General features: G+C 46.8%; 2 protein-coding genes across 6 annotated transcripts; one reads left to right on the top strand and one right to left on the bottom strand.

Moving 5' to 3' along the window:
- Nucleotides 1-3,703: 3,703 nt before the first annotated feature.
- Nucleotides 3,704-23,343, top strand: SNX11 (sorting nexin 11). 5 transcript variants are annotated; one of them, XM_038385786.2, is made up of 8 exons: nt 3,721-3,828; nt 12,820-13,172; nt 16,555-16,606; nt 17,178-17,264; nt 18,307-18,407; nt 18,938-19,036; nt 19,392-19,604; nt 22,010-23,343. In XM_038385786.2, exons 2-8 carry the CDS (start codon nt 13,159-13,161, stop codon nt 22,137-22,139), a joined length of 696 nt encoding a protein of 231 aa, XP_038241714.1. In that variant the 5' UTR covers nt 3,721-3,828; nt 12,820-13,158; the 3' UTR covers nt 22,140-23,343. The 5 variants fall into 5 exon arrangements, with proteins under 5 accessions (XP_038241716.1, XP_038241714.1, XP_038241718.1 ...); XM_038385788.2 differs by lacking the exon at nt 12,820-13,172 and having other exon boundaries at nt 3,704-3,828; XM_038385790.2 differs by lacking the exons at nt 3,721-3,828; nt 12,820-13,172 and adding an exon at nt 4,507-4,553.
- Nucleotides 23,344-30,544: 7,201 nt separating this feature from the next.
- Nucleotides 30,545-260,461, bottom strand: SKAP1 (src kinase associated phosphoprotein 1). Its single transcript, XM_038385587.2, has 13 exons — nt 260,287-260,461; nt 250,555-250,660; nt 231,318-231,343; nt 213,741-213,857; nt 83,890-83,970; nt 82,605-82,688; nt 77,907-78,031; nt 77,021-77,084; nt 75,228-75,404; nt 59,049-59,111; nt 48,551-48,663; nt 31,852-31,961; nt 30,545-30,935 (listed from the first exon to the last, which is right to left on the bottom strand). The coding sequence occupies exons 1-12, from the start codon at nt 260,333-260,335 to the stop codon at nt 31,860-31,862; spliced, it is 1,107 nt and encodes a 368-aa protein (XP_038241515.1). The 5' UTR covers nt 260,336-260,461; the 3' UTR covers nt 30,545-30,935; nt 31,852-31,859.
- Nucleotides 260,462-266,738: the final 6,277 nt, after the last annotated feature.

Below are 266,738 nucleotides of genomic sequence, written 5' to 3'. Positions count from 1 at the left end.
ATATCCTGGACACCTATTTAAATATCCAGTCCCTTTTTATATCTTGTTACGTTTTTGGCCTCAGTATCTTTCTGTGGTAAGAAGTTTCACATTTGTATCATGCTTGGTTGAAAAAGAATTTCCTTTCATTGGTTTTGAATTTCCCAGCTTTTAGTTTAATTGAATGCCCCCTTGTTCTTGTATTACGAGACAGGGGAATAGAAGTTCTCAATCAACCTTCTTTAAACTAAAAAGCCCCCAAAAACTCAAACCAGAATGCAAACAAAAAGACCATGACATATATTACTTTTTCTTTTGGTTTTAAAGCTAGTCACATGAGTTTTAGGGGCCTGACTCATGATTTTGGAAAGCTTGAGGTGGGCATAACTACTACAGCACACCACAGGTCAATAAGACTTAAAACTGCACTGTAGCTCACAAAAGCTTATGCTCAAATAAATTTGTTAGTCTCTAAGGTGCCACAAGTCCTCCTTTTCTTTTTGCGAATACAGACCAACACAGCTGGTACTCTGAAACCTGTCCATATAATGATGACACATTGTGCATATGATATCACATTGAATAATATGCTACAATACAGCATGCTACACTGTAATACAACACTATGCGCTACACAATACTACTTCTGTACTACAGAGTACGGTGTAGCATGTTACACAATGGCAATACACCAAGAAACCATACAATGCAATGTAATACAGCACAACCATAACACAACACACTATTCACTATAACACAGTGGAAAACAATACACTGATAGAACACCCTATGACACTCAACAGCCACTGTTACCTGGGCAAAAAATGTCCCAGGAGCTTCAGTGCCAATGTATTCCCCTGCAATTGCATTATTTAACTCTGGAGAGATCTTTGAGATACACTTTATAGCAGAGACACAATATAAGGATGGGTCATGGTGATACCATGCATATCCAAAAAGGCCTGGGACCTGCATGTATGGGACTGATCTGTTTTTCTAGAACTCAGTGAAATGGGTCAGGTTTACCAAAGCTTAGTAGCACTGTCAGGTTGCAGGGATACTGACTCACTAGAGGCTCCTGTTACAGGGTCTGACCCAAACACGCCTGGAGCATCCGGTCTTCAACACTTTGCTTCTCTCAGTGGGTTGTTTTTACTGGTTAAAGCAAATGAAGTGAGCTGTAGCTCACAAAAGCTTATGCTCAAATAAATGTGTTAGTCTCTAAGGTGCCCAAAGTCCTCCTTTTCTTTTTGTGAAACAGGAAAGAAAGTGGTCATGGCACCAACCATGTGTGAGGTGCAGGAGGACTGCTTACCCAAGTCAAGGAAAAGAGAGGGAGCTCTTTTTTGTTCCCTTCATTTTAAGCCCTGTAGTTTTGTTTTGAGCCTTTAGGGTCCATCCAGGTCACATTTTCAAGCTTTTTTCTGAAGTCATGAGGGCTAGGAATTGACTTTTGTTTTAAATGAAAGCTGAGATTCCCACCTAATCACTTGACTCCAGAAAAACATCAAATGGCATGAGAATCATCATGACAAAAGAATGGGAGCTGGCAACACTGCCTGTGTCCAAAAGGCCCCCCATGGACTAAGTGGCAAAGGACTTGGTGAAACAGGAGGGGGTTATAAGGTGGACATAGGGGTGGGGAAGGCTGAAGGGCTGCTGTCCTCTTGTTATATGCAGTGATGTTGTAGCCATGTTGATCCCAGGATTTTAGAGAGACAAGGTGGGGGAGATAATAGCTTCTGTTGATGAAAGAGACAAGCTTTCAAGCTCCCCAGTGCTCTTCTTCAGGTCTGGGAAATGGAAGGTACAAGGTGGAATAGATATTTGGGTTTGAATAGAGACTGGGAGTGGCTGGGTCATTATACATATTGAATCTATTTCCCTAAGTTAAGTATCCTCACACCTTCTTGTCAACTGTCTAAATGGGCCATCTTGATTATCACTACAAAAGTTTTTTTCTCCTGCTGATAATAGCTCATCTTAACTAATTAGCCTCTCACAGTTTGTATGATAGGTTTCAGAGTAGCAGCACTGTTAGTCTGTATTCGCAAAAAGAAAAGGAGTACTTGTGGCACCTTAGAGACTAACAAATTTATTCGAGCATAAGCTTTCGTGAGCTACAGCTCACTTCATCAGATGCACCGATGAAGTGAGCTGTAGCTCACAAAAGCTTATGCTCGAATAAATTTGTTAGTCTCTAAGGTGCCACAAGTACTCCTTTTCTTTTCACAGTTTGTATGACAACTTCCAACTTATCTGTACACATCTATCTAGGAGGGATAGCTTAGTTGTTTGAGCATTGGCCTGCTAAACTAAGGGTTGTGAGTTCAGCCCTTGAGGGGTCAATTTAAGGATCTAGGCCAAAAATTGGGGATTGGCCCTGCTTTGAGCATGGGGTTTGGACTAGATGACTTCCTGAGGTCCCTTCCAACCCTGAGATTCTATATCTTCTTAAAAAGAAAGGCGTACTTGTGGCACCTTAGAGACTAAGAAATTTATTAGAGCATAAGCTTTCATGAGCTACAGCTCACTTGCTGTAGCTCACAAAAGCTTATGCTCTAATAAATTTCTTAGTCTCTAAGGTACCACAAGTACGCCTGTTCTTTTTGCGAATACAGACTAATAGGGCTGTTACTCTGAAACCTAGTAAAATTATGAATTTCAGTGCCCAGGTGTGTCTTTTGAAGGTATTGCTCAGGTTTCCTTTCCTTTCCTTTCCTGACTGTAACCCCCTGTGAAGAGTAGCTGACGCGTTAGTCTGTATTTGCAAAAAGAATAGGAGGACTTGTGGCACCTTGGAGACTAACAAATGTATTTGAGCATAAGCTTTCGTGAGCTACAGCTCACTTCATCGGATGCATTCAGTGGAAGATACAGTGGGGAGATTTATATACATAGAGAACACAAAACAATGGGTGTTACCATACACACTGTAAGGAGAGTGATCACTTAAGCAGGGGAGGGGAGGGGGGGAGAAAACCTTTTGTTGTGAGAATCAAGGTGAGCCATTTCCCTGCTCTCCTGCTGATAATAGCTCATCTTAAGTGATCACTCTCCTTACAGTGTGTATGGTAACACCCATTGTTTTGTGTTCTCTATGTATATAAATCTCCCCACTGTATTTTCCACCAAATGCATCCGATGAAGTGAGCTGTAGCTCACGAAAGCTTATGCTCAAATAAATTTGTTAGTCTCTAAGGTGCCACAAGTCCTCCTTTCCCCTGTGAAGGAAGCACTCTGTGGATGGGAGAGCTTTTCCCGTTGACATCGCTGTTGTCTCCACGTGTGCCAAAGCTTGTCTCTCTTACCAACTGATATTGGTCCAAGGGAAAGATCTTACCTCATCCACCTTGTCCTCTTGTGAGGCTGTTGTACACACAGGGCGCCAGGTGACCTCCACAAATAGGTGCACAGGTCAGATTCTGCCTCTTCCTCAGGGTGAGGACCTTCCAACACACCCAGCCCCCAGTCTCTCCCCTATGTTCTCTTTTTTCCATCTCTCTCCCCCCCCCGTCCTTCCCCCCTTTCTTTCTCTTCCTCCTCTTCACGCTGGCTTAGCCTCTTTTTTATTTGCACCAGCCTCTTTCTTTCTTTCCCTTTTCTCATTCTAGTCTTTCTCACTCTCATCCTAGTTTGTTTCTTCCTTCCTTCCTCCTCGCCAGCCTATCTACAGGGCGAGGGTGGGGTGGGTGGAGTCCTGCCTAGGAGTAAAACTACATCTCCCATCCTGCCCCTGGATTCCACCGGAAGGAGCCCGGGAGCTCGGCTTTAAGGGAACGGGAGCTGAGCCCCTCCGCTCTTAAAGGGGCCGCGCCGGCACTGGCGGCAGCTGTCCTGGGGGAAGAGGTGAGGATTCGGCGCAGGGGGGGTGGTCTGCAAAGGGTGGGGGTGAGTGTTGGGGGAGCCACGCACAAAATGGGGGGGGGAAATTGGGTAGGGGAGGGACCCATGTCGGGTGGGGGGAGAAGAGAGGGGGAAATGGGGAAGGGAGGGACCCATGTCGGGGGGGGGGAGAAGAGAGGGGGAAATGGGGAAGGGAGGGACCCATGTCGGGGGGGGGGAGAAGAGAGGGGGAAATGGGGAAGGGAGGGACCCATGTCGGGGGGGGAGAAGAGAGGGGGAAATGGGGAAGGGAGGGACCCATGTCGGGGGGGGGGAGAAGAGAGGGGGAAGGGAGGGACCCATGTCGGGGGGGGGGGGAGAAGAGAGGGGTGGATTGTTCCCTTCCAAAGGGGCGGGGGCATGTCTCAAATTCTGCAGCTTGCCTGGAATGTAGCCCCACCCTGCCCTGCAGCTGGTCAGCTGAGGGCTGAGACTGCCCACGGGCCTCTCTGGGCATAGGGTAGGCTGCGTATATAACTAGAACCCAAGCCACACAGATAGAAATGAGGCCAGTTAGAGACACTGTGTTACTGTACCAATGCAACTTATTGTCATCACTCCTATTGTGACTAATGGGGAATAACTGCTTGGCTTTGCCTATGAAACCTGCTCCATGGGCCCCTGCTACTTCCCTGCCAATAGCATTGCCAGGAGAGAAGTCTACCAGGGCTGCTAAACAGGATAGCCGGGTGAGTGGAGTCCTGGATGTTGCATTGAAATAATAGGATGTATATAATGCTTTCAGATAGAAACCGCCTTCTCGGTTCTCCTCCAGCTCAACTGCAAATGTATGTAAAAAAGGCCAGTATTATAATAACTTTTGGGTGCTTTTTTTTTAAAGCATAGGTTACGGGGTTTTGTATGGGGCAAGTCCGAGGACAGATTCTAAAAGAGCTCAGTATGTTGGTTGCTGACCTTTTGGAAATATGGCTGAAATCTTGAAGTGATTTCAAATTCCACTGAAGTCAATGGTAAACCTCCAATTTCAATGCAGTTAGGATGAGAGAGAGAGTGTCAGTGTGTCAGTCAGTCACAATTAGCACTCCTGAAAGCCTGGACCTTAGTTTAGGTGCTTAAATGAGAGCTGAGCTCTTCTGAAAACCTAGTTCCAATTGTAAGTGTTGAGCCCTGCAAGTTCTGGCCCTGGATGTCTAGATGGATGTGGGCAGTGGAGGGATCAGTCTGGGGTTCCTTCACTAGAAAGGAGAGTCAAAGGAGAGTAAAGTCTGTCTTTGAAATCTGCACAGTTTAAAAGAGAATCCTGTGCAAAATAGCTTCATCTAAAGGTGACCCGCCCAAGGAGGAATGAAACTGGATTTGTTCCCTTCTTTTCCTGCAAAGCCAACCCAGAAAATTTTCTCTGGCAATCTAGATCTTATCTAGCTCTTAACCTTGAAGTCTCTGTGCTAACTGGAGTCTTGGTACCCCAGTTAATGGGGGAATTGAGACCTGACTAAATGAGGCTGGGCCAGCACCAGGTTAGCTGCACAACTAACCAATATTACTGGTGTGGATTTCTAGACAGATGAGGCCAAGACCTGCACGCAGTGTGAAGGAAGAGAGTGCTGGTGGCGGTAACTTTTTTAATTCAGACCGTTAAAAAACCCCAAGGATTTTGAAACATTTACTCAACAAACACTTGGGAGGAAAGCACATCCTGTCAAATAATAAGGAAGAAGAGGATGAGCGTCCCCAAGGAGACAGTTGAGTCATCTAGGAACTTCTCCAGCAGAGGAGACAAACCAGTGTTCTTTATTTTTAAGGCAAAAATAAGCCACTTTTAAATTTTTCAGGGGGGTGGAGCTGACTTTTTATACTTCACAACAAAACTAAGGCCTAGCCTATATTCAAGGCTGCACTAGTTGAATTTTAAATCAGTTTAAATACTGATTTAGCTAAACCTAACGAAGACACCCCTAATCAGCATTGTCACTCACAATTGTTTAAAAATCATGAGTCAGTCATGAGATCAGGTTAAAAATCATGAGTCTCAAAGAGAATAAATGTTGGTTTTTTTATTTGGCTTCTTTTTTTTGTCTCTGTAAGGGTAATATTTTAAAGCATTTTTTCCACAACCATGAGGGCTGGGAACTTTTACAAAAAATTAAAGCTGAAGCTGTCACATGACTCCAGGAGCTGGGTCTTTAAGAAAAATTCCAAAGATCACAAGATTTGGCACCTCTGTTTCATGCAAATTAAAGATGGCAAGGAATCAAATTAAGCTAAATCTACATAAACCAAGTTAAGATAATCCAATTTGAACTTTGTTTATATAAATTTAAGTGTGTTCTGGTGCAATTTTGAATAGAGACATGGCTCAAATGCAATAAAACTTTCTTTGTAGGTTGCCTTTAAACATATAAAAATGCACTGGCAGTATCTGAGACTGAAATTTTGCAGCATTGGGAACCTTAAAGCAAAACTGACTACAAACAAAAGCGAAACCTATGCATCCGATGAAGTGAGCTGTAGCTCACAAAAGCTTATGCTCAAATAAATTTGTAAGTCTCTAAGGTGCCACAAGTCCTCCTTTTCTTTTTGTGAATACAGACTAACACGGTTGCTACTCTGAAACCTATTTCATTTATTTTCCTTGTCCAAGGTGACAAATGCACCCCCTAACTCCCCCCACCCCCTGAAAAATCCACCAAACAATAAAGAGCAGAGTGACAAATTGGGTATTTTAATTCACTTCTAATTTAAGAGGTACTAGATTTTTTTAAAAAGCATGATTTTAAGCATTTTTAGGTTGAATTTGTCTCTTTAAACACAGTTGCAGCAAAAACTGGTTTCTGCGCCATCTAAGCTAGAGATTTTGTATTGCAGCCATCAGGGGCTTTTTGTGTGGCCACAGCCTTCTGGGTGGTGCTGGGCAGGGGGGCAAAACAGTGGCCCTTCTCCTGGGCCTGCCAGCAGGGGCTGGTCCCTGCCCCCTTCTGAAGCCCCACAAACATTGTAGAAGCAGATGATCAGTGGGAGTTCTCCACTTTCCTGGGGGTGGGGTGGGACTCGGGCTTCATCCCTGGGGTGGTGGATGGCAGGCTCTGGCTGTGTGGCGATGGGCTCGTTCCCCCAGCCACAGGGCTTCATGCTCTGGCCCCGGGCTCATCCCCCACCGTCGCCCTGACTCCTCCTCCCTCCTCTAGCCCCCCATATAGACCCCCAATTGCTACTGCACCCTCCCGCCTCCCTACCCATCTCCCCATCCAGGGCTTAATTTGTCCCCCAGCTTGCCGGGGCTCAGTAAGTCTGCTGTGAAAAGTAATAACAAATCACTTTTCACCATAGCAGCCTTACTAGCTAGCAAGTCTAAAGAAAAAAAAATCAACCAAAAGAGCCAAGCACCTTATTTGTGTTTCTATTCTGTTTATGTCCGGTAAAGAATAGAGACAACTGTAGATAATTTTGTCTGCAAAAAAAAAAAAATCTACATAAATATATTACAATGATTTGGACATGTATATGTGCATATTTATTTGTTTTTTCTAAAGTTAGTTAAATATTTTAGGAAAAATTGCCAGAGTGGCCACCAGCAAGAGTTGGTGGCCACATTCTGAAGCCACCAAAAATTTTCTTGTGAGAACCCCTGGTCTAAGCAACCTGTGGTAGCTGAATCCAAATAGGGATAAATCCATGCTTAAAATCAATGTTTCTGGCTGTTCAAAGTGCTGTTCGACAGCCAATGAAGACTGGGGTTAAGATCCTATCTACACTGTAAATATAACATTGTCTTCTATTGTGCACATAGGGCCTCAGAGGCACTGTCAGATATTTCCTGATCTCTAACGTACAAGGGAGCACCAGACAGAAGCACGTTCCTTAAAGCCGTTAGGCAGGGGGCCTTAAGGAATATCGGAGAAAGGTTAAAACTCATAGTAACCAGGTCTTCAAAGGCAATTCCGAGAGGTCCCGATTGTCTGTGCACAGTGACAGGAAAGGTCTCCCCCTCCCTTCTTGCCTCTTCTAATGTCTTGAAAATTATTCTGGAGTAAGATAGGGTATTGATTTCAAATAGATTAACTGTTCCTGATTAACTCCATGTGTAAATACTCCAGAACAGCGTTTCTCAAATGCGGCCACCAGGGGCTTTTCTTGCATCCACAGCCTTCTGGGTGGTTATTGGGGGGGGGGGGGGAAACAGTGGCCCCTCTCTGGAGACACACAAGCTGGAGGAGCAGGCAGTCAATGAGTTTCCCACCTTCCCAGGGGTGCTGGAGTTGGGCTTCAGCCCTGGGGTGGCAGGCTTCAGCCACGGGACTTTGGGCTCTGTTCCTCGAGCTCGCCACCCCTACCATCACCTCTGACCCCCGCTGCCTCCCCTAGTACCCCACTGCCCCTGGCTCCCATTGCCTCCGTACCCACCTCCCCATCCAGGGCTCAATTTGTCTCTGGGATTGCCAGGGCTGAGTAAGATTGCTGTGAAGAGTGATATTTGTGTGTGTGTTAATCTCACTTTTCACAGCAGACTTAGTAGCTAGCAAGTCTTAAAAAAAAAAAAAAAAAAAAAAAAAAAGCCACCCAAAAAGCAAAAGAAACAATAAGAAAAAAGACAAGAATGTGCAAAGCACCTTATTTGTGTTTCTATTCTGTTTAGGTCCAGTAAAGAATAGAGACAACTGTACATTATTTTTATTATTTAGTCTGCAAAAAACCCCAAATCTTACATAAATTAATTACAATGATTTGGACATGTATATGTGCATATTCATTTGCTTTTCCTAAAGTTAAGTATTTTAGGAAAAATTGTCAGAGCGGCAAAATTTGTTGAGAACCCCTGCAGAATAAGAGTAAGACTGCTTTATTCTGAACCAGAGCTTAATCCGTTGCTGATTCAGATAGTATCAACATATGGAGTAGATCAGAAATCGCCTCCCATGTAGACAAGTCCTAAATATCTGTCTTGATCCTCCCTCACTCTTATTTTTCAGGCTCCTGGCTGATTTGGGCACATGAGCTAGGCTGTGTCCTCTCTGCCATTCAGTTGCTGGAAAATTGAATTCTTCCTTCCAATTCTGTGCCATTCCATTAGGCACATTTTGATTCTCCTCTTCCCCTTCTGTGTGTTTCTAACCTAGCTAAGCCAACAGGAGGTCAGACTAGATGACCATGATGGTCCCTTCTGGCCTTATGAGATTATGAGAACAGGGCTGATGCTTTTAAACTACTTTGTGTGCAATAGTGTTAACCACGCATCTCTGGGGAGGAGAGGGAACATAGGGGATAAGCCAGCTGGTGCTGGTTCTGTTGTCTGTTCTGATCTGCTCCTCCTCACCTTAGTATCTGAGCACCTTCCATTACTGCATTAGGTGCTGTGTCTAACATCTCTCGTGTGTGTGTGTGTGTGTGTGTGTGTGTGTGTGTGTGTGGCCTGTTCTTTCTCTCATCTTCTCCCTCGGGGGAGAACTGTGGATGCAGTACCTTGTTTGTTCCGATGGCCAGCACTCAAAATTGGGACCATATTTCCAGACCTACTCCACACCCAGCCATTCCCATTGTAGTATCTAGGTGCTGAGCATTTCTGGAAATTTGGCCCTCATTTAGGGACCTAAGTGGAACGAGCCTGGTAAATTAGGAATCGGTGGAAGGAGACTTTTCCTGCCTGAGGGAAGCTTTCTGCTTGGGTAGCCTGACACAAAGTGCAAGGTGGGTGCGGGTGAGGGAATATCTTTTATTGGACCAACTTCTGTTGGTGAGAGAGACGAGTCTTCCAGCTTAGTCTATGGCTACATTACGCAGCTTTTAGTGACATGGCTGTGCTGTGCCGTTTGTCGGCAGGGGAGAGCTCTCCTGCCAACAAAAAAGCTTCCATCCTCCATGAGCGGCAGTGGCTTTGTCAGCTGGAGAGCGCTCCTGCTGACATACTGCTGTTCACACTGGCACTTTTCGTTGGCAAAACTTCTGTCGTGCGGGTGCGTGTGGCTTTTTTTTTTTTTAACACCCCTGAACGACAAAAGTTTTGCTGACAAAGTGCCCGCGTAGACATACCCTTACATGGAGCTCTTCAGGTCCGGAAAAGTACTCAGTGTCACAGCTGAATACAAGATGGAGCAGGTTGTTTACAGTAAGTAGTTAGCACATATTTCAAGTTTCAGAGTAGCAGCCGTGTTAGTCTGTATTCGCAAAAAGAAAAGGAGTACTTGTGGCACCTTAGAGACTAACAAATTTATTAGAGCATAAGCTTTTGTGAGCTACAGCTCACTTCATCGGATGCATTTGGTGGAAAAAACCTTTCCACCAAATGCATCCGATGAAGTGAGCTGTAGCTCACGAAAGCTTATGCTCTAATAAATTTGTTAGTCTCTAAGGTGCCACAAGTACTCCTTTTCTTTTCACATATTTCAAGGGAACATTCAAGGTGAAGTGGCCTAATGCCTCTCCAGTCATGGGGTGGGGGAAGAAGCAGGGAGGCAGGGGAGTGGGTTTTAGAGATTTGTTATAGTGAGCATCCAGTGGCTAATCAGTTCATGATTTTTAGTATCTAGCAAAGTTATGAATTTAGGCACCCAGGCTCATCTTTTGAGAGTGTTGTGCAGGTTTCCTTTGAGGATGAGGACTGAGAGGTCAGATGTGTAATGATCGCTTTGTGAAAAGTGTTCATCCACAAATGATAGTGTTTTAGTCTTGTATGACTTTTTTTTTTTTTTTTTTTTTCTGTGCGAGTTCATTTGCGAGCATAGTGATTCTTGGTTCACCCCCTTAGTTATTGTTGGGGCATTTAGTGCACTGGAGGCGGTATACCACGTGTTGTGATAGGCATATGTGGGATCCAGGGATCTTGCAAGATGTGTTGTGAGGGGTGTAGATCATTGTAACAGTGGATATATGTCTACAGGTTTCGCATCTATTGATCTGGTGCTGCTTTGAGTTGGTGTGCCCTAGTATGTGGGGAGCTTGCTTCTGATGATGATTGTGGAGAGGTTGGGGTGTTGTTTTGAAGGCCAGAAGAAGGGTTCAGGAGGGATTTTTTTTGTAGATGTGGTTCCCATTGAATATAGGTTGTAATTTTTTGACAATACCAGTATGGGTTCCACTGTGAAGTGGTAGGTGACAGATCGGGTTGTGTGGTTGGAGTGAGTTTTATTTCTGTATTGAAGAAGGTTCAGAGCATTGGAGTGGGGCATGTTCCAGAATAAAGAACCAGGAGTACTTGTGGCACCTTAGAGACTAACACATTTATTTCAGCATAAGCTTTCGTGGGCTAAAGCCCGCTTCATCAGATGCATGTAGTGGAAAATGCAGTAGGAAGATATATATACAGAGAACATGAAAAAATGGGGGTTGCCATACCAGCTCTAACGAGACCAATTGATTAAGGTGGGCTATTATCCGCAAAAGAAAAACTTTTGTAGTGATAATTAGGATGGCCCATTTCAAACAGTTGACAAAAAGGTATGAGTAACAGTAGGGGGAAAATTACACTAAAATTAGTTAGTGTAATCACTCATCCACTCCCAGTCTTAATTCAAGCCTAATTTAATGGTGTTCAGTTCAGTTCAGATTAATTCCAGTTCTGCTGTTTCTCATTGGAGTCTGTTTTTGAAGTTTTTGTTGTTGAATAATTGCGACTTTTAGGTCTGTAATTGAGTATCCAGGGAGGTTGAAGTGTTCTCCAACTGGTTTTGAATGTTATAATTCTTGACGTCTGATTTGTGTCCATTTATTCTTTTTCATAGAGACTGTCCAGTTTGGCCAATGTACATGGCAGAGGGGCATTGCTGGCACATGATGGCATATATCACTTGGATAGATGTGCAGGTGAACGAGCCTCTGATAGTGTCGCTGATGTGATTGGGTCCTATGATGGTGTCCCCTGAATAGATATGTGGACAGAGTTGGCAACGGGCTTTGTTGCAAGGATAGGTTCCTGGGTTAGTTTTTTTTGTTGTGCGGTGTGTGGTTGCTGGTGAGTATTTGCTTCAGGTTGGGGGGCTATCTGTAAGCGAGGACTGGTCTCTCTCCGAAGGTCTGTGAGAGTGAAGGATTGTCCTTCAGGATAGGTTGTAGATCCTTGATGATGCCCTGGAGAGGTTTTAGTTGGGGGCTGAAGGTGATGGCTAGTGGCGTTCTGTTACTTTCTTTGTTGGGCCTGTCCTGTAGTAGGTGACTTCTGGGTACTCTTCTGGCTCTGTCAGTCTGTTTCTTCACTTCAGCAGGTGGGTATTGTAGTCGTAAGAACGCATGATAGAGATCTTGTAGGTGTTTGTCTCTGAGAGGTTGGAGCAAATGCAGTTGTATCTTGGAGCTTGGCTATAGACAATGGATCTTGTGGTGTGGTCTGGATAAAAGCTGGAGGCATGTAGGTAGACATAGCGGTCAGTAGGTTTCCAGTATAGGGTGGTGTTTATGTGTCCATCGCTTATTAGCATTGTAGTGTCCAGGAAGTGGATCTCTTGTGTGGACTGGTCCAGGCTAAGGTTGATGGTGGGATGGAAATTGTTGAAATCATGGTGGAATTCCTCAAGGGCTTCTTTTCCATGGGTCCAGATGATGAAGATGTCATCAATGTAGTGCAAGTAGAGTAGGGGCATTAGGGGACAAGAGGTGAAGAAGCGTTGTTCTAAATCAGCCATAAAAATGTTGGCATACTGTGGATCCATGCAGGTACCCATAGCAGTGCTGCTGTCTTGAAGGTATACATAGTCCCCAAAAGTGATCCCATTAACGTTCCAGAATGTGATCTACTTCTCTGGTGGAGTGTCCTTGTTTGGTGTCCTCCTCTCACCAACGGAAGTTGGCTCAATAAAAGATATTCCCATACCCACCTTGAAGGTGTTACGGTGTGTATCCTCGATTTTCCCCCCCATGACAGGAGAGGTGTAAATGGGTCACTTCACCTTGAATGGTCTCTTGAAATATGTGCTAACTACCTACAGTATGCTAAATAATCTGTTCCACCTTGTATTTAGCTGTGACACTGAGTACACTTCCTGGACCTCTTGTCTCTCTCACCAACAGAAACTGGTCCAATAGAAGATATTACCTCACCCACCCTGTCTCACTCATATGCTGGGAGCAACATGGCTATAACAACACTGCATACAAAGCCATAAATCCATCCCTCAAAAACGGTCTACAAACAATCGAGCTGGAAGAGGTGAAGCCAGGATGCCCCGGGCAGGCTCAGCCCTCCAGCTGCCCAGATGAGTGGCCCAGATGTGTCTGCAATATATAAAGCAAGCTGAACTGGTTTAAGAACCTTGTCTCTGAAATCTGCAGGGTCCCACTGGCTGGACTGTTGCCACCATTTGTTGTTGTATCTGTTTCTCTTCAAACTATTGAGAGTGAAAGCTAATTATGTTGCAGAACAGGTATTGCAAACAGCTTAAGTCAGAAGCATTTAATGGTGCATCAGATCAACTGATGCCATCCAGTACAACTTGGAATTACTGAAGGGATGCAGTAAAGGAAGTGGTTTGTGTGATGGTACTGTGCTAATATTTCTGCTATGTAACTTAATTGCTAAAGCTTGATGACTAATAATACACAGGCCTCCTTTAGCACCTCTTATTCAGGGCTTTCCAAATACTTTACAAAGGTTAATTAACCCTGTGCTGAGAAGAAGATGGGTGTTGCTATCTGTGTTTACAGCACCATGGAGTCTGGCTTCTGATGGGCTCCTGTGTACGATCACAACACAGATGACTAATATAATTACAAATGGTGGAATGTGAGGCACAAGGGTTCTGCTGCTTGCCCAAGGTGCGTCAGTGCATCAGAAGAGTTGGAAATAGAGACACAGTCTCTTGCTCTAACCACTAGATGACATGCCTCCACTGTATAGCTTATCAAGACAACTTGGGAGGCTGGCTTTTTGGATTCCACCACACAGGTTAAAGTGTGATCCTTCCTCAGAGGTTACATTAGTGTTGGCAAAACATGATACTGAAGCAGATAAGTTGTGATGAGACTGAAAACTGGGGGTAGGGGGGCTGTAAAGCTTCAGAAGATGGAATCTGTTTGCCCCTTTTTTTGCCACAATCTCATCCGTGTGAGATGAAGAACTAGGAGTCACCAAATGACATTAACAGGCAGCAGGTTTAAAACAAACAAGGAATTTTTTTTTTTCACACAACGCAGTGTCAGCCTGTGGAACTCCTTGCCAGAGGATGTTGTGAAGGCCAAGACTATAACAGGGTTCAAAAAAAACCTAGATAAATTAAAGGATAGATCCATCATTGGCTATTAGCCAGGATGGGCGGGGATGGTGTCCCTAACCTCTGTTTGCCAGAACCTGGGAATCAGCGATAGGGGATGGATCACTTGATGATTACCTCTTCTGTTCATTCCCCTTGGGACACCTGGCATTGGCCACTGTCGGAAGGCAGGATACTGGGCTGGATGGACCTTTGGTCTGACCCAGTATGGCCGTTCTTATGTTTGCTAGGCTGGGTTGAGTTTTTATTATGGTGAAGTGCAAAAATCAGTCAAGTTCCCAGCATGTGGAGTGAATGAAAGTTGCAGCTGTTTTAAGAGGATAACTTCCTCTGAGGTCTAGCAAAAGCTGAGACCGTCTTCAGCCATCCTCTTGTGCATGCACACATCCAGGACCTAATGAATCCAAAGGGCAGGCTTACATTTCTCTGCCTGCAGGTCTTGAAACCACCAAAAATGTACGGAGAACTGGGTGGAACTTACCAGTCCTTTCGACTGATCTCTCTTGGTTTTTGAAGAACTGAACTAACGTCCTGTCTGATGACCAATTATTACTTACGCTGCATATTACTGCAACACCTGGGACGCCGTTGTGTTAGGCAAAGTACAAACACGGAGCAAAAAGGCTGTTTTTTGCTAGAAATGTAACCTAGCTGTGAAGTAAGATTGGGTGGCAGAAGTACCAGTTATCTTGGAGGGGAAGTGTCCTACTCACTCCCTGGCACAGGTTGAAAATCTAGTGAGGCTGACTCAACCCTCCACCTTTCCAAGGTAGAGTAACAGAATCCACACAGGCCATTTGAACTAGACCTTAAAAGCCGGGGTCCTCTCTGCCCTGCGTGGCCAAAAATCCTGGGTCACCGTTCCTGAGAAAGGGCCTTTGCTTAAAACAACCTCTGTGATTGTTGTGCTGTACAGCAGCTGGCTACCATTCCCCTTCCCCCCCCGAGCTGGCTGCATTTTGGTAGCGCTATGCACAGAGATCGGAAAGTGTTCTGGGATGAGGTGCTACACAGGTAAAATGTTCTCGTAAGAACATAAGAGTGGCCCTACTGGGTCGGACCAAAGGTCCATCTAATCCAGTGTCCTGTCTTCCGACAGTGGCCAGTGCCAGGTGCCCCAGAGGGAATGAACAGGACAGATAATCAAGTGATCCATCCCCTGTCTCTCATTCTCAGTTTCTGGCAAACAGAGGCTAGGGACACCATTCCTGACCATCCTGGCTAATAGCCATTGATAGACCTATCCTCCATGGATTTATCTAGTTCTTTTTTGAACCCTGTTATGGTCTTGGCCTTCACAACAACCTCTGGCAAGGAGTTCCACAGGTTGACTGTGCTTAACAAGTGTTTTCAAATGGTTGCTATGGGCCAGCTGTAGGTCTCCTGAGCCACAGTGGGTGCTATTGCTTATCCAGACACAAGCTTCCTTACAACATGTGGGAGCATGGCCTCTAGATCCCTGCTGGGCTGGGACACTCAGACCTGAACCTGGCCTTCTCCCTGAGGGGGAGGGCTGAGCATCGCCGCTAGGATAGCCTCTCCGAGGACCTGTCTTCCCGTACCGGTGTGCCGCTGTAGCGCTTTAGTGAAGACGCTCATCCACCGATGGGAGAGCTTCTGCTGGCGTGGTTAATCAGTCACCCTGAGAGGTGGTAGCTATGTTGGTGGGAGAAGCTCTCCCGTCGCTATGGCGCTGTCCACACGGGGGGGGGGGGGTTAGGTTGGTACAACGATGTCGCTCGGGTTGTTTGTTTTTCACACCCCCTGAGTGAGGTGCTGATGCCGACGTAGGTCTGTAGCGTAGAGCTGGCCGGAGTTGTAGCCTTTCCGATGCAATACTTGGGTTATGGTGGGGGATCTCCCTTTGCAGGAGATCAGCACCTTTGTTGGCTGAGCTTGTGAGGCCGGGCGCTCAACCTGATGGCCTCCATCTGTACTACGGTAACTTCTGAATGTGGCATCTGATCAATTCCACATGGTTCTAGGCATCCATGGGTGGAACCATATTGATTTGGGGGAAACCTGGGGCTGTACAGAGCCCTTGTCAACCCTTTAGCAGATGCACAGCTTCAAGCACCTCTGCAAATGGGCTGTAGATCAAAGAACTGGTTGATGGCACCCATTACCGCCTTTCAGTAGAACACCACCCTGTCTCCACTCTGTCTGTCCTCCCAATGGTTTAGCACCTTGGCATTCTGAATAACTAATCTCCCAGACAGAAGAGAACTAACAAAGGTGGGGAAGGGGATGGGCACATGGAGGTGAGGAATAGAGGACCCTGGCATGGGGGGGGAAGCAGAAGAAGGATGCACACAGCTGTGGGGCAGAGCAGGGGAAAAATGGGGTACCCTGGTGTAGGGGGTACAGAATCTCTGGCAGGGGGGAGATTGGGGGACCCTGGTGTGGAGGGTAAGAAGGAATGGGGAGGGGGGGCATCACCTTCAACTGAACATGGGAGCCTGCAATGAGTCCAGGCACCTGTAGCTTAGGGTCATATCTGCTTCGTCTGAGGGTCTGTTTGTTTTCATCTGGACAGATGCTTCTCTCTGGGCTCTGGTTGTAGGATGTTGGAGAATCAAGAGCAAGAAGTAAGGCTCTCCCGAGTTTCTGCCATTTCCTGTTCCATATTTGGGGGGCTGGCAGGTTGGGGGGAATGTATGGAGCCTTTGAATTCAGTCAAAGATCGAACCCTAGTGTGAGCAACTTAATGCTAGCAAAGTGGGAGGTACACATAAGGGGAAGAGGTGGGCAGCCATTAGCTGATACCCAGGGGGATAACTTAAAGTGTTTTACAGGGTCAGGTGGGGGGATTAGTAGGGGTGGTCAGGGCAGGAGCTGTCTGCTTAGCATGGCTGCAGCAGTGTGGACCTTTAAGGGTAGGATGGGATGGGAGGATTATAGTTTGGGGGATCACCGGGTAGAACGAACCTCAGAGTATGGTTGGGACACTTCCCCTTCAAAGTCTGGTGCTCCTGAGATCAGTACCCAGCTTCTCAAAGGCAGCACCGCTTGCCTGTTCCTGCCACTTGCAGACCTTGCCACCAGCTGCTCTCTGCTGCGAGTTACAGCTGGGTGACAGGAAGTCAGGGATAGGCTGTTTCAGGATGGGGCCATTGTGAACATCTCCTTGGAGTTAGGTAACAGTTTCTCTGCCCTCAGGAGCTGACCACGGTGCGTGTTCAGGACCCTCGGCTCCAGAACGAAGGTTCCTGGAATTCCTATGTGGATTATAAAATCTTCCTCCATGTAAGTGCAGAGTGGCTCCGGGGGGGACACAGGAATGGAGCTGAGAAGCACAGGCCTGACTGACCGTGCTGTCGCCTCTCCCCCGTGAAAAGGTGTAAAATGCTACTTTCCGATCTGGCACCACTTTGCAGTGATGTCAGACGGTGCAGGGCGCTGGCCAATCTGAGCCCCAGGGCCGCTGCACTCCAACTAATTCAAATCCCAGGATGGTCCACTCAGCCCCTCAGGCAGGATTCGGCTCTGTGGAACTTGCTTAGCCCTGTATGGTTATTGGTGCTTTAACTAGTTGATCTTTAGATCATCTCTCACTCCCACCCATGAGGAAAGCCATCTCTGCAGGCCCCATCTAGATTAGTAGTTCTCAACCAGGGATCCGGGGCCCCCTGGGGGGTCACGAGCAGGTTTCGGGGGGCCCAGGGCAGAAAGCCAAAGCCCCGCCGCGTGGGGCTGAAGCCTGGGGCCCTGAACCCTGCTACCTGGAGCTGAAACTGAAGCCTGAACAACTTAGCTTTGCAGGGCCCCCTGTAGCACGGTCTCCAGGCAATTGCCCTGCTTGCTACCTCCTAATACCGGCCCTGGCTTTTATATGCAGAAAACCAGTTGTGGCACAGTGGGGCTGTGGAGCTTTTAAAGTGTGTTGCGGGGCCTCACAAAGGAAAAGGTGGAGAACCCCTGATCTAGGGAATTAAATGATCCCTAGCCCCTTGGTGTCAGAACAGGTTCCAGCAGCAAGTTGGGGTCATGATTAGAGCTGTTCCAGGCTCTCAGCTCCATTTTCAGGCCATGAAACCATGCTGTCCCCCCACTCGTTTGCACGTAAAGTCCTGCTGCTCCTCCTGACATCAAGATTGGCTTGGACCCTCCGCTTGCAACTTAATACCACGTTCTGGTTCAGATCAGAACGTTCCCCTGGGAGCACAGGACAGCAGGACCTTATGGAAAGAATGAGCTGGTGTTGAAGGGAGATCTGACCCCACACCCCGGGGCATCCTACAGGGAGCCACCTCTGACCTTTTCCTTCCTCCCGCGTCTCGTTTCACAGACCAACAGCAAGGCCTTTACCGCCAAGACCTCGTGCGTGCGCAGACGGTACCGCGAGTTCGTGTGGCTGAGGAAGCAGCTCCAGAAAAACGCTGGCTTAGTGTGAGTGTGTAATTCCTACTTAGCCTCCCTGAGGCCAGACGCCAACTTCCCCTTAGCACAGAGGCGTTGGGTATCCTGACCCGCTGTAGGATAAGGCATTGTAGGCAGAAGAGAGCGGGGGCAATAGAAACCTGGCCCAAAAGGTTGGCTGCACCCACAGATTCTAAGTCAGGTCAGCTGGGTTCTAGTAACTGTGACCGGGGGCCAGTCATGTGGCGTGAGCGAGTGCCCAGCACCAAAGTAGATGCCTAAACAAAGGCCTTGAGCTCAGCACCCAAAGTGCTCGCCCCCCCGGGCAATCTCTTGCTTGCAGGGGACGGAGGGGTGTCTAAAGCTCCAGCTATGGAAATGGTGGCTGTTCCAGGGCCCAGGATTTCCACAAGCGCCCAAGGTTGGCGGTGGGTGAAAACGTGCTCTTGCTGTTTGCACAAGGCTGGCTCTGAGCCACTTCTCCTCCCAGGTCTGTCCCATGTCACCTCAGTCAGTCTCTGGATACTGAGCCGTTTCCTTCCTCTGCTCTGTTCCCTCAGGCCTGTCCCGGAGCTGCCAGGGAAATCCACCTTCTTTGCAGGCACCACCGATGAGTTCATTGAGAAACGGAGACAGGGGCTCCAGCAGTTCCTGGAGAAGTGAGTGGAAGGGATGCAGCTCTCCCACACAGCTGGCTTGGTGCCTGAAATGGGTTGGGGCAAGGGCTATTTCGCCCCAAAGCCCTGCTTCCCAGGAAGAAAGAAGGCTGCCTAACTGCTCCGTTCCCCCAGGCTTGAGGGTGGTGGTCTGGGGTCAGAGAAGAGTGTTCCCGCTAGGGAGTCTGAGCTGGGAGGGGGTAATGCTGTTTTTTGGGGGGGGCAGGAAAATGCTCACTATCATCTTCAGCAGGATCCTCCCCTGCCCTTGCTGTCTACCAGCCCCTGTGGCTGGTATGCAGGCTTGGGGGACTATACCGCATTCTGCATTGTCCCCTCACTTCCTGTCTCTCTCCAGGGTGGTGCAGAACGTGGTCCTCCTGTCAGACAGCCAGTTGCATCTCTTCCTGCAGAGCCAGCTGTCAGTGCCAGAGATCGAAGCGTGCGTGCAGGGCCAGAGCCCCCTGACAGTCACGGATGCCATCCTCCGCTACGCCATGTCTAACTGCGGCTGGGTGCAGGAAGAAGACACCCGCCCTGCGCTCGGGGCTGGGGCAGAACTCTACTGCAGGTACTGGGAGCAATCTGAGGGGCTTTTTCTGCAGTGAGACTGATAGCTGGAACCAGGCTAAGAACCAAGCCCCTTTCCATGTTTGGAGCTGATCTGTGCTAGCTAGACCAGAGCTGGAGAATAGCTGGAACCTGGCTGTGTCCTCTCCAGACAAGGCAGTGGCTATGGGCCTTACCACAAGTTAGCCACTGCATCAGCTGTTGTGACCAAGTGGGGTCTAATGTGCTTGGTATGATCCTCCCAAAGAACACACCACATCCAAATAGGGACGTGGCTATAATTCACACGATCCCCAGCCCCCATCTGCTCCTGAGCGCCCCAGGACTCGTCATGGCCTGTTTGGAGGATTTCTCCACGCAGTGCTCCATCTGCCCGGAAGGAGCAGTCCTGAGTCCCATCGCTGCTCTGCGCTCACCACGGGCCTCCAGCGCATCCTTTCATCAGTAGCAAAGGTCTGGCGCTCTGGAGCGATGCGGGCCGCATATCCGAAGGGCTCAGCTGCCGTTTGGGCACCAAAACAAGCACACGCTGCTTTCCTGATGCTCCCCCTGTTGAATGTGGGAGCCCCCACCTGACTCATCTAATACCCACTTCCCTTGGCCTTTCCCCTACTGCACAGCTGGGCTTGCACATCCTGGTTTAGGCCCAAGGCAAACCCAGACCATGTCCTGAGCATCTCAGACTGGCACGGGTGAGGAATGATGGTCATTCTCCAGTGGCAAAGCTGCCTTGTGGCTGACGTGGCTCTGCCCTGGGGGAGTCGCCTCCACCTTCCTTGGTGGAGGGGAGGATGTGGTGATCCTCACACCCTCTGGGAGGGGAGAAATCCTGGAAGGGGAAAAGACACCACCAGACAAGCTCCTGCGTGTCCCCACCCGTGGCCCCAGCAGTAGATCTTATAACAGGAGAAGCGTCTTGTGCTCAGGATTTGTACCAATTTCCATCACTCAGTGAGTCTGTTTCTGCAGCCTGCCAGCTGCCCCTCTCCTCTAGGGGGGAGTAATTGGGTCGGGGAGCTGGTAGTTGGTGCAGGATTGGGATCCTGCATGGCCTGTGGTCCTCACCCTCAGCCCCTCTACTGCAGGCACCGAGAGTAGACTCTCTCTAAGCCTCCTATGTGATGTGGGGGGAGCCACCCCCTCAACTCTGAGCAACCATTTAATAGAGAAGCGCTGTAGTGCAGCCTCTTGCAAGACCTCAAGGCACCTGTCCCCAGGTGCGGCGGTGCTGAGAATACTTCATATTCCGCTGCCCTCCGAGCACAAAGGCTCCTGTACACCAGCAGCTGTGCAAAATCCTAGTTCCCTGAGGCGTGAAGATGCGTTTCTCACCCTGGCAAACCGGAAGGGAGGTGAATAGAGCCATGACAAGATCGTCGTGCCTAGGCCCCTAGAACATCTGCCCTAAGCCACTGTGGAGGCTGCATTGCTTGTGTGTTCCCTTGCCAATTAACCAAATACTTTAATTGGTGCTGGGTGCCCCCCACCCCATTTAGGAAGACCCTGGGGTAGGCTCAGCCCAGGCCTAGCTGAGATTCCTTGTGCCCCTGTGCTCCTCCGGGGGGATCCGTTTCTGGTGCAGAATATCATGCACTGCCACAGCCTCACTCTTGGTTTTAAATAGCAGGAAAAGAGGTGTGGGCGGGCTGCAGCCCGAGACTCGTTTTTAAGAGAGCCCCCCACCGGTTTAAGGAAGGGTTTGGAATGGGCGCGGTGAGCTGGGCTGACGGGTCGGTATCCATGCAGCTCGGCAGGCTAGATGCTTCGCTGGCTCAGCTGCCCATGCTCTAAGCCCCTCCCTGGTGACGCCTGTCCTGGCCGCCCCGAGGGATTTGCCCATCTCTTTCCCCTCCCCTTTCCCTCTTCGCAGAGGGCTCTGTGCTGTTTTTGGTGGATGGGGTGCCTGGAAGCAGAGGCGGGGTGCAGGGGCATGCGGAGCTGGAGGAGGGGAGCAGCTGGCTGGCTGAGCAGGTTGCACCTGGGCCAGCTGCGGAAGAGGCCCCCGTGGAAGCATGGAGAAGCAGCTGCAGGCAGATGGGGGCAGGTGGCTGAAAGGAAGCTGCCTGCTGCTTTCTCCCCGCTCCGTGGGAGCATTTGTGCAGAGGTGGATCTGGAGTAGGGCAACTTTCCCAGCCTCCCCCCACCCCGCTGCTCCTCCCAGGATTGCTGGGATTGGGGGCCAGGCTTTAGAGTGCTCGAGTCCTCTTGTTGCTGCCAGCTTAGCCCCAGCATTCACAGGAGCCAGGGTAGTGTGGAACGAGTGAGGTGCTCACGCAACTCCTCTGCCAGTGGCTCACTGCTCCAGGCTGTTACATGGGGCACGTGTGTAGCTCTGGAGAGCTGGGGCGGTGCATCTTGCCTTGAACCCCTTTTCCTTCCTGACTCGCTTGTGCCTTCTCTCCGTAGCTGCGCTGGTCTCGAAAGCCCCTCTGTTCAGAGCTGCCTGAAACCCCCTTCGCGCTGGAGCGACTTTGGCCTGGAAGACAACCACTTGGATAGCCTGGATTCTCCCACAAAGCAGCCGGAGACGGAATAAGCAGCACAAACGATCTTGTACACCCTGTCTGGGAGCAGCGGCTCTTGCTCTCCGGAGAGCCGAGGAGGGCCTCTGAGTGGCTCCCGTTGGTGCAGGATTGGGACCCTGCATGGCACATGGTCCTCACCCTCAGCCCCTCTGCTCCCAGAAGCTTGTGACCATTTCCTGCCGCCTCTGGACGGTCCTCTTATGAGGCAGGTGCTGGGTGAATACACAGCTGAGCTGTACGAAAAGGGAACCAGTGCTTAGTAGAACCTAAGTTTGTTACTCCCCAGGGCTGTGTCATGCTCTTGTGCGGGGACCTGTGCGTATTAGGGATGGGGGCTGTTTGAAAACAAAAGCCAGCTCCCTTGATCTTGGCTTGATCCTCTGTCCCCTTAGAGCTGGGTCATGGAGGCGGATGCTCATCCGTGCAGAGATCCTCCAGGAAAGAGGTTGTCTGGATCCCTGGGCCGAGCTGCTGTCCCTCCTTGTCCAGCAGCAGGTCAGGCCGCTGTCCCAGCAATGCCCAGTGGATTCTCGTTCTTAGAACGAGAATTCAGTCTTCGTAGCATTCCCCTCTGAAAAACCAATGGCTGCGTAGGCACGAGTGGCGCTCCTTTGCACGTCCGAGAGCCACATTTAAACAGCTGCTGTGGGGCGGCCTCCCCTCTGTGCTGAGCCGGAAGCCCCCGCGCTGGGTATGGATACCACCTCCACACCTGGTCCAGCTCGGCCTGCAGGCTGCGTGCAGCTGGAATGAGCCAACGAGCTTTCCCTGGGGGCTCTATATTGCAGGATTGATTCTTCCATTGCAGCAGGGGTGGGGGAATGTGTTGTGGTGGGACAATGAGGCCAAAGGTTGTTTTGTTTGTGCTCCCCTTTTGTGCGGGACATCCCTCAAGCTGGGCTTTCTTGCAGGAGACCAACCCTTTTGGCTAGCACAGGCCTGCCTGAGCCTAACGGCTCAGAGGGCAAAGGGGAAGGGCAAAGGGTGGTGGTCCCTATAGCCAGCCATAAGGGAGCAGAACAGAAGAAAGAATCCCTTAGTAAAGAATGGGCAATCCCACGCTGCAGCTTTCACCAGGCCTCTCTGGTTTCAGCCCATCGGGTCCATTTACTCTGCTGCTCCCTGTATCTTTCCACCAGCCCGTTGTCTGGCATTGTCATGGCTCAGAAGGCAGAGCTGAGGTGCTCTGGTCTGCAATAAATGTGAAGCACATGAGACACTGGGTGCTGGTGATTTACGTCTGGCGGAGCGGGGAAGAGACTAGGAGGGACCCAGGGGAGCAGGGAAGGCTAATCACAAACTGATCATGCTGGGGAAAAAAAAGAATGGAGCTGATGCATCTTAAGCAATAAACGTGGGGCAGGGTAAGATGCCATCAGAGACCATCCCTGCGTCGGTTGCACTGGGCACTAGATCGTGACAGCTGATGAGTGTCCAGTTGCAGCTGTGTGTGGGGAGAGGCGAAAGGGCTTTTTCTCCAGGCTGGGCTCCCCAAATAATACGCCCCTGCTAAGGCATCTTTCACTCAGGGCTCCTACAGGGCCGGACAAAGGGGCCTCGGTATTATCCTCCGTCTCTGCAGGGCGAGAGAACCTGCTTCTCTCTGGCTCTGTGGGACACTTGGTCAGGAGACCCAGCGCTAGCCCCACTGAAAGGGGCTGGAGCAGAGGGGCTTGGTTTCTGGGGCACGTGCATGTGGCTTTGGGGGGGAGGGACAGTGGCGTGTAGGCCCAGTTATGTCCTTGTGCTCCTTCCTTGGGCTGCGGCAGGGGGCTGACCAGCGGCAGGAGCCCTAGAGAACGGCGGAGAGGCTGCCTGCTCGGCTGGCCCCTGGCGGGGGCCAGGCTGTGCTATTCTGTGCCCAGAGCTCAGCAGGGGTGTGTGACCTGCAAGCTGGGCTGGCGGAAGGTGAGGGCCACCCTGCCGCCAGGAACGCAACCCGCCACGCTTAGCAAGGCTGGAGTCAGTTTCCCTCACGGCGCCTGCCGTATTTATCAGACCACGCTAGCAGAGCCTGCTCTGACGGGGGGGTGGTAGATTACACTGTACCACGCTCAGTTTCATGGATTGTCAGAGTTTGGTGGTCGCAGGGCCTGGCTGTGAAAATCAAGTTGGGGGGTGGTCGATTTCCCCAGGTGCTTGTGTTGAGGTTTTTCTTTCCTCGCCCCCACTTCACACGGGCGTGTTCTCCGCCTCACCCGATGAAGGGCCAGGGTTGGGGCGGGGGGAAATGAAGCCGACAGAGGGAAAATCTAAAATGTCAAAAGAAGTTCATTTAAAAAACCTGACAGATGCTTGCTAACGGTAGCTGCTCTGCCGATTGGCTGGGGCTGCCTCCTGAATATTCATGAGAGCACAGCTCCAAATGGTGCAGCTGTGCCCGCAGCTTTGATCTAGAAACTTCCAGCCAGGAGCTGGTGGGGTTGGCGATGCAGCCGCAATGCCAGACCTGCCAGGTGGGGGCTGTCCCTGCTCTGCCCCCTCAGCAGAGGCTTGACCTGCAGGGACAGCGCAACTCAGGGGCAGACACGCGCCAAGAGGCATGTGGGCTGCACCCAGGGGGGAGCTGAGCCCCCATTAACCTGAGCAGCATGGGTACTGAAGCCAGGCTCACAGAATCCCAGCATGCAGCTGGCTCTGGCATGGGGCTGCCCTGCTCGGAGACCTCTGCCAGAGCACAGGCTCCCCGAGGGTTTTCCCTTCTCACGCCTCTCTGCAAGGACCGTGCTTCCCAAGCTTGCTGGATAAACACACTGAACTACAGTCTCCTAAATGCCATACTGGGGCAGTTCCCTTCCTGCTAGCATGTGGTCACTGAAAGGCAGTTCCCCACTGTCCTCTTGCTTCAGGTCACGTTCTGGGACTAGAGGTGCCCTGGGGTCTGCAGCTAAGAGCCCCAGCTTCCCCTTACCTTTGACACCTACCGCCTGGCACAAATCTAGGCAGCTGCTGGCTGAAACTCTATAAAATGACCCTGGGGAAGGGGGAAAGCCACCTGAGCGGGTTAGTCCTGGCTGCTGCTTCAACAGTGCCTACGCCCAGACCTGGTTTCAGAGTAGCAGCCGTGTTAGTCTGTATTCGCAAAATGAAAAGGAGGACTTGTGGCACTTTAGAGACTAACAAATTTATTTGAGCATAAGCTTTCGTCAGCTACAGCTCATGTCATCGGATGCATTCGGTGGAGTGAGCTGTAGCTCACGAAAGCTTATGCTCAAATAAATTTGTTAGTCTCTAAGGTGCCACAAGTACTCCTTTTCTTTTTTACCCCCAGAGTTGGCTGCATCTCAGGGGCCGCAAAATTATTTCTAGAGGTGCTGCAAAAGTGTCATGAAAACACATCAATCCGGATGCAAAAGCTACTGACTTTTCCAAGCAGGGTGGGCCTGACCAAACCAAAACTGACTCAGGCTGAGTGGAAGTGTCAGGCTAACTCGAGAGCCCTGGGGCTTGACAGTGATGAAAGGTGCTGGGGCACTGGGGAGTCAAAGGAGGGGGGATTATAACGCTGAGATGTTTTCCAGAGCAGCAGCTGGGCTCTAGTCCTGCTCCAGAACGCTGCTTGGTATGCTGGGAGACGCTGCTCTGATCACTGGGAGGCGCAGGTTCTGTTCCCTTTCACCAGGGAAGGGCTTGTATAGGTATTGAATGCTGGTCAGCTGCTGCGGGAGGATCATTTAGACCCCAGCTCTCCTAGCCCTCTGCTCCGGTCGGAGTTTCTCTTGGCACGAGCCCTGTTTCTTTAACAGGGAAACTAATTTTGCTGCTGCTGCCAGTAGCATAGAAGCTGGGGTGGGTAAAGGCACGGTCCGTGCCCACCGCAGACCCAGTAAGCGACGGGCAGCTGGGGCAGCTGTGGGTTCATGTGGAACTGGCCAGCTGAGAGGGGCTGCAGGCAGGCGCCGCACTGGGAGTGAACTGCTTCCTTCCTGGAGCCCAAGCCCTAGTCCCAGCTTGCTGCCTGCCTCCTAGCTGCGGCCAGGTATGTGACAGGCACACAGAGCGGCTCAAGGCAACCTCTTTCTTGCCCATGTGGCTGAGGCCTTCTGGAGATGACTCCCCTCGCCCCACAAAGCCTGGCATCAACCCAGCCTCTCTGCCTGGAAGCAATCCAGGCTCATCCTTTCCAGCTCCCCGAAGGAGGCCTGGCTGTCTCTCAAGTCTGTGCAAACAAACTGTAGCGCATGTACCACCCAGCCAGCTCAAATTGAGAGAGGGAGGAGCCCCCAGTCCCTGGCACTGACTGATCAGAATTACAGGCTGGAGCCAGCTACTTCCACTGTGCTAAGCCACCTGCCTGCTCCAGTGCTGGCGTTTAACCTGCCAACTGGGAAGCTGCTGCTGCCCCACGCCAACCCCCTGCTGTACAGAGGAATCACCAGCCCCGGGATTGAGCGCTGAGAACATTGCTGGCTCCCATCCCGCCCACTGCTGGAGATAAGGTGACCAGATGTCCCAACTTTATAGGGGACAGTCCTGTTTTGTGGGTCTTTTTCTTATATAGGGTCCTATTAACCCCCACCCCCCATCCCAGTTTTCACACTTGCTGTCTGGTTACCCTAGCTGGAGATGGAGGGAGCAGGGCCTCCCATCCCCCCGTGTCCAGAGAGCAGATACCCGGAGTGCACAGCGGATAAAGTCCCCCTTGCCTCCAACAAAGGTCTCTTGGTGAGAGGGTAATATAAGAGAAGAGGTCTCTCTCCCTGCTCTCCAGCGAGTGGGAAGCACCCAGGGCCAACCCCTGCCACCTTTACTGTGGGCAGGGCTGAGTTAGGCCTTCTGGTGCCACCAGCTGATTAGCGGCTGTGTCACCACTGGAATCAGACCTGCTGCATGCCGTAGATGCTCTGTGAGGCAGGTGCCCCCTCATAACCCCACTGCAGGGGATGGGAGGAGCGAGCGATAGTCACTCCTGCTCAACCCACAGGCGCAGCTCTGCCCACGTTTCTTTGAAAGCGTGAACCAAAATGTAGGCTTCAGAGTCAACACCCCATTGAGCTGAATGAGGCCGTGCACACCTTCCTCAGAGTGACTGTTCTGGGCTGCCGGCAGACCCAGGCCCATATCTTCTCAGCCTCCAGCGGCAGAGACTAGGGTGGGTGTTTTTCAAAGGAAACCAGCTATCAAGCCAAGCATCAGCTCACCTGGTTGCCAGCAGCAGGCCCGATTCCCCCACTCCCTGCACCCCTCACAGCCTCTGGGGCCCTGCCGCGCTGCAGCCTCCCCATTGGAGTATCATGCAGACTCCTGCCAGCGGGGAGAGAGGCCAGCACTGCAGCAGAATCGCTGCACCCTGCTGCATGCCAGGAGGCTCAAATATGTCTACCAATTACAGGACAGCTGTTCAACCGGCTGAAGGCGTGGGGTGGGGGGGGGGGACCTGTCTCTTTAAGAGCCCTCCCAGTGAGTGATGAGAGCTGGGAGATGCAGGCAGTCAGGCCCTGATTAAACACTCATTGTGCAGAGCACGCTTAGAAAATTACTGTAATTACAGTCGGGTCCCAGCAGAGGGATGAGCTCCAGTGCTGGTAATAACCTGGCCAGGTGCCTCTTTCCCTGGCCCACAGGAACCAGCTCCCGGGCCTCCTTGAGCTGCTAAAAGACCGAAGAAAGCTGCCCAGATTTCTGGCCGAGGCAGGGTTGGAGTGGGCTCTGCCTCCCGGGCATGGCGCTTTGGTGCAATGTGGCTCTCTGCCCAGACAACAAATCCCCGACTCCAAATTCAGGTGCAGCGACAGATTCATCCTCCATCACACCCTCCAGTGAGTGACTAGCTCTTTGCCTCGCAGTGGGCAGGGCTTGTCCCACCAGGTCTTTCCCAGCTCAGCTATGCTCCCGTGATACGGAAGCAGAAAACTGGCCGGAGCTGGGCTGGGGGTATGGACAGGATGGGAGATCACCTGCTGTTTACTGCAAAAAATCTAAATATCGTGGGATGAGGACAGGCCAGCCGGTGCCTTAACGCCAAACCTTCCAATCACTTGGGTGCAGCTCCATCTTCCCAGGAGCAGGAGGGGGTGTGGCAGAGGCGTTCCCGCACCCCAGCTGCCATAAGGACTCACATTAATATTTACATTACTGTAGCATCTACCGGCCCCAGACATGCAGCAGGACGCTAGGTGCTGCACAGACACCGAACAAAAAGTGGGTCCCTGCCCTGACACGCTCGCAATGGCATAAGTTAGGGATGCTGGCAGGGCTGCCTTACGCATTGCTGGGGACCGAAGAAGGGACGGTTGAGCCACCTGCCCTCTGTTCTTGCACTGGGCTCTGAGTCAAGGCCCGGCTTGGAAACAGCCCCTTGCACCCCCCGGATCTCAAACCCCAGCTGGCTGTGGCCCCACATCTACCTTGACTCTGAAGGGCACGTACTTTCCAGGGGATCATAGTGCAGGTGATCAGGAACAGGCGGATGCTAAAGCCCGGCTCAGTGTCCCCCCACTGTCTCCGCCTTTTCCGCAGTGGAGAGAGCACGTTAGCGTCTCCCGAGAGGGTCTTCGCCCTGCGTTCGCTGCTGAGGAGCCCAGAGTGCGTTGCAAACAACCCAGGAGAGAGCAGTCAATGGCAAGGAACCTCTGGGTGGACTAAAAAAAAAAAAAAGACCCACCAACCTCTGCGCAAGGCAGGAATGCTCACCTTAAGGCCAGGACCCCGAGAGGTCCAGCTCCTCAAAGGGGCCTAACTCCCATTGATTCCAACAGAAGATAGGTGCCTAAATACATTTGATTTGGGCTTAAGTTACTTGGCCAAGGACACAGTGTGTCTTGGTAAAGCAAGGAACAGAACCCGGGGCTCTGGGCTCACAGGCTCTTGCCTACAGAGCCCCACTCTGCCAGCCTTTACACCTGCTCCTGCTAACTCGCTCGGAGCATTTCAGCCCCAGTAGCCTCCGACTAAGGCATTTCTCAAGCTGGCTGCCGGTTTTTGGACTCTTGCTAGCTACTGCTGATCACTAGCCCCCATCTCATCCAGCGCTCATTCCCAGTGTTGCCGAGTCCAACAGGACCATGCAGCAGCCGGGGAGTTACTCCAGACTCAGCTCTCCTGGGTTTGAGCCATGATCGCATCCCTCTCCTGTGTGTCTGAGCCGAGGGCTGGCGGGCTGCCCAGTTTGGAGGGCTGATGACGGGAGGCAGGGCACAGATCATGCCTCCAGCTTACAAGGGGGCTAGTGTTTGGCCTTGCACGTTGCAGCAGGAGCGGTGTTTAGCCTTCCACGTTGCAAAAGCTGCCATCTGCACCATGAGCAACACAGGTCCCAGCCAGGAATGGGGAGTGAGGGGACATCTGACAGCTCCGAGTCCCTTCCTCTTGCCCAATTCCCTCCCTCCCCCGTGTGGCCGTGCATCGCTCACAGGTGAGCTGTCTTGGCACCATTGCCAGTGGAGCAGCAAAACTAATTGGAGCTGTCAAGGCTGTTCCCTGCTCCGTGTCCAACAGCAGGTGGGCGGGAAAGGCTTCCAGGTGCTTTGCTATGAGCTAGCAACCTTTCACAAGGCAGCAGGGGGCAGGTTTACCCCCCAGCCCCTTCCAACAGTGGGGAAATCCTTCCCTCCGTGCAGCCAGGGAGGGCAATGAGCTCAGCCTGCTACCTGCCAGCAGCAAGGGCTGGAAGCAGAGGCCTTGAAACGCCAAAGGAGTTAGAGACAAATGAGAACCAGCTGTCCCGATCCAGCTCTCCTCCCCGTGCTTTTGAGGGCACTGGCAATCCACCACCGAGTCGCAGCGTGGCTCCATCTCTACTTGGCCCCAGTCCTCAAAGGTGTGTAGCCACCTCGCGGAGCCTTTCCTGGAGAAACTGAGCCCCTGAATTGGGAAGGCCCTTAAAACACCAGCTTAAGTCCGAGCACCCAGGTAAGCAGTGGGCTGAATACGGACAAGACTGCACTTAAAAGGGCCAGTCCCGCCAGCAACAGTAGCTGGCTCGGGAGAATCAACACACTGGCCATGTGCTATGATGTGGGAGGTAATTTCAGGAAGGCTGATGGCTTTTTTCCCTTTGGCCCGGTGCTGCGGCCAACAGTTAGCTACTACCATCTAGTGGCACATGGGGGACACAGCCTCTCTCTTTCCTCCCCCCTGCCCCACGTTGATGGAAAGGTGCCAACCCATCCGACTTCTGGGCTGGACAGTCCTGGAGGATGAAGTTCTCTGTTGATCCCCAGAGATAGGGGAAGCACAGAGAACCTGTCCTCCCAGCCCCACACAGGAGCTGATGAAGCTCCTATCAGAAGAGGCTGGTCATGGGCAGAATTGGCTTATTGCGCTGGGGTCTACCAGGGCCGGAGAAAGAAGGCCAGTTCCAGTGTCGTGTCCTCTCCTGGCACACGCCCGTCTCTCCTCCCTGATCGCCGAATCCAGCCACAGAGCGAGCCAGGGACTGAGCCTACAGGGAAGCTGAGACGCTGCCAGAAACTGCGAGAACAAAAAGAGAATCTTTTTATTTTGGGTCTTCCCCCCCCCCCCGGCTCACAAAAGAAAACAAAACTGGCCCCCGTGTTGGCCGATTGCTCAGGCGTCTCGTCAGCTGGGGTAAGAGCCACATACAAATGTCATTCAGAATCAAGTGGGAAATGGGGCCGATTAGACAGACTCTGGAGTGGGGGCGGGGGGGGGGCGTTAGCTTGGTAACGGGCTCAGGGGAGAACGGGGGGCTCTGTGAAACATCAGCAGTGACGTGGGTGCTGGGACATGAGTCTCTTCACGTGGAGGTGGAGAAGGTTTCCATAGGTGCCCGAGGGGTAGCAGGGGAGAGGACCCCGAGATGGGGGCTGCTGTCCAGTATGTCGGGGAGAGAGGCACCAGGGAGTCTAGGAGGAAAGAGATACAGGAGTGAATATTGACAAGGAGAAGATGAAAAAGGGCGTGACCATGGCACAAGCAACCTGCGTGATGCACGCACAGCGACTCACAGCATGGGATGAGGTGACACCAGTTGATTCAGCAAGAGATGGTGTGGGTCACTGGTTAGTGCAGATGATTGGGAGTCAGGACTCCTGGGTTCTACTTCCAGCTCTGCAGCTAACTCGGAGTGTGATCTCCCAGCTCTGTGCCTCAGTTTCCCCACCTCTCTACAGGGTTTTGAGATCTTTGTGTGAAAAGTGATCTGTAGCCAATGCTCTGATAAGTACCATTTTGACTACCACCAAGAGACAATGTTTTCTGGGAACAAAATCTTCTGGGTTGCTGTTGGCTCCATCCGACCTGAAGGTAACAACCCTTTTCTGTGCTTCACCCAGGGATCTCAAAGCACTTGACAAAAGTCAGGGGCATTTCCATTGCAAAGCCCCTGGCTCGTGGTCACAGCTGGACTCACTTCAGATACCTGCCCACGGTCACAGAAAAGCTGGGAGTGGAATGCAGAACCCTTGATTCCCCAGTCCTGGGCTCGAACCGGCCACCCTCACTCCTTGAACGTCAACGGCTAATTCCTCCTACCCCATGCTACCAGGTCTTTGAATCTCCAGGATGGTTTTCCTGCCTCATTAGTTCCAGTGTAAGGTGAAGACCAGAAGATGGAGCCAAAGGCAAAATCCTCCCAGATTTCTCCATATCGATCTTCACAAAAGATTAAAAACATACTCCAGAACTGTCCCAGCCCCAGCCTCGGGACAGACATCTCAGACCTCCTGGCAAGACAGTTTTGTTATCAGCGAGGGCCGGGGTGGGGGGAGCGATCTCTGAAGAAGTGTGAAGAGTTAAATCACAAAGCAGCATGCCTCTTACCTGTAGAATCATCTTTCCTCCAGTTCGTAGGCGGCTGTGAGGTATTCCTTTGGGACGATCCCCACCTCGCTGTTCAGTTCGCCGATCCACCAGCCATACATGTTGTACTCCTGAGAAAACAAAGCAAGAAAGGGCCCATCTTGGACATCCTGGACTAGATAACTTAGTCCTGCCTTGAGTGCAGCGGACTGGACCAGAAGATGTCTCGAGGTCCCTTCCAGTCCTACGATTCTAGGATCTTAGACAGAGAGGATGCGGGTTACCATTAAATCACTAGGCAGACGGCCTGAGCTCCATTCCTGACTGCCAGACTCCTTAGGCAAATCACTTACAGCCACATTTACAAAGGTATCACTGACTAAGGCCCGCAACCAGAATTAGACCAAAGTATTAAAAGTCCTCAGGAGCCTAAACTCTCGCGTGCCACAGGCAGAGAACAGGAGGAGGCCAGCATCCGTAGGGCACTGATTAGTGAGATGTGCCCAGATAATCCTGGCAAACGACCCACACCCATACGCTGTAGAGGAAGGGAACCCTCTCCTCTCCCCCCCCCCGCCACAATATCCCTACCAATCTGACTTGGGGGAAAACTCCCTCCCAGCCCCACCTATGGTGATCAGTTTGACCCTGAGCATGCAAGCAAGACCCACCCGCCAAGCACCTGAGAGAGGGAACGCTCGGTGCCAACCCAGAGCCCCAGCCCACCCCTCCGGTGTCTCACATTCAGCTGTGGGCAATCTGTGATGCTTCAGAGGAAGGAGACAGAACCGCCCCTCCCGACCTTCCCCAAAAAATAGATGGGGAGAGAGGAAATCCTTCCTGACCCCAACAGGTGACTGGCTGGAGCCCTGAAGCATGAACTACATCAAGAAGAGACGAATAATACCGTAGAGTGAGGTAGGGCTCTCCAGACAAGCATCTCAGCACTCTGCAAACAGGAGGGGCAGCCCAAGCATAGGCACGGACTCCGTGGGTGCCCCGCTGATCAGCTCCTCCCCCTCTCCCCCAGCACCTCCCGCCTGCTGAGGATCACCTGCAGGAGGCGCTGGGGGAGGGGGGCGGAGCGGGGGCAGGGCGCGCTCGGGGGAGGAGGCAGAATGGGGTGGGAAGAGGCAGGGGTGGAGCCTTGGGGGTTAGGGGTGGAGTGGGGGTGGGGCCTGGGGTGGAGCAGGGGTCAAGCTTCCCCCCACCCGGGCAAATCAGAAAGTCAGCGCCTCTGAGCACAAGTTCTAGGCACCCCCGAAATTCCACTTAAGCCCTCTTTTCAGGGCGTAGGCAGGATTTAAGCAGCGCATAGACGCAGAGGAAGTGCCACACTGGATCACACCCATGGCCCAGCCCGGTATCCTTTCACCGACAGCCGTCAGCCCCAGTTGTTTCAGAGGCAGGTGCAGCAAATTCTGCAGCGGGTTGTTTCCACCTGGGATGAATTTTCACATGGGAGGTTTCCTCCTAAACCCTTTGGCTGGCGGTTGGCTTGGCTGAGGCACAGAGGCTTAGAGCCCAGGTGCGGATCCTCTGCACAGCATGAATTACGTCTCTATTTTACAGATGGGGAAACTGAGGCACAGATGGGCCGTGGTTGGGGGGTAGGAGCACACGATAAGTTAGAGACGGTGAGAGACAGAACCCAGCCCTCCTACGGAAGGACTGCCAGATGATGCTCTCTGTGGAGCCAGAGTCTGGCCTCCCCAACCCCAGGCTAACCAGCTTCCCAGCTGCGAGTGTGAGACAGGAGCAAACGCTTGGCAGGGTGGCTGATTTCCGCAAGCGATGTGCTCACTGCAGAATCTTTGAGCCAAGCAGACCTGCCAGGTTCCAGAGCGATGAAAGACCCTCCCCGGCCGCATTGCAACCCTCTCAAAACAGGAAGGAAAACCCTGCGGCAAAGAAAGCTTTGGATGATCAGCTGCCTTAGTGCGGAAATGAACGGGATCTGCACTTGCAGCAGGAGGAAACTAACCCACCCAGGAGACCTTTGGCTGGAAGGGGTGGGCGGGTGGTCAGAGAGCCGTCCAACGCATGAATGGAGCAATCCAACCCTCCCCGCCCCATCCCTCCTCTGCCCACCGCAGCTACGCCTCAGCCCGGACACCACGAGGTATTTTAAAATAATTTCTGCTTTGATGAATTGCCGGGGAGCTTGCAATTGCTCATAATCAAAGGGAGGAAAATGCAAATGAGAGCCAGTCGAGAACTATCGACACCAAACGTTTATTCCACTGCACAGTGCCAAAAAGAATTAAAACAACATTAAACTCCCAGCAATAATGTTTAAGTCCTCGTTTCCAAGTGCCAAATTGCACCACTCTGGATCATACAGATGTTTGTTAATTATGCTAATTCTTATTAAACTATTAAAACGGGGAGTGCACTGGCACAGCACGCCAAAGCCCGGCACCGAGTGAACCCTGCTTTCGTCTGGAGGTGCTAATTTACTAAGATGCTGACGCCTGGTTTAGGGGATGCTGAGCAGCTGGGTTTTTCTGGGGCAAGGGAGGAGAGCGATGGAGGACTGTTTCCCTGGAATCTACCTCATCAACTTCCAGCAGGGCCTGCATGCTCTGTGCTTGCACAGATTCAGCGGGGGTGGGGGGGGGGGAAGAAAGAATTTAGCTGAGACAATCATCTGGAAATTTGTTGCTTTGAGGAGGTGGGTGAACGGGCACCTGGACCTGTGGACATGGGGTCTGACACGCACACTCCCTGCAGAGCGATACACACCTGCGGTTCAACACCACTGTGCACCTGGCCGGAGGATCTCCAGGCACTTTGCATAGCCTCATGTATCCCCATTGTACAGATGCGGCCACTGAGGCAACAGACAAGGAAGTGACATGGCCACAGTCAGCAATTGAGTCCAGGTTGCTTTACAAGCCAGGGAGTCAACATCCTCCCCCTCCTCACCCCAATCCTCCTCTTACTAGCACCAGTTTAACCCCGCTGATTTACACGTCCCTCCTGATTTATCCCAGGGCAAGAGGAGACTCTGCCACCAACCCTTTGCAGGACGATGCTCGGTGCACACAGGTAACAAAAACCACCTGTTAGGTGTGCCAGGAGACCCCAGTTCCGCTCTCAGCCCTGAGACCTCCTCCCTCAAACTCAGAGATCTGGTCCCAGCAGGTCGGCCCACTACACTAGCCCCAGCACTCTCTGCATTTCCTGCCTGCGACCCGCGGTGACGAGCGCCCCCGAAACAGACGCTCGTTCCAATAACCGGCAGCCAGTGGGTTTGTGCGCGGGGCCGTAAAAGGATTGATGCTACTAATCTCCATCAGCAAGGGGAGACCAGACACCCCCCTTCCCCCTGTAAAAGGAACAGCCAATTCTATAACCGAAAATGCGCCATGGCCACCAGCACGGGATATTTCACAGCTTGAATCAGCCTCCGGTGGTTTCCCTGTTGCCATTTATGGTCGCGCGAACATCACGGCCCTCCTTAGCGATCCACCGGTCACAGGGCCTTGAATCCCTCCATGGGACTGCAAATGCCCTGCCAGTAGGTGTTGGGGGAGGGAAGCAGCAGGCTGCTCCTCATAAGCCTGGAAAAAAGTGATTGGAGCCCCCCTGCTACATGATTGCCGCATTTTAATTTCCAGCCACCCCCGCTGCTTCCTATTTGTGTGATCTCTTGCAAGGCAGCTCAGCCATGACCTGGAATGACCATCCCTGTCCTGGGCACAGATGAGATGGCTGGGCCAGATTCTCAGCAGCCGTAAATCGGCATAGCCTTGTTGACTTCAATGGGGCTACGGCGACCGATGGCAGCTAAGGAGCTGGCCTTGGCCTTTGAAAGTTCAGGCGAAGACCTGTTGGGGTTTCCCAGCCTCCAATGTTAATTTAATTCCCCGTCTCATGCTAATGGGTCCCCAGCCCCACCCTACAGGGCCCCAGAACCGGGGGGGGGCAAGAGGCAAATGAATCCCCCAGATTCATTGAGCTAGGGGCTTCCCCACACATCCGGTCCCACCCCTGGAGGGATTTTCTGCTCCCGGCGTGGAAGGAGAACTTCTTATTTGTATGGCGAGAGGACGGCTCCGTGGTGCTGGGTGCTGCATGGATACGCAGTGAGAAACAATGGCTGGAGAATGGCAGAGCTGTTGTCCCTCTTTGACAGGCAGGGAACGGTACCCTTCGTCTCCTGCCTCTCAGGCTGGTGCTTTTAGCCACAAGCCTGTCGCTTGGATCCTGAAACTGGGGCTGCATCTTTGGGCGGCTCCCCTCCTAGGGTCGTCGGGGGAACGCTAACGTGATATTAATATTGTTGCAAAGACAGCATCTGCTCCTCCAGAGTGAGCGCCCCCCGCCGTCCCCGAAATACACGCGTTTCCTTTCCTTTCCTTCTACCGAAAGCGGAGCCGGCAATATTTACTCCTCACCCCGGCCTCTGGCCCCGGCCGACATCCGCGCGCTTTCTGCCCGGCCTCGTAAACAACCCGTGCCTCCTTCAGGAACACAATCAATCAGCCCCCCTTTGCACAGAAGATCAATGACGCTTTGATGGATGCCCAAGGAAAAGCCAATCAATCAGGGACTTATCGGTTTATGATTGCTCGGCCCCATTATCAGCGTGTGTGTGTCATACATTATTGTTAGTCAAATGGAGGATCCTAATTCATAGGTGAGGCATGCCTTGTGCTATTAGAGGGTCAGCTGACAGGGAGTTTTATACCAGGTCAGCTATATATCTGTTTATCTAGAAAACTGGCTCGGAGCAGAAGCTAGCTCTGAAATTTAAAATTTACCTCCCCCCCTCAGGGAATTCAAAACTTGAAGCCAGCGGGGAAGATAAACAGTGTGTCTGAGCAGTTACTGGGCATTTAGAAAGCGCTCACCTATGTTTCCCCAGCATGGGGGACTTTTATCGGGTATCTTCTCGGAGGAAGAGGGGACTGGTCAAAGGCTCGGCGCTGTGCTAAACCGGGAGGTGGCTTCCCCGTTACTTCGGCGCGCAGCAAACCATCCTTCTCTCCTCCCCCCCTTTCTCGTTTATTATTCAACCTTTCTTCAGATAAAGCACAATAAAAATGAACGATTAAATTTGCCCCCAACCATTATTTATTTGCTCTTGCCAGGAACTTTTTAAATGGATTACCGCAGGCGGGAGGTGGACAGGCCCAAGAACACACGCGGATGGGAAAAGCAAAGTGGTGGCCGGTCGGGGCGTAGGAAATACAGGAGGTAGCAAGGGAGGGTGTCAAATGAAACGCTGCCATCCCCACTTGGGCAAAGCTGCCATTTGGGGTGAATGGGTTTAGCCTAGTTCATGCTGGACAGCACCAGAAGAATTTAGGAAGAGATTGGCCACTGCCCAGGTCTGTGAAGTGCAAGAACATGCTTACTCCCGATGACTCCCCCTCTGGGAGCTTTGCCAGCAGGAGGAGGTCAGGATTTTGCAGGGAACTTAAAAAAATCATCTCAATGGCCTGCGACAATAAACTCAGTTCATCCCTGGCCCGGGCCCTGGACTTGCACCACAGATGAATTTGGCCCAGAGATAGAGATGGGTGCACAAGGCCCAAGGACATTGCCTGACTGTGAATCAGATGGGCCCATGGTCTCTCTGTGTATGCAAGCTGCAGGAGATGTCGTCTGCCAGGTTAAAACTCTGCTCCCAGTTACAGTGGTGTCAATCTAGAGCGACTCCATGGAAGGCAAACGAGCTATTCTGCATTTACACAGGTGCAGACGCACTCCAGATCGGCAAGCGAGTGTTATTTTAGGAGGCCCATGGATAGCACGACATGAGGCACCGTGTAGGAACCCAGCTAGATCAGACAGACAGACAGCTGCAGAAAAGACTTGCAAAGCAACTCTGTAATTGAGGCAGGGGGTGCACACCAAAGAAGAGGGAGGGAGAGGTACCTTCATTTGCAAGACGAAAAAGGAAGGGGGAGAAGTGCTGAATTTGGAGACCACCGTGGCTGCCCCATTTCCAAGATGATGGGATTGTGAGATCATGTGAAACTGCAGTATTAATATTTATTCCATAAAGCACGCAGCTCACAGCTTTGCACCATTCTGCCGCGCTTTGACCGCAGTACCAACCCTCAGGCACAGCAACACAATTTGGAAACAATGTGACGGAAATGTTTAATCTGCTCAGCCCATCTGTGCTGCGTATTTCTCCAGCTCTCCCTGAGAGAGACGCCTTCGAATCTCCACATCGCCTTTAATATTCTCCTAAATCACCTCCCCACTGCACTTGAAGGGCCATTGCTACAATATCACAGGTTCATCTAAAGTGCACTGGGTTGGGGGGGCCCCCCTGAAGAACAGGGGTATGGGTGCAGGGAGAGACAGGGTGTTGCTTGGGCCATTTTTTATTTCAAAATAATTTCCAGGAACAGTCTTTCCATGCCCCTTGGAAAAAAAAAAAGTTATTGTGCTTTTTCTGGAAGGTGATTAGTGAGACTGTTTAGAACTAAACAGGCTGGAATGGAGGAAAATCGTTTCCAAAGAATTGTTTTTATTAATCTCCTGCCCAGCCGCTCACGTTCAGGCACGGCTTTTGTTCAGCTGGCCTTCGGGCCCAATCCTGCTCACAGTGGGTTCCGCCAGGACTGAGCCCTTTTGGCAGAGAACGCCCTCCTAGAGCCAGGAAAAGCACCGGGGACTGGGAGTCAGGGCTCTCGGGTACCATCCCAGGTGCTGAGAGGAAGCAGGGTCTGGTGGTTATAGCTGAAAGTCAAGAAAGTCCACTCCCGGCTATGGCACAGTGTTACGTGCCTCAGTTTCCCCTGTTTTGTAAAACTTGAATGATCCCCATAGCTGGGGGGGGAAGCTGAGGTTTATTTACATAATGCGTGTACAGTGTACGGCCGGAGAGAGACTAAATGTTGGACAGTCAACATTGTTTTATGATTATTATTTCTTTACACCCGTCACTTCCATAGCGGGTGTGGGGCAGCTGGTTGCAGGGGCTGGCTCGGGGCCTGATCCTGAGAGGTGCCTAGCTCCTGTGACGTCCCACCAAAGCCGAGAGGGCGCTCAGTCCCCGCACGCTTAGGGCCCCTCACCGGGGATGGGGGGGCCTGGCCTCCCTCTGAAAATGGGGTGAAACTGGGGGTGCTCAACATCTGCTGGAAGTGCTTGGTACCCCCTGGCTCGTGGAGCTGGGGCCGCGCGTGTGCACACGAGGGCCCGTTCTGCGCTAGGCCCCCCCGCACCTGCCTCTAGCTGGGGGGGAAAAAAAAAAAAATCGGGCTCCCTTTGAGCAACTCTGCGCATGAAAAGAACGGAAGAATTGAACGCTCAGGATCGTTCGCTGACAAAGGAGGGGCGCGGGGTGGACAAGGCGTCCCAATTGTGGCGCCCCCAGCCTGCCGGTGTGTTACATCATCTGCACACATAGGTGTTGCCATGGCAGCTGCTTATAGTTTCATTTCCTGGATCCCCCGAGGGGGGTGTCACAGCCGGATCCACCTGCTCTTTACCCTACCCTCAGTGGGGTCATAGTAAGGTCGCCAGAATAAATGAACGCGGGTACTAATGATCTGTTTGCTGGCTGTTTATGCTCCGTGTGTCAGGGGCACTCACATTTAGAGAGCTCATTATGGCTGCAATTAGACGGCACCATTGCTAGATATTTAACTCCTTTTTCTTTTAAATTAGCATTTTAATAACGTGCTTTGAGCAGGGGAAACAAAATGACCATTTTTCATGGCCAAACTTCTTAGCTGAAGGTGTAACTTTAATGGTAAAGTTGTGAGGGCAGAGAGGCAGGAGCGGCTGGTTCCCCTTCCACCTTTCCCCCACCCCCTTCTATTCTCCCCTCCCCACGAGGGAAAATAAAAATAATAAAGGGAGAGATTTTTATTTGCTTTACGGCACACTCGATTTCCTCAATGTGTTCTGCTGCCAATTAGATTCAGCTTGAAAGTCCCGAACACTGGGGCCTGATGAAAATTAGCAGGCACCGGAGTTAAACTTTGTGCGTGACCTGTGAAGAGGGCTTGAAATGATTCTGTGTGTGCATGTGTGTTTGTGTAAAAGGAGCCATTTATTTCAGATTCCCCTGGCTGAAAAAAGGAAAGGGGAGGGGGAAAAAAAAAAGAATAAAGCACCCATTAGAAAATCAGTGCTATCAAAATATCTTTATACAGTAACCCCCAGGGCCACTTCCTTTCAAAAGGTCACTGCAATTATTTCTGTTTTGTTCATAACTCTTCTGATGATCTTATAAGACTGGGTGGAAAAAAAGAAAAAAGAGGAGGAGATAAGGCACTACTTGTAATTACTGATCCTAGAAGGGACAGAGATGGAGAATTTACAAAGGAAGTTGGGGGCTAGCAAATTGAATGAGACAGAAGTGATGCTACAGTGGGAAGAGAGTCCAGAAGTTTAGCTTTCAGGAACTTGAAAAGGCCCCTGTTTTATTCACATGTGGTTTGAGCAGTTGAAAAGTACAAAGACCAGTAACAAATGGGAACATTTCCCTTAATTCCCAGGGTCATTTTATGATTGCTGTTTATTTCCTTTTAATTTGGGACCTTAAACTAAACATCATTTTGCAGACAAGGAGGTGAACGGGACTCCAGAAAATGTGTTGGTGTGGAAAAGAGAGATGTTTGTCAAGTGTGTATGTGCACACACATACAGTTAGAGAGCAGTGTTTAGGAGATACTGTTCGCAGTCAGGGTTGGAAGAATTAGATTATTATTGGTAAATGTTGGTAAATGTGAATTTCACTGTGTACACACAATCCGATGGAAAAAAAATTGCTCCATAGTTGATCAACAAAATATACAAAAAGTGCCGAATGAGAACATATTAGAATTTGATTCAAAGCTATTTACTTTGTCTATTTGGATGTCTGATCTTGACAATTGGTGAGTTAATGGTTATAAAGCTTTTACTTTTTTAATCTCAACATCTACGGTCGTTAAATAACTGTAGGACCTCCCCCAGAATTTCCTGTAACTGAAAATTGGGGAAAACCCCTCCCGCCCAAAATGGAAACCAATGCTTAAAAAGAAACATTGCTATTATCTGTCAAAATCATTTAAAAATAAAAAGGAAAACTTGAATTCTGCCAAGTCTGTGCACTTTATGCATCTGTGGGAGATGATACAAAAGCACGCATGTGAAAGTGGCTTTAAAAAATTTATTTGTTTCCTACCCTCTTGGAATCCCACATCCAAGTTCTGGCTGAGATTTTCTGTTCTGACACCGGGCTCACAACTCTTTCCGTGACAACAGACGGGAGGGGATTTCAGAGCGACAGGAGTTTGGAGGTCAATAGTTGAAGACCAGGAGTTAGGGATCAAAAACACTGGGAAAACACCCCCCGCGCGCGCACACACACACACACACACACACACACACACACACACAGACAGACAGACAGACAGTTGAAATAAAGATGATCTTGGTGAACTAGTAAGGAATCAGAAGAGGGGAAAAGTGCAAGGGGGAACTAAGGCAAGAAAAGAAAAAGGCAGCTTTTGTGAGAACAATGGTTTAAATGTTTACTCTTCTGTATCAGCTCAGCTGCACCTTCGAAGCTGCTGTTTCATAAATACAATACGGATGGCACAGGCTATAATTTGGTGATAGCTACCCCAGGACATATCTAGATACACTTCTGTTATTTTAATTAAATACTGCATTATGGTTTGTGACAACTTCATCGCTATAGCGTAAATGAATTTGGAATTAAAGTCTTATTTAGGCATCCAGCGTATCCCCCTCATCCCTCCATTTCTCAGTTTTACAAAGCAAAGGGCTATAAAATCAAGATGTTTGTTCATTTACAGATGGAGCAGTGTGGAAAAAAAAAGGGGGAAAACACAGTACAGAAGCTGACTCTGAAATACTCATGGCTTACAAGCATTCTCAGACAGAGGAGAGAATTCTTTTGATCATAAGTGGGCTATGCTGAGTATTAATTGTGTGTGTTTATTCTTATCTTTCAACCTGGGCTCATCTGAATAATTATACTGATGGCCATGGGATTTTTTTGCCTCTTTTGTTTAGTAGTTAATAGCCAGCTTTTAATTTTTAAACTGTTGATTTGTTACTGGCTCTGTGCAGTAGAAGTTTTTGGAAATTTCATTTGTGATCAAGGGGAGCGGAGCTGATTGAGTTTTTTGGGCCATGGATGGAGAGGAGTTATGGCAAAGGCCATATTCCCAGGAATGGGAGTTTCAATGCCATCAATCTATTAACTTCTCTCTAATGAAACTAGACCATACGTGACATTTTGCAATATAACTGCTTTAAATGTTACCACATCAATTGGCTTAAATGTTACCCGCGCCTCATGAACCAGGATATGGTTTTATAATTCTCTCTCTCTCTCTAACAAACAGATTTCCACTGATATTTTACACTACCAGAGGAAACAACAATGTAGTTTTAAATACAGATGCTCAACAGGCTACAATTAAGAAAAGAAATTTACAAATAAGTTTTGTGACCCTGCAAAAGGAGTTTTCCCTCCCTTGCATATTGGACAAATCAGTGTAAGTTTTAGTGTTTATGATTTATTTTTTTGTGTGTGTGTGTGTGTGTGTGTGTGTAATTTGGATTTCACACTAAATTTTTCCATTGTCCAACTTATTGCTGATGAACCAACAAAACAGAACAAACAAACAACTCTCACAGGAGTTTAAAAAAAAAATACAGCCGAGTCATGTAAAAGTTATTGTCAAAGAAAGATGGTTCTGAAAATGACACCCTGCTTGAATATTTTTCCATCTTGGCAACCCCCGATAAAGTGTCCCCCTCCTTTTAAGAAATAAAACTGGGAATTGGTGGACATTTGTTACATTAGAAACAAAAGCTTTTTTGCCACACATTTTAAACAGGGCATCTGAATGAAATGTCACCCCCACCCTCTTTGGCAGATTAGTAAAAGGTTTATTATTAAATCTCTGTCAAATAAAGGCAGAGTTGACTCGGGAGAAGCTGCCGGTTATAATGCTGGCTTCAGAAAATGGAAGGATTGTCACACTTAAAGACACAAATTTCCTCTGTAATATATTCGAATGGAAACCTCTGAATCCAATACTACATGGTCATATCTAATAAATTCACAATATTTCAGCCTCAACAGCCTACAACGGTTAGTTTTAAAGATTTATGTGGTAAAAAATTACTCAGTGATGAATATAGTTTATTCTGTGCAGTATTGGAGTGTGTAAGGAATTAAGCTACTGTCTTTAAACAGTGAATTTATTATTACCTCTGTCAAAGACGAAGTCTTTAACAGCATTTGTTATAAAATTCAGCACAAAATAAATGGTCTGAATATTAAAAGGAAAAAAAAGCTGGAGTTTGAAAATGCACTGGTGGTTCAGAAGATGAACCCAAGAGTGCTGCTAAAGTTTGCACAGTTCTGGGTAAATTCTTTGGTACGCTCCTGGAAAATGGTCATGTTCAGACTTAAAGGGAGGCTGGTGTGTGTGTGTGTGTGTGTGTGTGTGTGTGTGTGTGTAAGATTTTGATCTCACTTGCAGTGGCGTAAATGCACAGCAAAGAACACACTCCGATCTCACTTCCATCACAGGAACCTCAAGATCGGGGATGAATTTCTGCTCCCAGTGACACACACGAACCTCCATGGAAAGGAGGAACATTTTGCTCCTGGGGGCAGCAGGGTGAACTCATCACAAAGAACATGCTTTCATCTAACCTACACCAATGTAGTCCAAAGTAAAGGCCAGATCCTGCTCTGTCTGCTCTACACGGACGCTGGTGTAAATCCAGAGCAACTCACAGCAATCGAGAGCATTGCTCTATTCCAATACCTGCTCTGGGTAGGGTGATTGGGGGGGGGGGGGAATCAGGATGGGGAGGTAATATTGCCTATCTAAGACAAAGCCCTGCTATTGGGACCCTAGCTTAGGTTCCAGAATAGGTGGGGGCGTTGATGGAGGACCCATGCAGCGGGTTTGGCTAGAGTGTCCCGAGTGGAAACATCAGGGTTATTTCTTTTTCTTTCTTTCTGGGTTTATAATAAATGGCCTCTGGGCAGCGGAGGCATCATAGATGTGTCATTGTATTGCCTGCTTGCAGGTCGAGCCAGTCTTTTGTCCTCTTCTGGAATGGGTGTCCCCTCATTTATAAAAATTACCTGGGAGGAATGAGGCTGCCAGGGGTTTGTTCTAGACGATTGGTTCCTGGCGGGGGGGGGGGGGTGGGAGTGGGGGGAGAAGGAATAGCCCTCGCCTGAATTTGACCGGTGTATGACCGTTGCCTTCCAGCTGACCCCAAATCCCGTCCCCATCCCTCCTCACTCGATAGCCTCCCATCGGGGTTATTAATGGGTGCGAAACCCCTTCATCGCCATCACAGCCCTCCGTCATCACAGCACGGTGCACGGCGGCTTGTTAACACAGGACCGGGGGCAGTTTTCCGCTTCCCCCTCCCAGCCCATAATAAATATGTGGGGGTGGGGAGGGGGGGGGAAGAGATTTGCAGATACCATTCCCCTCTGGTTAGGTCAGAGGTGGATAATAGCTATTTGACAAGCAGCAAGCAGGTTCATTGTGCCACTCAGACCCCCCCTGCACCCCCACCCCCACCAAGTACAGTTGTTGGAGAGTGACAAAAAGGGCCACTAGATGTCACCAAACTCCTCCTTTCGCTCCAGGGTCCAAGGAATAAAAACATCCTCCCCCCCAAAATACACTTTCATTTCAAGCAATTGAGAGAATTAACTTCTCCGGTTTTATGGGCTGCGTGTCACATCCAACTAAGTCCACTTAAAATAGGAAGTCTCACAGCGCTCAAATAATTATCATAACGTACAAATCACCCAGCCCGGGGGAAAGAGGGCTGGCGTCCTTTAGCTACCGGGAAAAGGGAAGGGAAGCGGAACCTCGTTTTGCTAGCCCGTCACGCAGCCCAGATGTGCTGCACAATGGCACCGGGATGGCCCAGGGTCCGAGCGACGCTGGAGGTTCGGTAAAGGCCCAGAGAGGTTCCAAGTGGTAATGGGACCAGCCCTGGCAACATTCACAGCATTGGGAGTCCGGTGGAGGCCCCCGCAGCACGCCCGGTGCCAGAAGTGGAACAAATAATCTCTGGCCTGCGGTACCAATAAGACAGCCAGTGTTAGTACCGGTGCTGGCGGCAAAAAGGCCCGGTGCTTGCCGAGCCATGCAGGTGCCATCCTGTTGCAGATCAGGCAATGAACATCAAACACCTGCAGGCTACGCCCATCCTGGGGATTAGCAGGCACCGGTGCATTGCCGCTGGACTCCTTCCACTTCCAAGGGGCAGGCTGGGACTGTGGCACTCATGCCAAGCACACCAGCTGGAGCTCGGCAGAACCAGGATCTGCAGAGAGAAGGCCCGGCTTCCCTGCCCCATGCCAGGGGCCTCTGGCAGGGTCGCTGCACATTTCCTCGCTCAGGGGTGCACATGCTTCTGCTGGATTCAGAGGGAAGGGACCTGACACACTGATCTGTTTAGCGACTCACCTGGTTGTTTTACTTACAGCCATGACAGACTATACAGACAATTAGACATGTGGTTGGAAGCAGAGAAAACAGAATAATAGCAATGCCCCTCACCCCCTTTAGTGCCTTCCAACCAAGGATCTCAAAGCACCTTGCACATGTTAATGAATCAAGCCTCATCACCCGTGCTGGAAGGCAAGTAGGTAGCAACAGCTCCAGTTCACAGATCCAGAAACGAAGGCACAGAAAGGCAAAGTGACTTGCCCAGGGACACCCAGGGAGTCACTTGCCAGAGCAAGGAATATAATCCTGATTCCCTGATTTACAGACTCTTGCCCTAACCCCTAGATGACGCTAAACCTCTGTGCGTGCGCTCTGTGGGGACCCTGTTTCTACATCCCCTCCTGGCTTTTCTGCCCCAGTGCCCTGCGCCCCAGAGCTAAGGTTGGAATCACTCCTTGAGCATGCTGGGTTGTTGAATCCTGATTGTCCGCTAACCCCCAAATCATTGACCTCCCGCTGTCCATGCTGGAAATGTCAGACAGGACCCGAGCAGCAGCCAGCATGTGTTTCAAACACACCAGATGGATTTTTATATTAGCTACTATTTCATGTTCAGACAGAGCGACCACACCGCTAAAACGGCAGCCACGATGCTGCCGAGTTTGCTTCAATGAGATTAATTCTGGGGAATTAATTGGGACAAGATTGAAAAGGAAATTAAAATGCAGCTGAATGAACAGGCTCTTCAAATACCCTTTTTCTCCCTGCCCTCCCCTGCTTCATTCTGACTCAGATTCTGCTGTGGTTGCGAGCGTCCATCGTGCGAAGTAATTTACGAGAGGGAGACTCTCAGGACCCATCGGTTACGTGTGAGGAAGTCAGAGGAAGAGTCACAATCTGGAGCCACTGAAGAGAGTTCAAACCCTGCTGTGGTTCCAAGCTGCATTCCCTGCGCTGGGGTGCAGGAAGTGGGGGTGGGGGTGGCAGAGGGCAGCAGAGGCTGATTCCCAAACAGAGTCCATAGACGAGAGGCCAGGAGGTAGAACGCCAAGCCTAGAGTCAGGGTCCTGACTCTCTCAGGGAGGGTTTTACATGGGAGTAACTCCACCGATTTCAGTGGCGTCGCGCCCCATGCACCCCAGGTCTAGGCGAGGTCAAAACTCCGGCCACCTGGCTTGCGCACCCAGCACGACCGTGAGCAAATCGCTTCCGCTCGCTGGCTCGTCGGCAAAAGGGTGGGGGAAATGAGGTGAGTGAACCTATTCTGGAAAGTGTGTTGAGAGCCCCAGATGGAAAGGGCCAAGAATTGCTGCCAGAAAGAAACAACCAGGCCGCTCGCCCTCAGACCCAGCACAGAGCAGCCCGCGGTGCAATTAAAGCCTTCAGCTAGTCCTGTTAAAACCGAGGCCTCCTAGAAGTGGAAGGCTGAAATGGTCCAGCAGCTGAATGGGGTTCTCAAAAGCAGGGGAAGAGCTAAGAAGGGAACTCCAAAGGTTCCTATAGGATCTTGGTGTTCCACTGGGTCCTTATGCTCACCAGGGCGAGACCCTGGGTGAATTCCTTTGGCTCAGAGTCAGGGCTCCATATGGGCTCCTGAATCATCTCCAGATCAGACCGGACGAGGTTCTGCGCAGCCAGTTCCTGTGGCAATGAGAGGGAGAAACAAGCGGCCAGCGACTCCCGCACGGAGCTGCCCTCATCTATTCTGCTGCATTCTATTCTGCGCCCATCACTGGGGTATCAGATCACTCACATTTCCAACATAGGAAATATCCAGTTGTCAATGCCAGGGCAATTCAGCTCCTTTGCTTGGATAACCATCCTGGACTGAGCAGCGCTCGTACACTTTAGAGAACTTAACATGTAGTGATTAGTCCACCCCCCTCACAGCTGCCCAGCAATAAGCAATGGACATCCCCATTTTACAGAAGGGTAGAGTGAGACTTTAGAGAGCAGGATGGCTTGGCCCAGGGCCCACAGAGAGAATCACTGGCAGACGGGAGATGGAAGCAGGAGTTCCTGTGCTCAGACTGCACCTCCCTATAAAAAGAACACAGAGTGACCCCCTGTGGCCAAATCATTGTGCTAGGCGCTGTACAAACAAAATAACCCTGAAGCTGTTTGGCAGAGAGTGACAAAGCCACGCTCTTCACATGCTCCAATGTCACTGTGAACCAGACAGGGCATAGCACCGCAGCTGGTACCCGCCCTGCGGCCACCTCCTGGCCTCTTCTGAACAGAAAGAACAAGAGAGGTTGCTTGCAACCCCGCTCCCCGGCCCCCCTTAGACAGGAGCCTGGTTGAGGAGCCTGACTCTGTCCCCCTCCCCCCACAGGCACGTTCAGCACAGTGCACAGAGTTAATTTATTTACCTGCATGCTCCTGACAAAGAAAGGACCGGTCACACCTGGCTGAGCAACTCAATTACCCCTGTAATGCTAGAGAAACACCACACACAGACTCCATTATGGAAAAACATCTTGCCTGGGGGCATTTTAAATACCATGCGCTTATGCTTGGGACAGGGGAGGAAGCATTACAGAACAGTAAAGAGCCAACAGGGGAGGGGCGGGGAGTCAGCACTAGGCTCGCCTCCCAGCCGTGGGAGGGAAAGTTGTCCAGTGATTAGAGCACAGGACTGGAAGCCAGGACTCCTGGGTTCCATTCCCAGATGTGCTACTGACTTGCTGAGAAAATGGCCATGCTCTGTGCCTCAGTTTCCCCACCTGTGAAATGGGGATGATGATACTGACCTACTTCAGAGGAGGATTGTGAGGTTTAATTCACTCATGTCTGCCATGTGCAGACGGGAGGCACTACAGAAGGGCAAAGGAGCATTATTATGCATGCCCACCCTCCTGCTTTCTCAGAGTATTGCAAAATACGGCTGGCCGGGAAGCACCATCCGGGTCTGACTCGATCCTGGATTCAGTCCCACAAGCTCTTAGCAAGTCACAGTGCCCGGAGCCACTAGAGAAACCTGGATACATCAATCTCTCTTTGTGCTGCCAGCCAGCAAGGACCTGGGCTCCCTTCCAGATGTCAGGCTAAGTCCTTCCATGACTCATTCTCCAGGCTGTAAGGCACAGGAGAAAACTGGACTGCAATCATTTCACATCGCTGCTCATGCTGTCTTCCTGCTGCCGCTGCCGGGCATTCAGATATTGCAGTGCTGGGGCGGGGGCATGTAAACACCTAGACACCGACGCCACTTCCACATCTGGCCCATTAAGCTCAGAGGCCATGAATCCTCCTAGCTTTGGAGCGGTGCAACTGTCCCCTACCTTGCTCAGGATGTAGATGATATCCCCACGCTGGAAAGACAACTCATCTGGCTGGTTGCTGCTGCAGTCCCACATGCCTTGGTAGTAGTTTGCATAATCTCTTGTGTGAAGGCCTAGAGAGAGAGGTTAAGAACAGTGGACAATTACCAGAGGGTTCCCCCATTTTCCAGAGGATTGGTTTCTAGTGGCCATTAGGAACCCATTCAGCAGTGGGCCCCAATGAGAACAGATGGAAGAGTTCCATTATTTCTTGTAGGAAATTTGAAAATTTTATATATTAAAAAAAGGTGACATTTTCCAGTTACACTAAAAATGGAAAGAAAAAGAAGTGGGTTCAAAACCTTTTTTTTTTTAAAACCAAAAAGGTTTTTGAAAAGACAAGCCCCAAAATAACGAGGAGTCTGGTGGCACCTTAAAGACTAACAGATTTATTTGGGCATAAGCTTTCATGGATAAAAAACCCACTTCTCATGCGGCATCTGAAGAAGTGGGGTTTTTACCCACAAAAGATGATGCCCAAATAAATCTGTTCGTCTTTACGGTGCCACCAGGCTCCTTGTTGTTTTTGTGGACTAACATGGCTACCCCCCGATACTTAAGCCCAAAAATATTTACTAAAAACTGAACGGTTTCCTCCAATGTTCCCCTTTTAATCAAAATCTAAGACGTTATTACCAGTGAAAAACCGGAGAGTTTCTACCTCTCAGAACGTTTCCCAGGTAAGTTTTCATTCTGCTCAAAAAGCCATTTGCCCTCCAAAATCTGTTTCAGTAAAAACAGGGAATGCTAGCCCCCGGTCTAGCCCAGAGTCCCAAGCATGGGAGCTGCGGCTGGTTCAAGCCCAGGGCAGTGGAAGAAGAGTATTATGAACTAATGCCAGATATCTACATAGCCCCGCTGGGAGGAGACTGCTGCGGAAGGAGACAAGCGGCTTGATTCAAGAAACCAAGATGGAGGTTTCACTTCATTGTTCAGAGCTTCCCTTCTAAGGTTGCCAACCCTTCCGGATTGTCCTGGAGTCTCCAGGAATTAAAGATTCACCTTTATTTAAAGATTATGTCATATGATGAAACCTCCAGGAATAAGTCCAACCAAAATCGGCAACCCTACCACCTTCTAATCAACCAACACTGACACCTCCCTCCTAGTTGGTGTTGGTCCTGCTTTGAGCAGGGGGTTGGATTAGATGACCTCCTGAGGTCTCTTCCAACCCTAATCTTCTATGATTCTATGCTCCCCTGTGGTCACCTCCACAGCCAGTGAATACGGAGGAGCAGAGCAGGCTCCTACCAGTCCACCTGAGCTAAAGGACTTTCTCTCACTGCTGTGGGCTCTTATTCTCGCTGGACTAAGCAGCTGAGGGAGATGCTCACGCTCTAAGAGAGTATCTACACTTCCAGCTAGGAGTGTTGTTCAAACAGAGATAGCCGCAGTGGGAGGAGCTAGCAGCCCGGGGACATGCCTAGCGTCTCGGACAGGCACACCGTCAGGGTGGCTTGCCCTTCCTGCTGCCATGGCTACACTATTTTTTGGCATCCCCCCCCCAGCATGAAGGGTAGACTTAACATGCAGCCTGAGGGTCTGCTTACACTGCAGTGGCAGTCCAGGGGGAGTAGAACATGAGTTGGCGAAGTCTGGGTTTGTTAGCCTAGGGCTTGAGCGTCTACACGCACTTGTAACCCCAGGTTAGAAATGGTTGAACGCTGGATCCCAACCTAGGGCTTCAGCGTCCACACTGCATTATACAGGTCCGAGTCCAACCTCCCATATCCCAGACTTCCTAACGTCCTCCCGCTGTGTGGCTGCTCCAGCTCTTTATTTGTGGGGCAGTGTGGCAAAACTTGACTGTCCAGAGGACAAAAAATGTCAGCCTGTGGGATACTTCTGGAGGACTCCCAAAGCGCGAGTCTAGAGGGGCTGCGTCTACACTGCAAAGCAATAGGGCTTGAACCCTTGGTGCCTGGTTCAAGCATGGACCCTCCATCCTCATGCGGTGCTGGGACCCCGGTTAACATGATGCATCTGTAGCCTGAAGGGGGGTTGGGCTTGAGCCTGAGTTCAAACCCCAGGCTTACCCTACAGTTTAGACAAACCCTCAAAGGCCTGGGAAGCCTAAATATTAAGCCTCAAACTGTGGTCTATATAAAAATAGAGAGAGTTCTCATACCCAAGAAGAGGAGATAACATGTAGCAGGTCTGAGGCAGCACCGTTATGCCCACTTTACAACCAGGGAAGTTGAGGCAGAGAGAAGGGGAGGAAGTGACTCGCCCAAGGTCATTCAGCAAATTAGTAGCAGAGACAACAGAACTGCTCAGCTTCATTTCCCTGATGGAGGGTGAGCAGGAGAGCATTCTAAAGGGGTAGATCAAGACATTGGGATACTGAGAGCTCCCGCGTTCTGTGGCCCAATACGTGAAAAAAAACCTCCAGTAAAACGAAGAGCTAAGGGGTCTCATTCAACCACCGAAGGGAAATCACTGGAGCGACAGGGTGGGGAATCAGGCCTGTGAAGCATAAATAGAAAATACTGAGCACATCTTGCAGGAAATGTTCCTAATATGGTCTAAGGGATTGAATGGTAAGGGCACATCTGGAGATCTGTGCCCAGATTTGATCACTTAAATATGAGAAAGGACATTACAGAGATGGGTAATGATGCAGCGGGGAATAAACAGAATGACTCGGGGACTTGGGGAACTTCAGGAGAAAGGCTGAAAGAAAGTAGGTCTGTATCCTTTGGAAAAATATTAAAGGGGGAACTTAGTGGCAGGGCAAAGATTGTGAAGGGAATAGAAAGAGCAGGAGTGGCTGGGTTATTTAAGCTTGTATAAAACACAGGACCCAGCGGTTATGAACCGAAGCAAAGGAAGTATCAGCAGGCAGAATCTCATCACAAAGTGAACAGCGGATGGCAGACGGCAGGGGGCAGCAAAAAAATGGAACGAGTGCAAAAATATTTTTTAAGGGAATTAAAAGGCAGACAATCTGGTGAAGCCCAGAGTAACTCAGTACCAGGGGAAGGGATGCACCCCAGACTTGTTGGGTTTCTCTGGTGGAGCACAAAGCCACTCCATTTTGGCGGAAAAGGAGACACAAAACGTATTCCAGGAGGATGGAACTTCTTGGGGGGGGGGGTGGAAATTGCTCAGGTTATTAACTAAAATATTAGTGATCCTACAGATCATTATAAGTAAATCACTGACAAAGAGGTTTAAATACAGTGATGGCCAAATTCAGCGTACTTCCCTCTTCGGACAAGAACAGGTTTATTATTTTCCCAATATGTTGTGGGGGTGGGAAGGAGATTTGGGACTGAAATATACCACTTTCCACACTATAAGAAGTCAGAGGGTCTATATATGGGATTGCAGCACATATGGGGTACCGGCCACACTTTGATCACACTAGCTTGCTAAAAATAGAAGTGTAACCTCGGTGGCACGGTCTAGCTGCTCGACCACAGTCCTGCCCGGATGGTGGCTACGTACTTGGACAGCTAGCCCGGGCCGCCACGGCTACTCTGCACATTTTGGTGGGCTAACTTGATCAAAGCTATGTCAGATACGCCTATGCCTGCTGTAAATTACACTTTCTGATTGCAGTGCAGACATCCTCGTGCAGAAACTGGGACCACCGACTGTTTCCTCCTGTGGAGCTCTACTGCTGAAAGAAGTGGTGCGCCCGCTGGATATCGGTAGTTAATGAGAGCAATCAAGGAAGATAAGGACATTGCTGAGAAGCTCAATGGTTTATTTGTGACAGTTTTCGCTACTTGGTCGAGGAGGCTTTGGAGATCCCTACCCCGGATTTGCTCTTCCCTGGTAATAAAAAAAGAGAGAGAGAATCTTGGAAGTGGAGTGGCAGAAGAGGCAGCAAATCGATCATCTAAAAAGCAGTAAGTCACTAGGCCCATAGGAGAGATCTAAAGAAACTGAAGCACGATGTGGCTAAGCTATCTTGTGCAAGGTCCTGCATTGTTTAATATACAGTGTATGTCCCATTGTCCGAATAGCGTGGGGGACCCGGGATTAAAAGGGCAGGAGTAGCAGCACGGGGCCCAAGAACAGGCTTCGGATCATAAGGGCTTTGGAAAAACTGCAAGTGCACTGTATTTATTAATGATCTGGAAAGGGCGATAAGCCGTGAGGCAGCAACATTTGCAGATGGTGAAATGTTATTTAGGTTAATCAGGACCAGAGAGGGCCATGGGGCACTTCAGAGATCCCTAACCAAACGAGGGTAATGGGCAACAGGATGGCAACGGCAATGCAAAGTCAGTAAGTGTCAAATAATGCCCCGTGGAACTACTCTGGTACCTTAGAGGAATCTAAATTAACTGAATCCACTCTGGAAAGGGACCTGGGCATCATTATAAACAGCTCAATGAAGACCTCTGTGCAATGCGCAGCTGTGATTTAAAAAACAGCAGCAAAAAGCTCAGATGTTAGGTTGCATAAGGAATAGAAGGGGGGAGGATTCTGTAATGCCTTTATATAAAGTAGGTAGAAGAGACTGTAATGGCTTTATATAAGTAGGTGGGTGAGGGAATCTCTTTTATTGGACCAATGTCTATGGGCGGAAGTGACAAGCTCGCAAGCTTCCCAGAGCTCTTCTTCAGCTTTGAGTCCTGACCTGAAGAGCTCTGAAAAGCTCAAAAGTTTTGTGCCTTCCACCAACAAAAAAGACATGACTTCACCTGCCTTGTCTCTCTCATCTACTGGAACCAACAGGGCTACAACACCACGGCCAAAAACTTAAAATATAGCAGTGATGCAGCCTCATCCAGATACTGTGGCTATTGCTGTCCTACAGGGGATTTAGACAAGGGAAACAATCATGATCAAGGGCCCAGAAAAAACTCTCATCTGAAGAGAGATGGAAAAGATTGGGATTGTTTACCTTAGAGTGGATCCAGATGAGAGGATCACAAAGCACACCATCATCATCCCCATTTTACAGCTGGGGAATCAGGCACAGAGGTGAAATGACTTGACCAAGGCTACCCAGCAGGCCAGTGGCAGAAGCTGGAGTAGAAGCCAATTCTCCTGAGTTCCAGGTCCAGTGCTCTCCTCACTAGCCAAGGCTGCCTAGATTGGTAACATCTGTTCTCCTGGTCTCATAACCCGAGAAAAAAAGGGGGCTGGATGAAATTAAAAGGTTGGAGAATTTAAACCTCACAAGAACAAATACTTTTTCATACAATGTCTGATTCAACTGCAGAACTCATTGCCACTGGCTTCCAACTGAGGCCAATGACAGGTGCTTCAGGGGGGATAAACAGAACAGGTAATCATCAAATGATCCATCCCCTGTTGTCCGTTCCCAGCTTCTGACAAACAGAGGCTAGGGAAAAAAACCAGGAGTACTTGTGGCAAGATTCAGAAAGGGAATGGACATTTATATGGATAGAAAGACTAATCAGAGATAGAAGTAAGTTCAACACATTTTTTGGAAGGGATATTAACCTTCATGTGTCAGGGCTGACACCAATCTCTATTAGAGATCAGCATGAGACCTGATGTGGAGGGCAGATTATCCCACATCTGCTACTGCAGGGTTCTTACACCTTCCTCTGAAGCAGCTGGTACCGATTACAATTGGAGACAGGATACTGGGCTAGATGGGCCTCGGATCTGATCCAGTCTGTCAAATCTCACATTCCTGTATCCTGTATTCATTACTAAGCCCAGCTGCCACTGCCCTCGGGGGTGAGGCTGAGCCTACACTCGGTCATATGCCATACCAGCACCTAGATAGGCCCATCTGTCTCGACAGAAATTAGTTTTCCATTATAAAACAAACAAACAAACAAACAAACAAACCAAGCCTAGATTTTGTATTTGCTTACAATTTGCTTACTGGTTACGTCAGTGCAGCTGCTGCTGCTGATTCACATCAACATAAGTGGGAATCAGAATCTGGCTCTATATTTATAGATTCAATGGTCATTAAGAAAACCATCCAAACGGGGCTACTGCCATGTTTTTCTTCCCACATCTGCACTGCTTGAAACAACAGTCAAGGGAGGCGTGCAAGCTGCCCCTGTTCATTTCAGGGGTGGCCTGTTGACTCTGAAGCATAACAATAGCAGTCTAAATAGCAACAGGGGTTTTTTTTTTGTTTTGTTTTTGTTTTTTTGTTATTTTCATCTGAGCAGAAACATCCTGCTACTCCAGGAGAGGGCGGAGCTGTGGATCGTGGGAGGAGCCAGAGATTGTGGGTGACTGTTGAGTAGTGGAATTTGGCTGCCTGGTAAAATGCCTTGCAGATGCGGCTACCCTACCTCCCGCTTAGCTAATTCTAGCTCAGACCACAGGCTTTAAAAGCAACCAGTTGCTAAGAGAAGAAAATGAGTATCCTGTCAAGATGAGACTGCAGCTCTCAGTTTGATTTGCTGGGAGACGCTGGATTCACAGTGTCCTTGTGGCTCTCGGAAATGAGAAACAATAAGTTTTACATTAGCCAAATGCTCATCTGGCATTTTGACCATTTGATATAATTAAGAAAAATGCCCATTGCAACCCCCATCCTCTCAGCTTTCGTTTCAAGGACTTCACTCCACCTAATTAGTCTTCTATTCCGTTTGGACTGAAGAACAAAAAAAATACAAGATTAAAGCACAGAGACAAGTGCTTCCAGCAATGCGACAACCCTGTCCCTTGAAATCCTGCCCAGGGACGAGTCTAAAATATTATTCAGCATGAAAAAAGACAGGTCCTAAAGCAATCATGACCACAGTAATAACTAAAAATAGTTACAATGATGAACAATTAGCACCACGAGGAAGATACTAATGAATACGAGTAGGGCATCTGAATGGCTGTCAAGGCTGTAGTGGTACGGGCCAAAATTTTCAAGGGTGACCTCTTATTTGGGGTCCCCCCTTTGAGATGCCTGGGGTCTATTTTTCAGAGCACTCGCAACTCCATTCCCTCTTGAGCATCAGGCTCAAGGCATCGCAAACTGGGCCAACAAAATCCGAGGCCAATATGAGCCAACCGTGGAAAATACGGCCTTTAAAACCCCAAGCCAACGGCAGTTAGGTGCCCTAAGGGATTTGATTTTCAATGGGACTTGGGTGCATTACACCTTCCGGCACCTCTCAAGTCCCCAGCTTTAGGGAGCTAAACCAACTTAAGGCCACTTTAATTCTGAATGACCGCTCACACAGGGGTTTAATGCAGTTTCACTAATCCACTTTAAAATCACACCTTTAGTTAATTCGGATTAACTTTCCTGAATATCTCTGTGTAGACAAGCCCTTAGTCTCCAGTACATTAATAACTGAAAAGGGAACCCGAAATAGAAAGAGAAAAATGGAAGCCACTCAGCAACAAGGATCTTAGCTGACTGAACCCAGCCTGTACCTGTTCCAAGGACCTCAACGGCACACCTTTTCACTGTAGCCCAGGCCAGCACCTCCCTGAACAGTGGTGCTTCCAGGATAAAGAAGTCAACACGGTTGCTCTGCACAGACTGAGCCTAAGCCCTTCAGTAGGGGTTAGTCAGGAAAAAGAAGTGCCACTTTGTGGGAGTTGCATGTGGGCAGCCAAAGACCCAATTGATCCAAGGAAGATATATTATTTGTATTCCTGGAGCTCTTGGAGATTGAGGACAGGGCCCAATTGTGCTAGGGGCTGTACAACCACATAGTGAGACAGAGTCCTTGCCCCAAGGACCTTACAATCTAAATAGATACAACAGGAGGTGTGGGGAAACCAAGGCAGAGAGAAAGGAAGTGGTTCGCCCAAGGCCACTGGAAGAGCCAGAAATAAACCCAAGCTTCCCGAGTCCCACTCTAGTGCTCTACCCACTACACGCTGCTGCCGCTTTAGGATTAGGGGCTGCTTCTGTTGATTATACATTCCAACATCCTCCTAGGAGCCAGTTCTGAGAGGAGAATTAGGAAGTTCAGTGGGGAAATGGAACTAGTTTATTTTATTTTAATTTACTTGCTTAGGTTGATTTGTTTATGTTTTACAAACATGCCCCTCCAATATTCCTTCCATCTGTTTCCCCTCTGCCTTCTCTCTTTAGTTAGCTGCATTTGATCCTACACAGATGAAGGCGCAGCTTTGTGTCATGACCAAAGCATGGTTTATAAATAACGGGACAACGTCTGTTTTCAAAGCTTTGGGGCGCTCGTACCTGCTGTAGCTGCCATATGCTCCAGTGGCCTAATAAAGCATCACGCTGGTGGGGCATGAAGGTGGGAAAACAGCACCACAGAAATGTGACATTCAGAAGAATTCTCATTCCCTCTGATCTTCACAAGCAGCTAGAACTCAAACTCATTTGGCCGAGTGAGCCAGTGATCCTGCAGCAGCGATGGCCCATCTCAAGGGCTTTCCTGGTCGGGGAATGACCATCCAGGAGATAAAAGGACTTACGGCTGGACCTTGTGCTTAGCTTGTGGCTTCACAGCAATGTTGAGGAGACATTGGCCCTCAGGTTCAAGGAGCCACTTCCACTCTCGTTGAGGGGCAGGCATCAAAAGTTTCTATTGATTGGCATTTTCCAGTGAAAACAAATCTTCTGGCCAAAAATTCCTCACCAACCCTATTTGTGCCCAACCCGAAGGCCTAGGACAGTTGGTGGACAGGCAAGTAAACCAGCATGGCCACACACAGACAGTCTGATACAGATTTTCAGGACTGAGACCTGAGAGGTGAATAGAGCTTTAACCTGGCTGAATCTCCCCTGCTCATGTGGTTAAACCTCCCCCTTTAATTTCTGGGACGTGAGCCCCATGGAAAGGGGGCAGGAAAGAGCCCAAGGAGGCGGGTCTCAAACCAGATTTTTGCCAGACGGCCGTGATTTCCTGAACGGAGCTGTAAAAAGGGAACTGGGGCTGCAGGAAGCTCACAGCTGCACCACCCGAGGCTGCTTGCACACAAGGGCTTCTTTCCTGTGGGTGGGGCGGACGCCCGATGGGAAGAGAAGCAGGTGGGACTAGGGGGAACTGGGCAGGAAACAGACCTTCCGCTCAGCTCCCACCCGAGGGGTTCTTAAGGAAAAAGCAGGGGTGGGGACGCTGGATTCCAGGCACATGCCGGGAGGCAGCTTGCTCTGCAGTGATGGTTTGGGGTTGGGTTTCTGGTGCCTCCAGCATTCCAGTACACAGACCCACCCCGCTCCGTTTTCCTCTTGGCTTTGCTGGCGGTGACTCACTTTCTGCTCTTTCCGATGGTTTTTTCGATGTGTCTCTCTCCCCCTCTCCCCAATCCCACTTGCGGCCTGAACTTTACAAGCCTGGCTCCCTCTCTGAGTGCTCCCTGGTCCCGATCACCTGCTGAAAACGGAGCAAGGGAAGACAGAGCAACGGCACATGCCTTTACAACCGAGATCTTTGCAACATGAAACGAGCTGCTGGATTCTAAGTCAGGCAGGGCTGATGGATGGAGCGTTCTCACTCGAGATATGCCAGGCTTTGCTGCAGATAGCACTGTGGGAGTGGCCATTGGAAAGGTTCCCTGCCACTGAAGGAGGCTTCAGAGGGGCGTCTGTCCTTAGGAACGCAGGATCAACTAGTTACCTGTAGCATGGATAACAGCAGGGGGCCTGAGGAGATGCAATTTCACATCCACCAAAAAACAAACACTTACATAGTCATATCCAAATGCGCCTGGAATGAAACCTGGGCATCCAGAACAGGGACCAGCCAGCGGTTCCACGGTTGCTGCTCTGATTGCATGCCTCCCTGGCCCTGCCCTCTGAACTTCCAGTCTCAGGGCATGGCGGAGTAGAGACGAGGCTTTTCCACTCCCCTGGTCCTCAGGGTCAAGGAGCCACTTCCGCTCTCGTTGAGGGGCAGGCACAAGATAAAGAACCACTGCCTCCATCCCTCCAGTGGAACCTGAACCTTTCCTCAGGGTCAGATCATGACATCTCCTCTTCTTTTCCCCACTGGGCTGCGCGTTCCCCCTTTGCTGATATGCCTGGAGGTTAGCTGGATCCTGGAGCTCTAGGCCCAACCTTCGGAAAGGGACTCAGTGTTGTCACAGCAGGTACGGGGCCACAGGAGAGTAGAGAGATGCTGGATGGTCTTGGGCTGCTGGAAACCAGCCAAGGGAAGATTGGAAGGAGAGGAAACCCCATGGTGAGCCCACCCAGCCTTAACGGCTCACAGCTGGTAATGGCGAAACCTGAAGAAAGGCTCAGGAGTGGAGGGGGGAGATAGTAGGCGGAGGTACCTCACAGCCCATTGGTGGAGCAGGGGGGCGTAGGTAAAGCAGCTGGTTGCCAGGGGATTCGGGAACAGAAAGGGAGGCAGCTAACGGAGAAGTTTCTCAAAAGGGTTCTGACCAGCAAAGAGCCTCCTCCCCTCCACACACATCGTCAGCAGCCTCACTCCCAGGACCTTTTCCCTCCTCTAAGCTCTCAGCCACACAGTCAGAGATGTACACTGACTCCTGATCTATCTAGCTGGTGGAAGGTCCTTCCTGTATCCCAGCCCCAAGGAGCCTGTTGCTTCCAAATGACGTGGTCATCTCTTACCTGTTTTCCCTTTACTTCCAATGTCTTCTCTGTCCTCCAGGACGGGTGGGTCAAGCTCCTCGTCTGGAGGGGAAATGAAATGAAAGAACTTGGTTAGTGAGGGATTATGGAAACCGCCTGGGAAGTCCCTCCATCCAGTCCCCTAGATGAGGGGTGGGACTTTTCCAAAGCTTTCAGCATTGTCCTAACTCTGATCCCCCTGAAGTCAGGAGTAAAACTTCCATTGACTTCTCTGGGTGCAGAACACCACCAATGCTGTCCGTTTTGGAAAATCCTGCCCTGGGGCTTTACGTGATGCCCACCGCCAGGGTCTCCGAATGCCTGGCACTCGGATTTTAGAGAGTAGTGGATGCCAGTCCATGCCCTGGGTTTGAAAAAAGGACATGGCCCACAGGAAAGCCTATGGACAAACGGCGACTCTGAAGACTTCCACGCACACTGGTTACGGAAGGAATTAATCCTTGAGGAGCGGCCTTCAGAAGACACAGAACCATTATGTGGAAGTCGTCGAGATACTCCAGCAATGCCAAGCAGCAGTATGAAACCAATAGATTACATTAGATTAGATAAAATAGATCGGATGATCTGGATCGAGAGAGCATCCGATTCTCAAACCAGTAAATTCAGAGCATACATTTGAAAAACAGGAAGGGGAAGTCCCCTGCTCCTGGGACAGGTAATATTTTAAAGCATGTTGCATAAACCCATGAATTCCTATTAACGCTGTTAAAAACAAATCACTTACGATAGCCCCATAAATTTACATGGCACTTTATAAGCATCATATAGGAAGAGACGTTTCCTGCACTGAAGAGTTTATGGTCTGCGAGACACAAGACACTGACCGAACAATAATTTCCAGGAAATGGAGGAGGTGGAATGATTTCTTGAAAGAAGCAGATTTAAGGGGGAAACTGAAGGAGAGAGAAAGGACACCTGCTAGTAAAGAAGAGAGAGGATGATCCAAGCATAGAGAGCAGATGGTAGAAGATGCTGAGGTGATGGGAGTTTAGCCACTGGTTTCATTAGGAGAAGGTTTGAGCCTTAGGGGAGAGGACTGTAGACAACAGGAGTAAGACGAAACCAAGAGCAGGGGGCCGGTGGGCGCTAGACTACTCATGAGCACAAACGGAGATTTAATTCAGTGCGACAGAAAGAAAGGCTTATTTATACCCAATAGTTGCACCAATTTAACTAAAACCAGTTTGGGCTAAGTCAGTGCAAACCCCTTTTGTGCACACCCTTAAATCGGTTTACAACTGGGTTCTGGTGATTTAGTTGAAATGGGTAACCTATCATTAGCACCGGCATTCACTCTCCCAGGGGCTGATTGGTGCAAGGTCCTTACACTGGCACAATAATACAGGTTCAGAGTCCCTGAATGTAGCGGCACCCACAAACGGTGTGTATGCACTACTTGGCCAAACCAGTGCTGAATTCAGTTTGGCGGCAAGCATAGGCAATGACAGGAATCAGGGCTGGATTAAGGAAATCCAAGATCCTAGCCACACCCCACCTACCCAGAACAGGAGATCTGGGTGCGGGGCCAGATGGCTCTAGTGTGCTCCCTCTGCCAAAGGCTGTCTGCAGACTCAGGAAGATGTCACTGCATCGGTTAGGCTTGGGTGATATTTGCAGGTTTCTCTTTGCAACCATGAAGTTTAGAAACAAAACCCAGAGTCCTGTGCTGTTCCATGTCTCTGGAAGGAGCATGAGGTACCATCACTGAAGTTCAGTCTGTGAACCCAAAGGCACCAAGTTTTGCTCTAATCTCAGGGCAGAGCCGTATGTAGCCCAGTTTCATGAGGAACCATGGTGGGGAGGGCCTTTCTAATTAAGTCACCGACGGGTCTTTTGCTGATACCGTGCAACTTGATCACAAGGTGGTAGATAATCTGCTGCCTTTAGACACTTTCGGAAGACAGAGTGCTCTCCCCCACCCTCCATGGCCCGGACCCAGCTGTCTCTACCTCCCAATTCTAATCAATGCAAATCAGGTCAGAGCTCCGCTGTGAATTACAAATTGGATCCGAAGTTGGAGGGTCACTGCAACGGCTCCCCCATTAGACGGGAAGTGGCACCAAAGATCTTTTCTAAATAAATCAGACTTTATTGTAAAACTCGGCCACTGACAAGACATAACCTCATTAGCATTGATTTTAAAATAAATTATTGAAAGTGGCTTTTGCCTGCTCTTTGCATTTGTAAAAGAGAATGTAAATGTATCTGCAACCATGATAAAAAAAACCCCACTGTCAAGGCAGTCAAAAGTAGATTCCTTTATCCTTTCGGACAACGGCACTTAATCTGGCCCTGGGATGAGAATGGGAAAGGGAACAAATAAAACCGATTCTTCCAGGGCAGTTCAGTTTCTTTGGAGTCATCTCCCAGGCTACAGCCAGTCTTATATGCAGAACAGCATGACTATCAACGAGGAGCTCACGACCTCTAGTACAGGATAAGGAAGCTTATCAGCAGAAATAAACTCTCTCCTGCCAAGGAGGACCACGATTAGGGAAAGGGCTGTAACAGCTCCCTGGCTACTTCTATAGCTAAGCTATAGAGAGGTAGCATTTCCAAATGGTTAGAGCATTAGCTTAAGATCTGGGAGACTTGGGTTCAAGTGGCTGTTCTGCCACAGATTCCCTGTGTGACCATGGGCAAGTCACTCAGCCTCCTGGTGCTCTAACATGGGGATGCTAGCGCTTCTCTACCTCCTGGGGAGTTTGTGACGATAAAGAAGATTGTGAGGTGCTCAGATAATAAGGGAATGGAGGTCATATAAGCACCTTTGTGAGGCAGACACTAATGCCAAAGTGTCCATGCCCACCCTTACAATGCCAGGCTTTTCGGATAATAGGAAGCGAGATGGAAGAATGGTGTGGGTGGAAAAAATTATCTGACCCAGCCTTGGACATACAGAATTCCTGCCTGACTTCCCCTCTTTTACCCACATTCCCCCGCCCCCGAATTTATCCAGACCATAAATTGCTTCGTAAACTCATTTGAGCAATGGCAAGATCATCTCTGCAATCATGACCTAGAATGATGCAGCTATTCCACTGGAACTGCGGACTAAAAAGGAGAGGCTCATGAATGCAGGAGACGGAATTTTACAGCTCTTGGAGCCAGCGGAACTCTTGTCCACAAGAAATGAGGCCAACCACTTACAGCCCTAAATGCACTTGATTTAGCTTTCCTTCGAGAAGTTACTTGCCCTGTAAACTAATTCAGCTGTTTCTCTTCTGGGCTGGAAAGGGAAAAAGATTGCTATTGTTACTTGCATTTTTAAATACTAAGGAGATGCTCAGATTACGCGGTGACCGTATACATATCTTGATTGATAAGTAGATGGTCTCCTGATTGGAGAGCTATCCATGCTTCACAGACTCTGTGCCTCAGTTACCTATCACTAATTGGGATTATCCTACCTGCCTACATCAGAGGGGTGTTGTGGAGATTAGTTGGCTAATTCCTGTAAAACCAGACTCATCTGAGTGTTGCTACAGAAGCTCAACGTATTGTTTTCATTCTGATTAGTGCTAACGGGACTCATCTGGAAGTTACAGGGAGGTGTGTTGACAGCCAGAATGCACGGGGACTCCGGTTGCAAACTCCATAGTGGATGAGAAAATAGTGGCCCTAACGAGAGAAAATGTGTTTTCCGCTGCACAGCAAAGTAACATGTGCAAACGAAACACGCTCCTTGGAGAGCAGGGATTGCACAAAGGTGGTCCCATTCCAAGCTCTGTTTTCTGTGTTAGCACCTTTGTGGTTGGCCACATCATTTCTCTCTCCAACCCAAACATCCTCTCCCTGTGCCATTCCATCTGCAATGTGATCCTTCGCTGTCTCTCTACCCCACTGTTGCAAAGAACTCAGTCTACACTACTAATTAATTTAGGCTTGAATGGAGACTGGGAGTGGATGGGTCATTACACAAAGTAAAACTATTTCCCCATGTTATTTCCCCCACCCCCGCACTGTTCCTCAGACGTTCTTGTCAACTGCTGGAAATGGCCCACTTTGATTATAACTACTAAAGGTTTTCTCCCTCCCCCCCCCGATGGTAATAACTTATCTTAAGTGATCACTCTCCTTACAGCGTGTATGGCAACACCCATTGTTTCATGTTCTCTGTGTATATAAATCTCCCCACTGTATTTTCCACTGAATGCATCCGATGAAGTGAGCTATAGCTCACGAAAGCTTATGCTCAAATAAATTTGTTAGTCTCTAAGGTGCCACAAGTCCTCCTTTTCTCTTTGCGAATACAGACTAACATGGTGGCTACTCTGAAACCAGTCTACACTATGGATTATAATCCAGCCAGTTTCAACCCAGTTAAATACTGCAGTGCAGAATGGATTTAGTTGTGTAATGGGGTTAAAACCTGGGGCCAGCCAAGGGTTGGGGGAATATTGTTAGGTTCCCCTTGTATTACATATGAACAGTGCTGCAACTGGGCCCGGAGACCTGCCTCAGTTATTGTTGTAGCATAGAAAGGACCTAAAATGCCCTCCCTCTTCCAAAGTCACGCGGTCAAAGAATGCCTTGCAAACGACGGCACGTGTCTTGCCTTTGCTGCCACTGGGTGAGAAAGGAAATGGCTAAGCTGCTCTGGAGCGCTCTCCAGGGAGCGACTTCTCATAACTCTCGCTCCTCAGGTCAGCTGAACGCCGGTGTCCCGATGTGAGGAAAGACAGGAACATTCCAGGGAGCACGGTTCCCTCTAAGCTGTGCGTGTGTGAGGGCACATGGCAAAACACCGCGCACACAAAAATTTGCACAGAAGCACAACACTTTGCACTGAAGAAATTTTTTGCGCACACGGACTGTCAAAAATTAGACAGGTTTCAGAGTAGCAGCCGTGTTAGTCTGTATCCATTGCCAGGGAGGCTTGGCAAGTGCACACGCAGGTACCGGCCCTTCGAAGGGGAGAACATACATCCACTCTGTCTTCTGCTGGCACTTTCCCCTGGGCGTGGCAGCGGGGATGGGGGCGGGTAAGGCAACTGGAATGGCAGAGCTACAACTCTGACATGCAAAAGCCCTGCTTAAAAAAAAAAAAAAAAAAAAAAAAAATCGAGGAATGGATGAAAGCTGCCACACCGAAAAGAGCCCCTTGCAGAGACCCACGGATCCACCTGGTGCCAAATGAAACAAACAGCTGGCGAGAAGCTTTCTGAAATGCCTCCACTGCTCCCCATGCAGAACAGGAGTGACCCCGCATGGGACAGGTTCCAACTAAAGCTTCTCTACTTAATGGCCATGTGGGCAGGGCGGATAATTAGCAAAGAGGGTTAATGATTAAGACGGAACCCCATCGTCCCTTCAGAAGGAACCTAAAGCCACAATCTGGAGTTGAATTTAAACAGTAGGATGAAGGACCCATTGGGGCACTTATAACCCATTCCCTATTGCATTGAGGTCACAAGCAAGTGGCTGAGTCCAGAAGCTAACGATCACTGTTCCAATCAGCATATCAGACAGGCAATCCTCCATGCTACGGATTTGGGACTGCACATAGCAAGTTGGTCAAGCTACCCATCTATTGCTGCCATTACCATAATATGGAAGCCGCCCCATACTCTAATACATTTATCCTCACCACACCCCAGTTGCTAAGTGACTTGCCCAAGATCACGCAGAAAGGCTGTGTAGGGAACTGAATGAAGATATCCCACATCCCAGCCTAGCATCCTAATCGCTAGACCATCCTTCCTCTCTAAAGTACCTTCCATCGGTTTGGCTCAATGGATATTCCCCCCATCCCCAAAACTAAATTTCCCAGATTTTAGTTTCTGTGTATTTCCCCCAATGAAGTACAGCCTGGGAGCATGGAGGACTAGTAGGTGGGCAATAGCCTTCTAGGTCCGCCATCCATTCATTTATGCAAAGCTGTACCTTATTCATCCACAGTCTATAAGTCGCATGCTGGGAAGCGTATCAAAAAGTTACCATGAGCATTTTGTGGCAAGTCCGTAACTTGGAGGAATGAGCCCCGATAACAAACCTCTGCTGTATGTCCTGAGTGGGGGTCCTGGCATCTAGCTCGCATGCTGACCGGCACATTATACGTGTGGTCGACAGAGCGTTGCACTCAGCGCTACTGAGTATCATTTAAGTCTCCATGAGCCGCTGCTAAGGCCTTCAGGAACTCAAATGCAACCCTCAGGAACAAGCAGCGCTCAACTTGGATTGCAAGCTCTTTGGGGCAGAGTTTGTCTTTTTGTTATGTGTGTACAGCACCTTGCACAATGCCCTGATCCCTGACTGCGGTCTTTAGGTGCTACCATAAATCAAATAATGATCACCCCTACAGTCCATACTCCGCCCACCCATATGGAGACACCCCATCCACTCACACCCTACATGCCCCTGATCAAACCCCATCTACCTGCCAACCTACTCCCCTGCCTATACATGGTTATACCCCCATCCCCCTGTGATCTGTGTGCACCTGATTTCAACCCCCATCTATTCCCTGCACACCCCTGCTTACTCATCTATCTCACCGCACACTATTGCAACTCCACAGACCTGCAATCTGGGCCTTTCATCTACCACACTCTGCAGCCTCCACACACCCCCAATTGCATCCTGGCCCTCATTCGAGCGGAGCTCCCTTAGGCCTCCATTTTCCCCAAACCCTCTGGCCTCTCCTCCCCATCAGCCAGCACTGGTGCAGGAAACCACATGACATTCCAAGGGGAGCCTTTCTGCTACGTGACTTTCGGTATGCGGGGGGAAAAAAAAAGTTGCATCCATTATGCTAAGCCCATCGGGCCTTCTGTGTCTCTCCCCCCTCCTGCCTTGTGGTGGAGCAGGCAGCCTGGCTCCTTTCCGCCCCTTCCTAGCAGTAACACAGGCTGCTCTGCTGGACAGCGGAGTGTGTACTAACATTTCCACGGAGGGTTATCTGTCTCGCTGCTTCTCTCTGCTTTACGGGAAACCCCTCCAGAGAGCAGAGCCGGTTCCTGTTGCCATTACAGCTACTGCGGATCCGCATTTCCCGCCTCTAATGGGTTCAGGCGGCTTGCTTGGTTCCAGCCCCCTGCTCCCAAAGACGACAAAACTTTATGCAAGGCCCTTTTTTCTTATTCTGCACTCAGCTACAAGGTACCGTGGCTGGCAAAGGGAAGGAAAGAGCACCTTTCCCAGCAAGTCTCCTTCCTCCGTCACCTCACCCCAACTTCACAGCTGATGTATCACAGAACATTTTAACCAGAACCTCCACCCCCCCCAGGTTAAAAGTTCAAGTCATGGGTGCCGGGAACAGGGCACCAGGCCTCCAGGGTTCTAGTCCCAACGTTGAGCAGAAGTGTTGCCTAGTGGGTAGAGAAGGGGGTTGAGTGTCAGGACTCCTTAAAGGTTTTTAAGGCCCGGCTTGACAAAGCCCTGGGGGGATGATTTAGTTGGGGATTGGTCCTGCTTTGAGCAGGGGGTTGGACTAGAGGATCTCCTGAGGTCCCTTCCAACCCTGATCTTCTAGGATTCTATTTCCAACTCTCAAGAGTGGGAAGAGTGAAGCCTGGATGCGAGTGCTCTTCCTGGCTCTGAAAAAAGAGGGTCATGTAGCGGCTGGAGGAAGGAGTTGGGAGTCAGGATTCTCTGCTGGATTCTCTTCCCGGCTCTGTCAAGGAGTTGGGCAAGTCACTTCCCTTCCAGTAAAAAACAGGACAACACCCTCTGTAAAGTGCTCTGAGTTCCTCCGAGGAAAGGGCCTATGGAAATGGAAAGTCTTTTCAGCCGATCCCGACAGGCTGCCGTACGCCTCCTGTATTTCACTAAAGGTACAGAGCCTTGATCCCACTTCTCTTTGCATTGCTTCGATGGGAGCGAGCGAAGCCTCTAAGACCTCACCGAATGCCCGAGAAGATGTGCAATGAGCGAGGTGCGGGGTAATTCAAACGTCTGCCCCTTCTTGGGATGGGGGTAGCTCGGCGTGAGGTCTGGTTTGTATCAATGACTAGGGCCATGTCTACACTTGAGTCTGCACTACAGTGCTTAGCTACACAAGGTGATGAAAGGTGCTGGCAGAGAGGGGCGCAGATGAAAGCTTTGGCAGGCGGACACCACGCTGTTGAAGATAGCAATGGGAGGCACTGTTTGGGCACGCAGGATACGTAGCCTAAGGTTCTGGCACATCTCTACGCATTTAAGGCAGTGATTCTCAAACATATTTGATCGTGCCTCCCTCCTTTGCATGTGTAGGAGTTTACGCCCCCCGCCACAGAAGTACATATACCGATAAAAAAATCGACATATAACTCTCACTAAATATTAAAAGCAGAAAGGCATTGATTCAAACACAGACATTTAAGTGTAAATTTTAAGTAAGATAGTACTTCCTGGCACCACACTGTTGTTACTTGTGTGATGGGGGAACCTGGGTTTTTAGGCAATATTATTTCACGCCAACCTTGCTTCTGCGCTGCTGCTGGCAGAGGTGCTACCTTCAGAGCTGGGCGCCCTGCCAGCAGCCGCCGCTTTCCAGCCACCCAGCTCGGAAAGAAGCAAGGGTGGTGGATTGAAACAGCTGCCATGGTCTAAGATGGATGCCCTGTTCCCCTCAACCCTCAAGAGTTATTCGTTGCTGTGGGGAAAACGTGCACAGGAAGTTGTTTTTCCCCCCGCTAAACCTTCTCACGCCCCCCAGAATACAGTAAATTCTGTGCTCCCCAGTTTGAGAACCTCCAGCCTAAACAGTGCCTCACCTTCTACGCTGCTATTTCTACCCATTCTAGCTGGGCAGGCAGCGTCTGTGTTGCACTGAGGGACCGAGTTAGCAATTGCCTACTGGGATAGTCACATGTTCTAAGGAGACTAAATTGCACAACGGCAAGCGGTGGCCATTCACCATCCCTCAGCTGCTCCTCCTCTACCCCAAAGCCTCACCTGGTGCCACACCGCAACTGAACATGCCACCCTGGGATTTTGGAGGGGGGTGGTGGTGTCAAAGCTTTATCTCCCCAGTGAGTCAAACCGCTCCCCTGCACGACCCAGAGGGCCAGGGAGTCAGACGATGCTGACATGCGCCGGGCTATGCAATTCACCAGCCACATGATGCCAGCATGTTCAAGGCTACATCCCTCCGTAAGCGGCAAGCTCCACGGTGTGATGGCAGAGGGGACCCTGCCTCACATGACACTGGCATGTTCAGGGCTCTAATTCCATTCACAGCAGGCTTCCTGTGCCGTGTGTGGCGCGCCCCGTGCCTGATGCCAGCCCGCAAGTGGCAGGCTGAGTGAGTGGATTGGAAGCCGTGAACTGAAACATTAATCTCATAATTAAATGCCAGCCTGTCTCCCAGCTGCACAGCGCCCCAGAAGGACTGTGATAGATGGAGGCTTTTAGGAAGGAAGGGGGAGAACTCGCAAGCTTTGATTGGATTTTCCTGGGGAGCAGCTTGCTGGGGTGCTGTGGGACCCTTTCCTCTCTAGTGTGCAGGAGCAAATATCCCAAAGGATGGCACCATCTACTGGACCCACTGAAACTGCTCCCTGCTGGTGCACGCTGGCAGGTCACCCTCCTCTGCCTGCAGCTCAGGCAAACACCCCAAGTGCTGGACGCTGGGGTTGGGGACAGCGATTAAGGAACTGACCCAGCCCCCTGCTCCTAAGCGAGGTTGGCCGCAGTCAAAGCCTGGAGATTCCCAGAAGAGCAGCCAGGTGGGAGACCCTTGTCTTCAAGTGCCTACACTGCTCTTTTTAGCTCCCCTGCCTGGGCTCTGCAAGTCCCAGTCAATTGACCGGGGCTCTGAGGGTTTTTCTTTGCAGTGTAGACGTACAATGACCACATCAGAGGCTCTGGCTCGAGCACCGTTTTGCCGTACTGTCCTGTCCTGGGAGAGTGTTAAAATTTGGTACCACGTACGGTTCTATGGATACTATTAGGCTGTTTACACTGTAACCCCTTCACACCATTGTGACCAGGTGCCCTGAGTCGGTTATAGTGTAGACAGGCCCAAAAGAAAAGGCAGGACAAGTTCTGCCTTCTAGGGCAGGGATTGGTGTCAGATACTACGGAGATGAGGAATAAGGGAACGCTGAAAAATAAAGATACACCCTCCGGCAAAACCCTGAGGGGTCTTTTCTGATCCCGCTTCCCTCCATCTTTCCTCCCCCTGCCAATATGAAATCTACCAGTGCCCAAAAAGGCTGAACACGCTGCCTTTAATGAGGCATTGATGTGGCACGTTCCACCACAGCTGGATTGCAAACCCAATCCCCTCTGAACCCCTGCAGGGGAAACTGGTTTCCCCACCCCCGGGTTCCAAAAGACCGGGGAATCTATCTTTCCCGTCCCCTCCCCGGGCACAGCTACCGAGCCCCCGGTGCTATGCCGGAGCAGCCTGCATGAGGGGCAGATTCTCAGAGGAGCTGTGTTTTAATGTAGCAATTTGATTCAATTTTCCACTCTATAAAATTACCCATCACTGCTCGTTGCTTCCTAACAGACACCTTCATTCTTAATTTAACAATCCTATCGAATTCTGCCAGGGAAATTGGAAAAATTTATCACCTGTGAAATTTTATTTTTCCTTGGTTGTATCTGTTTTTGTAAAACTTCATTAACGACGATGACTTGCTGAGGAAATTATCTCCCCCCTTTTCTTTTTTTTTTTAAATTTGGGACAAGAGAAAAAATAGCTTGACCTCAGCAGAGATTGTCATTTGCATAATAAAAAACACCCAACATGGAGATTCCCGGGGAGGGCAGAGCTTGAGAACGCAGAAGCTTCCTCAGTTAGTTCTCTTGGGTATTTACCTGGCTCCTGGTACTGCAGGATCTGAGCACCTCACAATCTTTGATGTATTTATTCTCACAACACCCGCTGTGGGGCAGGGCAGAGCTGTTCTCTCCACTGTACAGATGGGGCTCTGCGGCATGGAGAGGCGAAGTAGCTTGCCCACGGTCACACAGGGAGTCTTGAATCCAGGTCTTCAGCTACTGTCCAAACCACTGGACCATCCTTTCCTCTCTAAAGCTTCCTCTCTTTACGGTCCCCTGAAACCTGCCTCCTGCATCATCCAGCGTGGGAGGCAAAAATCACCTCCCATCCAAAGAACGCTGAGCAATCGTGGCGCCACTGGGAGGGAAAGGTGTATAGTGGCTCTGGGGACCTGGATCGCCCGAACCCTCTCCAGGGAAACGGTGGTGGATCCGCTGCCTCTGACACCCTCCAGGCCCACGTGCAGACAGGACATGCGCCGTAGTGAAGTGGCTTTAATCCACAAGACTTCTCTTATGATCCCAGTTTCCATAGGACAAGACAGGGCCTGTCTGGTAAGAGCTCCACCAGGAGCTTGTCACCCACCCCTGGAAGTTGCAAGGGACAACGGCTGCTAAGGTGGACAACCCACATCTATGCTTCCTGCAGCTGCTCCCGTCAGAAGGGCTGGGACCTAGCAATCCCTCTTTTGCCTTCTCCTGCCCTTCCCCCAGGATACTCTAGCAAGAACGACTCCATTCTTCCTGTGCACACACCAACGGACATCGATTTTCAACTGAGTTGGCCATCAGCAGGTTCTGCTGTAGTTTGCAGAGGGGACTGCCCACGACTATGGAGCACAGGTGAGGTGAGGAGAGGCAGCCCAGCACCTTGGGCTAGCAAAGATGGGTCACGGGGGTCCGCACCAAAGGGAGGGGACATGCTGTGCGGGGATAGGACAAGTGAGACAGCAACACTGTTTTCTTGTGGCACCCATTTTGGCCTTTCCTCCCAGCTGGTGCATTCTGGGAATCTACAGCATCTACCCACAAAGCCCAGCCCGAGTTGCTAGGAGCGGGAGACACTAGATAATTTCCCATCATGACAGTTTCCGTGTGGGATCCAGTTAGCTGAACCAGTGCCTCAGCAATGCTTCTTACTTCCCATCCATGCACAGGGAAGCAGGAGGAGAAAACAGGATATTCGTTGAGCTGGACTTGAGCTTGTTGCTTGTAAAAGACGTAAGCTGCAAGAGGACCAGGGCATGCAGAGCCTCGGAAGGCATGGCCAGGTCAACAGGTTCCAACCAATAGTTGGTTGCAGCACCAGGAGCAGCAAGGTGGGGAACTGGCAGGAGGGGCAAAGAGTTTTTGGAGATCCTGGGTTGACCTCGGCCCCAAAGGTGAATTTTTTTGGCGAGCTGTTACAGACTTAGTGAAGATGGACAGAAATGACTCGCCTGAAGTGTGATCTAAAACCAGCCCAGGTAAAGAGAGGGTTTTATTTGGATTTCAAACATTCCGCCGTGGCGCCCTGCAGCCTGAACATCACAGCACCTCTGGTTTTCCTCCATCTCATTTTCTGGTAGCACAACTGTGCTACCAGAAAATGAGATGGAGGAAAACCAGATGTGAAACTGGCTTCCCCTGGTTTAATCGGCCAAGCTCAGGGAGGCAAAAATGGCAAAGCAAGCAGCCCAGGGAGACCTCCCTGTCCCAGCCCTAGTCCTAGCCCTAGCCTGGGGAAGCCAACCAGCCCAACCTTTGTTCCGGGGAGCAACAGAAAGGCTGAAAAGAGGTTTAATGATTTTAGGCACATGCAAGGAAACCTGGACCCTGATTCTCTCCTTTCTTGCAGGCTGGGAGGTTATTCACACCAGCACATTGTGTGTGCAAACCTTTACCATTCCAATTTAGTAGCATTTTTCATCCACTTTGCACTGGTATGGCTGACTATGGTGGCTGCAGGACAATGGAGGATTTGGTCCACAGGTTTCCCTCACTCGTGCAAAGTGCTACCTAGATCAGTATGGTGGCATTTTAAATGCCCGTCACCCCCACACATACACACAGTCACCTTTATCCTCCTGGTAAATGACACCACCCAGCTGCAAGGCAGCAGAGAACGGAGCCCATAATTTTGAAGTCGGTGGATACAGTGCTCCTTGGGAGAGCGGCTACCAACTCAGGGAAAGTTTTGAAAAGCAACCTATTTCCAGACAGACAATCATAGGTCTCATATTTCCCCTCCCCAGTTCTTTTTATTACTTTGGGGCATTCGGACAACAATCTGATCCTTGCAGCTCCGAGGTTCGTCCGCTCCTGCTGTTCGTCCCCCCACCCGTAGTCGGAAACCTGCCTTTGTACTGTCACCGTTCATTGATCTGGAGCTGGTTGTGGGTACTGTAAACAGACCAGTATTGCCCTCCTATCCTGCAATCACGAATGCCCTAGGTGCTGACTTTTATTTTCCCCTGGGGGTGCTCCACCCCCTCTCTGCCCCAAGGCCCCACCCTTGCTCTGCCTTTTCCTGCCCCCTCTCTGCCTCTTCCCGCCTCTGCTCCAACCCCTCTCCTAAGGCCCCCGCCTGCCTGCTGCTCTCCGCCCTCCCACAAGCGCCTCCCCCAGCTGCCAAACAGCTGATCGGCAGTCCTGACAAACAGCTGTGGCTGCTGAGCACCCACTATTTTTCTCCCACGGAGTCGGTGCCTATGACGAATGTTGTTTGGAGCTGCCGAGGAAAATGCTCATCAACAAGGTGAGGTAGGGGTGGCAAAAGCCTTGGGTCTCACTGGACAAAGCTCAGTGTATCCCTCCCCCCATCCATCCGAGATCCTGTAAGCAACACGGGAGGGGTTAGCATCTTCCCCTGGCCCTATGTGGAGTTATCTCCCTGCCCAGACGAGAGAGTGATCAAAGTCCCAGGGAAAGAGAATCAGCTAGGCCATCGGGCAGGGTCCGCCGAAGGCTGGTCAGGCAGATTTAGACGCTGCGGCAGCAGCTTCTCGATGCACACGGTGAAGGTCACCGGATTCTCGAGGGCATTTCCTAGTGCCATGGTTCTCAGTGATTTCTCTGCCTGTCCCATGAGCTGCTCAATCCCACAATGCTTTGCAGTTGTTTAAGTGGGGCAAAGACCTCCGTGTAAGGATGGATTTCGCCCCCTGTGCACCCAAGTCCAGCCAAAACCAACACCCTGGACCCAAACGTTTCTGCACTCCAGGCAGGAACCTGGCAGTGATGCACATGTGTAGTTATAGTGTCTGTTACAATTACAACCAGCTATCATGCCTGTCGATAGCTGCAGCGGGGAGTGGGGGGGGGCAGCCGGCTTCAGCAGTGTTACTGAGCATGCTCATACAAGCCAAGTAGCAAATCGGCAGGGGTATGTGACCCTGCATGCTGCCCCCATGCGTCGCCTCTGGTTACACCACCTGGAGCCTAGAGGCTCCAACTGCGATCAGGGCTCCGTCGTGCTTGGCTCTGCACATACACCTAGCACGAGACAGCCTCTGCCCCAGAGAGCTTCCAGGCTAAACAAACAATAGGTTGGCGTGAAAAACAGAGGCAGAGGGAAGTGAAGCAGCTCAACCAAGGTTATGCAGCAAGTCAGCGGCACTGCGAGGAACAGAATCTATGCAGTGCCCTGCAACCTGCAGCCACCTCTACCTTGCTGCCAAACTGCTGAGCCCAGTCCCTTATGCCTGAGAGCTTGGGCTCTTAATTGCTGCCTAGTGGAACCTTCCTGACATATTTAATTTAATTTTTAAATCGCTAAAAATACAAAGCTCCAAAAATAAATAAAAGGAAACATGGACCTAATTTTCATGCAAATGCCCCTAGCCAAGGGGAAGATGGAGCAGGGAGGCGGGGGGGAGGAATAAAAAAAGACAATGGAAGAATTGTTTCTGACTAGAATATTTTCCAACTTTCTCTAGGCCGCCTTGAAATCGGAACAAGAGGAGAGGAAGCGGGAGCAAAGCAGGGTAGGGCATAAATCAGCAGTGGTGGTAAAGCAGCCTCTCACCCTGGGATCCTTCTAAAAGTCTGTCTGGTTCCCTGAGCAGGGACAATCGTCAATGGGGCTACGTGAAGAACACAGGGTACGTCTCCACCACAGCCAGGGGTATGGATGGCAGCTTGTGTAGATGCACTGGTGCGAGCTGTTCTCTCGCTACCTTGCTAATAGCAGAAGTGAGGATGCACAAGCCTGCCTGACTCCTCCGGTGAATGGACATGCTAACGCAGCCATATCAACTCCAATGAATAACGGTCCGCACTGCCACCTCTTCGGCCTCGCCACACTTGACAGCAGGCTCTGGGGCAGGTCCCATTGTGCTTTCATGTCAAGGTTCCTTCCCCACTCTGAACTCTAGGGTACAGATGTGGGCACCCTGCATGAAAAACCCCCTAAGCTTATTTTTACCAGCTTAGATTAAAACTTCACCGAGGTACAAACTATTTTACCTTTTGCCCTTGGACTTTATTGCTGCCATCACCAAGCGTCTAAACAAATATATAACAGGGAAAGAGCCCGCTTGGAAACGTCTTTCTCCCCAAAATCCTCCCAAACCCTATGCCCCCTTTCCTGGGGAAGGCTTGATAAAAATCCTCACCCTTGGATCTTAAGAACAATGAAAAAGCAATCAGGTTCTTAAAAGAAGAATTTTAATTGAAGAAAAAGTAACAGAATCACCTCTGTAAAATCAGGATGGTAAATACCTTACAGGGTAATCAGATTCAAAACAGAGAATCCCTCTAGGCAAAACCTTAAGACACAAAAACAGGAATATACATTCCATTCAGCACAGCTTATTTTATCAGCCATTTAAACAAAACAGAAGCTAACACGTATCTAGCTAGATTACTTACTAAGTTCTAAAACTCCATTCCTTTTCTGTTCCTGGCAAAAGCCCTTCTGAACTGTATGACTTTGCACTCGCAGGGCTGCTCCCGAGTCCCTCAACCGGCCACTACAGCTTGGTTCATGCCCATGCGCGTTGCACCTTTGGCAAGTTTCACTATATATTGTCCCTTGTCAGACCAGAAGCTGCCTCACAATTACAGATCCGAAGCCTGCTAGGAGGGACCATTGTGATCATCCTACAGAATGCAGGCCAGAGACTCCTGCTTTGAGCCCAGCAATGAGTGGGTTAAATTAGAGCAAATGTTTCAGACACAAACCTGACCTTGATTTAAGAGACTCCAAGTCACAGAGAAGCCACTGCACTGGGAGAGAAGCAGCTTAACTCTCATGGTCCGTGGTGGACCAAGCTGAACACAGTTGGGAAAAGCCACATAGGTCAGAACACATTATATATTCAGTAGAAACGTTCCCATGAACCAACCTTTTTTATTCCAAAGAAAGTGGTTTGTTGAGGGGATGTAAATACCCCTCTGCTGCGTCTATAGCCCATTGCGAGCGGCCAGGGCTTTTCTTCACCCGATCGCTTGGCTGCTCACCTGGTAGAACCTCATAGATGTCCTCTTCCTCCTCCCCACTGGCCACTGCCACCTCCTCCTCCTTCAAGTTGAGCGTATTGCGGGATTGTGCATTTGGAGAGCCAAAGCCGTCGATGTCATCATAAGCTTCTTCCTCTTCCTCATCCTCATCGTACGGGATGGTGAGGGAGCTCATGTCTGGCAGGAGGGACAATGAAAAAGGAAAGAAGGAATCAAAGGAAAACAAAAATCACTGCATTAAATCCTGGCGCTTCTGTCATGGGCTGAAATCTACCAAAAATGTCAGGCTAACATCCCACAGTGCTCATCATTAATCCTGTTCTGCAACAACACAGAACTGGGGGGATGGCGCCCCTTTTTATGGTCCATAGGTGTCTGGCCTAACACATGGGTTAGGAGCAGATGGGATGAGGATCGGAAAGGGGAATGAGAAACCCTGGGGAAGGCGAGGAAGTCTCCAGGGTGCAAAGCTATGTTTCTTTTCAAGCAGGAAAATAGGATGAAAGGTTTCTTACTGCCCCCACCCCCCAGAGAACACTCTGCAGGGAGACTGACCTCAGCGGAGCACCAAGGCAAGGAAACGTAGTCACTGGACTTGTCGCAGACCATGTAACGGAACTGATTTGCCAGCAGGGCCAAGGTATTAACAGACAGACTGAAAAGTGTTGTAGCATAGGGTGCACTAAAGCTGCCTTTCCTCTTTAGGAGGTTTGCACATCTCAGGCTAGCTTCTGGTCTCAGCTGTGCTGGTGTAAATCTGAAGTAACATCCATGAAGTCAGAGAAGTGACTCCAGATTTCCACCAGTAACACTGAGCTCAGAATCTGGCCCTTAGCGGCAAGTCACATGCATGAACCCAGAACAGGCCCACTCTTGTTTTTCAAGTTCTACTCAAGCTTCTTGCAAATAAAATAAATAAATAAATAAAATAAAAACTTCACAGTGGTTGGTTCTCTTGGTAGCAGAGGTATAGAGTGAAACTGGCAGCCCTTGTCCTTCAAACAACAACAGCATCTTTCTCTCCCCCAACAAAAGCTCACAGTCCAGTAAGCAATGCTGGATGACTGGGCCCTTTCCCCCATACTTCAGTCTCCCTCCTCGTACGTTCGGCTGGGCTAGCTGATTGTGGGACAACTGGATATGGTCAATAGCCCGCTCTGCTCAGGGATGACTGCATCTCTCTCTCTCTCTATCATATTTGATTATAGCTCCCACACCCCACGGTCAGTGCCAACCCCCCGGACTGGCCAGCAGAGGGTGCCATTAGAACAGCCATTCAGCAACCCATGAATTAGGTTTTAACCCCCCGTATTCTTCGCCCCGCGCCAATGGGCTGCCACGGCCACATCCTGCTTTTCTATTCATTTGGGCGCCTTCATTTATTGCAGAGAAGAGTTTAAGGGCATCAGTGCCAGGAGGAGAAGCAGAGTGGAAGGATTTGCTAGTGGTAAAAGCACTGGACCAAGCGCTCTGAGGGGGAATATTGTCTGGTTTTAGAGCTGGGGACTGGGAATCAGGATTCCTGGGTTCTTTTCCCAGGTCTGACACTGACTTGCCCTCTGACCTTAGACCTCTCCTGATTTTTCCATCTGTATAATGGGGATAACAACAATATAGATACCCACCTTGGGGGCTGTGAGGTCTAATTCATCAATATTTGGGGAATTCTTTGAGATCCAGGGATGGAGGCAGCTAAAGACATGCAAAGCTGTCTGCAGATAATGGCCCTGGACTGTCTGAATGAACTGTAAAGTCAAGCACATTGGCTATAGCACTCCCCCATAGCTACTCACCCTTTAACAGAAACTGGATCTGATCCACCCAGTCTTTAGCCTCCGCAGGACTGGAAGCTGTAAACTAGGGAGGGAATTCATTTGTTATGTCATTAATGTCTTAAGCAGAGGTCATGTAGACAAGCTCCTAGAGCAGAGGCCTGGGATCCAGGACTCCTGGGTTCTTTTCCTGGCTCTGCCCCTCACCCACTGGGTGACCTTGGGTCACCTCTCTATGCCGCCGTTTCCCCATCTGTAAAATGGGGACAATGCCGCTGACCTACCGCGGAGAAGGTTGTCAGGCCTAATTCATGAGTCAAATGATTTGGACTCATCAGATAAAAACATGTCAAGTGGGGTTATTATTGAGTCTGAACCGCAACTCCAGACCCAATTTCTCTGTTGCTTTGCAGCTTGCATTCTCATTTACTGCTGGGTCAGATGAGGGCAAAGTGCTCGGTTCTGGCTGTGTTTTACACCTGCTTTGTACTGGTATAAAGGCCCATACAAGATGCAGGGCTGTGGAGAATCAGACTATCCAATTGGCAACGGAAGTCAGTGTTGCTGCCGATTGTCAGTCTGGTCAAAGTAGGTCCGATTGAACACCGTGCAGCAGGTCACAATGGGACACTTGGAAAGGTTCGCATCAAGATGAGCATTCAAGAATGAGGGGCACCAAAACCTTCCGGCCTTGTTTCTCTGGCCACAGATTTGGGTTTGGGGGATGATGACATGGAAAAAGGTCTCACCCCACTCAGAGATTCAGACACAGCAGGCCATGCAGACCGTACAGTAAATAGCAACATGCCAGGTGCATGCCATGGTATGATACACGCAGCGTTCTCAGGCTCAAGCGGTTGGGGCTCAGAGAGCACAGAAATAGGACCATTTCTTCTATTGATCCTACCTCATAGCTGCGTTTGCCAGGGCTCATGAGTTTGAAACAGCATTCTCTTCGGGAGTCTTTGCGCAGGTGGAAAGCCAGCTGGGCGCTGTAGTACTCAATGGGAAAAGTCCCTTTTGGTTGCTTGCCTGCAATGATAAATAATAATATTGGCTTTGTATGGCTGCAGCACCTTTCCTTGAAGGAGCTCACAATGCTTCACAGATGGGGAAACTGAGGCACAGAGCCGTGACCTGCCCAAGGGGTCTCAGAAAGTTCACTGGGAAATGGGCAAAAAACTCCTAAGCCCCCTGGTGTGAGCATTTGTATCCCCAGGAGAAGGAAGGGTTTTAGCATTTTCCTTGTTAGGTGAAGGACCAGCAAAGCGGAGGCCCTTCTAACAGCCCTCGTGGGACTGTAACAGCAAAGGAAAGGTTGTTGGGTCACACGGACACACAAGATGAGCTGCCTGTAATGAAGCAGAGACCTGTGTGTACTTGGGGAAATATGAAACAAATGATTATTCTGCTGCTGGTAGAGGATTAACGGCTTGGTGCCTACGAAGAGAAAGAAGAAACTATTTAGCGAGGCCTTTGCCAATTTGCCTCTGGAAGCTTGTAGACATGCAGACCTGTGCACATATTGGATCAGATCCTCAGCTGGGGCGAACTGACGTAGCTCACTGATGTCAACAGAACTTTGCCAAATATACACCAGCTGCAGATCCAGCCCGTCATGTCCTTATTATAACTGGCATCGAGCTGGTTCCTTTTTGCATCAAGGGAGAGAGCACATCTAGTGGATACAGGAGAAGACTGGGAGTTTTATTCCTGGTTCTGCTACTGATTTGCAAGGAGGTCTTGGACAAGTCATGCCACCTGTCTGTGCCTCAGTTTCTCCATCTGTAAAATGAGGGTGGTGATACATAGTATCAGAGCAATGTAGGACTGGAAGGGACCTCGAGGAGTCATCTAGTTCAGTCCACTGCACTGAGGCAGGACCATGTATTATCTCTAGACCATTCCTCACAGGTGTTTGTGTGACCTGTCCTTAAAAACCTTCAATGATAGAGATTCTACAATCTCCCTAGGTAATTTATTCCAGGGCTTAACTACCCTAACTGTAAGGAAGTTTTACCTAATGTCCAACCTAAATCTCCCTTGCTGCAATTCAAGCCCATTGCTTCTTGTCCTGTCCTCAGTGGTTAAGGAGAACAATTGATCACCCTGCTCTTTTAACAATCTTTTAGGTATTAGAAGACTTATGTCCACCCTCAGTCTTCTCTTCTCCAGACTAAACAAACCCACTTTTTTTAATCTTTCCTCGTAGGTCATGTTTTCTAGACCTTTAATCATTTTTGTTGCTTTCCTCTGGACTTTCTCCAGTTTGCTCACATCCTTCCCAAAACATGGTGCTCAGAACTGGACACAATACTCCAGTGGAGGCCTTACCAGTGCTGAGCCGAGTGGGAGTATTACTTCCTGTGTCTTGTTTACAACACCCCTGATAATATATCCCAGAAGCACGTTACCTTTTTTTTTTTTTTGGCCCAACAGTCTTACATTGACGACTCACATTTAGTCTATGATCCACTATAACCCCCAGATCCTTTTCTACAGTACTCCATCCTAGGCAGTCATTTCCCATTCTGTATTTGTATTGCATTGTATTTGTATTTGTGCAACTGATTGTTCCTTCCTGAGTGGAGTACTTGGCACTTGTCCTTATTGAATTTCATCCTATTTATTTCAGATCATTTTTCCGGTTTGTAAAGATTATTTTGAACTCTCATCCCATCCTCCAAAGCGCTTGCAACCTCACCCAGTTTGGTATCATCCGCAAACTTGACAAATGTACCGTCTTTGGCATTATCCAAATTATTTCTGAAGATATTGAATAGAACCAGACCAGGACAGATCCCCGCAGGACCCTACTCGATACGCCCTTCCATCTTGATTGTGAACCATTGAGAACTACTCTCTGAGGTCACTTTTCCAACCAGCTGTGCACCCACCATACAATAGATTCATCTCGGCTGTATTTCTCTAGTTCGTTTAGGAGAAGGTCACATGAGGCAAAATCAACAGCCTTACTACAACTGAGATGTAATCTATCTACTGCTTCCCCACCTATGCACAAGTCTTGTTACCCTGTCAAAAGAAGGATATTAGGTTGGTTTGACATGATTTGTTCTTGACAAATCCATGCTGTTACTTATCACTGTATTTTCTTCTAGGTGTTTAGAAATGGATTGTTGGATTATATGCTCCATATCTTTCTGGGTACCAAAGTGAAGCTGACTGGTCTACAATACCCTGTGTTGTCCCTATTCCCCTTTTTATAGATAGGTGCTATATTTGCCCTTTTCCTGTCCTCTGGAATCTTTCCCATCCACCCCACGAGTCCTCAAAGATAATAGCTAATGGTTCAGAGATCTCTTCAGCCAGATCCTTAAGTAGTCTGGGATATATTTAATCAGGCCCTGCTGACTTGAAGACATCTCACTTGTTTAAGTAATTCTTAATGTGTTATTTTCCTGTTTTAGCCTCAGATCCTCCCCACTGACATTGATGTTCATAGGCGCCAGGGCTGGAGCACCCGTGGAAAAAAATTAGCGGGTGCTTAGCATCCATCAGCAGCCAAGTTCCTCCCTCTCCCCCCAGCGCCTCCCACCTGCCAGTGGCCCGGCCCCACTGATCAATTCCTCCCCCACCCTTCCAGCGCTGTTCCGCAGGTGCAGGTGGTGCTGGGAAGGAGAGGGAGGGGCATGGATGGGGTGCGCTCGGGGGGGGGCAGGATGAAGCAGGTGGGGGTGGGGCCTTGGGGGAAGGGGTGGAGTGGGGGCAGGGCCAGAAAGAGGCGGGGCGGGAGCTTGGGGAAAGGGGTGGAGTGGGGGTGGGAAAAGGCGGGACAGGGGCTTGGAGGAAGGGGTGGAGTGGGGGGAGGTCAAGCACCCCCCTGGTAGAGAGGAAGTCAGCACCTGTTAGGCTATGTTAGTTGGCAATCACTGTTAACTTTTTTGGTGAAAACAAACAAAAACGGCCTTTAACACGGTGGCCATTGCTGCATTTTCTGTTATTGTCTTTCCCCCCTCACTGATTATAGGGTCGACCCTGTGATTGGTCTTCCTCTTCTTTCTTACTGTAAAATGTTTCTCCTTTATGTCGCTAGCTAGTTTAATCTCATTTTGTGCCTTGGCCTATCTAGTTTTGTCCCTACATGTTGCTTTGGTTTTTTATATTCATCCTTTGCAATCTGACCTAGTTTCCACTTGTTGTAGGATTCTTTTTTTGAGTTTCAAGTCGTTGAAGATCTGGTTAGGCCAGAGTGGCCTCTTACCTTACTTCTTATCTTTCCTATGCATTGGAATAGTTTAGTCTTGTGCCTTTAATAATGTCACTTAAAAAAAATATCGACCCCCTTGGGTGACGGGGGTTGCAAAGCTTAATCTTGTTACCGTGCTCTGAGATCCTCAGAAGAAGAGTGCTAGAGAAGGACAAAATCATTGCTGTCAGTGAGAGTCAGCGGATTTTCAATTTGTCCTAACAGGGAAATAGTCATCATAAAACGAAGAATATGATGCATGTTTGCGCGTGCGTTAAAGCTGTCGGCATGCAGGGTTTCTGGATGGGCGGAACTGTATAACGAAGCCCATATATCTAGCCGTGCCAAACTCTGCTGGAGGTATTAGCTATGTGTTTATCTGTACCTGATGGAGCATAACTGCAAAATATTTATATACACTGACACATGGATTATATACAGTCACTTGGGGGAGTTAAAGCCCAGGTGATGCTTAATGGAAAACTTGGTTCAGCATTTTATTTACACAGTTCCAGTCCTGTGTTTCTCTTCTCTTATTCTTTATCAATAAGTATATTGAAATAAAACAAAGCCAAGTTCTTTCTAAAAGTGCCTGCTGCTGATGCCCCATCTGGCATCAATCACCCTCTGGCACATCATAATTATTTACCAGCCATGTGAAATGAAAAGCGGGAGCTTCAAGTGCGAAACCAACAGACAGCAGGAAGCAATGGACTCTTAAGGAAACCAGGACTGAGCTATGAGTCGTAAGAAGAACTGAGCATCCAAATCCCTTAGGCACCTTTGAAAATGGCAGCTGATACCTTGTTTTGGGGCAAAACGAAGAGGAGGAAATTGGTGCATAGGCATAATCATTAACCTGTGGAACTCGCTGGAACACAACATCACTGAGGCTAAGAGCTTAGCAGGGTTAAACCTAACTCCAAAGATTAATGATTTGTATGGCTAATGAGAACATTCACAGCTACATAAGAGGGGATGAAAAACAAGGGATATCAACCTTCCTGCAAGGCATAAGCCAGCCAGCATCTAGCGTAATAGAACCTCTAGGCAATATTGTAACACGAATAACAGAAAATGACAGGTTTCAGAGTAGTAGCCGTGTTAGTCTGTATTCTCAAAAAGAAAAGGAGTACTTGTGGCACCTTAGAGACTAACAAATTTATTAGTTACAGCTCACTTCATCGGATGCAGGATTCAACAGAACAAACTAAGGAATGAATCCAATTCGCTGGAGCCAAATTTATCCCCTGAAGTCCCACGGACTTCAAGAGAGAATGCTCTGGAACTATCTCCCCATGAGGCATTAGCATTAAACAAGGGCTTGCCCCGTCTGGTCCCAGCCCACTTGAGCTCCCCGCCCCTTGGAGAACACAAGGCAGGTGCTTTGCCACTTACTTTTTTCATTTGCATAGTACAGAAAGGTCCTTTTGTTGAGGACACACCATCGCTTCTGCCACTCTGAGCCAAAGAAACCATGGTCTGTGGGGAAACAGGAAACAAAGCGGGGGTTAAGGGCACTGTGGAAAAGGTCTCATGATCTCTTTTGTGTATTTATAGTCAGTATAAGCCCTCCGTCCCTGCATAATCCCACAGGTTTCCCCATAGCATCAGTTGGGCTGGAATCAACTCTCAGAACTGAGCGCTAGATATGGTGCTGATGGCCCAAGACTCTGCCCCACGCCTTTGACCCCCGCGGGCATGTCTTCACTATGAAAAAAAAGGTGTGTTCTTAACCCAGTTTTGCTAACACATGGTAAATAACATGAGGTAAAAGCTAGTGAAGACATGCAATTTGTAGCTTTCACAGGGATTAGCAAGGCAAAGCAAACCTTAGCCTCCCGCACCATCTGTTCCTCGATCTGCTGACATGTGTGAAAGCTACAAATGACTCATCTTCCCTAACATTTCACTCCGCGGGATCTAACCTGAGTGAAGAATTCACCTTTTTTCCTAGTGAGGACAAGGCCTCAACGTTTAATCCCATTTCTGGGTTTTGCTCTTTGAGCAGAATGACGACCTGCAAAAGTTGCACCCTTTGTTATTTATGATGCATAAACAAAACCAGACACCCCACCCTGCAGAAAAGATTTTTTTTTCCTGCTTGTTCTTCACCTTGAGAATAATTAAGAGTTCAAATCTTATTTTTGTTGGAGAGCTCCTTGCATGACTCACACTACAGTGGAGACTTCTCCTGGCTCTTAAGTGGTGTTGAATCTTTAACGAAGAGAGCTTTCCTCCCACGCACTTTAGTTAAATACAGTAGGTATTAACAGGGAGTAACGACTGGGCTTTTCGGAAATGCCCAAGTGATTTAGGTGCACAAGTCCATTGACTTTCAATTGGACTTGAGTCCCTAAATCACTTGGATGCTTTTCAAATTCCCACTGATGGTATTTTAAATCACCTGACTAAAAAGTCTTTCCGTTTTGGTTTATCAGGTGTCATCTTGGTATTCCTGCTGTCACGAACCTATTCAGTTCTCCAGTCATCCACAGAGACAAGATTTGAATTTGCAAAGTAATAGACAAGCAGCAAATAAACCTTTTTCACTCCCTCAACCACAACCACCACCCACTCTCAGACTTATTTATATATCATCATTAAGAAGCATAAATAAAGGGGCATAACCCCACCCACCCTGCTTTGCAGGTCACCTTAAACCGGTTTATTTGACTGTTACCTCTGGACCTCTTCTCCAAGTAGCCTTGCTTCAAAACAGTCCCCAGATCTTGGGCAGGTTTCTGTATGCTGTCCTCTGATCCTAAAGAGATCAAACCAAAGTCTTGTGAAATACACAGAAGATTTCCTATCTGCGGGCTGCGCTCCGCTTCGACCAGGCATGACCATAGACACACAGTGCATGGCCAAACATGTATGCAACCAATGTGCATGAACACACATGCATAACCTCTGTGAACCCTTCCATACACATCACACCCAAATTGGATACTCCAGCCCACTAGAAGGGTCAACAGATCTTTTTCAAACTATGAGGCATCCCAGCACTGACATCAGCTTTTATCCGTAGGAGGCTGGTCTGAGAACTAGGCTCACAACGAACCTTGTTAGACCAAACTTTATTGAGGTTATTGAGATGTCCATCCATCTGCCATCACTTGGGCTTTTTAATGTCACCGTACATGAGGGAGGCGGAGGGACGGGGGCAGAAAGCAGGAGCAACACGGTAACACACAGAACACCACCAAGTCTGCAGGGAGAATTTTACAGGTAGAAAACAAAGGAAGTGCGAAGGGAGAATATTGCAGGACTCCAGGAGCAGCTGTAGACACAACAGCTCATTCTGACCTAGCAATATACTGCACAACACCCATGCTAACCCCGTACACCAGTGTCGATAGCCACGTCTACGATTCACGCAACCCACCCCCTGCGTTAGGTTTGCCACTCAGCTCCTTCCATCTCATGTGCTTTTATTGTGCCCGATCCTGTTGTTTCAAAGCACCCCCACACAAAGTCCTGAGCCTCTCCAGCAGGATCCCAGACGGCACCTTTCCTGTCATCTCCATTGCTATCTTAAGCAGGGTGCTCTCTTTTGGGTCCTCTTGCTTTCACACCAACGAGCTCTCTTTGCCCTGCACTTTGCGCAGCTACTTTGCCCTGGCGTCAGTGTCTGCACAAGGAGTCGGGCACCAGTGAAGCATCCGCTTTGACTACAGGGATGTCACTCATTTAGGGCCTGATCCAAAGCCCACTGGAGTCAGCAGGAGTCCTTCCATCAGGCTCTGGGCTAGGCCCTGGCAAGAAGAGAATCAGGCCCACTAGCCACGCTGAGGACACCCTGGGTCCAGCCCCATGCTCTGCAGAAAGAGATGGCACTTGGGGTCCATGAATACTGTAGCTGCATGCTTCACCTGCCTTGAGATCTAGAAATATTGGGGTGACTCTCAGCCATGAGCTCCCCTTACAGCCCTCTTCCATGCACAGAAGGTCTTGGCTAGAATGGATCGTCTGTGAGCAGCTAGTCATGGGCCACAGCTCACAGCTGTGGGGGTCAGTGCCCCCCCACAGCAGGCTTCAGCAGCTCAGGATCCTTTTCCTCCACCCCAAAAGGCTAAGGCTGGTTCTGGGGGCTAAGCCCCTGGCCCCCAGTGAGAGCTCCGGGGGTGTCAGCAAGTTGTAGGAGGCTTTTGCCACCTGGCAGGATCAGGCTCGTTATTCCCAGACTTTGAGGCCAGAAGGGACAATCGGGATCATCTAGATTGACCTCCTGCATATTTCGGGCCGGAGACCCTCGTCCGGCGACTCTGGAATCCAGGCCAAACCCCTCGTGGGTTGCAAGACTTAGGGAGGGGAGGCTGGCTTTGCAGCGCATTGTAAAACTGACTGGATTGCACCTCATCCCCAAAATCCAGCCTGGAATTCCACAGCCCAGGGCCTGCCACTGAGAGCGGCCCACCCTGCCGCTTTGTGTCTTAATAATTTGTGCTGAAACAGAAGAAGAAATCACTCACTGAACGCCACTAATCATCTCTCCAGTGCCTGAGCTTGGCAGCCTTTTAAGTATGAGTAACTTCCCAGAATCCCAGACCAGAAGGGTTGCTCCTGTTTTCTTAGCGTGTCTCTCTCCCGGCTCAATCCATCCCTCGTGTCAGCTCCCTCCTTTGCAGACTCTTTTCATTTTTGTGTTTTATAGTTTGCAAACTCTGGGGCTGCTATAAATCCCTGCCCACATCTCTCGGCGCGAACGCCAGACACGAGAGTAGCCCCAAAGGCACAAAGTCCGTTTTTGTACAAACGGCCCCCCTACGTGGGCACCCCCCTCTGTGCTTGTTATTACCTGGGAATCAGAGCCATCCACAGGGGCAGATCCATCACGCCACTGAGGTCAATTTATACCAGGTGAGGATCTGGGTCCTAGGGTGAAGCTCACCTCTGGGGAGAGACCCATCGCTTAAATTCTAGTTTGGAGGCTAGAGTGGTGCATCGGCCTCACGTTGGCCCTCTGGCCAGGGTGAATTTCACCCCTGTTCAGTAGGCCTGGCCTTTCCCCATGAAACTGAAAGGCAGCAAATTAAAACCAGATTAAAGCAAAGGCTTTTCCTGCATTAACCTGTGGAACTCACTGCAGCAAGATATTGCTGAGGCCAAGAGCGCAGCAGGATTCAAAACCAAGAAGGGACATCTGTTTGGAAGGGATATAAGCTTCAGGGCAAAACTGGACCGATAGCTATTTGGTGTCCGGTGGAAATTTGGTACTTTCCTCTGAAGCAGATGGTATCAGGCACTGACAGTCGCAGGACCCTGGACTGGTCTGACCCACTACAGCAATTCCTACGTTCCTAAAGCGGGACATGGGGTTTTGCTGCAGGAGGCCCCATTATTGACATAGGGCCAGCTGAGCAGTTCGGATCAGAATCCACGACTTTCCAAGAGACAGGGGTTGCTGAGAACCCTGGTGCAGGGGCCACCCGCCTGGCATCACTGCTCCCCACCCACACAGGGAGCAGAACTTTTGTTACAGACACACCACTTGCTTTTCGTTTTGAGATGCTGAACTTCCGACTGTAGGGGGGGGCGGAAAAAAAAAGACACAATAAGCATTTTGGTTTGTTTTTAATCGGAATCCAGGTCCCTTTCATTAATGCAAATCTAAATGTCATTTTATGGGACATTTATAATTATGAAAATGGGCTGACACTGCCTAGTACACAGGGGGACCCCGCAAGTATGAATATTACATTAGCGTGCCTGATGCCAGCTCACTGATCCCGCTGGCAGGCGTATAAAAAATGCTCGAGTGAAACTTTTATTTAGACGTTAAGATTCCAGACCCCAGCGGGGTGACGCAGGCAGCCCCTGTGAGATCCCATCAGTATGAGTGTTTGAATTGAATTACCCAGGGGGAAAGGCAGGAGCAGCGAGCGCTAGTTTGCTTATTTAATTTCATTTACTTTCAGTACATTATCAGCATGGAGCTTCCCTCGGTGCCCCCCCACCCCATCCCCCAAGAAACAAGGCTGCAGAGAAGGGTTGCCTGCATGCTCCAGGGGCCATCTGCAAGCTACAGATCTTTCCCATCCGCTCCTGCTCCATGCGCTTGTCCTTCATAGGCAAGCAGAACTTGCACTGTTTTTTGCTGAGGTCTCCTGAGTCAAGGAGGATTCTGGGAAGCTATAAAGGGTCCATTCAAACACCCCCAAGAAGGGGGAAAAAACAAGGTAGCATGGCCTAGGAGACAGAGCACAGGGCTGGGAGCCAGGATCATCCATATGTAACCCAGCTCCGTCACTGAGTTCACTATATCAACATTGTGTCCTGCTCTGCCCATCTCTCTGCATCTACCTGTTGTCTCGTCTTAGATTGTAAGCTCTTTCGGACAGAGACCATGTTCTTGGTGTGTTGTGTACAGCGCCTAGCACAGTGGGGACCTGGTTCATGCCTGGGGCTCCTAGACATGACCACAATACAACTAATAAATAATGATGCCTCTCGTTGGGCAACTCACATCTCCTTTCTGTGACTCAGTTTCCCCATCAGTAAAATAGGAATCATGAAACTTACCCTGCTTTGTAAATGCTATGTGACTGCTTAGTTTAAACACACACACACACACACACACACACACACACACACACACACAAAACCTTGGAAACATTAAAGGGTAAGCGCCCTTATGACTGCAGCATACAAGACAAACATCACTGTCAGAACCTCCGAAATACTGCCCTCATAATACACCCAGAGCCATAAAGATGAAATCTGCGGGAGGCATGTTACTGCAGAGGATATGGCAGTTCCGCACCTACTGCCCTATCGGGGGAGACACAGAGAAGACAGAAGCTGTGAGGCAGAGCGTTTTCTCCCTCCAGACTCACCCCGAGCACCCACGGCCAAGTCTGCCACACAAGCACTGAGCAGGATTCTATCTCTTGGCACCTCCGTGACTCTCCAAGCCAGCCATGGACTTGGGCTGCCCCAGGAAAGCCCTCCCTAGCAAGCGTTGTGTATCCAAGAAAGCAGAGACGTTGGAGCCTACAGGAGTCATGGCCTGTTTCACCAGGTGTGTTCTCGCTCAATGAGAAGAGAGAATCAGGGACAGTCAGCTGGTAACACTAGGCCACGGGGATCAGAACACAAGAGGCCACATGGCTTGGCTTGCACAGGGCATCAGTGCTGAGGGTGGGGTCTTTACAGAACAAGCTGGCAGCAGATGGCTAATTATCCTGAAAAGAAAATCACTGGGCTTTTTTCTTTTCTTTTCACCTTTTGCTTAACTTTTTAAAGCCTCCAGTTCATTCTCATGCGCTAGAAAAACAAACCCTAAGGGGCTAGTCACAAACCAGCCAGGGATGCATTCTGTGCCAAGCAGCTCAGGCAGGAAGGCCAGGAAGGATCAGTACAACATATCTAGTCCGACGCTCCCGGTCAGAGAATTTCACCCAGTAATTCCTGCCTCGAGGCCAAACAACTTGACCAGTCAACCAGAGCCTTAATTTAAAGACTAAGGCCTTGTCTAGAGGGGAAAAAGCGAGACTGTGCACTGGTGTGAGCACAGCTCCCCATCTTAGATGAAATTAAAATCCACATTTTTAATAGAGAATGTTAATCAATCATTGGGCCAGTTGCCAAAGAGGGGCTAACTTCTCTATCATTTAGGGCTTGTCTATTGCAGCCAATTAAAGCATGGCAAGCCAGCCTGTGACTCTACAGTGCACCAGGTTGCCGGGCAGTAACTCGCCATGGGGACACAGCTACCGTGCAAAGAGAGTCCTGAAACCAGCTCCTAGTACGCTAAGCCGCACTCTGGGACGTTTATTGCACTGTAGCAATGACCACATGGCAAGTTAGTGGCCGACATGCTGGTGCGGTGTAGACACACCACCTGGCTTGCCATTAGCTGCAATAGACAAGCCCTAAGCGATAGAGAAGTTAGCCCCTCCTTTGGCAACTGGCCCAATGATTGGTTAACATTCCCTGTTAAAAATGTGGATTTTAATTTCATCCGAGATGGGGAGCTGTGCTCACACCAGACACCCCTCCCCCCGCTAGAAATCCCATCCCAGGTGTCACGGGAGCTAAAGCCACACAGGCCTGGAGGACACGGCAGCCCTCACCCTACCATGTTACCTGCACGTTCAACGGCAGGGAACGTGGAGACGTTGCTATTGCAGTCAATTCCTGAGCATTTGTCATTCCTGCTCCCTCACTTCGGTTAGACACTGTATGGAGAGCAACCTTATTAAAATAAACCTAGAGGTGGGATTTTCCAAATCGCTTAGCAGTGACCTACCTACTCCTATTGCAATCAATAGGAATTTTGCTGTTGAGCAGAGTTAGGCCGACACGGAGAAACCGACTGCGGTAGCAACTTCACCCACTAAGTACAACAGGATTTGGCGGTAAATGGGTCTACAAGCATGGCAGCTTATGCGAACCTGACTGCATTATTTTGGACCATTGCTGTAAGACACTATGCAGGATCAAACCCCTCTCTCTTTCAGTCAGCATCTTATGGGCTCCCATAGAAAATGGTGAGTCTCCCCTTATTTAAACTGCTGAACCTCCATCTCTCTCAAACTCAAGAGGATTCTGTAGGAGACCCCGTGTTGCTAAGACACGGGCCCATGGAGGATGGTGGTCCATAAAGCCCTCCTGTGGCCTGCAGAATGGAGCACCTGGCAAGTCAACCCGCAGGGGTGTGTGGAGAGAGGGGAGGGGAGAAAACAGGGGGGGCCCACGAAAGGCTGTCTTTCTCACAAAGCCATTTGCAAGATGAAGAAGCTGGAGAGCCAGAGTTAAGCAGACAACACTGGACCTGGTGTAGGTCAACTGAAGTCAACAGAGTTACACCAATAAAAGAACGTTGTTTGATGAGTGGCATTCAAAAATCTCCTGAAAACTTCATGGTTGAAAACGGCACCATGTTGGCCTGTGTTCTCTGCACCCCCAAGCTCATCTCTTGCACCTTTTCCTTGCCCTCCACCATTCCTTTGTTTAATCAAAATATCTGCTTCATGTCCCGTTTTCTCTTTCTTCTCTCATTCTGCTGCTCCTCATCCCATTCTTCTCTTTAGTCTCTCTCTTCCTCCTTGCCCCCCATTTTCCTGTAGCCGTGCTTCTCTCTCAGTCTTCCAGCTCTGGAACTTAGTCTAATTTTGCAGTGCCTTGAAAACTTAGAATTGTTTATAAAAGAATGGGAATGAAATGAGCAGTCGTTTCTCAGAAAATGGGAAACTAAACAATTGTCAACGTGCATCATCGGAAATAATCTTGTTCCAGACTAAATGCATTGCCTTTTTTTTTTTTTTGAGGAGGTTAATAAGAAAGTAGATGAAGCAAAGAGAGTGGAGGTAATTTACTGGGGCTTCAATAAGACTTTTCTTAAGAGGCTAGTAAGTCAAGTTCAAAGGATAGGCATCTACCTTGGGATAGCTCCCGGGATTGAAAGTTGGCTGATAACCAAGGTGCAGTTTACATTCAAAAGCAGCAAATCACATGGATGAAGTTATCAACTGAAATTTCCTAGGGCTCAGACCCGGGTCCTGTTCTCTTCAAGGTACAAAAGCCTAACATACTGCATGGTATCCCAATTTGCAATGCTGTTTTGTCTGAATACAAACAATCCACCTAAGGTTTGCATTCAAAGTTGGAGACAGGTCAAGAAAAAAAGGATCCTCAGGGGGATGACACAACAGAACTGGCCACGGTGCGAGTTTTATACATCTTTTTTTAAAGCATCTGCAACCAGTCAACACTGAAGCCTGGATCCAAGGCTAGATGGCTTATGGCAATTTCTGTGTTCCTATGACAACTCTTGACATAAAGGACTAAATGCCAGTCCCACTGAAGTCATCCTAGGAAGTTACAAACCCATCGAAGAATGGAAGATGGTCCTATTGGAACGATGTTCTACTTTAAAATTCTTGTAGATGCCACAGTTATTGGCATAATATTGGTAGATCGGAAAGACAGACAGACAGGAGACAGACCTCTGTCTAGAGAGCTAGCTAGTTAGTGTAGGTTTTCCTAAGGTGTCCCTGTGGTATCTATGACTGACAACGAAACAAGACAGAACAGACAGACTTCCATGACTTCAGATGAGACTAGTACTGGCCTGGGGCATGTAAGGAGACTCTCAGTGCCTTTTATTCTGCCTGGAAAATTTCCCAGCAAGTCTGAAGTTAAACTAACTTTGCAAAAAGCAAAAATGGAATTCAGAAAGGAGGCAGCGCCTTTGGCCCCAAAGTTTCCGTCCAAGCCACTAAGTCTATAATTGCAAAATAAAAAACACTAAATCTCACAATCTATTTGCACAGCTCATTAGCTCAGGGCTCACACTCAGCAAAGAGGGAGGGTGGGAAAAAAACAACTCCCCCCCCAACTCTTCAGCACCAAGTACCTTTTGGAAGTTGCTATGGAAACCAGCCCTTTGCTCTGGCTTTGCAACTGAGACTTGCACATTTCTGCTCCGGTGCGCTTGTTCGTCTGTCCATCCGTCCGAGGAGTTTATGAGGACATTTTTTTTTTAAAAAACTCTTCTTTTTGTATACACACAGAGAGAGAGAGAGAGAGAGAGAGAGAGAGAGAGAGAGAGAGCGCTCTCGCTCCCCTGTTACTTCTCTCCCCCAAACATAACATTATGTCAGCCACTCGACCTGCCACGCTACCGGGACAGCATGATTTACAACATGAAAAGGGAAAACCTAAATCACCACAGAATGAAAACATTAAAGTTAATGCCTCACAAGTGAGGAATTTATTACCATTAACTCCAATAAACAGTTATAAACCACCCGTCCTTTCCTGTCCACGCACAGGGACACAGACGCAGGGACTTCATTATGCTCAACTTTCTTTTCTTCTTCACTAGACCAGTCATGTGTGTTCCAATTGGCCACCATTTATTGTTAACTGGACTGGCTCATTTTCCGGGGACTGAAGAAGGCATGAAGGCCTCATCCATTTCGTTTCGCGGGCGGCTCGGTGCAGATGGATGGAAGAAAATAGTTCACGAGACGTGCAGCTCGATGGGTTTATTTAAACACCACTGAAATACATGCTTGACAAAAGCCAACTCTCGCCTGGGCCCCGTACGTCATTACTCAAAAAGGCTGATGTATAAGTAACAACATATGGGCAAGCTGTGAAGTTACACCGGATACCAGCTCGCTTCAGGGTGCACTTGGCCAAATATTTGCTTCTCACTGAGGTTCCACCACCACATTGGAAACCTGAGCCTGAAATCTGAGGCCTTACTGAATTTGCTCTCTCACCCCATCTCAAAGGAACAGAGAGGAGCGTGCAGTTCCCTGTATAGTACCCTCTCTCCAAGGAAAAGCATGTAATAATAATAAGGTTGTTAATTATTGACCAAAGCCCGAGGTCTTTCTTCAGTTAAAAACATCCATTGGCTTCCACAGGACTTTAGGATCTCATCGTCATACATGCATCAGAGTTGGTTATTGGAGGGTTGCTTTGGGGCTCTTTGGAACCATTTCTCCTCTCCTTTGCCCTGGCACCGATCAGGACAAGCTCAGTTGAGGAGACCAGATATAGACCCACAGACTCTTGGTACCCTGTCCATAAAGGAGGAATAGTCAATTCAGCTACTAAGGGACCAAAACTCGAATCCTCCACATCCTAAATTTGCTTGTTAATGGTTACCAACACAGAAAGCGGCTGAGCAATACTGGCTTCTCCTGTCCAGAGGAACGTTGCTTGGCTGCTCTCTAGCTTCATTAAACACCCACTTGTGGATCTAACAGGACCAAGTATATAGATGGTTCTTACAATGAATTCAGAAGGCGGCTGGTTTCGGGCTCATCCTGATCCCTAATGGGAGCAAATTCAATGGCTAGGGTTCCTCCATGGAGATGCTCTGCCCTCTTGAGTTTCACCCTGGAAACATGCAGTTTTGATGGCTCCAAACAGCCCCAGACTTTTGTAGGAGTTTAATCCAAGTCCCAGCTTCACAGCTTGGGGCCCATCTCTAAAAGTTATTCTAAACCACGCGCCCAATAAGCGGGTCCCACTGAATCTACTGTGGCAGCGTGCTCATACGGTAGTAGTCACATGGACGTGGAACGGTAACAGGATACTGCCACAATCTAGCCTTGTGTTGGTCAAGCCCAAATTATCCCTCCTCCTCCAGCTTCCCCATGGTTTGTTCTGAATGGACAGACAGAAAATCTGGAGTCGGGAAGAAAGCAGAGGAATGTTAAGGAACAGAGCTGCTAGGGTACCAGAAGTAATTATCTTGATAGCTGTGCTGTAGTCAAGGTCATGCAGAAATGTACTTGGGTTTTGGGAACTGATAAACTTCACCAGTTTCTGGGTCGCACTGTACCTCTCCTTATGTTCTGTCCTCCTGCAGGCTGCCCTGTATACCAGAACACTGAGCCCAAGCCCCTGGCACTTCTCTGCTAGGAAAATCAGCGACCACAAAATCAATGCAGAAAAATTCCCAAAGTTGCAGATGTGATTTTAATTTACAGGGTCTCTGCCAGGCCACAAAAGACCAGACACCTGTTGGCTAAAGCCCATCTCATGGCTTAACCCATTATTTCTATAAAAATTCTGTAGCACATAATTGTCAGCCTTGACACAAACGATTCCTATAGATCATGGTGGAAAAATCAAGAGGATTTAAGGACAGAGGAGGGTAGGAAAAAGTGAAACAAATGACATGCAATTTTTCAAGCAGAAACAATGGCAATATGAAGATATATAGGTGTCAGCCATACAGGAGGAGGCAGGAGGCTATGCTCTTTTGCCTCTTACGGTGTCACTCATGACCTCTACCATTTGAAATGCTTTGATTCCACCTTGCCCAAGGGATCTCTGAGCGCCGGAGAAGAGATGAAGAATGCCGCACCTGACCTCACCTCTACATCGTCTAATGACTGACGGCATAAATCAGTGTTTCCTCTCCGCAGACCCGAGTGTCAAGAACCCATGTGAGAAGGCTGGAAATATTAAATGATTTCCCCCAGGGTTTTGATTGTTACTCTGTTTCTCTCCTGTAACTGTAGAGTCATGTTGCACATAAAGAAGAGCTGTCCCTAGGGACCTCAATTTGTGTATAGAATGAACTACAGAAATAAGTCAAACAACCAGCTTCCACCTTTTTTGGAGAGGGGCACAGAACAAAAAACAAACAAACAATGAATGGAGAATGGGCTTATTCTAGTCCATGCTTTGTGCTGCAGGGCTCTATGCTGGTGGGCCCTTTTGCACCACACCACTGGAATTAAGAGGTTTGACTGTATTTCCTGCAGAACCTCCCTCTCCTACTGGGCTGGAAGCCTGCAACAGATCAGAAGCCATCGCACAACATCCAACAGCTTGTTCCTGAGTTAAGCAAACAATCCCGCTGGTCAGCGGAGTGAGTGGTTCCTTGTGCTTTATAGGGGTAATGTGAGCTTTAGCAACAAGAACAGCTTGAGGAGTCAGGAATCCCCCCCGAGTTTGGATCCTGGCTCTGGCATTCGATTGCAGTGGGGTCTGAGGGTGAGTCACTCAACCCCTTTGGGAGGCATCCAGTTATACAGGTTGCATATGCGTCCTGTGAGACCTTACTCACGTGTGGTCCCAGGGGACTTGATTCTGAACTCCAGCGCCAATCAGGAGCAAGTCCACTGATGTCAAGGAGTTACACCAGCAGAGAGCAGTCAGGCTACTCATAAAAGCAGCAAGATGGGTGTGAACTGGGTGAGAAAACCCATGTAAGAGCATAAGCAGCTAAGGGGAGTAATCTAAACCAATTTGATGTGAGGTGGGGACCAGGCAGAGTACTTGGGATAATTTGAGAGCGTAGCTCCTACTTGGGTCAATGGGAATTGTGGCTACTCCCATCAGACATAGGGGATGGTGGAGCAGACATTCAAAAGTGTGTCTCTGGAGAAGGGTGTGGGGAAGCTGCTTTATCCACTCCTGGGGGAATTCTGTGCCAAACATTAAAAATTCTGTGCACAATATTTTAAAATTCTGCAAATGTTATTTGTCAAAATCACACTGTATAATCATGCCAGTTTCAATTATTTTGGTAATTTATTTCAAAATACCTGTCAGCAAGTATGTCTGTGACAATACAGACACGCACAAAAATTCCCCCAGGAGTAGAGAGTTAAAGAAACCCCTATGACAACCCAGTTCCTGATTCTCTGTCTCCTCCTCCTCAGAGCCCAGCCAGAGGGCCAGACACTCACACCCCCTCTATCCTTCTAGAGCCCAGGGATCCAGATGGAGAAACAGCCTGGTGCTGGGTCCTGGGCTGCATGGAGTTTTCTGCACACCATCACCTCCTTCCCTCAGGGTGTGCTGGAAGTGGAGCTGCTGGGAACCCTCCAGGTCCCTCCCCCTCCCCCTCCCCCTGGCCTCTGCCTGGTCCACTAGCCCCTAGTGTCGGCCAACCTCGCTGCCGCCCATTTCTGGGGGGGCAAAAAGGGAATTCTGCACACACAACATTAATTTCTGCAAAATTCTGCATTGCGCAGTGGTGCAGATAGGGTGATCAGACAGCAAATGTGAAAAATCAGGACAGGGGAGGGGGTTAATAGGAGCCTAAGAAAAAGACCCAAAAATCGGGACTGTCCCTATAAAATCGGGACATCTGGTCACCCTAGGCGCAGAATCCCCCCAGGAGTATAAATTTATCTTTCACCCTCTTCTTAGTAAATTTTTCATAGATTCATAGATACTAAGGTCAGAAGGGACCATTCTGATCATCTAGTCCGATCTCCTGCACAGCGCAGGCCACAGAATCTCACCCACCCACTCCTACGAAAAACCTCACCTATGTCTGAGCTATTGAAGTCCTTAAATCATGGTTTAAAGACTTCAAGGAGCAGAGAAGCCTCCCTCAAATCAACCATGCCCCATGCTACAGAGGAAGGCGAAAAACCTCCAGGGCCTCTCCAATCTGCCCTGGAGGAAAATTCCTTCCCGACCCCAAATATGGCAATCAGCTAAACCCTGAGCATATGGGCAAGATTCACCAGCCACATACTACAGAAAATTCTTTCCTGGGAAACTCAGATCCCATCCATCCAATATCCCATCTCAGGGGATTAGGCCTATTTACCCTGAATATTTAAAGATCAATTACTTACCAAAATCCCATTATCCCATCATACCATCTCCTCCATAAACTTATCAAGTAGAATCTTAAAACCAGATAGATCTTTTGACCCCACTGCTTCCCTTGGAAGGCTATTCCAAAACATCACTCCTCTGATGGTTAGAAACCTTCGTCTAATTTCAAGTCTAAACTTCCTGGTGGCCAGTTTATACCCATTTGTTCTTGTGTCCACATTAGTGCTGAGCTTAAATAATTCCTCTCCCTCTCCTGTATTTATCCCTCTGATATATTTGTAGAGGGCAATCATATCTCCCCTCAACCTTCTTTTAGTTAGGCTAAACAAGCCAAGCTCCTTAAGTCTCCTTTCATAAGACAAGTTTTCCATTCCTCGGATCATCCTAGTAGCCCTTCTCTGTACCTGCTCCAGTTTGAATTCATCCTTTTTAAACATGGGAGACCAGAACTGCACACAGTATTCTAGGTGAGGTCTCACCAGTGCCTTGTATAATGGTACTAAAACCTCCTTATCCCTACTGGAAATGCCTCTCCTGATGCATCCCAAAACCGCATTAGCTTTTTTCACAGCCATCTCACATTGGCAGCTCATAGTCATCCTATGATCAACCAATACTCCAAGGTCCTTCTCCTCTTCCGTTACTTCTAATTGATGCATCCCCAACTTATAACTAAAATTCTTGTTATTAATCCCTAAATGCATAACCTTACACTTCTCACTATTAAATTTCATCCTATTACTATTACTCCAGTTTACAAGGTCATCCAGATCCTTCTGTATAATATCCCAATCCTTCTCTGAATTGGCAATACCTCCCAGCTTTGTATCATCTGCAAACTTTATAAGCACACTCCCACTTTTTGTGCCAAGGTTAGTAATAAAAAGATTAAATAAGATTGGTCCCAAAACCGATCCCTGAGGAACTCCACTGGTAACCTCCCTCCAACCTGACAGTTCGCCTTTCAGTAGGACCCGTTGCAGTCTCCCCTTTAACCAATTCCTTATCCACCTTTTCATGTTCATATTGATCCCCATCTTCTCCAATTTAACTAATAATTCCCCATGTGGCACGGTATCAAATGCCTTACTGAAATCTAGGTTAATTAGATCCACTGCATTTCCTTTATCTAAAAAATCTGTTACTTTTTCAAAAAAGGAGATTAGGTTGGTTTGGCACGATCTACCTTTTGTAAAACCATGTTGTATTTTGTCCCATTTACCATTGACTTCAATGTCCTTAACTAATTTCTCCTGCGACTCACTCTAACCTTGGCATGATCTTGGGGTGTAAGTTACGCTCATTTTGCGTATCTACCATCTACCAACCGGGCCAAGCCATAAAGTTTAAGGCTGGATTGTCTAGTATGACCTCCTCACAACAAGCCCAAAGCATTATGACACCTAGGAGACTAAACTATTGTGAGGTGCACCAATGCCCAATGCCCCTCCAACGGGAAGGAGTTGACTAAGTGAGATATACCCAGATGATCCTAGCAAGTGACCTATATTTCATGCTGCTTTGGTGCTTCCACCTGAATTCTGATGAATATGCACCTCTTTGCAGTATTGTTGTAGTCACATTGGTTCCAGGATATTAGAGAGACCAGGTGGGAGAGGCAGTAGCTTTTATTGGACCAGCCTCTGCGGGTGAAAGACCGCTTTCGAGCTACACAGGATTCGTCTCAGACCCAAAGAAGAGCTTTGTTTAGCTTGAAAGCGTCTCTTTCATCAACAGAACGTGTCCAATCAGGAGCGGCGGACGTGCCCTAAAAGTGGGCGGGAACCTACCGCCCAGGTGGCGAAGGGAGGGCGGTGCTCTAGGGGTTAATTAGCGGATGTTTGTGCTGGGTTTTGCAAATGGGAAGCCCCGCAGAAATGCTAAGTGAGGTCATTATTTCATCATTCAAACTCAGCATCCTTCTGTAAAAACAAAATTTTGAAGGGTAATTAGGCCTAATTGCTTTTACCGTTTAGCTGCCAAGTTATTTCATTTAAAAAAGCAGGTCAGGTCACCTCTGTGGAAAGGTTCTTCATAAGAAACATCACTGCGAACAAACAATCCTGCCGTCACACAGTGGAGTGGCTAGCCTGTAACTACACAGCCCCGCAGCGGGCAGCTGCCCAGCAGGCTAGCGACGGAGAAGCAGAGTATAAAGCTTTGGCCTGGTCTATGCTAAAAAGTTAGGTTGACCCAAGTAAGCTACTCAGGAGGGTGGAATTTTCACACCCCCTGAGCAGCACAGTTAAGCTGACCCACCCCTGGTGTAGACAGTGCTAGGTTGACAGACGAATTCTTCCTAGCTCCTGCCTCTTGGGGAGGTGGATTATCTACTCCAGTGGGAGAAGCCTTCCTGTTGGCGTAGGTAGCTCTCTACTGACGCACTACGGCTGTAGCGTTTCAAGTGTACACAAGCCCTTAGGGCATAATTATGTGGAATCAGGAGTGTGGCCGCAGCCCATGTGGACGTTGATCTAGCCAGCTTGAGCAGCAGCAGCAGTAGTAAAGCCACAGCAGCACGAGCTAGCTGCTCAAGTACGTCACTATGGTCCCGGGAGGAACTGTTTGGCCCATGCTGCCATGGCTTCACTGCTGTCATTTGTGCCAGCTAGGCCAAAGGGCATGTCTACCCTGCAATCACGGGGTGTGATTACAGCCAAGCTAGCTCTAATCAAGCTAACTCCCGGAGCAGTGGAACTGCAGCAGCCTGGGTTTAAGTGTGTAGCCTGATGGAAATGCTGGTGCGATCTCAAAGGCGCCCTGGCTAGGATGATTTAATTGGGGTTGGTCCTGCTTTGAGCAGGGGGTGGGACTAGATGATCTAAGGTCTCTTCCAACCCTAATCTTCAATGATTCTAACTACATTGGGGAAATAGTCATGCCCTTAACTGAAGTAGTTATACTGGGACAAAATCTGTGCGCATCCCAGGCCTTCATAGAGCGGCAGCTTGACTGAACGCCCACTGAAGTTAAAGATGAGCCTAACCGGTGTGGGGAAGCAGACACTTCTGTTGGATGACGAGGGTACTTCACTTCCCTTGCTCCCGAGACAGGGCTGCACCCCCCCTGTTCTATTACAGGACATCATCAAGGAACCATCATGCTGAGGAACCTCTCCTCTGCATCCAAATTGATGGCCTGGATTTTCAGGTGAAAACTCTCACCCTTGGAGGAGATTTGGAAGCCTCATGGAGGTGCGGCTGCAGACGTACCCGCTTCAATCTAGCTAGTTTGCGTACTGGAGCAGGGAAGCCGAAGCAGCGTGGGCTACAGCAGGGCGAGCTACTCAAGTACTTACCCCCGAGCCTGGGATGGGCTTGTATGGCCTGCGGGCTGCCATGGCTTCACTGCTCCAGGACCTAGATGAAAGCCAGCTCAGTCATGACTACCTGAGCTGCACTCACACCCTGGGACTGCAGTATGCGCATGCCCCAAATCTTCATGTCTGAAGCAGGCCAGGATAAACAGAACAGGATCGGGGAAGCTTCTTCAGAGGCTTGCCTCAGCTTCCTTGCTTCTCATACAACTGAGGGAGGTGATGCAGCGAGGGTGGTGTGAACATCTCTGGAGTTCATTAGCAGCTTTTGCCCTGACCTGGACAAAGATGTTTCTGCTTAAAGCCCTGCCGGGCTCCTGCATTTGGGAGCCCAAGAGATGAAACATCTCAGGTGGTTTCTGTCCCAGCAGAGTGAGCGCTGAGAAGCAGAACCAAGAGCCTTGAGGCAGATACAAACATAGCCGTTAAGAGGCAGAGGCTCATCTTGAGCATCCATCCAGAAAGCGTGCCAGGGCAGGGAGCAGGAGCCAGTCATACCAGAGAGAAGAGGGACCCTGAACACAGCAGAGCAAATCAGAAGCAAAAGAAAAATGATCCCAGGTGTCAGATGGCAAGCTGGGCTGTGCTGTGGACAGGAGATGGTACTGGTCAGTGCACTGCAGCCTGTATACATGGAGAGAGATGGAAACCGGAGGCACCATGTAAGAGGAACAAGGCTTCAAGAATGTGATAGAAGCAAGGCATCAACCTTAATTTTTCCACCAAGCTGAAGCTCTGCTCTGGATATTGGCTGGGACTTTTCCAGCACTACATCTGGGACATGTCAGCAGAGACACGGCCATCTGGCAACCTCTGCTAGCATAGCTCTTATTTTAAACCTCATCTTTCTCTGTCGCCTAAACCACCAGCAGCAGCAGCCGCCCTAACTGGGCCCTTTCCCTGGACTCATCTGCTCCAATCTCCTTTGCCAGTCGCACTCCTCAATTTCTTACTGGAGTCTGGCATCAAGCCATTCTGGAGTTGGGAAGTGAGGAAACCTCCCCGTGAGCCAGGATTCATTCCAGGGAAGGAAGAACATTGCATGCGTGATGGGAGGAGGTTCCTCAAAGGCCCCCCCCACCCCCGTGTCAGATGATACATGGCTATTAGATTAAAGTCTCTTCCATTAGTGAAGAGTGAGAGTTTGCTAAGTGCGGTTATCTGTTAGCTCAGAGTCATAACAAACCTCCCAGATAAATGAAGTGCCAATTACCCCTTTAAAAAAAAATGCTGTTTCCTCTTGGAATTCCCAGGGCTCATAATTCCCGCTGGGAATGGCTGGAATTTTGAGCCGTACTGGACCATTTTCAATCAATTCCGGGTAAAGCGGCATATGGGAAAAAATGAACCAACCATCAGCACCAGGATTTCCCTAGGAAACGATAGCAACAGGGCAGATTGAAAGGGGGATTTGACTGTAGTCCTAACACGCATCATGGGGTGGAATTTTCAAAGCCGTTCATTTCTAAAGGGAATTGGGGTGATCTGTTCTCGTAGGAAGCCTTGGGAATCTCAGTCTACAGCTTCTAACCCCTGCACAAACATTCTTCCATCTCACCATTTGTTGGTGAGGGGGAGCAGATCTTATGAGGCCCATTTCACAGATGGGGACACTAAGGCGCAGAGCTCTCAAAAAAGAACTGAAGTGACTTTCCCTCACCCAGGAAGTCACCGCAGAGATCCCCATGCCATGCTAAATTCATTAGACCATGTTGACTCTCCTCTTTCCATTAACATGACTTGTCAGTGTGGCTGTATATCATTTCTAAGCTCAGCTCAGCAACGTCCTGAATTTGTCCTGCATTTGCAGAGAACTGCCATTACTTCTGACACCCAATCCAGGGCAAAGCCAAGGCTGGGCTCAGCGTGGCTGCAGCTCCAACAATAGCAATTATGGCTTTTTACAACAGATGAGTGTTATGATTTATTAGCTGTATTGTGAGAACACCTAGGAGTTCCAGCCAAGGACCAGGACCCCGATTGTGCCAGGCGCTGCACACACAGTCCTGTGAGACCGGAGCCAATGGAAGGAGACTGGTGTCAATTTGGCAAAATGAGAATCAAGCCCACCGGTTGCCAAACTGGTGCACGTTACCCCTTTGTGTGGCTTACACCAGCTTTCCGAGCCAATGAACAACATACAGCACCATTTACATCACCACTGATTATCCCAAAGACCCATGGATTGCCATTCTTCTTTCAAGCTGTATGCGGCCCATGATCCATGCTCTGAGGAGCTTACATGTAAAGCCAGTAACGATTGCAAGAGGCTACTAGCAATTAAGGGAATGGGAGGTGCTACTGCTACGGGGATTCTCAGTCATACAGAGAGCGGACGGTGCCAACATCAAGCATCTCAAGAGCTGTTCTCCAGTGCAATCCAAGATCAGGAAGTGGACTGGAACAGGAGACTTCTGCTGCTCTGAGCGGGCAGACCTGAAGAAGAGCTTCGTGGAAGCTCAAAAGCTTGTCTTTCTCACCAACAGAATTAGTCCAGTAAATGATATTACCTCACCCACCTTGTCTCTCTAATAACCTATGACCAACATGGCTACAACATCACACCTATATCAGAGCTAAGTATTACGGTTATTATTATATTCTCTGTACCTTGAAGTCTTTAAACCATGATTTGAGGACTTCAATAGCTCAGACATAGGTTAGGGGTTTGTTACAGGAGTGGGTGGGTGAGATTCTGGGGTCTACATTGTGCAGGAGGTTAAACTAGATGATCATAATGGTCCCTTCTGAGCTTAAAGTCTATGAGTCTATTACAGTGCCCCAACATCTCTCTGTTGGGCTCAGTGTTTAAGTTTCCATTTAAAAGACAAGCTTTCTAGTGCTTACAGTTGCAGAGAAAACCTTTCAAACGAGACCCTGACACAGTGCTTGGGTGACCGAGTCTGGTTTGATAGAAGCATGAATGAGCCTCCTTCAGCATTAACTCTGAAGCCTAACAATGACAAGTACCTGGGCCCCCTTCTCCACTGACTTGTTCCTGATGTTATTTACACCGCTGCAAAGTGAGTGGGAAATGCGAGTGTTCCAGAGCCACTTTGCACTGCCACTAATAACTACACAGAGGTGCAAGGCAACAGAGAATCGGGCCCAATGCCGAGAACGTTTCTTATTTCGCCGATTGTTCTAGCAGAAAGATCCAGCCACCAATCAGGACCCTGGCCGGGACGCAGCACCAGCCACGCGGTCTTCGCTACCCCGTATGTCAAGTGGGGATGAAACTTGGCCACTGCTTTGACTTGTTCCAGATAAGAACGTCATTCGTCACTTTGGGCGGGGGGGGGGAACGGGTTTTTAATTGAGAAAGTGTCACTCTGTCCACACCCCCCGGAGAACAAATGTGTGTTTTACCACCAGCTGAACAAGAGCAGCCTAACACCTGCGGCAGGCGCGTGCCCCCCGCCCCAATGCTTTTACCAGGAGGTGCGGGTTGGGGGGAGAAAAATCACAATGATGGATCTGACCGTCTTAATTAATGTAAACAAACAGAAGAGGAACATCAAATAATGCCCTTGACAGCGTGAAAACAGAGCCGGGAGTGCCAAGCGCGCTGTATAAAGGGAGAGCTTTTGATGTGCCGGCTGCGGGATCAAGATTTGTAAATAGCAGCAGCTCTGTATCGCGGCTTATCCAAATATTTTCATTTCCCATCACCGGCCGAGCGCCGGGGGTTGATGGTTTTGGACTCTTCAACTTTCAGCTTTCACCCTGCAGCCGCCAGGCGAGCGAGTGGGGGAGGAGGGCGATAGTGGGTCACTGAGACATGCCCGGGGATGCCAGTTTCACTCCCTTCCCCTCCAGCAAGCATTCCTGCTCACAGGCTGCCTGGAAGCTGTAACCCTGTGGCACCTACCCACCCACTGCTGCTCTCAGATCTTGTGTGGAACATGCCTCTAAATGACCCGTTTCCCTCTTCCTCCACCAGACATGGATGATCCCAGGACCCCACTGTGCTAGGCGCTGTATAAAACACAAAACACAAAGACTGTCCTTGCCCCAGTGGGCTTTGACATGCTCATATGGTGCCCCCTTCACCTACCCCATGTCGATCACAGTTCTTTTCCGAGACACGACACAGAAGGGACCATTTATTTCTAACCCCCTCTCCCAACCCTCTTGGGACACATGGTGTGACATGACCAGACAATCTTCTCCCATCACACACTTCTTTGAACATTCCTGCCTAGGTTGCAGGTCCCCGGTGGGCCGTGCCAGTGCACCACCAGGGCCTATCTCCTGATTTCACTTGACAGGTCTCCAATCAGGGAAACCTGTGGGGGAGGGGGAAACCAGGCACGTGTCCCTGTGTGGGAGGAGATTAAAGAATACCCCCCAAATACTCAAACAGGGTGGGTTGGCAGAAGGTGTCATGAGCAATTAGCATGTGCATTGTAACGTGCATTCTACAGAGAAAGCATGTCCCAGCAGAGAGTCTATTAGGATTTTTTTGATGGTCTGGAGGGAGGGAAAGAGAGAGAGACAGACCCCAGTTTTGGGGGAGTGCCGTCATGCATAACACAATCCTGGTCGTTTCCAAGCTGCACTCGAGCTAAATTTGGGTGAACGGGGCAAAAACAAACAAACACACAGGTTTGTGCCATAAAGATCCCATGAATTCCCATCCTGACACCGGGGCTGCGTTTCAGATCTTTAAAAACACATATGAATAAAATCAAGCGCTTCCATTGGCTTCTCTGGCCTATTTATGGGCACTAGCAAAGGGCTCTCAGACGGAAATCTGACTTTGACTTATAAAGGGCCCGGCAAAGGTCATCAGATGGATGGACAGGGTGAAGTGCCTCTCTCTGGTGAGCACAGGGAAGCAGGGACTCGAGGCAGATAGCGCAAACGGCTTTGAAATCGGGGCTCTGCCAACCTGGCGCAGCGGGTGCCTGCTTGGGCCGGCACAGCAAGGGAAGCCTGTGTCCTGCAAACGCCTTTGGCAATGGCCGAGAGGACTGCAGAGGGAAGGTGCAGTTCCAAAGGTCGGCCACAGGGAAGCAGCGTAAGCTCAGGATTTAAGATACTAGGCGCTCAGCCCCACCTAATCTCGCTCCCCGCTCTGCTTCTGATTTTAGGACCTATCTTGCTTTCCCAGCAGTGCGTAAAATGGGCAGCAGGGTCACGGAAAATCGCCTTCCCACAATCCCCCTTCCAAGCACACATGAGAGTGTATCCCCGCCCAGGCTCACACTCCTCCCAGGGGTGCACAGAGAGGGGAAGCAATAAAAGCCCTAGCAAATGCACCCCAATCAGGGCCAAGCTGCCCGTGTCCCCTTTGGCCCGCATCATTAGATCCGTTTGCTGATTGCTCTGTGCTGCTGTTCCGAAGGAGGTGACTTTCTCGTAGGTTTCATGTGCGGCAATCTCAGAGACGCAGGCAGTTGCCAGCGAACGCTTTGCCCTGCTCTCCCCAAGCCTGTCATGGCCTGCATCTCACATCCCCTCCCCAGCTATAGGTCTCGCCCTCGACACTGTAGCCACAGACTTCTCTCATGACTCTGGCTTCCAAGGATGTTGTTTATCCTAGGGTGTCGAGATAGAAAATGTAAAAAATCAGGACAGGGGATGGGGGGTGGTAATAGATGCCTATATAAGAAAAAGCCCCAAATATCGGGACTGACCCTATAAAATCGGGACATCTGGTCACCCTATTTAACCCGGAGATCCCAGGCTGCTAAGCATGTCAGGTCCCTAAATTTGGGATGCAGCTTGGATTTCCAGCATTGCTAAGTGGGTTTGAGGTGGGCGGACTGGTTTACTCCATTTGGACAAATTCTGTTCTCAGGAGCTCTCTAAGTACAAGCTTGACTTGAGCTCCAGAGATCTCTAGTCACCCAAAAAATGAAGATTTATTTTACCATGAAAGGCACTTAAAAACCAACCAACCAACCTTGATGACTCAGCTCCTATAGCTCCTACAACATAGTCCGGGTGGGAGGGGAAATCGAGGGTACGTCTCCACCGCAATATAAAACCCATTGCACCAAATCTCAGAGCTTGGGTCAATGGACTTGGGCTTGCAGGGCAAAAACTAGCGTAGACCTTCATGCTCAGGGCACAGCCTGGAGCCTCAGACCCCATGAGGGGGAAGGGTATCAAAGCCCTGGCTCCAGCCCTGAACATCAACACTGCAAATTTTACAGGCCCAGCCCTTGTCAGCGGCAGATCTTCTATTGCAGTGTAGATCTTACTCAGAGGGAAATGACTTGCCTGAGGTTACATAGCAGAGTAGGAGTTAGGAGATTCCCAGTCTGGTGCCCTACTCAGACTTCATGTGACCAAGCTAGAGCAGCAGCTTCCTGGGAAGCTAGGAATGGCCACTGTTGGAAGACAGGCTACTGAGCTAGATGGACCTTTGGTCTGACCCAGTATGGCCGTTCTTATGAGTCACCTGAGCCAACGCTCATCCACTCTCTGGCTTTCATTTCCTCTCACGACCAGGATGCTAAAGCAGAGCGGAGGCCTGGCCTTCCTTCTCCCGGACTACTACTTTCCCTGACATCAGCCTTTAACTCCGCAGACTTTTCTAAAAAGTGCTGAATGCAGCACAGCTTCCCTCCCAATTATTTATCCAAAGGTTCGGGGGAGAGGGAAAGAGAAGGGTTCTCCGATTTAAAAAAAAATTATTGGTAAAAAGATATAAAATAAAATATTGATCGCGCTCGCTGTATCCCACCGCTCGAAATGTAAGAAAGTAACAGGGCGGTATAAAGAATGCTTGCTCAAAAAAAAAAAAAAAGCAGCATCTTATTATCTTTCCATCACCCACCAGCAGTGATAAATCCAGGACCAGATAGATCAGGAGTTTATTATAAAAAGGCACCAAATGTGGTTAATCAGGTCAGAATCGTGGGTCCCCGGCTACAAATCCAGGCTCATTTCAGAGATCAGAACTTGTGGGCGAGACTGAGGCGACTTCCCCAAACTTCAGAGGAATCTCCCAGCATCCCTCTTGCCTATGAAGTTCATATTCACCTGGAGGCCTTTGTTATCCGTGGCTAATAATAGCCTTGGCACTGGAAAAAGACCACGCCAAACCAATGCAACACCCATCGCAGGGGACGTGACAAAGTGCCACTTTCGTAACATGTTCTGAACGTAGTGCACTTTAGAGCTTGAATGTCAAGCCTGGCTGATGGGAAGCTAAGACAGACCCATAGCTGACATCTGCGGTCCCAGTCCCAGTGTAGACGGGGCTGAAATGTTTAGGCAAAAGGAGAGAGATACTAAGACCCTTGAAACATCTCTCATCAAATCGAAACACCGGGCTTAACAGCTACCTACGAGACCAATAAAGGCACCAAACCTGGTTACGAGACCGTAATCTGAGGTTAGAGAAAACCTGGCAGAGCGCTGACTGACTGGAGAGTTATTGGAGATAAATAAAAAGCTTGCATTAAACCTAAGGGAAGGTCACCGCTTGAGCTCACAAAGGGTGACTGTGCTGATTATGCGGGCCGTTGTGTCATTGTGCACCTTGGGGATGTAGCTGGTGGTTTCAAGTCTTTGTCAAAGAGGACGTTTATATAAAACGGATTAATTTTTACAAGTGGCACGTTGGGTTAACACAGCAACTTGCCTTCCTCCGGAGACCTGGACCCACACCTCTCTTTAGTCACAAATGCAATGAGTTTGGTGGCCTCAAGCTAGTTTTCAAGTGGACATGATTATTTATTCCATTGATAGTTCAGGTTTCAGAGTAGCAGCCGTGTTAGTCTGTATTCACAAAAAGAAAAGGAGTACTTGTGGCACCTTAGAGCCTAACAAATTTATTTGAGCATAAGCTTTCGTTGAAGTGAGCTGTAGCTCACGAAAGCTTATGCTCAAATAAATTTGTTAGTCTCTAAGGTGCCACAAGTACTCCTTTTCTTTTTGTGAATACAGACAAGGAGTACTTGTGGCACCTTAGAGCCTAACAAATTTATTTGAGCATAAGCTTTCGTGAGCTACAGCTCACTTCAACGAAAGCTTATGCTCAAATAAATTTGTTAGGCTCTAAGGTGCCACAAGTACTCCTTTTCTTTTTATTGATAGTTCAGTAGCTTACTAGGAGCTCCAGTCACAGACCAGGACCCCCTGGTGCTAGGGGCTGGGCAAACACAGAACAAAAAGATGGTCCCTGCCCCCAAGAGCTTCCAATCAGCCATGTCACAATGCTGCAATGTTCAAGGGCAGACATTGCTTGTTGATGAGACAGGAAAGTTATTACAGGTTCAGACCTTGTTGAATGTCTGCCTATTTATTTCAGACCATTTGTCTAGTTTGTCGAGATCATTTTGAATTCTAATTCTGTCCTCCACAGTGCTTGCAACCAGCTGCAAACTTTGTAAGTGCACTCTTTGGGCCGTTATCCAAATCATTTAGGAAGACGCTGCATCTTCCTGCGACCTAGCAATGACTACACGGGGGCTTAGATTGGCTTAATTACATCACACAGGGAGTGAAATTTTTCACAGCCCCAAGCCATGTAGTTTAGACCAGTGATGAGCTGCCAGAAGCTGAAGAACCGGTTCCTTCAGTCGCTCTGGGTCTTTGGCGGCCAGGCCTTCAGTCGCTCCAGGTCTTTGGCGGCACTGAAGAACCTGCTGCTGAAGTGCCGCCGAAGGCCTGGAGCGAGTGAAGGACCCGCCGCCGAAGTGCCTCTGACTGCCCAGAGTGCCGCCGGGTGAGTAAAAATTCTCAGGGGAGCTTCCCTAACCAAGAGCTCAGGCAGGCCAGACAGGACGGTCCCGCGGGCTGCATGTGGCCCACGGGCTGGAGTTTGCCCACCCCTTTCACAACCAATTCTAAACTGGCTTCAAAATTTAACAATCGGTTAGCGTGAACCGGTACAAACCGGCTCCAGCTCACCACTGGTTAAGACCACCTAACTTTGTAGTGTAGACCAGCCCTTAGCGATTTCAGTTGCATGCCCTTCATGGAAGAACTATCATCTTCCTAAATTTCTTTACAGTGCTTGGCAAGATCTTAGCATCCACAATTCCAGATCTTCCAAAGAGCTCAAGCTCCCAGCGGCCTCCCCGTCATGACGCCCACGGTCAGATTTTCAAAAGAGCCGAGAGCCCACTGAACACCAGAGTAAGTGGGTCAGATCTGCAGAAGAACTCAGTCCGTTGGGTACTGACCATGAGCGTCACAATAGGGCTGAGCTGAACTCTTTGCAAAATTTGGTCCCTTGTGGGGGAACTTGATAATTTGGTCCTGTATGTATTTATGCTGCTCTTATCTGAGCCCTGCTCAAATAATAAAATAATTCCATAGGCTAGTTTTTTTCTAAAATACCCACTGCCAAGAGAACTCCCTGCAGCTCCCAAGGAGAGACACACCATTGTTTTATCTTGGAACATCACCGACTATAAATATGGTGTGAAGGATTTTCAGTTCATGTGAACTTTCTTCTCAAGGAAGAGACGTACTGTACCACTGCTCTGATCTTGGAAGATCCTCTCGGTACAGAGGGGAGAGAAAGGGAACATCATGAAGAATTTGTAACTGTGCATGCAGAGATGACATTTATAGGGCTCTCAAATTGGAAACTGTACATTTTATTGCACTCTCCGTCAAAAAATGCAGTTCCATCAGAGGTTAGAACGACAAGGAAAACAACCAATCAATATCCAGCTCTCTAATATCTGCACTGAAAAAAATCATTATCCTGTTACTTTTATGATGGCGTTATGCTTGAAATACGATAGTTTAAGGCTGTTTCCATTACACAGCCAGTTTGGGTTTTGGGTTGGTTTTTTTTTTTTGGAGGGGGGGGGCATTTCCCACCCTCAATTCCCTTTGGATCAAAAATCAGAACAAGTGATCCTGTGTGGGGGGAAATCTAACACACACATTCTGAGCCAAGGAGACTTGGACCTCGGTTCAGAAAATCACTTCAGTCCCACTCACTTCATGGCATTGAAATACTTTGTTGGACAGGGACCCCGCCTTCCTGCTGTGAGCATGACCACATTTGAGTCCCCCCGTCCCCCGCCCCCCGAGTTCCATTTGCATGCAGTCACTGCCAGTGCATCTGCAGAGTTATCGGTAACTGGGTCACAATGCAAAGCTTGCCCTGTGATGTGATTCTCCACACTGTCCGCAGATCAAAGACAGGACAATGTGACTTTTGCAGACTGTCGCAGTCCAGCCTCGTCAGGAAAGCTCCCCACAATTGGCAGCAAAGGGGAAAAAAAATCCCACAACAAGCCGCCAGTTTTAAGGAGTACATCAATAATATGTTGCAATGATAAGTATATTTGCACTCACACAACCCTTCCCCCAACGGGAGCTCAAAGCACTTTATATAGCTCTGAGAAAAGACAGCATCGGTATCTCCATTTTACAGAGGAGGGAAGTGGGGCCTGGAGAGGGTAAATTGCTTGCCTGATGTCACAGAGGAAGCCTGTGATGGGAGCCCACGCTGAGCAGGTCCCCCGCAGGTGTGCTTGGGGCTGTCCAATTGCAGAGAGCTTACAGTCTGAACAGACAAGCTGGACAAAGAGCGGGAGGGGAAAGTTTTGCTGAGTCCCGTCTCCTGAGTTCCAGCCAATTGCTCTCTCCACTGGCCCCGGTGGGCCCTGCCCCAAAGTCCTGACAGCCTGCCGTGGTACTAGAGGTGTCCCTAAAAACTTTGCCATGCAAACAAATCCTATGTAGGCACAGGAGGGACATGAAGAGTTTGCTTAACTTTTTTTTGGGGGGGGGGGGAAATGGAAGGAGGGGTACTTTTGTGGGCTAATATCTCAATGCTATTTCAATTCTGCGTTAGCATTTGGATGCTTATCAATGAGGTTTGCATTCCACGGCCATAAACGTTCGGTGCTGCTTTTCCCAGCTGTCTCACGTCAGTCCTATGGTGCACTAAGCGAGTCCTTAATGAACGAGAGAAAGGTCAGCTGGCCCCACCACGGGCCTCTGACGTCAGCCCCAGCAAGGATCAGTAGACACCACTGAGAAGAGTTCAGAGCTGTGCAAACGAGGCCACGAACCAACCCCACAACCTGCAGCAGAGACACTCCGGCAAGGGGCCTTGCTTCACTGCCGTTTGTAACCAGGTTTTTAAACCCAGAGGGGTCCATGCGCAAGCTGTGTCCAAACCCAAGAAGGCTCCTAACTGTGGGGGGATTACTGGAGCAGGGCAGTGAGTACAATCATCGGGTCCTAACACAATGGGGCTGCTGTGCAGACAGGACAGTCTGACAGGCCTCTGTGAGAGACTTTAACCTGCTTTCCTGGCCAGCCTTAAAATGCATCAAGCACCCCCCCACACCCCGCACACACACACACAGCATTTGCCTCTGGCACCAGTAGCTGAGGCAGGATGGGAGCACTGTCCAGATTTTCCCATAACGCCCCGATGCAGCACGGCAAGGAGAGACAAGCCAGCACTGGTGCACCAGGTGAACCGGTGCTGGTCAGTGAATGAATTGGGGTGCATAACCAATCCCTTATGGGAAAGCCCTAGAGAATTTAGTTGGAGAGAACCCAGTGGCGCTCTCTAGATGTTCAATAGGGTTCAATAGAAATTACTCTAAAAGCCTATAGAATTTAATAGAGGATGGTATCCTTCCTATCAGAGTTTTTGCACTATCCGATAGGGGGGTACATACGCCTCTATCCAATTTTATGGAATGCTCCACTGGACTGATCTATAAACGTAACCGGCAGATAAGCATTTCAGGGCCTATTTCAGCACTGATGGTTCTAACTATAGCATGGACAGGGTCAAAGTGGACTGTGTCGTTCTGAGACCCCCACTTGCCCTGCTAAGAGACAAATCACGACTCCCAGTCTCACAGGCAGGACTAGAGATTCCCACAGCTGCCCCGGAAATCCCTTATCTCCACGTGGGATGCTCAGTTAGCGTAGTGGACCTTGGATCAGGGCTTTGATAGGAAGACACATGCCAATAGAAGGCTATAACTGGCAAGGAAATAATTTACCGTAATACACAAGCTTTGTCATAATGGGATATTTACTGGAGGTGTATAAAGTTCAGTGTTAACAGATTTCAGAGTAGCAGCCGTGTTAGTCTGTATTCGCAAAAAGAAAAGGAGTACTTGTGGCACCTTAGAGACTAACAAATTTATTAGAGCATAAGCTTTCGTGAGCTACAGCTCACTTCATCGGATGCATCCGATGAAGTGAGCTGTAGCTCACAAAAGCTTATGCTCTAATAAATTTGTTAGTCTCTAAGGTGCCACAAGTACTCCTTTTCTTTTTAGTGTTAACAGAGACCTGAAAGGAATTTGGAGGTAACGGGACATATTGTGTGTGCTATTCTCCCTAGACTGCAGGAGTCAATGGGAATCCGATTGATTGATTGTTCCATGTTGCTCACTGCAATTGCAGGGACATGCAGAAGCCGGCAAGTCTGCACCCTCGATACCCAGAGCTCTCTGCAACCGCAGGGAAAGTTTCTCCACCTTAGTTTTCAGCTGCTGTAAGATTCTCTCTATCCCCGTGGCTGCCTCTTAGTTATGTTAGGAGCTCTACATGCTTTCCTCGAATTCCAGTTCGGTGTTTCTCTCTCTCCCAGGTTTCTCACCATCACACTTTGCATGCCAGGGATCTTCAAATGGGACACCCCGCAAGGAGCGAACCTTTAAAGGATCCGTGGTTTAAGGGTTGGGAGGGACAGGATGAGGGGCATGCGGGAACGAAGACAGATCAATCCCAACAATTCATCATACCACGAGCTGTCCAAACACTCCAAGGCATCATCCAGGTTGATGTATCGCTGATGTCACCGAGCGACACCCTTAACAAGGCAGCTGGGACAACAGCTGCTGGTCAGGGAGTGTCTAAGCACACACAGGGCGAGGGCACAGGAACACACTCCATCCGTCACTGACCCACCTTAATGGCCAGTCCGATTAGTAAACGCTCTCCGGGCCTGAGCGTGTGCAGCGGTGCAGGAGCCTCCCTCTGAGCCCCACAATGCATTGCTTCACCAGGCAGCTCTGACCCAGGATGGTGCTGGGGAGAGCAGGGGCTGGCGCCTACCCCTTACACAGGGTGCGCGGCTAGGCTACTCACTGGGGAGCGCGTTTTCCAGATTTTAGCTAGGGAAGGGGACTGGGGGTGCATGAGTGTGTCTACGAACTGCGGCAGGTAAAAGTACTATGGTAGTGCCTAGGAGAACCCATCATGAACCATTGTGCAAGGCGCCGGGGCAAAACCAAACCGAGAAGACAGTCGTGAAATGCACACCTGCCTCTAGAATAGCGTCAACTTCATGCCCCGCTCGGTCACAGAAGGTTTATTGTTACGTGTGGGGGGATGGAGACATAGGCGCCGACTTCTGCTCCCGCCGGTGGGTGCTCAACCGCCTCCGCCCCTACCCCATCCTCATTCCAACCCCTTCCCCAAAGTTGCCGCCCCAACTCCTCCCTCTCCCTGCCCCTATTCCGACTCCTTCCCCAAATCCCTGCCGTGGCCCCGCTTCTTCCCTGCCTTCTCCCCTGAACAAGCCACATTCCTGCTCCTCCCCCTCCTTCCTAGCACACCGCCAAACAGCTGTTTGGTGGTGCCAAGGAGGGAAGCGCTGGGAGGTAGGCAAAGGAGCAGGGATGCGCGTGCTCCGGGGAGGGAGGTGGAGGAGGAGGTGGGGCGTGGGGTGGGAGGGGAGCTTGGCTGCTGGGTGCAGAGCACCCACTAATTTTTCCCCGTGGGTGCTCCAGCTCCGGAGCACTCATGGAGTCGACACCTATGGATGGAGAGCGTGAACCACAAACCTCCGAGTTCTAAACCCATCACCCTTCCACTGACCTCTCTCAGCAGCCATGGCAAGTCCCATCACCTCTTTGGGCCTCAGTTTCCCAATCTGATAAGGGGAGGAATGATACCAGCCCAACCTCACAGCAGGCAGGTGAAGTTCAATGCACTAAATGTTCAAACAACATTTTTAAATGCCTAAATGCTTATTACTTCTTTTGGTACGTGTGCAAATTACACAGAACAGGGACCAAGCGGTCACCAAGCAATTCCAAATGTGAAGGGACCTCCTGGACGTGTTTCCAACTTCACCACCACCACGGGACGGAACTGTTCACCACCTGTCAACGTAGAGTACCTTCTGTTTTATGTATGCCCCAAATTTTCAAAGGTGACTAAGTTTTGAGTGCCCATCTTGATTTTCAGAGCCCAGGTGCTCAACACTTTCTGAAAGTCAAGCCCCTTTAAAGGCATCTCAGAGTGATAAACCTTTCCTCTTCAGGCAAGTACATGCCAGTCCAAGAAGAAAGAACGGGATAGCTCAGAGTGGGACTGGGACAGATTTTCACCTCCAGGTCACTGGTTTCGAGCCAGACCAAGACAAAGTCTTTACAAGCTGAGGTCCGTTTAGTGGCCTCTGGTAAGTGAAGTGACTTTGGTAGATCTTAGTTCATCATTTTAATACAATAGGTGAAATTCATTGTATGCAAGGGGCCAGTTCAAAGCCTATGTACCACTTAAGTGCTCACACAGGACTTCCCAAAGACCCTAAACCACTAGAGGGCTTAAGTGAGGCACACGCTTTGTACTGCCCCTTCGCATTATGGGTGACAAATTTCACTCCAGGTCCACACCACCAATACCACGGCCACAACTGCTCCCATTTGCTGGTGGCTTCAGCAGAAGTCTGGACCCAAATAGACCAACGGGGACTGAATTGCTGTGACCAAGGGAGACCAAATACATCCCAGGTCCATCCAGGACTTGATGCACATGCAGGGAAGTAGCCTGGATTCAGGTCTCTATGTAAAGCAGGACAATTATGAACTGACTAAGAAACGCTTTTGCAATGACAGTTCTCATTGCTCTCTCCCTCTGTCAACGCTGCTGGCTGGACTTATCATCCGTTGAGATCTTCTGGAGACCTCAGCAACCGCACCAGGGGGCGAGGACAAAGCTGAGCAGCAGAGAGGCCACACAGCCAGCTTGTTGACAGGAGAGGATGTGCATGAATTTTTAGCCTAGGGGATAAAGCTGGTTCTACTTGTACAAGGGTCTGAAATCCCAAAGTTAAGAATAAAACAATTCACCAGCAGGTGGCACTTTTTTTTTTTTTTTTTTGCGCACAACCTCCCATCTATAAGTGCAGGCACACATGCATACCTGCAGCAGGAGAAGGCACTTTGGCACATGCACAACTGCAGTCAGGGAATGTATCCTGGCATGCACACACCTTGCAGCATATGCACACCTGCTTCTATGGGTCTGTATCCACAGCGAGCTTCCCTGTACCCGCACATATGCGCAAACTCCCCACGCTCCTTCTCTGCCAGAGGGGTAACAAAATGCATCGAAGCCTACGCACGTTAATGAGGACAACACAATCAGTGCTGCAAACGCGCCTTATAACCGTCTGCAACTCTCCCGCTTTGCAGGACACTGTCCCTCCTACGCATTAAGTTGTGCATAGCAACGCTCAATATCATGGGCATCAAGTCCCAGAGATAAACCAGTACAGAGGGCCTTAAACTTCCTGTCCTGCTACCCGGCCCCAAGTCTGCATCCCATTGGATTAACGAGAGTCCAGTTGATTGCTGCAGTTTCAATAGCTTGTTCAGCCATCGATTGCCATCATGTCATCAAGAGAAAGGGATTAATAATAGGGTGCTCGGGTTGGCTCAATACTGCTGATGGTGCCTGACAAAATACCGCGAGGAGTGCTCCCACCGGGACACTATCTGTGTAGGAAAGCCACAAGAACAATCAGTCAGGGTTTCTTGGAATAATGATTAACTCTAGATCTTCAGCCTAGAAAAATCCAACAAATAGTTTCTATTAATTCCAGATAAATTCTCTTCCCTTCTTCAATTCATCGCCATTTCATACACAGACCTTTTCTCCGAAACTCACGAGGGGAGATGCATCTTTTCCGGGAGCCCCCGGCTCCTTATAAACCATCCAAGGGGAAACACAGCCTTTCATAACCCTCCCACTTTCTTTGGCCCCTCAGCTAAGGCAAACGTATCCCCTATGCAACCCATAGGGCCGAGAGTGGTCAAAGGCCGAGAGGCAGCACGGTCCAATGGAAAGGACACTGGCCTGGGAGTCAGGAGGCCTGGGTTCTAGTCCCATCTCTGCTGTGGGACCCAGGGCAAGTCACTTCCCCTCTCTATGCCTTTATTTCCTTGCCCCTGATGTGCACACCGACGTAGACAGGATCCTGTTCCAATGTGTTTGTATAGGGCCTAGCACAGTGGGGTCCTGGTTTCAGCTGGAGCCCTCAGGGGACTGCTGCAATAGAAATAATGATAAAGTATGGTCCGTGAGCTGAATGCAGCCAATAAAGCTCTGTGATACAGCCTGTAGCTACCCTACCTTTCAACACATTCGAGCTCTCCAACTATTAGTAATCAGGAGGACACTTGAGTATGGGGTGATTCTCCGCCTACTGCCAGGCTTCCTCCTACCTTCCTCTGAAGCATCTGCTCCTGGCCAGCATCAGAGACAGAACACTGGGCTAGAGGGGCCTCAGGTTTGAGCCAGTCTGGCAGTTATCTCCCTCCCGGGGGGCGGCATACTCAGACCTGATAAATTGCCGTTGTGGTACTCATGGGGGCACGCCTTCCCATACAGGGTCTTCTTGCCATCACTTGGCGCGATTATAACGACGCTCAGCACTTTTGTTTTGTTTTTTTCTTTTTACTCCTGCAGGGAAATGCAGACTCAGAGCTGGAAGCACTGTGGAGGTTAATCAAGAACACAGTGGTTGCCACCGAGAAGCCAACATTTATCCGCTTTCTCGTAGGGCGTTACTGGATTAGGAAGGGACATCCTAGCATCTCCCTATGCTTCGGGAAGGATCCAAGTGTAGGATTTCACATGCTCCTGGGTGGCAACTGTGGACAAATCGTGATGGGAGAATACTAGCAACTCAACAGTGCCCACAGCTCAGACCTCAGCTGGCCTTAAACAGTCCATGGCCCCCAATGGTTGCCTCAGCCTGTTGTCATCTTTCCCGTAACATTGCAGGAGGCTTGACAACAGGGTCCCAAGGAAAAGATTCTCAACAGGGTCAACTCCCACAATCGGGGAAAAAAAAAAATCACACCCACGGCAGAAACATTTTAAGCTGATTTATGGTCCCGGCCCTTTAAAATCCCTCTGCTCTTACAGGGTGAATTCCACTGAACCACACTGGGAAATATAAAGGGAAACAGGAGGAGTTTTAAAGGACCAGACTCTGAATACATGCACACACAATATATTATATATTAATAAACACAGATGTATGCTCCTGGCATTTCCTTGCCATCTCCTGACTCCAAAGTCTCATTTTCTGCAAATGAGCTGCTCGGAGATGTTAATGATGCCATGAAAAGGGCAGGCTGGACAACTAACCTCAGCTAATTCAGCAAACAATCACTGGGAGTGGGGGATGAAAGGGGTGGGGGGAAGTGTCATGGGTGATTCAGAAGCTGCCAAACGTGTGGTTCACCCTGAAATTTCTGCACAAGGAGTGGGGGGTTTACACAAGCATGACCTGGGGCAACAGCTGCCTCTTGAGCACAAAGAGGAATATTGTGCACCCCCCGGACTCTGGACAAATTGCATTTACATACAACCTTTCCCCCCTTCTTCTCCCGCCACGAAGAGAAAAGATCGCAACCTGACATTCCATCCTTCAGCGTCTCCGAGCCGGTGCCAATCCGGTGACCTCCCCCTGAATAAAAAGGGGAAGGGACTGGGGGCAGTAAATCCCATCCTGGTGCACATCAGCCCGGCAGTAAATCGGAATCCTCTCCGTGCCCTCTTTATTATCACATTCACAGCATGAAGTTATGAGCTTCTACACAGCTCCTGCTATAAAAAAGTGATGGATGGCAGGGAAACCTCAGGGAGGTAATCTATTCTCCCATTAAATTTTACTTTAATTGGTCTTTGAGTCAATCAGAAACTCACTAGACAGTGAATTAAGAAAAAAAAGAGAAAGAAAAAGAATGAAACAGGGTGGGGGGGAGGTGTCTTTTTGCAGTTACTGTATTATAATGCTGGATGACTCTTCTATTGACGGAAGACAGGCTGTCAGTCCATACAGAGTTCTCAGCTCTTTTTGTGGTATCAGCAGAGAGAATCAATAAAGGCAAATCCTGCCCCCCTGCCCCCAACAAAACAGAAACATGGGCATCAATGAGCTCTGGTCTTCGGCAACAATAAAACAACGGAAAACCAGCAGCACGGAACATATCGGTGACAATAATGCAAAGAGCAGAGGGGGAAAAAATCAGCATTACTAAATAACATTAACATGAACATGGAGCTGGGGTGGGGGGGGGTAGCAGGTAGCATTAGTCAATTCTGGCCATCGGTAATATTAAATGGGAGTATAATTAATGCATTAAATGACAGCTCTAATTTCAGGGTAAAACAGGAGCAACTCCACTGACGGACCAAGTCTGTGCTTAATGCTAGCACAACGCAAACCAGACTATAGCCTCAGAAATCAGAAGAATTTTTAGTGCTGGCAACATCTGTGCAGTATTTAAAGCTTTCGTGGGTTCCGAGAAAGGTATTCAGGATCCAGTAACAGCCTCCTAGGACTTCCTGCCTCATTAGAGGGATAAGGAGTGCGTCACTGTAAAAGTCAAGCATCGTAAGGAAAATAAAAACCAGAGCAGAAAGATAAACCAGAGCAAAAAAAACTAAACAAACAAACAATGGAGGGTAAACAAGGGCAGCCATTGTTTTGGAGACAGTGTTCCAGATCTGACTTCTGAGGCTTATACCCTGAAATATATGATCAGGTTTTATGGGAGAGAGAGCCCCAGGGACTGACATGGTCCCTGTAAACAACGGACTTCAGGGGGAAAGCTGAGGTTTGTGGAACATCCTCGGCCTTCACTTAACGATACAAATAAAATGAAGAGCAGTAAATGCCGGAAATGAACACTCTGGTTCTGTCTGCTGGACCTTTCCCTGCAATGCCCGCACTCGGGGGGCAGACCATGACTGACTGCCAGCATTGGAAATACACTCAGCTTGAGCTTAGACAAGGAATTTAAATCTTAGTGGGTTCAGGGACCTCTGCTTATAGGAGATATGCCTAATGCCTGTAGGGCTCTAAGCATACAAGATATACCATCCACCTCTCCTGGCGTTTGTGGGCAGCTCTTCGGGGAGCAGGAGCTAGGTTGCCCTCTCTGCAGCAGGCATAACATGCTACCTACACTACCCCAATGATCATCTGTGAGTCCACCGAAATGACTGCAGATGTAGTACAAATGACCCAAACCTTGGAGTGCAGACAATCCTAGTATGGGAGGGTTAAAATCTGTAAGTAGGGCCCTACCAAATTCACAATCCATTTCAGTCAATTTCACGGTCATAGGATTCTAAATATTGTAAATTTCGTGATTTCAGATATTTAAACCTGAAATTTCACAGTGTTGTAACTGTAGGGATCCTGACCCAAAAGAGGGTGGGGGCTGGGGTGTCACAAGGTTATTGTAGAGTGGGAGGAGGTGTCATGGTATTGTCGCCATTACTTTGGCGCTGCCTTCAGAGCTGGGCCCTTGGCCAGCAGAAGTAAAGGTGGCAATACCACACCCCCACTACAATAACTTTGCGACCCCCCCACTCCTTTTGGGTCAGGACCTCCAATTTTAAAAATTCTGGTCTCCCCCATTAAATCTCTTTCGTATAGTGTAAAAGTACACAAAAGACAAGATTTCACGGGGGAGACCAGATTTCACTGTCCATGACGTGTTTTTCATGGCCATTAATTTGGTAGGGCCCTATCTATAAGCATCTCTTACTTTAACTGGCCCCATTATCAGACTTAAGGGCTGCTAGTGACATGACAAATTCCTCTGGTGGGGAAGCAATGCCCAGAATCACCCTGAAACCAGCACGGAACGAGCATCTATCAGTAATTCCAGAGCAGTGCTGCAAACCCTCATGACTTCACCACACGTTTCGCAATAGTTGCTGCTCTTCTTAAAGCCCCAGCTCCTGGAGTCCCAGGAGTATGTGGCAATCTCAGCTTTCATTTTAAAACAAAGTTTCCAGCCCTTACGCCTGAGGAGAAAAAATTCGACGGCACAAACCCAAAAGGCACAAAACCCAGGAGGGCAAACAAAAAGAACTTCATCTTTATTATTTTTAAGCCCATCTCATGATTTTGGGGGAGGGCCGACTCATACTTTTGCAACACTGCCGTAGCATCACCCAAAACCCTTACCACAATGAAGTAGTGTTCATGGCACTGGCCACCCTGGCTTTATTGAGGTATTTAAACCCATGCGGGACTCCTTCCCTAAAAGTCACTTGGTGCAATAGGGCAGCACGAAGGGGTTACTTAACCACCAATTCTCTGCCAGCCGCATCCCTGACAACGCATGAGCTCTGGTCCGACAAACCAGGCTACAACGCCATGCTTGCTAAACAGGAAGGAGAATCCGGGCCTGACCCCTGGATGAACCCTGATGCATCTTTAGGCAAATGGAGCAACGAGTCCCCTGACAACGTGCCCTTCTGTGCGTGTGGATGGGGGGGGCGGCGAGGGTGATTATGAAAATTAGATCTTTTAAGCGCCAGACTTTAGGCTCATTTTGGACTGACAGCTCACGAAGAGATCATCTGATGCCCTTAATGGGAGACCACAGGTTCAGGGGCTGTGCGGAGTTAAATAATGCACTTTGGTGACACAGCAAGAGGAGGACACAGACCCAGATGTGCTAGAAGGGAGAGCAGGGACTGTTTTATACTGAGCATCCTGCTTGTCTCTGGGGAGGAAAAAGGAAAATGTTTTGGGACGCCCACTTCACCAGCCTGCACACCGGACCCGATTCTGCCCTCACCTTACAACACTGAGCACTATTATAGGACGGCATTTAACAGGCCAGATTCTAATCCCATGTGTGCTAGTATAAATCCAGATTAAGTCTGCCTATGGGTAACAGAGATCAGAATTTGGCCCCACATGTTCAATTAGAACTTGCGGTAACCTGATGAAGATTGTCACATCCCCCTTCCAGATGGGAATAGAAGTGAAGCAAGTAAGATTGCAAAGCCACGGTTACAACTCAGGAGTTCTTGGGTCCCAGCTCCGGGTTGCCCATTAAGCCACTGAGGATGTGCAATTGACACACACCAGGATACAATCTGTTCTAAAATCGTCCAGCGCGGATTATCTGGTAAGGAACGAGATTGGCCAGGTCGTATATCACGGGAGGTTTACCTGCTCTCCTGTCATCGGAATGACCCTTAATGCTGTGACTAGACAACTCCTATTTCCCCCTTAGGGCAGGACCTTTTGGGGCTGGCCTATCCAGTTTGCTCTTTGTTATTGACCCTTCTGCCCCTTCCAGAGTGTGCCTATATCCCAGGAACACCCGGAACAAGCAGCATCCACAACCCCCGCATGGGAGGGTTGTGTCCTTTGGCCTTCTCTGGTACGCTGCTCCACGCTATCGGGGTTATCGTCCTTCAGTTAAAGAATTGCCCAAGGGATCATTAAGAACTGTGATCCAGAGTCTCATCTTCTCAGTTTCATCAGCGCAAATGTGTAGTAACTCCCTGACGTCAATAGTGACACTCTAGATTTACACCACTTGGCCCCTGTGCCTGCAGGTGTGCTGGTCTCTGGATTCTTCTCCTCTAGGATTTCAGTCCCCTCCACTTCTAAAACTTAGCAGACAGAGAACCTAGGAATAAAACAGTGGATGGCAGCTAACCTGCCGGGCGTTTGGCTTCCCGCTGCAAAAGAGGCCCATCTCCCTCAGTCCTCCAGGCTCCTTTAACTGAATTAGCTGTATTAAGTGCCTCAAAGCAGCCCAGGCAATGAACATCGTCCATCAGTGCCTGAGAAGGAATGTTCTGAGGGGTGTAATTCTGCCGGAGGAGAATGGACTTCCTGAGCACACGGGCCTAAACTACAGGGTAACAGGCCGCTAAATCTCCGGCTGTAGATTTACAGCCTCCATTCTCTTTCTTTACTGCAAATACAATCCGGCAGTAATGGTCTAACACAGGAACACCATCACCAACCGGCTGATGGCTCACATAAAAGCAATGTCAACCAAAAACTATGAGTTTATAAAAGGGAACAAACCCTCAACAGTGACAAGAACATGAAACCCATTAACAATTTAAACACTCTCCATTTTTTATTCCCCACCTTGAAGCTATTACGGCTGATAGAAGGCTTCACAGCTGAGTTAACCACTTCAAGGGAGGGCTGCACACGCACACGCACACAATTTGCCGAGACCATAGGGTGGGAGGTTATATGGTTGAAAACCATTCGGGGCTCTGTTCCCGCCAGCTGCCCGGCGAACTGAGGGTGCTCAGCACCTGGCAGGACTGGGCCCTTGGTGATGCAGCCCCAAAGCTCTTTGAAGAGCTGCCAAGTAACCCTGCAATATAAAAGATTATCACCATGGTTACTGGGGGGGAGGAAGTCACAGGTGTGTTGTAATTGTTTCTCCCTGGGATTGTCATGCTGCTCTGCATCTCTTTGGCACTTAATAATATTACTGAGTAAATGTTTGTGGAAGCTGCAGTCAAGTCCATTTCAAGGGCTCAGCAAAGAGACAGGGGTGGGGACGTGTGATCTGCTTGGAGAACAGTTTTCGAAGGGTTTCTGCAGAAGACCAATTGTTTGGGGTGATGTTTAACTGGCTTCAATTCAGTGCCCCCGGATCGGTGACAACTGCCCTTGAAAAGGAAGGGATCGGTGGGCTAAGTTTTCTGCCCTGTTGTGCTTCAGGATCTGCATCTCATAACTCTAAAGTCGTTGTGCAAGGGAAACTCAACTCACTAGACTACTGGCCAGCGTTCTGGTGGTTGGAGAAGTCAGAACTCTCGAAGTGGGCTGATCAAGAGTGCCTAGGTGATTTAGGAACACAAATTTCCATCCTCTCCTATTAAGCCTTGACTGTGTACATGGTAAAACTAGTAAGGAATTGTGGTAAATCTTTCTAATATGATCACAAATAGAACACATATAAAAAACACCCTCAGCATCCCAGATTATCCAGGATATCATTCGGATTAGCACGAGACTCAATTTGTGTTAATTGGGCGAATGTGTAGATTTCACAGGTTACAGGTCAGAACGGGAGAGCACCCATCGGTCTGGAGGAAGACGAGAAACTACAGGCCAGTTTCCTTAGAGATGGAGCCGTCTCACTCGCTCTGGGCCGTACAGGGAAATGCCTGCGTGGCTTGTGGAATCTAACACAAATAGATTCCAGAACAGGTTCGGAGGCTAAGAAACTAGTAGAAAAATAACCCAGTTTTTCTGGGCCGGTGCTATAATCTCAAAAGCAGCCTGTTCTACATCCCAGGCTGTAAATGTAAATAGTGCCCACATCCAGCCCAGCTATCCCAACACAACCCCCCCTTTCTTCCTTCCTGTCCTCGTCCCCGGACAAAGGGGGCAAACCGCTGAGTCCCGTGAGAACATCTTGAAATAAGATATCAGTCCCCAAAGGGAAGGAAGTCACAGTGGAGGCTGTGCCATAAAGCTGGTTCCATCCTATTGAAACGCCAGCAGATGGGGCCATAAACATTTCCTCCTCCCTTTGCTAACAGCCACAGCAGCTTCAGATTCATCTTTATCTTTATCTTTCTGTCAGGTCGTAAATACCTCTCGCTCTGTCTTTCACAACTGTGCCAGGCCAGTTTACTTCCTGTTGAGGATCATTTTAAACAACAGAGATGAAGGGGGGTGCAATCAGAGTGGGATCTTAAAAACAAAAGGAGGAGGAAGGAAGCGTCCCCCCCCCCCAATATAGGACGTGTCCCCAAGCGGGTTCTCTCTGAGTTTCATATTTAAAAAGGCAATGTTTGATATTTCCATGGCAGTGGAGCCAGGGCCTAGAAAGCCAGCCAGCTACAATGGTGGCTTCTGATTAAAAGGATCATCTTCCAATCCAAGGGTCACATCCATCCCCAGTTAACTCCACTGAGGTCACAGGAGTTGTGGCAGGGATGAATCCGAGCTCAGATACGGGTTTGACATTTACATGGATCGCGTGAACATCTGCAGCTGCGACAGACAGGCTAAAAGAGTAATAAGGATTGTAAACCTTTACGCTTCAAGTCATAAGCCAATCCGTGAGGAGGGTGAGAAAGAAATCTGTACTCCGGGGAAGCTATTACATCATGGGGGGCCTTTTATGGGGTTTCTTGCACCTTTCTCGAAAGCAGCTGGTATGGATCACTTGTAGAGACAAACTACTGGACTAAGCTGATGGGCCATCAGACAGCGTGGCAATCCCCACGTTCCTATTACTATTTGCATTGGAGAAGCACCCAAATACCTCAATCAGGCTCAGGGTCTGTGTGTTGCTTGGTGCCAACAAACACAAGACGACAGTGTCTGTCATGAAGATTTTATGTTCTCACTTCCTGTGCTGAAACTGACATCTGCAGCTTTCAGAATTAACACCGCATTGAGCAGAGTGGGGAAAATTCACAACTCCCTTCAACCTGGTCCTTCTGTCTGAAGACTCAGGCAGGCAGCTCTGCATCCAGGCCACACTTAGAAGGTTTCCTCTTTCACCACAAGGACTAGAGTTATTTTTTGGCATCGAAAGCTTAAAATTGCTGCAGAAACTGCAGGAGCCTACATCTAGGTGCATGTTTGGTTCTGCATACGGCCACGTTCTGGATAACTGTCAGTCCTGTTAAGCGTTTGACCTCAACAGTATCTTATAGCAATGAGTTCCACAAGTTAATTATGTACTATGTAAACAAAACAAAAGCACCAACTGTTAATTTTTACTGCCTATCATTTTGGCAGACATAGCTGGCTATTTTGTGTGGGACTGGGATACAATACTACCAACTCCCTCCTCTCCAGATCCCCATATTAGACATGGAGGAAACTGATTCACAAACATAGGGAGACTTGTGCATTAAGTCAGGAACAGAAGCCAGGAATCCCTATCCTAGCCATCAGACAATGCTTCCTCTCTGTGGCCACTGACAAACTAACAGGAAGCAAAGCCCAAGCATAAACACGGGTAACATTCATTCTCCACCGTCCAGCAAACAGGACAATCCTGACAGAAGACAGCACGCTTTTGACCCCTGCAATATTTGTGGAGAGGAGGTAACCCCTTGTACAACAAAGCTACAATCAGCTGTAAGACACTGTGCTTCAAAGAACAAATTCTGGCAAAGCAGTTAAAACTCCCTAACTAATAATAATAGTGACAGGCTGACATTAATTAGAACAAGTGGACTCTTGTTTAAACAGCAGTTTATGAAAGGCTGCTTCATCCTGCCTGGAGAATGGAAGCCCTGTGCTGGTTTATTACACTGGGCCCTGACCTTTGATTTTACATATATTGTTTTTTGTGTGTATCCTGGCTAACCGGGCGCAGGGTTCATGGGGGGAAGGGTGTTTTATAACAAGTGGTCCACTGAAGCCCGAATACTGGATGTTCCAACTCAGCATCAACGGACATCATTTTCAGCTCTCTGCATCTCTTTATCGGACAGTCCTGAGTTGCGACATGCCTCACCATGCTGGTTGCAGTGAAGCTGCCCTCATAGGGCCAAAAGCCATCGACTAGGGATATGGCTACACTAGAGTTGGAGGTGTAATTTCCATGTCCGGTAGCCATCCCTGTGCGAGTGCTCATCGAGGTAATGCACCAAAAAATAACTGCATAGCTGCAGCAGCGTGTGTGTGTGTGTGTGTGTGTGTGTGTGTGTTTGTGTGTAAATGAATTAGCCATTTCGAGTACAATCCCTTCCAAGACTCCAAGCAGCTAGCCCCTCTTGCCACTCACACTCCGACTTTTCACAGGCACGTGAAATGGAAATGACCCCTTCCCGAGGTCCTTCTGGATTTGTCCCACAAGAGGGCACCAGTTAGACCATCCTTCGTAACACATCAATCCCCATAGCGTCTGGCCATCGCTGCCTACAGTTAGAAGTGCATCAGTTCCTTCAGAGGTTTTAAGGCCAAGAGGAACCATTAGGATCATCTTGTCTGATCTCCCGCAAAAAGAACCTCGGCCGGTAATTTCCGCATGAAGCCCACCACATCTGTTTGAACTATATTGAAGAGGATCAGTACCCCCGATCCATCTCCTACAGCGTAAACCAGGTGGGATTTCCAGCTCGAGACATGCCCATGAAAAATGGACAGGTAGCCGCAGTGGTGAGAGTGGTGGGAGGAGGTAGCCACCGGAGTATGTACCTAGGTGACTGGGTTGCAAAATAAACATGGTTTATTTCGTAGACTACATAACCAGGGACATTTTGCAGCCCAGTCACCAGGGGAATGCTGGCCAAAAGAGACAATCCTCGAAATCACACGCTGCTGTGGGCAGGCAACGCATGGGTTGTTACCCACTAACCCTCCTTTGTCTTACCCTTGCAGAGGTATTGCACTTAATCTGTTCCACCTTGGATTTACCTGTGACACTCAGTCCCTTTTCCAGACCAGAAGAAGAGCTTTGTGTGGCTCAAAAGCTTGTCTCTTTCACCAACCAGGGGTGGATTATGCAGTGGGCCAACGGGGCCCATCCTCAGGGGCCCTGGCCAATTTGGGGGCCATGGGAAAATGGGCACCCTTGTGCTCTGAACAACTTTGCCTGCCAGGCACTCCAGCCCGGAAGCAGGGTCATGGCGTGAGGGCTGGCCCGGCACTCCTGCGGGGAGTGGGGTCGGGGCACGGGGACTGGTCCCACTCTGCCTGCTGGGCAGGGGTGCAGCATGGGCCAAGCCCCTGTGCCCTGACCCCATTTCCCTGGCAGGAGCAAGGGGATCTGCAGGTGGAAAGGGTGGGGAGGTCCCCCAGTTGCTCTGGCCCAGGGGCCCCACAAAACCCTAATCCACCCTGTCACCAACAGAAGTTGGTCCAATAAAAGATATCATCTCACCCACCTTGTCTTTACAATATCCTGGCACTCACAGGGCTACAGGTCCTCTGCTATCTGCATCAAGACAAAAAACCACCTATGGCTGGGCTCCACTAGGATTTTACATGAGAGAACAGATTCAAGTTAGCTATCTCAGTATAAATGCATCATGCCTCCCCCTCCCCCCCGAGTAAAGACTAAGCCAGAATCGTACACTTTTGATTGCAAACGGCAGCATTTCAAGCACCAAGGGCCAAATTCTGCTCACAAGTAATCCTGGTGTCCATCAAGATAACTTCACTGAAGTTCACGTGCATTTAAAACTGGTGCAAATGCAATCAGTGTTGTTAATAATTATTCAGGTAGCACCTAATGGCTCCAACCAGTATCCCTTCCTCCCCAACAGGCTGCAGGTTGTTCAGATATAAGCCAGCCTTGCTAGAGGATCCACAATCTAAAGAGACACACAAAGGACAGGAGGGGGGGAATATTCACAGGCATCATATAATTGTGCACATCGATCTGTGACAAAGCTGCTCAACAGAGTATTTGCATTTACAATTTCTTCTTCACTTCCTGAGTCTCTTGCTGCACTACAAGGTTTGAGTTCCTGCCCCCCCAGTATTTAATAAAGAGGGTTAAAAAAAAGAAAGAAAGTAAATAGGATATTGAGGAATTTATTTTTATCTTTTTAATTGCAGGAGATTATTCTGCATTTGTACTTTCCAGAATTAACAGCTAGAACCAATGCTCTCCGTTATCTAAATCTTCTCATTCTACTAAACATCCGCTACCCTGAAAGAACTCCACAGAATCCCATAAAACATTATTTATCTGTGTGCGTTAGCTGCACGATACTGTAATTTCCAGAATAAATGCTGGGTGTAAATTGTTGTTTATGTTAGAGGTTGACTGTCTTTACGAGAAACAAAGTGAAAACCGAATCTTCATGGCTTTATTTCTTCTGCTGAATCCGCTCCTGCAGTGGGAGAAATGCCTGGTGGAGAGCTTGAATGGAAGGTTGTAAAGACTGTTGGGTTCAAACAAAGTGTAGGGAAATCCATTTGAAGCTGGATCCTCAGCTGGCGCAAGATCAGTGTAGTGACCTAAGTGCACCTGGCTTGTCAATCTCATAGAAATCACATGGAATTAAAGCACAAACCTAGCCATTCAGGCTACACTTAAGGGCTCAGCACCATTTTTATTACAAACCTTGGCTGGTTAAAAAAACCAACCAACCAACCAAAATGCTTTACTCCATCCAATTGTCCAAACCCTGAATCCTAGCGGCGGAGGGGACTTCTATCCATCCAAAGGAGTAGGCCTGCAGCCTGTCTCTCCAGAAAACAGATAAGGAACAACTGGAGGATCCTCAAGTACCGTCTCCAAACAGCCACAGCACACAGCTAAGCTAGGAGCTCTACTGCAGCTGTGTTACCTGGCACTTGGGCTTGTCCACTCATCCTACCAGGGCTCCGCGTTACTTCTTTGTTCCTCATGTTGCAGGCCTGTCGAGTCAGATTCCAAGGAGCAGCCAGAGTTTGGGCCTAGAAGAAGACGAGGTCTCAAACCTCTGAGCAGACTTTTTTGGGGGCGCAACGTGGGGGAAAAAAACCCCGTTTTGGCTGCAACAAAGAAAACCCAGGGGGCCTGATCCTCCCAGTAGCTCATGTCCCTGGGAGTCGAAGATTCATCGATTCAAAGACCAGAAGGCACCATTGCAATCCTTTAGTTTGACCTCCTGTATAAAAGAGGCCATAGAACTCCCCCAAAACAATCCCTAGAGCAAAGCTTTTACAAAAAATTCCAATCAGGATTTTAAAATTGCCAACGGGAAGGAATCCACTATGACACTTGGTGAATTTTTCCAACGGTTAATTATTCTCACTCTTAAAAATGTACGCCTTATTTCTAGTCTGCATTGGTCTAGCTTCAACTTCCAGCCGTGTTGGACCTTTCTCCGCTCGACTGAAGAGCCCATTATTAAATAGGTGTGGCCCATGCAGATATATTTAGACTGTAATCAAGCCACGCCCTGGGCCCTCTCTTTGTTAAGCTAAACAGATGGAGCTCCAAGAGTCTATCACAATAAGGCAGGTTTTCTAATCTTTTGATCATAGAATCATAAAACCATAGAATATCAGGGTTGGAAGGGACTTCAGGAGGTCATCTAGTCCAACCCCCTGCTCAAAGCAGGACCAATCCCCAACTAAATCATCCCAGCCAGGGCTTTGTCAAGCCGGGCCTTAAAAACCTCTAAGGATGGAGATTCCATCACCTCCCTAGGGAACCCCTTCCAGGGCTTCACCACCCTCCTAGTGAAACAGTGTTTCCTAATATCCAACCTAGACCTCCTGCCCTGCAGCTTGAGACCATTGCTTCTTGATCATTCTCATCGCTCTTCTCTGAGCCCTCTCCAATTTATCAACCTCCGCCTTGAAGAGTGGGTGCTAGAATTTGACACAGCAGAAGGAGGCTCAGTGCAAGAGGATGGCAGGGTGGTTTTCCAGGCCAGAATTTGAGGTGTACTGGCAAGATGGCAGGAAGGAATTTTATGCCGCACACGCCCACTCTATTTCCTTGTACACCTATTTCTAAAGGACCAACCATGGCAGCATGTAAGTGCCAAATAAAAGCCTGAAGATGTTTCAGCATCACAGCTCCTGTCCTCTCTCAGGGAAGCTTTATTTCATGGCCCTGTTTCAGAGGGAGACAACTCTGGGAAGGAGAAAGATGGTCAGCAAATATGTTGCAGCCTCCGTTGGGAAGCAGTGCGCCCTAGCGGATAGGGCATTGGGCTGGAATTCAAGAGACCTGGATTCTTGTCCCAGCTCTGCTGCTGACCTGCCGGGCAAGTCATTTCCCCTCTCTGTGCTTCTGTTTCCCCTCCTGGATTTGGAAACTTTGATCATTAGCTCTTGGGGCAGGGACTCCCTCTTGTTATGTGTTTGCACTGCACATTCCACAAGGGGCAGGTTGAGGCATCTACTGTAATACAGACAATAGGCCAGCAAAGGCCCAGGTAACAAGATGCATTGCTCCCAACAGTGAAGACACGAGACAGGAATTCATCGTACAGGCGCTCCACAACCTGGCACACCTCACACATCGCTTCCAGCTCCCAAGAGCTTTGTCCTTGGTGCCATCAGCTTCAAGGGGCCCATGTGGATGATAGCAATCCTGGCGCAGTGGCGCAGAGTGATCGAGGTGGCCCATCCCACCAGCTCATGAGCTTCACTCCCAAATGGCTTAACATTCCTCAGCGTGAGTTGGTAGAGTGCCCATTAAAGAGACCTGGATTGAGGTGGATCTCCAAATGCAGAAGATAACCAGCACAGGTGCAACTGCCTCTCTACACCTGAGCTGAACCCTGCTGTGTCCCTCTAACGAGAGCATCCAAACTCAGTGCAACCTTCCTCCTCATCTTTGAAACGGAGCATACAGGGCAGAATGCCACTCCCACCTCCCCTCTCTCTCTCCTACGGGGTGGTGGAGAAGCTGTCACCACCACCAACAGCACAAATGGGGAAGCAGAGGATTAAAGTTCAGGGAAACTTTTGATGAAGTGCCAGAGCAAAGCCCATCATTGGGAGGCAGGAAAGGTCAGAGAGTGGAAAAAATAATAAGAAAATATAACTGCTTTCTTATGAGGAAAATATTATGAGTTCTTCCCCTTTTTCAGCTTTTATGGAAGGAGATTCTGCCAGTTCCCTCAGAAAAAAAGAAGAAAAAGTAGGTTTAAAATGAGATTATGCACCTTCAGGGTACCATTAGGAAGTTTTACTGTACTGAGATGACATGAAAGCTCTGGAATTAATATCCCTGAGATGCTTCAAACCTGCAATAGCAATTATTGTACTACGTGTCCCTGGATAAATAATAGGGCCATTCAACTAATTAGCTTCAATGATTTCAGCTCCCTGTAAATTCTCTCTCACTCGGCTATAAAAACAACACTAGGCAAACTTTTGGTAACAGAAACTTCATTCGGGGGGGGGGGGGGGGAAATAGGGTTTCCCCCAGCTCCTAATTCACAACAGCTGTCATGGTAAGGGTGTGATTCCAAGGTTTGGAAATATTAATACGCTATAAATAGAATATATAAAAGGAGGGCTACCATTAATTGCCATTTACTGGTTGTAATAAACCTATCACACCAATTTCTGCCCTCACACATGTGCAACCCCATTAATTTCAGTGGGGCTGCCTGTGTTAATTGAGAGCAGAATTTAGTCCTCTGGTTGTAATTAATTAATCAGATTTTCAGTATGGTTTGCATAATTTTTTTTTTTATAATGTCTTCACATTTCTCTAGGTTTGAATTATTCAGCAAGAGCCTGATTCTTCTCTGACCTGCACCTTGTGTAAATCATTCATACCCATGCAAGGTGTGTGAAAAATACCACACACACATACACACACAAAAATACATGTACACACACACACACACACACACACACACTTACTTTTGGGCCACATTCTGATTTTTAGCTACAGCACTATTAATCTGTAGCAACTCCTGTGAAGTAAAACTCTGGATTTACATTGGTGGAAGCAATCTGGATCGGATTCCCCGCCTAGCCAGATACCTATCTGTGTTTCAGAACATTTGGGAGGGAGGGAAAAAACAAACAAACAAAAAAAAACCCGACATGTGCTGTCAACGTTTTAGTTTGGCCCCTTTGAAAATCCCAGCCTAAGAAGTGCCCAACTCCCTTAGGCACCTTTGAAAATCCCAGCCAGAACTATTAGCCTTCATCATTGCTAAGTGACACAGACAAAGCAGCTTTCTTCACTGAATTAAACTACAGGATAAATGGAGTTGCTTTAAAAAAAAAATCCTGCTCCTTTTAAACCAACCAAGAGAAAGGATTTCATTATTTACCTCCAATTTTCCTCTTTCCTGCTGCAGTTTCAAATTACCATCAGATAAATGCTGTAAGATCCTGGCTAGTAGCATCTGAACTCAGAACCTCCCTAAACTAGATTCGCACTTTGAATAGAAGAAAGAACAAGGAGTACTTGTGACACCTTAGAGACTAACAAATTTATTTGAGCATAAAAGCTTTTGTGAGCTACAGCTCACTTCATCAGCTGCAGGCAGTGGAAAATACAGTAGGAAGATCCACACAGAGAACATGAAAAAATGGGTGTTGCCATACCCACTATAACTAGAGTGATCAGTTAAGGTGAGCTATTATCAGCAGGAGGAAAAAAAAAAAAAAACTTTTGAAGCGATAATCAGGATGGCCCATTTCCAACAATTGACAAGAAGGTGTGAATAATAGTATGGGGAAAAATAAGCATGCGGAAATAGTTTTACTTTGTGACCCATCCACTCCCAATCTCTATTCAAGCCTAATTTAATGGTGTCCAGTTTGCAAATTAATTCCAATTCAGCAGTTTCTCGTTGGAGTCTGTTTTTGAAGTTTTTTTGTTGAAGAGTTGTGACTTTTAGGTCTGCAATCGAGTGACCAGAGAGATTGAAGTGTTCTCCGACTGGTTTTTGAATGTTATAATTCTTGACATCTGATTTGTGTCCATTTATTATTTTATGTAGAGACTGTCCCGTTTGGCCAATGTACATGGCAGAGGGGCATTGCTGGCACATGATGACATATATCACATTGGTAGATGTGCAGGTGAACAAGCCGCTGATAGCGTGGCTGATGTGATTAGGCCCTATGATGGTGTCCCCTGAATAGATATGTGGGCAGAGTTGGCAATGGGCTTTGTTGCAAGGATAGGTTCCTGGGTTAGTGGTTTTGTGGTGTGGTGAATAGAGACTCCAGAACCTGGGTTATTTTTTTAAATCTAACAGGCCTGGCTTGGTAACCATCTAAGAATGTACTTTCTTAGAATGTACCCATTCATTTATGAAGCAAGTCTTGCATCTGACAGAGACCTTGCCCCTCCCAAAATTAAGTCAGAGCCATAAACTTCACCCTGCAGTTGAACTAGCCTCCTCCTTTAAAATGACAGAAAGGTGCGAACTCAGCTTCTGGTTACAGGGCAGTTGTGGTTTGGAGGTTAGAGGAGAGGAGAGCTGGTTCTAATTCTTGTGTCTGCCACTGAAGCATTAGGAAGTTTTAAGCAACAGACCCCAATGATCCTGTTGAAGTCAATGCTTAAAAGTTATGCGTGTAGTTGCTTCAGGGCCTTAGTTATTCTGTCTCTAAAAATAAGGACTTTGTTACCCTTTAAAGCTTTTTGAAATTGATGGATGAAACCCCACTGTAAACGCCAAATACTCACATGGGTCATCGTACAAACTTCCCCACGGTTTAGAGGCCTTCACATCTCGGTGTTGTTCTGGATCCATCTCTACTTAAAATGTTGTTATTTAAAGGCAGACTGGGTTGGGAGTTCATTTTGTAGTATAAAGAAGATGAATATAAAATGGCATGAAAGCCCTTCTGTGTTTCTGCTTTTAATTAGGCCTAACTTTCAATTATCGTAACTAAGAGACGGGGAGAATTTCTGCTTAACAGGGAGGAATTGCAGGGGAGAAAAAAAACCCAAAAAACTAAGGCCAGCATTTTCCAAAGTGCCTAGTGCTCACAATCCAGGTGGAGGAGCTGCCCCCTTAAAACTCTGGACCTGAGCTCTTTTGAAATTTTGTTCCCCCTCCCACATTCAAACCTGCAAGGTGTTGAGCCCCTTCGAAGAGGGTGTTGTGTCACCATAAAACCTACTGAAGTCAGGAGGTGCAGAAATACATTCCCACATGCTTCAGGTCCCCCCACCCCTCATTACTTCATATTTTCCCCATCTTCCGGCTCATGAAAATAAGCCACTAGTATGCATCCATATTTATAAATACAAATGTATAGATAAATAAAGTGAACAGATACAGGCTTAGGTGAATGGAGGAAGGCACATAAACACAAAGCGATTCCTCTAAAAGGAAATTTATCTCAGCCATTCTCCCATGTTAGGGCAGCTACACATTCCATCTACAGCATTCTAGGTTATGGCCCTCGGTGGTAATATTAATAAAATTAATAATAATGTGATCAGACAGCATGATCCTTACAGAACGTGCCCCGGTGTTATTCCAACTTTCTCCAATCTCTTTCGTCTTCTCTCCATTTTTGCCTAGTTAGGAGAACTGCAGTTATTTCAGTCCTCACATTTCCACCTTCGGAGAGATCTGAGCTCTCAGCCGATGAGAAATCCAGTCAGCTCACTGGAGGAGGATGGAAAGTCGTAACATTTGTTTTGGAAATTTATTTTAGCCAATATTTCTCAATAAAATAAATTGTATAAATGAAATCAGACTGACAAGGCAATATTTCCTAACTAGCTGGCGTCTCCATGCAGCACTCAATGCTGTCAGAGATTTTTCCCTGAGGTTTTCCCCATTTATTTTATTTTATTTGAAAGCAGGAGAAAGAGCAAAGGGAGAAAGGTATCTGTGTGGTATATTTTTCAAATCAATACAAATATGGTTACATAACAACCAGACATTGCATGTTTCATGAGGACACATGCTGTACTGTTTGACGATTGCTTCGCTTCTTAGGATCGGTTCCAATAATATGACAATAAAGGTTAAAAACAAAATTACAGCCCAAGCTTGCAAATAATGAGTTAACCCTTAACACCTATTAAGGACTGTGGCATCTGAAGATACTCGGCACCACTCAGGATTGGGGTTTCTCTTTTAAACTAGCATGTTAGTGTTGCAGTGAAATTGTGTACTGATACATGTGATAGGTGCTGAAGTGATGGTTCTCTGAGCAGGTGTCTTTGGCCTCAGTTGGACAGGTTGCACAAATAACATGACAACATCAGAAGGGTTGCACAGTCCTAGATAGTATCCACACTAATGAATCCATGATCCCCTCGGATGACACACCTCTGTCACAGGGCAACAGTTCTGAAGATTAACTCTGGTTCTCTGCATGGCACCAGACTTCTGGATCAGGGACCAAGATCCCAATTCAGCAAGGCACTTGAGCACGTGTTTCTCTTTAACCTGAAGGCAAAGGGACTTCAGCCTGTGTTTTGCTGAATTGGGATCCAAATTCATCCCAGGTCTAAGTCCATTGAAAGTTGCCCCAGGGGTGAACTGACTTACTATTTTATGCCCACAGAACATCACAAAGGTGGGACTGCAGTGCCACCACCCTCATTTTACAGGTGGGGAAACTGAGGCAGGGAGCGACTTGACTTGCCCTGACGTCACACAGTGAGTCAGTGGCACAGTTGGGAAGAAACCCAGGGGTGCACTATCCTCTGAAGCAGATGACTTCCCAAGACCAGCACTCCTTGCATCTAGAGATGAGAAAAGTGCTCTTGAAGCAGAGCAGTGAGATCCCGGGAGGAGGGAATGGCCAGGCATTGGCAAGTAGCAGCCCTCCTGACCAGTTAAAAAGCAAACTGAAGAGAGCCCAGAACCACAGCCATCCAGTTCAGCAGAAAGATGGTGCTGGTGGCCATGACGTGGGGCTTGGGCAGCGCAATATAAGCCGGAGGAAAGCTGGAGCATTCCCCAGGACGCTGGCAAGGAAGGGGGCAAACTCTCCTCCCCATACCTCCAAAAAGAGAAATAAGCAAAGCTTCTTGATAGGGCACAGACCTAATCCATCATTGCTGGAGATGGAATCTCCAGCAATGATCAGGGAAGGGTCCCATGCCCAGAGTACCTATTACTTAGTCTATACTTTGCTGGATCTCACATTCTCTGAACAACACACAGAGAGCTCTAGCTCCAGCCCGATGCCGCTGGAGTCTGTGGAGAACAAACCAGAATGGATACTATCATTTTCTGACTTTGTATGAGGCCACTGGTAGAGAGAGAACAGGGGAGGAGGCTGGATGCCTAAGTTCCATCTCCAGCTTCAGGGCAGCTGTAGTCTAGTGGATTGTGCAGGAGGGGTGGCAGCTAGGACTGCTGGGTTCTATTCCCAGCTCTGACAGTGATTTGCTATCTGAGCATGGGTAAGTCAGTCAGCCTCTCTGTGCCTCAGTTTCCCCACATTATAAACCAGTGATGATAATGCTTCACCACCTTTTAATCTACAGATAAAAATATGCTCCATGCATGCTAAGTATTATTATTATAGGGGATATATTGCAACACCCTGTTACTTTAGAGACATCCCTAGATGGATTATTCTACTCACTAGTCACAATGCTTCTTCCTCCTGGTATTCAAACCTCATTTCAGTCGGTCTCTCTCTTGGAGGCACATGTGTGTGTGGACAGACAGACACACAAAGCGTGCAACTCCTGCATTACAAATACAAAACATACGTCAAGAACAGGCCCCTTATTTATTGACTTTGGAAATTCTGGACCAAATCCTAACGTTCTTACTCAGTTTTCGCTCCAACTCCTGTTGTCCGACCTCAGCCTTGCAGCAACAACTCAGACCTGGGCAAACGAGACCCTGGCCCGTGTCTGGCAGCTACACACACCAGCTTTGCTGCTTGGACCTTTGAAACCATTAGAGTTTCCTATGGATGCGAACAAAATATATGTATGCAAAGGAAACTCCTATGGAGGGGTGGGGGCAAGGGAGGGCTGCCTCTCTCATTCCTCTGTAGCACCTGGAGAGCAAGATTCAGTCCCACAGCCAGAATCAGAGGGTCTCTCGCACCGCTCATCCCACCGATCAATTTTTACTGCTGGAGAGGATAATAATGGTAATAGCAGTATAAAAAAAAATCCCCGCAATGACCCATAACTGTAACATATTGCAGCCCTTTAAAAATGACTGTGGTGGAGGAAGCTTCTTTGTTTCTCTGGCAGCAGACAAGGAGAAACTCAGGGGCTGCCTCTGTCGCTCCTGAATGCACCCGAGAGGCTTAAATGCTCACAAACCAGGGAAGACGCTGTGGGAACGTGCCAGGTGGGAGAGAACACAAGTGGGAGGGAAGGGAGATCCACACAGAGGACCCTTGCCCTGATCCCAATGCCAGTACAAAGCGATGATCTTGTAATCCAGTAAAACTTCAGAATCAGCTGTCAGTATTGGCCTCATCCCCATGTAAGGAACGGATGCTACTCTCAGTAGTGTATTCCTCTACGGCTGGTGCTTCTGGTACTGAAGACCATGCACCCAGACACATCTGTAAACCAATGGAGCATATTGCACAGCTTAATTTCCCCCCCTCCTCCAGCCATATGCTGCATCACGAAAACTTGAAGATCTAGCACTTTACTGTGCCACCATGCACCAAAAGCGAGCTCTGTCCCTAGAGGTAGCAGACATTTACTCACCTACCATATGCAAGAGACACACAACCTAAGAAACTGGCCACAGACACACTTGCAAGCAGACACAATTTTCTTTCCACTCTTGAATGTTCCACTCCAAGAGGACTTCACCACAAAGGGTTTTTTTGTTTGTTTGTTTGGGGTTTTTTTAAGTATCTTTTTACTTTGGGAGGTCTGCAACATGAAGAATACTTACAGGGTTTAGATACATCAGCGCTGCAGGGTAGAGAATCTAACAGTACTTTCTCTGGACCGGGTTCTTTTGAAAATCTCACTGCGGTCCGCACCTCATAAGCGGACAGGATGTCTTTAAAATACTGGGCCTGATTCTCATTTACAGTAAGGCATTTTTATAGCAGCATGTGAAAGGGACCGTAACCATCACCTGCCCTTAATCTTCAGCAGATCATTAGCCACAGAATACCTGGTATCTAACCATGCTATAGTCTTCACTGTACCATCTCAGCACTGGACTAAAGATTCTCCTTTGCCATGATTCCTACAAAAATTTGATAATGGTTTGTTGGCTGACAAGCGGAGACCACTGCCCACCCTGCTGACCAAGAATCATAGAAGATTAGGGTTGGAAGAGACCTCAGGAAGTCATCTAGCCCAACCCCCTGCTCAAAGCTTCCCCGTCTCATTTGTTGTCGCTTGTCTTAGACTTACATTGTAAGCTCTTTGGGGCAGGGACTGTCTTTTTGTTCTGGGTTTGTCCAGCGCCTAGCACAATAGGGTATTGGTCTATGACTAGGGTTCCTAGCTGCTGTCACATTGCAAATAAAATAATAATGCTCTCCCAGGCACTTCTCTGCAGTTACTGATCCCAACCAGCTCTTAAAATGTACAGCTGTTTTAAAATTGTTACTTAGTAGCAGGGTGCCAAATTCTTCTCTCACTGAAATAGGAGCAAATCCAGAGTAATTCCATCTTAACTTCAGAGGAGTCACTCCAGGTTTATACCTGTGTAACTGACAGCAGAATTTAGTCCAAAAAGGACCAATGGGATATAAAGCAACAACAGTGTGAAACTCCCCTCCCTTTGTATCCTCTTCAGATTCCAAAATACACAGGGTAAGTTGCTTAACTTTACACAGGTGCACTAACACATTCATTCACTAAAGGTAAAATGTTACCTCCCACTGGCTCTCAAATTTGCATGCACAAACCCCAACCTGCCTGTCCAAACTGCATCTGTGTGGAAGGGAAGTCAGGGTGTTAGTTTCATGCAGCTCCCTAATCTGCATGAGCAGAGTTAGCTGGAGAACAATTTTAATGCCTATTTTTGAAAATCCTGCCCCCACTCTAAATCAACACAAAAAACAACCAAAACCAGCCTATATTCACATTTGGGTTTGGAAGGAGAGAGACATTAGAACAGCAGGGGTCTTTATAAATGCCCAAAGGGGGGCATTTTTGCCTGGCCAGCCTTCCATTTTTGGGTGTGATTTCCACCCTGCCAATTTTGCATCTGTATTTTCTGTGGATATAGGAGATTGGGCCTCTGGGTGGCTGAAATCTTACCTGTGCGTGCTGTTTCTACCAACAGAAATCTGGCTGTTCAGAACATTTCCCCAACTATGTTTGGAAGGCCTAGAAGAATACAGCCCACAAACAATCCCAGCTAAATCCACTATGGATGGGGGTGTATGCATCTCTCATGTTCCCATTGAAACTTCAAATACACCACTCCAAGGGCCTGATTCTGTCTCATTTATATCAGTTTCACACTGGTTTTAATTTCTTTCACTGCAATGCTCCTGATTTACACAGATATAAATCAGTACCAACATCGGTGTCTAGATTCAACCCAGCTGAACTCCGCTGTATTATTTTTATATTTTGATTTCTACAAGTACAAAAACACCTAAAACTAGGCTCTCATTAGTCCAAGAGGTGCAGCTGCCTTCAAGGATCAAGGAGAGGTTTATAAACATTGGGGCTTTTAAAAAAATGAAATGAAGGTGCACAATAGCACAAAGCCATTTTTAAATGTACAAATGCATGGTTTAATCATTTCTACATATTACACTTAAAAGTGTATGAAAAATACTGAAATAACTGAAATTTCAAATTTTTGAAAATGGCCCACATTTTTCACAAAATAAGTCCTTTTTTTTGCTTTAACATAGAACAATTTTAAAGGAAAAAGGGTCTTTTTATTTTACTCCCAAATGATTCTATTTTGGTGAGGGAAAAAAACAAACAAACAAAAAAATCAATATTTCCTTTAAATGTTCCGAGTGCAAAATTTATTTGATTAAAAAGCTGCCAAAATATGCTCTCTTTCAGTGTTCAAAAGGCAGTTCTGCAAACATGTTGTGAGAAAAAAAAAATCCACTCAAAATATCGGGATCACAAAACGAGAGAGAAATTATTTAGCTCTTCTACAAACCTCAGCATGAAACTACAAACATTTTTGTCATTTTTGCACAGCCTCATTACGGTGTGTTATGCTTTGTAACAGCTTTTCCAAGCATCATCACTAATGGATTTTATAACGTGCTTTATAAGAGGTTATTAAGGAATATGGCTATAGCTGGTAATCATTGTACAATATGAATAAAGCATTTAAGAAATGGCCCCTTCATTTAAACTGTTAACCAGGAACACTGTAGCATTATAAACAACATAGGAGACGCATGCACGTTTGGAGGAAAGACCCCCATCTCTCTGAATGTATCCCAGCCTTGCAAAATTTTGACATTCAGATTTCCCTCCCCCCCCCCCCCCCGGGAGAGAGTAAAATACCAGTTCGTTCATCATGACCCTTAAGACCCACTTTCACCGTCCCCTCAGACTATTTCCTTTTAATGTTATACGTCATCTATTCAATAAAATAGTATAATAAATTTTAAGAAGTTCAACCACGCTGTGTATGGGCCATTGCCAAGGAACTGTGCCCTCTCACTGCTGCATTTCCGATCTCTCGTCCCCGCATGCCTCACTCTTTTGTCGTCCCTTCGCCGAATCATTTAGGGGCTTGATTCTGCGCCCGTTGATGTCAAGAGCGAAATTCTCATTGATGTCAGCAGGAGCAGGATCACGCTCTTTGAAACGGGGATCATGTCTTTATGGATGCATCTATATGGCCCCCTAAGTACAATTTTGGGTACTCCATAAAAATAACAATACAGGGTGGGTGGGTGAACAGTTGGGGGGAGGGAGGAAGAGGAGATATTTTCATCACAATTCTGCTAGTTTCTATTACCCTAAATCCCAGAAGAGTTTTTCATCCCAGTTTTTGAAGAGAATGGGGGAATATTTTCCTAACGGACCAGAAAACAAAATCTGTCCAATATCATCTAATTCTCTTAAGGTTTTTTATATTGCCCATCACCACTGCATCTAACTTTTAAAACCAAGAGATCTATCAACAGTGCTAGCTCAAAGCATCCTGCACACAGAATTTTTACTGCTTTGGGAAAGCAGTAACGCAATGAAAAAATAAAATCCAGGTGCTTGTCAGTCTCCAAACTGCAAGTAGGTGGCAGTGGAGACATTCCTGGATAAGTCTTCTCAGCAGGAAATGTACAAGGAGAAGGGAAAGGGGTGGGGGTGGGGGGAAATAATCCTCCAACGGTAACAAACGTACAAAAATAAATAACCGTTCGAAACGTTAACAATGATCTGATACAGAGAAAGAAGTTAACAGCTAATAAAATATCTGTCTGCAGGGACCCAAGATATAATCCACCCCAAGAAAGAGAATTGCAGGAATGAAAAGTGATCTGCTGGTTTTTACACCATTCGGAGAAACGAAGGGGTCAGAATATTTGAACAATTGCTTCCTGTAAAATTAAACGTGGAGTCTGCGGGAGCTGTGAGTCACCAATCTCTAGGAGGTGGAGAAACAGCTCATAGCACAACTATTATAACTCCTGGTTACCATTTTTAAGACGCACCCATTAGCAAAATGCCATATTTTAAATGATTCATCCATGGAAAACCATATGACAAAGCATTACAGTCTGTGCTCTTATAATGCATCGTAATTAATATCAATTGAATTAATTATAATGGGCTAAGTGAAATGTTATTAAACAATGCAAAAGTACAAATATAGCATTCTCTCCAAACAAAATGTACCGTTTTCAATATTTGCCTGCAGCCAAGGACAATAAATCCTCTTAAATTTGCCTTCCAAGGTCAGCGAGTGCAGGAGATGCATGTATATGATTTTCTAGTTTACCTGCTAAGGAGAGACTGGGGTCAGTAAATTATACTCCCAATTCAGTCTAATTGAATAGGCTAGTGGACGTCAGGCTGGAAACTGGAGAGAGCATGAGGACACACTTGACAACATACATCTGTCACAGGAGACAAGAAGAGACAGGTAAATGGACTGACAGAGGGGAAAGATATACCACGCATATAATAACCACTATGTGATGAGCAGAACAAGTGTTAACAGAAGAGTAAGACAACCACCTCCATTATCGGAAGAGCAACTTTGATCATAGTTTTAACTGGCAGAACGTGCCACTGATAGGCAAGCAGAAAGGGAAGCGCAAGACTGATGACCAGCTGAAAACTCATTACATGTTCTAAGGCTAAAGTAAGCAGCAGGAAGTCAGGTCTTTGGACAGGGCTACCAAAATGGCCCAAGGAGGGTGGAGAATGTGATCTTGGAACAAGGAACGGGTACCGCTACAGGTACACAAAGCAAGCCAACGCATGCAACCTGGGGATTATATTAATAATTCTTGGCTGTTGTCATGCATGTTTATCCATAGATTAATGTTCTAGAAAGAGAAGGTTAAATACATTATCTCCCATCCTACAGAGAGGGGAAGTCATTTGTCCAAGCTCACACAGCAGGCCAGCAATAGAGCCGTGAACATCACCCAGTTGACCATGGTCCTTATCCTGGGCTATGACAACTTGTAGTGAATGGGACAGAAGAATAAGAATAAGTGGGAAGCAGACAGGGAGATGACAAAAGAGGGAGGACTGATCGGGTAGGAGACAAGGTGCCAGACATTCTCTAGGGAGAGCTAGTGGGGGCGGGGGGGGGGGTTGGAATCTGGTTCCTTTATTAAGGTCTTAGCCAAAGACCACTGGAGTCAACAGAAGCCTTTCCATTGATTTCAGCGGGCTTTAGATCAGACACCAGGCTTAGGAGGACATAGTGGTGGATTGGCAGAATAGGTACAGCTTGGGGTTGTGGGAGAGGAAAGAAAGGAAAAGTGGGCCTGCAGCCAACTAGGTAAGGTCAAGCGTTTGCACAGCAAGACCAAGGCAATGTAAGGATAATGGAAACTCCTGGCCTACACAAGCAAGAGGCAGGAAAGTCTTCCGTAGTCATTGTCCCCTGTCTTAATGGGCGTGCAGAGAGACAGCCTGCAGCAGCTATGCAACGTCTCCTAAGCGAGCAGTAGAGGCTGCATGCAGCTGGAGCGTCTTGGCTATGTGAGCAGAAGGGGGCGCCTGGTTGGAAGGCCTGCAGCATGGGCCCGAAGGCTCTCGGGGATCCGATAGCGGGCCTGCCTCCAGTAGCTCCATTGTTACTTGCCTCCTCCTGTGACAAACACCTGGCAAAGACAAGAAGGCCCCAAGCAGAACTCCATCCTCTTTAGCAGTCTGGAGCCACGCCTGCCTTGGGAGGATTCTGAGGGATTTCTAACTGCGGGCACGTTTCTCCAGCTGATGATGGTTCGTCTTTTTTCTAGCATCTCCCAGAGAATCTGAAAGCACTTTATAAACATTAACAACTTCACCCTGACAATGGAGATGTTGTCACACCCATTTTATAGATGGGGAAACTGAGGCACGGAGCGCAAGTGACTCTTCTGGGTTCTATTCTTGGCTCTGCTGCCGGAGTCCTGGCTGCCAGCCCTACAGACCCCCTAGAAAATACGCTCGCTTGCGATACCCTGTGCGCTTATTTGGAGGGAGGCCATACACCTCCCATTGTTTATTGCACTGAACAGTGGATCCAAACAAACATTTTCTTCAATGCTTTGACAATACACGTCACGCGGAAGTGGACGCCTAGCTCCTAAACATCCAGTTAAGCCTTCCTGTGCAATGGACAGCATCCTCCCCCATGCAGCATGCTCCAGATGAAGATCTGGAGAGTCACAATTCCCAGGACTCCAGGTGGCTAACAGCATTTAGCCTGTTTGGATGTTAATGACGAAGGAGTTTGAAATACCAGGAGCAGGGGACAAGGAAGCTGCCTCCGGGATGACGCGACCCACTGGCATTAGCAGGCTAGAGAGAACTTGGGATGTCTGCCAGTTACATCCAAGAATTCTGGAAAGCAGTCTCCAGGGGAAGGTCTCATTGTCTGGGTTTTGGCCTGGGGCCAAATTAAAGGGGCAGCCCAGCCTTGCTCCGTCTGGATATGCTGCAAGAAGGCAACCAAAAAGAGACTTTGCAGTGGGCACATCCTGCTCTTGCCTCCCCCTCTTGATCCCAGAGGGGTCCAGCCCACAAAACTGGAACAATTCTTCTGCGCAGACAAGAGCGAGCCCTCTGCACCACGGAGGCCAGCTAGCATTGCAGGAAATGCAGGGTGACGCGTGGGACACGGAGACAGTGGGTCCACTGCTAAATGGACCAACCACATGAAGAAGTGAGGCCTTCTAGATAAGAGAGTGGAAAGCAGAGGTTGTTCCCTCTCTGCCACTGGACTGCAGCTTCAGAGAAGCTCCGATTCTGCTACTCCGGTGGGAAGGACTCGGCTCACACAGCCCCTAGGGAAGGTCCTCAGGTCCACAGCCAAGCTAATCAGGAGACACCCTGGGAGCAGGATTTACAGTGTTGCAAAGCTCATCATGTTTGGTGATTTTTCTTATAGGCCCCTGTCCTGTAGTCATGCAACTCTTGGCTTCCATTTAAATATATACAGACGGGTTTAGCCCTTCCAGTTGCAAAGAAAAGCTTAGGAGTACTTGTGGCACCATAGAGACTAACGAATTTATTTGAGCATAAGCTTTCGTGAGCTACAGCTCACTTCATTGGATGCATCCGATGAATCCTATGAATGCATCTGATGAAGTGAGCTGTAGCTCACGAAAGCTTATGCTCTAATAAATTTGTTAGTCTCTAAGGTACCACAAGTCCTCCTTTTCTTTTTGCGAATACAGACTAACACGGCTGCTACTCTGAAAGAAAAGCTTGAAATGGGAACCCTTGAAGCTTGTAAATTAGAAGGCAAATACAAATACAAAGACCCAACATTGTTTCTTTTTAAATTTCATGATTTTTAAGCCAAGTTCATTGGGGGGTTGGTAGGATGACTTAATTTTTGAACACGTGGGGAAGACCATCCTGGATTTGGAAGGCTTAATGGTTCAAGCAGAAGGATTGAGCTAAAACGGCGCAAAAGGAAGCGGATGAAATCTCAACTTTACACCACATACAGCTTTTGTCAAAGCTATACTTCGCCGCATGAAACAGCAGCTCTTCGTGAGTAGGGGCAGGGCATGGAAACCCCGCAGTCCCTACTTCCCCCTGCGTGAAGTGGGGATGCTGCCACGCTCACCTGGTTTTTGAGGATTAATGGTGTTTTCAAAGTACTGTACAAACATTTTAAGAGTACTATGGGAAGAAACACACAGCACTGTCGGACAGCCAAGTGTTACTATAACAATAGTGGGGGGGGAGGGGGGAGATTCTATGTAATCCCTGTGTATTCCAGTACATTCTTAAATTCAATTTTAATCATAACCAATACAATTATACAATAAGAGGCCGTACCGTATTCCAGTGGTTTTAAACCTTTTTTCATTTACGGGCCCCTAAAATTTTTCAAATGGAGGCACAGACCCCTTTGGAAAATCTTACGGGTAGTCTGCAGGCCCCCAGGGGCCCACAGACCATACTTTGAAAACCACGGCTGTATTCTAATCCATTGTGAGATTCACTATCCCTTTTAAAGAACTGAATCCAATGGTGAACTCACAGTACACCGACTGTCTGTTCTACCAAAGGCTCCCTTAAACGCAAGAGATGGATAAAGAACAAGTATGCAGGGACCACTCCCTCCCACCATGGGAATGCAACCTCTTCTGGGGTACGGCATAAAAAGAGTAACAGCACACAGCAACGTCACAGGGCAGTTCAAGACAGAAAGGGAAAGATGGATAGGGGCATTTAGGGAGGAAAAAAATAATTTCATTCAGAATTTGGCCCGGAATTCAGTGTTATGGCCCCTAGGTTCTCTCACAGGATATTTAATCGTCATAAGTGCTCAGACCCTCATTTTTATTTCTTACATCTGAACAGCTTTAAGTTTTGGCATTTTAGATTTGTTTTCCCATTTTCCTGGCTCATTCTCAATTTTGGCACAGGCCAGAGAGTCTCCTGAACACACTTAGATGAATGATCCTTACTCTTTGAATCACCCCACTGAAGAAGTCAATGGGACTCCTCAAGTAGATAAGGACTCTGGGTGGCACGTGTCCACAGGATGTGCAGTGCAACTTTGTCCATCTGCTTGATTTCAATGCCGCAGGGGAAGCGGCACATCACATCCGTTGATTAGAATGGTGCCCAGTGCTAAATGAAAATAACTGAATTCCAGAATTTGAAACAGGACGGAAGATGATGACAACGTGTCAATTTCTGCAGTTCTGCTGATTAAATGAGATTGGATTATTAGAGATCTATTAGAGGTCTTCAGATGCAAAATCTGCATCTGGATCCACATTAAATTATTAGAGATCTTCAGATGTAAAATCTGCATCTGGATCCACATTGCAAACGATGAGCTACCAGAGGCTTGGACTGGCTCATTTGAAAGACAGGGCCATTGGCAAAATGTGGATCTCGATCCAGGTTTGGCTTTCAAACACCTCCACCCACCAGGCTGATGTTTGTCTCCTGGCTTTTGTTCGGGTCTCACTCTGCAATCTGCTTCAGGACAGAAGAGCCGCCCAGACCTTTAGCAATGCAGATGAACTTCTGCCATTGCCAACAGGGGACACTCTAGGCAAATGAGGCTCAGAAAACACAGTACCAACACATCCCTCACTAGGAGATACAGACAATAAACAACATAGTATGGATTCCTCCCCTCTTCGGGTAAAAGTGGAGCGGCCACTGCCTCCATTTCCATCCACTCCAGCTCGGACACGAACACGAGAATTCTGCGCCGTCCGACAATGTAACACTTCATATGGTTTAACATTTTTTGCACATTTATAAAAGGGCAGAGCAGAGGAAACGAGTTCTTTCCATTGTAAATGCTTTTCTTTGCAATAAAAAACTACCTTCACACCACACACACACACACACACACACACACGTGTCATTCCAAAATTCTCCCAAGACTTGCATGGATCCTGAGATTAGACCTATTGTCTATTCATCAGCACAAAGCACTGGGAGATTTTTTTTTTTTTAAGTGAACTCTGAATATGCTTCTGCACAGGTCATACCAAGCCAGTTCTGAATCGTGAGCGTTGTGCAAACACAGTTGCTAAGGAGCAAATATGTCCGTGCTCATCTCCCCAAAAATAATAATTAAAAAAAAACCAAACAAACAAACCCAAAACCCTGCTAGGTTGCAGAGGCTCGTGAAGCAACAAGAGGCAGTGAACTCTAAGCAGCCCAGCCAGCAGCACCAGGCTTTGGGAACAAGCTGGAATTATTTGGTTTTGACCGCCAGATGACCTGAAAGGCCGCCCAGCCTGATGGACAGTCGGACCATTAGTCCTTTTAAACACACATTCTTTTCCTGAAACACAGACATCACTCCGCTCGCTCGCAGAGAGCGCACCATCTAAACCAGCCATGACCCTGCCCGCTGGGTTATGGGCCTAAGGCTAGGGGAATTCAGAGCACAAAGAGCCCCCAAACCTCTGAAGCATGAGAAAAAAAAAATCTTACTAAGGCAGCCCCTAGAAAAAGACTGTATACAGGTCTCCGGTTCTCACCACTGTGTCCTGCACGACTGGGGCAACAAAAGGAAATATTTAAAGTCTCCTCTCTTTGTGTTTTCTGATGCTATTTATTTTCTAAGCAAATGAAACGATAAACACCCGTCAGCATCCTGGTTGGTACCGGCTGTGATTCCCGGCTTGCTTTGCCAGGGAACGCGAGACTCCAGTATGTTTTATTTGCCTCTCTCGTGTGGTGAGCCATAATTTTGGGTCTTATTATTTCATGCAAAATGAGGCAAAGCACGAATGAGCCCTGCTGCTAATAGTTCAGAACAACCTATTAATCCGCAGCAAAATCAAGTGGTGCAAAGGTTAGGAAACCGGTGGTCCTCACGTTAAACAGGCAGACTAAAAGGCCTGATCCAAAAACCCAGTGAGGACAGTAGGAGCCTTCGCATTGACTTCAATGGGCTTTGCATCAGATCCTAGGGGTGCGGTTCCAACCCTACTGCGGTCCACAGGAGTTTTGCCATTGACTTCAACACAGCCAGGATATCAGTTCTCTTCCTGGCTTCACCAGGGTCTTGCTCTGTGATCTTAAGCAAGTCACTGAATGCCACATATGCCTCAGTTTCCCTACTTGCAAAAGGAGGAGAATTTTTAAACCCTCTCCCTTAACAATAAGAACATAAGAACGGCCAGCCTGGATCAGATACCCCAGTATCCTGTCTTCCAACAAGTGGCCAATGCCAGGTGCCCCAGAGGGAATGAACAGAACAGGTCATCATCAAGTGATCCATCTCCTGTCACCCATTCCCAGCTTCTGGCAAACAGGCTAGGGACGCCATCCCTGCCCCTCCTGGCTAATAGCCATTGAATTACATCTGCAAAAAACACTCTGGAGGTTTACGTTGTGGCTGGGGAAGCACAAATTATTAAGCACCTAGCACATCCGGCAATATATAAATACAGACATTGTCTTGAGTGATCTTACTTTGCTCAGAATCATCACTTAAAAGGGCCAATTCTGCTAGAAAGAAAAAACACGTGCATTTGGGGTTGAGAGGGAATGAAAGAACGACAACTCCCCCCGCCCCCGCAAGGCACGATTTATTCGCTCTAAAAAATATAACAAGGGAATAAGTATGTAAGTCAAACACACACCAAAAAAATACATACATAAAAATTAAAGCTTTTGTCTCTGCAGATCCCCAAGGCCCCTCTTAATCTCCCTCTGGGGATGACTGACAAACTCTGCCGCATGGAGGGAGGAAATAGCTGACTTTCCTAAACCTGGCACTGGGCACCGAAGGCTGGCTAAAACAAGTTAATGAGTGAATGCCACTTTCACAAGAGCAGCTCTCCCAGTGAAAACAGCCTCGCTGAAGCAAACAAGGCAGCTCCCAGGCTTCGTGGGATTTAAAGTCCTGGATCGTTCCTTGCATACGCTCATTAGGGGGCTGCTTGTTAATGGCATGCCCCAGTCTGGGTTTGGACTTCAAAGGCCACTGGATGCCCATTTAAACACACCACTTCCTTTGCTGCCATTTGGTTTCTGCTGGGGAAATGAAAAAATACAGAAGCCCTTTATTATTAACAGGAGTCAGAACCAAACGCCGGTACTATACCTAATGCGCGCTATGTTCCGGGGAAGCCTGCAGAGCCGTTATTTATGTATTTATTTCTAAAGCTGCTTCCCACCGCTCCCGATGTTCTGCAGGCTGCTTTGGCTGTTTGTTTTCTCTAGCGCTGTGGCTGTACAGGAGAGTGGGCATGACCCCTGGGCTCCGGCTTGCGGTGTGTCTAATGGTCCCAGAAGGTAACCTTTTCACCAGAGTTTTCTCGGAGTGACCCCGGAGTGCCATCTGTCCGAAGACTAACTCCTGAGGCATGTGGAAAAGGCAGCTGGCCTGCACCCAGAATGCTGCCTCCAAGACCCTCCATCTGCATTTTTTAGCCTTTATCTGTTTGCGGAACATGCCTCCCCCCCCACAAACTTACATTAACCCTTTCCACCTAAGGATGGGAATTTTCCCCATTATTAATCAAAGTTGATTATGATTTAGGCACTCCCGTTCTGGTGCAAATCCAGAGTGGCTCTCATGATTTACATGAGTTACTCTGACCTTACACGGATGTGACTGAAGGTTAAAGCTGCACCTTAATTTCTCCCCTAGGATACTTTCCCCTTTTCCCCCTCGGTCCTTGTCAGCACTTGGTATTGCGGGTAATAAGCTGCTGCTGGGATTACTTAAGTAGCAATCTAAGAAATTAGTTTTGTCCAAATGCAGCATTTAGAGACTATAAACGGTGATCATGAGGAATATTACATGAATGAGTGGTTGGCGGGAGTCGTGCTATTCACCATGTGCATTTCTCTTTCGATCCAGACAAAGATGCACCTTGATTCTTGGAGGAAGACTGCAACACTCTTAATACTGTACCAGGATCGCACCAACAGCAGGAGGAGCATTAACAAAGCGTCAGAATTGTTGGGGGCTACTCTTGGAAATCCAGACCCTGTTTGATCAGCACAGGGATCAGCCATGGGAGGGTTATTTGCAACTGCAGTGAAACCTGGAGGCACCCAAAAAAAAAAAAAAAGACTCGTTTCCGCCGGCACAAAACCGCACCCACAAAAACAGAGGTTCTGCTTTAGACTATGGAGAGGCCATTGCAGGTTAAAGAGATGGCTTCATCTTAAAATAAGGAGGAGAGTGGAATTATGGAATGGCTCATATTTTCTCCAGCATCTTTCTGTTTTCTTTACTCGTGATACCTTGCAAACGCAGGATCTTTTTCCCCTCCCCTCAACTCCGCTGCCACAAATCCCCAGACGACTTAAGGAACAAGCATAAACATTCACACACATTCAACGGCCCTCGAGAAATTCCTATTTCTCTGCTCCACTGAGATGAGTAACATTTAAAAACAAACGCAAGTCCTGATTTCCATTACCCTCAGGAAAGCACTAGCAGTGCCGGGTGGAATTACTGATGTCAATGGAAGCTGAATATTCACCGCACCTTCCAGGATTAGGCCTTGGGGACCTAGGAAAAACTCCCATGGAGGTCAATGGATGCAGGATCAGCCCTTAAGATTTAGGATGGGGGGGTTCAAAGGCAAGCACCAAACTCCCATTGACTTTGGAAATGGGTGCTTAACTTCTTCAGCTACTTTGAAAATCTCCAGCTTTCACAAACACAGCTGCATGTCTGCCAGGCTGGCATGCGCAGTAATAGAGAACTATCATTTGTGTGTTCATAGAGTTAATCTTTCCAGTGGTTGACAACCAAAAGCATCTTGATAAAGAGTATTGCCCTGTCCCCTCTTGAATCATTTTAAAAACAACCCCACAAAAATACAGCACGGCATCACCATAAGGGACAAGACTGGCATCAGATAAAGGTTTCCTTTCTTAAGGCCTACAGCCATGCGTCTACCATCCATGACTTTAACCGTGTCGCTCTCCACAGCATGCTGGGCACTCAGATATTATAAAAACGTTATGCAGCGAAAGTGAAGTTGAATTACAAAAGCAGATCCCTACAGACTGCTAGCCTGTTACACATTGCCACTGGAAGAAATTAACCAAAGGCTACTTTTCATCTCGCATGGATTTCACCACTCCTCCTTTTGTAACTGACTCTAGCTGTTCTGGTTTTGTTTTGAACTTCAGGTTTTTGCAATCAAAGAAAAAAATGGCAGCCATTAGAAACAGCAGTTAGGGACTTAGTCCAAAATCAATTTTAATTAAAAACACTCCACTTTAATGTTGAACATGGCCATTTTTACCATTGCTATTGGTTAGCCGGGCAGGATAGTCTATTTTGCCACTGATATGCAGGGGAATTTTATACTAGGAATTACACTGGAAAGCTTCCTGTAATTCCTGTGAATGTCAAGGAGAGACCAACCTTCTTATGGATTTGAACCCTCCATAATTAACTTTAGGGATCATCATTCCCTAAAAGCTGGATTTCATTTTTGGGTTGGGCGGCAAATAAGCTGCAAAAAGAGCAACGCTATTTTATATGCGTGGCTGTGACCCCGAGTCAGTTGGTCACATGCAGCCGGCTCCCATTATCAAATCAATAAGCATTAAATCAACCTCATTTTCTACTATTTAAATTAACTATAACTGTTTTAATTGCAGATTCGTCGCCTGCAAATGGCTTAATATGCTTTGCACGATAGCAGAGATGCGATTGTAGGTTACAGACCATTGAGAGCGCTCTGCAAATTCGGCCCTCCTGAACAGCCCCTGTTAGCCTACAGTAGGAAGCCTATTTAGCACAGGGTGAGGAAAAAAAAAAAAAAGAGAGAAAACGGGGAGGATGACTGCAAAGACACAGCGTGGGAGCATGTGTTAACGGCCACACCACCTAGGGGAGCATAGGCTAGATCCTGCTCCCAGGGAAGTTTCAGCCATTCCCTACCATGAGAACAGGATCTGAGCTCTGAACTAGCTAGGAGAAGGCCTCCTACCACTTGAGTTCCACCTTAAGAGCCTGTGGGAAATGTAGATGATGCACAGTGGAATCTGCATGGCCCTAACTCAGGGTCTAGTAGACATGGCACTGGATTAGGTGTTAGGAGAATAGAGTTCTATTCCTGGCTCTGCCACTGGCCTATTGTATGACCTTGGGCAAGTCACTTCTCTCTTCCTTGTCTGTTTAGACTGTAAGCTCTTTGGGGCATGGAGAGTCTCTTATAAAAGGTACGTCTACACTGCCAACCCTGCCCTCCCCCAAACCCACAGCAGCAAGTCTCAGAGCCCAAATCAACAGACTCTGGCTCATACTACAGGGCTAAAAATAGCTGCGTAGATGTTCCCACCCAGGCTCGGAGATCTTCCCCACTCACCAGGTTTCAGAGCCCCTGCGTGCAGGGTTTTTTGCTGTGCAGATGAATCCTGCGTGTAGGGCAGGGGTAATTATTTTTTTTTGCCAAGGTCCAAATTTCTTGGTCAAGGTCCATACTTTTGTGTTATTTTCTCTGGAGTATCACTCATGATAATGAGTGAATAAAAAGATTTTGCGGTCCGTTCAAAAGCGTCTGGCGGTCCGGATGTGGCTCGCAGTCCACCTCTTGACTACCCCTGGTGTAGGGTGACCACCTTTTCAACAGGCAAAAGCGGGACACATGCAAGAGCTTTGCCCTCCTCTGTGGCTCCATCCCCACTCCTCTTCCCCCCCCCACCCCGAGGCCCCACACCCTGGCCAGGCAAGAAGCTGGAGCTGGGCCATGGTAAGAGGCACCCAGAGAACCCGGGCCGCCGTGGGGAACTCCAGACCCTGCATCTGCCCTGGGGTGGGAGACCAGGGGGCCTGAGAGCAGCCCCCGGCCCATGACTCTGCCCCCTGGGGCACATTGCCCAGGGCAGATGGAGGGTCTGGGGCAGCCCAGGTGGCTCTTACTACTGCCTGGCTCCAGCTTCTGGCCTGGCTGGGGCTGGGGGAGGAGGAGAGGAGGAGCAGGGGGCAGGGCCTTGTGGAAAGCGGGGGGCCTAAGGCCCATCTCAGCTCCCCCTCCCACCACTGGGAAGAGACTGGCACCATCCCTGAGCCTCAGGCAGGTGTGGCGTGGCAACACAGGGAATGTGGAACAAATGCTATCTCGCAGTCATTCAGACCAGGACACGAACTCCGCATGTGGGGCCTGTCCCACCCAACGTGGGACAGGTGGTCATCCTGCCTGGGTGTCTGTAGAGCACCCAGCACAATGGAGTGAGGCCTCCAAAGTGCCACTGTCCTAGGGACATGTGAGGAGAAGGGTGGTTTTTGCATTTCATGCGGATCAACACATGCGCGCTACCGTCCAGATTTTTTAACTGCATTCCGTCCTCATTTCCAGGTTGCTCACAAATCACTGAAGCAAGCCACTGTCGTTATGATTAGCACAGCCCTGCCTAAGGCAACCGCTTTTTAAAATGGTCTTTTAAGATTCCAATTCTCCCTCACGAATCCGTGTACCAAGATAGGGATATTGCTTTGGCCCTCTGCCTCCATTACTTTCCCCTTTCTTCCTGTCTCGACGCTGGGACAAGAAACAGTCTGTAGGTGCGCGGGGATCTGTTAATTTTTTATGGATGTCAGTCTCTTGACATCAGCATGAGATAGACTAGTCTCTGGGTCAGCGACAATGACCCCAGCAGCACTAAAACATGCTCAGAGTAAACACTCAAGGGCGGGCAGCTTGGCTTATTCTACAGCAAGCTTGTTCAGTGCCGGCTGTAGCCTCCCCCTTTGCCTAGCTATTAAAAGCAAGGACTCGTCATCGTGTGTGATTTAACAGGCCTGCTAAAATCAAACCCCGCTGATCCTGGAAATGGAGTCACCACTGGCACTGTAAGCCATTCTGTCTGGCCAAAATTTGGAAGGAAGATCCAGAGTAACTTTCCGGAGCCTTAAAAGGCAGACGGCCAACTGCAGTAGGGTTAAGGCACAAGACTGAGCCAGAAATTCTGGTTCTGTTCCTAAATCTGCCACAGAAATTTCTCCCGGGATTAGGTAAGGCTCAAACTCTGCAGCTCGGTAAATAAATCAAATGTAAATACGCAGAACAAAAGCGGAGCCCTCCAAAATCAGTAGTCACTTTAGAAAGTTCAATACCACTTAGCTATAGACATGTCTAATCTTTGTACCAATGTCTTTATCTAAAGCACTACGGTGGCGATATTCTATCTCCCAAATCTGTGCGCGCCCTAATACAATTCCGGGAAACACAAGGCCCAGGCCTGAAGCCCCCTTCCTCAGGAACTGAACTGAACAATCGACTCTAACAAGATTTTGTCGGCATTACCAAATCCTGGTTTTTCGGCCTGGCCAGAGCATCCAAGGCAAAGAACAAAAGCTTTAATATCTTTTTGCAAGCTGCTCTTCGTGGCGTGGGCTGTTTGCAGGATCCTGCTGGAATCTCTAGAGTCTCCGAGAGAAATTTAATTCTGAACTCCCAGGTTCTCTATCTCTGCAGCTGGCTCCTGAACAGAATTCTTTATGCATGCTAGGTATAAACTGGGACTACTTTACCATCTAATTTTAGCACAGCAAGAATTAGCTCATCCATAAATGACAGCAGGTCGGCAACTCCTGGGTCCTCTCGAATGCCCAGAGCACAGATTAGAGATAAAAATATCTAGTTTTCTACATGTTATACTGGACGATGAACTGCTGAATTCCCCGGGATGGATTTCTTAAACAGAATCTTTCACTTAACAACCTAGCCTGCCCTTATTTGAGGTGGGTTTTTTTTCTCTAAAGTTTCCAAGACCTTGCTGGTAGCAAACCAAGATACTACCAGGAGCCACATTCTAACAGCTAATGGCAGCAACCAGTGAGCTGATCAACACCTTGAGCACTTCACAATCTTTAATGTATTTATCCTCCGAACACTGCAGAGGTTGGCAGTGCTATTACACCCATTTTACAGATGCGGAACTCATAGCCTTTAAGGCCACAAAAGACCATCATACTCATCTAGTCCAGTGGTGGGCAACCTGCCACTCTCCAGGGTAATCTGCTGGCGGGCCGCAAGACAGTTTGTTTACATTGACCATCCGCAGTCACGGCCGCCCGCAGCTCCCAGTGGTTGAGGTTCACCGATCCCGGCTAATGGGAGCTGCGGGAAGCAGTGCGGGCTGCAGGGACGTGCTGGCCGCCGCTTCCCGCAGCTCTCGTTGGCTGGGAATGGTGAATCGCAGCCACTTGGAGCTGTGGGCGCCCATGCCTGCGGACGGTCAATGTAAATAAACTGTCTTGCAGCCCGCCACCGGATTACCCTGATGGGCAGCGTGCGGCCCATGGGCTGCCCACCACTGATCGAGTCGGACCCCCTGCACATCGCACGCCACAGAACCTCACCCACCCACATCTGTAACAGGTCCATAACCTGGGGCTGAGTTACTGAAGTCCTCAAATCTTGATTTCAAGAATTCAAGTTACAGATGATCCACCATTTACTCTAGATCAGCGGTTCTCAACCCGGGGTCTGGCCCACTGCAGGGTCCAGGCTCCAGCTACCTGGTTCGACGCGGGAGTCTGGGTCCTGAGTACACAGCCCAGGACCCAGAGCTCTGCTCCTGGCCCCACTCTGGGCGGGGGCGCTAGGCATAGGGGATTGTTGAGAGGTTGGGGGGGCACTGTGGTTCTCAGCCTGCAGCCCACATAACACATTGTGAAACAGGTTGTGAACCACTGCTCGTCAAACCAGCACGTGACCCAGCGCTGCAGAGTAAGGCACAGAGATTAAGAGACTTGCCCAGGGTGACAAAAGAAGCTTATAGCAGAGAACAGAACTCAGGCTTTGTAAGTCCCAGGCTAACACTCTAACCATTGGACCACCCTCCCATCCCAATCAGAAAAGGAGATCAGGTGTGACAGCACCAGTGCAGTCTGTAAAAATCCATGGGTTTGACCAGCCTCCAAGGCTGTGAAGAAACAGACCTGCTCTTGAGCCCATCTAACGGTACATACGGATACCGCCATTGGGGAGACCCAGGTGCCAGTCCCATTCTCTTGCTTCTTGAGTGATAGAGCACCGAGTACCCGCTGCAACATGGCCCAACTTAAAAGCCCTTTTTAAAAAGCATAAACCCATTGCAACCGTTGGAGGCAGGGGCAGAACATCCAATCTGGCAGGTACCGGGAGTCCTAGGCGGGAGGGGTGGATGCCTGCTTATATGTAAGAAAGATCCAGCAGAAGATAAAGACTCATCTCATTGTTCTCAGCCAAAGGGACGGCGATTATAGCATAGGGCCCCGAGGATGCTGAGAAAAAATGAGGCAATGTCCAAGGTTCTGATAGGAATGCAAAGGTCCCCACTCAGGTAGGAGAAAATGTGCAATAAAACTGGCTGGTTTAGCTTAACAGGTAATTACAGAGTTAATAAAATGAGGATCCTTGACACGACAGGGCCTAACTATGCAGCCTGGGTCACGGGAGCTAAGTGACTTTTTAGTTTGCTGATCATTGATCCGATAGACAGTAACAGCTCCGAATTGGATCGATGCAGCTGTCGGACTCCAGGAACGAGGCCGGATGCGAAGAACCTCATGAAATTTCACATGAGGAAGTTTACTGCTCTTGCACTATGACCTGCTTGGAAATGAAACATCAGGACCATTTACCTCACCTGCTTTTAATACAAAAAAGGGATTTTGCCACACTGTGAATTATTTGTCAGAAAGATCGATTTAAAAAAAAAATTTTAGAAGGGGAAAAAATGGCCTATTTTGCTTTTGTGCTATTATAAACATTTAAGAATAAAAAGATTATGTTTAAAAAGAAAGAAAGAAAGAAAGAAAGAACCCAGTCCAGTTTCCAGGCTGCAATTTGGGACAATATTTCTCCACATATTTGTTTTTATGCCATATTTTCCATTTAAAAAAATCCTGAAACGTTCAACCAAACCGAAAAGTTTTGTTTTGTTGTAAAGCCATTTTTAATTGGGACAAAAATTAAAAGAGGGGGAAAAAAAACAAAAACAAACCCCTGACCAAGTCTAGTACAAACCTGGCACGGTCAACTCCAAAAGTGTTGGGGTTTAGATTTATTAGAAACTGTGGAAACTTTGGGGGAAGGGGAAGCTCCATCTAAACCAAAATGGAACCAGATTACGGACAGGTGCAGAGAAGCATGTGGTTCGGACAGAGCCATCTCTTAGGGGAGGATCTACTAATGGAGATTCTCTATGTCCTAGTAAAGAGGAGAGGATGGAATATGATAAAATATGGGTAGGATCTGATGTGAAACAATCAAATGAAAAAAAAAAGTCCCATTCACATCATGTAATGGCAGACAGCTAAAAAGTTTTTAAAGTGCTTATATACCAATGCTAGAAGTTTAAATAATAAGATGGGTGAACTTGAGGGCCTTGTATATTAAATGAGGATATTGATATAATAGGCATCACAGAAAGTTGGTGGAATGAGGATAATCAATGGGACACAGGGTACTAAATAAATCAGAAGGACAGAACAGGTTGTGCTGGTGGGGGAATGGCACTAGATGTGAAAGAAAGTGTTGAATCAAACGAAGTAAAAATCTTAAATGAACCAAACTGTATCATAGAATCTTTTTGGATAGCAATTCCATGCTCTAATAATAAGAATATAGTAGTAGGGATATATTACCGACCACCTGACCAGGATGGTGATAACGACTGTGAAATGCTCAGGGAGATTAGAGAGGCTATACAAATAAAAAAGAATCTCAATAAAAGGAGATTTCAACTATCCCCATATTGACTGGGTACTGTCACCTCAGGACGGGATGCAGAGATAAAGTTTCTTGACTCCTTAAATCACTGCTTCTTGGAGCAGCTTGTCCTGGAACCCACAAGAGGAGAGGCAACTCTTGATTTAATCCTAAGTGGAGCACAGGATCTGGTGGTAACAGTGACCATAATATAATTACAGGTTTCAGAGTAGCAGCCGTGTTAGTCTGTATCCGTAAAAAGAAAAGGAGGACTTGTGGCATCTTGGAGACTAACAAATTTATTAGAGCATAAGCTTTCGTGAGCTACAGCTCACTTCATCGGATGCAGCTGTAGCTCACGAAAGCTTATGCTCTAATAAATTTGTTAGTCTCCAAGATGCCACAAGTCCTCCTTTTCTTTTTACATAATATAATTAAATTTAACATCCCTGTGGTGTGGAAAACACCACAGCAGCCCAACACTGTAGCATTTAATTTCAGAAAGGGGGACTACACAAAAATGAGGAAGTTAGTTAAACAGAAATTAAAGGTTACAGTACCAAAAGTGAAATCCCTGCAAACTGCATGGAAACTTTTTAAAGACACCATAATAGAGGCTCAACTTAAACGTATACCCCAAATTAAAAAACATAGTAAGAGAACCAAAAAAGCGCCACCGTGGCTAAACACCACAGTAAAAAGTGAGAGGCAAAAAGGCATCCTTTAAAAAGTGGAAGTTAAATCCTAGTGAGGAAAATAGAAAGGAGCATAAACACTGGCAAATGAAGTGTGAAAATATAATTAGGAAGGCCAAAATCTGAAAGAATTTGAAGAACAGTTAGCCAAAGACTCAAAACATAATAGCAAAAAAAAAATTTTAAGTACACCAGAAGCAGGAAGCCTGCTAACCAACCAGTGGGGTGACTGGACGATCGAGATGCTAAAGGAGCACTCAAGGATGATAAGGTCATTGTGAAGAAACTAAATAAATTCTTTGCATCGGTCTTCACAGCTAAGAATGTGAGGGAGATTCCCAAACCCGAACTTTTTTTTTTTTAATTAAAAAAAAGGTGATAAATCTGAGGAACTGTCCCAGATTGAGGTATCCTTAGAGGAGGTTTTGGAACAAATTGATAAACTAAACAGTAATAAGTCAGCTGGACCAGATGTTATTCACCCAAGAGTTCTGAAGGAACTCAAATGTGACATTGCAGAGTTACTAACTAGTTTGTAACTTATTTAAATCAAATGACTGGATAGCTAATGTGACACCAATTTTTAAAAAGGGCTCCAGAGGTTATTCCGACAATTACAGGCCAGTAAGCCTGACTTCAGTACCGGGCAAACTGGTGGAAACTATAGTAAATAACAAAATTGTCAGACACATAGATGAACATAATTTGTTGGGGAAGAGTCAACATGGTTTTCGTAAAGAGAAATCATGGCTCACCAATCTACTAGAATTCTTTGAGGGGGTCAACAAGCATGTGGACAAGGGGGAATCCAGTGGATATAGTGTACTTAGATTTTCAGAAAGTCTTTGACAAAGTCCCTTACCAAAGGCTCTTAAGCAAAGTAAGCTGTAATTGGATAAGAGGGAAGGTCCTCTAATGCATTGGTAATTGGTTGAAAGATAAAAAACCAAGGGTAGGAATAACTGGTCAGTTTTCAGAATGGAGAGAGGTAGATAGTGGTGTCCCCCAGGGGTCTGTTCTGGAACCAATCCTATTCAACATATTCATAAATGATCTGGAAAAAGGAGTAAACAGTGAGGTGGCAAAATTTGCAGAGGATACAAAACTACTTAAGATAGTTAAGTCCCAAGCAGACCGTGAAGAGCTAGAAAAGGATCTCACAAAACTGGGTAACTGGGCAACAAAATGGCAGATGAAATTAAATGCTGATAAATGGAGTAATGCACATTGGAAAACGTAATCCCAACTATACATATAAAATGATGGGGTCTAAATTAGCTGTTACCACTCAAGAAAGAGATCTTGGAGTCATTGTGGATCGTTCTCTGAAAACATCCACTCAATGTGCAGTGGCAGTCAAAGAAGCAAACAGAATGTTGGGAATCTTTAAGAAGGGGATTGATAATAAGACAGAAAATATCATATTGCCTCTATATAAATCCATGGTATGCCCACATCTTGAATACCATGTGCAGATGTGGTCGCCCCATCTCAAAAAAGATATATTGGAATTGGAAAAGGTTCAGAAAAAGGCAACAAAAATGATTAAGGGTATGGAATGGCTTCCGTATGAGGAGCGATTAATAAGACTGGGACTTTTCAGCTCGGAAAAGAGACGACTAAGGGAGATATGACAGAGGTCGATAAAATCATGACTGCTGTGGAGAAAGTAAATAAGGAAGTGTTATTTACTCCTTCTCATAACACAAGAACTAGGGGTCACCAAATGAAATTAATAGGAAGCAGGTTTAAAACAAACAAAAGGAAGTATTTTTGAAAATGCACAAGCAACCTGTGGAACTCCTTGCCAGAGGATGTTGTGAAGGCCAAGACTATAACAGGATTCAAAAAATAACTAGATTCGTTCATGGAGAATAGGTCCATCAATGGCTATTAGCCAGGAAGGGCAGCGATATTGTTCCTAGCCTCCGTTTGCCAGAGGCTGGGAATGGGTGACAGGGGATGGATCACTTGATGATTACATGTTCTGTTCATTCTCTCTGGGGCACCTGGCATTGGCCACTGTTGGAAGACAGGACACTGGGCTAGATGTACCTTTGGTCTGACCCAGTATGGCTATTCTTATGTTCTTAAAGCACAAGCCCTTACCACTTGAGATAACTCCAGTAGATGTCCTTAAGTAGTAGACTATTATAGTCACACTAGAAACAACCACTAAAGGGAGACATGATCCCATGCAATAAACCAGCACAGCTCTCTTGCACCCTCTGGGTACATGCACTGGTGGAGTCCCGTCCCCTCCAAGGAGATATGGCTGAGTTCAGCCCATCCCCGGCACTCCAGGTGGTTGAATGAAACTTGCCCTAAGGGAAAACATGTCTCTACATATACTGTGGCAGTTATTTTTCAGGGTAACAGAGTGCAATGCCACATCATACTGAATCCAAGCACAGTGGGGCCAGAACACCTCTTAGATGACACAATATAAACAATAAGAATAAAAGGGACCAGTGTCTAGACAGACAGAGAAGAGTGCTGTAAACACTTCCTCCTGTTTTGATCTTTTAAGTACAAATATTTGTAAAGCAACCAGTAAAAATAACTAGGATAAGTAACAACTTGTCTACACTGGAACAGTCATTCCTGTTTACTCCACTTCCAAAATGGATTAAGATCATTCAGAATAAGGCACTCTTATTCTGGAACAAAAGCATCCACACATGGAGTTAATCAGGTATAGTTAATCCACTTTAAATTCACACCCTACTTTATTCCAGATTAACTGAGCATCAAATCCTGCCTGGCTCAGTGTCCTACACCTGTACCTTGCTGCCTTTGCAATCAGTATAAACTGTAGAAACAAAAAAACCCCAAAACACAGTGAGATGAATATTTAACGATGCCACCCGGGCGTCTTTAAATATTACCCAGAATACCTTCACAACTTGTTTTAGAGTCACACTAGCACCAAACAGTTCCAAAAAACGTAGTCACCTATACTTCAGTTGTGTGTGTTTTGTATTACTGGAAAGAATCTGTAATTGGAATTCAACTTGTCTTTGCACGAACAGTTCTAACCTAATTGATGGGAAGCACAGTCCAGTGGACAGAGCATCGGACGGAGATCCAGCTTCAATCCCCTGCTTTGCCACAAACTCCCAGCATGACCTTGGACAAGTCCGCTAAACTGCCCTGCATCTCAGTTCCCTGCCTGCAAATTGGGATACCAGCACTGCCCTGAGGTGAGGATAAATACATTAAAGACTCGGAGGCATTCAGATACTTCAGTAATGGGGCCGCCTTATAAGTGCCATAGGGTATGTCCAGTGGTGAGCTGGAACTGGTTTGCATGAACCGGTTGTTAAATTTTGAAGCTGGTTTAGAACCAGTTGTTAAAGAATACAAGGAACCAGACAGTGTGGGTCCTTCAGTGCTGCCGAAGACAAGTGACTGAAGGAACTGGTTCTTCAGCTTTTGGCAGCTCATCCCTGGGTATCTCTACACAGCAGGCTGAGGTGTGGTGCAGTGGCACGGGCTTCACTGTAGGTTAGCAATGCAAGCTGCCACATCTACATTGCTAGCATTAGCCGTCCTCTGTCTAACCATGTTGCAATCACACCTCAGATGGCAGGATAGAAATACCCTCAAATAGAGTCCACAGTGCTGGGAGAGCCTTGGAAATGAACTGTGTAGGAGAGGAAGGGTGGAAAGTAATGGGGGGGGGAAAATGTATAAATCTAGCCTTAAACACCAATGCACACAGGACTGACCCACCGCTGCATTGCTCCACTGGTGATTCCGTCTAAATTGAAGCAGTTATGCTGGAGTGAAACTAGGGTAAAGCAAAAAGAAAAGGAGTACTTGTGGCACCTTAGAGACTAACAAATTTATTTGAGCATAAGCTTTCGTGAGCTACTCACGAAAGCTTATGCTCAAATAAATTTGTTATTTTCTTTTTGCGAATACAGATTAACACGGCTGCTACTCTGAAACCTAGGGTAAAGCAGCGAGGACTCGGGCCCAGATTACATATTTCAGTCTTAAACTCTCTCTTTTCCCTTTAATCTTTACAATGTCTCTGTGAAGGTGACCCGAGACCCAGAGGTGAAGAGACTTGTCCAAGGACATAGGGGAAGTCTGGGGCAAAACTGGGAAAGGGACCAGGGTCTCAAGTCCTGCTCCAGTGACTTTCCCTCAAGATCTTTCCCACTCTTAACAAACATGCTGACATGTTCTGGCGAAAGGAAAGGGTTCTGAAGCAATCATTTACAAGGTTACGGGTATAAAAAATTTCCACGTTCTCAGACATCGTAGAAATCACTCCAATTTTGTGAGTGTTAATGGCGCAGCAATAGGGCCCTCTTTATGCATGAACCTGTGGCCCTGACTCAAGCAAAAAAACAAAAAACAAAAAACAAACAAAAAAACCTCCCATTGGGCCTGATCCTTTCGCTGATTTGCATGGGAGCTTTGCTCGAGTGAAGACTGCAGGGTTAGCTCCACAGGTTCTTTATCCCTCAACAGCTTCTATGGCCTGCTGAGATGGGCAGAAGTTCCATGCGACGTCCCTACCCTGGGATTATGGTGTCATGTAGGAGGAGAGAACTACAAAAAACATATACAACAGGCAGCTTTATAACAACTAAAAAAGCAGCACTAGGACGTGGAAGTCATTCTGAGATATCTAAAGATCCATACTCTGCAAAGGGATTGCGGTTGTGAAATCTCCCATCGTTGGAGATTTTTAAGAGCAGGTTAGACAAACACCTGTCAGGGATGGTCTAGATAATACTTAGTCCTGCCGTGAGTGCAGGGGACTGGACTAGAGGACCTCTCGAGGTCCCTTCTTTCCTATGATTTCGACAGCAAGACCAGTTTACATATCTGATTTTTGGAAACTTTGGTTGCATAAGTGTATCGTAAAAGCGGCACCATCCCAAATCCAAGCACAGTGTAGACTCTAGACCTCAGCACCCCCAGGCTGCAACATTACCAACGTGAAATCATTCAAAGCAAAGCTGCCCTTCGGAATTTTTTTTGTCTGGAAGAGGAAAATCAACGGGTCTCAACACTGAGTAGAACAAAGGCACTGAAGGTAAATGTATGCTTTATACCTGTGTCACTTGGGACCAGCCGCAGTTGTCTAGCTCCTGACTTCAGGACAGCTGAAGATCAGTGACTGTCTACTAGCCTTTACATCATCAAGTGCTCTACACACTGCGGGAGCTGTTAGTCCATCAAATTTTTACCAGCCCTGCTCTGAGAGAACATGGTGTGTGTGTGTGCACATGCACACACACACACACACACACACGATGAGGTGAAGGGGGGGCATAGGAGGAGGACAAACTCTCCCCCCACACACACACCGTTCCTTCTTTACAACCATTCCCAATTCTAAGTTTAAATTTGAAAAAAAGTCCATTTGCAATTTTTAGCACTTTATATATTCAGAGCCGAGCAAACCTTAGCTCATTAAACCCTCACGATACTCTCTTCGCCTGTAGATCCCAAGGTGCTTCACAAGGTGTATAAAGCATCGTCATATCCATCGTACAGAGGAGGAAACGGACACAAAGCATTGAAACGACTTTCATGGAAATTACCAAAGACCTATCTAGTCCAGTATCTCCCTCTCCGACAGTGGCCCGTACCAAAACACTTCCAAGGAAGGTGCAAGAAACACTATTAAGGACATAGAATCATAGAAGATCAGGGTTGGAAGGGACCTCAGGAGGTCATCTAGTCCAACCCCCTGCTCAAAGCTCAAAGGACTAGTTATTATTCCTGGTTTGTATGCCAATCAAGATTGGAATAGATCAGACCCATGGGGGAAGTTTCTTGGAATGAAACCTGGTCGACACAGAAATTGGACCCATTTAACTAAATCAGGTTCCAAATAGATGTAGTAAAATTAGTGCAACCTGCTTGTGTGGAGACTACCAAATGGGTTTAAGATGCCCCAGGATCAATTAGCTCAAACTGGAGCCACTTAATCTCTTTGTGCTTTTAGCCTCTGATAAAAATTAACATTCATCCCTCAAGAGCGTTCACACCAGGGTGAGTGGAGGGCTGCACTGAATCAGAAATTGGATTTGGATAAATCAGTACCATGTGTGTATGTAGACATGCCCGAGCACAGGATAGTCAAAGAGATTGGTAATGAGCACTGTTCCCTTTAAGCTGTGCATGCACACACAGATCCTAAACCCCGTGCACATGGCGAAACACCACGTGCACAAACATTTGCACAGAAGCACAACAATTTGCACAGACGAAATTTTCTGCACACACAGCCTATCAAAAATTAGAGGGACCATTGCTAATGAGCTATACAGCCTTTCACCCCTACCTTTCCTGTTCAAATGTAGCCACAGTTTGCACGGATCTCGAGTTGTCACCACCTGATGGGAGGTCAGTGGCTTTATCCAATATGATTTTGATGCTTCCACATCGTATGAACCACCATGAGAAGTGACACTAATTGGCACCGCTGTGGGCACTCAGGAGGAAGAAAAAAAAAAAAAGATGGAGAATTAACTTCCCCCTCTCTCTCTTAGAGATTGTCCCCTTTGGGACATAGGGAAAGTATGTGGTGGAGTTGACTGCATCGTTGATGCTCATGCTGTCCTTGTTTATTGAGAAATAAGACACTTGCAGCACACTGAATCACAGGGAAAGCAATATTAGCTGTCACCCGAGCAAAAGGGTAGATTAACCTCCAGAGCGCTTACAAATATTGTAAAAATCAAAATTCATGTCACAGCTGCACCAGACGCCCCAGCTGAGATCCAGGACCCCTTGTATTGGGTGTTCTAAGATACGTAGCAAGAGACAGTCTGTGTTCAGAAGAGTTTACATGATAAATAGACAAGACAAATCATTATCCACATTTTGCAGGTGGAGAACTGAGGATACATCTACATGGAAGTCGGAGGTGCAATTTCCAACTTGGGTAGATGAACCTGGGTTAGCTTTGATCTAGCTTTTTTTTTTAACGTGCTAAAATACAGTAGTATAGCCATCTGTGGTGCAGATGGCAAGCCAGGGTAGATGTCCTAAATACAATCCCATCCAAGACCCTAGGTATGTACTTGGGGCACTAGCCCATGGTGCCACAGCTATATTGCTAATTTTTAGCAAATTAGCTCAATCAAAGCTAGCACGCATATCAGAAATTACACCTCTAGTGTAAACATACCATGAGGCATAAAGAAGATTTGCACAAACATCATATCAGGAGTTTGTTGCTGAGCCACGGACTGAACCCACATCTTACAAGTTCAAGTCCGGAGCCTTATCCAGAATATCATCTTTATCAGCTAGATCCTATTCTGTAATAAATCTATTGCCAAGCACCATAGGAAAAAAACAAGCTGGCGCACCTCTGCACAGATACGCAGGGGCAAATTCTGCTCTCATTTACAAGGGTGCAAATTGACTGACGTCACCGGGGTTGCACTGGCGAGACAGAGCTGAATTAGGCCTGCAGGAGCCTCCAAAAATAATTGGAGGTGAGAAAGGCACGATGGAAACACACGGCTTTTAAAGAGTATACATAAAATATTTAAAAATAGATAAATTATATATGTGTATACAATGCCCAGAGATGCCTCGATTTATATGATAGGGTTTCTGTAGCGCAGTTGAGCTCCAGGCAACAGAAATGAGAAGTCAAGCCGAACAGAGAGACTGTGACATCTTATAACAGAGAACAGAGCTACCCCCGGGGCCCTGTGTAAAAATTATGACATAGCAGCAAAACAACGTACATTAATTTCACTGAAATTAAACAACAGTTTCCTCCCCTTGAGCACATGGTGAGGTAGAATCCAAATCAGAAGGGGAGGAATGTTTAAAGAGTCAGGGCCTTTGGTTTGCTAAATCTTAGTCAACGTTTCTGAATTTTTCTTTGTCTTTTAAATAAGGGGACGCACCAAGATTTGGTGTATTTTAAAATCATTGCTTTTTCGCCCACTCGGGAGCTTCAGAATTAAACCTGCTTCTTTGTCAAACTACATTTTCCTCCTTTGGGCGCATACACTGGATGGCTAGCGGAGGCGTGTTCCCCAGTTCTGTGCTGGTGGAGGTGTTCACAGTTGTGTTTGGGTAGGGGGGTAAGTGAGAAGGTGATATAATGAAGCATTTAAAATAAACACGAGATCTCACATACACAGAATTATAGCATATCAACAAGCCCAATCCTGTAAATTCTTAAATCCGGCCCATAAAGAGATTTTATTCCACCAAATGCATCCGATGAAGTGAGCTGTAGCTCACGAAAGCTTATGCTCTAATAAATTTGTTAGTCTCTAAGGTGCCACAAGTACTCCTTTTCTTTATACCAATATAATTATAGTTTAGGGCTGTGATTTTTTTTTTTTAAAACCAAAAGAGTTATATACTAGTCCAACCTTCCAGACCATGTCTACACTAGGATCACTTTACCGCTATACTATGATGGCAAAGCAGACACAGCTGCTATTGGCAGAGCTGCTGCTTTGACCGGTACACCTTATTCCACGTTCCCACCTCCTCCGAATGAAACAATCTACGCTGGGCAGTTTTGCCAATATAACTGCTTCTACACTAGGGATTTCTGCAGGCATAGTTATGTTGGTCTGAGATCACACCTCTTCACACCCCCGTCCAACATAACTATGCCAGCAGAAATCTGTAGTGTAGACATGGCTCCAGTGCGGATACCAAGATAAAAGGGCCTTAATATTGGTATAGCGTATTTTCCTTCCTGTATAGACATAAGCTATACTGGTATAAGGCACTTTTATACACGTAAAACTGCATGCACACTAGGGGGAGATGTACCAATTTTAATTATACCGGTATACTTAAACCAGTACAACTTTGTGTTTACACAAGGCCTTAACAGACATGGGCTTGGATTCTGCAAAGCAGGTTTTCCGAGACAATCCCTAGTTAGCAAAGTACTTCTGCACATACTTAAAGCCCCACTCATAGGTGCTGGAACTAAGGGTGTTGCCACATTCCCTGGCTGCAAGTGGTTTCTATTCTATACCGGGTTTACAGCTTGGTTCAATAGCTTTCAGCACCCCCACAGTACAAATTGTTCCAGCATCCCTGGCCCCACTGACAATTTACAGAATAAGGGATTGTCTTAAACACATTTTGCTGAATGGGGGCCACAGGGCTTACAATGCTAAGTAGTTCTATTGAGCTAAACAGGGCTAGCCGTGATGTGTTTGCATGATCTAGGTTTGTAAAGTGCTGTGTCCTTGTGTGAATGTTTAATACAATATTATAAATTAGCCAGAACAATTTTAATGGAGAGTTACCTGCGAAGGGGGCACAAAGAGAAGGGAACAGGCCACAGTTGGAGCTTCTGAAGCCTGAGCATATCCTTCTAAGAACTTTAGAAATAAATCCAGGAAAGGGGGGCGGGGGAGAGGAGAGAAAATTCTTGTTGCATCACAAAGCTGGAGGTATCAAGCCTCCTGCCTTTTTTGTAAATCAAAAGCTTTCCCTCAATGGCGAAGACACCCGATTCACAGACCTTCCCGGAATTTCTTATCTCAGAGAAGTGATGGTGAGGGTGATGCTTCTGTTTACAGCCCTTAAACGAATCCACTGGTTATTTGCAGGCAGAGCAGGATTTAATGAGATAAACAGCAGTATCCCTGATTTTATGTCTTTTTCACCTTTAATTAAAAGGGGTGTGCTTCTCCTTACCGGCCTAATGGGTATAAACCAGGACATCACTGATAAGGAGGAGATAGCAAGACTAGCAGTTGAAAGTAGAACCCAGATGTCTTGACAATTACAGGATTCATTATGTGAACTTGCACATCACGGCTCTGTGCCTCAGTTTCCCCATGCTTCAAGGGATGGTGAGGAAATTGGGAGTATGCACCCACTCTCCCTACCCCCCAATAGCAGTTCTCAAAATTACTTTGATGCAAACTTTAAACACAAACATAAGAGGGGAAGAAATTAAATGACCTAGTAACAACTTCTAGTAACAGTAGGACCAAAGCAGAGCAAAAAAAAAAAAAACAAACAAAAAACAAAAAACCACAGAAGTCAAGAAATTCAGAATTAAGACTAAAAATCTATCAGCGCCTCATCCCATTGAACTTTGACGCCTGCGAGATGTTACTCTGTATGCTTCATATAGCACCTGAGACATTTGCAATGCCCAGGCTCGCAGAGCTACGTGCTGAATCCTCCCTTTACCCAGGCAAAACTCCTGGAGGCAGATCCTCAGCTGGTAGAAATTTGTCACAGCTCTCTAACGGCACTGTGACAATTTACGCCAGCTGAGGATCTGCCCCTCTGCGGAACAGGAATAGCTGGAGGATGCGAGGGTTCCATTTTATGTGAGAGATTGTCGCAAGCAGAGTTGGTTCAAACACACACACACACACACACACACACACACACACGTTTAACTTTAAGAGTGCCCTAAAAACCTTTTTTTAAAAAAAAAAGCGAGTGAAGGAAAAAAAGAAAAAGAAAGATCCTTTCCAAGCAGATGGATTTTTTTCCCCCTTAAAGTGAAGGGTGGAATTCAAGGGATGATTCTCTCGGAGCCCGAGAAAAATTAAAAGTGATCTACTAGTAAATAAAGATGTAAATGGTGCAAAAGGACTTCACTTTTCTTCTGGTCTCTGGGTTGTTGTTTTTCCTGTTTCCCTCAAACAGGAAAGCCAGGCACGATGGCCAATATTTCAAAAGCTGACAGTCCCCTCCATCACCGAAACAATAGCACCGTGCTACTGACCAGGGTCACAAATACACAGGGAGTTTCAGAACCCTACAATATCAACAGAAAACAGCCTCTCTCTTGTTTTCTTCCTCCAATTTCTCTATGGAGCAGCCTCAGAGTCCTGCGTGTTTTACTGAAAACATGTAAAAATCCATATCAAAGTCATTCTGTCCCACATTAAATGAAGAACATTTAAAGTTTATATGCAGACACTATGTTAGTAGCGTGTATTTTACATATTAGACTTAACTCAGGATTGTACCTTGACTTGTCGATGAACTAATAGGAAAATGGCCCCTTCCTTATATTATAGTTGGCTCACACATGTAACGTTTAAAAATATGAGATAGTATATATGAAACACAAATGTAGACCTTATTTCCTGCCACAGGTGCCAGAGAACCATAAAAATAAATACTAATAATACTTCAGTTCTATATGGTATACATAAAGCTAACCTAATAAACCAGAGCACCTCAGCATTTGCACCCTCCCCACCTAGGCTATTTTTGCATAAGGCAGATATTTACAAAGCACAAAATACTGTGAAATTCCTCATGCTATTTTACTTCCTGGGTGAGGATCAGGACTCCAGTTTTTTTGCCCCCAAAATGTCTTTGCAAAGTATATAAAAAAAAAAAAAGCCAGGAAGGGTTGTGAGTGTGTCGTAAACTAAAAACTCATGCAACCCCTGCTTATAAAGTGTTTTCCATTTTTAAAAATCTCTGTTCAAGCCTGAGAAACTTATAAGCCAAAACTTTACATTCAAGTACAGCGCACAGAACAGGAAATTCAAGAGTGCATGGGAACCAAGTTACTGTTATTATGAGTTATCATTAATATACATCTTGACTTTTGACTTTTCATTTTGTAACCCTCATGTAAGTTTTTGGATGTTCGTTTCCCATATTTTTGTAAGGAGGAAGAAGGGGGAAGTCCACAGGTGCTCAGTTTAAGGGACATACAAGACACCCACCTCCATAAATACACAAAATAAAAAGCCAGGGTGGATTCTCACTCTTTATTCGCTTGTTGGTGAAACAGCATTGTCATCCTCTGTAAGTTTACTTAGGAAGAGTGACAGGTAGCAGAGATTAAATAAATAAAAGACTAACCAGGAGACAAGGCTGAAAAAAATGTGTACTTTACAGGCTTTACCCATTATCTCCCAAACAGAACTGGAGATTTCAACGATAGGACGAGCAGGCAGGACGTGGAGAGAACACCTGAAAGATCTACTCACAGCACTTGTGTCTAAGGTTCTCAATGGCTGTTTACACCAAGTGCCATCTGGCTGTATAGATATAACAACAATTATTCCATTGAGGTATGCAGCTCTCTAAATCATATTAATATACAATGATTCCACTAGTCTTATAGGACTTGATGTTTCTGCCTGCTCCCATTTAACCTGGGTAATGCGCTAAAACAAGACTGCCTCATCATTAAGAATTGATTTTTTATTTATGTGACTATCACTCGCAATCCCATGATATCCTTTTGTAATTCAGGAAAACAGGGGCTGCATCCCTGTGTTAATCTGTTTTTATGGCATATCTTTAAAAATTTGCAACATCTTGCTCCATTTGGATATTTACGTCGAGATTTGTGTCTCCGCACCCAAGCTGCTGTTTTGCTTCAGAGATCCATTTCACAAGGCAATGGTGCAAAATGTCTAATATACTTCATTAGCTATATTACATCAAATAAGGGTTTTTATTTCTTTAAATTATTTAACCTTGGTAGAACCCACTGGGACCACATAAATTACAGCCACACTAATGAAAGTCATTAGTTAGGCTATTCAAAAAGACAACAGGAACAGAATTAAATATATTTTAAAATCAACTTTTTTTCTTTCCAATTTGAGATTTGATCATTCAAGGCACTCATCCATTGTCTTGGACTACCGTTGACTGTGACTCCAACAGAAATCGTATATTATATTTTTGCAGAACGCAAGTTCCCCCCCGCCCCAATTTCCAGAGTCCCCTTAAAAGCTTCGCTGCTGCCTTCCTAAAGCAAGCAGACCCTACTGAACAACATGGTTTCATCACCATCAATAGGGCAGAATTTAGTTCCAACTACAGATATAAATGTCAAACACCCGTGTGCCTTCTTCAAGAACAGAGCATGTGATCCAGCTTCAGAAATCTGAGAAATTACAGGTTAAAAAAAAAAAAAAAAAAGTAAAAGGCCAAATCCTGCTGAATGCAAAACCCGCATGGGGAACAGGATTGGGTCCCACATAGGTCAAAGTAAAGCAGTGTGCGCGGGGAGGGGGGGCACGGAGAGTAAAATTAAATACATTTGCGTCAGATTGTTACTCGAACATTAAGTAATAAAAACTGCATGTTTAATTTAGATTCTCCCCCACTAAGTATCTCACGAGGGAGATCTTTAATAACACCTTCCCCATCCATATCAATACCACTGCACATGTTGCCGCATTAATTCAAGTTACTCGTCTTTTTGTTTTTATTTTTTAAAGGCAGAATTTTGAGCCTTTGTTTAAATAAATAAAAAATTCTGCACATTCAAAGCACCCCAGCCTTTGAAAGAGCATTTGGGAAAGGAACAGGATTTCAGGATGTTTTCCAAGAAACCAGGCAATTAAGGAAACCCAACCTACCCCCCACCTTCTAGATTTTGCAGGCTGTTATTAAGAAGGGAGTCATGTCCTGAATCGTGTAAAGATGTTCCTCCTGTAATATGGTAACAGCCTGTTAAATAGATCAGATGATTCTATTACTGTATAATGTTTCTTGAAACAAAACCTCACTGCTGTAATGATCAGTGTTTTGTCTCTGCTATTTACAAGGCTGGTATTTGCAAACCTGTTCCAACTTCCTAAACCAACAGAGAGGAGCGTGGTTTTAATTTTTTAGAGAGAGTCCTGCAAAACTCTAGCCCTCGACATAGACAGCAATGAGAGATTTTTGGTGCACAAGAAATGCAGAATTATGCCCTAAGTCACATTATTGTGATCCATACGGACTCTTATTTGCATTTAATAGCATCCTTTGGTGGTGGGTGAATGTCATATTTTAGTTCTCAACTGTGGGCCCCCTTATGCCAGGTCATTCCAGCCACTCAATAGCTGTGCTTAAAAAAAAACACCAAACCAAAAAGGAGATAATTGTGACATGAAATTATTCCACGCAAGAATTTTTCTCAGATAAATACTGCTCCTGGGTCAGCTGAGAAGAACTATGCTGGCGATGTTTATTTTGGCCTTCAGAGCAAGGCCTTAGCAATACTGTTACTTGACCATGCGTCTCATGTTGGGGACTAATTTCAAACGGTTTGCAAAATTATGCCACCAAAAAATATGCAGTATTTGAGTGGTGTCAAGGATCCAATTAAAAAAATAAAAACAACAAAAAACAACCCACCACCCCCACATACCCACCCAATCCATAAAGGACCAAATTCTACTTTTGTTTGTTCTTCTGGAGCAACTCCAACGATGTAGAACACTCCACCAGAGCAGAATTCGGCCCACTCTTTCCAGAAGATTCAGGGAAGGTTGAAATGTCACCTTCACCTAGGCATTGGTTCACACTTGTACTGTATGTAAGACCATGTTCCCTACAATGACCCCCATGAAACTTAGACTTAAAATGGTGATTTAAGCATGGCAGCTCAATTTCCTGGCTCTTGTAGATTTTAAATTGGAATCTAATACAAGCCAAATGTATTTTCTGGTTTAATTACTGCACTTTGGTTTGTTTTAAAGGTTGGTTTTTAAAAAAAACAAAAAAAAACCAAAACCAACAACTATAAAATACGCTCTGTGCCTGGAGTTAATTTTAACGTCCAGCTGATAATCCATGAAAAACACGCAGTTTGCAATGAAACCGCTGACAGTAACAGTAAAGTGAACATATTGCTATGGGGTGTTTCAACCATTTGCCATCAACGGCTGTCTTTTTAAACAGAAAGCACCACATACAGCATGCAAAGAAATCAGAAGTGTATGCGATGGGGAGGAGAACACGTGGGGGGGGGGGGGAGAGAAACCTGCAGATCAATCATTTATAATTAACAAAAATCCGATTGGGGCTTTAAATAGAGATCAATGCATTGCAGGCCAGGCGGATTGAAAGGATGTATTCACCTTCTCGTAACTCTCCTAGCAAGCTGTCACACCTACAGAATCACCATTTGTTTTGTTAACAAAGCTTCGGGGGGCGCCAGGCTCCCATTGAAATTTCATTAATCTAATGGAGTAAAGTCCCATAGAAAAAAAATCAAATTCTCGTTGGACGAGATGGTACCTGGGAAAGATAACCTCTGTTTGAACTCCCAGGCTCTGATCGCTCTGCTATTAGTCTGAGGAAATAGACAGCAACAAGGATGATTACAGCCACCGGCCTCTACATTTTTTTTTTCCTCCCCGCTCACCGTCCCCCCTCCGCCCCCGCCTCCTCCCCACAGCCGCCCTCTTTCTTAACTAGCAATTTTGAGCACAAGTGCCATAGTGTCAGCAAAGCACCATGTTTCGTGCAAAGGGGAATTGTTCTCAGCTGACACTGAATAGCCCGCCGAGGATGATCGGCTGCTTACAGTCAGGCGGGGCAATAAGAGCAAGTGTATTTAGGGGACGGGGATGACGTCTAGATGGGTCCTCACAGGTAGACGCTTATGTGCGCAGGACACCTGAAATTGCAGTTACCCAAATCTCCATAACACTGAGCCTCCGTAGATCAGAGAGCAACGTCGGCTCTTCTAACGGTATGTCAACACAGCAGCTAGCGGGCGCCATTCCCAGCTGCGGCCGACATACGTGGGTGAGCTCCGATGGCCGCTTGGGCTAGTCGCCTGAGTCCAATCCCATCTGAGATCCTAAGGACATACTTGAGCAGCAGGCCCAAGTGGCTGTAGCCATGCATGGCTCCTTTGAGGGCATTATTTTGATCAGAGCTAGCACATGCACGTTCCCCCAGTCCCGCCTCCAGGGTAGAAGTGCCCTAGAATCACAGATGGAGAGATTGAGACAATGAGCCAAATGCAGCCCTGGCGAAAGCAGACCCAGCGTGCATTGGCAGCTGACTACATCCAATGAGTGGGAGCGCTATCAACAGTTGCCAATGGTCCTAAAGCCTTCATGCTCTCATTTGTAGCTCTTACCTGACACACTCACCCACCCACACGCACGCACGCACACACGCACCCCCTATTGGCTCCAGGCAATTCGGCTCCCAGGCTACAGCTCTCAAAGTCGTTAACATGGAGGGATCCAACGACGACGTTCGAGGCAGAGATGGGCCCGAGCCACAAAAGTTCGGGTGTGTTCTCATCCACACTTTGTTTCAGCCTTAGAGATACAGGCCCAGCAGCCTTGCCAACTCTTGAAGTTTTATTGCAGGTCTTGCTGCATTTGGTGTTTTTTTTCTTAAAGCCTCAACTCCTGGAGTCAGGAGATTGCATGTGTGGGGGAGGGGGGGTGCAAAGGCTTAAAAACATGAACCCTAAAGGCTTATAAGCCTGAATAAGAATAACACCCCGTATTTTTTTTAAATCTCCTAGTTGGGGTTGTAATAGTGGGTCAAGATTTTCAGTAGCACCCAGCACACAACTGAAAGCAATGGCCCTACTTGTGAAGGAAGGTGTTACTTAATGTGAGCAAGGGTATCAGAATCCGGCTCTGAACAAGTTACAACCTTACCTTCAACTGACGAGTCCGTCCCCCCCACTCCCACGCTTGGAAATTAGTCAGCCTGGCAAAATCTCAGTTTGCCATTTCTTTGGCGTGGGTAATACAAAGGCACCACACTTTGTGTCTGCGGCACATGGTTTAGTCACTCTTCTTCAGCAGCCAACATAAAGGAATGATTTGGGATGTTTATTTTAAAAATCAGAGCACTCTGGCCATAAATAGAACTTCAGAGGCATCGGGTGCAGGAATCGAATCCTAGAAAAAAAAGTCCTGTCTGGCTGAGTACAAGTTTACCTGGACTGGATTAAAAGCGTTTGCACCATTTCTTTAGACAATACTTTAGAGTGCTATTAACAGCCCCACCCCGGCCCAGAAAATGCTTATTTGCTTTCTGCTTACAATATACATTGTGCACTCTACTGCCTTCCATCCGAGGATGCCAAAACGCTTTAGAAGCGGTGAATTGAGCCTCAACTCCTTTGCGAGAGAGGGCGATGTTACCATCTCCTTGCAGCAGATGGAGTGTCAGAGCCTCCCGGCACAGAGCTGAGAACAGGATCTCCTGACTCCCAGTTCTGTGTTTCAGCCATAAGACCATCCTCATCCTCTGTATAACTCTATGTAGCCTTCCCTTTATTATTATTTGTTGAGTGCTGCAGGAGAGCACGCTGCTTTACAGGTTTGGAAGGATTTGATTTTTAAAATTGGTAAATGTGGATTTCACCGTACACACCACAAACCAATGGGAAAATATTTCTGTCAATAATCATCAAAATTTACAGAGAGGAAAAGCAAGAAAAATGCTCCCTGAGACCTTCTTAGAGGCAAAATCTAGTGGATTTAGAATTCCGAAGCAGGCTGGTTACAAACGGGCCAACAAATGAATAGTAAAAACACATATGATTTGTTTATTTAAGGAGACCCGCTTTGTATATTTCAACATGTGATGTTGAACGGTTTGCATTTTAACAGTTTATAAAAACTTTAAAACTTTTTTGCATCTCAGCGGGGGTCATTAGCTAAATGCCTGATCCCCATCCCCCAAGTTCCCGCAAGGATGAACATTTAAAGTAGACAAAAATCTTTAAAAAAAAATGCAATAAAAACTGAATTCTGTCAATACAATCAACAGGATGAAGTCAGCATTAGTGGAAAGGGACTGGTGCCCCTGGTTCTGGTCTAAGCTCTGCCACTGACCAGATGCATGACCTTGGGTAAGTCACCTCCCCTCTCTTTGCTTCTGTTTCCCCCCCAGCCTGGTCTGCAAGTTCTTTGGAGCAGGATTGTCTCTTGCTAGGCATTTGTACAGCACCTAGCACAATGGAACCCCTCCCCTGATCTTGATTGGGACCTCTAGGAGGTACTGTAGGTTCCTGCTCCAAGGTGCTCACCATCTTAGACATAATCCAAGATGGGGTGACAAAGAAAGAAGAATAGAGCAGAGAGATATTTATACAAGCAAGAGACCATAAAAAGATCAGATGTTTATGAGACAAGTGTGTTAGCTCCTCAATGGGGTGGGGGATCAGCCATTCAGGGCTGACCAGACCAAGCTTCGAAGGGGAGACTGGCCACACGGTCTACAGCCTGCGATAGAGAATACAGGAGCAGGGCTGCCCGTGGGAGGGGAAGATAAAGGGAACATCAAGGTGAGCTGAGTCAGTCGACTCCCTGGAGATGAAATGCAGCTGGAACAGACCTGTGCAGGGTCTTAGGGCTGAGAAGGAGGAGTATGAAGGGGATAGAGGAGGTGATCAGGGACTCCAGCAGGGGGCAAAGTTCTGGGAGTGCAGGACAGGGCAGTATACGGTAATCTCTTCACGTTGCACTCACCTGGCGCGGCTCAGTATGTTAATTTTTCCCCACATGTGCCCATCGCTCCCTAACCCCTCTCCTTTCACAGGAGCTCTATTTATTTCTCTCAGGAGCATGTTGTTGCTTCCCGTGGGCATCGACCTGGTAGAATTTGACTTTCTGCCTTCTGTACTAGGACACCTTTCACCCACCGCTGTTGGAAGATGCCAGCTGGAAGTGCCTGAAACTTTCTGAGCCAAAAGGATAAGGAGAGCGGGAACAGGAGTACAAGACGACAGACTTCAGATTACCCTTGGAAAAACAGCCTTTGCATAAAATAAGACACCTTTCTGGACAGCTGTCTCTTACCATAGGGGAGAGAGATAGTGTGTGTGTGTGTGTGTGTGTGTGTGACACACACATACACGCGCACACACATACACACACAGATGAGCCTTCGGGGAATTGTATGAACTTTTGAACCAGAGATGGTGAGACAGAGCATACCCTGTTCCCACTTTAATAAACAATTTTTTTCTTCAATTAATTAAGGTTTGGAAAGAAAAAAAATTGCAGAAGAGAAGTAATTTAGCATGCGGCACATACTTTACAGATGGATCCTACCTTTGGATGCTTATTAAATCTATGCATGATTGCACTGGAGAAAATTAATCGCATTGTTTTTCACTATTCAGAAGGGTTGCAAACAGCAAAGAAAATGATGCAAGGCTCTGATTCCTCCCACACCCCATTCCCCACCTTCAAATAGTAAGAATAAGAACAGACACACAAAGAGAAACCTCATTCAAATTATACCCACAAGACGAGAGCAGCAGAGTGGATGTATTTTAAACGTCAAGATTTTATTTCCTAAAATCAAGTAAAAAATCAAGACTCACCATATAACCTAAAGCTTATGCTCAAATAAATTTGTTAGTCTCTAAGGTGCCACGAGTACTCCTTTTCTTTTTGCGTATAACCTACTGGAACACGGACGTTTATTCTCAAAACAAAAAAAAAACCATCCCAAATTTCTGTCTCTGGCCTCTGAACTATTCAATTAAAGAGTGAAGGTTTTTATTCAGAGAAAGAGCTGTATGACTAGCTGGGGGTATACACCAGAGTAAATCTACTGCATCTCAGCTTGCCGAGCATAACCCCAACCCTGTCCTTTGATAATGGAACTTCCTGTTGAAAACAAGCCAAGGTATTAAAAGAAATGCCCAGTGCCTACAGTGCGGATGAATATTTGCATCCTGTCAGCTTTAATAAAAGACTGGTAGTTCCAGAAACTCAAGCCTACACCTACCCCCGACCTCTCCATGCCTCCACCATTTTGGGAGCAGTAGATGAACTGTAGCCTAGCCCCGAGTGCCCTGAAAATGACCTTACAGTGAACTTGAAAGGGACACTCTCTTTCTAAAGGAGAGGAGGTAGATGGTTTGCTGAACTTCCTCACTTCCAGGTTCTGTTAAGGCCAGAGCCTCACAATCTGACTTGACACAACCGGGTTTGTGTGATGGGAATCAGGCTCCATCAGGGGCTGAACGCCAGAGGTCCCACCCTGTTTCACTAAAGAGGGTTGAGCCTGGGTCACAAACCAGTCAAAAGATCATAGCTCTCTTCTTTCTCCCGCTCCCACCCACAGCAAGGATGCATAAGAAGCCAGAGCCTTGAATCCTGAGGCTTCTACATTGACCCGCACATTTTACAAACTGTCCGAAATCAAAATGAGAGAGAGGAGGGTGGGAAAAAAAAAAAAATCACACAAATGCAGCGAGGGAGTTTGCTGGCATGCAGTGGACGAATACTAATGACTTTGCCCAGTTCTGCAACGAAGAGGGCGGAGAGAGAGAGAGGACACAAAGTTGCAATACACAAAATGCAACATTGCTACATATGAGCAAGAGTAGAGAATCACCCTGCTGGATATCAAACAGGACTGAGCCCTATCAGTATTTCGATCAGAGACCTCCGAAGAAAACAGTCAGATGCTACAGGAAGTGAGACTGGGGATTCAGTATGGGGTGCTCATCCTATTATGTGTGTTCTGAACTAATAGCCCAGCCTGGTGCAAAGGGTGTCTGTGCTCCAGGGGCGTATCGTCTATCAGACTTCATGTACCACTCAAATCGGGACCGCTAGTGGTCACTGGTGATCTCAGGATCAGTTTTACATGGTAAAAATGTGAGTGGTTTAACCCAATTTTGACTGGGGTATTTACATTTTGCCTGCCTAAAATTCCCCCTATGATTTCGACTGGTATCTCTCCGCTCTGCCTCATCCTTTGTGCTGCACTAAAGATGCTCCTGAATGCTGCATTTGTCAACGTTGCTACAAAAAAATAAAAAAAGGACGGAAGCAAAGATGCACAGAGCAACACTGCAGGTTTTAATTACATTCTGGATTCCACAGCACATGTCTGGTGTAGCAATCTATGGATAGTACATTTCCCCTATTAGATGGGTATACACGGTGCTAAAGACAGTGCAGCCTGTTCCAGTGGCCCGAGCATGGGTCTGAGCGCAGGGAACCCTGATGTTTTAATCCATCTCGGACTCCTCTGTGGCACTGAACAACTCACTTACCCTCTCTCGGACTCAGTTCCCCACCCTCCCGTCTGCAAAATGGGGATAATTCTCACTCACCCCAGGACACGTTGCAAGTAGTAATTCATTTTGTGCCGTGTTTAGAAGAGGAGATGTGATATTATTTGGAGTGTGAGCAATAGGAGATAGAAACAGCTGCTGCATTGTTAGATCAAGGAAAAATAAGGCTTTGCTTATCCCACGGATATCAGCCACTGGTACAGCTGCACCAGCGCAAACCACTCGTGTATGCTATTCTAGGGATGTAAAGATCAACCAGTTAACCGATAAGCATCAGTCTTATCGGTTACGTATTCAGTTAATGTTTAAATGCCTAATGTGCAGGGTTGGCAGCCGGGACCCTGGGTGCAGGGCCGGCAGCCGGAACCCACATCTCTAGTTCCCAAACCCATCTTGTGAACTCGTTAACAGGTAAATGTTTAACCGATACAATTTTAATAGTTTAAACAGTTACATTTTTTTAAAACGCTATTTATATCCCTATTCTATAAAGGATTCTCTACCATGCTCATGACTTCTGTAGTGCATTAGGCAGGCAAAACCACAAAACCCGATTTGCACCCGGCTTCAAGCAGGGGTTAGCAGCATTGGTTCAGACCATGTCTTATAGCAGCTTAGTCTGTTTAAATTAGGGGCCTGCACTGATGCACCTACCTTAGTGTCTGTTTCTTGAGCACAAGCTCTTCAGGTCAGGCATCGTCTTTTTGCTACACGTGACCAGCCCCTAAAAGAACGGAGCGTTGATCCTTGATCAAAGCTTCCGGGAGCTACTTTCCTCTTCACAGCCACCACACTTGTATATCCGATAGTAAAGAAATTGCCATACGGACACATCAAGGGGTTCTGGTTTCAAGATGGTAGCCGAGCTCCAGTGGTCTGCAATGCTGTCAAAGCCCTAACAGGCATGAGTGTGTACAGCTTTGCTTTCAGTTTTCCTCCACCATGTTGTACATATTTGAAGGGTGACAAGATTTCAGCAAGAGAGCACACGTGCGTGTGTTAGTTATTAAATCATCGATAAAATTTACTGTGTGCTCTCCTGCATATTGGGTTTATAAGATTTGGTTTATTGATACAAGAAAACTAGAAAGATCAAAAGAATAAAAAGAGACACATGTGATTGTTTTGGGTTTTGGTTTGGTTCCAAGATCCTTCTAAATGCCACTCCAGTATAGACGGTGGTATCCCAGATCTCTCAGCTAACCCCCATAAATCCCAAGCCCACATCAGGCACAAGGATGTGGCCACACAGAACTCCTTGCATGATAAAAGCTGGACCATAGCTCATTTGCATTGAACTAGTACAAATGCTGTAAAAGTTGTTCAGTATTAATCTGAAAGTTATAGCCCTGTAACTATTTGTTAGAAGCAGTTGCTGAAAAACGAGACACTTGGAAGTCATATTTCACGGCTATGACAAAACAAGGATCTATAGCCCTCCCATTGCTTTGTGATGATGAAATATGACTTACTTTTGGTTAACTGGCAAGAATGTCTTGGCTGTATCCATTAAATAAATCCTTGACAAATCCTGTTGTCTGTAAAGTGCCATGCCTATGTATGGTGCTCTAGGAATACAAAGTAACGTCACAAGTAGTTAATATGAGGAAATAATGCATTGAACTTATTCAGCACCTTTCGTCCAGGATTCTCAAAGGACTCATACACTTTAAAAACTTCTAAAGTATAATTATCCCCATTTTAGAGATGGGGAAAGTTGAGGCACAGGTAGGTTGTGAGTATTCTCTTGGGTCACATGCATAACCAGAAATAGACCTCAAGCCTCTCAACTCCCACTCTGCTACTCTAACCTCTTGACCACACTTTCTCCATGTTGGGACACATACATTTATTACAGAGACCATTCACTGAATTCAATTCTGTTCCCAGCTAAGCCGTTGTGGCTAGGATTGGCCTCACTGCTGGGTTCTGAGGACGTACTTGCCACAAAAGCAGGCCTCTTGCAAAGGATGTTATCATGAGCTGATTGCGCTGCCAGGACAACAACATCCCACAAAAGGGCTTTGCTTTCATGATTACAACAAATAATATTTTCATTGCACTAGATCAGTGGTTTGCAACCTGTGGTCCACAAACCCCTGGGGATTTCCAAAGGGGTCCACATTTCCATTTGAAATTTTTTTCAGGGTCCACAAATAAAAAAAAAAAAAAGAGGTTAAAAACCACTGCACTAGACAGAATGAATTTTTGCAGCTGTTTTTGAAATCTTCAAGCCTTGCAGTGGCCACTTGTGTTGAGGGTACGTCTAAAGTGTGACTGAATAGACATATCCTCGTTAGGACTGCTAAAACAGCAGTGTACATATGGCAGGATGGGATTCAGCGTGGGCTGTATAAGCACACCTGGGACACGTACTGACCTTACTAGCCTGTGCAGAATTCAGGGCTGCCCCATCTCCACCGCTATTTTTAGCCATGCGAGCATGGCTAAAGTCATGGGACAGCAGTATAGATTATACTCTTAGGCCCCCAAATTCAGGAAAGCACTTAAGTACATAGCCATTGTCTTGAGAGGTGGGGAGGGGGGAAAACAATTGCCTTTATTTTGTTTTATAATATGAAGTCGACAATATCCCCTATCCGATTTCAGGTCAGATTTGTAACAGCTCAAGTTATCCCAGCCCGATGGCTACAGACCCATGAGGATCTTTTCAGAATTAGGGAACGAATCTGCCACAGAAAATCCCATCCCTTGTGGCAGAACGTAGCAGTGACCTGCCAAAGCCCCTACACACATACTAAACCCCTACATAGCGTAAAAGAACAAAACTGTACCTACAAATGTTAGACTTATTTGTATTAAGGTAGCACCTCAATGTGTCAACCCAGATCTGGGCCTCGTTGGGCTGGGTGTTGTATGTGCCTGCTTTGAGCAGGGAGTTGGACTAGATGATCTCCTGAGGTCCCTTCCAACTCTGATATTCTATGATTCTATGATTCTATGTACACAGGGTTAACGGAGCCCCTGCTCTGAAATGCTTACAGGGTAAAGAGACAAGACAGGCCAAAGGGTGCATAGATGCCGACTCCGGGGGTGCTCTGGGGCTGGAGGACCCATGGGGGAAAATAGTGGGTGCTTAGAATCCACCAGCAGCCCCATGGACCAGCTCCTCCCCCTCCCTCCCAGCATCTCTCACCCACTGTGATAAGCTGTCCAGCAGCCTGCAGGAGGCCCGGGTGTGGAGGGGGAGAAGTGGGGGCAGGAAGAGGCAGGACGTGGGTGGAGCAGGGGTGGGGTCTGGGTGGAGCACCCCCCAGGAGCCTAGGAAGTCAGCACCTAGGAAAAAGGTGGGAAGGGACTTTCCCAAGGTCACCGGAAGAGCCTGGAATTTATCTCCAGTCTCTCCAGTTCCAGTCCAGTATCCCACACTGCCTCTGCTGTATAGAATATGCACAGTGAATGTATTTCCACCCTTAGGTGTATGTGTAATGGAAATGTATATAGGATCAAATCCCCATTTATCTTTTACTCTGGCAAACTCCTTTGTCTAGGGTAGGATTGCACAGAGTAAGCAAGCAACCCAAAGTATGTGCCTGTATTGCAAATATACTGCATATAGATGACAAACATTTGTACCCACCCACCCTAAGAAAATCATTTAAAAGTAAACATTAAAGTTCCTAGCACTTATGGCTCTGAAGAAAACCTTAAGTGAACTTCAACCTGTATCTGCCTGAGTCTGCAGAGAGCCTGCAACAGCAGCTTTAAGAGAAGGACCAACTCTATGCGACACTGAAGTAGGACACGTTGAATGCCTTATTTCAGTAGCTTTTTTCTTCATTTTGGCAGACACATGAAGCACGTGCATTGCCCCATTAGTGGCTGCAGTGGCAGCTAATGGCTGTCACGAGTTTGCTGAGGAGAAGAATGAAGAAGTCAACCCTCCTTTCCCAAATTTAAAGTCCCCCTGTCTAGTGGTCCGTCGAACTCTGCAGCTGTCCGCCGGGCACGAAGACCAACTCCAGGCGACATTTTCGTTCTGCGCTCGGACAAGCTATAAGGAGTGTCAGGAGATTTTCGCCAGAGGGCTGGATGAGAGGGGAACCCAAACTTTCTGCATCTTGGCAGTAACGTACAAAGATGTGATGACTGGCCTGCTAGGGGGTGTGCCAATATGTTTGGGATTTTTTTGGTTTTGTTTTTAAGGGCCGGGGGGAGAAGGGAGCAAAAGAGGAGGCATGGACTACACTTTATGGTTGCCATGGATGCAAGGTCAGCCTTCCAGACTTGGCTTTACCAGCAGAGTTCAGACGGGTCAGCGTGTGACCGGCTCAAACCCCGAGGTTAAAAGTTCAAGCAGCGATGCAAAAACCAATATGTCCATGCAGAGTATGCTGTACAATTTATTTCAATTTACATCAAGCCATGCATATAAAATTTAGATAAATTCCATTCAGATCTGATGTTGCCTGACACACAATGTATGCAAACAGATGTCTTTGGAGGCTCGCTCTCAGTTTTAGGGAGGAAAAGAAATATATTTTTAAATTGAGTGTCTCTCATGGATTTTCTTTATTGCATTACCAAAAGCAAAAAAAAGCCTCAACAACAAAAACCCACCCGGACAATTTTAGCTTTAAAGATGTTGGATCCCCTTTTCCAATCTGATTTTTTATTTTAGCCTTTGTAATTTATCCCGCTCCCCCAATCCACACCGTGTCATATTAAGAAAGATAATGAGTATTTACAACTGTAGCCCTGGTGTCATTGCTGTTATAGCCTCTATTTATATCCGGTGCCATTTTCTCTGGATTTCTAGTGATTGATCGTTTTGATTTATATTTGGGTCCAGTCCTCCCTCTTTCCTCTCCTTGATACCCACCTTCAAACCAAAAACCTTCCTAGAATAGCCACAAGATGGCTCCCTATACCCCTTCTCCTCACCGAACAGCCCATCTACCTTGGCTACGTACTATGGAACAATAACTGTTCCGGGTCTGACCGCTTCATAAATGCAGTGTATTTTCATTGCAAACTAAATGGACCACAGCATATCCACTGGTGTAATAAACTGCAATGCAATACCGGATGGAAAGAACAGAGACCTCAGCACTTCTTACCTAGGGTGACCAGATAGCACTTGTGAAAAATCGGGATGGAGGTGGGGTGGGGGGTTGTAAGTGCCTATATAAGAAAAAGCCCCAAATACGGGAACTGTCCCTATCAAAAATCAGGACATCTGGTCACACTCTTCTTGCCACTCGTTCTCTCCAAATCCCATCTCCTGCGACAGGAAAACACACATTCTGTTTCCTGTTTTGATTGAAAGAAATAGCAGAAAAATAAGGTAACAGAACGTCCAGCAGGCTGGACCTGCCATTGCAGAACACAGGTGTGCAAAGGGGGGAAAAGGGTTTCCAATGAAAACACACAGCACAGGTACAGAATCAAGTTGTAAATCACTCTCTGAATTGCTGAGTCACTGGGGCCACAATCAAAGCCCCCTGAATGCAGAGAAATGACTCCCACTGGACTTCAGGCTCCCCGGAATGGGGTCTAGATTTCTAAAATTAACCTCAGAGCTACCCACAAGCCTTGATCCTGCATCCCTCCTTACAAACTCAAATGGCATTTCCCCATAGCGAGGATCTGCAGGATTAGGCAGAAAGAAGGAAATGAGGGGAGAGGAGGAGGGCTCAGAAAAACAGGACAGCTTTTTAGGGGAAAATTAACCAGATTGTTTCTGTAACGCATTTAACGAGAAACAGAGTCACAGGTTTAGAGGGGTTCTCTAGTCTTCTACAGTAATCAGAAGCTGCAGTACTTTGGACCATTATGACCATCATTTTTGGATTTTCCAAAAGGGCATTTGGTTGTAATAAGTACCTATGCGCCTTTATGTCAAGCAGCACGTCCCAACTTTCTATTAGGATTTAAAAAAAAAATAGAAACATAAAAGAACAAAAGCTCGAGCAGCAGCTTTTAGTCTGAAAAATGACCACAAAATATTGATCCCGAAACCTATTTTGATAGATAATGCTCTACAAAAGCAGTTTATTTTAAATAGAAGTTGGGATTTTAAAGTGCCAGGTGCTTGCTTTTAGAGTTTTCAAAATATCGGTGATTTTATCTCTAATCCCACCTCCCCACTGTCCTGTTCCTCCTTCCAAAGAGGCCTCACAGTTATAAATTCTTCAGCCTCAAAGAGCTTCTCGTCAAGTTCCCACTGAAGTCAGAAGACAAGAATTTTACACCTCAAAACATAAATCCAATTCCTTCAGGGAGCAATTTTAAGGTTGCAAATAATGGACTAACTCCTTTAGTCCATACTAGCTTTATTAATAATTATTGTCTTTGATGAGAGTTTTGCCTCATGCACTGAAGTCTCTGAGTAATGCCCAAGTAATGACTTAATAAGGGCCTTGGTGGATTAAGGTAAGAATATTAGGTCAAATGCTAATCATCCATCCCAGTACAGAAGCGTATGTTTTGTGCACGTCTGAAGCCTTCTACATGTTCATATCAGTTCTCTATTCTGGGACCTGGAATTAATGATCCACCCACTTTTCAAATGACTAACATGACGGGGGACAAAACCTATTTCAAAAACCCTCAAATTCTCAATGTACAAGCTCCTTATTTTCATCTTCCCTGTCAGTCATGACAAGTCCTCCCGACAGGACAAACACTCACTCAAATTCTGGCCATTCATTTCTATTCCCGAAGATTTGAGAGGAGGCTTTCACCATATACGGGGTTCTGCATCTTCTGCAGAGGGAACAATAAGCTATAAAACAAGGAAGAAAGATTTTAAAGACACTGTATAAAGGTTTAGCTCTTACATTTCGGTCTCCGATTCTGCAAAACAGACATTTCATTCCCGCCCAAGACGTGCGGGTTGCTGGAAACCAAGTTCCAGGAACAAAATTTACTGCATCAAGAAGCTTTTACTGTATTTGTAGTGACTGTTTCTTTTATATCAGTTCCAGACTCCAGCTAGCAGAATCCCTTGAAGAACAGATGTCCTGGGGAAGTGCAACTATTCATTCCAACAACAGTTTGGGGGGTCAGTCCCATAAGAGTGCCAGGCCAAAAGGGCTACGGCTGGCGTGAGAAATCCACTTTTATGATGAGCTGAACAGTCAAATAAAATGGAGCATTGCTGGGAGCGAAAAGACACTGATTTGCTACACTACTGTATGTGGGGGGAGGGAAAGGAATAAAATTCCACATAGTTAGAGTCTCACCCATGTTTAGAACCTGCTTCCAGTTCTTCATCAGCATGAAAAATTACAACTGTAACCAGATTCTTCTCTGTCGCCTGCGTAAATGTGCTATTACAGCTGTTCATATTTTCACTCTAATGAAGGGTTGCACATTTAAATGGTAAGATTTATTATATATTGTACACCGCCTGTGTACATGCAAAACTGTTAATTGACACCTAAAATGCTGCTTGTTTATTCTGACATCGATTATCATTTTTCTCAATTTTTAAATAAAAAACAAAACAAAAACAAAAAGCTCATTCCAGCACAGACGGGTTTTTGTTGCTTATGAAGAAACAAATAAAGAAACTTAAAAATAAGAGGAAGAGGAGGATTTCAACCGAGGGATAAAATAAAGCTTATTGAGGGAGGGGAGAAAAGTCACTCTCCCCCCTCATCTGGGTGAAAAAGGGAGTCAATTGTCCAAGCTGGTTTGATTTTGCAGAGAACTGGTACGAGGCTGGGTTCATAAACAGGTGAAATGATGGAGTTTATTGCAACGAACATCAACACTGAAACTAAATAACTGTGTTCCCATCTTGGTCCTGCTGAAAGACGGATGGTAAACTTGACCTGCCGCTGGTACTATCCGATTGCCATTTTTTATCCCCCTTCACCGCCCCCCCAGGCTGAGCCGCGTTGTGTAAATGTATGTGCTTGGTCAGGTCAGGCCCCGGGATCGGGTGAAACTCCGTTCACATTTGCATACAGGCGGAGTTTCACAATGAAGGCCCATCTGTTCCCGTCAGAGAGTACAAATCGAGTGTCACCCAACTCACTGCAAACGACAGCAGCATGGCCATTAGATGGAGGAACACTTAGCTCAGGTTACGGATATGGAACTGCTGATTTGGGTTTAAATACCTGATAACTGAAGACTTTTTATTGCATGTGAACAAAGAATGAACCCTGAACTGAACACAGGAGTCTCCCCCAACCCCACATATACACCCTCCACCTCAGCACTCTGGCTTCCCCACCTCAACTGAATCCATTACCAATACAAAGCTGCTGTATTTTCCTCTGTCCAAAAATTAAACAAGATTGAAGTGTCTCAATGGTCTTTAAAACTATATATATGAAAAGAAGGGAAGGGTGCAGTGGGGGGAGAGAGAAGAGAGAGGAGAGAGGAGAGAAAAAAAAAAAAAAGTAAGGGGAGGGGTAAACAGAGGATGAACTCTGAACTTTACATGCCCTCCGAGGTCATTAATATTGTTGCAATGTTGTTCCTTGAACTTCTAGTAAATTTCGTCGGTGTGGAAATTTTTGTTGCTGGAGTTCAACAGAGGTGAGAAGCCAGCCTCCACACCCCTCCCACCGCTTGGGTTAGGGATCCCTCCGTGAATCCAAACTATTCACTCGTCTATTGATAGGACAGTTTATACTCAAAAAGAAATCTATCAAGACCCATGTCACAGCCTGTTCCTCAACCTTAAAAAAAAAAAAAAAAAAAAAAAAAAACAAAAAACAAAAAACAAAAAACCACCACCACAACCCAAGGTATATATTACAGTTGACGGACAAGTCACACAAACAAGAGCTGCTCCGTACAACAAACAACACCTCTACAGCCAGTGGTGGGGTAGTCCAAGTTCATAGTGAAATACAGCCAAATACAAAGGAAGAATCTATAGGGTTTGTTTGTTTCTTGTTTAAAACAAAGGCCCTTTTCCTCCTATTTTCACTAAGATTTGAAGTTTCTTGATAAAAACCTTTCCTGCTTTGGTATTTGTTCTCCTTTGTAAATGGCTCAGTACGAAATACTGTTGTTTATTTCAGGGGTGACGTTAAATAAGTAATATGTACGTACGTACCCTTTGTCCCAATGAAAGAAAAGGAGTACTTGTGGCACCTAAGAGACTAACAAATTTATTAGAGCATAAGCTTTCGTGAGCTACAGCTCACTTCATCGGATGCATTTGGTGGAAAAAATGCATCCGATGAAGTGAGCTGTAGCTCACGAAAGCTTATGCTCTAATAAATTTGTTAGTCTCTAAGGTGCCATAAGTACTCCTTTTCTTTTTGCGAATACAGACTAACACGGCTGCTACTCTGAAACCTTTGTCCCAATGATAAGCCTCCCATCTGAGGATGGGCCTATTACAAACAGTGGACTAAAAAAAGTCTTAGAACACCCTTGGGATGTATCATCATCCACATTTCACAGATGGGGGGGCGGGGTGGAACTCTGGCCCAGTGAGGGTAAGCATTTTTCAAGAGCAGGCTCTAATTTTTGGGTACCCCACGTTAGACACATAGGGCCTGATTTTTTGAGGTGCTGAGCACCTGGGGCTGCCCGCTGATGTCAAAAGGGGCTACAGCACCTCCAAAACAAATCAGGCCCAAAACTGAAGCACCTAAAGTTAAGGATTCATTTTTGACAGCATGACTTGAAGCAACTTCCAAGGTCAAACAGCGAGTTAGAGGCAAAGTTAATAAAAAAAATCCACAATGCCTGATTTCTAGCCCAGTTTTTAACCACTAACCCATCCTTTCTCTCTGCTCAAAGCCAAAGCAATTTTTTTAAAAAAAGAGGCCACACGGCTTTATTTCCCCAACCCCATCACTATCGAAGTGCTTCGCGATCAGTCTGTAGAAGACGCTGTTTCTATAGTTTGTCAAACCCGATGCTCGTTAACCCTGAAGGAAGTTATACACTTAACAAAAGGAGAATGGATTTCTTGTTTCGGAAGCATGAACTCAAATACATTTTTGGTCTCCTTTAGTCAAGTTCAAGAGAAACAAACCCCAGCTAAAAATAAAAAAACCCAAATGCGTGCAAGTTTGCCCACTGTGTCATCCTGAACCCTACATGCTAGCTACATTTCCCTGCATACCATGATGCAAAGTTCCTGTAAACAAGCTTCAGAGTAGCAGCCGTGTTAGTCTGTATTCGCAAAAAGAAAAGGAGTACTTGTGGCACCTTAGAGACTAACAAATTTATTAGAGCATAAGCTTTGTGAGCTACAGCTCACTTCATCGGATGCATTTGGTGGAAATGCATCCGATGAAGTGAGCTGTAGCTCACGAAAGCTTATGCTCTAATAAATTTGTTAGTCTCTAAGGTGCCACAAGTACTCCTTTTCTTTTTGTAAACAAGCTGCGTATTTGCATATTCTATTCAAGCCCCTTGTAGAGATGCCATGTATTTGCATGTAGGGTGGCTAGATGCACCCATGTACTAAGGAGGAAAGAATAAACCAAGAAGCAAAAATGATTATACCAGGTTTCCCCTTCTGTCTGCTCCGGGGGGGGGGGGACCATTAAGGCTCTGTCGCTTTTTTAATTCCAATTTTCCTACAGGGATACAACCCAATTCCCCTCCCCCCCACAAAAAAGGACAAACACACACAATCTGATGGAAATATTGGCTGCTTGGATTCCCGTCTCTGCCCCTCTCCCCCGCCAGTTTGGAGTGCACAGGAACTGAACCTTGAACTTAATTTACCCTTTGAACTTGTTACCTTTAAAACAAGATTCCCCATGCTTTCCCTTCTTCAAACAAATTTCATCACAATTACAGTCCCTTCCACTTCGCTTAAAGATATATAATCATTGATTTGACCTAATTACCTGGTGCGGGCCTCTCTCTACAAGGTGAAAGCCATATTGGTGTGAACAGACGTTGACCCTTGTATTCTTGATACCCCAATTTTGTTCTAATTATTGTAAAGCAGGTTTTCCATCTTAGTCTGTCTCTTTCCCCCTCCCCTTTGGTATTTCGTTCCTTTCAGACTCTGTTATGCCCCTTGGGTTATGAGCAGTCTAATGCCAGGCTTCTAAGCACTTCTTGCATTGAAAGCATCAGGCTTTAGCTACAGAATTTGAAAGAGCGGCCTTGTTTTCTTCTGACGGAGCAGTTACACAATCCTGCTGCTAATCCTCTATTTTTGTTCTACAAAGAAAAAAAAACCAAAAAACTTTCCTTCTGGAAAACTAAGGTTCTTCTTATAAGGAAACCTGCATTATTCATCGAGGCCAGAAGGGGCCATTGTGATCATCTACTGTGACCTCCTGTATCACACAGGCCAGAGAACTGCCCCAAAATCATCCCTAAAACAGATCTTTTAAGGAAAAAAAACATCCAATGTGGATTTAAAAAATTGTCGGTGATGAAGAATCCACCACAACCCTTGGTGAATAGTTTCAATGGTTAATTACTCTCACGGTTAAAAATGTATGCCTTATTTCCAGTCTGAATTTGTCTAGCTAAAGCTTCTAGCCATTCAGATTCTAGCTGTCTTTCTCTGCTAGATTGAAGAACCTACGATTAAATATTTGTTCCTTATATACATACTTGGACTGTAATCAAGTGACCCCTTAATCTTCTCTTTGTTAAAATAAAAAGATTGAGCTCCTGAAGTCTATCACTGGAAGGCATGTTTTCTACGTCTACACTACTGCAGTAAATCGACCTATGATACGCAACTCCAGCTACGTACCTCCCTTTGACTTACCTTACTCTTCTCGTCGGGAATAGAGTACAGGGGTTGACTGGAGAGCGATCTGTAGTCAATTTGGCGGGTCTTTACTAGACATCCAATGGATTGATCTCAGAGCGTCAATCCCCGCTGTAGTGTAGACCTGCAGTATGCCTTTTCTCATTCTTATGGCTCTTCTTTGAGCCCTCTCCAATTGATCAACATTCTTCCTGAATTGTGGGCACCAGAATCAGGCACAATATTCTAGCAGTGGTCCCACTGGTGCCCAATACAAAAGTCAAATAACCTCTCTGCTCCTACTCGAGACCCCCTTTTTTATGCATCCCAAGACTGAATGAGCTATTTTGCCCATACTGGGAGTTCGTGTTCAGCTGACACAAACCCCACATCTTTTTCAGAGTCACTGCTTCCCAGGATCTATCTTTTAAGTATGGTCAACATTCTTTGTTCCTAGGTGTATACATTTACATTTAGCTCTATTAAAATGCATATTGTTTGCTCGCTGGCTCTCAGCTTACCAGTCACTCCGTATTCGTCACCTGTTCTCTTCATTATTTACCACCGACCCAAATGTGTGTCATCTGCAAATGTTACCAGTGATGATCTGATGTTCTCTTCGAGACCATTGATACAAATAGCACAGGGCCAAAAACCGGCCCCTGCAGAGGACACACCCACAAGCAATCACATTTTGAGACCTATCAGTTGGCCAGTTTTTAATCCATTTAATGTGCACTATGTTACTTTAATATCATTCTAGTTTTTTAATCAAAATGCTGCGTGGTACCAAGTCAAATGCCTTACCGAAGTAGAGGATGTCAACACTATTACTTTTATCAACCAAACTTGTAATTTCAGAAAAAGATATCAAGTTAGTTTGCCAGGATCTATTTTCCATAAACCCACGTTTATTTGCAATGATTTGCATTACCTTCCTTTAAATCTTTATTAATTGAGTCCCATATGAGCAGCTCCATTATCTTGCCCAAGATAGACATCAGGGTCACAGGCCTACAATTACCCAGGTCATCCCATTTACCCTTTTTAAAAATTGGCACAACATTAGCTTTCTTCCCATGTTCTGGAACCTACGTAGTGCTCCCAACACACACTGAAAAATCAACCTTAGGGGTTCAGCAAGATCCTCAGCCAGCTCTTTTAAAACTCTTATATGCAAGTTATCTGGACCTGCTGATTTTAAAATGTTTAACATCCTCCAGAAACACTAGTGTTATCATGATATAAGACTGCATTGCCTGCTTTTTCCCCAAAATACAAAACAAATATTTATTGAACATTTCTGCCTTTTCTGCATTCTTACTGATCATTAGGGCTCCTTGTCTGTCATGGAGGTCACGGAAGTCACAGAGCTGGAGCAGCCACAGCCGAGGCCCTGGGCAGCAGCCCCCAACCAGCTGGAGCAGCCGTGGCCCTGTGCACTAGAGCAGCTGCAGTCTGCAGCTCTGGGCAGCGGTCCCCAGCCAGCCACAGCAGCCACGGTCCATGGCCTCAGGTAGCTGCTGACGCTGGCCTCACAGTCCCCAGTAGCTGCTGCCGCTGGCCCTACCACCCCCATTAGAGCCCTCCCACATGTCTCCCCTCAACAGCGGCCCCACCCCACCCTCCAGAGCCCCACCCCCGAGATTTAATCACAGGAAATTTTAGCTAAGTCATGGACAGGTCACGGGCTGTGACCCATGAATTTTTATTTATTGCCCATGATCTGTCCATGACTTTTACTAAAAATACCCGTGACTAAATTGTAGCCTTACTGATAATTCTACCATTTCCATCTAGTAATGAACCAATATCATTGTCAGGATTCTTTGTTCCCCATATATTTTAAAAATACCTTTTTACTGTCCTTAACTCCATATATTTAATCTTGTATCCCTTTGCTTCCCCTCTCAATTTTCTACAATTCCTAACTTCTGATTTATAGTCATTAGTCAATTTCCCCTTTTTTCCATTTGTTTTTTTTTTTTTTAGTATGTATTTTATAGCGATCTTCACTTCCCTTCTAAACCAGACTGGGTTTTTAACCAGCTCAGCCTTCCTCAGTTGTGGGATTGTGGCTTTTGGGGCATCTAGTAAGGTGTTCTTAAATGAGTCCCAATTACCATTCACATTTTTCTGATTAAATTCTTCCTCCCAGCTGACTTAGCTCATAATTGTTTTCATTTTTAGGAAATAGGCCCTATTAAAGCACCAAGGATATACATTACTGGTCCGCACCTTATTCTGTTAGCACATTATAAATGTGATCAAGTCACGCTCACTTGTGTCTAAGCTATCAATCATTTTTAGTTATTTGCCCCTTGTGTAACAAATGCACACGGGACATATCTTTGACAGATTCATATACTTTGCCACCTCCCCGCCAAGCATCTCACAGTTTACAAACTTGAATCATCATCAACATCAGTGTGACCAGGGAAGTATTATCTTCATTTTACAGATGGAGGAGCTTTGGCACTATAATTAGGACGATTCTTCCAAAGCTGTGCGCCCAAAGTGAGGCTCTTAAACCCAAATTTAGGCACCTAAAGTCAGTGGCCTGATTTTTAAAATGGTCTGAGCAGCTGCAAGTCCCTGTTCCTTTCAAATCAGAGCTCCGTGTGCTCAGTACCTTTGAAAAATACAGCCACTTACGTCCCTAAAATTAATTTTAGCCTTTTGGTTTAAGTGTCTTGTCCAAGATCACACGATTGAAGACTAGAACCGAGACCTCCTTGCTCTTAGCCCTGTGCCTGATCTGCAAGGCCATTTTGCCTCTCCACTATGTAAATGAATGTGAAACTGTGGCCTAGTGAACATAGCACCAGATTCCATTTCTTGCTCTGACACTGAACTGTTGTGTAAACTTGGACGAGTCAATTCACACACCCACTCTTCCATTTTCCCCTCACACCCCTTTATCTGTCTGGTCTATTTACACTGCCAGTTCTTCAGGGATGGGGACATTCTCGGATGTCATGTATGTGCTGCACAATGGGGCTCTGATGTTGGCTGCTTCTTGGTGCAACTGCAACACAAATTAATACCGGCACACACAAAATCTTGACGTTCCAGTGGTTGGGGGTGGGGTGCATGACTCTGATTTGAACCCAGCCCTAAGCAAGAAATTAAAGCAACATGGTTCCCGCCCTTTTACAGGAACCTTTTCCATCTTAGAAATTAGAGTAGTACCAAAAAAGAAAGATAACCCAACCTACAGTAAAATCATCTGAACAGCTTTAGGTGGCAATCTGAGAAGCTGGAGATTCTTTATCATTTGGAAACACTGGAGATATTCCAAAAAGGATTTTAAAAGATCCCATTAAGGATTTCCGCCCACACCTATAACAAATAGCAGCAGCCACTGACACTCAGGGTCAGTGAGAAATGCCACCTCCTTAAACTTCTCATTTGGTCTTGGGCAACTGAAAAATAGTTTAGCAAATTGCAAAAAGGTTCCTAACCTAAGAGTGAACACGGGGAAAAGGGCCGCTCTTATCTTTCCCCATGCCCTGGGGTGGAACATTCTCCCATCCATGAGATGAGCGCCACATTCGTGAAAAGAAGTGATACAGGGCGGTGGAAGGGAAGAACAGGTGTGCAAGGTCAACCAAGGCCCGTTCTTTCCACCCAAGTCCTTTTCTGTCCTCTCTAATTTAAAGTGTCATAACCAAGAGGTATGCATCCGATCAAGTGAGCTGTAGCTCACAAAAGCTTATGCTCAAATAAATTTGTTAGTTTCTAAGGTGCCACAAGTCCTCCTTTTCTTATAACCAAGAGGAAGGCCAGAATTAAAGAGCCAGCACTGGATCAGGCAGATAGGTGCTGTGATATCTCTGACACACAACTGAGACTAAAGTGACCATTTTGTCATCCCTAGTGAGAAAGGCCATCCTCAGATCCCCTGAAGCTACTCTGTAATAGACTGACACTGAAGATAAAAGGAACAAAAGTCCCACAATCTGCCCCGAGCCCAAACTCATGGATTTAGTGTTGAAGGGCTACCCTCGGCTAGCACCATTTTTAGGCTTCAGTAGCTCAAGAGGTTTGGCTCTCTGCTGATCTGCATCATCCGGGGTTGAACTGGAAGCTTTAAAAAGGGTTGGTAACTCTCCCAAACTCCTCCTAGAAGTTCTGCCCCACCCAAATACAGCATCAAAACAAGGCGCTATCAACAGCGGATAGAATGAGTCCTTTATAAGATAACGGCCTCTCTTCTTCTGTGCATGCTTCGTTATGAGCTTTAACGTCAAAGGACAGCGGCAAAAGAGAATATCCAGGAACTGAAGGAGAAGGAAGAGGTGAGACGATTAGGGCTAGTGGAATTTTTTTTGCCGAAAACTTTTAGTTTCTTTTTAAAAAAAAACAAAAGAAAAAACAAAAAAGGGGTCTTGGGGAAAAAAAATCTCCATACAGTACAAAAAAAATCCCTTTTTCTTTTTTTTTTTGGTGAAGTGAAAAAAGGTGGATTTTTATTTTCAATAAAAAGGTTTTCAACTTTGGGTAAAACAAAACAAAAAACACACAAAATGTTTTCATTCTGATTAAAAAAATCAGAACAAAATTCTCATTTCAAATGGTTTCCCTGTAGGAAGGGAGGGAAAGATGGAGAATTATGGGAAATAATGTCAGACAAAAATGAAAATGTTCATGGAAAAGAAACTTCATGGAAAAGAATTCCCAATTTTTTAACTACTGCTAGTCACGATACTGAGGACTATGACCTGGGCCATTTGCAATATGTCCGGGCAAGTGAAACAATAAGAAAGGCAAAGGAGGTACCGAAGGTGGCTAGGTAGCTTCCACTGGTAGGATGAAAACAAGTTCTGAACCAACTAATGAGGAGTTTAAAACCGAAAGGATGCCATACTCATCAGGAATTTTAATAGATTCATAGATTCCAAGCCCAGAAAGGACCATTGTGATAGTCTACTCTGACCTCCTGTACAACACAGGCCATAAAACTCCCCCAAAATAATTCCTAGAGCAGATCTTTTAGAAAAACATCCAACCTTGATTTTAAAAATTGTCAGTGATGGAGAATTCCCCCGACCCTTGGTCAACTGTTCCAATAGTTAATTACTCTCACCATTAACAAGTTACGCCTTATTTCCAGTCTGAATTTGTCTAGCTTCAATTTCCAGCCATTGGATTGTGTTACACCTTTCGCTGCAAGACACAATCAATCACCCAGACATCTGTTGGATGACAAATGCAGCTAAACGTGGGATTACCAAGGAGGCTATTTAGCTACCTGGAAGACACATTATGATCCAGGAAGCAGACAAAGTCACACGGCTTTTTATCCATTTCAAAGAGCCAATGGAGGGCGCAAGCAGTGACCACAAAACTGATTGTATGCAATATACTCAGTAAAGGGCTTCCTAGATTGTAGCTGCACACAGGTATTACTTTAATCCTGGCTGATTTTAGGGCATGAAGTAACCCAGTGAGAATGGTGCCGAGCATTCATCCCACAAACCACATGGCAAGGTGCCGTGAGTATCCAAGACCCACCAGAATAACATCCTAAGGAAAGAATAAGAAGAGGTTGGTGGAGCTTCGAAAGGAATTGGTGGATCTGAAGGCTTCCTGTTGGGAAAGTGAGAGCAGGAAAGGATTAAGGAAAAGATACCAGCTGCATAAAAGCAGAATAAGTCCATGTTCCAGCCTATTGTTAGTTTTGTGCCCCATCCATCAGCATGTAGTAGTATCCAAGAACCTTCATCAACAGGGCTGATGGGCTTTTATAAACAGGACAGGAAGGAAGAAAGCAGGCCAATCCATAAACCAGGGCGTGCAGGAGGCTTCGGGTTCTATCTTGTCATTGCAAGCCACAGCTATACTGAGGAGAAACCTATCGGGGGGCCCACAGCCAGTTTCTGGAGGCATTCTGCACATGGAGCATCCAGAACCTTTCTGGTGGTGCAAAAGGACAGCACTCAGAGAGGACTCCTAAAACTCCCCTGTGGGGGTGCAACGGTTGCTCCCTCTCCCCCTTACCCGCTGTCTATCAGCTGATGCAGAAGGAGGTGGGCAAATACCCTGGCTTTTGCCATGCCCCCATTTGAATCTTTTGTGCTTTTGAAGTCATTCCCATCTCCCGCGCCTCACTAAACTCCAAATGTAAGGACCAGGATCACAGGAGGTATGAAGGAGGGTATCAGTCCCCACCTCAGCATCCTCCCACTCCCAGTCCAGCTATAAAATGGCGCTAAATCATCCGAGCCACCCATGCTGCTTTCCTAAGGACAACTAGCAAGTAACAAAGACCTTGTCAATAAAGCTATTGATAAAGGGCAGGTAAGTGAATACTTGGAGAATTGGATACTTATAAATCTGTAGATTCCAGTGATTTGCATCCTCAGGTCTTGAGGAAATTAGGATAATGAAATTACTAAACTGCTGGCAATTAATTCTGAAAAGTAAATGGAGACTCAAGATGACACCAGAGGATTTGGGAAAACAATCAAACAATATACCCATCTTTTAAAAAACATAAATAAATAAATAAAGCACATAAGGATGAACCTCGCAATTACTATATCAAATGTCACTCATATAAAATAATGGAATATTAATATATGAACATAAGAATGGCCGTACTAGGTCAGAGCAATGGTCCATCTAGCCCAGTGTCTTGTCTTCTGACAATGGCCAGTGCCAGATGCTTCAGAGGGAACGAACAGAACAGGGCAATGATCGAGTGATCCATCCCGTTGTTCAGTCCCAGCTTCTGGAGTCAGATGTTTAGGGACACCCAGAGAATGCAGTTGTATCCCTCACCACAATAGCTAAGAGCCATTGATTAACTTATCTTCCATAAACATATCTAATTTTTTTTGAACCGAGTGTATATTTTTGGCCTTCACAACATCCCCTGGCAATGACTTACACAGGTTGACCATGCATCGTGTGAAGAAGTACTTCCTTATGTTTGTTTTAAACCTGCTGCCTACTAGTTTCATTGGGTGACACCCCCCCCCCCCCGATTCTTGTGTTATGTGAAGGGGTAAATGACACTTCCCTATTCATTTTCTCCACACCGCTCATGATTTTATAGACTTCTATTATATCCTTCCTTAGTCGTCTCTTTTCTAAAATGAACAGTCCCACTCTTTTCACTCTCTCCTCAGAAAGAGACTGTTCAATACCCATAATCGTTATTGTTGCCCTTCTCTGTACCTTTTCCAATTCTAATATATCTTTTTTAAATAGGGCAACTAGAACTGCATGCAGTATTCAAGGTGTGGGTGTACCATGGATTTATATAGTGGCATTATGATGCTTTCGGTCTATTATTTATCCTTTGCTAATAGTTCCTAACATTGTTAGCCTTTCTGACTGCCATAGCACACAGAACAGATGTTTTCAGAGTACTAGCCACGATGACTCCAAGATCTCTTTCTTGAGTGGCAGCGGCTAATTTAGATCCCGTCATTTTGTATGTATAGCTGGGATTATGTTTCCCAATGTGCATTACTTTGCATTTATTGACATTGAATTTCATCTGCCATTTTGTTGCCCAGTCACTCAGTTTTGTGAGATCCCTTTATAACTCTTCACAGTGAGCTTTGGCTTTAACTATCTTGACTAATATTGCACTGTCTGCAAACCTTGCCACTTCCCTGTTTATCCCCTTTTCCAGATCATTGATTAATATGTTGATGAATATGAATATTCCAGTAGAGATCCTTGGGTGACCCCACTATTTACCACTTTCCTGTGGTAAAAACTAGGGAAGGAGGAAAAAATAGCCTGAAGATCTGGATTCTGGGCAACAAGCAATCTGAGACTGTAATGGGTAATTGACATGGGGAAAACTGGATCATGGTTTCTGATGGAGTTACCAAATTAGCAGATGAAGGGTGAGGCAGGTGATACAGTGCCCCAGCAAATCTTGCTCGAAGTATTAATTTCAATCAGCTTGGCTATCAATGTCTCATGGACTGAAAACTGACCCAAGATAGCAATCAATGTCTCTATATATTGGGAAGAAGTGTCCATGTTGGGGTTCTGTTGGGTGTTGTCACACATTTGATCTAACATGGGCAAACTGCATTAATTCCATGAGCTGGAGGAGATTAACTAGGAGGCGATGCAAATATCAAGTAAAGGCTGAGGAAACAATACCAGGGGACACAAAGATGTTAGGAATAGGAGTAGGAGAATAAAAATGAGTTCAACTTGCTGAAGTGCAAGTTAGTACATCTGGGGAAAATAATCTAATATACATTCAACGAGAGAGCGCGTGGTGGAGCAGCAGTAATATTCTAAGGGAACAACAGTAGTGAACAAAACAGGACAGAAACTTGCAATGCAATAGAGCAGCACAAAAAGAGCATGATGTGGAACTACTTAAGAGGTAGTATCACGCTATGGACAAGAGTGACAAAACATCTCTCTTTACAAGTAGGAATGGCCAAACTGGGTCAGGCCGATCTACCTCGGTGGTTTTCATCCTGTGGCCCACGGACCCCCAGAGATTCACAGACTATGTCCAAGATTTCAGCAAGGTGCATACTTCCATTCGAATTTTTTTAGGGGGTCTGCAAATGAAAAAAAGATTGAAAACCACTGACCTACCTAATTTACAAAAACTAGACAAGCCATTTACAACACATACTTTGCTTCTCTACAAAAGAAAAAAGGACACTAAGCTATCTAAACTACTACATACAACAAGGGGCCACAACAGTGGTTCCCGTTACCCACCCAGTAATATTGTTAATCTATCCAACTATACTCTTAGCCCAGCAGAAGAATCTGTCCTATCTCGGGGCCTCTCCTTTTGCCCCTCCACCCCCACGAACATGATACAGTTCTGTGGTGACCTAGAATCCTATTTTCGACGTCTCCGACTCAAGGAATATTTCCAACACACCTCTGACCAACATATTAACCCACAGAGACCTTCCTACCAACACTACAAAAAGAAGGATTCTGGGTGGACTCCTCCTGAAGGTCGAAACAGCAGACTGGACTTCTACATAGAGTGCTTCCGCCATCGTGCACGAGCTGAAATTGTGGAAAAGCAGCATCACTTGCCCCATGACCTCAGCCGTGCAGAACACAGTGCCATCCACAGCCTCAGAAACAACTCTGACATCATAATCAAAAAGGCTGACAAAGGAGGTGCTGTCGTCATCATGAATAGGTCGGAGTATGAACAAGAGGCTACTAGGCAGCTCTCCAACACCACTTTCTACAAGCCATTACCCTCTGATCCCACTGAGAGTTACCAAAAGAAAACTACAGCATTTGCTCAAGAAACTCCCTGAAAAAGCACAAGAACAAATCCGCACAGACACACCCCTAGAACCCCGACCTGGGGTATTCTACCTGCTACCCAAGACCAAAAACCTGGAAATCCTGGACGCCCCATCATCTCAGGCATTGGCACCCTGACAGCAGGATTGTCTGGCTATGTAGACTCCCTCCTCAGGCCCTACGTTACCAGCACTCCCAGCTATCTTCGAGACACCACTGACTTCCTGAGGAAACTACAGTCCATTGGTGATCTTCCTAAAAACACCATCCTAGCCACTATGGATGTTGAAGCCTCTGCACCAACATTCCACACAAAGATGGACTACAAGCCGTCAGGAACAGTATCCCCGATAATGTCACGGCTAACCTGGTGGCTGAACTTTGTGACTTTGTCCTCACCCATAACTATTTCACATTTGGGGACAATGTATACCTTCAAATTAGCGGCACTGCGATGGGTACCCGCATGGCCCCACAGTATGCCAACATTTTTATGGCTGACTTAGAACAACGCTTCCTCAGCTCTCGTCCCCTAATGCCCCTACTCTACTTGCGCTACATTGATGACATCTTCATCATCTGGACCCATGGAAAAGAAGCCCTTGAGGAATTCCACCATGATTTCAACAATTTCCATCCCACCATCAACCTCAGCCTGGACCAGTCCACACAAGAGATCCACTTCCTGGACCCTACGGTGCTAATAAGCGATGATCATATAAACACCACCCTATATCGGAAACCTACTGACCACTATTCCTATCTACATGCCTCTAGCTTTCATCCAGATCATACCACACGATCCATTGTCTACAGCCAAGCTCTATGATATAACCGCATTTGCTCCAACCCCTCAGACAGAGACAAACAACTACAAGATCTCTATCATGCATTCCTACAACTACAATACCCACCTGCTGAAGTGAAGAAACAGATTGACAGAGCCAGAAGAGTACCCAGAAGTCACCTACTACAGGACAGGCCCAACAAAGAAAATAACAGAACGTCACTAGCCATCACCTTCAGCCCCCAACTAAAACCTCTCCAACGCATCATCAAGGATCTACAACCTATCCTGAAGGACGACCCATCATTCTCACAGATCTTGGGAGACAGGCCAGTCCTTGCTTACAGACAGCCCCCCAAATCTGAAGCAAATACTCACCAGCAACCACACACCACACAACAGAACCACTAACCCAGGAACCTATCCTTGCAAAGCCCGTTGCCAACTCTGTCCACATATCTATTCAGGGGACACCATCATAGGGCCTAATCACATCAGCCACACTATCAGAGGCTCGTTCACCTGCGCATCTACCAATGTGATATATGCCATCATGTGCCAGCAATGCCCCTCTGCAATGTACATTGGCCAATCTGGACAGTCTCTATGCAAAAGAATAAATGGACACAAATCAGACATCAAGAATTATAACATTCAAAAACCAGTCGGAGAACACTTCAATCTCTCCGTTCACACGATTACAGACCTGAGAGTGGCTATCCTTCAACAAAAAAACTTCAAAAACAGACTCCAACGAGAGACTGCTGAATTGGAATTAATTTGGAAACTAGATACAATTAACTTAGGCTTGAATAGAGACTGGGAGTGGATGGGTCATTACATAAAGTAAAACTATGACCCATACTCTCAGGTGAGTATTTGCAGCGACAGCTTTTTTAAAACAAGGTGGTAATTCATTAGTTACCTGGCTATAGAATCTGAGAGGCCTTCTTAGGTTAGCAAAGAGAGGCAAAGGTTAAGCCATAGTCCATCCTGGCCAAACCAGTGCAATCAGCCATCCAAGCTGTTACGACCTCCATGACTCTGACTCTCTCCCTTAGTCCCAGGTGACAGCCCTGTCTCTCCAAATTCCAGCCCCTTGACACCTTTCTCCTTTGTTCTCCAGCTGGGTTCACACATTCCATCTGCCTGGGTTTCCCGCTCTTAGACGCTGATTGTTTGGTCCTTGGGGGTCTCAAGGTCTTTCTCGATCCAGAATGGGTCAGTTTCAACTGGTTCTTTAGTGACCCGCTTATGCCACCCCAGACAGCTAGGCAATGTACAGACCTCATCACTCCTGCTCCGCTCCAAAAACGGAGTTAACCCCTTCTGCACCCATTGGAGAGCAATGCTAAATACAGAAGGAAACTGAGGCACGAAAGTCTTCATGAAAACGTTACAGAAAATTCACCCTTTGTCACATTTGGGCAAGTCACTTAATCTCTTTGGGCCTGACCCAAGTCAAATGGAGTCTTTCCTTTGACCTCAACAGGCTTGGATCACACGCCCTGTGCCTTGGTTCTCCAGCTGTAAAATGGAGTTCTCTCTTTCTCCTTCCCTTTGCCTGACTTGCCTATTTTGATTGTAAGCTCTCCCGGGCGGGGCCTCTTTCTTACCCTGTGTTTGAACTGCACCCAGCACAACTCCTCAGTGGAGGTCAAGGTTCTACTGTAATAGAAACAACAGATATCAAGTGGGGTGGCACAAGGACACCTGGACGTTGCACCGTGGAGTTTGTCATTAACACCAGCTCGTCCGGTGGCCCAGGATAAACTCCAAAATGGATCACTGGTGGAGCAAGTTCCCCTTTTCTAACAAACAGCCTCCCTCCCACCAACAATCAAATCTCAAGACTTCCTTGCAGGCAGGGTACTCGGGAGCAAGTGGAACAGGAGCATCTTCACCCTGCTTAGTCAGGTGCCATTGTGAGGGTAACCGAGTTAGTCTTTGCAGCAACAATTTCTGGCCCTAGGTGATGGGACTTTTCAAGGAGCTGATCTATCTGCCTGAAACGTCCAGCTTACTTCATCTGCCAGAGTGTTTGTTAGACCTCAGGGGCCGGGGAGAAGGGGAAGAGCAGCATTTCACCAATGTCAAAGCTGCTCCTGCTCACCCCTCCCTCCACAAACAGAAAAGGCTCTAACCAAATCCAGAGAGACATAAGCTCAGTAGCAAGAAATTATCCCATTGGCAAAAATTCTGTTCTTGTTGAGTAGCGACTCCTTTATCTCTCAGAGACAATCAACCTTCAGCCGGAGGAGTCTAACCTTAAAACCCCATAACTCAATTTAACGTAGTGTTAAAGTTTGGGGGAATATTTGTCAGTGCCAGCGCTGATACAATCAGGCTGAGGGGCCCTAGAACAAAGAGCAGCGGGTGAAGAGCATGTCACCTCGCTGCACATTTGTTTCCTTGATGAACAAGGAGCTATTAGCCAGAGCAAAAGCATTATCTAGGTGAAGGATGATACTGATTGTTTTAGCTACTCTTGCAAACGCAGACGAGAGCATAAGGTCCCGGTGGCTTTTTGTAAGTCCCTGGTTGTGTTCCCCCCACCACCATCATGTGTGTGTCTGCGTGAGCTACCCTTCAAGAGCAACCCAAGATCAATTTGAGGCTCAGCTCGCTTCCAACCACCATGGCCCTCACAGGGCTGAACAATTGAAGTTGGACTATTTTGAAAAACAAGTTCATCACCATAAGCCTATAACAAAACGACTCGAAGACATGCACAAAATGGCCTCACGCAAAGTGACAGTGACGAAACATCCAGCAGATCCTATTTGCTTAAGCAAACCCACTGGCAGATACAATAGCTACAGGAGGAAGCTTGCTGGATCAAGTTGTACTTTGGTTCCTTGTGTTTAAGTGGAGAGACTCAATTGAGAGAAAGAGGAGGAGAGAAAAAAAAAAAAAGGTGACATTTCCCTACTGATCTCCCAGCTGCTGACATCAGCCCTTCAAAGCACCTGACTTCAAAATTCATTAGATTTGTTTCAAACTACTCCAGTTCCCAGGGCAAGTCCACACTACCAGCTTAAGTCGATCTAACTTACGTTGCTCAGGGCACGGAGCGCCCACTGGCACCCACCAGCAGCCAGCTCCCTTCCCTTCCCCCCCAGTGCCTCCCGCCTGCCAGCAGCCCCACCAATCAATTTCTCCCCCTCCCTCCCAGTGCCTCCTGCAATCAGCTGTTCCGCGGCATGCAGGAGGCGCTGGGGCGGAGGAAGGAGACAGAGGAACGGGGCGGGGCAGGTGTAGGGGGAAAGGATGGAATGGGGGGGGGGCCTGGGGCTGAGTGGGGGTTTAGCATTCCCAGGAGAAAGGGGGAAGCCGGCGCCTGTGGCTCAAGGATGTGGGGGGGCAGGGAAGATGCCCCGAGCGACGCAAGTGACAATGACCAAAGCGCTGTCCACACCAGTACTATGCCAACAGGAGAGCGCTCTCCGGTCGGCATAAAGCGTCCTCACCAGACACGCTACAGCAGCGCCCCTGCGCCAACTGGCAACCTGCCCCTAGCTTCCAAGGGTCTTCAGACTGTAAGCTCCTCGGGGCAGCGACTGGGTTTACTTCTGAGCATTGTACAGTGCAGGGACCACCATTCAAGTGCAATAAGAGTAATGACAATTGTACCTATATTCTCCATTGCCCCAATTCAACAAAGCACATGCCTAAATCCCACACTAACACTAACGGGATTTAGGCATGCACTCAAGTGCTTTGCTGAACAGGGGCTTTTATCGGTGCCTAGATCTTTTCATCTAATAGTAAATCTAGAAGTTCAGGGCTTGTTAAAGTGTTTAGCACCTGATCCTGCAAACAGATACCACATGTGCTTAACTCCACTCATACGAACAGTCCCATCGCCGGCTCGCGTGAGTAGAGTTATGCACTTGCTCCAGTGTTTGCAGGCAATGCTTAAAGTGATCTGAAAAAAAAAAAAAAAGGCATGGGGGGGTATCAGTCTGAAAGCAGAAGCTTTAGTTAGAAAGCTAGTGCATCAGCAACGCAAGCAATGCAGCTCAATTTTTAATTTTTATTTTTTTGGCTGGCCCTGCAACCCCTTGTGATCTGCGCCTTCCCCCCCACCCCCACTTTAAGCTCTGTTTGCCGGATCAGGCTATTTTACACCAAGCATCATTCCATCTCTCTTCACAGGAGTCCTCCATACCAACTAAGGGCTTGTGCACACTGGATTTTTTTTTTTTGCCACTCCAAACTCATGCCCCACCAGTGTAAAAACTGGATTTGCACCTTGGTTTCAGACAAAAAACAGAGATACAGATATATCTGTTCTACATATAATGAGTTGTGTATGCACTGGCTGAAAGAATATATACATATATGCACACACACACACACAAATATACTTAAAAATTCTTACTGTGTTTATAAATTTATATATACATTTTAAAAATCCTAGGGCTTCTTCCGCATACAAGTAATCCAGAAATAACTAGATCACAATCCTACATTAAAAAAAACAAAAAACTAAAACCAAATCTGTCTCTACAGCCTGTATTTGCAAATTTCTAGTAAATATTACAGGGCATCCTTTGCCCTTTGGTCCCATTAAGGAATTCTGCATGCACAAGCTGAAAGAAAGATAAATCTTTTCATGCTTGGAAGTGGGGGGGGTGCTAGTTAAATCTTTACTGGATTTTCAATAACATTGTGAGAAGTAACATCCCAAGCCTGATTGCTACAAAATGCCAAGTGCTTTCAACTACTCACTGGCTTCATGTTAAGCATGTGCTTTCCTGAATCAAGGCCATAGTGCTAGTGAGAAGTCCTGGGATGACAGCCCTGGACATTTGCGTCCACTGTATAGCCAAAAGACAGACAGACAGCTCCAACCTTGACCTTGAGGCTCCAGCTGAATTACGTTCCAATTTCTAAAAAACTGGAATTAACTGGAAGTACCTTGAAGTCCTTTAATGTAGGAAGCTTTAACCATTTATTATTCAAAAGCAGGAGAGATGCAAATTCCAACCATTTTGTTAACTTATATTTTCCCTTCTACTGGGCAGAATTCAGCGACAGAAAGCATTTATCCCTTAGATTAACATATTCATGAATAAAAAGACCTTTAGGAAGAGGGTGTGTAAGTTATCCCAGCCCCCCCCAGCAACAGTAACTTGCGCACTGATAATTCACGTGTGTTTGACATGGCAAACATGCAATTTGCCACAAGAGAAAGCTCAATCTTTTGCCTTGGCAGCTGCCACATCACATGAGAATAAGCTACATGATGGAGCAGCTTCTTAAAGGAACATGCACAAACTCATACTTGCTCCAAAAATTTGAGGGATCAGTGCATTCCCCAATTTTTCAATTAACTTTAAACAGTGGTGACTTCAGTTTTCCTCCCTATTTTAAATAAACAAGGCTTCAGTGAAAGCAAAGCAATCATGGACATTTAGCCTAAGTACACAAATCTATTCACCCGGTCTTACCATGATAAGAAAAGAAAAAGCTGGTCCAAGAACTGCTCCTATGTAAATTCACTGTTTAAGCCACTATAAGGGAAAACAACATTTGCATAACAACTTTTACGTGACAAATCACGTAAATCAAGCTCTGCAATTATTCAAACGACTCCAGCTCATATTTGCTTCAGCAGGTGTCTAGGTAACCGCACAGACACTGCTCTTTGGCATGAGGCACACACAGAACTGAACCTTGAAGAAAATTGTCCCAATGGCACAGAGAAATCCATAGAATTGTTAGTGCAAAAATCTTTAGTTTTAGTTCACAGAGTAGTTTCTAAACACTGCCACCCTGAAGATTTGAGCGAGTCTCTTTTCAGAGCCCAGGATGCCAGGGCATCAAAATTCAGATTAATTGTACTGAGAGTTTCATTCGATTTGATATTCTTAAAATCCCAGCTCAATTACATGAGACACTCAACTTCCCTTTAAATTTTAGAAAGTTTCTGGCTTTCATGTTTGTGAACCCTACAAGGGCATGGAAACCAGAAGGTAAATAAAGAGAAGCCAAAACTGCTTATTTTGGCTTTAAAATCATGATTTTTAAGCCAATCTCATCATCTTTGAATACCTGGAGGTTGGCAACACTAGGAACAAACACTCCAAAAGATCGGTGTGGTTTTGATGTGGGAGTTGGGTCCAGTCCATCTCTTAGTGTGAAGAAGAATCATTAAGTCCCCCATAGAGAGCATAAGAGGGAGGCCTATTTACACTGTCAAAGTGGTACAGAGGGGTCTTAATGTAAAGGAGATTCAGACCTTCAGAGTTTATTTAAAAATCAGTGCTAGCTTGACATGCTTCAAGCACTTTACAATGAAAGCCCAACTTTCAACCTGGATTGAGGAAAACCATAACAGAATGCTCTCTCTAGGTACTAGGTGATGGCTATTACACCTTTCACAACCATAGTACTTGCATTTTTTTTTAAAAAAAAAAGTAAAAACAACTAACCCTCTCTCTTTAGATATTCAGGGCCAAGTTGCAAAGAGAAATCTCAAACTAGCCTCTAATGTACTCCAACTAAGCCCACAGTTCTGAGGTGCAATCTACTGCCATCACAAACGACAGGATTTACACAGCCATCTGACCTGCTGAGGTAAACTGCACCCCCAATCAAGCAGAGATTTAGATGGCTAAGGAACTATCCCTTGTGCCCATGATTCATGACACCTGTCAGATCTCAAGTACAAAGCTGGGGGCGGGGGGAGGTTATTTTGAAAATGCAGCCCTACCATATTTACAGACGACTTTTAAAAACAGACAAACTTTTAAAGTTGAAAACTTGGCAGTTTTAGCCTCCTGGTTCCTTGTTCTCTTCGAACAAGGTTGTGATGTTGTTTCATCCATTTCTGGCAGCCTCTCTGAGATTCCACCCCACCCAATTAATTCTCAATAGAAAGGTGAGCTAAGTCACTCCATGTAAAATATGGCTGACCCTTTTGACTGGAGAGGTGAGTGATCTAGGAACCTATCTGTACAACATGAGAGACATGAATAGCACTAAGTTCAACAGTTCTCATGTTATGGTGCATTCCCACTAAGATGGTGATAAAAAGGGACAGTATAAGCTCTGTAGCTTTAACAGTACATGAACTCCTTACAAACTGCCAAACAGCACTGGAAAACATCCGTTTATTTCTGCAAGTACTTCGTTGCCCGAATAATGGGCCTGATCCTGTGATCCCTAACTCTGCAAAACTCACACTGAAATGCCAGTGTGGATCTGCTGGAGCAAGGACTGCAGGATCAGGCCTGATGTTGTGAAAATGATACACCTGCATTTTAACCTGCTCATTTCCTGGCCTTGCATACACCACGCTCAACATCAAAAGGAAACTGACCAAGTGGAACTTTCTGTGTCAATAGCACTTGACAAGAAATCACATTTCCAGAACCTTTCACACTCTGTTTCAAAAGTACATTAACAGCAAGTTTATAATAATCCTTTCAAAAGAACAAAGAGTCTTTCCAGACCTGTGGAGGACTGATGGATAATTGTTTCTGCCACCAGCCCACAAAAAAGATGTAAAGCTTTGGAGTATTCACGCAACAGGTTTTTACACACACCTGCAGACTTGATCTGTGGTGGAGCTGAGACCCTCACCCTCAGATGAAGTCCACAGGGTCTGCAGATGCTGAACACCTCGGGGGGGGGGGGGAAACCAGTCTCCTATTTTGCAGAAAAATCTCAGGCTCTCCTGAATACACCTGAAATTCAACCGGAGTTGCATGCCTAACTTCCTTAGGTCCCTTTAAAAATCCAAGTCTAGAGCACTGGTAACAAGCCACACTGTGCCAGCTGTTGCAAACTGCAGGCCAGGTTCTAAACTCCATAAGGCCGGTGGAATAACTCTGCTGAAATCAATGGACCCGCTCCAAGATTTACAGTAGTTCAACTGAGTTATTTGACCAGATTCTCACATATCACCTTAAAAAAAAAAAAAAAAAAAAAAAAAAAAAAGGAGATAACAACTAACATTTTTGGTCTGGAAAAATGTTAGTCTGCTCATTACATTCATCAGAACAGGAAGAGACATTACAAAAGACACTGATTTGCAAAGCTTGCCTTGTGATCCTCTGTTATTTATCTACACCACACTATTGGGCCAGATTCATTGCTGGTATAAGCCTGCTGAACTCAAAAGGAATGACACCAGAGATGAACTTCGGCTCATTTTGCCTGAGCACTGGTTTCCCTTCACACCACAACTCCTTAACAAAAAAAAAAAAAAAAAAAAAACCATCACCAAAAAATCCACAACAACTCAGACTGAAGTTTGGGGTGGGTTGATGAGGGGCTGCCTTTCAATAGGATCACGCTGAAATAAGCAACCCTAGTTTATTCCATAGCCCATTATTTGCATCCACAGCTCAAACCGATTTCTGAGTTTAATAGCTACCACAAAATGCGCCCACAACGTTATTTTCTTTCACCACAAGAGGGGGCTGCAGAACTTTCATCTCTTTTGCGATCCACAAAACCCCCAAGTTAAGGGCTGCTTTATAGACAAACTACAAGGCAAGGCATTAAGCGATTAAAACACATATGTACGCCCACATGTGTCAAAACAAAAAGATGCATGCCAATCCAAATACCAGACACACATGTCCATGTGCCTCTTAAAAATTTGCGTACATGCTGAATTTTTAAAACAGGTCAACCCACTTTCACAGAAAGATTCCACAGTTTAGAAAACATTTTTTTTAATTAAAAAAAAAAAAAAAAAGCTATAGAAAATATGGAAACAGAACAGATGCAAGGATTGGAAAATGAGACACCCAAGAAATGGCTAAGGGAACTAAATGTATATAAATTAGAACAGCAAACACTCCAGGGACAAGCACACAGGGTCTCAAAATACCTTCAAAGAGGAAACAATGTAAATGAAAGGAATTATTCAGGGACTGGAATTCACCTGTGTGCAGAAGGCCATCAAAAGGCCTACAGTGACTGAACAAAAAGTCAATGAACTTCTAAAAGAGAATGGGCAATTTTCCGTTGGATTCCAAGGAGCGTTCTCCAGGGTCTCCTTTCTGAGGAGGACTACTCACCAGCAGAAATTGCTGCCTATTCCCCCCCCGCCCGAAACCCCTTGCAATTTTATATCTTGCAAGGCAATGGAAATCAGAGAGAGAATTCCCTGCAGTAGGCAAAGAGATTGCAAAAGTGCCACCAGAGAAAAACTGGTTTGTAAACTGAGGAAACTAATTACAAGACTTTTAAAAAAAGAGGTGGGTTTTTGTTGTGTTTCAAAGAAAAAACCCAACTAAAAACCAACCAGTTGTATGTTTAAACAAGGAAATAAATTTAGAATAAAGAGAAACAACTTGTAAATCTGTTAGGCCAAATTTCTCTGCTAGTGTAAATGGGTTAAATTCAGTTAAAGTCAAGAGAGCTGTGATCACTTACAGCAGCAGAGAAGTTGCCCAATATGTGGAATTTATGTATAGGATGTTTTGCCATTACACACACACACACACACACACACACAAATATACATTCTATAAAGACATTTATATTCAGCATAACGTCAAAACAAGACCAGACATGATATGAGAGGCACTGTAGTCCGGTGGATAAAGGTACGGGACTAGAAATCAAGCTGAAATCTATTTTCCCAGTTCCATCACTGACTCGCTGTTTGACTTTGACTCACTTCTTTCCCTGGCCTCAGTTTCCCCATCTGTAAAACAAGGATACACCTGCTTCCCCCTCCCCATTTTAAAGCCCTGTGAGATGGAAGGGTGAAAAGCAAGATAAATAGAAAATATTAATGAGATATAAATGCATACCTCCAAGTTCTGGCATCTATTTAATTTACACTGAACTTAAAATTAAATTGCTGGACTCTGGCAAATGAAGTGAACTACCAGTCTGAAAAGAAAACATGTTAAAAAAAATCGTGAAGTGGTAGGAGTAAAATACATTACTTGGAAAGTGTCTCACCAGAAATACTTATTATAATAGTACTTAGCACTTATATAGTGCTTCACAGTCTCCAAGCGCTGTACAAACATTAGCTTCTTAATCACTCATTAGGGATGATCCTATACAACACTGTCGTGGCTCATTGCATAAAGTCATCCCCAACTTGCAGAATTGCTTCTCCTATCATGCTCCGTGTTCTAGAGACTAGAGAAGTTTAAAAGTTCCATAGCTTATTGGAAAGTTTGGTACAAGTGGGGCTAGACAGCTCAAGAGCCAACAGCCAGAGGCACACTTCCCACCCCCTTCTTCACATTTTAGATTGGGAAGCAGAGCACGCCAACACCTTCGTTAAGTGGGAAGAACCTCCTGCCTTGATAGCCTCCAGTTAGCAAGTCTGGAAATGCAAGAAGGAGGAATGAGATGGTCTTTAGTTGTCTACGCAGGGTTTGTGCCTCTGTGAACGCATCCTCCAATTGTTGCAAGAGAGGGCTAGATGATGCACGGTGGCTACTAGGTCATGGAATGGTGGCACAGCCAGAGAGATGAAGGTGGTCCTGGAACCTGCCAGTCCAGAGCCTCCCAGGGGCAGGTCTACACGATAAGTGAGGTGTGACTGGTAGATGTGCCCATACTAGCTTTAATCCAGCTAGTATGGGCACCAATAGTAGTGCAGACGTGGTGGCACAGGCTAGCAACCAAAGGATGTGCCCAACTTCCCTGCAGGATTGTACTTTGGTTGGTACCCCGTGCTGAAGCCCATGCTGCCATGTCTACACTACCCTTGTTGCCCAGGTTAGCCATATTACAGCTAGCAGGGGTGTGCCTACTTTTCCTACAATCACACTGTCACTCGCAGTGTAGACATACCCCATTTGTTGCCCAAGTTGAGTGAGCTATTCCCAGGTATGAACCACCCACCCTCTGTGTTTGAAGAGAAGTAGTTTATAGTGACTTTGTATTACAGTTGCATCTAGGGCCCATGGCAGCGAACCTCTCAGCCCAGGTCAAGAGGCTTAGGCTAGTGGGGCTTGTAGTAGCCCTCTAGCTGTAGATTGGGCTGTAGCTCACGCTTTGAAGCCCATTCCCCTCCAGGCTTCAGAGCCTATGCTGCAACTTCAAAGTGCTGTCTACACAGCTATTAGTACAAAATTTTCCTCAACCTGAATGGGGAGGTTAGCTGCTGCAGGCAGTATAGACGCGAGTCTAGAGGCCTCAGTTGAGAATAGGGCCCCATCACGTTCGCTGCATTTGTACAGCAACTAGAGTTGCTGCCCTGGAGAACTTATGGTCTAAATAGCAAAGACAGACCTGATATGAGAGGGGAGATAGGGGCACAGAAAGGTAAAGGGTCTCATTTTCAAAAGTGCCTAAATCCCATTTTCAAACGTGACTTTGGCTCTTGAGTCTCACTCAGAGCCAAGGGGACTTTGGAAAATTTCACCTGAAACCACTTGCCCACAGTCACACAGCAAATCCATGTCCAAAGTGGGTCTAGAACCCCGTGTCCTGGGTCATAGTCCAGCACCCTAAGCAGCAGATGATGTTGCTTCCTGAATCCAGCCAGCCCTCTGCAGCTCGCGCTCTCCAGACAGAAGCAAGCAGAGGTGTTGCAATACCACCACCTTTAGAGATCCACAGAGACTCTTCGCCAGGCCTTAAAGATGCCACCCCCAAAACTTCTTCACTATGGCGGTGTAACACTTAGCCATAGTCTTTAAGCAGCCCAGTTATCCTGCTGGGAAGCTGAGTAATTGCAACTATCCCTCTACAGCAACAGAGGTTACCAAGGGATCTCCTTTGTATCTATTCCTGGTAAAGGTCTGGCAGGAATTCCTCTTGACTGGCTCCAACTAGGTATATCAAGTATGTCCCCAGGAGCCAGTGTGGTTTCAAAGCAGGATGTGGCACCACTAACATCATCTTTGCTCTCCTTCACATCCCGGAAAAGGCATGTGGGACAATGCCAACCTCTATGCAAAGCTACTGATCTAAAACAAGGGCCTTTGACAGTATTAACAAAGGCGCATTGTGGCAACTCCTCAAGAAATATAGCTACCCAGACAAGTGGGTGAGTCATCCATTTGTCCCACCTGGATACGTTTGGAAGGATCAATTGCAGCAGGGCCCTTCCTGACCCCTCTCAGATCAGGACATGGATCAAACATCATGAGGAGTCCACTCCCCTATTTGCTGAGGTCACCAACAATTCACAGGCAAGGGTCTACATCCAATCATTCATGTCGGAGGACGAAACTAGAACACCGCTCAACTTCTTATCCAAAAATATAAACCTGCTGTGGCTCTTACTGTCCAGCTACGCAGGAAGTCCAAGAACAGGTAACTCGTTCTAATGTAGCAGTGGTTAGTTTGGTCTCAATGCCAGCATAAAATAATAAAATAATAATAATCATGATCATTATCCTCTTGCCATTTCTCCACATTGGCATCCCTGTACTAAGTCTGAAATTTTCAAGCATCTGAAAGTTCGAGGTGGCAAATGTTTACATACCTTGGGAGAGTTATTTCAAATCAGGCCCTTTATGGCTGCCCAAAATCACCGCTCAAAGTTAGCAAAGCAACCCTCTCCTCCCCACCCTCCCCTGTTTGTGAACACTTAATAAACATGCCTGGAGAAACCACAGATTTCATAAAGAGATCGCTCTCATCATCAGGAGGTAATGCCCAGGTCTTCACACCCGTCGATGCCCATTTAGTCTGGTATCCATTATCTTTGTCGTATCCCCCTTCATCCATGCTGTATATAGGTGTGTTTTATATCTAAAAGGTAGAGTTTCTTAACACACACATGATATGAACAGAACCTAAACTCCATGTCTGTTAGTCATGATGGTGATTCTCTACAATTATTGGTGAGCTACTGAACCAATCCAGTCTCCAGTCCATGTAACAAACCCATTCATTTTATGACCCACATCAGCAGAACCTGTAGATACGCATAGCATCCCACATTGCACAACAAGGCTAATGCCACAGACCACAGATGTTGTTATCTGTGCTTATGAGCTCACCCCAAATAAAAGATGATCGATTATCTTATGATGAGCAGGAAAGTGGAGGAGCAGGGAATGAAAAATCAGGAGGTGTGTGGGCAGATGGGAATGAAGCCCTGGAAAATTAAGCAGGAAGGAGAAACCTAAGAGGCTGAGAAAAAAAAAAAAAAAGAGGGAGTTTAAGGAAGAGGAGGAGGAAATGAAAGATCTGGAAGTAGAGTATCAGGAGACCAAAAATCAATCAGCCTTCAGTGAGATTACACCAGGGACGTCTACGGACATGAAAGTTAGACTAGAGTGAGCTATACTGTACAGTGCTTTGAGTTCAATGGCACGTCATGTGTTTCTCACGTCTAAGCCGCCCACTTGCAAGCAGAGACAAGTGTTACTGAAACTTTTATACGGGGGATGCTCCTGTGCAAAGAGTAATGCTCTAGCACTGCTTCTGTAGGGTCTCAAATGAACGCGTGCTCAGCCTCTGCATTACAGCTCATCCCCAAAAGATCAGCCTGAAGCATCTCTGCATTTCCCTGAAGAGGGTGCCCAAGATTTTCAAACATGACTTGTGAGTGCGGATGCCCAAATTGAGACATGCAAAGGGGCCTGATTTTCAGAAGGCAAGTGCTCAGCGCTTTCGGAAGCTCAGGGCCCATTAAGATGTCTCAAATTGGGCAACCAAAAAAAGATGAGGCACCCAAAATCACTCCAACAGAAACCGTTCCGTTTATATTCATGCAACTGGTGTGTTGATTTGTCCCTTTCATTTTAGAAAGGTACCAAAATTTATTCAGTACAACTTACACTGGTTGATAAAGCAGCTAGTCCTCAGAGAGAGAATACCCATCAACAATGACAGCATATAAAGTTAGAGAGGGAAGAGGGTGGAAAATACACCAGATTCAGGCTATCCCTCCAAACACTACACAACAAAGGATTGCGGGAAACAGACGCTCTTACCGTCATCCTGGTAATCCGATGCAAGTGACGCATCTGACACATTGGAAGGGACGAAACTCCAGCTCTGGTTGTCATCAAAGCTGTCCTGTCCGAAGTAAGCATCAGCCTGATCCCCTCCTGGAAAGTGAAGAGAAGAGGGGAAGAAGTGAACTGATTTTAGTGGAAAGCAACACACTCCTAGCCTCACCCCAGCTCCTATGGCCTATGCTGGAAATTATCCCCTGCTGCTCCCAACTATCTTCCGGCCACTGCCAAATTCCAAAGGACTTCAGAAGATGCCAGATCAGACTGTGGGAACAAAGAGGTATATCCTCTGGTTGATGCATGATGACATTTATGGGGACTGTGTTTGGGTGCATACACCCCAAAGGGCAGAGTATGCCCCCAAAAGCATCCATATTGGATACATATCACCCTGGTACCTGCAGAATATAGAAGCAGTAGGTAGGGAAGGTCTGTCTTGTAGCTAAAGACTGGGAGTCAAAATACCAGATTTCTAGCCCCAGCTCTGCTATGGCCTCACTGCACCACATTTGGAAAAGTAAATGTTCCCCTTCAGTGCTTTAATTTCCCCATTTTACAAATGAGGATTATAGCACCTACTTCACAGGGACGTTTAGACCTTTAATGCTTATATAGAAGACTTTGAATCTCAAATGAGAGGTGCGAGAAAAAAAAATTAAACACATTATAGATCTACTGCCAGAACGGGCAGAATACCATATGCAAATGAACTGAGGCAAAATATTTGTGTGTGCGCGCGCAACAGAGTGCTTGTATATTAGATTCTGTCAGAGTGGATTGTCCATTAGGGGCTTTGCTATTGATGGTGATTTTATATGGAAAGCTCTCAGATACCACGATGATGGGCAGCAATATAAAACTGTAAGATAGATGGTGCTGTAACAGACCTTTGTAGAAGGAAGATGCTGAAAACCACAGACAGAAGCTGAAAAGTCCCAGAAACACAGCGAGAGAGAGAGAGAGAGAGAGAGAGAGAGAGAGAGAGTGTGTGTGTGTGTGTGTGAGTGAGAGAGAGAGAGAAATGAACGAGAACACAGGACAAAAAGACAGCTGCTCAATTCATTCAACACATGCCAAACAATGAGAAGAGGTTTTTCAGCTGATTTTAATATGAACTCAAAACACTAAACTGTTAAAAAAACAAGACCATGTACATTTATCTCAGCAAACTACGGAGAGATTTGTGCCCAGATATTTTAAACCAAGCGGTGAAACAGCATTGAGGGGTTTGGGAAGGAGAGGTGTGCACACATGCACAAATCAGCAGCTGAAGAAAAAAAAAATAAAATCATACTCCATTTATATGGCAGTTTGTATTCCAATAATCCTCAAAACACCCACAGGTCTCATCCCACATGTTCATAGATGGGGAAACTGAGGCACAGAGAAATTAAGGTCAGAATTTTCCAAAGCACTCAGCACCCACATTCACGATCAGATTTTCAAGGATGCCCAGGTCCATTTCAAACACCAAAATAAGGGGCCAATTCCCCCTCTTCCCCCCCCCCCCAAGAGAGAATTTAGCCTGTTGGGTTCTGTGCTCTTTTGAAAATTTGCCCCAGGAGTGTCCCACTGGGAGCTGAGCACTTTGGAACACCTGGCTGCCATTGTGGGTGCCGGGCACGTGAAAAATTGCACTCTTGAAACTTTGACCCCACGTCAGAAGGCATCAGCATCACAGGTGGGATTAGAACTCAGGAGCTCCTGGCTCCCAGACCTCTGCTCAAGCCACTAGAGGGTTCAGGCAAGAGCCACAAGAATGATAGGAAAACTTGAGTGTTAAGAGTGTTACACAGTTTAGACTTGAGGAGCTCAATCTATTTAGCTTAACACAGAGAATGTTAAGGGTGACTTGATCACAGTCCGTTAAGTAGCAACGAATATTTGACAACAGGCTTTTCAATCTAGCAGAAAAAGGCATAAGATGATGCAGTGGCTGGAAGTTGAAGCTAGACAAATTCAGACCGGAAATAAAGCTGTAAAATTTTTAACAGTGCAGTAAATTAACCACTGGAAAATTTTACCAAGGGTCACGGTGCAGTCTTCATCACTGGCAACTTTTAAATCAAGAGGGGATGTTTTTCTAAAAGATATGATCTAGTTCACACTGGGATTTAATTCAGGGCCTGTGTTATACAGGAGGTCAGACTAGACAATCACAGGGGTCCTTTCTCGCCTTAAAAATCCAGGCGAACCCATCTCTTTTTCTATTTGCTATTAAGAGCTATAAAGTTGCTACATCTTTGGCCAGTCCTATTTCCTGACATACCCTCTGTCAGTCCTACATCCGCGTGTTTTCAATGCTCATATAGTGGTGAATGAATTCAATACAGGGACCAAAAACCACCCCACAACTGCACGAGGATGCTGTCCTGCTTTTAGGATTTGCAGCGTTTATTGGCTCAGAGACAGCAATACTCTACCACGGAGAAACCGCAGGACAGAGGTTGCAGGTCTCAGAACACAAACTGGTAGACTGTTTATTTACCTTTCCCATATACCAAATACTGGCCAGACACTAAACAGAGGTGGTGTGATCTATCGGTTAGAGGCAGGAGATTCGCAAAAAGAAAAGGAATACTTGTGCAAGTGAGCTGTAGCTCACGAAAGCTTATGCTCAAATAAATTTGTTAGTCTCTAAGGTGCCACAAGTACTCCTTTTCTTTTTGCGAATACAGACTAACACGGCTGCTACTCTGAAACCAGGCAGGAGATTGGATTCTTTTTCTAACATGCCACCAGTTCTTTAAGTCACTTTATCATTCAGCTCCCCTGCGCTTGCCAATTTTAGTACCATGCTTCGAAACCCTGGGATAAGAAGGCACTACCGATACTCAAGCGTTAAAAGAGAACAGGTTAAATATGGCTACCGCGCAGCAACATCACGTAGTTCCAAGCAGAGCACAGCCACTGAGAGTTTATTCTAACGAGAAATCTTCCTAAACACTGCTGTGGAACAAAGCCGGTGATTCACGTCGCTGCAGAGACACAGTGAATATGCCACTACGATTAAGCCCACGGATCTGTTAAAAGAATGGTTCCTTTCAACCAAGCCGAAACACTCTTTTTAAAAAAGGCTTTTGAAACAATCACCAAAGTAACAGGTGTTCTTATAATGAGATACAGGTGTAGCATCATGGTGATAACGAGCAAACTGTTTACAGTTTGCAAATACCAAAAGGGAGCATACCCGCGTGAGCTAGGTTCATTGGAAATGAACGTACCATGCATCACTGCAGTAAGCCATTTGCAAAAACAAGGGCTTAATCCTGATGCTTATTCACAGGGATAGTCCCGTACAAATGATGGGGTCTACTAGCACAAGGAAGGACTGCATGCATGAGCAAGGGCTGCAAGATCAGGCTATGGGGCTGCCACAGGAAGACATGTTTTTTGCATAATGTTTAACAGACATGTGTTGTGTTATGAGATATCATACAGAGGGGGTGTTGCTAGACACACATTGTTCCTTGTTATGTTCACAAACAGGAATATACACCAGATTTTCACATGCATGTGCAAACAGGGCCGTACCGCACAATTACCCAGTCACAAATCTGTATGGGCTTAGTTGGATATACAACTGGACAGTGCCTGGCATAATGGGGTCCTGATCGCTAGATGTTACCGTAACACCAGCCAACAAAGACGCAAAGCCTGGCTTGCCTTTCATGTTAATGTCTCCTAGTTTGTTTTTGAGAATATCTTGTGTTGAGATTCAAAGGACAAGACACACATCACTGCCTGGGGGGTGGGGGTGGGGGGGGAGAAGAGGGAATCCACTTCCTCTTTCTGTTTGGATTTGCATTAGGAGAGTAAAGTTCTTGCACTTTAATTCACTTCTCCGTTGACTTTATGAAGCAGCAACAGCTAGTTGAGTCCAAGCAGGGGGGAAAAACAAAACAAATTTAAAAACACACCTAACAACTTGTCAGGGGCCAAGCTATTGTTCCTGAATGAAGAAAAAACTCATTAGCCTTTAATGAGGAAACAGGGAATAAAAACCAAATAGCACAGAAATCCCAGCAAATAATTACCATGCACCTGACACAGAGCTGCTCTATCTTTCTACCCAAACCCTCAGTAAAATTCCCCAACTTATCACTCTTTGGAGCATGAACCAAAGTAAGTCAGACTTGGAGGGAAAGAACAATAGGGACACTGTGGGTTGTCATTTCCTGCAGCAGGTCCCATGGTGCAGCATTTGGCTGCGCTGAGTATACTAAATACTGTACCTTGCCTCCAATTCTTATTGGGAAGGTGGGGGGGAGAAAAGGAACAAATTGCAACAGCGATGAACTGGCTTACATTTTACACAGCTGCTGTGTCTTCTGCAGCAACACAAAGAGAGGCCCAAAGGTGTGATGGGTGATTAATGGAGAGATCGTTCTTTGTGCATATTGATTCTAAGCAGACCGCGGTCAGGAAAGATCCCGTCTCCGGCAACTTGTAGCATCACCGGCGGGAGAGCGAATGGTGCTGGCAAGCTCGTATTGTGGAGGCCCCAGATAGAAGCATGTGTCAGATTGGGTTGCTATTAATTATGTCGAGTCCCCACTGGACAGCAGGCGGCCCTCATCTAGACCTGGCATTTACCGAGACGCAGTATCTGGCAGACCCTTCGGGCTCAGTGTAAATGAAAGTCGATAGGTTTGTAACTGGTCGTATTAGGACAGGCCCTGAAAGAGACATGCATGATCGTATGCCCTGGGGCTTGAGCCTGCATGGCGCAGGGACCGAAAGTACTGAGTGAACATGTGCAAAATAGAAACAACAATGAGCAGGGACCATGGAGGGGCCCAGCACAGTGTTAATAATGCTGCCATGAAGCCACCAATCATCGCTGCCTGGGAGCAGGACGGAGGCCTACAGAAAGCATCTAGCTAGCCACCTCATCAGGGGAATGCACCAAAGCTATAGTCTCCCCCGCCAAAGAGTAAACAAGCATAAGACTTCAGCGTACCCCTGGTACTTTGCTTTACTGGGTCCCACGTATAACCTCTACTTGCATGGGAGCACAACCAGTTCAGGCATCCCACTGCAAACTGTGTGCTCTAGTGGATGAGAGGGCCCTGAACTGGAAGCCCGGAGACCTATGCTCTCAGCCCAGCTTTGCTCCATCTTGCTGGGGAAGCACCTCTGTTGCTCAGTTTCCCTATCTGTAAAACGTAGGCGAGACTTGCCCTGCTTTGAGAGCTACAGACTAAAAGCACCGAGTGTTGCTGTTCAGACTTCGGGATTCAAGGCCTTGCTGGTGTGGGCCCAGATGAAGAGAAAGAAAAAATAGAGCAGAACCGGGGAGAGAAGTTTTTAAAGCTATACTTGTTTGAGGTATAAAAAGCCAAGCTGATGCCTTTTGGCACGTGCAGGAAGAGGACCAGGCTGATTTATCTTCTAAAGGCGTGAAAGGGTTTCACAGTGAAAAACACATTCACATCTACAGTAGATTGGTAAGGGAGTTCCGATTGAAGCTGGTTTCCCCTTCAGTGAAGGTCTTTATCCGCGTACCTGGAGTTTCATTAAGTGTCTTTTTAGGAGAGAAGAAAATCAACACTAACCAAATTCTGTTTATGCTTTTATGATGGACTAGCACACGCCAGAGGAAGTAAAAATCCCTGACTCCAGTTAATATTCAAGTGCCTGTAGGAAACAAAATTCCTGCTTTAAAACTAATGAGTCCTCAGGATCACACTACAAATAAAGGTCTCTGATCCAAATCCCATCTGCCTTTCATGCTCGACAGTGTTAATATCTCCAGATTTTCAGGGATTAATTTAGCTGTAATGCACTTCCCAGAGCAGAGCTGTGGAAATATCAGTACTATGGCTTAATATCCCTTATTACAATCACTCCCCTAAATTATGGAGTATCACGTGGAAATACAACAGCACAGACGCACCCACACATGTAAATGTTAGTCACATGTCAATAAATTATAGCTTCACATTTGCAATGCTGAAGCTTAGGCTCGGTTGGCATTGCCATTATAAATTATATACCTTTTTGAACACACTTATGTACTAGAAAAATGTATGACGTTTCCTACTCAACATCTTAGAGGCTTCGTCAGCTCCTAAATACCCTTTTGGATTTGCGTGGTTAGCTCTTTTGATTAACGTGTGAGTAGTGGAAGTCTGGTGTGGGTTTTTTTTTTTTTATTGCTGAGATCCACAATGCTGTTTTACACCTCTATTCACAGGCATTTCTAAGTTACGTTACATCTACCTGCAAATTTGGCCCTTGCCGCTTCTTTGTCTATTGTAGATTACTCTGTAGGTCCCTTATAAATGCTCCTCTTTTCTCCGGCCCTACCAATGACAGAGCTATTTAAGGATTTAATTAAATTCTAATAATTAGGATTTCTGATCTCAATCTCAAAACACTTCATCCAGCATTATAAATATTCTCATTTCCCAGATAGCGGAGAAGAGGAGGCAGACAATTAAATAACTTATTCAGGGTAACGCAGTTGAGCCTGTGGCGGACTAGAAGCCATATATCTCATCCGACTGACTGGACAATAGTGCCTCCCTGTATTAAAGTCAAATGCAACTCAAGACATCCCTCACACAGGATTTGGTGGGCCAGAAGCATATTCAATCCAAGACTAATTCTGTTCAGTCGGTACCCCGTTTGCTAATCACATGTAGTAAAAGCAAATTAATGGGCTACTAAAATGCCATTAACGTTTAAAACATCCAGAAAGTGGAAAAAACACACTAACTTCGGACTTATTATTTTCCAGAATGTTCATTGCTACAATGTCTGGGAATTCTGTAACTGGAGGGCAGCCCTGCTGAATATTTATGAGGCAAGAGGTAACTCTTCCATGACTGATTTGCAGACTGTTAAGTGCTAGCCAATTTAAAAAAAAAAAAAAGTTCTCTCTTCTAGACTAGGTTCTTCTGTGCTGCAATGGTCATGTATGGCCAGTAGGGTGAGCTGCAGCGTGCAGCATCATTTTAGGTAGCAAAAAAGGAACCAATAATGGGGGCGGGGGGGGGGGAAGACAGTGGACAAGATTTTAACCCCTTCAGAGCCTGATTATGAATGCCAGGATATTTGTTGCTTTCTTTTAAAACCAAACAGTGATTGGGCACACTTCATAAAGCAAACTGTAGCCCTCCGAGGAGGAAATCCCAGCCCTGCATATGGGACACAAAATCCACCTCTGTTATTTGCCAACACCTCCAAATCAGAGGGTCTGGATAGTTACTGGATCAAAAGCTAGTCTAGTGTTGCCATCTGAAACAGTGGAACGTGGACAAAATAAAAATTCGATGACAAGGCTCAGAACAGGTGGGGGTTAAAATTCCCTCTCTGTCACATGGCCAAGACACACGCTTGATGACTAAATAAAACCGAACGCTAATACCTGGAAGTTATTGATTTGTCAAGTCTTCTCTTTCCGGTTTCCCACATGATCTCCCTCAGGGCTTATGTACACTTAAAATGCTACAGTGGCATGGCTAAACCACCCTGCTAAAGCACTTCAGTGTAGACGCTACCTACGCCGATAGGAGGGGTTCTCCCATCAGTGTAGATAATCCACCTTGGTTTAACAACACTGCTCAGGGGTGTGGATTTTTCCACACATGTCTGAGTGACAAAGCTGGGTTGGCTGAACTTTTTAGCATAGGCCAGACCTCATCCCCTACTGCCCCTGCACATAATAGCATTAAGAAGTTTAATCTTGCTGCAGGGATCTAGGGTGACCAGCCAGCAAGTGTGAAAAATCGGGATGGGGATAATAGGTGCCTATATAAGACAAAGCCCCAAGTATCAGGACTGTTCCTATAAAATCAGGACATCTGGTCACCTTAACAGATGCTCAAATCAACCTTCCCATATTTGTTTGTTTGGGGTATTTCTTATTTTTAATACAAAAAAAAACAAAGACAAGAAATTTGTAACTGCAGCCTTTGTTTGCCAAGCTAATTAACTAAACATCCAGGGCAGCTCTGTAACTGGAAAAGGTTCGTTCCAACCAAATTAATGTCCTGATATGTTCCTGCCTGTCCATTCCTAAACATAGGGGTGAAGCAAGAGGATATAGGGCCCGTATTGCCAAAAGTCTCAGGGCATCATAATTATAAAAAAAAAAAACAAAAAAAAAAAACCCAACCCTCAATAGCTATACATCATCTTTCCACAAGCACAGATTGTTCCTCCAACTCCATTCCTCAGCTAAATTCCTGGCTCAGTTTCCCCTCTCCTCTTTCCCCAAATCTGCCTTCCTCCTAATCTTCCCATTCCCACAGTTTCTTCCCCACAGCTCTTCTGTTTTGCAACCTTTCACACCGTCCCCTAAAGCCAGTGCATACCCTGCCTCTCAAGTGGGTAGCAGTTCCACAGAACAGCCGCCCGACAGGGGAAGCTCACATCAGCCCTGCTAAGAGACCGTGAAACCCTGCAAAGCAGAAGATTCCCATGGGATATAAACAAGTAAAACCAAGGGATTTTATTCTGCAGTTTATGACATGTTAAGGACACCAATGAAGGGCAAAAAAGAGTTCCAGGCAAACTAAATGGCTCAAACAGTCTTCTAATAATTTCATATTTCTATCCACTAATAAATTAAGCCTCACAACACCCTTAATAGGCATTATTTTCATTTTACAGAAGGGAGACTGAGGCACGGGGGGGCGGGGAATGACTTGCTCAAGGTCAGACGGAGAGGGTATGTCTACACTGCGATAAAAAAACCCCGCCACCGAGCCTTGGGTTGCAGGGCTATCAAATTGCAGTGTAGATGTTTGGGCTTGCACTGCAGCCCAGAGGCCCTGCAAGGTCAGGGGAGGGGGCAGGGGGGAAGGGTCCCAGAGCCCAGGATTCAGCCCAAACCCGAACATCTACATTGCAACTTCATAGGCCTGCAGCTCAAGTCAGCTGATCCCGGGCCAGCCACGGGTCTTTTATTGCAGCGTAGATGTAACCTGCGGCAGCGGGAGAGTTGGGTACAGAACTCAAATCTCCCAACTCCTGACCCAGTACACAGATCGTGTTCCCTTCCTTTGAACCAAACTGCATTTTTCAAGTTCAGCTCACGAAACCTTGCTTACATCTGTTTTTCCTTCCCTCTCTAGCTCACTGACTCCCCACCACCTGCCTATGACCTATTTGGCATTCAGCACTCGCCCCCACCTTCACAGAAGAGCCCAGTCAAACCAGTACTAACCCCTGCACGGCTACCCAGAATGCCTGCATACTTGAGGATTTGGATTCCCCTGATTGGAAAGGGTAGGAGGCCAGTGATGCCAACAGTGCATGAAAAGGATTCCTCTGGAGAGAGACACTTCTGAGAGCCAGCATCCGATGAAGTGAGCTGTAGCTCACAAAATCTACAATACTACAATTTGTGCTCAAATAAATTTGTTAGTCTCTAAGTACTCCTTTTCTTTTTGCGAATACAGACTAACACGGCTGCTACTCTGAAACCTGTCACAAAACTAGGGACACACTTGACCCGTCAACAGGTCCCCATACGGCTTCCCAGACCTCATCAACAAGCAGCTTGTCTATGGATGCTGGCTTGGTTTGTCTTTTGGAAGAGGGTTCTACAGGAAAGGGGGTGAAAATTGGATTTTGGGAGGGGATTCGAGGTTTACTGTCACAATTTCCATTGTTTCCTTCTTCTACATCTTCAGTAACAACGGTTCTGCAGGCCAAAGCATGCCTTGAGTTACATCCATGCAGTGCCCCCGTTGTCAGTGTTTTGCCCTTAGCAGTCATCTTCTTGGCTTAAAAAGGTTTGCTCAGGCATTAACTGGCTCTCCAATCAGAACTTAGTAAACAATTCTGATGATAACGCATAAGGAAGAGAATGCGGTTTGCTCTCCCATATGGTGTTGGCTTGGCAAGGCTTCCAGGAATCAAAACCAACCTATCCCTTAATAAAGTGGTAAGTATGACTGAACACACATCGGGATCGGCTTAGTTACATAAGGTATTATACTATGGGTACGTACAGCACCTAGCGCTAAGTCATCTGTAGGCACTACAGTAATACAAACTATTCCATTGTCACTTTTCAGATACAACCAAACTTAGCCTTCAACAGGATGGGCTAGAAACGGAAAGCAACAGGGGTCATGGGAGAGACCAGACAAAAACATCTCCCCCTGGAAGCAGAGCACACATGCCCAGTCCCTTTGAAAATTTAAAGTTGGCTTGAGCTAGAAGTGGGTCAGACCCAAAACTCTAGATCCGAGCACCCGGAAGCTTGGGAAATGTCGGGACTCAGGATTTAAACTCTGCATCTTGGCCCACTCCTAAATGGACCACAAGGGTTATGGGAATAAAGGGCCCTGCTTTTCCTACTACTAATTCCATGGGGCAGGGACTCAACATTACACAATTCCTCCATCTTCTGAACAGATTTCGGAGCTCTGCCTCCAGAACTAGCTCAGAGCCTTGTTGTTCCCTTTCAAAGTCCTAAGCACTCTCACTCCATCAACTTTTACATAGTAGTAGGTAAAGGCTCAGGTGATGTTCTATGTGGTCTGCACCCCCCAGCAGGGCAATTTCTTCAGTGCTCTTCTATTCAACAAGAGCAAAACATAGTGCTTGGGCCATGTATTCATCTACACATACTGCAGTCACTCTTGAGATTTCTTTATAAAAGGGAAAGCAGCAGTGTTTTCCTATTACACACACAGGTTCAGAAGACGCACCGAGGGCTCATTTGAAAAGACTCTCTGTCCCTCTGAAGCTGCATGCCAGGTAATTTAGAGCATCCCCTAACAATATGAGTGGCCAGCGTGAATAGATCCGTGAAAGCCAAAGGATTTGTTCATATTGAACTTACTGAGATTCCCCAAACTGCTGTATATTTAGCATTTTTATGGACATTTTTAAGTCTTTCGTTTCCCAGCGTATCCCCTGCTCTTTAAGAAGTCATGAATCCTTCCCTATCCCCTACATGGAGAGGATTAAAAAAAAAGCCAAAAGCCCGGCTCTATGTAGAAAGAGGAATCACACAGACACGGGGAGGAAACTACAATCAAACCCTACTGACATTGTGATTTGGCCTGCAGTAGAGCCAGGCATAGAGCAGGATCCCGTTGTGCCTGGTGCTGTACAAACCAGACAGCAACAACAAAATAGACAGTCCCTGCCAGAGGCGCCGACTTTGTCCTTTCCCAGGGGGTGCTCGACCCCTGTTCCACCCCAGGTCCTGACCCTACCACTCCTCTTCCCACCCCCACCCCGCCCATTCCTGCTCCTGCCCACACTCCTCCCCCTCAGCACCTCCTGCACGCTGCTAAACAGCTGATCCGCAGCAGGCAGGAGGTGCTGAGGGGGAGGGGGAGGCACTGATCGGCAGGGTCCACCGGGAGGCAGGAGGCACTGGAGGGAGGGGGAGGAGCTGATGGGGGGGGCGGCGATTGGATGTTGAGCTCCCATCATTGGGTCCCTGCCCCAAACAGCCTACAATTAGTCCTTTCCACTGCAGTTGGAAAGTCCAGCCACCAGTGAGTGGTCAATGAAGCACTTTGGACTCATGTGCTAAATTCAGATGCAAAGCTTAGGTGGGATTTGGATCCTGGTTAGGACATAAAGACGAGGGTTGAGATTTTTTTTTTTTTTTAAACCCTCCTCATTGGCCTCGTTCTGCTCCTACTACAGTTGATGGGAGCTGTATCATTGAGTAGGTCTACGCTACCGTCAGGGAGTGCGTTGCAGCTTGCGTAGAAAACACCCGAACTAGCTTTAATCAAGACAGCTTGGGTACTGGAGCAGTGAAGCCACGGCAGCACCGGCTAGCCACTTGAGTGATTACCCAAGGCTCCAGACAGATTTGTACAGCTCACACTGAAGCCTGTCTTACCATGACTTCACTGCTCTGGTACGCAAACTAAACTTGCTCACGTACAGCTAAATATACCCTAGGACTTCACCCAATAGCAGCATTAGGCCAAGACGGAGCGCTTTTGAGAGGCCCACCATCAAACTACTCGGCCTTGCCATCTTTGGGTGTGCTCTTGGAGCCCCAGCTTCTGGAATCAAGTGATTGCAGCAGAAACTGAGTTTTCATTAAAAAACAGAAGACAACAGAGAGTTTCTAGCTCTCATGGTTACGGCGAAACCTGGGGGCACCCCATGCTCAAACACACAAAAGCCAAATAAACCCTATATTAAAAAAAATAATCTCATGATTTTGTGGGGGCCTAGTATGCGATTTTTGAACACTTGAGGTTGGCAATACCTTATGCACTACCTTATGCCAACTTAACTGCACCACACAGAAGGGCCAGTTAAACATAGGCATGCCTGATAGAAGAGGTCCCTTGTATATGAAACCTTTCTGAGCACATCAGTCTATTTTCTTCTACAGTAGTTGCCTGCCTCTAAAATTTATGCGGGGTAACGTATGGTTCAGATCATGTAGTACTTATACACATGCATTTATATAGAGAGAGAGTATAAAGCTATGTGGCAGATCAGTGTTTGAAAGGATACCAACAAGAGGGATCTTATTGCAAAAATATTTACAGTGTATTGTCTTTACACAGATTAATTTGCACAAAGTGTAATGCACACAGACAGCCCCTTGCCCCCCCCCCCAAAGCACACACAAACTAGAGGAAGCAAAGCCATGTAGCTGACAAAAGGAGCTGTCAGAAATGTTGATCTTAAAGCTTGCTTTTTTTTTTTTTTTAAATGTTAAGGAACATATGCCCTTGTGTATGTTTTATTTTTCATTAATTAACATATACATACATACATACACACACACACACACACACACACATATATATCCTGGACTTTACAAAATATTCTAACACAAGTTTTTTGGGTTTTATTAAGTCTCTCCATGTTATGACATTTCAAGGTTTGTAGCCGGCACTTGTGTTTACAAAGGAGAGGAATTCCAGGCATGGTGATAGAATAGATATTTTAACAAAAAGTTATAAATATTGTCAATGTGGTACTTTTTTCCTTGAGTTTTCAAACACATCATAAATCTAGGCTAGGTTTCTGTGTCTGAACCCTGCTTCCAACTGCACTCGAACTTTCTGGCATGAAGGCAAAGAGGGTATTTTTTTAAATATATAAATAAAACTTAGTAAAATCACTGTGCACTCCATTAATTCAGGAACACTCCCTCTTTGGCTTCAAAGGGGATCATTTTCTTTACAGTACAGATAGTGTTTTTGCTGCTTTAATGATTTGCTACTTGCACTTGTCATAACTACATGGACCAAGTATGCGATACCAGGGAGCAGCGGTTAGGGAAACACAAAGTTCCGTCTCCCGTCCAACCCCGCGCCAATTCTCTTCAATAGGTTTGAGGCTTTACATAGGAAAGTTCATAAATCTAACATGGGAAGCCTTTGTAGAGCGCCAGTTAGTTAATGAAAGACTCTGCGCGCATGCCCCCACTATACATACCTCATGCATGAACCCAGTGAACATTCAGTGACCCATAAAGCAGTGTGGAGCTGAGTCAAAATAAATAGGGTTGGTACAGAGAAAATGTTACACATTTAATCTAAATAAGTATTTACACTATAAGATTAGTGGCCTGAAAAGACTTTCCACACAGTTACTTACTGAATCCTTTCATGGAACACAACAGATTCTAATTTTTAAGCTATGCTTTGCCCAAGTTCTCTTTATCAACATAATTTTCCACCCGGCTTTTCCACAGGGATGATGACTGGGTTTGTAGTTAAGGCACTGGATTGGGATTCTGGTGATCTGGACTCTGTTCCTAGCTGGGATCGTCTTTATAACCTTGGGCACGTCTCTCTGCACCTCAGTCCCGCATCTGGGGCTAAGAATCCTTGCTTTCTCCCAATTTTGGCCTGTTTAATCTATTTAGACTAAGCGCTTCAGGGCAAGAAAGGTCTCTTAGAACACACTTGTACCCAGCCCTGGCCAAACTTTTAGGACTGGCCACAAGTTTCCATCTAAAAACTTTTCTTTTTAAAATGGAAAATTGGGTTTCCAACAAGAAGTATATATGTATATTTAAGAAAAATGTCTCCTTTCAGCTAAAAAAATTTTAAATCAAAAAGCTGAAATTTTCCACCTGGGTGGGGGGAGGGGGAACACCATTTTCCAGCCTAGCCTAGCACAATAGGACTCCTGATTTCATTTGGAACGACAACATAGATACAACAGCAGGTGCAAATCCTATTATTGAGGCATCCACCCCAGCAGTTTTCAACCTTTTCTCACTGGCAGACCCCTAAACAATTTTGAATGGAGGTGCACACCCTTTTGGAAATCTCAGTCTGCAGACCCCCAGGGGTCCATGGACCATCGGTTGAAAACAACTTATCTACCCTAAGTACCTGATTTGAGAGAGCACTCAGGTCCTTAGAAGTCTGAGAGCTTTGTATCTGACTTGATTAGAAGGGGATTATCGCCTTGGTATGTAAGTGCTGACCCCACTCTAGGATTTGCACCAGCAATTCACTGAGAGCACAATAGGGGAGCACTTAATTGTGGGAACACCTAGTAGAGCGCAGTGGTGAAAATCTGCCTCAGCATGTACAGCTTTAATAAGGATCCTTGCCTTTCTCCAACGCCTTTCACGCAAGGATCTCAAAGCACATTACAAACGTGAGTAGACTAACCCCGCATCCCTTCTCCCTGACATAAGTAGGGGTTTTTTTTATTACCCCAATTTTACAGATGGGGAAACAAACACAGTAGGAAGTTACTTATCCTTGCCCTGACATGGAACACACTACACTGAGTGCTCTCTTCTCCTTATGCCTTTCCCCCCCAATTCCTTCCTTTATATATTTATTCCTAGATTCCCTTGCAGTACCATGAAATGGCCTGTTGCCGCTCTCTGAGACCACTGGTTCCTGAGGCACTCAAGCTGCTGCAGACAATTCAATGCAGGGAAAATGCTCTTAAGAGCAAGGAGAGAGGAGACAGAAAGAGCAGAGAGAAAACTTTGGGGCTGGGAGGCAGAGACTAAGTTGACTCATGACCTGCATGGATTTTCACTGCCAACCCTCCTCGCATCTGTTTCCGCAAAGGATATTTCGCAAGAGAAGACGGCATGTATGTATAAAAATATATGCCCGTGTATACAGAATGCTTCCTATATATCCCAGTCCCCCCTCAAAAAAAAAAAAAAAAAAGATTTGCCTTCCCTGTATTCTAAGCAGAGAGCACTTAGCCAAAAGATAAGGAGTACCCGTCATTGTGAGGTGTAGAAACACCCATCATTTGGGTGATAGTGAATTAAGCGGATGCGGCTTGCCCTCTGAATCACACAACTTACCCAATATTCAGTGACAACTTGCACAAGTTGGCTTGAACACTTTAGTAGTTCCAGATCCTCACTCCACATTCAACAGCTCTGGGAATTTCAGCCAGTCCATATTAGAGGCCAACAGGTTTTGTTGGCTTCCGGCATTAAAAGCTTTAACTGCCTGAAACGTCACAGAGCATTGCTCATCCTCTTTGAAAAGGGTAGTCAGTAGAAACCTTTTAGAGCCTTATATGGAGGTTCCCCAAGAGCTTCTTGTGGCATGCAAAATCCTGACTGTTTCTTAGAACCAGACTCCATCCCTCCAGGGCCATTATTTCAATGCTCTGGGTTTCTAATATGGCCATCGATCAATTAATTGACTTTCTAAATGTTCCTTCATGTGCTCCGGGACACATGGGTAAAGCGTTCCAAAAACAACGGAGCCCAAGGAGAGGAATACTTGGGACGTCTCCAGCACTTGGCCTTGGAACGCTCAGCCCAAAGCACTTTAGGGAGGTTTGCTATTAGTGCTCCATTTGGCAGCTAGGAAAAAACCCCCCGGAGGCCCAGAAAGGTTGAGCCTCTCTCCTAGGTCACATAGCAGCGAAGGGGAACAAAACCTGCCCAGTCTCTAGTCCCCTGGTCTAACCAATGGAGCCCACTGTATGTTAATGAGGTACAATTAGAAGACTACGGAAGTACATCAGAGCACTTCAAAGTACTGTACAGAGAAGTATGATAATCTCATATTATGAATAGGCAAATTTAGGCACAAAGAGACTTGTCCAAGGTCACAAAGCAAACTGGAGTCAGGTCTGGCGATTCCCAGGCCCTCATTTGAGCCACCAGCCACTGCTGTCTCCTTAATACATTCTCTCGGGTTAATAACCCTTCCCCAAATGGGGGTCACATTTACAGAGTCACGTAGGCACCTGAAGATACAGCAATGGAATTTACAAAAGCACCGAAGCGAGGTTGGTTCCTAGCATAAAGCCTCTAAATTCCTTTTGGAAATCTGGCCCTGTTCTACAAACCAAGCTAAACCCTGCAGCAGCATTAAAAAAGAGTGAACAGTTGATGAACAAGAGCACTTGGAAGCATTTTTGCCCCCACCCTTTTTAAACTGCGTGAACTTCTCCCATAAAAAAAAAAATCTAATTTTGAGCCCTTTTATGTGTTCTAATCCTCTCGTCTTTTTCTAATTTTGAACACAGCTGTCTGCTGTACTTTCGCGAATGACGCCAGATGCTGGGTTCATCAACCAAACCCACGAAAACAATGGTTTGAAAGCAATTAGAAGCACCAAGGCTGCACTGAGGCTCATATTAAAATGTGATAACACTGTTCTAGTGGGAATTGTGATGCTGCAGCATTTCTGACATTTCTGGGCTGCCAGACAGACAGGATGCCTTGGAAGCGGGCCCTGATCGAGGAGGTAACATACTGGAATTTCTATCTGAAGCAAATGAAGGATTAACGGAGTGGGAATGCTCACATGGATTTATTTTTTTAAATTATAGCCCCAGCACCCGTCTTCCTGGAATGCTGGCGGATCCTTGTGTTTGCACACACGTACCACAGTTGAAATAAACACACACACACAAACACACACTATTATTAATTTGTATTCTGGTAGCACTAAAGGATCTGGCTCTGGGATCAGAACCCTACTGTATTAAGTATTCCACAGACACGTAAAGATAGGAGTGAGAGACATGGGGACCAATTCAATTAAAAAGGGAGACATTTCAGTTACAATTCCACTGGATACACAGAAGCATCCACCTACTCCTGTTGCTCTCAGCTTGCAGGTACCATCGGGGTCAAGATAGTTATTAGTGATAAGGTAGCACCTCTTGGCCACTTTATGCTACGACACATAAGAAACAGTCACTGCCCTGAAGGGCTTAAAAAAATCTAAGAGAGACCCAAGAGTGGGAAAACAGAACCACCCAACAGGGAAGAAGTGACATGCCCAATGTCTCACAGCAGAGCTGGGAATAGAACTCAAGCATCCTGGCTCCCAGTCCCATGTCCTATCCACTAAGGCCATACTGTCTCTCCAAGGCAAACTTTCTCTGGAGGTCACTTAGCATTTGCATAGCCATTCTTGGGCCTGCCCATGGTGTGTGTAGACCAGGCATCTAGGCCAGCACCATACGTGGCTGGAGACCTAACCCCTGAATCCTGGGAGAAAAGCAGTGCCGATTGCCACCCCCTCCTAACTGCTGCACATGCGGAATGGCTAAGGCTCCCCACCTGCTCATCTTGCACTGGGGCCCAATCAAACAGATGACAAGCCCTGCCCCTCGGAATGGATAAGCTGCACTCACCTCGGGGCAGAAATTCCAAGTGGTACCTGCAAGACAAGAAAAGAGAACAGGCATAAACATACTGCACCCCATATTTTTCATAGTGATATTATTAGGATATGGTTTTAGCAGAATGATCATGCATTTTATGCAAGACAAGTCATGTGAGGTGTCATTGGCAAAGTTACGATTTGCAGAATAGGATTATCCTATTTGAATGCATGTTCCATTTTTGTATCTGAAGTTATGAATATTGACTATGTGTGTCTGTATTTCAAATGTAGTTACACCGGGGTAATGCCCGCTAGACAAGATGCTTTCAGTCTATATAGTGGGTGGGGAAAGGCCTATTCAGGGCAATGAGCCATTAGAGAAAACAACAGGCCTTAGGAGAAGCTTATCTCCCACCTGGTGAGCCTTCCTGAGAACGCTCCAGACAGCCAGTGTGTGATGGCTGCTGTGACTCTACAAGGATATGTGACCAGGCCACATGATGCTGGACTCCATCTTGGGATGTCTGTATTTTTCCCACAGCCTGGTCTGGGAACCAAGCTTTGGAATAAAGGGTTCCCGCCATATGCAAAAGCTATACAAGGAAGGGAGTGACATCATCTGGGGTTCTTCACTCCGCACACAAGACAACACCTGAAAACACCTGAGGAACAAAGACTGAACTGGGGGAAGTGCTGGAACCAGGCTAAAGGGATTTCTAGCCAGTGTATGAAAAACCTGGGGATTTCAAGCTGTAAAGCAAGTGTAGCTTGTGCCTTGAGAATCTACAGGTCTGTCTGTACCATCAGTTAGGGTGAGAACCTACTATTCGTATCCAGTCTATTTTGCTGAGTATATTATGCTCAGTTTGTATTTGTTTATTTGCTAGATAATATGCTTTGATCCGTTTGCTATCACTATGATCACATAACATCTCCCTTTTGTAGTTAATAAACTTGTTTTTGTTTTAATCTAAACCAGTGAACTTTGACTCGAGTGCTTGGGGGGAAGTCTCTGCCTGGTTACCACAACTGTGCATTGTTCACTTCACATTGAGGGAGAGGCTGACTGGGTACTAAACTCACATACTGGGCAGATTTGACCAGGGCAGGACAGTACCGCTGCACGATAACATCCTAGCTGGCCACTGCTGCAACACGGAAAAAGTTGCAGAGTGCAGCTTCGCAGACTGTTGTCAGAGCACAGCACCCCAGGATGTTCACTACACCACTGCAGTGTCCACAAGGGATGTTACTGCACAGCAAGCTGGTGCGCTGGAGACTCATAACCAGGCTTGCCACACCGACAAGCCTTAATCTCATTGGGAACCCCTTGTTGCCATGTAGTGGGGAAACTCCTCGCAGTGAGCAACACAGGGAGGGCACAACTCCCGGGTCAAAAACCTTGCATTAGTGCAAACACAGCTAGTATATATATTTGGTCGTGCCACATTTATTATATAGTAGGGCCTATTGCTGTTGGTGATGGCTTATCTTAAGTGATCACTCTCCTTACAGTGTGTATGATAAACCCATTGTTTCATGTTCTCTGTGTGTGTGTATATAAATCTCTCCTCTGTTTTTTCCACCAAATGCATCCGATGAAGTGAGCTGTAGCTCACAAAAGCTTATGCTCTAATAAATTTGTTAGTCTCTAAGGTGCCACAAGTACTCCTTTTCTTTTTGCGAATACAGACTAACACGGCTGCTACTCTGAAAAAAGTAGGGCCTAGAGCATCCAACAGAGATCAAGGCCCCAGTTGTGTTGGATCCTGCACAGATATGTAGGGAGAAACAGCCCCTAAAGAGTTTACAACCTGAACAGACAAGATAGAAAAGGGAAGGGAAGGGAGAGGAAACGGGTCCAGACTTGTAGGTCAGCAGCTGAACCCAGGTCTAGGTTCCAGGCCTGTGCCCTTCTCACTATGCCATTATTTCTCAACTATATGAGACCAGGGACTGGCTTTCTGCCTTCTGAAACTATGCCCAGGAGATTTGAGGAACCAGCACCAATCCATGGACCGGTCATTGAAAAACACTGCACTATGCCACCCTCTTCATCTGTTTTGTCCCCCTTTCCTCCACGCTACAGGTGATGAATGCTCAGAGGAGCTCCCTTTTGGGTTGTTTAACAGAAGAATGTCTCAGATAAAAATCTCAAAACACAGGGAACGTCGGCTGGCCCCATGCAAGGAGGCTCTTTGAAATCGGTTGTTCGGTGGCATTCCCTCCAAAGCTAAGCCATTCACAGACAGCTTGCCCACTCTAAAGGGCTGGGTCTATGGCTATCAATGGCAAGAATCCAGTCTATCTAAATCCAATCCATTTGTTTCCTCATTAAAAGCTTTCATGAAGAAAATGATTTAACACAAACGTGCGAGCAACTGACTCAGATTAATTAGAAAACAACAACAGAATCCTGATGAAGGCCAGACTATTTATTTCAGTCCTTTGCTTTGGACAAAATGTATGCGGGGAAGAGGAAGAGATTGCATCTAGAACACAGACTGCAATATTTAATCACTGATAAAAAAAAGCTACTGTGGGTTATATTGGAAAGAGAGACACAACCCTGCCGTACGCACCCTGTCTCTAGGGTTTTACATACTGGACTCTTTAGAAACTCTAGGGTGTAGTTCATTTTACCCACTTTCCATGTTTCTCTATGAAATCTCTTCACCTTACCCTATCTGAAGTCCTGCATCTCTTTGTCCCGCCAAACTCAACCTCTTCTCTATCCCCTCCCTGGAATTTCTCTCAGCTGGGAATGGTCCGTATTTCATTTATATTGTCCTACCTTCAGGATTTCCTTTCCCTCAGTGCCACAAATTTAGAGACTACAGAAGAAACGCCTCATAGATACAAGTAATCAGAAGAGGAATTGTTGCTGTTAAACAACGCAAGGCCCTTATGTTCCCTTCCAGGGCTAAGCCTGTTGCCCCCACAGCTCTGTGGAACCCAGAAATGAAGGACCAAGCAAACAAATCAAACCCAGTCTCCCACAGGGCACAGCAGAGTAGCCAACGGACCAAGAAAGCTCAGTTTTAGAGCATGATGCACCTTGAGTTTTGACCATGTTAGGAGGAGCAGACAGATGGAAGTTCAACCACTCCTTTCACGTGAAATTCAAAAGAACAGTTGCAAACCACCATCACCTAAAATTTGTCCTTCTGATTCAGACGAAAGGGTTCCTCTTCCTGACCAGCCTCAAAGAAATAAGAAAGGTGGCTCAGTGATCACTCTAATTAGACTTTTCTGCCAAATTTAATCTCAGGAAGAACTGAAGTCTTTAGGACTAGGAAGGATACGAGTGTCAGTTTTAAAATATACTTGTCACATCTACGCTGAGGTCTGGAAACACTTTACTAACGCTTCAACAAGCCACACAGCCAAGCAAAATAGGTCAGCATTATTATCCCGTTTGATGGATGGGAACCCATGGTGCAGAGAAGTGAAGTGACTTGCCTGAGGTCTCACAGCAAGTTAGTGGCAGAGGCCAGGAATAGAACACAGTCTTCCTAATCCACATTCCTGTGCCTTAACTAATCATTATTAAACATAGATTTCATAGAGCTTAAGGCCAGAAGTAGCCATTAGATCATCTATTCTGACCTTCTGTCCACCACAGGCCTTTAAATTTCATCCAGATACACCCACACACCCACATCGAACCTAATTACTTTAGTTAGATTAAAGCATTTCAGTTCTTGGGAGACTAAACCGTTGTGTGCCACAGACAAAGAGAATAAGAGACCCAGGTGCCACCAACGTCCAAGGCCCCTGCACAGGTAAGGCACTGATTAGGCAAAAGAGGCCCAGACGATCATAGCAGATGATCCACAACCATGCTGCAGAGGAAGGCAGAAAAAAAAACTAAGTCCCTACCAATCTGACCTAGGAGCAAATTCCTCCCTGACCCCAAATGTGGCAGTCAGTCTGTCTGTGAGCAAGACAAACCAGCCTGGGATCTAAGAAAGAGGATTCTTTGGGCCATCTCAGAGCACTGGCCTATCCCATCCGGTGTTTGATGTCCAATCTGATACTTCAGAGGTAGGCAAAAAACAAAAATAACCCCTCCCCCCTGAATTAATCAGGTCAACTGTGCATTTGGGGGCGGGGGGAGCGCCACATGAGAAGTCTTCCTGACCACTGCTGGCTGAAGCCCTGAAGCATAAAATGAGGTTGTATTCACTATCTTAATACGTTCAAATGTTTAACATTTTGGTAATACCTAGAGGCCAACTATGTCAGGTCTCCATTGTGCTAGGAACTGGACAAACACAGTAAGTGAAGGTCCTTGTCTCAAAGAGTTTACAATCTAGAGAAAAAGACAACAAGCAGATGGAACAAACCGACCAACCCGGGGAACAAATATAGGTGAGCAACTGCAAGAGCATCCTCTCCCCCCAGAGTCTCCCACAGCTCAGAATTTTTCCTTTCACGAGTCTCACGGTTGGGGTTTGTCTTTGCACATCATGAAATCTTGTCCCTTGCTTTTCATCATGGCCCTCCCCTCATCCCCAGACTAGGGCCACATCGAAGTGGTCCACTCTGTCCTCCCTATCCTAGCTCCTCTCAGAGTGGAGACATTTTCATATCTCCGTTCACCGGGCTCAGCATCCTCCCCAGAGCAGAGATATTTTTGTCTCCTGAGCAGCTAATGATTCTGAGATAAGGGGGGGGGGGGGAAATCACTTTTTGTTTTGTGAACTTTTGTCTCTTGTGCTTGAGAGACTGTCCTAATCTCCCCTGAACATGTTTTAGTGATAACATTTACTGCACCAGGGCCAAAACGATTTTCTGTCACTTTCAATTCCAGTTCAATACAAGTATCAGAGCTTTGTTTCTAACCTCTGTCATTTTTAATACAGTAAAATGGTTTTTAAAAAAAAAATGTAAAATGGAGTTTCATTTCCTACTGGACCAGCAATCTTACATGAGCTTCGTTCTTACCAAATTTACAAAAAAAAAAAAAAAAATTTTGCTTTTTTTTTTAAATGTAAAGAAACTGTCGAAAACTCAACTCTCATTAGATCGATGTATGCTTTTAGTCTCATGCTTTGATAATTTTCACTCTAGAAAGAGTACATGCAGAACAAAAGTTAGGGGAGGAAAAGGGAAACTTTCTTTTTTTTAAGTCCAGGAGGAAAGATGTCTTGTGGTCTAGACACAGAACTGAGAGTCAGAAGATCAAGGTTCCAATTCCTGACTCTGCCACATCTTCATGCGAGACTTCGGATAAGTTACTTACTCTACCTGGGTGAAATGAATCCAGTGAGGGTCAGCCCAATGCCTATGCCCCACTTAAATTCAGAGCTGGCTTTGCTGACTCTCTGCACAGAGTTTCACTGCATGTGAAATGCCTTTACCACTGTTCGCAGAGCGCTTTGAGATCCCTGCATGGAAGCTTCTATAGAGGTGCTAGCCGAAGTCATAAGGTGATCACGGGTGTGGACCTTTCCATTCACATACGGAGTCATTTGAGAAATGTGACAATTTGGGAAATCCCCCCCAAAATTTGCCTACTGACAACCTGGATGTCAAATAGGTCACCCCATTAGAAAGTACAACTGTATCTGTAACCACGCACAGTTTTCCCGAAGTGCACCCGGGGAAGCAGAGCTATCAGAGGAATTTAGCAAAGTAGTCAGGGAAATCATCTCCTGTCAGTCAGTGAAAAACAACAAGAGGCCATTTTTCATTTTTATTCTCGGGTAGGCTACTCCCAGTATTCCCAGGACTTTAAAGTACCAGGTCAGTAGGGAGCAAGTAGTTACGCTTGCCTGGACCAGGAGACTGGTGGCCCTGGGAGACTAGCCACCAGGAAATTTCTTTGGTTGAAAATAATTCTGTTGCAACCATTTCTTCTTGCAAATAAAGCATTAAACTTTAAAAATTCCGAGTGTTTGACTTGCCGCCTTACACCCTAACGACATACCCAATGGGAGGCGTGAAGGACCAAGGGCCCGATCCTGATCTCAAATCACTGCAGCTGTACGCGGGAATTAACTCGCTCACCGGTTAAAATCGCTCACCAGTGAGAGGACAAAATCAGGCCCGAAGACTCAGCGGTAGCCGACAATCCCAAGGTTTCACAAGGCATTAAACACCATTTGTCCTTATGTGTCCTATTAGTTTTATTTAGCATGGTTATTTTTGTTCCCATTCAACTATTCCTCTTGTGCACTTTGTATTTAGTTTAGCCATCAGCAGCGGGACTGATCCCCTATGAAGAAGGAAAGATGCTGTCCTGGACTGTCGAGAGCTCTGGTAAAAAAAAAAAAAGGTGAAGCAGCAATCTACATTAGAGCTGGGGAAACAGACAAGGGGTAAGAAAGGGAAGAGTCGCCAAATGATGTAGTGCCTGGGCTGTAAAACAAACTGTAAAAAAAATTCTGTTACAAGAGCAACTTTCATATGACACATAAATCAAAAGGTCTAACCCAGAAAAAACATCTGATTTCCATTAGAATGCCAAGAAACTCGTGATGCACTGCTAAAATTTTAATAAAGATCTCCCATGAACTTTTCCTCCCCCCGCTTAGCTTGCTATATGCCACTTCCTTCCCCATGTCTCATAGACTTTAAGGTCAGAAGGGATCATCAAGATCATCTAGTTTGACCTCCTGCACATCGCAGGCCACAGAACCTCACCCACCCAACTCCTATAATAGGCCCATAACCTCTGGCTGAGTTACTGAGGTCCTCAGTACCACAAGGGATGGATCACTTGATAATTGCCCTATTCCGTTCATTCCTACTCAAGGATCTGGCACTGGCCACTGTCAGAAGACAGGACATTGGGCTAGATCAGGGGTCAGCAACCTTTCAGAAGTAGTGTGCCGAGTCTTCATTTATTCACTTTAATTTAAGGTTTCACGTGCCGGTAATACATTTTAATGTTTTTTAGAAGGTCTCCCTCTCTCTAAGTCTATATAGTATATAACTAAACTATTGTTGTATTGTAAAATAAGCAAGGTTTTCAAGATGTTTAAGAAGCTTCATTTAAAATTAAATTAAAATGTTGATCTTACGCCGCCGGCCCACTCAGCCCGCTGCTGGTCTGGGGTTCTGTTCACCTAGGCCGGCAGCGGGCTGAGCGGGGCCTGTGGCCAGGGCCCCAGCTGACAAGGGGCCGGCAGCCAGAACCCCAGACCGGCAGTGGGCTGAGCAGCTCAGCCCGCTGCCACTCAGGGGTTCCGTCCGCCGGCTCCTGCCAGCTGGGACCCGGCGGTCGGACCCGCTCAGCCCGCTGCCAGTCTGGGGTCCCGGCCCTGCCCACATAGAGTGGGTACCTACCTTCTGGTTCTGGCCATTCTCTTCCTCTCTCTCTGCACTGAGCTGAGGGTGGGAGTGCACCGAGCACAGGGCTGGGGGTGAAGGAGCAGGCTGGGGGTTGGGGTGTAGGGTCTGGCCAGGAGCTAGAATGAGGGAGGGGGCTCAGCATTGGGGCAGGAGGTTTGGGTGTGGAGCACTTACCTGGGCAGCTCCCATTTGGTGGGAGGGGTGCAAGTGGGAATGTGGGGGGGGAGGTGCAGGAGCTCCCGTTTGGTGCTCAGGTGGGGGTTGGGATGTGGGGGGTGCAAGAGTCAGGATGAGGGGGGTGCATGGGATGTGGGGGAGTGCAAGAGTCAGGGCAGAGGGCTGGAGGCATGTGAGGGGGTGCAGGTATCAGGGCATGGGGTGTGGGGGGGCCTGGGTATGTGTGGGGGTGCCAGAGTCAGGGCTGGGGTTGTGAAGGAGTCAAGCAGAGGGCTGGGGGTGTGTGTGGGGGGTGCAGGGCTCAGGGCAGGGGTCTTATGGGTGTGCGGGGCTGCTGGGCTCAGGGCAGAGGGCTGGGGGTGTGGGTTGGGGTCGTGGGGTGCTCACGGCAGGGGGCTGGAGAGGATATGCCCCGCTTCCCCAAGGCCTTGCCCCTGCTTCTTCTCTGCCTCTGCGGGGAGCAGTGAGCACGCTGACTCCGCTCCTCCCCCACCCCCCCCCTCGCAAGGGCCGGCAGGGAGGGAGGGACGGATGGACGGACGAAGAGAAGGAGGAAGGGCAGGAACCCAGCACACTGCGGGAAGAGGCAGGGGAGCCAGCAGAACCAAGCTTCTGCCCCTTGCCCCCGCAGGAGGGGGGGGGGGAGCGGAGAAGAGCGGGCCGGGCCGGATTTTTAATGGCCCACTGCTGCCTGCCGGGACCGCGTGCCATTAAAAACCGGCTTGCGTGCCGTCTTTAGCACGCGTGCCGTAGGTTGCCGACCCCTGGGCTAGATGGACCATTGTTCTTACCCAGTATGGCCATTCTTATGTTCTTAATCTTGATTTAGCGACTTCAAGTTCCAGAGAATCCACCATTTACTCTAGTTCCCAACCAGCAAGTGACTTGCTGCGGAAGGCGGCTAAACACACCCCAAGGTCACTGGCAATCTGGCCTGAGGGAAAACCCTAAACATGGCTATTATTTAAACTCTGAGCATGTTTGCGAGACCCAACCAGACACACCCATTCAGAAGCACATGCATTGTACCAAAACAGGAGGATTCTGCTAGTTTGTTCTATTTAAATAAGAACATTCCTGCAACCATATGGCCAAGGAGGTTATACATTAAACTTATACATAAGATGCACTTTATGGCACTTTGCTCCTGAAAGACATACAGGGCCTGATTCAAATGTAACAACATTCCAGTAGCAACCTACAGGCCCTATGCAAGACTGGAGCACGATCAGATGTACATACGCAAAGAGGATGCACTCTAAATAGGTACGATGAACAGAGTGGAAATGCACTCTAAATAGGTACGATGAACAGAGTGGAAATGAAGCAGAGTTGTCTTTGGTTTTGTAGATGGGAAACCGAATGACCAGATTTTCAAGACAGCTCAGCTTCCACATAGGTAGGCTTGGAAGAATTCATTTTTTTATCATCCTTTCAACAGATAAGAACAAGGTTTATTTTTTTTAAATCACTTTCAACATTCACAGTATGTTACAGAGGGGATCAGACAATTATTTAATGACAGTAGATGTTGAGATTGAACAAGTCACAGCATTATAACCCTTAAAACACAAGTTGTCAACATCATATGTCAAAACATATGACGTACATAGCCTTAAATCAAACTGTAATAAGTTCTCAAGCCACGTTTTTGCCTATCCGTACATTCTGATTATCGAAAGAAATATTTTTTCCATTGCTGTGTGTGCGCGCGCGCAAGCCAGACCTGCTGCTGGCCGCGTCCGGGGCACAGTGTAGTCAGCGGTGCCAGGACAGGCAGGAAGCCTGCCTTAGCATCCCCGCTGTGCTGCTGACCAGGAGCCGCCCGAGGTAAGCCCACACCTCAATCTCCTGCCCCAGCCGTGACCCCCCAACCCAGAGCCCCTTCCTGCACCCCAAACTCCTCACCCCTGGTCCCCCCCTGCAGCCCTCACCCCCACACCCCAACCCTGAGCCCTTCCCACAGCCCAGACCCCTCATCCTCAACTCTGTTGGGTGGTCATGGGCATCAGTTTTCTTCAACTGGGTCGCCAGGAAAAAAAAAAAAGTTTGAAAACCACTGGTCTAGAGGATTTCAACAATAAATCTCAAAGCCCCTCACAAAAGGTCAGTATCATTAGCCCCACTTTACAGAAGGGGAGACAGGCAGAGAGGTGAAGTGAGACGCGCAAAGTCATACAGCAGGTCAGTGGCAGAGCCAGCAATGGAACGTATTTTTCCAAAATCCAAACCCAGTGCCTTAATCACAAGACTAACCGTACACTGGTGTAACTCCGTTGACTGAAAGAGAGCGACTCCTGGCTCTCCCCAGACGAGGCAAGATAAGAATCGGTCCTAAAATTACTGATCAGCATGGCTAGGTGCGGCACACCCTCCACCCCCATCATCTGCCACTGCTGATCCTGAGAGCTGCCGGACAGGACCCCATTCCCCAGCTGACACTGCAGGTGACAGATCCCAATCGCTAAAGAATGCGTCAAACAGACAACAAAACCTTTGGGCTAGATACAAGAATCACCAGCTGAGATTCTGTGGCCTGTGTTGTGCAGAGGCTTTCTTCCGATGATCATCATGCTCTCTTCTGCCCTTAAAAGGCCTATAAATATAAACCCCACTTTCCTCTCAGACTCATTTTTGGCAGGAACCATAAAATCCAGTCAGGTTACAATCAAATTTTCTACATTTTCTTGTCCAATTAAGAACCCTAACATCACCACAGATATTAAATAGATATTTCAAGGCTGAGTCTAATTTGTTTGGTGCACAATATTTGTTGGTTTTTAACGTTTGGGGAGAAAAAAATCAATGCTGAAAAAGATTTCAGGCGGGGGGGGGAGAAGGAGGTGAGGGGGGAGGAATTTGGGAGCTCACCATTAGCCAAGTCAGCTTATGAACCACTTCAAATGCATTTCTCAGCTAAACATTACAGAAGCGGCAGCAGCTCTGCAAAGACTCTGGTTACTGAGTCTCCATCATTTACAGGCCTCAGGTTTCAGATTAACAATGCATCCACGAGGAAATGGATGGGAAACGGGGGTAATTTTATCAGCTGGAATGGCAAATGATGCAAATTACTGAAAGGATCATAACCCGGAAGGCACCAAACTGTGTTACTGGAAGAGTGGGGCGGGGGCCAAATTCATCCCATGTATAAATCAATCAGGTTGCACCTGGTTTGAATTTGGCTCTGAGATGTTTGAACATGACGGAGCCGTCCTCTGCCCACGTACAGCACGGAATAGATTGCAGGATGCTCACAAATTAAAACGGAAACTCTATATGGTATCAGACTTTTTGAAAATGTAAGGTTAGCATTAATGTCAATTCCTTTGCAAACGATTTTCTCCACCTTCACGCAATGTACCGGAATGACCGAGATGATTTGCAGTGACAGAAAACGCAGGTCAAGAACTTTTCTATACGTATAGGCTGGCAAGTGACTTCTCTGGTACCTTACGAGACAAATCCATATCCAGTGGTTAAAATGAACCCGAACCATTGCTCACACTGAGCAAAATCCCACCACCAAGTGAAACAAATTTCTGCCTCCTGAGTAAGTGACAGATGAAAAACAGCACTTGTGCTAATTAAAGACGATGTAGTGAGGCCAGTCCAGCCTTGAAGGTAATGTGCAAAGCTTGATTATCTGCCTGGCTACCAGGTCACATTCTTAAATTCCCTTTTATCTTGATTTTGCATGTTATGCTGGATAATGAGCCTCATACTGGTGAAAATTACACAGAGGGCAGTTACACTAATGAAGCAAAATTACCCTGAAATTGCAGCCTCCTGCACTCTGATTTCAAAACTTTAAAACAAGATTGGAAATTAAGATAACAGATGTAGTTAATCTGATTAGAAGTTTATTAAAGCAGTGCCCACTAGCTCTGCTATGGACCTTTGGATGTCTGTTATAAACACCTTTATATCTGGCTATAAAAGTTCTCTCAGATGGGGTCAAGTTCACCCCGATGTAACTGAATGGCACATCAGAAGCGAGACTGACCATATTGCACTTTGGCTACAGCTCTAGAACAGAGTAAGTGGGAAGTTTAAGACAACACGTGAACAATTTTAAACCCACTGATGTAGTGGACGACAGATTTTTGGCAAGGAATTATGTAAACGATACCATTAGAGATGCTAAAGCCCCAACACACAAAACCATCTTGGGTCAAAATGTATCCCTTCTGTAATTCCAAAGGGGACGTAGCCAGCCCATTTAAGCTTTGAAAAGCCGCCTGACACCAAATGCAGTAATTACTTTTCTTAAGGATTGTGCTAGCTAAAGTGTATTAATGCACTACTTGAAATCATCTCAGGGGTCAGATGCGCACAAAGCTACGTGACTGTATTGCACGGAAAAAGAAATACCAGCCTTAATATGTATTTATTACACAAAAGAACAAGCCTTTGTGATCTACAGTGTGAACAGATCATTCAGAATGTGTATGATTATTACAAGGGTCCTGATTATAATTCTAGGCACTATACAAAGATATACTTGTCCTAGAACCCGTGTTCTGACTCCCAGTTTAATGCCCTATCCACTGGACCACACTGCTTCTCAAGTACTTGAAGGTCTGGAGTAATGACTTGCAAGTTTGGGTTCAGTTCTAGATTCTATGAACAACTGGAGCTCATAGTTAAACCACTGGGAGTTTGGGGACCACAAGACGTCCATGACAGATCAATTTTTAAAACTCCCGGGTATTTACATTTAAAGGCACACAGGATATTGCTGTCGGCAAAACACGTTCCAGGGAGGTTTTTTTTTTTTATTAAATAAGCTACCGCAGGCAGCTGATCGAAAAAATGTTGCCCACAAAAACTCTTGTAAGTTTTCAAACAATTTTTTTTTAAATTTGCATTGAGATTCAGCCACTCAGTAAAAAAAAAAAAACAACCATGCAGCAGCAAAATAAAAATATGAAAAACAAAGTCATTTTTGCAACAAAAAATTGTGTTGAAAGTTTTCAAACCAGTTCTATCATGCAAAGGAAACTATAAAAATTAAATAAAATAATAAAAAAAAATTATAGTCCCTACAGTTGAACATTAAGGGTGCCACTGCATAGCATTTTGGGGCAATCCCTCCACCCCAGGTCAACAGATTCAGATTAGCAGGGCAAAGGACTGTCTGGACAGTGCTCTGAAGTTGTAACTCACTGGGGCTGGAGCTCGTGCTTTGAAGCCCAGCCTCCTCTCTAGGCTTCAGCCCCAACTCAAGCACTCTCCATACAGCTATTTTTAGAGGGCTGGCATGAGACCTAAGTCTGTCGAGCCAGACTGGGAGACTCGCCCCAAAACGCTGTGCAGACAAACTTTAAGGTTGAGATGCAAATCAGCAAAGGGGAGGAATGGCTAAGTGGTTTGAGCATTGGCCTGCTAAACCCAGGATTGTGAGTTCAATCCTTGAGGGGGCCATTTAGGGATCGGGGCAAAAATTGGGGATTGGTCCTGCTTTAAGCAGGAGGTTGGACTAGATGACCATCTGAGGTCCCTTCCAACCCTGATATTCTATGAAAGACCATCCTTACATTTCAGAGTAGCAGCCGTGTTAGTCTGTATTCGCAAAAAGAAAAGGAGTACTTGTGGCACCTTAGAGACTAACAAATTTATTAGAGCATAAGCTTTCGTGAGCTACAGCTCACTTCATCGGATGCATTTGGTGGAAAAAAACAGAGGAGATATTTATATACACACACACAGAGAACATGAAACAATGGGTTTATCATACACACTGTAAGGAGAGTGATCACTTAAGATAAGCCATCACTAGCAGCGGGGGGGGGGGAGGGGGAGAAAGGAGGAAAACCTTTCATGGCGACAAGCAAGGTAGGCTAATTCCAGCAGTTAACAAGAATATCAGAGGAACAGTGCGGGGTGGGGTGGGGTGGGGGGGGGGGAGAAATACCATGGGGAAATAGTTTTACTTTGTGTAATGACTCATCCATTCCCAGTCTCTATTCAAGCCTAAGTTAATTGTATCCAGTTTGCAAATTAAATTCCTTACATTATCTCCTTAAGCTAGGGTATGTGCAAAAAAGTTTCATCACAGTGTCAAATGGCTGCGTCTACACTGGATTGTCCACTGATGGTATTGCAGCAATGCTGGGGTATTAGTGTAAACCCAGGCCACAGCATTAAACCCTCCTGGTTGCCTAACCCTTCTAAAGCAGGTCTAGACAGCACAGCAGTTAACATGCCAAAAGGTCTTCAAGGGTATGACTACAGGACAGCTGGGAGAGAGCCTCCCGGCCCGGTAGACAGATTCGAGCTAGAGTGCTAACAAGTGTGGACATTGCAGCTCCACTCCAGACTCAGGTTAGCCACCCGAGCTCAGACTCAGGGGGTCAGGTATGCTCGAGAGGCTGAGCTGCACCAGCCAGTCTACCAGGGCTGGAAGGTTTGCTCTCGGGGCAGTGTAGACATACACCAAGTGCCTCATCTATGCTAGCGCTCCCCCCGGTGGTAGCAATGCTGGGAAACAGGGCAATTCATAGAGGACTCGCAAGAATGGGTACCATGGCCACTGCAGGGTTTACGAAACCCACGCACCTCCTGAGTGAGGTGTTCTGTACCATCTAGTGGCACCGAGACCACTTAGAGAGAGATTACGAGTTTACTCTACAGCCTTAGCTAACAGCCAGTTAGCTTTTAGCTCATGCACTAAGCTCCAGAGGTCCCAGGTTCGATCCCACCCGCTGCCAACCTGGGTCTGTCGGTGTTACATTTAGTCACGGTGGGACAGGTTAAAGGTAGCGTTGCAGCGTACATGTTGGATTTCCTGGTTTCTGAGAGTGTCATGCTTAACATTATTTAACCCTTCCTCTCCAATTTTGTCTTGGTCTGCCTGGCTCTCCTTTAACATTATTCAATTTCACAGAGGAAAAACACACGGAGTTAGTTTCCACTGGCTGCAAACCTCACTTCCAACCGTGAGTTTAGATGACCGACTGGCTCAGAAAGGACCACTGAGGAACTATCTTATTTCCTGTCCCCACCCTAGAAATAAATTGTCGCCTTGCTGATGGATGACCTCACTTCGGCATTTAGACAGTTTTTTGGTTACTGTTCTTCCCAAAGGACCGGGGAGGGTTGGGCTCCTGAGTGGAGTCATGTATCCAATTCTTCCCAGGTGTTGGACATCTGGTGCTAATCTTGCAAATGGCGCACGAAAACAGCCTAACAGAATCCTGATGTTCTTAGCAAACGGCTTCAAAACAAACTCGCAGAACCAACCGGTCCGCAAAGCAGGAGGGCCTGACAACCTGAGCGGTTTCAGGAGAAGAGCGTAACGTCTCCTCTTCTTCACGACGGCTGCTTTGCAAGCAGATTTTCACCACCACAAAATAAATATTTTGCTTCCAGGTCAATTAACTGTTTGCCCACACCTTCTACGACTAAAGGCGATTATCCCAAAGCACTGGCAGAAGAACATACAGATAGTCTAGGACAGGGGTTCTCAACCTGTTTCTTTTTGAGAGCCTCTCCCCACATGCTATAAAAACTCCATAGCCCACCTGTGACACAACAAGTTTTTTCTGCATATAAAAGCCAGGGCCAGGATTGGGAGTAGCAAGTAGGGAGGGCACCACGCCACAGGGGGCCCTGTGAAGCCAAGTTGCTCAGGCTTTGGCTTTAGCCCCGGGTGGTGGAGCTTTGGCCTTCAGCTCCAGGCAGTGGGGCTTCAGCTTTCTGCCCTGGGCCCCAGCAAGTCTAATGCCAATCCTGCTTGGAGGCCCCCCTGAAACCTGCTTACAGTCCTCCAGGATCCCTGGACACCTGGTTGAGAACCACCACTCTAGGAGAGTGAAATTCATGGACTTGGTTCAAGGAGCTACTCATAGAAGATTGAGGACGACTACAACTCAGCCCTCGGCCAGAGCAATGGGTATGTTCCAGAAGAAGTGCTACTCCAGCTGCTAAGGTAGAGTAAGGGTTGCTACACCTGAAAAATCACGTGCACCTCATGAATCCAAGGACTCAGGCCCAGATCCTCAAAAAGGTATTTAGGCATCTAACTCCTACGGCAGTTCAGCACCTAAATACCTTTGATGATGCGAGCCTCTGGGGCTACACTCCTGCTTCTCCCCTAAGTCATTCTGTGGCTTTTGTCTTTGTGGGTTTTGCACACAGCAGATAGGGGCGAGTAAGCTGAAAATAGATATAGGAAAACACGACTGTGAAACCAGAAAACATGTTCAGGCCAGGCCGTGTGTACATGTATCTGTGAGAGGCAGGAGCAGGATCCAAAGACCGCATTCTTTTTTGTGATTGACTGCATTTCAACATGACAATGTCCCTTTAAATAGCCAAATACATTCTTAAGAATAAAACAGTGCAGGCCCACACAACCCAGTCAAACTGCAACAGCCCCTCCGCCAGGGCCTAGAATCTTTTTAATAGTACATTTCAAACAAAGATACTGCAAGCTGCTTCCCAGCTAATTACAATATTCTTCTATATATCCTCAACCGGCAGCATAAGCAGACAAAGCCCAACACTGTGCATGTTAAAGTCCATGGCAATCCTCCCACTAAGAACAATATTAGACCATTGGGAGGACAGCGGAATAAAAACCTGAAGGCCAAGTTACAGGAACAGCTAGTCAGCCCAGCTCAGAATCATCCCTTCCCTTTCAGGGATGTCTCTCCTCACAGTTCATGGTTAAGCAGGTGACTTATCTCCATTATAAATTTGAATAATGAAGTGCTACACCCAGCATCTTCTTTCATGAGACAAAGAGGTGAAAAGCCAAAAGAACAACGCCTGTGCCGAGGAGCCAGATGCTTTCTGAACGTGACTGCAGATGACTTCCTGAATACGCACCACAAAAGCCACAGCATGCTCCCCGAAGAGGCTAACCCGTGCCGTGCCCTGAGAACGAGATCTGTTTAGGTCCTTCAAAGAAGAAGGTGGCTATTATTACAGTAAGCTGCTACCGCAAATCCTTTTCTGAACTCTTTCAGGTTAGAGCAGAGATGTTCAAACACACTATTCTCCAGCAAGCAAGAGAAGAACCACCAGAAAACCAATGCTGCATTGCAGCCTCTACTCTGGGACGGCTGCTTTCTCGCTTCTGTCTCCACACAAGCCTATTGCGAATAACTCCAAAGACCAGCTCCTCTTAAAGCACTGGCCAGTTTTACATTGGTTTCAAAGGAAGCCGGAGTGGGCCCCACATGTTCTCCCATACATATGGAGAAGGGAACACCCTGCACATTCCCTGTTATATTGCAAAGGCTGCACCAGAGAGTCCTTAGCATGTTGATATGTTACTTTCTTCTAAACCCTACTACAAAGTACATTCTGTGCTCAGCCCACAGTCTAGATTCTCTCTTCCCCTAATCCTGCTTCCTTTATGTCTAGGCAGGGTAGCGAGCCTCCTGCTTTGCTAAAAGAGCAGGACAATCCAGTACTGCCAACTCGCACAACTTTATCGTGAGTCTCAAGCTATTTGGTATTTTTCAAATCCCAGGCCCCTGGAATTATATTATGCAAAAACTTCAGTTTTCATTTAAAAAAAAAAAAAAGTTTATTGCCCGAGGGTTGCAAAGAGACACTCTGCAATGTGAAACTTCAAGACACTGACCTCAGAAGCCAAACAAAAGGACCCCAAGTTTATTATTTTTAAAATCCCATATTTTAAGCTAATCTCACGGGGTTTTTTCCCCCTCCAGGGCGATACCTGACTCATGATTTCTGAATGCTTAGGTTAGTAATCCCACCCCAATTGTCTCTTTCCCAGCAGGATGAATATCTGCTAACACTGCCAGCCAGTTACACTGATAGACGAAACAGGTAGCAACGCACCTTCTTTTCAAATATTGGGGGACATCATTGTCCACACCACACCACCCTTGCAGATGTTGTAGCCCCGTTTTCTGAAGGCTCCCATCTTTTCCTGCATTCAGCTTGCTTCAATTATTCAGGGCAACCCAGGCTGATAATTATACAGTCCCGAGTTGCTGAATAAAACTGATGCTTAATTAGCCAGCAGGAAAAATCGATTAAGATACAGCAGGGCATGTTGCAAAGTTCTTTAGCGGGACTCTGGGGAATAGAATCTGGCTGTGCCCTTCCAAAGCATAAAACACTTTGCGTCTTAGGGACTTGGCCATACTTTTATTTAAACCGGATGCTTAGACCAGTCACCCCCCGGAGTTTTATCATCAGATCTTAACTCCCCACATGCCACGGTTCACATCCTATAAAGACATGACTATCACCAAATTCTAGAGCATATCTCCAGCTCAAAACCAGAGGCAGAACTCATCTTCCATGGCCTTATCTATCTTAGCCCTCACGGACTCTTTTCCATCTGTGTGATTGCCAGGGGAAGAATTTCCCCCAGCACGTCAGCACAGCGCACAATTGTTTAAACCCCAAAACAGAGTAATTCACTTCACACTTTGACCCTGTGCCAGAGTTCTCAACCCAAGTATCCTCAAAGTTTTGGGAATCCTGGAGAGCTAGCCCTGAACTCTGCAGATGGTACCTTCGTCTCTGTAAAAGGTCAAAACCCAGGAAGTAGGCATCCGTAAGCATTAAGGCCTAGGCTGCATCTCTAAAACACACACAAGCTCACCAAATGAAAACAACAAAATCAAGTATTTCTTCACACAATGCACAGTCAACCTGTGGAACTCCTTGCCAGAGGATATTGTGAAGGCCAAGACTACAACAGGGTTCAAATATGAACTAGATACATTCATGGAGGATGGGTCCATCAATGGCTATTAGCCAGGATAGGCAGGGATGGTGTCCCTAGCCTCTGTTTGCCAAAATCTGGGAATGGGTGACAGGGGATGGATCACTTGATGATTACCTGTTCTGTTCATTCCCTCAGAAGCACCTGGCATTGGCCACTGTCGGAAGACAGGATACAGGGCTAGATGGACCTTTGGTCTGACCCACTATGGCCATTCTCATGTATGCCGTTAGCAACAGGATGGACAGATGCTCACTCTTCCAGTTTGGAATGAGGAAAAGCAACTTATTCACATGTCTGAATATTCAGGCTTGTTTTCAAAACCTCCATGAAGAAGGACAAATATTCATTGCACGATTTATTTCTGATGCCACCAGTGTCCTAGGAAGGGCAATGTGGTTTAGCACAGACTAGAGTTCAGGAGAGGTGGATTCAATTCCTGACTCTGCCACTGGATGACCCGGGGCACGTCACTTCCCTCCCCATGCCTCAGTTTCCCCATCTGTAAAATGTGGCTAATGCTGTTGACTTCCTGTGTAAAGGACTTTGAGATTTACTGATTAAAGAGCTATGCAAGAGCTAGGAATCATTATAGGAGTGGCGCAAACACAAAACAAGGCCTCATCCCTGCCCTAAAGAGAATAAAATGGGTGGTAGTCTGAAAAATGCAGGCAGGAAGTCGCTTGCCTCATACACGCATTCTTGCAGAAAGTGCATAGCTTAAACGCCCATGCAGCATTTGTCAATGCAATGTGACACCCATAGGCTCGTACAACCACTCCTTCAGAGAACAGGCATGGCTGAACCCAGGCCCACATAGATATCTGGCACCTAACTTTCACCGGTTTCAATCAAATCACTGAAAGGTCAGAGACCAGATACCTTTTGTGGATCCGGGCCTACTTGCTCATTAGCCTAATGGCACTTTTGGAAGCATCCCTCAGAGTCCTGCTGTGAGGGCCCAACCGGTTCAACAAGACGTGGGGCTACCCGTTGCAGTCCTGCTACTTTGCACCTTGAACCCTGGTAATTCTGCTCCCATCGGAACGGAGTGCAGAAAACCACAAACCTGGCCTTGACTTGCTGGAAGCCAACCAGAATCGCCTCTCTCTGGTCTCTCGCTCTCGCGCTCAGGTTCTCATTCTGCAGCCCGTCTGCCAGGTAACCTTCAGTATCTGTTAGGGAAGAAAGTTACAACCGTCAGGAAACTACACAGGTGAGGAGCAAGCATTAGATTAGGAGGAAGACTGCTTTCAAGTAAGAAAAGAATGAATAATGGTGCACTGACAGCACCTGGGAGCATGTGATCAAACTGCCCAAGCTAAAGACAGTCGGCCTGAAGGTTCTTCTATTTGAGAGGGTCCATAACTATTAAAAGCATCACACCAGTGGGCGGCACGCTGAAGTTTTGCCCAAGGCAGCAGATTGTCTTGAGCAGCCTCTGGAACTACGTTTGCATTGATATAAGTCGGGACAATTGTGGGGAAAAAACAAGGAACCATGAAGAAACTCTACCAAAACAGAAAGGGGGGGGAAGGAGGGAGTGAAACAAGACAAGGATCAGTATAAACAACAAAGTATAAACAACGTCTACCAAAGTTGTGTATGGGCTAGCACAGGTAACAATAGCACAATGTGGGCTTCAGCACGGGTAGTAAAAGCATGGCATGGGCTCTGGATACGTACTCAACTTGCTAACCTTCATGGCCTTCGTTCCCATTATTATCCATAGTAGCTGGATTCAAGCTAGCACACTGGGTAGACATACCCAAAGTTACAAAGTGAAATTGGGGGTATGGGAGGGGCTGAAAGAGAAAGAGCCACGATGGAAAGAAAACTGCAGAGGGAAAAAAAAATAAAAGAAAATGGAAAATGAAGTAGGAAGCTGAATACGAGTGTTTTGGACCCACTGCTCACAAAGGGTCCAGTTCTGTTCCTGTTGAAATCAACGGCGAAACACACCATTGAGGTCAAGGAGAACAGGATCAGTCCCAAAGCAGAGCACAGCAGAGCATGAGCAAGAGGAATGAGCTTGTGGGCAATTGAACAGAGCTGAGGGAGAGAGACTCCAGAGCCCCAGTTGGCACAGGGTCTCCAAGCAGCCTGTTCACTGCTGGATATTTCAGGATTAGAGGAGGTGTTAATAAATGCCCAGCACTCGCCGCTAATCCAATTCTTGGCCACCCATATTCATGCCATGTACTGACCCAATGCCACACCCACTCCCTCAAGCCATTGTTCCTTTGGAAAAGGCCCCCATGTGTGGGATGCCGAGTCCCACTGCATGGATTCGCATCGGTTTTTTGCTTGACATCCACGTAAGCTGCCCTGTCTTGGAGCACATGGATCTACAGGGCATCTGGGTTTCAGCGGTAAACAGACAGGAAGGAGGAGCTGCAGTATCATTCAGATTCAGACCCAAAACGCAGAGGCTGGGTAACCACCTACACTTCATGGAAATAAAGAGACAACCGAATGAAAAAAAACATAGAACCAAGCTTCTCTTTAAAGGGACAGCAGCAAATAATGGGTTATTTGTGGTCAAGTCCAATATATATTTGTATCACAGCCTATGGTCCTCTTCACAGTTATAGCTCAAACATAAGATGAACTGTATCTTTGTTTATCTGACATGGGATGGTAGGCACAAAAGATGGTTTAAAAGATGGAATGAGCGTTAAACATCAAACTACACGCATTTAGATGGGCTCATTTGCACTATTCGCCAAGCTGCTTCATGTGAAATATTCCAATACCCAGTGAATTGTATGTTCTTGTTTCAGATGAGCTAGGATAACTCACCTGGAAAAAAAAATACTTTCACAAGCAAAAATTGTCTCTGATAATACTTATTCCCACTGTTTTGTGATCTATGATCAAACATCTTCTATTTGCGTGGATATTAGCTCTCCTTCCAGAGAGCAAGAAAATGAATGATTGCTCCCAACACCCAGTTCTGATCTCATGCCAATATAATGCCACACATTACAACAGAGTTGCTGCCAGTTTATGCTGGCGAAGCAGAGATTAGAATCAAAGCCCCACTGATGTAAGTAGCCAGTGTTTCAGCCTACACGAGTTCTAGCATGCCCCTAACTGTGACACTAATGAGAGTTTAATATCCTGCTTGCCAGGCTTTCAAATTTTTACACCGATGCTACGTGAAAGTTCACCCCACAAAAAGGAGTGCTTTCTCTTTAGTACACCCTAGGAGTTCACACAGCTCTTTAAAACATTAAATACTCCACCGGCAAGCGTGTAGCATGTTCTCAAGATCAAAATGGCATGAGAGGAATATCCTTTTCTGTCTCTCGTATCAACCTTAATTTCCTTCGACCATCTGCTCTGCGAGACATTGGCAGGCGCACTAAAAGAATGCTGAAGTTGCCAGAACACTTTAGAATGGAAATCGCAGTCTGGGGCACCCAATTCTAGAGGAAGAGACGCTGGGCACATACCAGCAACCAGAAGACCAGGTATTAGTCCTGCCTGACCTGCAAAGGAGCCAGCGAGCGGGACTCGGAAAGCCTGGGAGTTGTACAAAAACAATTTGTAAAACCAAGTGGTCTCAGCCCACATCACATCTAGTGTCTGAAGCAGAGAGTTCCCTCCTGCGTTGGATTCCTTCAACTGAAGTCATCCATTTCCAGTTGTCAACCAAAGTAATACTCAAGTTAACAAATACACTTATGCCAAATCCAGGCTCTTCCCGCCTTCTCTGGCTTGCTGTTTTTGCCTCATTTTCTATCACAGCCCTCTCTCCCCGTCCCCCCTTCTACAGAGCAGGCACTTCTATTAGGACAAGGCTTAACATGACCCACCTGCTCTCCCTGTGTCCTGGCAAGAGCACAGCTGCCTTCCTTTATCCCACAATTAGAGTCCCAAGAAGCAGCTGTGTCTTGTTAACCCCTCATTAGGGCAGCTTTCCTATGTCTGCCTTAGGTACATGGCCCCCTTTAGCCTACTATCCAAGCCCCTCACAATCTTTAGTCTATGTACAGCCTCAGAACACCCCTTCGAAGTAAGGAAGTGCTGTTGTCTGCACTTTATAGACGGGGAAACTGAGGCCCCCAATCCTCAGGGTGTTTAGGTGCTTGATCCCTATTTAAATCAGTGAGAGTTAGGCACTTAAATACATTTGAAGATCTGGGCCAGAGAGATTAAATGACTTGCCCACGGTCACACAGGAGGCATGTGGGAAAGCAGGCAGCTGAATCTAGGTCTCTGAAGTTCCAGGCAAGCCCCCTATCCCTTGGGCCATCTTTCCTTTCCTACATCTGTAGGAATTTAGCTTGTGAAACAGAGGCATGGTACCACCGGCCCAGGAGAAGCCCAATAATACCATATGGGAAGCCAGGCACAAGCCACTGAAGGAGGACTTGTGGTAATGCCAGCTAGGTGCTTTCCATACACTACAAAGGACAGTTCCCTGCTCTGAGCAGTTCACAGTCTAAGGACAGACCAGCAGACAAAGGTTAAGAGACGGGCACTAAAGCAGGCAATTTATTATATACAAGTCAACTCATTTCCCTGTAAGCAACACAGCAGAAATAGGTCATAAAGAGGGACTTAAGGGAAAATGATTGTGTGGACCATATTTCCATACCTAACATACGTGGAGATAAAAAATGAAAAGCATTAAAATTAAAATATAAATACAAGTTGCAACCCTCTGTCATTTTTAAAGGCCGACTAACTCCACGAGTATGAGATTAGCTGTAACATGGGATTTACTTACTAGGAAGTCTGTGTGGATCAGCTGCAGAATAAATTATAATAAAACCTGCAAGCTACAGCGAGCCCCCTTTCTGAGCCGTCTGCTATGTTTATAGCACCAGGAAATGAAAAAGAAAGCCTGACCATAAACTTTCAAAGTGGATCAGGAAGAGCAATATGTAAGTAGTTCTAGAGTAAATCACACACTGATGTTAGTTTCACTGCTTAGCTGTAATGTAATATTCTTGATGTTTATGGATTGCTAGCTGCGATCCACTCTGAAAGTTTACAGGACTCTCCTTTTCATTTCCTGCTGCTTAAAAAAAAAAAAGTTGAAATTTTATCAAGTGCTTCAGTGGAGTTTGCAAAGGAGATCACAGTTAATCCAGTAAGAGAAGCACAGGGTCATAAAATTATGTCACAGCTAGTAAAGTCAAGGTGGTAAATAACATTAGAATGGTGGCATTAAATTCTAGGAGCTAATCAGCACTCAACAATGAGGGGGATGAAAGGTTTTAAAATACCATGTGTGCATCTCTCTGCTACCCAGAAACTAGATATCAGAGGGTACATAGATTCATAGATACTAAGGTCAGAAGGGACCATTCTGATCATCTAGTCCGACCTCCTGCACAGCGCAGGCCACAGAATCTCACCCACCCACTCCTATGAAAAACCTCACCCATGTCTGAGCTATTGAAGTCCTTAAATCATGGTTCAAAGACTTCAAGGAGCAGAGAAGCCTCCCTCAAGTCAACCATGCCCCATGCTACAGAGGAAGGCAAAAAACCTCCAGGGCCTCTCCAATCTGCCCTGGAGGAAAATTCCTTCCCAACCCCAAATATGGCAATCAGCTAAACCCTGAGCATATGGGCAAGGTTCACCAGCCAGATACCCAGGAAAGAATTTTCTATAGTAACTCAGATCCCATCCATCTAATATCCCATCTCAGGGGATTAGGCCTATTTACCCTGAATATTTAAAGATCAATTACTTACCAAAATCCCATTATCCCATCATACCATCTCCTCCATAAACTTATCAAGTAGAATCTTAAAACCAGATAGCCTTCCAAGGGAAGCAGTGGGGGCAAAAGATCTATTCCAAAACTTCACTCCTCTGATGGTTAAAAACCTTCATCTGATTTCAAGTCTAAACTTCCTGGTGGCCAGTTTATACCCATTTGTTCTTGTGTCCACATTGGTGCTGAGCTTAAATAATTCCTCTCCCTCTCCTATATTTATCCCTCTGATATATTTATAGAGAGCAATCATATCTCCCCTCAACCTTCTTTTAGTTAGGCTAAACAAGCCAAGCTCCTTAAGTCTCCTTTCATAAGACAAGTTTTCCATTCCTCGGATCATCCTAGTAGCCCTTCTCTGTACCTGCTCCAGTTTGAATTCATCCTTTTTAAACATGGGAGACCAGAACTGCACACAGTATTCTAGGTGAGGTCTCACCAGTGCCTTGTATAACGGTACTAAAACCTCCTTATCCCTACTGGGAATGCCTCTCCTGATGCATCCCAAAACCGCATTAGCTTTTTTCACAGCCATATCACATTGGCAGCTCATAGTCATCCTATGATCAACCAATACTCCAAGGTCCTTCTCCTCTTCTGTTACTTCTAATGGATGCGTCCCCAACTTATAGCTAAAATTCTTGTTATTAATCCCTAAATGCATAACCTTACATTTCTCACTATTAAATTTCATCCTATTACTATTACTCCAGTTTACAAGGTAATCCAGATCCTCCTGTATAATATCCCGATCCTTCTCCGAATTGGCAATACCTCCCAGCTTTGTATCATCTGCAAACTTTATTAGCACACTCCCACTTTTTGTGCCAAGGTCAGTAATAAAAAGATTAAATAAGAGTGGTCCCAAAACCCATCCCTGAGGAACTCCACTGGTAACCTCCCTCCAACCTGACAGTTCGCCTTTCAGTAGGACCCGTTGCAGTCTCCCCTTTAACCAATTCCTTATCCACCTTTTGATGTTCATATTGATCCCCATCTTCTCCAATTCCCCATGTGGCACGGTATCAAATGCCTACATAACAGCACTTATATCAGTGCACTTAAATCCAACTACAGTTCCTACCCAGACATTACTCACAGACTCAGAGGCCTGGTTTTCCCTAAAGAGTTGCAGGGATTTATCCATGCAGGTGAGCGCCGATTGCATCAGCATTCTCGGATAGTGTTTTCCCCTTCCCACACCACTCCCGTCACCCTGGAGCGGGAGGGAATTGGAGGCAGCTGCTAACACAGGGACTAGAGGTTTCAGAGTAGCAGCCACATTAGTCTGTATTAGCAGAAAGAAAAGGAGTACTTGTGGCACCTTAGAGACTAACAAATTTATTTGAGCATAAGCTTTCATGAGCTACAGATCACTTCATCGGATGCATCTGATAAAGTGAGCTGTAGCTCACAAAAACTTATGCTCAAATAAATTTGTTAGTCTCTAAGATGCCACAAGTACTCCTTTTCTTACAGGGACTACAGAAACCCAGGGGTCCAGAGAGCAGCTTGGACGCACTGAGCTTCTGCACAAATGCTTCAAGATCTGCAGGACTTGGGGAATCCACAATTTTGCAGGGCTAGATTTGCCTCCCCTAAACATGAGGATTATAAGGAAACTAAATCTGCAGTTTCCACAAAAAGGGTGATTTAGCCATGAGCAAAGGCAGGAGGGTTTGGGCAAAAGTCTGATTCAAACCCACAAGGGAGCTGAACCTCAGAACGGAGGTTACCTTGATGTCTTCACCTTGCCCTGCTGCAGTGGTCTGAATACACCACCCATCTCATCTGCTTCCATACTCCTGAGGCAGGACAGTCTGGGTGGAGCCAGAAACTTAGGCCTTGAATTTTCAGCTTTAACATGGAGTTTGAAGCTTTATCCCTGAACTCCCTGACGTGTGAGAGTCCAGTGATGTGAGCTCCACATTGTCCGCAGCTTAGTCTCCTTCAGAAAGATGAAGGGTTAAGGAGTATTTGTAAAGGGGACAACAGCATCAAGGCTGCTTGTCCTGAAATTAGACCCCACCAGCTTTGTTGTGTCAATGCACCTGCAAAACACAAGCACCGCACCAGCTGCTCCATTCTGCCTGGGACCTGCACTCCAGCAGAAACCGGCTTCAGGGACACCACAGCTCACACGAATAGGGCCAGCGGGCAAGGGCATGTTGTGGGGGGTACCCATATCACTGGCATGTCTGCAAACCAAACCAAACAGCACTCTGGAGTCACTCTGCTGAGAAACAGGGATTTAATTTAATTTAATTAATTTATTTATTTCAAACCACCTTGGTTTGAAAGCAGGGTCAAAAATAAAAAACCCGCATGGGGAAGGAACTTTTAAATGTCAGGATAAAAAGGTTTTGTAGAGAGCGTTTAGGCTGTGAGCCAATCAACTCAGGCAACAGCCCTTCAGTAAAACTGGGGCCCCAAATCTGCAGACACTGATGCTGAACTTGACTCATGAGTGATGCTTCAATGATAATAATGAGTAAGGCTTCAATGGGGCTACTCACCGGTGCCAAGTTAAGTGCATGCTTAAGCGTTTGCAGGATCGATGCCTAACTCCAGAGAGACAATGCAAGGTAGTAAATAGACTTTCAACCGCTGTGGGCTCAAAGCTATTAGCTCTCACAAGAACACCACTGTCACTAACAAGCCATTCATTAGCTATTCTTGTGTATTATGTATGGCACCTAGGCATCCCTGAGTTATGCAGGAGCGTATGCCTTTAATATCAGAAAGTGGACATTATGCTATGTACGTTCTTGGTGTCTTATTTCCGATCTTGATTTTAAATAAACTCTCCTGGTGATGCACTTTGCAAACATAGAAACAGCCTGAGTGCCTAAGTAGCTGGAATCCTCCTTACGGACAGGAAGGCCTGACCACTGTACAGATTGTTAAGATGCAGCAAGTTTGATACAGAGGTATGTGACATGCAATTAATCTCCATTCATAGCCTGCTATACTTGTCAGCAAACAAAGGCTCTGCTTTAGAAGGAGATCTGAAGACTTCAATTAAAAAGAGTCAGCTAACAAGAAAATAATCTAAGTTAAAGGAAGGTGGCAGGTGCAGAAATGAGTTGTTTACAAAACTGTCAGCTCTGAACAATAAAGTGCTGCACATCAAAAATGCGAAGGGGGTGAACTTCACTGCAGCCTCATGATTAAAAATAAAGTACAGGAAATTCACATGTACAGCTGGGGGAAGACAAAGCATTTGAAAGCGAGCTTTGATGGGCCTGCTACACTCTCTCTCTCTCTCTCTCTCTCAAATGTGACAGATCTCAGCGCTGAAAGCTTTGCATGTCCCAGAAGGGGAGAAAGTCAGTACTCCTAACCACTACTGGAATGGAGAGGTACGGGCTACAGCAGGTTTTGCTCAGAAGGGGTCCAGCACTGGAAATGTACTGTAGTGAGTGTGCAGGGGAGGCCTGTTAGCTATGCTCTGGATTAAAGGGACAGGATCAAAATTTGTGTACCGTTAGTTTCTGTGTGTGTGTGCGTGTGTGTGCATCTGTCACAGCTATAGGTGCTGGAACTAGGGGTGCAGCCTCACCCCCTGGCTTGCAGTGGTTTCTATTATATACAGTTCGGTTCAATGGCTCTCAGCACCCCCACTATACAAATTGTTCCAGCTGCCCCCATCCCCGTCACAGCATAACAGAGGAGAGAAATCACAAAAAGGGATTGTTATATCATACAAGTTGGCAGGGGAACTCAGGAGCAGGGGTAAGATTGGAAACCGCTCTTAATTGCCTTTAAAAAATAAATCCTCTGATTTCAAGTTAAGTGCCCAGGCCCCAAACAACTCAGGTGAGATAAATCGGGAATAAGGTGCATTAGGCATAGCTAAGCCTGGAAGCAACATAGATCCATTGCTGGCGCTGAAACTGACACCTGTAGATGTGGGAAAATTTCTCACAGCCTTTATTCACCATATTGCAGTATCAAGATTATAACAGAGTTAACACTAATATTTGTAAGGGTTGGTGAGGAGCTAACTATTTAACGTTTGTTAGTGTAGCGTGTTTAGGGATCTGCAAATAGAACGGATTAGTATTATAATTGCTCAGTCTACGCATCGGTTTTAACAAACACAAGAATAAGCGTCCCTTGACATTTGTGAAAAAATAAAGGGAAACAGATTTAAAAACACCCACAGACATCATGCTGCCTCAGTTAGGCGCCTAACAAGGTCAAGGCTGCCAGCTGCATCCCCCGGTAGGTTCGTCAGTTAGGATACTTAGCAGTAGGAAGTTTAGCACCATGTACATAACCAGAAGCAGAAATTAAAGCGGGTGCAATTTTCACAGTCTCCGGGGAGGATTGAAAGCCCACTGTTTCCATTAGAGTTGCTACTTAATGGGAATGTGTCCCAACGTTGTTCATTGCACCCTAATGTTGCAATGTGCCAAACAGGCATTACTCCACTGCACTAGGATGCCATCACACCAGGACATGCCAAAGTCACAGCCAAACCTGTCTGCGGGATACTTTGGGGAAGCTTCACCCCACATCGGAACATCAATGCCATTACCCTCCAAAATTAGCCCTCCCCATATGCAACAGTAACACCCATCTCCTATATGGTGTTTTTCCATCAGTAGATCTCAGAGCACTTTACGAAGGAGGTCGGTATCACAATCCTCATTTTACAGATGGGGAAACTGAGGCACAGAGCAATTAAGTGAAGTGACATGCCCAAGGTCACCCAGTAGGTCAGTGGCAGAGCTAGGAATGGAACCCAGGCCTCCCGAGTCTTACTCCAGTACTCCACCCCCTAGGCCACATTCCCCTCCCTCTTTCAGGCATGGAATCACTCCAAGGCACACTAAGATAATCCCAGAAGCATCAGGTCAGGTCAGGCCACGTTCCCCTCAACATCCTCAGCTGGAAACGGGAGGCCTATGCAAGCTGGTGGCCTGGAACCCCTCCCCTCCTCAGAAGGAGCAGCCCCTACTCCAACCAACACAACCCTCTCCTCCAGGAGCCACTTAGCAAACAACTTTAGCAAATTTTCTCCATTTAGCTGAGACAGGGCAGGAGGAATTGGGTTACCTTCTAGGAGCCTCTGAATCTCCTCAGGGATGATGGGGGGCATCTGCATTGGGAAGAAAGAAGGGAAGAGTCCCAAGTGCAAATCTCCAGAGGCTGCTACAGCTGCTGTCCCTGAGGTGCACAGGCTGACTGATCCAGTGAGAGAGGAAGTGGGGAGGGTGGGGCCTGCATTGTAGATGGAGAGGGACTACTTCAGGTGCTTCCTGTTTCACCTACCCCAGGATTGCAGCCTGCAAACACCTGCATGATGCTGCAGTAGTAGAAATGCAACTGTAAATTCAATGCAAGCCCCTATACTTGCCCTGTAGTCAGGGAGAGTTGTGGGGTGGGTATGCACCTACCTGCTTGCATAGAGAGAATCCAGGGCTGTGTGTGTGTACTCTGTATTGTCATTTAGCCTCTTATGTCTGGCCCTTGCATAGGGGAGCCCTGAGTGGTGTGTGTTACAGTGCAAACCAGGCTATCCTTCCTGCATCTTGCAGGGGCAGAGAACTGGACTCTGCTGAACTGCAGTGCAGCCTCCTCTGTCCCTACATCCTGCAGAGGGAGGAAAGTATATTCTGCCTTGTTGCAACGTTCCGCCCGCCCACTTCCAGAATCCCAACAGGTGTAAGGCACTTTCCTTTTCCTATGGCTTGAACTAGTTGACATGCTCCAACATCTCCATCCCGCTAAACCAGTTTTGTTGACTGCCATAAATGCCAACTCGATCCCATTCCTGCATTTCCACAGTCTCATAACTAAAGTGGCCATTGAATTAGATTTGCTCACAAGCCTACATCTCTTCTGAAACATAAACTGGCCTAGGCTGACTGTAGGGATCCCTGCCGTGTCCGTATAGAATGATTCTTAACTTGCAGTTATGAACTTTCAGGCTACGCACGGACCAGAAAAATTAATCTTTCCCTAATTTATAAGCACAAGTGGCCCCATTGACTTGAATCACACAAGTTAGATTAACCACATGAATCAGGCCCAAACTTTGTGTAGGGCTTTGATATCCTTCAGTATGAAAGGCACTGGAGAAACAGAACGTTGCTAGTGTCAAGCTGTCTGGAATGGCTCACTAATGTGGGTGCCAACTTCAGGGCAAACCAGGGCACAAACCCAGGTAATGGAGGTTGGGGGAGGCAAAGCCTCCCCAAACATTCACTAAGGCTCCCCACCGAAGCCCTGGGGCTGGGCCGTGGTGGGGCTCAGAGCTCCTCTGGGGCAGTCCGGGCTCAGGGTTCAGCCCCAGCCAGCTGGGGTTCAGGGCTGCTCCAGACGCCAGCAGGCAAGGAGGGAGGGGGGCAGAAGGGGCAGAGTTGGGGTGGGGCCTCAGGCGGAAGCAGAACGGGGCCTTAGGCAGAAGATGTGGGGTAGGGGGCTATCCTCCCTGAATGGGCAGTGCAAGCGCCACCCATGTACGAGCCCCAAATTGGTTGTGTGTTCTGTGATTAGATTTCACCAACCAAATACCAACTGTGAACTTCTCAGGCCCTGTAACAGCTTTAACATGAAGTCACAGTCTCCTTGGGCATCCCGGGCTATCTTGCCACCCAAGCAAGCTTGCCTTTGTGATAGATGGTCCCTTACACCAAAAAATCACAACAATATTTAGGTTAATCCCAGTCCCAAAGCATCAGTAAAGTGCACCCTGTATCTCTCACCAAAGACAACGCTCGTAGCCAATCCTATAATAAACTAACGAAAGGAAAAGCAATGAGAATTATTTACAAGGTGAAAGCATGTAACATACACACACACACACGAGATACAGTCTGAGGTTCCAGAAGATAAGAGTAGCTGCTATCCTCCCTGAATGGGCAGTGCAAGCGCCACCCATGTACGAGCCCCAAATTGGTTGTGTGTTCTGTGATTAGATTTCACCAACCAAATACCAACTGTGAACTTCTCAGGCCCTGTAACAGCTTTAACATGAAGTCACAGTCTCCTTGGGCGTCCCGGGCTATCTTGCCACCCAAGCAAGCTTGCCTTTGTGATAGATGGTCCCTTACACCAAAAAATCACAACAATATTTAGGTTAATCCCAGTCCCAAAGCATCAGTAAAGTGCACCCTGTATCTCTCACCAAAGACAACGCTCGTAGCCAATCCTATAATAAACTAACGAAAGGAAAAGCAATGAGAATTATTTACAAGGTGAAAGCATGTAACATACACACACACACACGAGATACAGTCTGAGGTTCCAGAAGATAAGAGTAGCTGCTATAATATGCAAGATTTATATGTCCATTAGGGCTAATTCAAGCTAAACAGCTGGTGACCCCTTGCTTCTGCTTAGAAATCTTCACCCCTCAGAGTTCAAGCAGCATAGGGGTAACAATTGCTCCTTAACAGGGATTTCTATTCCCTTCCCCCAGCGTTCAAGCTGTGGTGGGATGAGGTTTGTGCATGTACCAAATCAACAAAAAGAAAAGGAGGACTTGTGGCACCTTAGAGACTAACAAATTTATTTGAGCATAAGCTTTTGTGAGCTACAGCTCACTTCATCGGATGCATTCAGTGGAAAATACAGTGGGGAGATTTATATACACAGAGAACACGAAACAATGGGTGTTACCATACACACTGTAATGAGAGTGATCAGATAAGGTGAGCTATTACTAGAGCTATATTACTTAAATATTACCTGATAACATGGAATACAGATGTAAGAAGTAAGATGAATACATGCAGCTTCCCACAAGCATTCCATAAAATCTAAACACATTCTTAGAACTCCAAGATCTATTTTAACAATACTACCACACAGGCGAGCCGGATTGGTTTCCAGCTCTGTAGTGTTCAGTGTGGCCCAATGGCCTTGGCATAAGCTGGCACCAGGTCTGCCAGCGTCCCAGTCAATGTTCCCTCTAATTTTTGACAGGCCGTGTGTGCAAAAAATTTCTTCTGTGCAAATGTTTGACAGGCCGTGTGCGCAAAAAATTTCTTCTGTGCAAATTTTTGTGCTTCTCTGCAAATGTTTGTGCGTGCGGTGTTTTGCTGTGTGCGCGGGGGTTCGGATCTGGGTGCACGCGCACGCGCGCACCGCTTAGAGGCAACAGTGGTCCCAGTTAGTATTTATTGTTCTGTAACAAAGATAAGTTTCTGTGATCTTGCCATTTTCACTTCGCTACAACTTTTATTGCTGGCCCGTGGTTTTTTTAATGTTCTTTTCCTGACACAGTAAATACCCTTAAAGTGGCAACAAAGCTGAGCGCTTGGGCCACGTTCATCAGCATTAAGACAGCACTAAGCGCCGCGGGGCATGTTCCTACCAGCAGCGAATGTAGCCGAATTATCATAGGGTTGGAAAGGCAAAAATCTGGGAAGAAGAGAAGAGAAGGGGGATGTGTTGGGCCCCGATCCTGCAAACACTTATGTCCGTGTTTAATTTTGCTACTGTGAGATGCTCCCTTTATTTCAATAGGAATTACGATAGTTTTTTGCATTATCGGCACTTTGCCGCCATGTGCACGTATTACTTGAGAGGAACAACAATTCAGTGGTTAGGGGACTGGCTTCAGAGTGGAGCGACAACCTGGGTTCAATTCCCTATTATGACATAGGCTCACCGTGTGATATGGAGCAAATTCTTTCACCTCTCTCGATGCTTCAGTTCCCCATCTGTAAAGTAGCACTGCCCTGCCTCACTGGGGGGCTGTGAGGCTAAATATACCAAAGATGGTATACTGGCTCAGATACTGTGGTAATAAGGGCCACAAAAGTACCGACGGCACATGGATGGTTACATGTCTGTGTTATGAGTACTGTAATGACTGTGAAGAATTGTGTTGCTCCACTTTCTGAGACCGGTTATGCAAAATAAGAAAGAAAGGATGTGGTGTGTTTAAGTTAGGTTAGAGTTACCAGATAGCAACTGTGAAAAAATGGGATAGGGGGTGGGGGGTAATAGTCGCTATATAAGAAAAAGTCCTCAAAAAACAGGACTGTCCCTTTAAAAACGGGACATCTGGTCACCCTAAGTTAGGTAAAACTCAGATAAAGAAAGAATGTAAGATTAATTGCAGGGGTTTTGTTTTCTATGGGGTTGTGTGTGTGTGTGTGTTTGTGTATGCGCGCGCATTGGTGGCATCAAAGGAAGGAAACCAGAACAATGTTTAGCTATAGTGTTGGTTTTTTTTAACTGAACTATAAATAATATTTGATGTAAAGTACAACACTGCAAATACCCAAAAACAAATAACGCCTGCCCAAAAGAGATGACTTGAAGGAAGGAAAAGAGGGAGAAATGCTTAACAAAATCCATGGGCCACCTACTGTATGTAGTATCTAACTGAAAGGGCGATGTTGCTGTCTGGTTTTCTACATGCTGCGCAGTTAAATGTAGTCTCTCTGTGTGCTGCAGTGACAGCTGCCATTTTGTGCTTCAGTTACAGCGTGAGGAGCACCCTGTGCTCTCTCGCTCAAAGAGTCTTGTATTTGTTCTATGTGTCTGGGAAAACAAATCAACTAGGACTGCAGATCTGTCATTAAGCTGTACTTCACACACATGTGTAACTTCACAGCAGCCTCAGATCCTTCTGAGGCATTGGTCCCGACCACTTGAACTAAAGGAGACTCTTCATGAGCTATAAGCAGTATAAGGCCTTTGACACACACTTGAGTGGTTCTTACAGCATGCAGAAGAGGGCAATAGTGTGTGTGTGTGTGTGTGTGTGTGTAGATAGACAGATATATATGTGTATATATAAAGTCACTAGCCAGTTCATTACAATACACAAATAAAGAGAACTAGGTTCCCTGTACTGGTGAAATGCCTTCAGATGTGCCAGCAACATCAATGAAACCTGATCAATGCAAATCCAGAAAGACAAAATTTTCATCCTACAGCACTGCAAAGAATGGGAGGGCTGTCTCCTGAGTATCATTTGCACTTCTGTTGCCACCTTTCACTCAGACATTTCAAAGCACTTTACCAGCAATGAACTAGCACACGGTTTGATGATTGGTTTCGCTGTAGCTCACGAAAGCTTATGCTCAAATAAATTTGTTAGTCTCTAAGGTGCCACAAGTCCTCCTTTTCCTTTTGGCATGATGATTGAGATTGACAACTTTCCTGTGTGGTAGGTATTATTATTAAATCCATTTTACTGTTGGGGAAACCGAGGCACAGAGAGCGTACCAGCTTGATTTCTGAACATTGAGACATAAGTGATTTACCCACGGTCAGCAGATAAATCGGGAATAGAACCCAGGAGACCTTCCAGAACCCTGCACTAACCTTTCAAGCTTCTGCAGCAGAGAGCAGAGCCCAAGTGTCCTGACTGTCAGATAAACAGCAAATATCACCTTCCTTTTTGCCACTTCCTTTTCTTAACCATGAACCAGATACAACTTTAGGGTGGGTGAGCTGGGGAAGAGGAGACTGGCGTTGATGACGGGCACATTCCACTGCATCATTGTCACAAAGCATCAAGTTTTCCAGGCTGTCGATGCAAAATGCCTTCCTACTCGATCACAGCCCCGCCTTAATCATCTTCGGGCCCAGGTTCAACAGCCAACCTCGCTCCTAATGATATTCCGTTAACTGGACAAATCCCTTTGAAGGCTTGTCTTGCTTTGAAATCCAATTTCACAGGAAGCCAGAGCTGGTTGGGGGTAGCTATGGAAACCAAGCCGAGCAGCCTTTGAGGAGCTGAGAGATGCAAGGCAAGATGTGAGAGTCAGAGTCCTTTACTGCTCTGTCGGAAATATCAAAGGATCTAGAGAGGTTGGCAGGAGATGTGTCCCTGCGTAGGGGCTGTTCTGTGTGGTTGGGTACCAGGTGTCTGTCAGTGGACGTAAGCAGCCAGCTGTCCGGTCACACAAGCTGAAGACGGGACTGAATACCCAAAGCCGTAACTCTGCAGGTCTTTCCCCCTAATACATCAGCATCTCAGCCTTCCTCTCTCCCTGCCCCCTGCCCATTCTGGAAGGTTAACTACAAAAAGGGTAACAAGGTTAAACCACAAAGCCCTGGCTGATAGCGGTCCTTTCAAGCGGCTGCGCTGAAATTAATCTGAAATTTCGTGCAATTAGGTAAGGTGAGGAGGTACATGCCCAGAGGGACCCCCATTCTATAGAGGTGTACCATTGTATAGGAACGTAGGGTTTGCTCAACTCAAGCAGATTATTTGTTCTTCATGTCTGGTACTGCAGCACCTGATGTTCATTTCCGGAGCCTTTTGTTCATCTAGCGCAGGGGTGGCCAACCTGTGGTTTCAGAGCCACATGCAGCTCCTTGTACAGGCACCGACTCCGGGGCTGGAGTTACAGGCGCCAATTTTCCAATGTGCTGGGGGGGGTGCTCACTGCTCAACCCCTGGCTCAGGCCCTACCCCCACTCCACCCCTTCCTATGCCCCCCCCGAGCCTGCCATGCCCTCACTCCCCCCCCGAAAGCCTCCTGCACGCCACGAAACAGCTGATTGGGAGGTGCGGGTAGGGAGTGGGAGGCGCTGAT

Source organism: Dermochelys coriacea, chromosome 27 (genome assembly GCF_009764565.3).
Source record: "Dermochelys coriacea isolate rDerCor1 chromosome 27, rDerCor1.pri.v4, whole genome shotgun sequence".
NCBI classification, from domain to species: domain Eukaryota; kingdom Metazoa; phylum Chordata; order Testudines; family Dermochelyidae; genus Dermochelys; species Dermochelys coriacea.
Note: the sequence above shows the minus strand (reverse complement) of the source record. Positions and strands in the feature narration are given on the sequence as shown.

Bases quoted from the DNA above. Each gene is read 5' to 3' on its own strand.
- SNX11 (XM_038385786.2), top strand. The intron at 16,607-17,177 runs GTAAGGCTCTCC...CTCTGCCCTCAG, and splicing joins TGGAGAATCAAGAGCAAGAA to GAGCTGACCACGGTGCGTGT. The intron at 18,408-18,937 runs GTGAGTGTGTAA...CTGTTCCCTCAG, and splicing joins CAGAAAAACGCTGGCTTAGT to GCCTGTCCCGGAGCTGCCAG.
- SKAP1 (XM_038385587.2), bottom strand. From the start codon at position 260,335: ATGCAGATGCCCCCCATCATCCCTGAGGAGATTCAGAGGCTCCTAGAA. The intron at 250,661-260,286 runs GTAACCCAATTC...CTTCCCTAACAG, and splicing joins GATTCAGAGGCTCCTAGAAG to ATACTGAAGGTTACCTGGCA. The intron at 31,962-48,550 runs GTAGGGGACAGT...TTGTTTTCTCAG, and splicing joins TCATCTACATCCTGAGCAAG to GAGTACAACATGTATGGCTG.